The 288358-nt window shown below is 43.7% G+C and overlaps 1 protein-coding gene and 1 long non-coding RNA gene across 2 annotated transcripts; one reads left to right on the top strand and one right to left on the bottom strand.

Moving 5' to 3' along the window:
• Window positions 1–52505: 52505 nt before the first annotated feature.
• LOC104146210 (uncharacterized) lies at window positions 52506–61267 on the bottom strand. Its single transcript, XR_011134851.1, has 3 exons — window positions 61189–61267; window positions 59230–59318; window positions 52506–58598 (listed from the first exon to the last, which is right to left on the bottom strand). It is a non-coding gene; the product is annotated as an uncharacterized lncRNA (long non-coding RNA).
• On the top strand, window positions 61166–284936 carry GALNT17 (polypeptide N-acetylgalactosaminyltransferase 17). Its single transcript, XM_009678155.2, has 11 exons — window positions 61166–61529; window positions 119787–119970; window positions 140781–140947; window positions 150608–150782; window positions 153499–153696; window positions 202698–202815; window positions 264665–264850; window positions 268254–268391; window positions 269752–269847; window positions 280731–280898; window positions 281473–284936. Exons 1-11 carry the CDS (start codon window positions 61292–61294, stop codon window positions 281599–281601), a joined length of 1797 nt encoding a protein of 598 aa, XP_009676450.1. The 5' UTR covers window positions 61166–61291; the 3' UTR covers window positions 281602–284936.
• The last annotated feature ends 3422 nt before the right edge of the window (window positions 284937–288358 follow it).

Raw genomic sequence — 288358 nt, 5'->3', positions numbered from 1 at the left:
TAGTTCTTTGCAATGGTGATAGTTTTCTTTCTTTGCAATGTACTGAAGTGCAAGGGTATTTAACCAGTAACTTCCAGAGCTTCAGCTGCAGAGTTGTGACACTGTAGTGTTTTCACTTGTGAAAAGCCTCATCTGTTCTGGGTCTAGGAGCCAGGGGTGCAAGCTCCAAAGGTGCCTGGATGATGCAAGTGTTCAGGTTATATTTTGAAAACTGTGCGTAGGCAGGAGAGTCCCATTGAATTGTTTCCACCACCCCACTCTTCAGGGTTCATTTAATTTTTGACTAATTTTAGCCCCCTGAAATCTTTCTCTTTTACAAGTACCCTCCTCGTTCCTCTTGCTCCATTTAGCTAATTGAATAGGATTATTGCACGTACTGTATTTATCATAGAATCTATTTGATGCTGATTTCTGGCTCCTGACCTTAATTTCTAATTTTCTTTGGCTTCAAAACAGCTTACTCAACTCCCCTTTGCCCTCACCTCGGCACCTAATCACTGTTGTGACTTTTACATGAAGTCTAAAACCCCTGAAGCTAGTCGTGCTATGCACTGAGGGCCCGGGGGGGCCTTACAGACTGCGTAAGTGCTGAAGGCTAAGGCAAAGGTGTTGGACAGTGCACCCACATCTTCTAATAGGCGTTCAATGCTGATAAAAGTGAGCTCCCAAAATCCGAGGCTTGTGGTTTTGCAAGTGGTTAGACACTTGAGTGCTTAGCTTTGGTAACCTTTGGGGAGGCTAAGTACCTCGAATATTTGCTTGCCCGTGCTTACCTTTCAGTGTTCAGATTTCCAGGAAGAGCTCAACATCCAAATTCCCTGGTGATCTGTGGAAGTCTTTGCGTAAGTGTCTAAAGCATACAAGTGTTCAGCTTCTCTGGAGTCGAGAAATACTTGCAGCTAGGCAAAGCGTATTTAATTGGAGTTATCAGTGGCTTTTCAGGAATTATGGCAATGTGTGCTAATACTTTCTAAAAAGAAAGGCTTTTTTGACAGCCAGCCAGATGTGCAAGTTCAAATATATGTGGACTCTGCAGAGTTTTCAGCTTTGCAGACCACCAGAGTGGTATGCTGGGCTAAACAGTGGTCTTCCCCCAGCTTCTCTTCTGGATGGGCTGCAACTTCTTTCTACCTACCCTGCTTTCGCTAGTCTTCACATGGCTGTGTTGGGCAGGAGCGTGGTAGGCTCCAGCTACTGAATCTCCAGCTGAAGCTTTGCACAAAACTCTGTGGAGGGGGGAGGGAGCCAGTGACTGAGCCTTTGTGAGGAGCAGCTTATGCTCTGGACCCTGGCAGGTCTCCCTTCTCCTCCAAAACGTTGCCATAATAATGGCTGGTTGTTTTGATGCAGAAGGCCACTCAAACTGGCTCTGTGGTCCAGGGCAGAGAAGATGTCAATGAGCAGAGTTTGCATGCACACAAGTGTAGTCGACTGGTGTAGGCAGTTTCATGTTCTGTTTAATTCTGCAGTTGTCAGTGTTAAAGAATATTTTCCTTATACTATGGCAGTTGTAGAAGCTGTCAAACTGAGGAAGCATTCTACATCAGCACACTATTCTCATTGCACAAATGCATTTCTCTTTCACTTTCAGTATCAACATTTCACTCTTTAGAAATCCAAAGCTGTAGCATAAGCAAGGAGAAGACACCATCAGAAAGTAATAGGCTGTAAACGTGAGATGTCTGGGAATGCTGTCATGAGGCTACAGAAAGGAAGGTAGAATGGGGGTGGGGGAAGATGAGGGGATTTTCTTTTTTACCTTGTGCAAGTTGGAAATTCATTGGCTTCAATTTTAGGTCATTCTTTAAAAGAAAACCTCCTGAGGTTTTCTCCAAGTCTGGACAGCAAACTTCTTATGATGTGCTGCTTTCCTTTATATGTGTGTGTGCATTTGCTTGCACTGGTGGGGAGTCAGAACCTCCAAATCCCCCTGCAGGGAGACTACTGCAGGAAGGTTGTGATTTAAAAAAAAAAAAAAAAAAAGGAGATTTCTGCCCCCTCTTGTAGAAAAGGAAACTGAAGCAAAGTAACCTCTATAGAGACAGTCTCAATTCTTTCAACCTGGTCTTCCAAAGCTTTTCTTGGACCAACCTCTCTGTGGTATTGGCTGTGACCTGTTTAATGCCAGACTTGGTAGGCAATGGAGGCTTTGGAGATGTGCTGGGCAGTTTGGGTTTGAGTGCCGCGTTTGGGTTCTGCTAGGCCTGCATGCTGCTCCTTGCCCCTACGTGGCCTCTTGCTCCCATGAAGCTAATGCCAGATGGCGCTTCAGCTGGAAAGCGTAGCATTTTATGACTGTTTTGCTCCTAATGGGATTCATGGATATCTGATTAGTGCTCTGAGGTGCTGCCCTAAGCCTATTTCAGGACAGCTTTGAGAAAGGAAACCTTTGTGACGCTTTTCTCCCTATGTTAGAGAAAATGTCCCTTTAGGTAAAAGTGACTCCTCCAAGTTTCTCCAATCGGCAGCGCTTCTTTCGGGGCTTCTTTCCAAGTCCCACAGAGGCAGTAAACATCTTCTACCTTTCACTGTTACTCTTCCTCTAGAGCGTCTGCCAGATTCGTTTCTTCACTGCTCCCTTTCCCCAGACTGTGAAGTGTTTGACATGGGTTCAGAGTAAGCCAGAATGGAAAGAAAGGAAGGCAGTGGGGCCTGGGGTGGTAGTGCTTGCGGTAATCATGGCTCATCCCCGTTCCCTCTCCTTCCTCCAAGCCTGCAATGTGTGTTTGGGGGCAACTTCGCCTGCCGATGGGCAGGATTGCAGAGCCAGGATCTGAGTGTCCTGGGTTTGTCAGCTGGGTTTTGGAGGTGATTGCTGAAGGGTTTCTGTGCAGTCTGGAGGTCAGGGATTAGCAAACAAAGTCCATGTGACTTTGTAGGGGGCTGGAGCTTTGCTTTTGGGGACAGGAGCTGCCAAGCAGCAAGAGACTGCAGGGAAGCCCAGTTGGAAGTGGAGGAGCAAGATCTGGGAAGACATGTGTGGGGTTTGAGGGAAGCGAAGGGGTTAAGCTGGATGGTACAAGAGCTGGCTTTATTGCAGCCTGAGTATTTAAAGCTAAGTATTTAAGAAGATGCCATGTTTGGAAGGGGCTGGAGCTTGTGGTATGGGGCTTAGGATAGGACTAGGGAAGAGGAGGGATAGAACCCTCTGTTACAAAGAAGAAAAGGCAAATCCCCAAAGCTTGGGGGAGGGGAACTGATTCTTACCTCAACTGAGTGCAAATGCTGCATTTTTTTTTTTTTGATCTAGCTGCAGTCACTGTCTGGCGTCAGCAAAAAAAGGCTGCTGTGCGCGTGATCTTGCGTGGGGCAGGAGAGCGGCTCCCTCTGCTAGAGCGGTTGGGAATGCAGGCTTCTGAGTGTGTAGAACAGCTTGTGTTTTATTAAAACTGCTTCCTCTTCAGCAGGGACGAAAACAAGCGTTAACTACCGCTTTAACTGCTTAAGCATGTCTGAACTTCACTCTGTGTCCCTTAAATACTTTCATGCTGTCAATACCTGTTGTCATCGTATGATGCTGTGTTGTTGAAATAGTCAGCGGGAGTGTTATTTTAATGCTGAAAAGCCAAGTGTTGAGGGGCTGTGGTGTAACGCAAATGGGAGATGGTTTTTACTGAAACAGCCTTTTAAAATTAAAGCTAAGGAACCTGCTGCTCTCCATTTTAGACTATGGCAAGGGGACAACATAATTAGTTAGCTCTAGCTGTATATGGGTATTGTCTGTTGTTACTGATGCTAAAACAGATTTCCCCACACACACACACCAGGTATCATCTACAGTGATCAAGGTCTGAGGAAATGAGTTAATCAAAACAACAAAACCCTCTTTTAGGATGGAAAAAGTATCTTTTTATTTTTTTTCCTCCTTTTTTTTTTTCCCAGATGAAAGGTTTCTGAGGCAGTCTAGCTCTTGCATCAGTTAGATTACAAAGGAAGGTGGTGTGCTATTCTGGTCACTTTACCATGAAAGCAGCTGTGTGATCCTTGTTTCTCAGTGACCACCACTGTAATCGGCATGACTCTGTGCCCAGAAACAATCTTCCTGTGAGCGGGTTTTGATGCTAAGAGATGATTCTCGTTGTGCTGTTGAGTACTTCCCTGTCAAAAATCCTGCCTGAGTTCTCTTTCTACATCTGGTACTGAACCTTTCTCTCTGGGAATTTGCTGGTTTTGTCTGTTGCTTTTTTAGTGTATGTACTTCAGAGACCAGGTGAAAACAGCTACAATGCTGAGAATGAGTGAGGAGGGAGAAATATAGCTGGAAAAAGTGCTAGTTGTATCGGCTCAACCTTAGCCATTACTTGACAAAAAAATTCTAATTTCCTTCCCTTGGGGCAATTTACCTCTGATGGAAGGCTGCTTTTTACTTATTTTTATTACTAAATAAACAAATGTATTTTCCCATCAGGGAAAAGGATTAATTGCTCCTTTGCCTTGCTCGTTCCTAGTAGTTGGGTTAACAAACAGCATGGTAGCTGGCAGCATGCAGCTCTTGGGAGGCCAGCCCTGGGCCGTGGCTAGCTCAGGATGTGCAGACAAATGTCTTCCCAGCCTGGGACTCTGCCTTCGAACTTATGAAATGTGAGTATAAGCTAGTTTATAACATGCCATTCTTTTGTTATGATTAAATACTTTGCAAGGCAAATAAATACATTAAGCCAGCTCGGCTGCCTGCGTCAGGAGAGTGTCCATCTAGGAGGAAAAGCCAGTAAGGGCTTCTGGTCTGAATGGTTTGCAGGCAAACTTGTTGTGAATATTGCGTGGTCACATCATCAGATAGAGACAAGTCTCTGAAGCAGTGTTACTTGGTAGTGCGCAGCTTTGTTTAAAAACTGGAACTTGCACATTAAGTTTTTGTTTGTCACAGTAGCTTCTCATGGATTTTAAAGTCTTGCTTGGAAGGGACCTGAGGGGCAGAGACATCCACTGGTGTAACATACCTTGGTCTGTGAAAGTGAAGCATTACTGTGTCTTGGAGCAGCAGAAAAGCAGAGAACCTTTTGAGGTGCTCTTAAGCAAGGATGTTGTACTATGAGGGGGGGAAAAAAGATATTGTAAATACAGCTGGAAGAGCTGCAGTACCATGTGGGGGTTTTTTTGGGCATATTTTACCCAGAAAATGTGTTGAAGTTCTTAAACTCTTAAGAAGAACTAATTAACCATAGACTGCAATCCCAATATAATGAGCTGTCTTGCAGCTTTAGTTGAGTTACGAGATTAAAATACTGAAGTCTTTAAAAAGGAGGGAAGCTATCCCAGGAAATACCACTGGATACATAAGGCTGTCTTCTATACACGTTCTCTAGTATGTGTTCAAGTACAGCACCATACTGTCCAAAGAACTTAAAACTGACAATATTTTTCATGGTTCTTAAAACTGCTGAGAGCCAGATTAGGATAAATAGGAGAAAAACTTTTGAAAGTGTCTGCCTGTGCAAAAATAATAGCAAACAGGTGGCTAGTACTAACTAGGCAAACAGGAGTAAATTATGATTTGGATGCAGAGCTGTTGCCTTGTTGAAGTTATCCAGCAATGTAATAAGCTCCAGGAACACCACAAATTAATAAGGGCCCAGTCCAGCAGTGCACTCTGCAAATGGATTTAATTGAATTGTAATGAGGCTAGTTACGGACAACTGTTCCACTTGCATACAGCTCATTGCAGGATCAGGATCCAAATCATGAGTGCGACATATGTTAGAGGCTTACTTTAAAAAATAAGCAAAATTTTTTTTCCAGTCATCGGGATGCCATCTGAACGCCTTATCTGTGCTTTTAAGGTTACTTAAGACTTGAAGTGCTTCTTCCTGCAAATGAGCAGTTGAGGAACTGTCTGAACACAGCTGGCCATGGAGAAGTACTAGTAAATATTTCTGGTGCTGGTGAATCCCGTAAGTGAATCGTACTGTGGTCCAGCACACTAGTGGTACTGTCTAGAAATCACGTCAGTGTTTAACCAAATATGACCTGAGAAGGAGTTTTTATGGTTTAGTTGGGGAAGGTATGAGGTGAACTTCTGGTCTTGAAAAGCAGCGGAGCTAAGCAAGTCCCGAAGCTGGGGGAAAGCTTCCTGGCGTACTCAGGTTGCTTTGTTGTAACAGGAATTTAGAGTTTAAAAAACAAAGTCCTACAGCCTTAAATATTAATAGCAGAATTTCTGCATGTAAGTGAGATTATTGTGAACAAGATTTTCATTCCTGGCACTGTTTACACCTTGACAGTTTAAAGAGCAGCAAGTAACTCGAAATGTTTGCTCAGAAGTAAAATCGGCTATAGGACTGGGTAATATTGCTAAGGATAATTGGTCTCCAATTATATGCCATCTCAAGGGAGACTGACAAGTAGAATTCCCAGAATCTGAAGCTGTGGGGAAGATCTGGTGCAGCAGTGATAACTTTTGCCACACCATACAATTTTCTTCCTCAGATGCTTCCTCTGGAGGTGAGAGAAGCATGTTTTAGTAAAATGCATGACTTTTTCATCATTTTTGGGTGGAAAGTAGGCGAAGTTTGAAGCTTCTATATTAAGCGCAAGTTGAAGTCATTTAAACTGCATCCTGCATATCAAATTCTTCTCACTGTGGGCGCAGTACTTGTCCAATTCTATTTTACTTGCCCTCAGGCTTATGTATAAATCTCTGCTGAAATATAATGCTATAATTACAGTCTAACTATTTTTAAATAGGTCAAAATGACCTATCAATACATAATAAACAGAGATAACTGCATATTTTATTCATACTTTTTGAAAGCTTCAGCCATTTCTATTTGGATATCAATTAGAATTTGCTTTTAAACAGAATTCAGAGTAGCAGCATTCAATTCACTTACTCTAAATTAGATGGCAGTATGTTTCACTTAATTTAAATTGTATGTGATTACTTACAATCAGCTTAAATCAATAAGTTTGTGATGGATTTTTTACCCTGTGCTGTGGTTTCCCAGTAATAAATCCCTTGTTTAGTCCAGAAGGCATAGCTTCTTTTGGCAGCCTTCCATGCATTCCAGTAATGAGTATTGGAAGGGCAGAGTTTTAACAAATCAGCATTTAAGAAAAAAAGTCCCTATAGAGGATAAACACATTAAAAAAAAAAAAAATCAATTACCTCAACCAGCCTCAATTCAAATGAATAAAATACTCAGTTTGCAAGAATCTTAGAGGCAGTTTCTCATAGCAGAAATTTATACGTACCCTGGCCTAATGATACCAAGAGAGGGAATTGGAGTATGTTACTTGTAACTCGAGGATGGAGGCTTTGCCATAATGTTGCAAGAACCATAGAAGAAAGGTGCCAAATACTATTTTCATGTCAGATTGATGAATTGAGTCACAAGCTGGTCTGACTTGTTCCTAAGGTCATGCTGCCTATCTGCAGACGATACTATGTGCAAAATTACACTGCTGTTTTCATCATGAACTTTACTGAGATTCAGGCCTTGACTATGAGATTTGGTCTCATTACGCAACACTGATGGTAGAGTCTTATCCTAGAAAAGAAGACTCCTAAGGATGATAGGAGGAAATGCTCTGGAGAAGCAGCATAGCAGTTGCTGCAGTGCCTAATGAAAGAGCCTATCTGCAAAACTCTTCCTGAAATGCTCTAGCAGGAGCAGGGAAGAGCTCCAAGAGGTGGTAGAACAGGCAGCAGGTGCTTATGGATGGTGATATCTTGGATTTGTGGGTCGCTTTGAAGTGTGGCTTGCCAGTGAGAAGATTGCCTGTCAGTTGCTAAAAGATGAAGGAAAGTTTGAGCACTTGAAGATGGAGCACAGTGAAAGGCAACCTACAACACTGCAATTTCATAAACAGTAGCCTCCGTTCCCATTAACTGTTGGAGATCCTGGTGCAAAATCTGTTGAGTCTACAACATCCACTCTGTTTAATCACATGAGGTTACCTATAGTAGTTAGTTGATCCAGTGGGGAGAAATCAATTTTTATCTTCCTGAATGGAAAGCTGCTTCTAGGCCAGGAAGCTGCTCCCCGCTCCCCTCTGAGCTCTGCCCTCTGACTCATTGATGCTGCACTATGAGTATATGTAGGCTCGCTTTCTCCCAGCTCAGGCTCCTGATTATGAAAGGCATGCACTGATACAAGGTGGCATCTCAAAACTGAGCAGACTTTAGGAGTGAATTTTAGAAGAAATCAAGTGTGGAAATGAACTGTTGAAATTTTGAGCCTCAAAGACCCTGACATCCCCTCCTACCCACCCACCCACCCCCCCCCCCCCAAAAAAAAAAAAAAAAAGGGCAGTTGGGACATATTACAAGGTCTGGCAGCTAGGAGGCAGTGAGGCAGCAATGAAGGATATATAGGAAGAGAGCGACACAATATGAAACAAGCACTGTTTTGGTGCTAGCATGGTAGACTAGGGATAATTTGCATGAAACCACTGAACTTCAACACAAGTGCAGAGGTTTCAAATATATCCCTATTCTCTGTAGGCATCTCCAGTGATAGCAATGACTGAAACAGCTGTGGTGAGACTGAAAATGCATAGAAGGCTTTCTCTGAAGCCATTCTGAGCAGCTGAGTCTTCTCCTAAGAGGCAGTTTTAAGTCTTTGACACTGCTTCAAGTAGCAAGCTGGTCTGCTGTGCTTGCTGCAACCAAGCCTTCAGGGAAGATCTGTATGCTGCAGTAGCAAGTCCCAGCAAGCTGCCTTGGCTTTGGGCTGATCATGTTTCACCTGCTGGATTTTCGTTCTTCCTATAAATCATTCCACTTTTCTTCCTCTTTTCTCGTGTGCTTGGGTTATTCAGGAAGCTGGTGGCAACCACAGGGTCCCTGCAGCCAGGGGGGTGTTGAAGGGCCACTTGGCAGCAAGGGATGTTTACTTTTAAAGGGTCTGTGAAGCCACTGTCAGTCTTGGCAGGAAATAGCAGCTGTTTTTGGTTATTTCTCTTGAGCGGAATGAAGTGTACTGGGTTGTGTGTTTTGGTCCTTCACCTGTTTTCCCTGTGGCGCAGAGGTGTGTTGAATTTGTGTGCAGACTAAACCTACAACCTCTTCTGTGTGCTTGCCAGGTGTGTGGCCTGGGTCTTTCCCATGCTGCTTTTTCAGAAATATTGGTCCTTGAACTTGAGGGATTATTTTGTATTTGTGCTGCCTGAGTGCTCCAATTTGTAAAGTAATTTCTGCTGAATCCAGGCCTCGCTCTTTCAGCACTAGCCTTGATGCTATTAAAGGTGTGCATTTTAATTCATTTGACTTAGCTGAGGCTATTAGATCCCTGTTGTTCACAGCATGGGTGACTACTTGTAGACTACATAAATTATAAATTCCTCCCTTGTACTGCGTAACTTAGTGATTAACACTGCTTAATAACACTTTTCTGCGCAATTTCTTTGTGCGGTCCTTAATCTCGGAAATACTTCCCAGGGATAAGACCCCAATACCCACCCCTCTTATTTTTTAAAGGCTAAATATTGTATTGCATACAAATCTCATTGGCTAACAAACATGAGGGCTGAGGAAAATAAAGTTCTGGAGTCCTAAATATCTGCAGCTGCTTCCTCTTATACAATAACTTTGCCAGGTGAGGTTTGTGTGCAAAGCTGTTGGCCCACAAAGAACTGCTTCAATTCAAAAGTAGTACATATTGCCTTCGTGGGAGCTAAGATTTCCCTCAAAGTGCATCATTCTTTAGAATGAAGATGGCCTTTCTTCCCTATGACACCTCTCAGTTACTTTGATATCAAATCGTTTGTCTTTATTCTGTAGGCAAGGCTTTAAAATTTTTTTTTCAATTAAAGTAGCTTAATGATAACCTGCCACAGAGAAAGCGACATGCTTTAGAAAGCTTACATTTGTTTTGATAACTATCTTGTGATATCTATTTTGTGATAAGTGTGTTTTTTTTTCTATCCTGCCTTGTTTGTGTGCATTTGGGACTCCTGTACCATGCGCATCCTATGCTGCTTTTTCAAAAGCTTCTGATGGTGGAGGCTGCGCTTCAGTAGTACATCCAAACTCTGGATATAGTCTACCATTTGTGAACTTAAACAACAACAACAACAAAAACTATGCAGATTAAGACCTTTTCAATTGAGATATTAGAACTTAAGGTAGGAGGGGGAGAAAAAGAATTGTTTGTCCAAATTGTTGACATCAGTCCTCTAGCATGTTACAAGAACCGATTCATCTTTTAAATCTATTACTAATCTAGGTCTGGATGGCTTTCTAATACTTAGGGGATGTTTTCCTATCTAGAAACAGGGATCTGGTAGGCCAGATCAGAAAGGCTCCTTGTGAGGAACGTTTCTGAAGCAATTGTAGTTGATACTTGAAATTCTAAGAGCATGTTTTGTCTTTCTGACGGCCCATGCTAAAGAAGCGTCTTCTATTTCAGTCCATCTGCAAATCTGTTTCTTCAAGTTGCTGCCCAGAAGCTTCAGTTGAGAAAGCTTCCACTTCTGGACCCTTAACAAATGATTTCATTTTATAAGCTTTAGTAGGAATGACTAATTACTGTGTCATGCAGCATAATATGTACATATGCTCTAAAACAGCCTTCTCTCACTGTATAGAGTAACTTTCAGAAAACTGGTCTGTGGGTTCAAGTTAGTTCAGAGAAAGCCAGTAAGCCTGCGTTTTGCCAGCTGTAAGCTTCAGTTTCAATACTGTGTGTTGGAGAGGTGCAAATTTCTGCTAAACCTTTATCTTGTGCTTTCTGGTATGTGTGGCAGGAGGAGGTTCATGTCCTACGTGCAGCTTGTGTGTGGCAGGAAGTCAGGCACTTCTACTGAAATGGAAACTGATTTTTTTTTTTCTTTTTTAGGAAGACTTGCTTAAGAGCACAGGTGAAAGTGGTACGTGGGGAGACCAAATTCAACTGCCGCTGATAGGCAATGGAGAGTGACCATCTTTTGGCAACTGTGCCAAATTCCCTTTATTGTGGAATCTAGTTAAGATCAATTTGAGGTAATCACAGCAGTTAGCACTTCTCACCCTTGGAGCCTTTTGGGATTCATGTCTTCCGTACAGAAACCACTCAGGCTTCTTGACCTGTGCTCTAAAGCCACGCTTGAGCCATTCCAAGGACATAGTTTAAGGAAGAAATATGTTCGTTATACTCATATTTACACTGTTTTCTTCTCTGCATATGGATTCTGGAGGTATTGCACAATAGCAAGGGCTACAGGTAAGGGGCCCCGTGATCTTAAATGAGGCTTCTGAAGTTACAGGGTTGAAGTGGAATGCAAGCCTCTTGCTGCAGTGCCTTAGGGTATATGCAGTTAGCTTCAGACGTTCAGTTACCTTCAGCATATCTACCGCATTCAGAATGGGCTAGATCAAAATAGCTTCTTCTGATGAATAGTCATCTGACATAGAGCCATTCTCCTGCCTCTGTGTGTGTGTTTGTTTATTTTTATTACTCGAGACCATGCATCCCAGTTCACCATGCTATTTTTCTTGCTTTGCCTTTTAGGCAAGTATCTGGGTAACCCAGTGCCTGTGAAAAGTTTTGCATAACTCTGTTAGCAAAATCCCTACCCGTAGCCACCTACGCTGCTGCTGAAGCCTCTGGCTGAGCAATCCTGCTCCCTTCCCTAGGAAGGGGTGGTACAGACTGAGGCTAAATTCTGAGAGGTAGCAAGGCTCCAAAGGAGTGTGGGGTGTGTATGTGTGTGTTTTTTTTCCCTCTAGCAGAAGCAGTTACTAAGTTTTCCACCCAGGAAGAACGTGTATGTTGGTGGCTGCAGGTCCTGAACGGTGGAGCACAGATTTTTCCCTCCCACTCCTGCACATGAGCCAATGTGGAGCAGTAAAGCTGGCACATCAGTAAGTACACTGTACAGTCACACAACTAGTCCTTTACTCTATAAAGCTGCATGTGAGAATTAAGATGTTATATTTTCCCCTAGCTCTTACACGTGGCTTGAAGCACGTGGATGGTTCTGATGTAGGTGTAGTTGAACACCTTGAGATTAGCCATTTGGAAATCTGCTTTGTCTATGCCTCTTAGAGCAGCAAATCTTTCCGAGGAGGCATTAGTATGCTACTGTGTCACTACCCAGATGCTTTTCATCTTTGGATAGCTGTGCCCGCTACTACAGGCTTGCGGAATTCCTTAGATCTACACCATTGTTACAACTGATCTGTATCCCTATGGATGATTTAGCATTTCAACGCTGTGAAATTTCAGGGAGGACTTCAACTTGCCTTACCTTTGGCTCATTAGTCATTTCTGGAAGGATCCCTACCGGAAAGCCTGAACCCTGACTGCTAATAAGGCTACAGTCAGTAGAGGCAGAGACTGCTCCTTGCTCTCCTTTCCTCTGAGGAAAAACATACAAGTTGGCGGATGCTAAATCTGAACAGCAGAACATGTTTGCTCCCTCTCACCTCCTTGGGAGAATGGGGGAGTGACAGGCTAAACGGCCTCTTGCTCCTCTGGCTTGCTGCAAGAGTCGCATGCTGTCGTGTGTCAGCGGCATGGGAAGTCACCCAAATCCTGCTTATCTCTTGTAGCTGTTCATTTGACAGGTAGTGTTCTTTTAAATTAAGATGTGTGTGAAGTCAAACTGCCTGAAGAAAGAGAACAGGAGTTGGAACAACTGGAGGTATTGATCCACCAAAAACTGAGAGGTCTGTACTGTTTGTGTCTCTTTTTTAATGCCGAGCAAAGAATGGGAAAATGAGAGAGAGAGAATGAGCCAGTCCACTCGTAAATAAAATCCTTGTGTAGTTGGCAAACTCGAGCAATTAGAGTTGCATTCATTCGATGTATACTACTGAGGATTCAATGTACGTGCATTCAGATTTCCCTCTTGTGTGCTAAACTGTTTCTTATCTCTTGAGGAAGACCAGGAGTTAGCCTCTTGTGAAAATACCTGCTGGTGAACAAGCAATCTGCTAAAGAAAATAACTTTCTTTTGCAGTTGTATTAAGTATTTCTGTATGCAGTTTCTGTGGAAAAACTGTTTCCTGCAAAGTACTTCTGGTTCCTTTGGCAAGAAAGGACTTGACAAACGTGCTGTTCTTTAACAAAGCAACTCTTTTTAGAAACTAAAGTCTTGTGATCCCTAAAAGGCAGAGATTCCCCCCCCCCCACCTTCCCCAGTTGCATTCTTAAGTCAAATTGCAAGTCTAATGGATGAGACTTGGCTTTAAGCAGTCCTTACTAATTAAAAAAAAAGTGCTGAGATTCTCTCCCCTCCCCACCCCACCTCTTGTCATTGACTATCTCTGTAAGGTGACGATACTAAACTGTTATTATCGGTGTAGATTTGGCCAGTTGCTTAGCTTGCGCACATTGAGCAGTGCGCTGCTTGTGCTCAGTGTGGAAGCCTTCAGAAGCCTAACTGCAAGTGTATATGTTGCCCACCAGACGTGGCTTTTTTTCATAGGGTGCTCAAATAAAAAGTTTTCTGTGACTTATTTCCTTCTCGACATTTTGTAGCTTGCACGCTATCTCTGCCCTGTGACTTGCGAAAAGGGACCTTCTTCATGGCTTCTGCTGCAATATGTCTTTGTTTCAGTTGCGTACTATTGGTATTCCATGTAGGCACTTGGGTTCCTCAATAAGAGGAGAACTGGGAGCAGGACTATAGCTGGTGTTTAATACAGGTGTTTTCAGGAAGACTTGGTTGTTTTGCCCTGGGACAGTCGGATTTCTTCATGCGACCTGGGCTAATCTTATAATTGCCCCCCAGTATTCTTCACAATAGTTTTTCCTCTTCCTAACAGAGGCAGTTTCTTAAGCTTGCATTTTTTTTAATACACTCTCTACTTCGTTAGTCACAGGAAGACTTTCTCTTGTCTAGCTACCAAAAAGCAAAATGGAATTAACTGCTTTCTCCTCAAGGAGTTGTAGTAGCTAGTACCCATGGGTGATCTAGGGAGTCTGCAGGGCTGGGTGGTGAAGGCAGGGGTTGCTGGGAGGGAGCCCACTACTCTTCATGGTACTTGGGGATCTGTCCTAGGGTTCTGGCCATACTGCCGGTCGAGCCTTCCAGTTTATCCATGTCAGATGTGACCTGCAGGAGAGGTGGGATGGAGCCCAATGATGCTCTCTAAGCTGAGTTGCCGAGTCCCTGGGACTGCCCCAGCATCAGTACATACCAGCCAATTCAGCCGCAACCTGAGAAGAGGAGCAGTGGTTGCTTGCCTTGGCTGAGTGCGTCTGAAGAACACAAAGGAGTTTGGGATGTGCATCCTAAGGTGAAGACTAATGTCTTCCACCTTGCCGGTGTGTTATCCTATAGGATCCTTTTCTAGTGTTTTGAAATTCTGCAGGATTAAATAGAGCTCTGCAGTGACCTATTCACTTGCCCTCTTGTTCTGTGAGGGAGAGCTTTATGGATCTCTAGACTTTCAGCATGACAGTGTTTTTAACTCTGAGAAGTTGTTTATTTTGTTTTCTCTTTTCTTTCTATTTTTCTGATCGTTGAATTGGGCTGGTTCTAGCCCAACTTTATAACAAAACCCTTCTGTCTGTCGTGAAGGGCTGAAGGCATAATCACTACGTTCTTATTTAAATTCTAAAATTGCCTTTCAAATCTTACCTTTTCATTTCTTTTGTAAAAGTCTTCTCTGGCCTTTTGAGGGATGAGCAAACACAGTTTCAGTACTTCAGTTTATGTAAAAGGCTATAAATGGCTCCCTGTGGTTCTAACACAGAATTTACATAATCCTAAACCGTAACGTTAACAGAGTAACTTCTAACTGCTTAACTACATTTAACTTTTTTTCAGAAGCGTCATCCATGTCCAGGGAGTGTTGGCTGTAGCTGGGACAAGGGGCTGCTGGGAGCAGACCCATCCATGGTCAAGCCCTGGAGGTGCTGCTGGGAGCACCACTTCCTAGAGAGGACTGAGAAGAAGACAAGGAGAGGAGCCCCTCTGTTTGCAGCTTCCCTTTCTGCATGTTTGCCCAGGAATGGCAATTCTTATTTCCAGCTGTTACTTACATCTGTCACGCTTGACTCTGCTTTTTCAGAACTTAGCCTGCTTTGGTTTGTGTTCTCCAAAGCTAGCCCTGGAGATTGAACACTTTCTTGGTATTTTCACTGCGTTCACTTGAAAGGAAAGGTGTAGGCAGATCCATCTCTGGCAGATCCATCTCTGGTTCACAGTGTACCATCACATAAATTGGAGCATTGAAATGAATGTGCTGTGGAGGAAGGTCTGTTGTGTGATTATACTGCCTTATTACCAAATATATTGCTCTCTGGAAAGTGTGGGGAGCCTTTTCCATGCTAAAGACTATCTAGAGCTTTCACATAACTCCAACAAGCAATACACTAAAACACACAGTTGTGTCCGCCCCCCTCCCTTCCCCCCACCCCCCGGCCCCTTATGTTGCTAATGAATAATTTTGCTCTGGGCTTTATGAGATAAGTAGGAAGCTGCAGTCAGTCCAAGGGCTGCCAGTTCACCGCATAGGCTTGATAGACTAATAAGCTTTCTCCTAGCAGTATCTACAAAACTGATTTTGATAGAACAGCCATATCATTTCGCAGCTCTACGTCAGATATTTCCAGTCATGCCTACCATGCTTTCCCAGATGCACTAGCCATTGCAGAGCAGCCAGAACTTCTCAGACTTTGATTACTGAGGCATCTTTGCAGGGGAATGAGCAGGAAATTATCCGGAGGAGCTGTTCGTCCTCCTCCTTAAGGGGAAGAAAGCAAGTGCAATTGTATGCACTATTACTCATAAGACAGGAAAAGCAAAAATTCCCTGGTGCGTAGAAATTTCATTTTGGGAGATATCCTATGGGCCATGTGAATCCTTTTGAAAGTTCTTTTCTTGTTTTTTTGCTTTTGTTTTTTCCTCATCTCTTTTGAGAGAGCCTTGACTGCAAATACAGCAAAACTTTGCAGGGATAAAAATCAACTCTTATTATTTGTGGACAAGATGTTAAGCATTTAAATTGCAGTCAGGAAGATTAAGGCTTTCAAAACACATAGAAGTAGAGATAACGAAGCACTGAAATAAATTGTCTTTGGAGGTAGCAGAACTTTCATCGCTGGTGGCTTCCAAGGTCAGATTCAGCAAGCATGTCTTGGGAATGGTGTGGGTCAGAGCTGATCGTGTCTGAGGCAGGGGTATGGATGAGGCAGCCTTACCCCCTTCCTGCCCCCTTCACAGTATTCTAGGACTTGCAACTCTGAACAGTAGCAGTGACATAGTGAATCTTCTTCATGGCAGGTACAGACTGTGACCCTCACCTTTTTCCCAAAGAGGATTTTGAGAAATGGCAGTGCAGTACGTGCATTGACTTGTGCTTCAGTAACAACAGAATCTTCCTTGAGCGCAGGCAGGCCGGAGGAAAGTCAGCAGTACTGTTCCCTTTTGGAGAGGGGTGCTGGGAAAATATGTCTCGGCATCTAGAATTCTGAAGGAACTTCTCCGTTTCTTGAAATTTTGTTAGTTTGTAAGTTGTTAAGCATGGGAGTAGGCTACGGGTTGGGTCTGTAAGCAAGCATTGTGTTGAACCTTACCTCCCTCGAACTTAGAGATATCTTTCCTCCAGTTAGTGCTTTCATATCATGGAGTGAGTATGGAAAACACTAATGAGTGCATATAGTGCTTTTTTCAAGCAATTAAGTAAGAGAGAGCTTTTGGGGACTGGAAAGAACAAACAACTAGAAAATTACAGTCATCTGACAGCAGGAAAACTTTTTTCTCTTTACCCTATGTTGGAGACATCAGTAAATGAGATGGTTTAAAGCTTGATCAATCACCTGCCCACACAAGATCACTTTCTCTTCCCTCTTTGTCTTTAATGTCATTGCTGAGATTGACAGGTTCAAGTATGAAAAGCTTTAAATATGTGATCATTCCTATCTCAAGGATTTGACTGGCTTTTTTAGTTTTCAAATCTCAGTTCAGAATACATTGCATTAGGTGACGTGAGATTACCAAGCACTTGAATTCCTTTTTTTTTTTTTTTTTAACTTCTGTTTTCTATTGCTATTCCTTACAGACTCTGTGGAGCAGAAAAGTGCAATAGTCTGCTGGTGCAATGCCATATTCCCTAATTGTATTATCCCTCAGGACTTGAAGCAAAGAAAACTTATCCAGCTACAGCTCTGTGAAGGAAGCTTAGGTAAGGAGGATGCAACTTCTAGCACTGGATTTAGAGCTTGCTGTAAGACTCTTCCTTTGAAAGCATCTGTGCATCTGAAGAGCCAGCTATGTCTCCTGAGTTTCTTTTGTAGGCGAGAAGAAACTGGTCATTGATTTGGAAACTAAGATGAATGGGATGCATTATGTTTTTAGGTGCTGCTTCTAATGCTGTTGATGCTTACTTGCTGCTGATGTAAAGTTTTGTAACCCTGGAAGGAGGAGCAAATGAAGGCAGAGCAAAATTGGTGGAGGGATAAATTTAAAAAGTTTCTAATAAAAAGAATGGCAATGAGGAAAGAATTGTTGTTTCTAATTGGAACGGACAGTGGGATCTTTCCGTGCAAATTACCATAGCTAATTGACTTGTAGCGGAGTGCTCCCTGTGGGTTTTCTGCAGTGGTGTTGCTAGGAAATGTTGCTAGGCAACTAGTCAATGACTGAACCGACCTTTAAGATAAATATATGTATTTTTTCCCATTCTGATGCTGGAGAGCAAGCCTCTATTTTTGTTTCATACTGGCCTTTCTCTGGTCAGTAGGAGCTACTTGGAGATGGAGGTTGCTTAAAAAAAAAATAGTCTCCCTAAGATTTTGGCAAAGCTGTTTTGTAGGCACAACCTTTTCACATGTCACATTTTCTCAGGAACTCAATTTCCTCTTTGCAATGTGAGCAGCAAAAGTTGGCAAATAATGTTCTGAATAATTTATCTGATTAATCTTATGATCTTTATTGAATAAATCACTGAAGAAACATTCTTCATTACTCGCCCAGCTACACGAGGAAGGGCAGGGCGAAAGGAGAGTGTGAGATGACTGTGGGTGCAGTCTGACAAATAGGATTTTGAAGATTCGTCATCTTCTCATAAGATGACTGGTGGCATGGCACAAAGCAGCCATTGGGACCTATTGGGAATACTTTCCTTTTACCTGCTGTCCTTGTAATAAAGGGACTGGCTTCAGTGTTCAAATGAATCATGCTCTTAATTTTTTTTGAATAGTTTTGCCAGTCCAAAATACATGATCACTTTTTTTCCCTTCCCAAAGGAACCATGTGAATCTTTAAGCATCGTAATTTAAAAGTACCCCTAGTTAAAGCTAGTTTGCAGAAAGCTATAGAGATATTTTAGGTTCTTGGCTAAGGCTGGCTCTTCAAAGCACCAAGCCTTGCTGAATGAGCATTCAGAGTGCCAGCCGTGCAGGAGTCCTCTGCTTTGCTTACAGTTACGTGAAAGAGCTGAGATGGAGGAGCAGCTCCTGCCCCATCTAAGGGCCCAGACAGCTTTGTATCCTTTGGGGAGCAGGAGGACACCTCTTGTTCCTGAGAGCTGACTATTTTCCTTTGCTGCTAGCAGCTGGATGGGGCTATTCCCTGCTGCAAACCCTCGAGTCTGCAGTGGGAGGCTGAAAGAGGGCACTAGTCAAGGAAAGGGGAAATGTGAGCATGTCTGAGGAGGGGAAATGGAGAGCAGCCACCACCGCAGTTTGTGCTGTGTTTCCTTTGCTCTCCACCCCGAGCCTAATGGAGCTATGTGTGAGGATATTCACCCCCTGACTCTAAACTATTCCCCACTAATCTCACACCTGTCCCTGGACCTGTGTTTGGGTGGGCTGGGAGCGTGCTGTGCGGGCCTCTTTTAAGGGGAGGAGCTGTGGGCGCTGCGCATGGGTGAAGAACGTTTGGAGCGCTCCCCTCTGTCCTGTTTGACGCTTAGCGTCAGCCCTGCTTGAAAACGTTTCAGAAAGCCTTTAAACTTCAGATTTCTTCTTCCCCGTGTATTTCACTCCCCCGACGTACACTCTGTGCAGTGAAGATAACTGACTACTTGCAGTGTGTGTTGCAAAGATGCAGCCAGCTGATAGGTTTCCTTTTTCCTGTTTTGAAATAAACCTGCATATCCACCACTGTCAAAGTTCAAACAGTCCAAATTCTTTCCAAACTGTAAGGCAGATGATATGAATTTCCCGATGCCTGCCTCTACTGTACCTGTCACCAAGGAGGGGGGAATTTGTGTCCCCCGACTTTGCAACTCCAGATTTTGGGCATTCAGCCAATCGGTCTCTAGGTAAGGAAGAAGGATGGGCTCTTCCTGTTGGCAGTCTGTCCCTCCTTGGATAGGCAGCTGTTACGGTGGGGGATTTGCTCTCTCCTTTGGCTACAAGTAGGTCAGAATCTGTGTCTGAGCCCAGCAATGAGGGTGAAAATGAGACCCTCAGGGAGGAGGAAGAGGAGAGTCTTGCAATGAATAGCTCTGCACTAATTTCTGAAAAATTTCTGCACTGCTCAGGGCACGGCAGGACCTGTTCCTACTACATGTAGCAAGCGCTTGTCATGATTAGCATGAAATTGAATTTGTGTTAATCAGTCCAAGGCAATAGGGCACAGAACTGACTAGCGCTTAATTTCATTCCCTCCCAGCCCTTAAATAATAGAGTTTCAATCCAAACTTGAAGGGGAGCCTTCACTCCAATGTGGTGATGGGAAAGAACTGATGCTGTGGCCTGCCTTTGTAAGGAACAGACAGATCATTTCAGATTCACTGAAGCAACCCAGGCCTTTAATGAGGATGAGGCTGGCTTGTTGTCATTCATTTTTACTTTATGCCCTATGCCTATGAACAATGGTTGTTTTTAATTGGATCAGAATGGAAGTATTAGGACTGTGATGGGGTATTTTTTAGATATTCTAAAGCTTTTTTTTCTTTCCAATATAAGCAGGGTTAGTAACCTTTTGATTACCAAAAGAAGGAACATATTCTTCAATCTGAACATGGGCAGATGGACTTCTATTCCTTGTTTGGAGAGAACATGAGAGACATGGAACACCTTCCAGAGGCTAAAGACTGAAGTTGTTCATGGAAAGTCTAGATTCTGCAAATATTAAACTCTCAGTACATGCACAGCTGCAATGAAATTAGGGGCAATGGCTCCTCCTGTTAAAACTTAATACCTGGAGGAGAGAGGCTTCCATTACCTTTCAACAGGTAACGCTAGCCAGATGTTAAATATTGAGAATGGTTGTAAATGCTTGCAAAAAGACTATGGAAATGTAGTTGATGTGAGGTTTTGGTTTGGATACCCCTCTGATACCTAAGCATTGTTAGACATTAACATATACTGGACTTCAAAATGTTATGTACACTAACTACAGCCTGCCTCAATGATTCCCACAGACTAATTTCTTCTAAAATAGTGTGCTGTCATTGGAAATTACTTTTTTTTTTTTTTAAAAAGGAAAAAATGGGTGAGTTAAATAGTTGAGGGAACAGTTCAAAATTCTACTACTTGCCACAAACTACTGGAGCTTTCAGAATATATAGTGTGCGTGTATGTGTGGTTTTTTTTTTTCCCCCAGCATTAAACAGATTATGTTTTGCCAGGGCCTAGTTTGAGAATGTGTAGAATGAATAATTTACCACTTAGAGAGATTGAGCCTGTCTAAAAGAGTAAGAAGAAAATCAGCGTTGAGAGCTGAGACTCTATTTTCAAAGCTGAGAGCTTTCTTGGAAGTTGGAGCATCTGATGTTGAAAGAGCTCAGGAGGGCCAGACTTGTATGTGAGAAAGTCTACACACCAAGCCAGAAGAATTGTCTCTCATCTCATGGCTTCCCCTTCCCTATGTGAAAAGATGAGAAGCTCTACAGGTATCTATCTTTGACCTGGGCACGACTTCAGGTGATTCTTGGAGGAGACAGACTGGGGTTAAGGTTAAAACCCTCAACCCTTCGTGCGGTCCTGATTGCTTGGTGTGGTATAGTTAGTGAGATGGATTACTTGCCTCTCAAAGGAAACCACAGTGTTTGAAAGGCAGCCTCTTGTTTAACCCCTTCAGGTTTTGGGTACAGGTTTGTCGCTACAGGCGCAGAGATGGCTGTTAGAGAATTTGTACTTGTTTCCTGTTGATTGGGTTAAAGGATGAATCTGTCTGGAGTAGTAGGTTACCTAGCAGAACTAGGGAGACTTAGGGATCGTTTCACAAAATGAATAACGAGAACAGTTTCGGGTTTTTTGTCTTTAATTCTACAGAAACGTTAAAAACCCACATCAGCCTTCTGCAAAATAGATTTTTTTTTTCCTCCAGAACTGTTCACTTCTGTGGCAAGGCCATTTTCTGAAAGATGTTACTGGCTGTTTTTACTCGTTTAGTTATCATAAAGTTATATAAAAGAAAGCAATTCTTCTGCCCTCCTCCTTCACCCAAAGCATATATACTCTGCCTCCCCCACCATTCATTCTTTTCTTTTTCCTTACAGTAGAGGACAAAGAATAGAAATAAGGCAAGTAATAACTGGTAATGATTAACATACATTTCAAGTAAACCAGCAAGCATTCTGTTAGTATGGCAAGGAAATGAGGAAAGCAGAAATTGATAAACATGAGATATAGATATCTTTTTGCAAGCGAATCAGGAGCAGAAAAAACCACAGCAATGAAGAACTACTCCTTTCCCCTCATCTTTGCTGTCTCTTCAGCCTCCCTTCCTCCCTTTATTTCGATTTATGTAAAAAAAAAAAAAAAAAAAAAAAAACAAACAAAAAAAAACCTGTGCCTCAGAAAGCATCACATCTTGCTGGTCAGATCACCAAAGCCAAGGAATGTGCAAATGTGATTTAAGTACCCTGCTCTGCTGTTGCTCCTGAGGGCACGCTTTGACTACATGTGCCCACGTGGAGCAACCTCGTGTCTGTTTATATCCAGACCTTTAGGAAATTTATAGAAAGAGACTTTGAAAACCCAGTACGCTCTCTTTGAATCCCTGGATAGGAACGTAACACTTTTTGACTTTCTTTGTAACTGCAGTCATATACTGCTAACTGTTCAGAGAAGCAGCTTACACAGGTTAAGTATGTGCCCTGAAACTTGTAGGGTACCTGGAAGTGCTAATGGATATTGGCTGCACTGAGAAGTTCAGTTCTTGGTTTTCCGGAATTAATACCACCTTCTCTTATGGTGACTTATGTTTTGTTCAAGTACGAATTCTTCATCAGAGCAACAAAGCACAGCTGCTTTGTTACAATTCCTGTTGCCAATGTAAAAACTGATGGTTCAGCATTCTCCTAGCTTTACCAAAGACCTGAAGGAAACATCAATAAATTGCAGTTCTGGGTTGGAGTAGTATCAAGACAGTGGGAGAACTTTGTCAGTTAAGTTGTGCAGGTTGCTCGAGGGGTAGTAGTGCAGATCACTGGTCGTTCTCCCACTAGGCCGTAAGCAGATATCTTGCAGGCAAACAGCAATACTTAGCTGCTTAGTTAGTACAGTCCTTACTCTGCCTGTCTGTCATTGCCTCCTCTTGCACCTGCAGGGGCTTCTAAGATCAAAAAACATGCATGTGTACTTTTGGAAAAAACTGATGCTAATCCGACCATTGCTGGAGCAGAGTCTTGCGCTTTGCTCCTTGCTATGGAAGAGTCGGGAAGTTTCGGACCACTCCCAGAAAGGCAGAAAGCTGGTTTCGAAGAGGTGATGAAATTGTAAAATAGAGGCAAAGGTATTACCATTGCTTGTTGGACAAAGGGTTAGGGCAGCACTTTGCTTTGCTTATCTCCTTATATTGCAAGAGCGGTAAGAATGTACCGTGGTATGAAGACAGAACCGCAGAAATTGAAGTTGAACTTTTATGTGCGGAGCTTGGTATGAATCATGAGAGCCTCAGGTTGTACCTGTTCAGCAAGAAAGAAGTCTTGACTGTATGCTGAGGGCTACAGCAAGAAGGTAGTAATCTGAGAAGATTTTTTTTTTCCCCTCAAAGTACAGTTTTATCATTACTATTTTGCTTTGCAGTTTCTCACTAAAAATGTCAGATATTCTTACTTTCTGGAATTCCTTACTTCCATTGTGCTTTTTATTTTCCAGCTTTGTTTCTCTCTTTGGGAACGAGTAAAGTTTGTGAAAGTAGCTGCACTTGAGGTTTTGTTAGTTAAAAACAAACAAGGGAAACCTGCCACTTTCTGCTGTGAAAAACATCAAAAGCTAATTTCTGCATCAGCTTAAAATAGCCTCATTCTCCCTTTCAAAGATGTTCCTCAAGAAAGGGAACAAACAGCCCTCTCTGCAACTGCGTTATTCCTGATCGATGGTAGCTACAGCATCAGCAATTTTTTCAGTCCAAGAGGCTGAAGAATCCTAAACTTTTGACTCCTTAGGTGACCCAGCAAGAAGGTGGGTCGACTTGAATCTGCAGGACTGGTTGGTGATGGGGGTGGAAACAGAAGGGTTTCGTACCTTCCTCTTCGTAAAGAGAGCACTTTGCTCTAGAGGCAACTGTGAGGGAGGAGATGCAAGTTGGGAAAGTTTCACTGTTAGCTTTGATCCTCCTCTTCTGGAGCTTTCTGGGAAGGGAGAGGGAGTGGTTGCACACAGCTATTGCCAGTGAGCTTTACCCTATGTTCAGTTCTTCTCCGGTTCGGCCCCAGCCCTGCTCGCACGCTAGCTGTCAAGCCCTGCTCCCTTTTCTTGTACCCAGACCTTGCTAGTCTGTACAAATCTTGGGTTTCCCCCTTGATACTCAGTAGCAGGATGTTGCCAGCACCTTTCGGGAAACGCTGGGGAGAGCAACCCAGTCCAGGACAGGGGGCTCTGCTAAAAGTAACCTGCCGAGTTAGTGCTACGTGACACGCTGCAGGACCAGCAGTGGCCTTGCTAGCTAGGAGCAGCCCAGCGTGCAGGGCTGTCCTGAGAAGCTGCGTGGCTTTTCTTCCTTTGCTTAGAGATTGAGTGCTCTAATGCTGAGCCCCTTAACGCTACACGGTGGGACAAGTGAAGCGCTCAAAAGAAAGCAGAACCTTTGCCTTTTCACTTGCCTTGGACCCCATGCAATCCCTGTTACAGCCAAAAAAGTGTGTTCCGAAATTAAAACAAGCCTGTGATGAATTTAATGCGATTCATCAATTTAGTCCCTCTTAACAAACCAACTTCATCATGATCGTAAAAGAGAGGAGTTACTAGGCAATTAAATTGGTTTGGTTTCAAGACAGGGTAATTAATGAACAATTTGTATGAGCGTATTGTCTGATACTGTATTTTAATATTAGAGGATGAAATTGTTTCCTGCCAAAAGCTTTCTAAATGTGGGAAACTAGAAAATAGCTTTAAGCCTAACAATGTTATTTAAGGATTCATAAAAGAATATTGGAAAAATGCTGCACGGCCTATTGTGAACTGCACTTTCCTTTTAAAAGGAGAAGCGTTGTTATTTGGAAGACCAAGTATTCATTTTTCTATTTAAAAATTAAACAAGGCTTTTCCACAGTGGATTAGAGAGGCTTCTGGTTTTAGATGTCCATGCTGAAGCATATCAAATATTTTAATTAAAACTCAGAAACTTACTAGGAGCCTCTAGCTCCAACATCTGCTCAAGAATGAATAGAACAAAGGAAACGTAATAGATGTGAACAATGTGAGGGAGATAGTATTCTTCCTTTTCTGAACAGGATTTTTTGTACCATAGTCACCACAGTAATGTTTGAACGCTTCCTGTAGTAAATTAAATAGTGGCACTAACATCTGTATTCTCTTATCTACTTTCAGATTATAAGGAATTAATCTGGCTTGTAAGAGTGGCTATCTTTGCTACTAGGGATACACGTAAAGTTGTTGCATATCGTATTACTGGCATTCAGGTCTCTTCAAAATGCCCTTTACCTGAATGTTTGCTTTTGATAGAGCTGTTCGGCATTGCGGTGATAAGCGTAGAGTAAGCACTTAGGCTGGAGTTCAGGAAAACGCATCGAGCCAGGGAGTCTCCCCGAATATACTGCCTTGCATCAGCCTCCGACTCCTACCTGCACAGCATTTTTATAACGTGAACTGCTGATGACCGTAACGTGGCTGCGGCAGAGTTTGTGCCGGAGCTTCTCATAAGCACCGAGCCTTGCATGCGGCTAAGTAGGAAGAAGACGACGAATGTGGGCTAAGAAGCGGCTCTGATAGGTTGCCCGCACTTGTGTTAGGCTGCAATGAGGGGGGGGAAGAAGTTTTGAAAAGGGAAGAAACGTTACTGCGTTGTCAGCGGCAGTTGTTCCCTTCTAACTTAAGGGAGAGAGGAAGTCTAACGACCCCCCCTAGCATAGGTAATAATTTCAGTAGTCTACTGAAATATGTCAAGAGTACACAGAGACGGAACAGACCCAATTTACTGTTGTTTACGGGTGCTATTGGAGAGTAGGAAGTTTACAATGATATTCTTGAATTTTTTTTTTCCTATTTGCTTTCTTTTTAATCTCTGGGGAGAGACTTCAGTGACCTGTATCCACAGTGTGTAATAACTTATTGCAGTACATCATGTTCACATTCTTGGATCTGCATGGATAAATATTCTAGGCAGCATAACTGAAAAAGTGGAACATCTTTCTTGTCCACAAGAGACTCTTTGGTCTCTAGGGAGGATGCTTCATGAGTTAAAAAGGAAGCGTTTGGATGGTGTTTGCTACGTGGACTGTGACTTGCTTATGAATGAGCACAAAAGTTAATCTTCTTAAGAGAATATATAGATTAGGGGAAGTTTGAGAGATTATTATATCCTGTCTGAGAACATATCAAGTGAATAGAGCTTAATATTACTCATAACCATACATTTCTATCTGACTTTAGCATAATATATCTGCATAGAAACTTGAAAAAAAAATCTATTACTTCATTAGTGATGAGCATTCACATGTTTACTGTAATGCTTCAACCTGTCACTTTTGGCTATGGTTAAAGGTACAAATTATGCAGTTATATTTCTGACTGAAGGCAGCTGAGCATATTGCTAATAAAGCCTGTTGTAGTAATGAGTCTTTGAGCAGAGCTTCTGTTTAAAGGCCCTAACCACACAAACAAGCCGCGGACAGGAGAGGCAGGATATGAGTGCTGGGTCGCTAATGAGGGAAGAGCAGCTCCTTGACTTTATGGATGAACAGTGGCTTTCTCTTGGGTTATGTTAACTGAGGTTATAAACCCCAGGATAAATGGACAAATTTATGCCTCTAACTATGAGAAATAGCAGGAATAGCCATCTTTATTTAAATTCTGTCTCCTCGTACTCCAATAGTAGTGACTTCTTGTGTGTTGTCAAAACAACATCCATAGAAAGCACTGAATTAAGAACTGCAGAAAATGTATTCAATAAAAGTTGACTGTCTTGGATTATTCCCCCTCATTTTCAATACCTAACTAAAATATTAATTAACACCTCTAATTCTGACTTCATCTAGTAATTAAGGGTTTGTGTATTTGGAAATCTGCAATTAGCAGAAAAGCAACCTTTTGAATCCTTTAGGACTTGTTTTCCTTTTTAAAATCATAAGCAATTTTGGTGTTGACCTAGACAGTGTCAGATTTTTTTTTAACCTAAATTGTTACATGGGCTACTAATTATAGGGTACTCAAAAGGAAATTAGTAACCCATCAGTAAAAATTGCATTAAAAGCAACATTATTTCCCATAATGTTAATAAGCACTTTTTTGTGTGATTTATTTTTGCAACAATTACTGTAAAGTCTCCTGAAAGATGTATTTCTGTGTAGTTAATGTAATATACATGTATGCAATTTTCAATTTTAGTGCCCATTGATTGCTTCATTTTTCATCTGTATTAGGCTATTCTTATAATTTCCTCTGGGCTTTCAGAAATGGCAGACATCAAGGGAAAATTGTAATGGCTAGTCCTGTGGGAAATGCAAAGAGGCAAATAGATCAGAGTCTAAGGGAACGAACTGAGTTCAAGTGCACTTGTGTCATGAGAATTTAAACTGCCTTCCAACCTTTTTAGAGATCTGAAAGTATTTTATTGAAGTAATTTTACTTTTATGTATTTTACGGAGAGAGATGAATTCTAATTGCAGATGGAGTCCTTGTGCATGTTAGAGAAGTATGTGTCCGTTCTGTTCTGTCTGGCAGTCTGTAAGCTCAAAAGCTAAAGATGACTGTTTCTCAGTATCAGGTGTATCATTTGAAAATGTTGTGTTCTGGGTAGCTCAGGGAACTTGCACCATGACTGTGGACTAGTTCTCAGAATTCAGATTTGCTACCTAAAAAGCCCAGGGATCTAAGGCACACTAGTATTAAAATATGGGAGAAGGCAAATTCACGTGTATCCAGTGCCTATCAACTTAGAAACAATTATTTTATTTAAAAAAAAAAAAAAAAGTGCAGACAGTTGCAGTCTAGATCCTTGTAATTAATTGCTTCTTATCTGCTTTTACCTCTTGCTGCTTCCCTACCGTGGCATGCTCACAGGGACAGGTTCTGTTTTCAGTTGAGTTGATGTAAAGTTAATTTGGACTTACAGACATGACTGTATCTTCACAGCTCTGTGTAAGTTAATTAAATATCTTTCTTCTTATTAATATATCATTAATGCCACAGTATGTAGCTGTTTATAATACAGTCTGAGATAATGTAGTTAATTTCTGTCATGATGACAGTGGTAGCTATAGCTTGTTGCTGTTTCAATGGTAACTTGTGTTTTTACAGTCACTGACGCTTTGGCTGTGATTGCAGAGGGCAAGAGTGAAGCTAAGGCAAAGAAGCTGACCCCTGCTCCTTTGAGATCCCATTGCCCTGGTGAGATTGAAGGTATTGATCACAGACACAGGTGAGATCAGTCATGGACCAAACTTTTACATAGCTCCAGACAAGTGTCAGGCCTACACTAGGACGCTAGTACAATCTGTACTTAGTGGGGAGAGAAGTGTTAGACTGGATGAGTCATCCAAGCTATTTCAGGAAGGGCTAAAACTTAGGTGAATGAAACCAGACAAGAGAAATCCAATCTGGCCAGGTCCAGCTCTGCCTCTCTTAAAAAATAAATAAAAAATCTTTTACAATCAGTTTTGTCACACGAGACAGTATCATCAGAATTGTTAAAGTGGTCCACCTCTGATGGCTGTAAGGTTTTTTTGTTTTTCTTTTTCAAAGGGACCTGTAAAGGACTTATCAGATGCCGAATTAACTAACTTTAGCCTACTTGGAAAATCCTGGTAGCTGTAGGCTTTCTGTAGTGAAGAATTCTGCAAGCTACGTGGAGAAGGTATTGTGCTTTTGTCACTGAAGACATTTGTTTTCTTAGTGCACATAGCAAAAGGTTTTAAAGTAGTGTTTCCTGTGAACAGTAATTTGGAGGTTATATTTATATAACCCTTCCAGAAAGGTCAGCTTCAACGCTCCCTTGCGAGATTAAATGTGGGGTCAAAATCAGATGTTAAACAAATAGTATAAAAGATAGAAGTTCAGCTCTCTCTCCTTTGAATTCTGTTAAAACTCTTGGGTGAGTACTATCTTGTGCTTGTGATTTGGTACTGTTCACTCTTGCTGCCCGGGCTATTGCCTCTTCCACTGGCCCTTCAAATTCAGATAGATCTCCAAGGTCACCAGCTCCCATTGTCTTGAAAACAAAAGACTTCTAGCACTGAAAATTTCCCACCGAAAAGAAAAACTATAACCTCCTCTTATTACGGCCCTATCTGCCGAGAAAGAGCCTTTTCTACCTTGACCATCTGTTGGCCCTACAGACTCTCTAGCAAGCTACTGCTTGTGACATATTTGATAAAGGGTTTATTATTAGATGTTACAGCTTTTGCAAGTTCCTCACTCTACGTTCACCCTGCTAGTGTAGTACGTGACTTTTTGTATTTGTACAGCTTCAGCTTCTTGAAGCCTCCCTATAGCATCTTTATCTCTTTGCTGCCTGCAAGGATCTTGCTTTTTCTCATTGCCCTTCTGACGTTCATGGAGGGTTTCTGAAGGTAGTTCAGGTTGTTCCTAATGTCGTAAAGGGGTTCTGGGCTCTTTGTTGTTCCAGGATAGATAATGAATGCAACACACAGTGATCGCTGTGACAAAGTCGATCCATGTGAACAGGGATGAGAACTGGGCCCTTGGTGTTGGCAAGGACCAAGTCAAGAATTGCTTTTCCTGTGGGTTTTCTAATTAAACTGCTCTGTGAAATAGTCATTAAAGGTACGAAAAATTGAGTCTTGGCATTATGCCTGGGTATGACATTTATTTGATGTACACGGGGGTATCTGATTTTCCCATTAGAGCTGCGTTTTTTGCCACTAAGTTTCTCTAGTCTCCCTCTGCACATCAAAATCATGGCTGCTGCCAGCAAGAGGCAGCTGATAATAAAAATCTGTTGGGTTATTTCTCTTTTTAAAGCCTGCGAGATGTTATTACTAAGCATATGTGCAAGAGTTCATTTGTGTTGAGAACAGGCAGCTGGGACAAGTGGCTGTCTAGCTGTTTTTATTATACAATATCTGCATAATGATGTTGCATGTAGATAAAGTAACTATGTTCAATTCATAACTTGCTACACCTAAAAACCTATTTTCCTCATACAGGCACATGCGTATAAGAGCAAGTTTATATAAAATACTAGAGGTCTTCAAGATGAGAGATCTCCAAGTAGGACAGAGGAGAATGAGGTGTTACAGAGCGCGCTTTGTTCGTACTGACCTTGACACTCTGATCAAAACTGTTGGGAAATCCTCACTCCTTGAGCTGGCCACACATGCGATCAAGCTGGCAACCAACCCTTTTCGCATCACTGACTTAAAAAATATTTTCCACTCCTGCTTCAGGAGGATGCCAGTTCCAACTGCACCAACCTTGCTTTTGTCCCTGAAACGCTCATTCGCTTCCTACCATTGGGTGGGCTTTAGGAGTTTCATGATTTGATTTACTTTGTAGTTTTTAAGGAAGTCTCCTCTTGTGGCACACATGTCCAATCCTGTGTTTTTCTTGGCTCTGATGGAAGTACAGAGCGGATTTCTGCTTAGGAAAGGATAAGCTCAGGAGACCCACGGATGGGAATATTGAATTACTACTCTTTATTCCTTGACATAACCTGTTTAGCTTTTCATTCACTTCCTCAAAGATGACTACAGCTAACAACTATACGTTTGGCTATTTTTCTGAAGCAGCCAAAGATATGAAAGCTTTGTATGGCATATGTGTAATCTTGCTAGCCTATTCTGTGGCAGTCTCTTTCCCTGAGGGAGTAGGTACTTTTTGCTAAAGGAAAATAGTTATTTTTGCCAAAGAAATTAATACGAAGGACAAATTTGTCAAGTCAACTGGGTGAGATAAAACTGCAGCATTTTAGAAATGTATTTGAAAGGAGGACTAAAGAGAGGAAGAAACAGCAAATTAAGTAGACAAGCTGTCTTCTCTGAGCTGACAGTGCTCTCGGAGTGCTAAGACTTACTTCTATCATATGGGAAGCATTATAAGGACACAGATTCGGGCAAAAAGCAGAGCAGTTCAAAGATCATCCGTCTCTAGTAGTAATGATAATTTCTTAGCTTTTATCTCACTGTGAATCTAAAAGCACTTATAAAGGAATTGGTATAATTTTCCCCATTAGTCTGTGGTCAGCTAATAGCCAGACTAGAAATGGAACTTGAGTGCTGGGTTGGCAGTCTGGTGAGTCACGCTGGTACCACGGGATCTTTGCTCAGAGAAGGGAACTTCTGGAGAGAGCGGGTATGGCAGTGACCTGTATTGGCTTGGTGCATTGCTATAACCCTCCTCCTGTTCCTGGGATCGCAGTCGCCTCGGTATGAGATATACAAGGCATGCACTGCTGCCATTGGGAGAATGGACCGAGGGGAGGCTGCTCTCATTGCAGGGTAACATTTTGTGGCTTTAAGAGAAGATGAGAGAAGCTCCTCTTCCATGCAGAAAATATATTAGGAAATGCAAGAGAAAGCATCGGGGTTAGAATTTGTGCTGGAGTTTGAGTCTAATATGCCCATTTTTTGGCCTGCGCAAAAGGGTGAGAAAGGTAGATCTTGTGTGACTAGATTTTCCTGTGGCCATTCAGCTTACCTCGGGAATCAAGCAACGCTGTTAAACGTTGTCTAAATTTTACCGCTTTGCAATGCGATTGAGTGAAAAATCCAATTTTTTAAGTCTCCTGAATCCGTTGTTATCAGACGAGTTCCTGTTGTAGGTCCAAAACTTACTGAGAACACTCACCAAAAAGACCCTCAGCAGCTGAAGTTGTACTCCTATGTGTCTGAAGTGTAGGCTGATAGTCGTATTTTGTTTCTTTACAAACAATCAGGAGCTAGTTTAATACAACTGGGTTTCAATACATGAGGTAGTGTTGCAATGACTACAGATTGACTGACTAGTCCTTGCCTCCTGGTCGAACTACTTATATTTAAGTAAAACCATTTTAGAATCCCGAAAATGACGTTATCGGTGGATTTAGGCAAGTCCAAATGCTTGTTAGAATATTGCAATAAACATAGAGATACAGGCATTCTATTATTATCCAAGAAGCAGATAAAACTAGGTATGTGTAGTAACCCAGATGGCCAATCATATCTTTTGTATCTTCTTTCACTTGACAACGAGAGTCCGATGTTCCAGATATGCTTAATGTGGAAAAGAGGGTCAGCAGTATCCGTTTTCCCTGCTTTCCTGTTTCCTGCATTGCTAATACTCTAACCTGGTGATGTGATTTCTCCTGGCCGTACTTTCTTGGGTACTCTTTTCCTATTTCTTTTTCTCCTGTTTTGTGCAGCTCGCTGTGCATAATATACACATACATATCTTTACCTGGTTCTTCCAGGAGGAAAAAGAAACTGTAGTAATAAATGAAGTCTGGCTAGTTGGAATGAAGGTTGAAATAACATTGCAGAGAATATCATGCCTGTGACTGGCATGAAAGGCTGCTTTGTGATCGATCTGTGTTTATTTTAGAAGTGTCTTAACAGCTATCTATCTATCTATCTATCTACATACACTAGCAATTTTCATACAGGAAATGGAAGGGTAATATTTTGTGGCTTTAAGAGAAGATGAGGAGAGAAGCCCCTCTTCCATGCAGAAAATATTTTAAAATTTAAAAATAATGTATACTATTCTTCATCAGGAATAACAGTTAAAATCAAAATATTCCAATACTTTTGAGAGAAAAACTTGCGATTTGAAATGCTGCACTGAAATTCTTCTTTTACAGTCTGTGTAAGAGCCTTAATTACCAGGGTATGGATTATTTGAAGGTTGGTGTATCAGTCTCTTCTCCTGGAATTTATTCCACTTTGTGCACTGCAGGTTGGGGAAATTGAATCAATTCTCCCGTGTAGGCGAGTGGGTGCTCTCATCAGTGGTCTATCATTAAATCATTCCCTCAGGTTTGACTGAGATTTTGCAGTGGCAATATGGAAGGGCTGCACAAAGGTAACTTCTCCCAAAGTTGAGGAACAACTGTTGCAATAATAGAGATGTCAGCTGGAGGCTTGACCAGAGTTTTAACCTTACTCTTCCGTGCTTATATTCTGAGATCAGATTATGAATCTGGGAAAGGGTGGCATAGGCAGAGGTTGGGGGAGAGTTTCAGAGATGGGAATAGGCCTTTCAATTTGAGTTTATTGCAAATGTTGTAAGGAAACGGTGAGAAGTCAGACTTCAGTTTTTGTAGAAGGACACAAGACAGGAGTAGAGTGCAGATCTTGGTATAAGACCGTGGAAGGGATTGACAGCAGTATCTATGGAAAGAAGAAAGAGAAATTGTTAGTGCAGATAAGCTGGAAATTGTGGAAAGGCGTGGGAAGCAGCGAGGAGGTGTCCTGAAAGGAGATGACGAGAAGGAATGCATGTGTTTTTCATGATAGGGACTGTCACTTCAGCTATTCTGACTGGGAAAGTTGAGCCAAGGCTGCAGACAATAAAGGAACAAGGACAAGGAGCTCTCCAAGTGTGTGCACACTACTGAAGTGCTTTTGGCAGTGGGCAGTGCTTCTGCACGGAAAAACCTTCAGGGATGCAGCCACCAATCTGATCACTTGTACAGCACTTGCATGCTTTCATGGTTCTTGAAATGAATTAACAGTAAAAAAGATCTCTCCTTGTCTCAACCTTTTCCCTCCTCACTTTTTACCCTGCTGGAGCTGATTTAAGTAACTGAATATCATGATGAATAAAGAGACAATTATTTTGAGGGCCAGGCTGTCTGTTTCTGAATGGATGGGAGAGTATGGAGTTTGGGGTTTATAGCTAAGGAAAAGCAAAAGGAGCTAGAGAGGTCTTAGCTCTGTTTGAAAGCCTATTTCTCATATTATTTAAACCTCTGCAGAGCAAACGTTACACTAGCTATTACAGATGATGTGGATTGGCTTCTAAAAACTCTGATATGAATCATTAGCCCTATGTAATACCCCAGGGGCCAGCCATGCATGGTGTTCTTGAAAGGATAAACCCAGCTGGCTCACATTAGCAGGAACCAACGTTTATTTTAGTCTGCTATTGAGTGATAGTCCTTTCAGTGTTGTTCTCATTGCCAAGCTACTTTCCAAAGCCCCTACAGACGCCGCTGAGCGTTGTCAAGAGCAGTGATTCTTCACGTGGTTGCTCTTGCGACCATCTCATGCTCATCCTTTGCTTTCCAAGGGCAGAACTGCTTTCTTCATCATCTAGCAAGAATGTATCAAATGAGTTCCTATGATGAAATAAATCAGGGAAACTCTTCCTGTTCTGGAGAAACCTGCGTTCCAGCTGTGGAATAGGGTAAGTGAGGAGGAGTATTTTGGTGCGTGTGTGGGTTTTTTTTTTTTTTTCTTCTCTTAAGCGGCTGAGGAAAGTACATAAACAAGAATGCAGGCTTTCGGCTCATGAGAATTAGATACTGGAATGACTCCAGGACCTGTGGGTCAAGAGGCAAAACTGATGAACTTGCATGCATAACAGATACTTTCCCAGTGCTACATTGTAATTTCACCAGTCCTAAAATGTGACCTGTGCATCGGGCAAAGAGAACTAAAGGACACGTACAGTGACAGCAAAGAGGAAAACAAGCTGGGGCGGGAGGGGAAGTAAACCTGTTTAGGCAGTGAAAAATTAAAAAAAATCGGACTGAGATGTGGAATTCTTTTAAAAGAACTTTTGACTTTGAAGTTTGAAGCTGAAGGACGAATCTGATGCCCTTTGATATGAGTAAGGCCTGAGGAGTACGGGACAATATGTACTGTAAAACAGCTATGCATATTTATTGATGTTCCTGTAAGGAATTTAGTGAAATTAAGGCCTGCTTCTGTATTACGGTAGTCAGTAGGCAGTTTGGCACTGACTTTGTGGAGAATGAACTGCAGGCTGAATTTGACCCAGCAGGGTATCTAAGACCTCATCTAACTGAGAGCTTGCAGCCTTATTGTATCTTCCCGTGTTGCTCCCAGCTTGACTGAGCTGGTTCCCAAAGAGTAAGAGGTTTCTATGGAGAAAGTGCAAACTTGAGGAAAAATATTTTTAAGGTAAGACTGAGAAATAACTCTTAAAAGGGAATTTCATTCTTCAAACAAGAAAATTTATTTTACTGTTACCTACAGATTCAAGAAATGTACACATGCAAAATTTGGTTTGCCTACAGAACTCCTGAATATAGGCTTTGCATTGGTTTGAGCATAAAAGCATTCAATTGGCCTTCCTTAGCATATACAAAATTATCTTAGTTTGTTGAGTTTGCTGTTATTTGCAGTGCTTTATTGTCTGGATTTTTGTTTTCATTACTGATTACTCTGTGTTTCATTGACTCTTCTCAATTGATCCTCATATTCCATGAGTGTATTTGGATTTTATTTTGCATGAAGAAGTCTTGGTGGTTGCATTTCAAATGTATCCTGGCTAGAGCCATTGGATATGTAAACAAGACAAGGAGACAGGCCACAAAAGAGAGACTACTGAAAGCTGAATTGCTGTGGGAATGTGTGGGGAGGATCTCGGCCCAGGGAGAGAGGAATACATAAAACGTCCCCTAGGGAGGGAGGAGCAGAGTTGCAATGGTTATTGCAAACTCCAGGCTCCCTCCTGTACACAGGAGAGCTGCAGGGACAGAACAGGCAGGACGATGAAGATTTTATCCTTCTTCCCTTTTGACCTTCAAGCTCTTTGCTTGAAGACCAACACCTCTGAGAACCCCTCTCTGTAAAGCTTAGGTCATCTCACAGAGGAACAAAGAACCTATACAGTATTAGTGTGTATTATACAAAGGATGGCATCAGTTGCCTTGAGCAGAAGCCATAGGGTGGCAACTGGCTGCGTTGTTAAGCTCATCAGACCACTACCCACGCCAGTGCGCTAGCCAGAGCTGTTGTGGTCGGGTTTGCTAATAACGTACAAAAAGCCTCTTGTGCTTAGTGGCAGGGGGGATGCGTGTCTAGGTGTCAAAACCGAATGTGTTGCTTAAATGAAAGCTACTTGAAGCACTTGGCTGTGCTTCTCTATAAAGTATTTACAGAATTGCACCCAAAATAAATTGCATTCTGATTACTTCATCGCTGTGAAGTTATTGTAATTGAGAAGATGGTCAGAGAAGAGTAGGAAGAGTATCCTCCAGGAGCCTGGAGGATAAGGAAAATTGCTAGAAGGTGCTGGGGGTGACAGTAGGAGGGGTGGAAAATAATACACTATAAATACTTGAAGAACAGGAATATGGAAGGGGATTATTTAAGAGAGGAAACGAGGTGAAGCTAGAGAGGTATGAATTAAATTCAAGGAAGGTGAAAGTTCCTGACAGATATTTCACGCTGTGGACGTGTTATCTCAAAGGAACTCTTGACCGAGAGCATGTCTTAAAGCTAAATTGTATTGAGGAGGAAAAGTATCCTGTAGAGGACAATCCTTTATGGTAAGGGAGGTGAAGATTAAAACTGGCTATTTAGACATTCATGGCAGGATTAAGTCCTGATAACCATGGCCAGCCTTCTAATATTTAAAATATAAGGCGTCATGTAGGCATGTGCCAAAAAAAACCCCAAAAAAACGACTTACCACCATTATGACTTCTAATGTCATCTAGGATGAATGAAATGTACCTTTGTACTAGAAAGTGGATTTTTAATTGTGTGGTAGATAGCTGTGGTCATGTTTTAGACCTATCCCTGCTGCTCTGGAGTGCTATGGCTCTTGAAGACGTGTAAGAAGTCCCAAAAGCATGTTGTGGGAGGAAACCTGTGGTTTTGCCACAGGATAGGACTTAACGCACTGCAGCTACAACCCTCTCCTCTCTGCTCAGCACACTTAATAGAAGGCATCTCTTTAAAACGACTCAAACAACTTCACAATGCAAACTATTAGGTTTGCAAAGCAAACATACCAAAGTTTTCTGTGGCATGCAAACGTGCATAACTTCTAAGCTGTATCTCTCCGTGGCCAGGGAATGGCTTCCTCCCATCCGGGTGGCTACCAGGGGCTGTGATAACCGGCCGGCTCCTGTTGGGCCAGGCAGAGGCTCTCGTGCTCCCTCAAAGAGCCGCATCACTACTCTTCCCTCCTTCAGCCACCTCCTTTCACTTAATTCCATGCTACTGGGCAGCATAAAGCGCAATGGATACGATCGGGTCTCTGCGATACATCTTTATATGTAATGCATCTCCTTAGTGGTCCAAAATACTCTGCAGGAACACATCCTTGCAAATATATAGAGCTGTCTTTGCTGTTTAGTATGAAGTCAATATTGTCAGCAAGAAAGATTATGTACAACGCATGCTTTATATTTTACTTTTAGTGAAGTGTTAATTAGGGTAACATCTTAATTATATTAATATGTTGTTAACTATAACCTAATAAAGATACAAAGCGCATGAAATCAGTTACCCACAGATCTAAAATGTGCATATGCGAGACTTTTGTGATTTAATCTATTACTGTTGAATACAAGCTTTGCATTAGTTTGAACATAAGTGTTCAATTGACTCTCATATGACAATTAATTTCATTGTCTTTCTTTCTTGCCTATTTGTGAGTCAATTTAAAAATACTTGGAACCTAGTTAGAAAAATCATTTCAGTTATAACAATTTCAATTTATAAAGTTTATTAAAAATTATCATTTGTACTCTAGCAGCTTAGTAGTTTTTAAAATCTGCATTTCAAGATCATTTTCAGGTACATAGAAGGACTTTAATTCTTAAATGCATATATTTTTTGTTTCTGTTAATTTGTAACGTGAGAGGATATGTAGAAAGCCTTTTACTCGAAAGAGCTTTTCAGTATGTGATCAGGCCATAGCTTTTTGTTCGTCTTGTTTTGTTTTTTGACACAGGGAAAAATAGCATCAGCTTTTTTTGCACGGTGTTTTATCCAAATAGTGAGAGCTCTGTCTATAAACGTTAATCAAATTACGTCTGGTGGGAATAGAATTTTTCCAGTTCTGTCTAACTGGGAATCAGATTTCCATAATGCTTTTTCTATTTTGTTAAAAGCTGTTGCTGAACTTCCTATAACCTTGGGACTGCAAATAGAGCCAACCGCAAAGCATTTAGGACTTTTTGGTTAGAATTTTTTTTTCTGTGTGCGCCAGCCACAGACATGTACATTCTTTAACTTTACTGACAAAATAAGCATAAATGAGTCAGTAAATTATCTGGATATCTGCTCTATGAGTAAGTAATGTATGACGGGTTGCTAATGCAACTGCCGTGAACTGATTGCGTTGCTGACTAATTAGCCTCTTATCTGTCACATGCCGCGAACTAGCAGAGCTTGGTCAGTTTGGTCTGCTGGAGCTTTTATTCCTGCTGGCTGCTTAACCAGTCCTGCAGCTGCCCTCATGTGACGGCGTTATTCCTGCCACCTCGCCAAATGGAGGGATAAGGAAGGGAAGATGGCAGCACCCCCTGCTATGGGGAGCCTGGAGGAGAGCCCAGTCTGGAAGGAAAAACGGACATAGGCCTGAGGATGGAGCCCCCCTAGGTTTCTTCATGCACTGGTGCTCATCTCATCAGAGCCTCGCTTACCCATGTCCTGCTTCTAACAACATTGTGCAAGTTTCCTTCAAATGTCTCAGCAGAAATTTTTCAGGTAGTGTCTCCCTAGATTTTAATCAAATCCTTTAAAAGCTTAGATCTCTCAGGTGCTGAATACACTGGCCCCAATCTCAAAGCACCTGAACAATGCTTAAATTCAAGCATGTGGATACCTGCTTCCATAGGCGTCACTAGGACTTATTCCATGTGTCAAATTTAGCAGCTACTTACCTGATGAGTTAGGGGTTGCCAGTTTGGACTCTTGCACTGAAAGTAGTATAGCATTAAGTCCCCGAGACAACTGACAAAGCCTAAAACCCATAAGGGTTTATTTTTTGTTATTCATGAGTTTCTGCCTTTTTAATAATGCATGTGGTCACAACAGGTGTAAACATTTAAAATATTGGTTAATCACAGAAGGAGAAACAGGCTGAAGAGAGGCCAGTTGTATTCACTCTTTGAAAGTAACAGTCGCAGCTGTTGCTGGCTGAGGCAGAAGCTTATGCTATGAGCTCACTCTGGAAAACAGAATTAGTAGCGGATCAAAGTTGTAAAGTTTTGAACTGACCTGTGGTTGCATTGCCAAGCTTTTCAAGGGAAGTGCATTGAAGTGTGCTCATAAATGCTCAAAATCTAACGAGATGGATGCAATAAAGAGTAATTCTTCAGGGGCAGGAGGAATGGAAAGTAACAGATATGTCACACTATGCAATTTACTGTATTTGGCAAGAAAAATATGGGCATCTAAAAGGTATCTAAAGGGTATATGTATTGGTGAGCTCAAGAGGATATACCATGCTTGGGATGGTCCAAGTTTTTATGCCCACTGGGGCTCTACTAGGTGAGCTACTCAGCTGTTGCGGTGATCTAGTTCTCAAGTTCTCGCAGACCTACAGCTAGACGAGGTTTTTTTTGGTTTGTTTGTTGTTAAGAAACCAAGTGGGTTTGGGGCTTTTTTCTTGGTCACTAGTTGCGTACTCTAACTGAGAACAGTTTTAGGTAGATCTTTCAGCTTTAAACACTCTTGGGGCTAGCTGAGACTAAGGAACCCTGCAGCTGTGGATGTAGGCTCCCATTACAGCTGCAGGCAATGAAGTCCGTAGAGATGAAGAGAAAAATCCCACTGGGGACCTTGCAACATCTGAAAAACAGGCTATAAGTGACTTTTTCAGTATTTGACAAAAAAGTCCCTGGGCATAGCAAAGTTGTCATGGATACTCCAACTCCAGGACATTGCTATAAATCCTATCCTTCATTACATTTATAAAATCTTCAGCACTTTTGAATTGTCTCTGGGTACCATTACAAAGCTAAATCAAAGGAGATGGTATGATACTATAAGAATACCTTTTTTGTCTCCTTTGGCATGGTGAGGACTCTAGTGTTTGAAGAACTTCCACAGTGGCAATGAGCCATCACTTGAGCATCATTAGGCCGCTCTTTAATGTAAACAAAGGTAACATTTATCACGATTTGACTGGAGATTCCTGACTGGTTTAGGTATGCGACTGCCTTTTTCTGTCTAAAGTGTTTTCTGTTCCCTTGATTGAATTGAGCTATTTTGGATTCATGACATTGGTTAATGAGCACAGACCCACAACCTCAGAGACATTTTATGTATTTTGGAAGTTGGTGCAAAGGCCGGGATGAAAGGTTAGTTTGTTTATTGGTTTAATTGTAAGGATAGGGGGAGAATTTTTCTACGTGTTATAGTTAAAAACCAGAGGGCATAAGGAGAGTTGAAAATAAGAGTCCTTATTAATCTGCCTTGGCTTTGGAGTGGGTCTGTATTTAGTTGTCTGGCAGACTCGACTCTTATTTCCCTGCTAGTTGCTATTACTGCAAAAGATTTCTGCACATTCCTGTAGAATTAACTTAAGCTGGACAGCCATATCCCAAGAAGAAGCTAGGTGAACAGAGGATGGGTCCTGAAAGGCATCTACTTTCACATTTCCTTAAATGTCCTTCATAGGAGCTGATAGCAGCAGTGTTATCTGGATTGTTGCCCTTACAAGCAGATGTAAGGGAAATGGATAATTCTTTCAAAAAACTTAGGTTTCAGGCTGGATTCTAGTAAAAAACCTTTAAATTGATGCTCCAATCAAGTAAGCAGTGAAGCGTGCCAGCACTCGCATGCTGAATCCCCTTTTAATGTTATGAAGACCGAGTTGCAACTTCTTCTGGCTTGAGTGGGACAGATAGTGGGTAGCCAGTTATGGTCTGACTGACAAATGAGAGTGTGCCAATAATACTGCCTTTTGGTTGTAGTTAGTATGCACGCTTGTGAATGAAAGTGTTTACTTCCGGAGCTCTGCCTGCAGCGAAGACATGTAGTTTTACTTCTTCTTGACGGCTATGCTGGACCTATCTGGTTGCCTGTGACCCCTTCTATTCTGTCTGTCCGCTCTTAGCACCTGGAGGTGAATCCAGAGACACGTCCCTACCAAAAAGACAAAGAACAAGTACTACCTCTTCCTGAGCTGTGCTTCAAGGTCTTGCCTAGGGCCTGTTAAAAATTTCCTGTTGCTTTCACTGAATTAGGCCCTTATTCTGTATACCCACTGCATTTTCTCTGGCTTTGTCCTGGTTTCCAGGACGATATATTAGTGATGTTATTTTCACCTGAGTCAAATCCTGCGCTACGTTGTTTCACCTTTGCCGCAGAGTATTTTGCCAGTTTCTTCCTCATGTGAGGATGAGCAACAATATAATATTAGTGAGAATTAGATTGGGGGAATTAGATTGGAAACCCTGCCTTTATGCTGTAGACGATCAAAAAAGATGTTCTCTTGGCAGTTTTTGAACTTTAGATACGGAAATAAATAAAGGAAGCTAGCATTTCTTTCGGTAGGTGATTGAATTGAACTCGGATGTATCATTCTTGTTCCTTTTTTTGTGTGGCGGAGTTGTACTAAGTTGCATCAAAGAATGAATCTGTATCATAAAATTAAAAATAATGGATTTATGTAGGTGCTTATACAAAATGGCCTAGTCTTGCTCAGACTGGTAGTAATAAATAATGCAAGTTGAACATTATGCTAGGAGATATGACAGACCTGTAAAAAGTGGTGTAATTGGAAGGCTCTCTGCTATAAGTCCTCTTTAATGATTGGTGAGCCCGTGGAGGTGGTTAGCTGTAGAACAATGTTCGCAAAAGGGGTCAGCTTTGAGAAGTGTTGATGCCGATGCTGGCATGCTCGCTAGGAATGAACCAGTGTAAGGATGCAATATCCATTTGTAAAGCAAGAGGAAGCTTTATAAAAAAAAAAAAAAAACTCTTATAAACAGTTTTGTGGCTTGAGTCTTTGATGGGTTATTTGACTTATTCTTGAACATCCAGGAGGGACGGTAAAGCTGTCCTCATGGTAGGGTTGAAAAAGTGATTATGGTAAATCTACACTTCAGTGGGTCTCCAATCATTAGCTTCTGCCTCAGGTATACTAACCTTTCAAGGAGAATAAATCAAAAATGCTCAAAAGTTTTAGATATGCTGAAGGCAACACCCACCTTCTGCATAGTGAAAAACATCAAAAGGGAAAAGAGAGCTTGATAATAATGAAGTTTGGAAGCTTGAGAAGTTATAGAGGTCACTTCGTATCCTGCTGGCCCTTGAGGAAAACTGTTTCAGGGCATTTTAGTTCTTTGACCTTCTTTGTACATATTTGAAAGCCACAGCTTTTTACCTAAAGCATTCTGAAGAAGATCAAACAGCTTTTTAACATCTGCTGTGTTCGCAGTGTTTAGAAAGAGCTATCGGTTTTGGTTGCTTGAAGACGGATGGGTTTTTCTTGATTTGGAAAAGGTCTTTAAGCATACTTTATTTTATGTTTGTGTGTTCTATTACACGCTGAAAATGGGGAAAAAATTAGTTTGCTTTAACATGGTGACGTTCCTTCAAAAGGAAATAAATGCTTTAAAAACAAAGCAAACCACATCTAGAGGTCAGTTCACTTGCGGGGATAAATAGCAGCATCTGTTTAGCAGCAGGCAGCAACTCTACATAATGATGTAGTACAGAAGCATATCAATACAAATGAAAAACAGGAAAAAATTACAGGATAAAAACGTAGAATAACTGAGCTGGAAGCACAAAATCGGTAAGAATCTTGTGAAGAATGAAGTACTTCTAATAAACACTGTTTACCTTTCTTATTTTATATGGTGGTATCTTTCCTGATGCTTTGTGTTAATTGGAGGGGGCTTTGTTATTCCAGATAAAGCTACTCAGGTTAGAGAGGCTTCCCAGCATGTCAGGATTGGATTTAACAAGTTAAAGCAATTGCAACACAGAATTGGAGAATTTGTCAGCACCCAGAAACCCATTCATAAGTAATAAGACCATGGCCCTGGAGAGAGGTGCCAGGCGTGTCACCAGGAGGTTTGGAGGCCTCTGCAGAAACCGCCTGCACCTGACAGATGATCGTTACAATGCTCTTGGGTGTCTTGCCTAAAACGGAGCTTCTGACACATGGCAGCATCGGCTTTGTGGTGTGATTTTGGCTCTGATGCCAGCAGCTTCTCTTTTCCCTCTGGAGGCTTTCTTTCCAAACACCAACCCAGATACTAAGACAAAGCTGCCCTGTTCATAAACTCCCCAGGTGTCGTCTTGCAGGAGAGAGGAGCAGGAGATGTCAGAGGGGCCGTGGTGGTGTTTGTACTCGTGCTGCTAATTAGAATCAGCATTGCAGTGCTCCCATTCCTGGACTTTCACATAATTTCCTGCTTAGGGTGTATAACCTAAGAATACAAGTCTCCTGTTTGGAGTAGCCTCATAATGAGGTAGGAGAAACTCGTCTGGGAAAAATAAATGTGGATTTTTGAACTGTAGATGAAGAGCAAGTTGCTGAATCTCTTTCTTATCCAGTTTTTCCTTGGCTTTAATAATAGATTGAACTGAGGACAGAATTCAGATTTGGCCTGAGGTTTCTGGAATTCAAATTTTGCTTTTGCTTGACATTGATTGCCTTGCATCGAGTTAATTAGCCTGTGCTGAGGATCAGTCGTTTTTCATGTTCCATGTTTGCATGCTTTCCTTGGAGGTTACCTCTGCTGGGATTAAGAGATTGCCTCCTTGTGAGGTTATTCAGAGGAGTATAAAACTACAGTTGAGCAGAGCTTGTTTGATGTCTGGTAAAAGCATTCTGTAAATTAAGGCAGTGGTTCTCTGGACAAGTTATACGCGTGTTTACGATGCGTCTGGGGAGGAGCAGGAGGCGGAGGTGTTTGCACACAGGTTGTTCCCAAATCCCACAGCTTGGGTGGGGCGGCAGGTTTCACATGTCACCCAGATGAGAGTTTGCCTTCAGGTTTGAACTTCTTGGAGTATGCAACACATGGCAGTTTAGGGTGCTTTGTCCCCAGGATAAAAGCCTTAAAACTGAGGCCTTTATAGCTCAGCATATTTACGAAGATCTCTGCTGCTCTCAGTAAGGATATTAGTTGAAGAAATAAGTTTTGGTCCCTTAAGAACTGCAGTATGCTGCCAGTTTATAAATACACAGATACCATCATTAAAAAAAATAAATAAATTTTATAAGCTGTGATATCTGTAACATTGTTTTGTATTCTAAGTATCTTTGATATCGAAGGCTTAGATCTTGCAAAAGCTAATGCTTGTGACTTAAGTTTTTGCGGCTAAAAAGAACTGTAAAATTTCAATGGTGGCTATTGTTAGTATATGCACAGGGGGGAGGAGGGGTGGAAAAAACCCGAAGCCTACTTCAGAAAATAAAGTTTACAGTAGGAGGGTATTAGTCATGGTGTAACAAACTTCAGGATGGAGGGACAGGAATATAACCCACCCTTTATAGCCTTAAACTAGCCTTTGTAATTGCACATCATCTCCTTTTGCTTCAGCTCTTAGCTTGAGCGTCCCAGATGATTTGAATTCTTGAGTTGGAGGAGAGCGGAGCTGCCAGATATTTTAATGTAGCTTTATATTTGTCACATGAGGTGTTTGGCTCAGAGAAATTGATTTCACAGCTTTGTCTTACACAAAAAAAATGGAAAAACTTGCAGCATGCTAAGTGCCACAAATAAGCTCCAATTATTTCATGCCTGAATCCTCTTCGATATTACAGCACAGCAGCAGCCTTCGCAGTGCTCTCGCTCAGCCCGAGCGGTAGGTTGGGCTGTTGGTGCAGGAGATGGCATCCCCCGTGCCACGGGGCTTGGGACCTAATCCCCCTGCGTCTCTGCTCCCTTCTCGCAGAGAGGGACGTTGCTGCTGAGGTGCTTTTGGCACTGCTGTGTCGGATTCCCTTATTCACCTTGTTTTTCCCTGTACTGTGGATAAATGATTTGCACTAATCTCCAAGAAACGATTTCAAATCGCAGTCCTGAGACATGAAAAAATGAGCACAGACGGATCTACAAGAAAGTGCTGGGCAAGATGGTTCTGGAGGAATGACAGATTTTTACAAACATAATCCCTTTATTTTGATGCCATTGCTGCTTCCATTGGGGTGAAAAGGTCCCTGCGGCAGTTTTGAACTAAAGTTGGCTTCTTTGAGCTTTAGTGCCTCTTTTTTTCAAATCGCAGGCAGATGCGGCATCACAGAAACCTCTGTGCATGGTGGCAGGCTGTCTGCCGCAGCTACGTTGGCGCTAACTTTAGGCTCTGCCAACGCTGCTGCCATCCTGCTCTCCTCTCCCTCATGCTACCTTAAAAAGCTGAAATACTGCAGGTCATTGCGTTGCAAGGGGCCTTGCTGTTTTCTCCCCTTCCTCCACAGCCAGGTAAACAGGCAAACGGACACTTCTCGTGGCAAAGGCATATAATAGTTCACTCTTGGGATCCTCATCTGGAGAGGAGGAGGAAGGCGAGAGGAGGAGGGACAAAAGCCTCTTTCCATGCCTCACATTTTTTAGAAGCCATGAATAATGCAGGATAACTTAAACTTTCCTGGAAAGTATTTGTTTTGTGAAAACTCGGCATTCTTGCTCCGTTTTGTCATCTATGTCAAGTATCTTGTTTCTTTCTGTATTGACTATGGCTTTCCTTTCCGCAGCGGTTCCCTAAGCCGGTCGGTGAATATCCCCTTATTGAATGTATGCGTATTAAAGGACTTGGTGATTTTTAAACAAAGAAAGATTTGGGGATTTGGTTATTTGAATCGTTGCCTTGTCCCTGTGGAGTATCTCTGCAACTGAGATGGGAAAAATTTCTCAGGCTCGATTTGGGGATAAATCCCTGCGTAGAACTGGTTTGGTGGAGGGGAGGGAGGGAGGAAGGTCTGGTGGCTCTGATGGGCTGGGCTCTCTTGCTGTTGCTGCTAGAGGACTCCTGGGAGACCTTGGCATATTATTTAGGAGAGAATATCTGATATTAAGGATGCCCACTTAAGTCTATCAAATTCATTAATGTTGTGGGCACGATCCCTTAATAAAAGTGGCTATCTGAGGTAGTTGTGTAGGTAATTAAAGCTGATGAGCCAGGAGGAGGTCCTTTCCCATGCTGTGAAGAGCTCTGCGGCAGAAGGAAGCTATTTAAATTACTTCAAAACATGGGGGGTTCATGGAGGGTTATAAGGGTGCTGGCAGTTCAGAGAGGCCGCTGTTCGGTGGACAGCGCAGCCATGCTAGGTATTTAATGGTATTCCTGTTTTGGACTTTGACATTGTTTGAGTTTGTGTATCACCGAGAGTACCTGGCAGGCAAAGCAGCAAATCAAAACAAAAAGAAGACGTTCATCCACCTGGGACAAGTTAATACGCCCTAGACAAGTAGATACACGAACTGTGCAGCTGAAAGGCAAGTGCTTAATAATGTCTGAAAAAAGGTGCCCTTTAAGAGCCTTATGCTGAACTGCGAGGTGTCTGCTGGCGCAGGACAGGAGCTGACTGCGGTGCTGTCAGGGGTAGCTCGCTCCTCAGACCTCTTTTCTCTGCAAATGCTCAAGACATGTTGCATTCACAGGGTCTCACTTCTGTATGATGCTATTGGACTTGCACAGCCTTCCGTTCAGATCAGGGCTGGGTCCTTTGCAGCATAGCAGGGATGTGATGTTTGGTTACTCTGACTGCCGTTCAGTCTGAAGTGGATTGGCCTTGGCCTATTACTTTAGATGACTGCAAAATGCATGTAATTTTGAATGCTATTATTGATATGCAGTGGGCTCTTTTTGACAGTGCTGTTAATGCAGCTCAGCGTGGCCTGTGAGCACAGGCACGTCATGTAAAACCGGAGGGGTTGCTGCTGGACTTTCCTGTCTTGCCTGGGACCTCTGTGGCGTTCCTCAGTTCACAGATGGAAATGGACATTTCAATGCAAACGCTATCGGGGCTTTTGGCAAGAACACTGCTAGACAGCGTGACAAAGGTGGGCTATCACTACTTGTCCTGTGACATCTGCACCGCAGAGTCTAGGCCAAGGCAATAGCACTCTGGCAAATGTGCTAGCTTTTAATCGATTTACGGACTAAATCCAATTAGCACAAATTCAAATCTTGAGGCTTGCACTGTGTATGTCTTCTGTTGGAGTATATAGCAAACAAGAGTCATAAAAGGTTCCTATTAATTTTCGTTGTTGCTTATGTCTACTGGAGCGTTCATCTGCTGCTCCTCCTGAAGAATTCCCAATCACTTCCCTTCAAATACTAGCCAAAAATGTTTTCCCTACATACAGGCCACTTTTCTTTCCTGTTGTTGTCATTTGCCTCTAGACCTTTGATTTGAGATGTACTATATGTTTATACCGAGATGTGACAGGATACCACGTTACGTTCCTGGGTGAGCAGATGAGCCTGCGAGCTGCTCGAATAGGCGTTGTTGTTGTTGACTGAGTCAAATTAGAGACAGAAAACGCAAGCCACTTGCAGGCTGAAAAATGCAACATGTTCTTTAATAATTGGAGAATCATGTGCACCTAGGATTTGGAAGAGGGGCAAAACTGTCAATTTTAAACCACTGTAATTATGTAACAGATGCACTAGAGGTATGTTGCATTTAATGTAGTTATAGAAGATGAGTCTTTGCTGCTGTTAATACATTATAATACATTATATCACATTAAACAGTGCTTTATGATCTGTTCCAGGGGTACACGTGGGATTACTCCATGAGTAAAGCCCTACTCAGTGTAAATAAAGATGTCAAATATCACTCCCTAGTAAGAAGGCAAATAATGGGCAGATTCACCATTTTGCTGTGTCCCTAAGCACCTTACATCTAATAAGCCATCAAAATGTTGTATTTTATTATGGCCATAGCTTATACTAAAGGTGAGAGATTTTACCTTTCTCAGCCTCCGATATTCCCTTTGAACGTGCCTTTTTCCACGTTCCAAATGCAGAGCCCAGTAATGTTTTCATTTAAGGACCATATGGGAAATGCATGGGGAAAATAGCTCTTTGGTTGAGTTGTCATTTATTAATGACACCTTCTGAAATCCCTCATTTGTTTATTTTTGCTTAGATGTTCTTGCCTTCCTTTGAAATTCACCCACCCTGCCTTTGGCAAGCTGATACTGTTGTTTGTCTGCTGGGGAAATGAAAAAGAGATGCTAAACTTCAGCTAGGGGAATAAACAGCTAGAGCAAATGAGATCTCTAATAAGGGTCTTGCTTCTGTGCAAGTGTCCTTGATGATGCAGATGGAAGGTAGATCAGAACGGAAAACATGATCTAGATGTTCTTTCTAAGCAGAATGCTATATACATATACACAGACACACGCACGCACACAAATATATATATATATATATATATATATAAAATGTTGTTCCAAGCCCTGGCAGCAATTTAAAGGAGCAATGAAAGCTCCTTTTTTCAGAGAAATACCACATCAGCAGGCTTTTTTGCCTCAGCGTAGTCCTCAGTGATTAAAGCTACACCTACAGGAAGAGCTGAAAGCTTTGCCTACGAGCCTTCCTCCTCCCTAATGCAACTGAAAGACCATTCATTATCCCACCCAAGGCAGCATATAAGAACAAATCCTTTCTAGACCTCGTTCCAAAAAAAGCGATTCAAACCGTGCTCTTGTTCAGCAGCAGAATCAACAATACACAAAAATGATTTAATATTGCTGCATTGATTTCTGTGTAGGATACCCGTGCTATACACATACATAGTCTCCTCTCTTACTTTCTGTGAGTGCTCAGTTGATTTACTGCTTTAGAAATTTTGCAGGAAACTGCTTTGAATTATGAGCGTTTTTAATGTGGAGTCTAATTCTCAGGGGTTAATAGTAATTGATACATTATAGACTTGAAGAGTTTGAATGAGTGCTTGTGCTTATACAACATGATTTAGAGAACTGCCATTTGTACAAGTAGATCTATCAAATTACTTGAGTCCATAACATTTGAACAACCTTTTATTAAACATCAACTTATTAAATAATTAACCCTTTAGTGGCCATTATAGGTAGTAACCCTTTAGTGGCCATTATAGGTAGTATGTCAAAATTTATTTTGTCCCCATTCATCTCATAAGCAAGAATGGTACTAGATTAACAGCAGGACAACTCAAACATAGACCTGTACGTGTTGATCACTCACATGATGCAGTTCAGTAGGGCACAGCATTGAAATTTTAAATGCAGAGTGTAAATGGGTTTGAGTTATATGCAGGTGTTTTTCTGGCCCTTTGCATTAGAATGAATTTTAACTTTACTGAATGGTTAGCAGGCTATAACCCTATTAGTTACTGAGACTATCCACACAGAAGAGATTAAACTTATCTTTGCGAGCAGTTCACAAACCAATGGAAGGCTTAAAGCCAGCAAAGTAGTACTTATTCACTGAATTGTTCAATGTGAGTAACTGTTTTCCCCATCACCATTTTAAAGCTTTAGTCCAAAGCCAGAACTTCTTTGGGATCCCAGTTTTCCCAGCACTTAGTGGGTGCCGTAGCTCTTGTCTAAACGAATGGAGCCATGGCCTTGGATGGGGCTGCCCGCGTGCTTGGAGTCAGGTGTGCGTAAGCCTTGGGAGTCTCGGCTCTGCAGGTTTGCTGCATGAGGAGCCTTGAACCTAAAGGGCCTTCGTTCTGTGTCCGCACAGCTCTGGAGACCAGGCCTTCCACCAGGCAACCTGCAAGTTTAAGACTTAAACGGTTTTCTTTTAATTATTTCAAAGAATGCTCTAGCCAGAATCCAAAATAGTTCGTATGTGGCACCTCTATGAAATCCGAGAAGCGATAGCTGGTATACTTCTGTGGATGTTTTGCTCCGTTGAATTTACCCAGTTGAATAGTTTGTTGTGAGCCTCTCTGTGATTCCTCCTTTATCTATAGTGAACCACTACACACAGCTTAGCAGCTAAACTCAGTGAATAGCTTTTCTGTTTTAATTTATGCATATATGTTATTTCTGAAATGATCTACTGAGTTTTTACTGAGTATAAACTTGTACAGGCAGAAGAAAAAATCTATCCACACACATTTTTCTCTTTAAAGTTACAGATGCCTGGTTTGAAAGCAGGTTTCCCCTGCTTTGTCCCCAAAACACAGAAAATCAGGAATTCGTATGTGCTCAGAGCTATGCCCATTTTAAATGCCCCGTGTGCATCTCATTCTCTGAATGTCTTTCCTGCGCGTGCATGCCTTTCTCCATACCCAGCTGGTGCAGAAGAGGGCTTAAAGAGTCAGCAGTGGAAATGGCCAGAAGAACGCGACGTCCTGGTTTTTAAAGACCAGAACGCTGAATGGGAAAAATAGACATCCTATATTAGCTTCTTACACTATCATCTTATACTGTTCACCGCAGAACAGTTGTGCAAGGTGTTTCTGAATAGCCTAAACCCTGTAGCTTTTCAGTCTGAACTGTGGAAAGGGGAGGAGTTTCCCAGGGAGAGCAAAGCAGTTGGCAAAGCTGCTCTCAGACTGTGCTCAGTCTCTCAGGCCTGCGGATCTTGTTACTGGTTATTTACTAGACCTCTGTGGGTCATAATAACCTTTCACTCTTTCCAGAACTCTCCTCCTTACCTCAAGTACTTCTGACTTGAAATATTTATAATGCGGGTGACAGCACCATCAGAATGAGTCAGCTCCATCCTGCTTACACTCCTGTTGAATGCAGGGATGCTGAAGGCATAATTTTTTTTCTCACTGAAACCTGTTCCTGACAAAATTTTAGAAGTCATCTACTCCTCGTATCTATCTATACGTCTAATTGATTTAAAGCAAAAGCTAAAGCCTCTGGTAAAAATCAGAGGCGCACCACTATGCGGATAAGTTTTGTGCCCCAACACTCGCAGATGCAGAGACACAAGAGCAGCAATGCTCTGGGTAATTGCTCCGACACCTCCCCGCTTTATACGGCTCTGAGAGATGAGCACAATTTTTTCAGGGAAAAAAGAAAATTGTTGCGCATATGAGGTTATTTCCCAGAGAAATACTGAAAGTATTTTTTTCCGTGAGCGTTATCTCTTTTGCAGAAAACGCACAGACGCTGTCCAGGCCACAAGTAAACCCATGCTGGGTTGGGTCTACCGCTTGGTTTCATCAGACCTTCAGGTTTCCAGCCCTACTGTCTCTAACGGGGGATTCGAGCGCGTAGCTGAAGCCAGAAACTCGCCTCACTTTCTGCTTGCGTTTTCTGGACCTCAGAGGTTTTGAGGAGCTTCCCTGAAACTGAAGGACGATCTCACGTGAGATATTCGATAAGAGGCGTCCTCACCCCGTGAGGAGGTAACTCTTGCATCCCTCACCTGAATCATTTTTCCATCTACTGGGTGTCTCCGTATCATGGTTCCCAGAAAATTCACCCTCTTCCTCCTTCCTCTTCTGTTTCGTAAGCTGCGTCCACTGGCAAGAGGAAGAGGCAAGACCAGCCTATTGCGGAGGCCAGGTAAGAAACAAGTTAAGACTTTGGCTTTGCACAGCAGCATCTCGAGTCGTATTTCTGCCTTGCAGTCCCCGAACACTCTCTCCTCCCTGCCACGACATCCCTTGCTGGCCTGGCCGTTCCCATCACAAAGCCCTTTGGAAACGGCTGGGGCCTCTAGAATTAATAGGTGTGCTTTAGTGTTTCTATCCGCAAAATGGATGTTGCTCATATCTGGAGTTTATGGCCAAGGCTGATGGTTCTAAAGCTCCTTAAAGATATGATGCCTTATAAAAATGCAAAGGCTATTTGTAGCTTGCTATTTTTTGTATATAATGTTTACTACCTTCCCCTGCTTTCTCACGTAACACAACAAAAGGTATTCTGCTTCCCGAAAAAGTTGTTCAACAAATTTTCAAATTTACTTAATGCTAGCTTTCATACACAGATTTTGGAAACTCTGTAAAATACACTTTAAATAGCAGAAGAAAATATATATCAGAGCTCTTGCAACTTTTTCCACTGGTTTTCTGCATGAAGTTGCCAAACAATTTTGGTGTTTTATAGCCTGTTGCCCCAAATCAAATTCTGTGTTGCTTTTGGTTTAAGGGCTAATAGCTTTTTGAAATATATTAGTGCTTCTGGTGACAGATCCAAGATTAGCTGTTTATCCATAGTTCAAAGCGGTATTCTATAATCCTGTGACACAGTAAACTTTATGAGGAATGTTACAAGCTTTCACGAGGGCACTGTGCTTTAAAATGCTAAAAAAGCAGTTAAGGAAAGAAGAAAACAAAGCACGGCAATGTCTCCATCTGATGGCCCCCTGTTCTTTCAAGTGCACTGTTAGCCAGTGAGGAATAATGACTGTAAGATGTACAGTGAATAAGGAAGCAGCCAAGCCAAAAGCTCTTAAGCAATGCAAAACTAGTTTACTAGAGGTGTACAGAACTTAATATAATTAACAGCAAGAATGACGTAACTCCTCCCTGGGCCTGAATCACTGGTAAGGCAGGAAACTTTGAGTGTGCACAAGGTAGCAGTACCGCTGAGAGTGTGACCGTCAGCAGGTCACCTTCACTGATTCTCACTTAGCATGCTTTTTAAGGCAGCACGAAAGCAAGACCTTCTGACTGTGTTCATTGCTCTTCTTCAGTTCTCCACGTGGATGGTTAATGTAGGGCAAGAAAAAGGCAGATCACTTCTGTGGTGAGGGTGCTTGCTTGGGACTGACAACACTGCGTTTGTGTCTTTGCTCCGCCGCAGACTCTGGATGTGACTTTGAGTGGTCCCTCATTCTCTGTATGCTTTATCTCTCTTTCCCCATGGAGAAAATGGGGAAACACTCAGATGCTATGATAGCGTAAACCAACAGGGAGACGTGCCTGGGCTTAGCACAGGAAGAACTCCTCCTTTAAAAATACTTCTGTCTGCGATGGCCAGACTCGTAGATGGTGTGCTTTCCTTTGGGGATATGTTTCAGAGGCAGGGTCTAGTACATAATTCTCTCTGCTTCCTTAAATATGTCATATCTTTCAACCAAAACAATTGGTATTGTTGGGAAGAAAATAGAAAATCTTTCTGGCCATTCTTCTGAAATAAAAGCAGCAGTCTTCAAAGCTAAAAACAATTGCTTCAGGGTAACTGGATAACTATTTGGACCATGTGGGGAAATAAGGCAGTTTGTACTCATGAAGCATCAGCTGACAGAAAGCACGGCAACTATTTTTTAGCAGACACTACCTACCCCGTGGAGACGTTCGCATCTGATCCCAAGCAACGGTTGGCGCATCATCTCAGTGCAGGGTGGATGGTCTGTGCTTCCTCAGCCCACCCTGCCTGCTCTGGACAGAGAAGACAGGTAACTGCTCGAATCCTGCGTGCACAACTGGAGAGAAAATTGAAGCCTGTTTTGGGCATCAGTTTTCATTTGATGGAACAAGTTATAGATTTTAGTCAGCCTTGGAATCCACTTTTCTTTCCAAGCGCCTTTGCTGCATGACCAGCCTGAGCTGAGCTGGCCAGGCTGTACCTAGCTGTCCGCCTCCCATGTTCTTGCAGCTAGAAAGCACGATACAAGGAGATTTCAACAAGCCAGTCCTCTGGCATGTATTGCCCTGAAACTCTGAGTAGCTTCACATAGACATAAAACAAGAGGAGGAGACAGCAGTTTGCCCTGAATGACTTCCCAGCTGAGAACAATTGGGATAAAAAGGAGACACCTGCCTGAGAAGAGCTGTTGGAAGGAACCTCCATGCTGGGTTCTGCACTTCTGCTGGCCATACCTCACAGACTAACCACCCAAGGCCAGTGACTGGGAATATTTAGGGAGCGTTACCGAGCAAAAGATTTCAGTGTGCTTGGCAGGGTTGCTTGAAAATAGGAAGGCGGCAGCGGCAGAGCGAATGCAAGTGCCTGAACTGTTTGTGCAGGAGGACAGATATACCAGAGATCTTCCATTTCACTTAGGCACTGGCTTTTCAGAACTGCTTAGCACGTTGGGATTTATGCTAAGGGTGGAGCTCCTTTGAAAATCTAGCCTTAGTTGAATGCCTGAAAACCTGGTCTGTGACTATCCTGGAAATTCAGCTCCAGGCAGCTTGCCCAAGGGACACCTAATGAATCAGTCGCAGATTGGGAATAAAATCCAGTTTGGTTCTTGTACTACCTGCTACCCTTCACTGAACCCCATGAGGAAACGTGGCACCTTGTACTTTTCCAGGAGGTACTGCAGAGACATGCACTTGTTATTTTTTTTCTTTTTTTCTGAAAACCCAGTTAATATACAGATTCCTCCATAACAAAACAAAAGGCTACATGACAAGTGGGAATTCAGTTGTTTAATTCAAAGTGTAAACATATATTTCTGTTTCTTGACCTACTTATGTTTCTAAATGTTAAGACTGCTTTGAAGTAATTTTTGCTGGGATGTAGACCTCTTGAAATTTTTATGAGAAGCATCTTTAAATTCTGTAACGAGGATATTCATAGCTACCAATGAGATTAAATTAGTATCATGCAGTACACTGGCATCTATTAAGTAGTCATTACAATTTGTGGTATCTCTTTATTGGGCAGTTTAAAATTTTCGGTTAAAATAGTATATTACTTCCAGATGGTCAACCACCATTCATAATCACAGCAGGATAAAAGCTGCCCTAGCATAATTGTAGCATAGTTTAAGCACAAATGAAATGCAAGAGATATCTTAATTATCTATAAAGTATTCACATTAAGAAGGCTTGTACAAGCATGTATTCATGCACACTAGCTTTAAAAATTCACAGTAATTCGGATTTTGTTGTTGTTTTCTTTAAGACGACAATCTTTGCATTGTTGACGTCAATGAATGGAAAGCTGTATTAGATAAGGAAAGAAAACTAGGTGTCAGTTTTCCTTTGATGTCTGTGTCTGCACCACGGCTGAGACTGGAGTGATCCATCTGCAGTGCAGCCTCTGCGACTCCTTGCTGCTGCCCTCTGTCCAGCTCTGGGGGACTCCCAGCACTTCTCTTGCCCTCTGGAGTGTAGGGGAGAGCGATGAGTCTTGCATGCTGAGAGGTCCATGGGTTCAGAAAAGGCTTTGGATCTTTTCCTCGACCATAAGTCGAGTACTTAATATAAGGGAGAGGATGATAAATAAATCTTGAGCATGAGCTGTAGCATCTAGGAAGTCTGCAGAGCCAGGCTTAACGGGCACCAGAGAAGGGCTCCTCCACTGCTAGGATCCAGTCTGTTTTAACAGAGGCCAAACTTCTTGAGGAAGCAGGATGAGGCTCCTAGGGAGAAAATTAAGCCTGGAAAGTTTTGATTATATCCAGGCAGGCTGTCGTCTTATCTACATCTCCTTTGCACTGTCAGAACTTAACTTCTGAAAGGCAGATGAAAGGAAACTTCAATGTTAATCTTAATGGGGACAGAGGTATATTACAAATTGGCTTTAATGAGGTTTTTGGATTCCCCTGCTTTCCATTGGCATAGACATACAACACTGCTGAGAGAGTTTTCTGATGAAAGGTCTGTCAGTTATGTGTGTTAGCCTTCACTTCAGATTGATGTCTGATGCCCAGGTCATTCTTGTCATCTGGTGATTTCCCTGGGAATTTAGAGCTCCTTTTTCAAAGAAGTTTAGGCATCCTTTGGTGTGCATGGGTAACATGAAGACATAATAGTATTCCCCAGCTTAAATGAGATTTTCTGAAGGACTATGAGATGAATAGGTGCTGTAATAGTACGGTCCGCATAGGTATCTTGCATAATACAGAGAAATAAGCAGGAAATTTTTTTTTCTGGTCACACAAGAAGTCAATATTTAAAAAATATTTTCTTCTCTTTTTCAGTTGTCAAAATGGTAATAAATGCACGCTCCTTCCTTCCCCTGTTTTCTGAGAAAGAATCTCATATATTTCACTGGATGACGGAAACATTTTATTCCAATTTTGACTTTTCAGTAACTTTGAAAAACTCTTTCAATTTGAAAAAATAAAAACTTTCCATTTAGAAGAATTAGAGGGTATAAAAACACTGTGTTTTTTTTCCCCCCAAACATAATTTTGAAATGGGAAAGGTCATCAAAAGTGACATTTTTCCAGTGAAGAACTTCGGGTTTAACACAAGCATCCTCAAAGAAAAAGTCTAGCTGAAAAATTTGCGGCTAGCTCTAACAGGAAAGTGATCGAAGAATTCTGGTCCTCAAGCTGAATACTGAAATGCAAAGCAGCAAAATGAAAGAATAGTTAAGCTTTAAGCTATGCTCTTGCTTTTTTGCATTCTCTCATTTCTAAACTGAATCAAGGCTTTAAGCCATTCTAGAAACTTTAGAAGTGCTGATTGTGAAAGATACTTATTGATAGCAGTTGCAGAGATCTCTTCTTAGTGTCCTTGAAGGAACTATAATGCAATCTTCTAAGTTAAAAGCACAGTATGTTGCTTGTTTTTCATTCCATTTCACTGTTGTGTCAATTTGTGCTGTCTGTAATCGCAGCCTGAACTTAAAAATTCATGAAATATGAACGGCGTAATTGTAACGTAGAATTAAATATGTTTCCAAACTTTGAAGATTAAACTGAAGAGAAAGTTACTTCTGTGGATTGGCTGTTCCCGTAGCGGAGGAAAGCTTCAAGGCTGGAAATAGAGATTTGCTCCTTGATGTTAAATACGTGCTTAAATTACTGTCGCAAACGAGTCTAGAAAAAGCAGGCAATGTACAATCAGCTTATACATCAGCTTCTAAAATAAAACCTGTTCTTGCAAGTGCTTACTCCTTTCACAAGATTGAGCCTCACATGATCAATAAACTAAGGATCCTGAGTAATGTAATGAATTTAGTGACCCTTGCAAAGCCAGCACTGCTGCATATTCCAAATGCATTATATGGATTATGGGTCTACGTGGCCAAAAGTCCTTGTACTCCAAGTCACTTTGGACCTACAGTTTGTGAATTTTTTGCAAGCAGCTGAGTGCCCACTGTGCACATCTCGCAGAAGCCTTAAGCATTTCGGAGCAGGTTCCTGGGTGAGGAAAACACCAGTATGAAATGCAAAGACTCTGCAGACAACAGGGAGGTTTGAATTTGCCTGACCTGATGGAGGAGGACTCTCGGGTGGTTTCAGACATGAGAGAAACAAAAATAAAGCGAGATAATCAGGAATTCTCAAAAGCCAAAGAGAAAAAAAGAAAGCCTGGCAACTCCTGAGCACCACCTGAAGCCCAAAAAGAGAAAGAGGAACCCGACGGCACTGAGCTAGTGCTCCAGCCAGAACTTAAGATTTTGAGGAGAAATCTCACTGCTTTAAACTGAATCCTTGTGTTTTTCTTCTTGCAGATCCTGGCTTTCACATGGCAATTCCAAGTCACAGAAAGGCTAATTATGCATATCTAGTGAATTCCTTGCAAGAAGACCCAAACGTCCGCTTTCTTACGCTGATGTTATGCTGCGGGAAGTGCAGAAGTTTTGACTTCTGCTGCTAGGTGCTGAGCACCCATGGCAACATGCCGGCTCTCTCCCACGCTCTGGGAGCGGGTCAGAGAGGGCTAGGACTGAGCGCCGAGGGCAGGATGGCTTTGCTCTGTGCCCTTGGAAAACGCACAGTGCCGACCGGCTCTGCACTAAGTAGTCTGAAACTAGATTTTTCTACTGAGCGGAAAAGATACCAAGGTCACAAAGAGAATCTGCCCCATATGCTTAATGGCATTTTACTACCACAATATACTTTTAAAGTGGTTGGGATGAAATAGCCTCCAAAACCAAGTTATTTTTATATTTCTATTTCTTTTTGTAACCAGCAGCTAGTGTTTGTTGTATTTTAAGGAGCAGAGCTTTTATCTAAAGGATTGCTATGCCAGTAATCTATTGAATATTCATGTTTTAGTGGATTTCTTCCCCCCCACAGAACTGGAGAAGTAATCGTTTTGGCCAGCACTTGGAGAATATGAGCTGTTGATAGAAACTCCCCAGTATTATGCAAAAGCAGAACGTTTCCAGTGTATTAACACATGCAAACTGACCTTCTCTCTGCAATACTGATAAACACCCTTTTGTTGTTGTTCTTGTGTGTTTGTAATGATACTTTATGTCCCTTTTGTAAGAAAATAATGAAAATGGAAGAATGAGAGAAAAGTATAGTGGAAGTTGAGCTAGTCTGAGTTGAAACTATGATTTAGGTGGGGGGGGGGGTCTTGACAACCTCTTTCCATTTATAGCAAAATGCCATTTTGCATGTGTGTTTAAATTTTCTTAAGTCTCTTTTGGTGTGGGGAAGAATAAATGAAAGAGTGATTTGTGGAGTACATATGAGGCTGTTCTCATGACTTTTAGGCCACAAAGCATAATCTTTCCTGGTCTCCTGAAGCTAATGTGACATGTCCTGTTGGTGTCCACTTTCAGTGGACTTTGTCATTATGGCTTTTTGCTATCCCAAGCATGTTCCTTTCTCCCATGTCACCTTAAGGGATGTATGAAAGCATTCAGTGGTAAATAATGCTACAGATCTTGTGAAAGGTGACGTTAGGCTACTTGGGAATATGATAAAATTGGTCAAGTCTTTTGCAGAGCAAACTAAAACTTGTCGCTCGGTTGCTGCTCAGGACAAACTAAAGGGGACACACAATGATTGGTCCTAATTCTTTGTTTTTTGGACTCTAGTAGTTTCTAAAATCTTGATCATTGGCACAGAAAAGATTGGCCCTGGGAAAACTGAGCAAAACTGAATTAGCTTCCTCCAAGTAAAAGAAACTGTGGGAAAACTGTTGCTGCTGGTAAGAATTACACAATGGAGGGAGTCCTATGAAACGTGATGTTGTGGTGCGGTGCAGGAGAGAGCGATGAGTTTGTGCGGTGCCCGAGAAAAAGGCTCCTGCTGCTTCACTCCAGGAGTTTTGCAGAGGCAAAGGACTTGCCCAGCTGCACATCATCTCCCAGAGGTCAGCAGGAGAAAACTTTTCTCCTCTCTAATGGAGATGTTTTGCAACTGGCTTGGCTGAACTTTCCGGGTGGTGGCAATTTGTTGTCAGCTAGGCAGAACTTCAGAGTCTGCAATGTTCAATTGTAACCTTTGTGTAAAGAAAAATAGCAACAGTAACAAACACCTGGGAAAGTTTTTGAAGTTAATTCTCCCAGGTAGGACAGCAAGGCTGTGTGGCTAATTGCTGAATGCGTGTGTACTGTTAAATTATTTAGAGAGCGCTCATGGTATTTCCCAAACAAAATTTATATATATTTTTTTTTCCTGCAGCTTTCTGGACATGTTTATTGTGTCCTGCTATGGTCTCCTCACCACTACTGTGCACTTTCAAGGCAGCCAGGTGTCTGGAGCTGTCACAGCAATATAAGGCAACCAAAAGATGGGTTGCGGCTTTTCGGACATCTCCCTCAGGACCCTCTTTATTTGGGGACTTAATTCTGCTCCTTTCTATAAATTCTGCTCCTTTTGTCCTAAAAAGGACAAAAATTATCTCCTTGTTCTTCAACAAGGAACTCATTGAAACCCTAGAGGTCCCGGACTTGCACGTCCATCCATCCAAGGGAGCAATCTGGAGAAAGAAAAAAAAAAAAACAACAAAACCCAAAATTTGAATGTAATCACTTCAGTCAAGAAAGTTACTTTACAAACCCTCTTGTAATCCCAGCCTGAGTTCCTTGCACTCAAACAGAAAGGATTTTAGCAAGATCATAGTTCAAGGGGTTTTTTATTAGAAATTAAGAATTTTATTTTTTGCCTTAAGGGCCATATTATGAAACAGCTGTATGCTAAACTTTCTTAAATCTAGCCTTATGCTGCTAGGGTTTTATAATTAAAACAGACCATCCTATTTCTCTGCAATGCAACACCACTTACTTCAGTGGCAGTACTGTGTAATGAAGGACTTGCCAGAATAGGCCCTCTTTACCCAAGACTACTTTTAAATAAGCAGCAGGTAATTTCCTGTTGGCATGAATGTTTCTGTTCTTCATAGTTTGAGGCCATGTGGCTTGGCTTATCTTTTTGGTAAACAACTCTACAAGATTTTTTTTTTTAATAGTGCTTTTATCAATAGAGTTGATAAAACTCTATTGTCCTCAGTTGACAGCTCTGGAAACAGAAATCTGTTTATTATCATGGAGGTGAAAAAAACCCCAAACAACTCCCCGAACGAGCAGGTGCAATGACAGACTTCCCCTCACCTGCAGCAAAGGGTTTTTCACGGTTTTCCAGGTCACTTTAGCTTCATGTCACCACAGCCATTCGTGGTTTTACTCTTCCAGTGGAAAGCCTAGGAAACACGAAAGGAGATGATGGACCACAGCGTATCATGGTCCGGCTACTAGAAATGTGCCTGTTATCTCTTTCCTTGAGGGCTGTAGCGGTTTTCTGTCACTTACCGACCTGCATCTGAACATAGAAACGTTAAAAAAGACTTCATGGACAACTAGTACTAACTTAAGATTCCCAGTCCTTTAAAACAATTTTAGGTTTGTTTCCATGGCATTGCTTTTTTTTTTTTTTTTAAATTGTGGCTTGAAACTAAGAGAGGATACTCTTGCATCTTGAAAAGGTGCCTTGTATAATACTATGAGTCAGCGTTGCTGAAATTTCTAATCCATTCTCAAATAATCCTTCTGAAAATCAGAGTTAGCTATGGCAAACCGATGCAGCTCTAGGCGCGCAGGTCTACTGCCATTCTTCCGTAGTAGCCATCCTCTCAGCTCAGGGTATCGGCGATTCTGGCATTAACATTTTGGATTTCAATTCTAGCTCACAACGTTCAAATCTTTTTATGCTCCCTGCCTCCGCTAACCATCTAGATGACAGGTGCAAAACGGCTCCTTTTGGTGTGAGGCGGCTAACCCAGGAGGAATATCTGGGGAGAGACGGGAAAGCACAGCGCTCTCCCCGCTGGTGCAGAAGGGCCTGGGTGACAGGACGCCCCCTTTGCCACTGAGGAGGGTAAAAGCTTTCAGCCGGGAGCGTCAAGGAGCAAAGTTCATGCGTGGACCGTGCACCGGGCTTAAGGGCAGCTGCAATCGTACAGTGCAGAAACTTTTATCTGAAACAGAACGGCAAACGCGATTTACTATTATTATTTTTAAATCTCAAGTTATAGCAAGCTCTGCGTTACAGCTGCTGCCTTTAGCGTACGCGCAGCGGCAGAACAACCTCGGTGACCGAGGCACCAGCCCCGCCGGCCGCTCTGGGTACGGAGGCTCCGAGCAGGCCGTGCAAGGGGGGCTGCCCCGCCGCAGCCGGGGCGGGCAGGGCGGCCCGCTGCGCGCCGGCGCCCGCCGCTCCCCCCGCGCCGCGCGCCTCCAGGCCGGGTTTTCCGTGCCGCCGGCAGCGGCGGGGCCGCTCTCCGCAGCCACGGGCCGGCGCGGGCGGTGCGCGCTGCCGGCGCGGCGCGGAGCGGAGCGGCGCTTGCCGCAGTCTCGCGGCCCTGCGCGCCCGCGCCGGGGGGGGGGGCGGGGGAGAAGGGCATTCTGCCCCCTCCGCCGAGGCGGTGACTTCTCCCGTTTGCGGGCTCTCTCCGCCGGTTCGCGCCCCCCGCCGCGCATGGGGGGGCCGGCTGCCCGCCGCGGGCGGCCGTGCGCGCGCTGAGGCGGCGGGGGGGGGGGGGAGGCGGGGGCGGGAGCCGCGCGCCGCTCCGCGCCCGCCCCCTGCTGCCGTGGCCGCGGTGCGGTGCGGGGAGGGGGGCGGAGGGCCCCGCTGCTCGGAGCCAGGCGGCCGGGGAGGGGCGGCGGCAGCGGGCGGGCCGCCCCCGGGCATGCCCCGCACCCCCCCCCCCCTCCGCCCCCGCGCAGCGGCGGCCGCGGAGGCAGGCGCGGCGGGCGGCGGCGGTGCCGCAGGGCTCCCCCGCCCCGGGGTCCCGCGGCGGCCGCGTAGCGGGGGCGCGGGGCGTCCTGCGCGGGGCATGAAGTTGCTGCGCGGTGGCGGCGGCGCGCAGCGGTAGCCGCAGCCGCGGCCCGGCCCGACCCGCCCCGCCGCACCGCAGGCGCGGGGAAGGCGCGCCTCCCCGGCGGGCGTTTCTCGGCAGCGGCCAGGCAGCCGCCCGCGCTGCCTGCGCGCCGCGGCCCGTCCTGCGGAGCGGCCGCCGGGGCGGGGGGAGCAGCTCGCCGGGCGCCGGCTGCGCGGGGCGCGCGCGCTCTCACCTGCCGCCGCCGCCGCCCCAGCGCGCGCTGAGCCGCGCGAGGAGCCTCCGTGAGCCCCGCGGCGCGCAGGGCAGCGGCGCCAGTTGCCACGCGGGGAAGTTTGATGGCTTCTTTGAGGCGAGTCAAAGTGCTGCTGGTGCTGAACCTGATCGCGGTGGCTGGCTTTGTGCTCTTTCTGGCCAAGTGCAGACCCATCGCGGTCAAGAGCGGCGACTCCTTCCGGGAGGTTCACCCCAGGGCTGAAGTGGCCAACTTGACCGCCCGTGGCATCAACTCCATCCAGGATGCGGTGCTGAAGAGACTCTCCCTCCTGGAAGATATAGTCTACAGGCAGCTAAATGGTAGGAGTAGCTCTCGTGCTCTTTGTACGTTTTGCGGGTACCGTCGCGGGTGGGAGCGTGCGTTCAAGCAGAGAGACGGCGCGGTTGTTTCTCGAAGTTTGCACGGCAGAGCCGTGCCTCCTGCCTTTCGCTGCGTTATCGTGAAAACTGAGCGGCGACGGCACGGATCGCCGAGCTCTCCCCGTGTTTCGGGAAAGCTCGGGAGCACCTCGCGCAGGGTGAGGAGCGCGTGAGAACGCAGCGCGAGCTTGCAGGCTGCGGGCGGGAAAGCACAGCGCCGTGATTGCCTCAGCGGATGAGAAGGGAGGTCGGTGGGCAGCCGCGGGGCTGGAGCAGCGCCCCGTGTATTGATTGAGGGGATGGCTCTTGCTGCTCCGCGGTTGCTCTTTTGGAGGGGAGTTTTAAAAAGGCTTCCAAGCATGTTGCATTATTTAAGCGCAGAAGGTCGGAAAGCAGTGCACCTTCTGTAATAAGTTTAGCAAACAATTCAGTGTTTCCCGTGGCTCAGCCTTGACAGCTGCGAATTAAATCCTCAAGTAATGCTTCTCTTTATAGCGTAGCGAAGGGTTTTCTATTAAAAATCTCGCCAGGTTCACTAGTTCTGAGATGTAGAAAGGGAGTTTTAAAGATGCCATGTGGGATAGAGAAACATGTTGTAAAGATGTAAGAAATCTAGGTGAGATACCTAATTAAAACGCTGACTGTGGAAGCTGATTTTTTTTTTTTTAAAAATTGATCCCCATAGATTCACAACTGGGATTGGGATCTCAATCAAGAGCCCCATTTATAGCTTCCCATCTCCGTAGCCTTAAAGACTGCAAGTTTTAGCATTGCAAGACTAGCACAGTGAATGCTTTTGGCAGTGTTGGTGTGATTCCACCTTTGATTCTTGAATACGAACCTCAGCCGTGATTTGGTACCGTGTTAAACTGCAAGCCCACGACTGCAACTGCGTTGCGCCTGTGTACTGAGTCAGGACTATCGCCGACGACAGCTCGGTACCGAAGACGTGAGGCAGGCACTGAAATGTATATAGCCTGATGCGCGCTCTTCGGTTGTAGCAGTTGTCTTGGTCAGTCCCTGTGCTTTGGGAAGGACGCTGTGTAAACCGAGGAGCGCTCAGCCAAGTGGGAAAAGGGTATTTGTATTGCTACTTTATCCGCTTGCGTGAATAACCAGCCCTGCCTAGTGAAGTGTCTAGCACCTAATTTAAATTTGCTGTTACCGAACCAAAGGTGTTGAAGCGGCATCTTAGGGCAACAAACGAGGTGAAGTAAAGGAATAGCAAATAGCAACAACGTGAAAAGAAAGCCCGGCTGTTGTGCACGGTGCACAGTCTGCGGGCTGCCGCGGGCGCTGGGAGTACGTTTGCAGAGCTGCCTGGGGGTCCGCTTAGAGCTGAGGAACACTGTCACGCACCTAAAGCTGGGGGGGGAGGTAACACTACGTTGTCCATAGTACAGGGATAGGAAGGAACAACATCCAAACAAAACAAAGCAGAACCCCAAAACCTAGGTGTTATGCACAATGAACCTGTGAAACTCGCTGCTGCTGGATATCACTCGGGCACAGGTTTTCAGGAAGAATTAGGCCCTTATTTAAAAAGGGCGACAGCAGAAACTCATGACGGGAGCCCTCATACGAGGACCCGGCTGGGTTTTGAACCTGTAGCGGTGACGCTGTCTAGCGTTGTTCCAGCAAATACAGAGCGGGAGCGGGAATTGCAACTTATCGCCCTCCTTCTTAGACGGGAGAGCTGTGGCGATGAAGGGGGACTCGCTGCTGCCGTCGGCTCTGCGAGCTGCTTTCGGGGCTGGCTGGCGCTTCCCGCGGGAGCAGCGAAGTAAGGACAGCTCGCCCCCCAAGCTGCACGTGCTACGTAGTCTGTAGGCTGCTGTGGGCACTGCGAGTACATTATTTGCAGGGCGGTGTGGGAGTCCGCTTCACACCTAAAGACGGGACAAGGAGGCGCGAGAGAGGTAGTAGATACGTTGCCCGTGCCACAAATGCTTTCTTAGGGCAGGCAGAAAGCCGAGAACATAAACGCGACGACTTATCTGGCCTCTGCACACTGGGGCAATTTATAGCAGTGCTGATGAGCCTGGCTTTAAAGAAAAAAAACAAAAAAGCTCTATTATAGTGGTTATATAACTTTGGGTCGAGTATATATTTGGTACGTGGGATTTTTTTTAGAAAAGTGCATCTGTGCTCTGTTCTCTGAGTAATGTGTGTGCGCGCTGTGCAAGGCATGGGTTTAAGGGAAGATGTGGCGGCCAGATGAACCCCCACCACCCCCCACTGACACTAAAAGGGAAAAATGAAGCGTACTAAGATGGTCTGTGGTCCCAGGGGGACTTTCTGTGCCTGCGTTGGTGTTCAGTCCTAATTCTGAAGGAGAATACCCAAAGCTGAAATGCTAGTGCCTGCTTGAGGTATGAAAATACCGTTCACATTGTTTTTTTTTTTTTTAATTTTTTCTATTTTTATGATAGGCAAGCTCCCTGCAAAACACATCCGCTGAGAAAATTCTCTTTATGTTGATTAAAGGTAGTTTTTTTTTTTTTTTTTAAATCTGACTTTTGTACCTGCAAAACGTTAGACTGTAGTATCCTGCAGCACATATGAGGAAGTCCTGCAGCTGGGGCCTGTGGGAGCATCGAGAAGCGTTTGACCGAAGAGAGAAACCAAAACGTGGGTTGGGTGCAGTCAGCCACGGGTGGGTTTTTTAATTGCCTTCTAGGACTTGGCTAGATTTCAGTGGGGTTTGAAGCCGTTGTTAGAAAAAAGTGTTTCTTTTGAAAAAGCGCTGTTCTGTAAACGTCAAATGAGCAACCTGATCACACCGTTGCTGTTTTTCATTTTGTTTTATTTTTTTGTTTTCGAAGCATGTAGTGTAAAGCATGTCGGAAATACCAGCTTTCTCTGGTACGGCAACCCTTATGTTGTTTATGTGCATTTATTTCTGTAAACTTTGGCCACAAAACCAAGACAAACAGCATTATCCGCCTAAGGACGATAAAGGAATGATTCCACAGAATTATTCCTTTTGGAACGACGTTTTCCCGCGGTGCCGTTCTGGAAGTAATTCCAGGCCCCCTTCTTGCTCTGCAGCGTAGATGCTCTTTGTGCAAGAAGAGCCGTCCCGAACGTGAACTTGACCTGCTGTCCGAAATGTTTCCTCACCTAGGGCGCCTCATCCTGCCTGCAGTCAGGTTTTTGGCCCGTGTGCGCTGCAGTTTGACGTCGCTCCGAACTGAGCGAAGTCGGAAGTTGCTGGGCCTCGTTTCCAGGTGATGCATTTTGCTGGTCTCGAAGGGTTTCCGGCCGGTGTTCGCTGGGGGTGGAACTGCGGAAAGCTGTGTCGTGCCGAGTCGGAAGAGCGCTCCGTGGAGGCTGGCCCGGCTCAGGGAGCGGGGAGCGATCGCAGCAAAACGGTGTCCTTTCTTAGTTCCCCCCTTTTTTGTTATTCATAAATCACCTGTGAGCTGACCTAGGTCTTTCCAAACGGGCCTGTTCAGACTTCTTTCAGCTGAAAAGCGATTGTGAACGCCACGTGGGCTTTGCTTTTTCTAAAATTTTAGTTTTGCACCTTAGTTCATCATGCGATTTTTCACTTTCTGTTTTTCTGTTGCTTTTTTTCCTGCTCTCAAATTGGATGACCTCCATCCTTGCAAAGAAATGTGGGGGCACTCTTTAAATGGTCCGTGAAAGTGGAGGTTTTTGTATGCAGGTACTTTCCTGAGAATTTAGAAGATTTTTAATTTTTGCAGTGATTCTTATGGATGGAAGTCTCTTGTTCCGAAAACGTTCAGAGAAAACTAATGAGGGGCTGAGAAGAACGTATGCATTTTATTTCAGGTAGTAACTACAGTTTGTCTTTTTCGTCGAGATCTAATTTAATTTTTCTTGCACTGATATTTACATAGGCAGGAACCGTGGTCCAGATTTTGTCGAAACGTGTGCAAGTTCATACAGATGAACTTTTCAGTTTGGGGCCGTGTTTGCAAAGAGAGCGTCTCTTTGTTTGTGTAGAAAAGGCAAATGAGTCAGTCAGTGAGAGGCCTGAGTGAATAAAGACGCGGAAGAGAGCATTCAGCTTCTGCTGCAACCATATGTTTCCTACATGGGGCTGGGCAAATTCTTGGATTTACCTAAACCTGTCTCTCCAGGACTGTTGTGAGAACTGCATTAATGACCGTGAAGTATTTGAGAAATTTGTGTGCGTGTCTGTAGGATCCCGAGACAGCAAAGGTGGGCCGAATAGTTTCACATCAAAGACTGGTATGTCCCCAGGTTAGCGGCGTACAGAATGAGTGACACGATTTGAGGAAAGCTGCAGCTTGCGTTAAGAAGTGACGTACAGAGATTTTGCTCACTGTAGACTCCTCTTGATGGGATGAGTCTGGTGTCCATCGCGTGGTGAGAAGCTGCTCTTCGCCCCTTCTACAAGCAACAGCCTTGGGGGAGTTGCTGGGGTGCTTTTGTTTTGTCTTATTTCTTCTTCCGTCACCTTCTGTGTTACTCCCTGTTCCACCTCCTTGCCTCTTCCTGAAGCCGGGCCTGCTGGACGTTGGGTGGGATGAAGGGACGTGTGGCATTCGCCCTCCTCCCTAGAAGCAGAGAGGAGCAGCTCAGCGTGTGCTCTCGGCAGTGCCTGCCCAGCGTGGGAGAAGCGCTGAGAAGCTGGCCAGGGTCCGGTCCTCCAGCGAGGTCCAGGCTGCTCTCCTGCCAGTTGCCAAGGCTTTGAGAGGCTGCTGAGACGTGCAGGGCCCCGTAGCCTGTCTCCCTTGCACAACTCAAGCAACGTTGAGCGTTCATCCGAGACAGGAGGAAAGAGCCTGGCTCTGATTTTTGTGTGTTGTAGTTTGTTCCTGTTCTTTGTCCGATCCTACCCTTAAATGGGGACCCCTATGTTCTAAACCCTGCTGGTCAGAAGCTATTTAAGTCAATATAGAAACAGTTTAGTAATTAAATAGTGGTGCCAGCTTGAGAATAAGAGTTGCAGGAAGGAGAGTACCTTGAATAAACCCTTGGTTTGGGTGTGAAGAAGCTGTCATCCTTATCTGCCGTTGCTAGTTGCTAACAGCCTTGAACAAATATAAGCAGATGAATTAATTTGTTCCATTGCTCACTGGCGACATAAGGAGGGTATTTAGCCACCTTCCAGGCGTGCTGGGGTAAGCACCTGCGTGCCCACTTGCAAAGTGGTTAGAAAACCAGGAGGTAGATGCACAGAGTTTGTCCCTTGATTCGATTCCCTAACTTCTGGACTGTTTGTGCAGCGGATCTGACCCGTATGTCGTTGTGTCTAATGTGTCCTGTCTTCTGGATCTGGGCTATTGGAGATGCCCGTCAAGAGGAAGCACTGGTCTTAGAAAGAAGTTAGTTCAGTTGAGTCTGGGTCTTGAGTTAAAACATGCAAGAAGTATGAAAGCTATGAACTCGCTGCCCAGTGCTTTTTGGCTGAGGTACAGTAACAGCTGAATCTAGTGAGCGCTCAACTGCCTTGGAGCCAGTGAGGCTGGGATGATGTGGTGTCTTTCTGAGCAGAGTGAAAAAATAGTACTGTAGCACAAAAATTCTTTGCTTCATGCTAAATACTTATCAGAAGGCAGAAAACACTGTGAAATAACTCCACTGATTCATGTTAAGCCCTGCATTTAAGTTTTATTTTGTTAACACATGACCGATTATGTACAGGATCAGAGAGAAGACAAGCCATTTGCAACCCATTGAAAACATTGCTGGGCCACGCTAGAGCGGGCAGTGCTGAAGAATCTGGCCAAGAAACGGGTGTACAGAGAGGGTTTTTCCCCTGTATATGCTCAAGAAGCACTCAAAGTAAACTGCTACTATACTGAATATTAAAAGTTGAGGAGGACCTTGAAGTTCCTTGGCAGTTAAACAAGCGACGTTCTTTTTTTTTTTTTTTTTTTTTTTTTTTTTACAAACGTGGATCTGCGGTTTTGTCCACGGACTTACTTGCACGTGCTGAGATACAGCAAGCCCCTGCCAGCCGATTAGGGGGCTGTGTATGGACTTTGAGGCAGATCCTGAGACACAGCCTTTGGCGTGGTCTTCCTGTCTCCTGTGTCAAATGGCACTTACATTGACTTAAAACGCTTTAACAATAGGTGGTTTTACTTGCCATTATAATAGGATGATGCGTATCCTCTTTAACGCTTATGGTCTTCAAAGTACATTATAAACTCAGCTAACTACTGAATATAAAAATTATGCATGTAAATAAGGCAGTTTAGAAGCAGGTCCATCAACCATTAAGCAGTATAATAGTGTAGCGCCCACTTATTAGTTGTACTAAAATTTCCCCACAGGTAGGTAATATATAACTACAGCACTAAGAAATTCTCTGATGAAGATAAACAGCTAAATTTAAAGAATTGAGAGTGGCGAAATGCTATTTGTAAGGCAGAAAGGGCTCCAACTTTAATCACGTTAATGAAATTGAATCAAAATAGCTCTTTATATGAACACAGCCTTGCTGAGTGAAATCCTTTGATGTAAGAAATGGGGATGTGGAGATAAACTAGGAAAGCGATATGCTGCGGTGGATGTGAGTACTGTATTAACTGATGATTATCACACTATCTGAGATGCTGTTTTCCCTGTCCACACCACTACCCTGACGGTTTTGGAGTAGAAACTATCTCTATTATTGTAAATAGCCTTATGTTGGAACTGGATAAAAATTGCAGCTTTAGTATTTATTATATACCTAACAGATTTGGATGCCCTGTTTCCCATTGATAATAATGCAAATTATCTAGATTTGGTACAGGCTTTTCTAAGTTCTCAGCCTAAACTTTTTAATTGCAAGAGAGTGGACTTCATAGTCTTTAGTAATTCCTGGAGACTGCAAGAGCAGTTGTCTGTAAATTATTCATATGAGGACCATGGACACTTTGGCTGATACTGGTCGAAGAATGAATAAAATAAATACTTAGAGAAATAATAAAGCTAAAAGATGAGGCTTCACATAGTCATTTAGGAAGCATCTGGGAGCTCAGAAGTTAACATGATGTTTAGTTTACAACCAGGCTGACTAGGAACTGATAGATAATTTTTATTTTCAGTAGTTGCTTGGCATCATCATCCGAATATTCACTGTCGTTGTCAATGAATGAGTAATAAGGTACTAACACATTTATCATGCAGAGACAATACAGGGATCATGAGATGCAACAGCAATGACTAGAAAACGGAGAGAACATGGGAATTTTATTCTTGCACATGAATTCACCTCTGCCTGAATGAAGCGATAGAACCTAAGATGGATGGCACGATTTTCGATAGCATGTTGGATTTAGACTGCCAAATTATTTAGGTGGTCTATGTGAATTCCAGTATTAGTTCACAGCCTCAGTGCCGATCAGCAGTGACCTACATATTGCGTCTCTAGTAAGCGATCGTTGGAATTGGATACGTTTGGCAAAACATGGGCATCTAGTGACATTTGGATGCCCGAAGGCATCTCGCCTGGCTTCCAGCTGCTGCTCCGGAACGGCACAACTCTGCCATAGGTGCTGTGTCACATCTGCCGGGCTCGCACAGCGCTTTGGATACCCTGGGGCCTTTTGAATGGCAGCAGACATTGCTTCGGCACCTGCGTCCCACGCTTGCTATCTGGGAGACAGATGGACAAAATTGCCTTTAGACATATGCAGTCAGTGAGCTTGGCTTTGGGGAGTGCTTCTGGCCTACTGTTGGCCACCGTATTCCTCGATTACTTCTCTTTTAGTGGAAATCGCCTGCGTTTCTTAGGAGGAAATGCTGTATATAGCCTGTGACCAGAGCTACCTATTAGTAAGACAACGCACAAAAGAAAATAGAAATGAGCCTTCTCCAATAATTAAAAAGGTTTTTGCTCATTTTGAGGTTTATGTCACTAATCTTTATATAAAACTGAACAATCTGGTCCAGATGTTACAGGTCCTGGCAGGCTGCCAGTTCACCGTTCCCCCAGGCTCTTCTGAATCCCAGGGTAGGTGAGGACATTCAATATGTTGAAATGTTAAACTTAAAAAAGGAGGTTTTTTTTTTTTTCCCCGAACAGAGTTATAGCTCTGGTAAGAGTGAGACAAGAAAAGGGCACGCTTTCCTGGTTTTCGCTAGAATAGGTTCGCTTGTCCAGCAATACCCTAAGACTTCTGAAACAGTCCACGCTCTTCCTGGCAGCCTGCGAGACATCGTCTGCTGGCACAGGAGCAAAGAGGAGAGCGATCTCCCCGTGCTTGCTGTGCTGCTGCTGTCTGTGTCGGGCTCAGAAATCAGTGCTGTGGAAGTGAAAACATTGGTCTGCTGTGCGACGTGTAAGATGTCCTTGCAGAAGTTTGCAAAGGGCTGGTCAAAGTGAATGCACATAGTATTGACCATACCGTGAGTCAAGAGTGATGACTGAACTTCAGTAATACATCCTAGCAGTATGATATTATTTTTCCTAAACGGTTTGGTGCGTAGTAGCAACTGTATTTTATGACCCCACATCCCTGTGGTCAGATTTTGTCAAGAAATTGTCAAATACTTTACATCTTATTGATAAAACTGTAGCTAGTTCTGCCTATAAATCTAACGGCTATTGACCCATATTCTAACAGTCACTGACGGTTATCTAGAAATAACGCGGGAGCGATGCAATGAGAGCCTTGCGTAAAACGTTACGTTAGCGGGGAGCCTTGCTCTGCTGTCATTGAGCAATTGCATGCGGTACTTCTGAGGCAGGCTCACGGCTTTGATGCTTGTGTCTGTGGGCAGATGCAAAGTTATCTGGAAAGGGAAGAGAATTCCTTAAAATCAGGAGTGAGCTGGATTAAACCGCAGTGTTTTGCCTTTTCCTTTTTAAAAAACTAACGACCTGCACCTCTTACTGTATAATGAGCTTCTGTGATCCTGCCCTCTCCAATTCACTCCTTGTGATTCACTCTGATACCTGATGCCCATAGATGGTGATGCTAAAGGATATCTGCCATATTACAGCACTTGTTAAACCCTGGAATGAGAAATACCTATAGCTTCACAGGATCTAGAATATGGGAGTAATATGATAACCCTTGCTAAACAAATTTTTTAAACTAGGGATCTTCCTAGGGTCTCTAACCCAGGATGCTATTGAAGAACGCCAGTATTCCTGCTGATAGGGAAAATGAAAGATCATAGCGTCGTACACACTAATGTGTGTGTCATGTTGCGACTTAATGCGCACTTGACGTGCCTTGTTGCACCTGATGACTTAATTTTAGCTCAGCAAAATCAACTGTGTGATGTGGCAGCATCTGACACTGAGGAAGGAAGAGGACTCCTTGGTCCGCCTGCCCTATATTATCCTCAGCTTACTTGCAAATGGAAATCTCTTTTGTTCCTTGCCTTTGAAATATGACTGTCCAGCGTTGGCAGTTCGGTAAGGTCTGGTAGGAAAGGGAGCTGGATGTGAACCAAGAACACCTGTGCTCTTTGCTCTGCTGTGTTTCAGGTCCTTGAGTGTCCTTAATCTCTCTCTGACTCCGTTCCCCAGTGCTTGAAGGGGATATCGGCTTTCCTTTTCTCCCATCTCCTCGCTGGTGCAGTAGGGTCTGTCAGGGCCTTTTTGTGTTTGTAGGCAATGGGGCCCCAAATTGCTTTTGCTTGGAGTGCGTAAGGGCTACTGAGATACAGTGAACGGAGAACCGTTGAAAGAGAAAAACCAACAGAGAACTAAAGAGAGCAGCAGCCCTTCAGCTGAGTTATTTTAGGTGGTTTCTCAACCTGCAGAGTGCGTGACCAGATATGAGACTCAAGCAAGGTCTCTTAGTTGACCCTTGGTAGAATTCGTTTTACCTGTGTTTTAATCTTCTTATACTTGGGTAGTATTTCAGTGTAGTAGCCCTCCATGGCTGCAGATGTTCTCAGAGCAGAAAGATGAAGTGAGAAGGTTAATTTTAAAATGAAACAATTAGAATTTCTTTCTGGGTCTTTGCCCACATTACACTTTAAATCAGGAAAGCACTCATGTTTGCGCCAAATTACTAGAATTTCTTCCAAAACAATTAGCTTATCATGCTCTCAAGACAAAAATATAAGGCAAAGCAAAAAATAGTGCAAAGCTGCATATTAATGATATTTTTAAGCTTGCTTATATTTCATTATTGGGTTTAAAATAACTTTGGTTGACCTCCTGTATGTTTTTAGTGTGTGCCCTCTTTACTGAAGTGAGATGGAATGCTGACTGCTTTAGATAGATTGGAACATAAAAACTCTGTTCTGCTGAATTTTATTTCAGTTTTTCATATGTGAACTGACAAGACGATAGTAACTGTAATAACCGTTACAGTTTTCTAAACCTGTAGTTAAGGTAAATGGCGTGAGAACAGAGAAAGAGTGGCAGGTTCTTCTCGATGATTTGGAAATATTTGGAACTGGCAGCTGAGATCGGGTAAGAAGGCGGCAAAGAGGTAGAAGCTCCTGAAGCTTTACTAGGGGCCACAAGGACTTGGGGGACGGCTTCAACTTTTGGTTCAAAATGTGGAAAATATCAGCATGCGTCAATTTATAAAGTGAGACTCAATGGGATTCCTGCTGTAGGAAGGTGGAGGGAGCCCAGAAGCTTCCTTTTGTAGAAGTAGAGCAGTAACAGGCATGTTTGGAGGGTGCACGCTGGTGGCAGGGGCAGGAGCTTTGGAGAAGGCTGGTTCGACTGTGCGTGCGTAATACACACAAGGTCAGCGCTCTTCTCCGAGCTGTGCAAACAGAGGTCGGAAACCAAACTGTGTATCTGGAGCAACCAATGAATAATTGACCTGGAGGACTGGGGATGAGTGAGCCGTTTCTTCCAGCTCAAAGGGGTCTGTTCGCGCGTGGTGAGTGCTCAGCCTGGCCGACGTGGTGCGAAGGGGCAGTCCGACAGCCGGATCCCGTGGATGATTTATGGGCATGCAGACGGCTTTCATTTAGAAACTTCACCTGTCAAGAGTGTTAAAAGGTAATTACCAGTCTTTTACAATGTCTTACATGAAAGGTGTTACCGGGGTCAGGTCATATTCAGTTTTCTTTGGATCAAGCGCGGAATCAATAAGTGACTTGCTAGAGGAGTTTAATGGGTGTTGTGCACAGATAGAGAAGGGAAATTGAAAGTAAAAAGGGATTTTAGGCTTTCCTCATCCTTTTCTCACTACGTTTTGCAACTTCTAAATGCTAATTAGTGCTACGTGCCTTCCTCCCTACTGGTGCCGCAGATTTGATTCTCTAGGACAGTATCAGACCTTGCAAATAAGAACCGTCCATCAGATAGCAAAGGGGAAAGAAGCAACAAATGGAAAAGAGTGAGGCTTAAACATCCCATCCTCATTTGAGGCACCCAGTTTGCAGCAGCATAACGGGAAATCCTAAAATTCTTCTGAATTCCCACCTCCAATTATAATTAATGGAACTAGATATCCAAAGAAGGTAGTTCACTCCAAAGCTGCTGACCCATGTGTAGACATCTCTGGTAGCATTTTATTATGAGGCTGCCCAACATTTCCCATTGTGAGAAATTGCTCTAGCGTGTGTGTAGTTTCACCAGTTGGGCTGAAATGATCAGATATTGTCAAGATCGTATTTATCTTTAATCTCAGCAAACTGGTCCAGGCACTTTTGGAAATGATGTATGAGCAAAACCACATACCATTTTTCGTGTCAAAGGCTTTATTTCTTCAGGTCTTTTCTTTAAGATGCTGGAGCGCTTTTTTACGTTAAGAGGTTGAACGTGAAACCCAGCAAAGCAACCCCATCGAAGAAAACAGGAGGGACCGCCTTTGCATCAATTTTGTGTTGTTTTTACAGCCCATTTGTGCAGCTTTGAAAAACCCTCAGTTTGCCTGTATGCGATAGAGCCTGGCCGAAGTGCTGTTTCAAGGAGCTCTTCAGGTGTCTTACGGGCGCTCGCCTCCCTTTCTTCCTGCCTGCGGGCTCATTTGGAAGCAGGAGGGACAAAAGCTGGTGTGAAGGGGCAGAGAGTGGAGGGACTGAACAGGCTCGGCAAAGAAATGGGGAGGAGGAACCAGAGGGAGAGCAGGAGGAAGAGGCTGGAGTGGGTGCATGGCCCGGGAGTCGGTCGGCACAAGGTGTCCAGGTAGGGAGCTGTGGCTGCCTGAGCGGCATTTCGGGGAGCATCTCTGTTTTCCTAGAGGACGATTCAAATGCAAGACGGTCACTTGGTGGTTTTGTTATGAGTTGAGATAGAAAAATGGCCATCTGCAACGAATGTGGTTTTTTAAACTATGTGTTTTGTGTAGACGTTGTATAATTAAAACAGAGATTACTTTCAGAAACCTCAAATACCAAATGTGGTTCTTGGGTATTTCTGCTGGTTTGATCATTAAAATGTTAGCGTTGTGCAGCGTCGGGGAGATGTGTGGGTATAAAGTCGGGACAGGTATTATTAGCTGTGTAGAGCAAAACAATACAGTCACTTGTGCAAAAATTATGGGTTTTGCGCTTAAGCACATTTTTAACCTTTGTTTTTACAACTCCAAAAATGAAGCAGTTTGTTTCTTAACATAGGCTTAATGCCTATGTGTGTACGCTGCCTGGATTTTTCTGCCTGAATATGTGAAAGGCCGGGGTATTAAAATCTGTTCTAACAATCTCTTTTTCCCATAGCTCCTAATATTTGCCATTTACTAATTATGATGTGCCTAAGTATTTCTCATTTGTAGCAGGTATGTTAAACACTGCAGCTGTCCTAGTTTCAAGTTCAAGTTAACGGCTGGCTTTTTTTTTTGTTTTTTGTTTTAATGCCTGAGAATTCAGTAATATCGGTGATTTTTGCAGGTTGATATTAAGTGCTCACCTCATACTGTTCTTCATTAGGAGGTTTTTGATATGCAGTTCCCAGCAAAAGCAGAAATAGTTGGACTTGGTGGAGGAACAGCAGTGCCAGAGAGCAGATGCGTTTTCAGTGAGCGTTGGTTCATGTCTTAGACTCGTGCTGAGTTCAGCCAGGGTATATCCCTATTTTTTTATTTTATTTTTTTTAATTTTTAGAGTTCTCCACCACATTGCTAGCCAGTGAGATGTGGCAGCTGGAATAGTCCCAAAGGTAACTGTCGTCTTTCTTGAGTGGGGAAGAAAAAGCAGTTTTTCATTCCCCAGGGCCTGTTTTGCTGCCCTCCACGGGCCACCACGGTTCACCGTAAGGTGATATGGCCAAGGGGACCATGGGAACTAATTTAAGCCCTCGCAGATGTTATTGAGGCTGTTGAACACATTGTATTCTGACAGAACTCACTGCAAACCGGAGAGCAGAGGATGCACAAAAAGTGGTGACAAGTGTTAATGAAGAAGAACTTGTGAAGCGTAAGTTAGGAAGCAGGCTGGACTGAAGGAAAATGGGGAAATACGCAGTTAAGAACAATTTAGATGTTCTGCAGAAGCAAGGAAAGCCCATTAGCTCAGCTGTCTGTCCTCCTTACATTTTAGTTTACCTGAAATTTGCCTATTTTTGCTTAATCCCATTTCTCAATCACCTTCACCAGAGGCAACTGTAGCAGTGTTTCAGCAGCTGCTGCTCTCTTCTCCAGTGTGCGCTGCCAAAAATTCCCATAGATATCTATGGTTTAAGGCACAGCACTCTCTTCTATATTCCTTCCTTTTGTAAAATGATATATATTAATATTAATTATGTCCTGTCTAAATGTAAAAGCCGCTAGGCATATTGCAATTATATTTTCTTAAATCTCAGTCTTTGGGAAGTACGCCCTGGCAGTGATACTGCTTAGGAACATGTCGCAGAGTATGGCCCATACTTTTTGGTTAGGTGTAGCGGACAGTAGGCAAGTCTGGAACCGAATCCTCAAACTCTAAGGAGGCTTGCACATAGGTGAAAGCTTTAAATATCATCTAGATTTTTATGACAGACTGAACCTAAACCCTAAGACTGGATATCTTTATGGAAGAATGTGTGTCTGGGCTATACAGATCAGATTTAACTCTACATCCAAATAAAGCCAGTCAGGAATTTTTCAATGGAACAGATTTTCATTGAAAAATGCCATTTGTCCAAACTGAGACTTTTATACTGGATTATTCCAGGTCCGAGCTTGAAATTCTGATCAAAGAGCAGGACATCTGCTCTACAACAACCACCTAATGAGACCTGGGTTCTTGATACCAGGTAGTAAATTCAGTTTCATTCAGAAATACTAAAGTAATGGACCTAGGAGTGCTTCATCCAGACCTTGCATCAGGGTGGCATGCAGGATTGCTCTTGTCTCGTGCTTTGGGTTTTTGGGGAAGGAAAGCTGCACACGTGCTGGAGGCGATCATGGCAGCCTGTGGCTGGGTGCTCAGTCCAAGTGGTCGGAGAGCCACAATGCCAAGAACGTGCATGCCCTTACCCAACCTTAGGAGATAGGAATATTCCCCTTTAGTTGCAGACTTGAATGCTTTTACCTCCTTGCAAAGCTCGGTCCTGTGAGCTGCCTGTTCAGGTGGAGGAGGAAGGTGGAGGGATTTGGGACTTTTTCCTCCTGCGGCATCAAGATAGGTGTATATATAAGATTCATGCTTATAATGGTAACAGAAGGGAAAAAGATGAATCTGAGCAACAAAGTTACAATTCCATTCTGTGTACAGGCCTAAACAAATAATTAAACTTTATTATCATTATAACTCCTTATGATATTTCTTTGAGGAGTTAATTTGCAGCGTATACTTGTCAAGTTTTTCTTCCTTCTATCGTTCAGGCCACGTTTTCACTAGAAGGCACTAGGCTCCAAAGTGCCCATCTCCTGTGTTTGCCTATGGGGTTGAGGCTCTGCAGGTGAAGTTTTGAGTCCAGGTTGTCACTAGTCTGTATTAATCCTCCAGGATGCTCAGTAACCTCTGTGGCAACTGGGACATAGGAAGCTGTTATTGCGAATTTGATAGTGAAATAAATGATTTACCTGCAATCTCTGAGCCTTAATGAAGTCATTTCCCTGATTGGAGTCATCCTCTGCCTTACTTACCTGTAATGGATATATTAATACTTAGGCCTACCTACTGCCTATCAGCTCTCCTATCTTTTCTCTTCGCATCCCTTGAAACGATAATGCCTTTTGATTTGGAAGGAGTGCCTGGGATGCCAGGAGCTCGAGGTGCTGCAGGTCTTTCTGGTGCTGAGCATGGCAAATGCTGCACACACTGGCAATCTTCATTTGGTTATGTACTTGCTGAGCTTATTTCTTGCTTCCCAGCCAAAGGCTCCCTTTCTTCTGTGTAGAAGGCATAATGCTGCTTCTGTTGGTAGCAGGATCAGACTTATAGCCTGTTTCTCTCTCTTTCCTCCAGAATTTTGAAACTATATATATGTAAATATATATATATATTTTTGTCACCTCCTTCATTTGCCTTTCTTAAGCCTCCATGCTGAGCCCTGGCTTAAAACCTTAGGAGCTGAAACTCAAGAAGTTGGAAAAAAAGCTGATGTAGGAGTCTTCTGACTGGATCAGTGGAGCAAAAGAACTGGCTGAAGCTGCACAATTGTGAGTTAGGAGAACTTCGCTGGCCATGCTGCGTCAGGATCTTGTACCATACGATTATCTTCAGAGGTGCATAGGGCAAATGCTTTTTCAGTTTTAGGAAATTCCTTCTATACTTGAATTTTAAAGTGCCTTTTTTAAAGAAAAAAAATTCCTGGTATGGTTATTCAAGTAATAACAAAATCTTTGTGGTTCATTTTCTTTATCTCTCTCTTTTTTTTTTTTTGGATGCTTTTAGATAAATTCTTTCAGTTTTTGGCTTCTATAGGCACTGGGATTTCTTTTCATGTCCTTGAGTTGCATTTTTTGCAGTTTGCATGCTCAGTCCCGTCAGGCACTGAATGCTTCCTAAAAGCAGCTGAGTGCCAGCAGCAGTCACTGGAGTCTGTAGGAGCCGAGGGTGCTCAGAGCCCCAGGGGAGAGCTGAGCTCCTGAAGGGCTGGGTCCCTACTGCTGCAGTTACTTGTGTGTTGAATGAGCTTGACTGAAATTAGACAAAATTGCCCGATTCACTCACACGAACATTTTCTGTGTATCTGTATATGGACAACTCAAACTACTGGTAGTTACCGTCTTAAAACCTGTAACCCAGGCTGTCTGGATTTTAAGTTCTTCTAATGAGTGGATCCTGCCTGCATCCCTTCATATGGGCGAGTTCGGGAGAACCCAAAGAACTCGAACTTTCATCAGTGCGAGCGCATGCTGTGTTGTTTCCAGTGACTTCAGCAGGATCCGTCTCGTCTTCTGTGCTTTATTAATTGGCAGTAAGAACTGGAAGGCTGTGCGTTAGGTTAAAGAAATAAAAAGCTAGGGCCTAATTTTTAGGCTGAAATTGGTATGAGCTCAGCTTCTCTCACATCAGTCTCTTGAGCTTTTTACAGTCTAATTCAAGTCGTCTTTTTCTTCTTCTCCCCGTTAGGTCACTAAGACCCTTTGTATTTCATTTGCATTATGCTATCCGTCAGTGGCTTGGACGCAGAGCTAGGTACTAACTAACTGTATGGGAGACACCTTGCAAGCTTTTGTTTACTTTTCATGTTTCACGTTTTCGTTTTGACAAGTAAATGCTGTTTCATATTTATCCTCGTGCAAGGAATAAATCAAATTAGCCTGAAATTAGCCTTTGCACTTACAATGCTTTGCACATTTCTAATATTAAGGAGATAAGGAGATGAGCAAACCTGCTTTGAAGAGGAGCTGATTTCCATAGCAGGCAGAGTGACCTACTTAAAGGGAGGGAGAGAGAGACAGCAGAGTTTAAAATGAACTATTTTTTTTTTTTATATAATTTTAAAGTATCTGCGTCAGTGCCTCTCTTGCTGAGCCTTCTCCTGACACTCGCCCAACAGAGAGTTGAAGAGCTCAGAGCCAAAGAAAGGTCATTTGTCCTTCAAGAGCTTCCTTTGTGCTGAAAGATTTCTGTTGGCGTTGCTGCTCGGATGGGCTGCATAGCTCAACACCGGGGCATTGGTAGAGGAGTAGTATCAGTGTGGTTTCAAATCACAGGAATGGGAAGCATGATCAGAGTGCCCTTTTCCTTTGGTAATTTGAGAAAAGATTCTCTGATGGTGGAAAAAAACCCACTGTCTTGTATGATAGGACGTAAGTCCTTCAAGCAGATATTTCTGGGTGACACACAGTGTACACAATGTTAATCAGCATGTTCATCACACACATTTCAGATCCTCGCTGTGCAAGGTGTTTGCCAAGCCAGCGCTGCTGAATGCAGTGTTATCGGCACTTTGAGGGCCACGTGTTATCTCATGTTTTTTTTTTTTTTTTCAGAAGATATTGATAGTAATATTGCTGGGCACTGGTGAGCTGATAGCCTACCCTACCTCCTGGTCAGAAGACATTGCAACCTTCAAGCTACGTTGTCTCTCTGACCTTAGGAAGGCTACAATGTGCCTTTTGTTACTGCTGTGAAATGAAGTCAAGAGCTCAGAGGGAAAGGAAGAGATGCAGATAACGGCTTTGGGGGGAATATTAATCACGGTTTAGCATTTATAGGAAATTATTTCATTACTTCACTTAAATGAGAAGGAGCAGCGTGCCTTGGTTTTGCGCTCTTGAGTATGGTTTTTCAAGAGCACAGGACATTCAGCAACTTCCTTGTGGAGTAAATGGGGAGAACTGCCAAACGAAGCAGCAGATCTGGAGATCCCCCAGTAGATGGATTTGAGCAGCTGATGGATCGTGATGTGCATTGGCTTCTATTTTTACATGCTCCGTGTTTGTTAGCTAGGAGGCACATGAAGTTGTCTGTATAAGCCATCAACTAAACAATGGCTGGATAGAGACCCAGTTTGTGACCTTCTTTCTTAAAAGGGTGCTCCCCTGGTAATCTATGTCTGATTCAGGGCTATTACCTTCTTAGCAGGGGGCCGAACAACTTGGTGAAACAAAATTAGTGTCTGGAATGCTAGTGCTATCCATGGGACTGGAGTGAGCAACACCAGCGTGCACAGTTATAGCTCATTGCCTTGTCTCTAGTACGGGGCGTTTCCTTTGGTGCAATGTCAGCATAAAATGCGACCAGATCAGAATGACTGTGGTTTGTACAAGATACTGAAATGCATGAATTTGTACAGTAAGAGGTGATCAGTCAATACCAGTGATTTCATGGCTTGTTTAGAGAATGAACACTCACTTGATTGCAGAAGGGTGTGCCCTGCTAGTGCTGGTTTGTGATCTGCAAGCTGGGTTTTGCACTATAATACTTACTAGGAGTGGGTTGACTTGGTTATTCCTGGTTCCAGAAATTGTGACTTGATTGGGTTATCTGCAAAATAATTTCTATAGCCAGGATGCGGGTTGGGCACAGCTCATGTACTGCAGGAAATTGTCGTGATCTGAGCTCTTAGATGCTCAGAAATTAATTGATTCTCTGCTTTTGCTTTTAAAGTGATGTTCTGAAAGGTAGCATAGGGAAGATAGTCTGTTGGCCTGAGCTTCTGACTGAGATAGTCTTGACTGAGCTGTTTATCTCAATAAGTTTAGGTAGAGATGAAGATTCATTCATTTATTCAGGAGAGAGAGATACTAAAAGGTTGTCTTTGTTCACCCTAAATAGCAACTCTGTGACGTATTTTTTAAGAACCGAAGCTTATCTTGTCGTCTTTGCCTGAAATCTCTTCTTTTTTTTTCCAACGCCTGAGTGCAATGAGCTGAAAACTTCCCTACCCTATGGATAGCTGCATTTCAACCGGAGCCATATGCTGAGTTCTCAAAGCCCTTTGGGAATTTGGCAGGATCTATGAAGTAAGTTAAAAATTAAGAACTGACAAGTAGGTGAGAAAAGACTACTCATAGCTACCTCAGGGCACTAATGCTTCCGTAACAACTTTCCTCTACGTGATTATTGTACTCTGTTGCTTTCTTAATAAGATTGCTTTTCCTGTGAGTCGAAACTCAGTTCCTTTTAACTTTCATTATTTACTAAGAATAGCAAATTTGAGAAGGCTAGAGGAAGTCTTGTGGCCTGTTTTAAATGTTTTATATATTTTAAATGACATATATAAAGTAAAAGTCTATTGATCTGCTGCAGAGAGGAAAGTATTCTCAGCCAGGCTGACAGAGTGATGGGGAGAGCTGCTGCTGTGCAGCCTAAAACATCCCCTGGCTGGGTCGTTCATCAGTCTTTTCCTCCTGCGCTGCATTGTGCAGGGGCTCGAGTGGCTTCTTAGTCACTCTGTGGTTCTGGTGAGAAGTAGATTCTTAACTGCATGATATGAAGAAGAACATTTGTCAAGCCACTTTAATTATACACTTTATTCCAGTGGAAGCACTTTGCAAAGAACAGGCTAGGTTCTCCTGGAAGTGCTAACTTGCCTACCCAAAATTGAGCTGGGGAAAGTGACCAAGACAGAAGTGGTTGTGGCAGCAATGGGAGAGTGGAGATCAGTAACAAAATCACACATGCAGTGGGCAAGAGGGCCTTGTTCCCCTTTACAATCCAGTGTTTACATGAAAGCATAACTTCCAAACTGGGCTAAGCCAAGGATCTACCCAACCTGGTGTGCAGCCCCCAGTGCTACCAGTGGCAGGTCCTGGGGAAAGACCACAGGAGGCAGGGCATGCAGGTGGGGTTGCTTCCCCCAGGGAGACTTCTCTGCTCTTAGCGGCTGCACTTACTTCTGCTGTACTTGTCCCCTGCTCCGATTGTGCTTCCTTCAGCCTCCTTTCCACTCAACTTGCATATTATATTGCGTATGTAATATTACTCTCCACAGCATTGTCTAGCAATGAGTTCTACAACTTAGTTATGCAGGAGTGAAAGCACGTGCTTTTATTTTGTTGTAGACTGGATACCTGGTTAACTTTGTAGATGCTCCCTACTTCTGGTGAGGTGCAATGAGCAAACGTAACTCCCTTGCTTGCTCTTTTTATCATGCAACATTGCACAGAGTTCTGCCACATCCTCTGATCTCATCTGCCTCCTTTCCAGGTAGAAGAGTCCTCGTTTATTTAATTTCTCTTACATAAAAAGCATTTTTTGTCTTGGATATCATGTTACTTTTCTCTACGTGTCTAGATTTACTGTACTTTCTTTTTCAAAATGGAGATGACTAGAACTGCAACCAGTATTCTGGATGTGAAAGTGAGGCCTAAAACAAGGAGAGAATAATTATGTCAGACATTGGCAAAATGGCGTAATATTTGCAGGGAAGTCAAACATATTCTATTAAGTATAATTCCAACCATTAATGTTTAAAGTGGAATCCAGACCTCAGATGCTGGATTCATTATTTAGCTCTGTGAGCTTTGACAGCTTTTCATGCCCTTGATTGAGTGGCTCTAGTTTTAAGAAGCCCTCCTCGTCCCACCATCTTTTCTACGGTGTCTTGGTGCTGCAGAAGGCGAAACTGGATAATCCCTTTAGTCTCCTAGATCTTTGAATTGTTTAACAGGATCTGTGGAGTCACAGTGCTTCGGAAAATAGAACCGAACTGCCTAACGATGAACCCGAGAAGACCTAGACTGAGCTGCTTATGGAAATTTTTGGCCATTAGTTTTGTTAATAGCAGGATCTTTGGAGTACTTAGGAGCTTATGTTGCTGCCCAAGGAAGTGTCCTTCCTGCGATAGGTGGGGGTTGCAGATGGATTTGCACTTGTCTTAGTCACAACTCAAAGCAATTTTTCTTGTGCCGTGACCCCTGCAACTCTGTCTTTTCCAGTCTCTCACAATTGACTCTTATTTAATGTCAAAAACCGGTAAGGCTTTGAGGCCACCCCGCCCCCTTTTTTTTGATAGCAGTTGTATGTAATGTGTATGTGGACATGCACTTCAGATTCCAGATTTTTGTGTGTCGATGCTGCAGAATATGAACAACCTAAACTGAAATGTAAAGCATAAGACATTTTACAAGGTGATTCTGTGTCACTAAAACAAACGTTTCTTCAGCAGGAACGCAATGATTCCTTTCAGAAATATTTATTTTAATATCATATTTTTAAAAATAGACTTTAATCAGCCAACCTGTTGGAGAGCTAGCAAGGTGATGCCTTCTTTGCCATTTTACTATTTGTATAGTAAAACAGGTAGGTTAAGCTTTATTAAAAATCTTATTTATACAGAGCACTTATTTCTCTTAAGTAATTCATAAAGGCCAATTAATTCATCCATGAATAGACCCCTAGAGGTGTGAAACGTGGGAGAGGGTTTCGTTTCACACCCTAGAGGTGTGAAATGTGGGAGAGTGTTTCGTTTACTTGACCAGAGTATTGAGCATCACTCTCTTTCTCCTTAGAGTCCGTGCCGGTACCATCAACCAAATGGGCTTGAGGTGTTTGAACCCCTGGAATACCTACACTCAGGTGCAGGTTGTCCTTGTGAGCCCTACTGGGGAGAGGAAGCCGAGACCTGGGTCACTTCACTCCCTCGTCCAGGTCAGCCATGGTAGGAGGAAGGGAACGAGGAGTGGGACAGCGCCTCATGGCAACCACAGTCCTGGAGACTCATGAGTGAGGGTCACCTAAACCCCCCATGCTGTCGTCTTTGTTTGCCATCAGGTTTCATTCCAGTCAAGAGCAAGTAGTGAGCTCGATGTTGTAATATTTTTTTTGTTTATGTTTGTATTACGAATAACATCTATTTTAATAGCATATCATTTTAGAACTTATATGCCTAAATTCCTGTATATTTAGAAGTAATACCTGCCAATAAAATGTATTATGCTTGCACAGTATAAACTTGTTTGCAGTCAAGAGATCCTTATACTAGCAAGGTCCACACTGCTCAAGGAAGGAGTCCAACAACTTATTCAGGTTCATTGGCATTGACGTAAAGGAGAGGTCGTGAGAGACAGGGTAGCAAACCAGGGTGTTTTATACTCAACAGAAAACCTGTTGAGAGGAGAAATGTAAGAATTGGCTTTGACTCATGTCAGTATTAATCCTGGGGAAGGCTGGCCTGAAAAAAGGACTTGTTTCAGGTGTGGGTTGCAGCTCCAAGGATCTATACAGACTGGGCTGATGAAATAGTTTGCCAACTGGAAGATACCCAGAAAGAGATTCCAAAATCAAAGCTGTTTTATTGTTTGTTTTTTATATATCTGTTTTCAAATAACTGATGGCTTAAATCTTGGATTTTAGTACAGTAGCCTCTTGCCTTTAACTGAAGGTAATTTGTTATGAGTGTTGGCTTTGGATAGCTGGTACACCAAAGGCTTTTCATTTTCAAGGGCATTGGGGTCCTAAACAGGCAATGACCATCTCTCACAGTGCATTAATCTGAAATCAGAAGGACTTTTAATCTGAAATCAAAAGTAGCAAAGGTGTTACGGGCTGCTGTGAGTTGGTTTCATTTCAAAGCTGAAAGCAGAAGCGTTGATGAGATATCTTCTAGTGACAAGGTTTAATCCTTGATATGCAGCTAGCTGAAGAATATGAGGTGTCTTCTAGTGACGTGGTTTAATCCTCGATATGCAACTAGCTGAAGAGTAGCTGAGTCCCGTAAGTCTCCCCATATCATAACACTTGTCTTGGCTCAGCCCAGAGCCTCAGTAGTGAAGCCATGGCTGCTTCCATGGGTTTTTTAGGAGACGCTGGGATGAACGGTTTTTTCTGCCACAAAGCCAGCGTTAGAAGTCCAGGGCTCCAGCCCGGCGTCCTTACGGGCTGCTTCTCTGCTTCTCACCACCTTTTAGTTTAGTTGTTTTGGTCTGTGGTGATGTTATTTAAAAAATAAAAAGAAGGATTAAGCCTTATATTTTGAAACTTAAAGCATTTTTGTTATCGGTTGGTCCATGTGGAGGGAAATTGAGAAACGGGGCTGAATTCTAATGATTAATGCCCCAAAGCTTCTGCCTTGGGTGTTTGCTAGCTGGCAGAGTGCAGCTCCGGGGAGCGGAGGTGACTGAAGATGGCTGGCTTAGGACAGTGATAGGGTCCTTTTTAAGACATGTTTGTCCATGGCACAGTAGAAAGGCGTTCCTATGGGTGCACTGATACAAATAATAGCAGCGGAGCTTTTGGATCCAGTTGTGAGACACTGAACAGATGGGCCCTTGTGTGCAAACAGAGTGCTTTCTGAATTCACTGGCACAGCAGCTAATGCGTCTGTTCTAGGATTGGAGCTTCAGTAATGCCAGACCCTGTAAAAGCGCTGTAAAATTATGTTGTGTTGAGAAAATTAACTAGTTGGATTTTTTTTTTTTCAATACCTGACAACTTGTGCTGTTGTAAACTGACAACTTGTGCTGTTACATTTCTGCATCACTGAGCCTTATTTCTTCCCTCTTACTCCCGTGAAGCTCCTGTAACTCCCTTGTACCACAGGATAGTGAAATCGCAGTGCTACTGCATGTGAGACTCCCACCTCTAACCTCTACCTAGCTGCGAGAAAAGGTATTGCTGTCTTTTTGTGTGTGAAGGTACGTGTTAAAGACATGGGGCAACTTTCTGGAATCACAAAGTGGATAAGTAAATGCAAAATGACTAAGAGACCTTCCTTTGGTGTGGGAAAAGGATGGGTACAGCCACTTTAAAAGGAATGGCAAGGGGCTGCTGGTCAGTCCCTGACCGAGGCTGTTTCATGTGAACTAATGCTGTGTAAGCTGGTACCAATGGACATGTTATATCATCCATAGCTCTGGAAGACAGAGAAGGATCTGTTTAAAGGCAATCATCTGCAAAGAACTGGGGTTTGGGTGAAAATATTTCACAGGAGCTAGAGGCGGGTGCAGGTTTAGGTTTTGAAGGCAAATCAAATTCTTCTTGTGTCATGCTTCTGCCCTTAAACCTTCTGAACTGCCTGATTTATGCAGGTTGATGGGTGGCTGTTGACTGGGACCTTGCTCAGGTGGCTTTCCAGAGAGGTATTTCCTGTAGAGCTCAGGAGCCAGAAGAGACAACTGCTATCAATTGAATCTCTCCTGTTTAGGAGTTTAAGTAAAGGAGCAAATGTGCCAGGCAGCTCACTGCGGTTGAGCCTTCCAGAAGGGTGAAAGATTCTGCGTGCTGAAAAATGCAGTCCTCAGACTGGAAAGGAAGTAGGACATATGGGATGCAACAGAGTCCAAAATGCTGTCTGTGTTTGGAGAGGAGTGATGTAGAGGCTTTTCATAACCCCCGTGGACTACCCAGCTGTACAATGCTGCCGACAAAGGGAATACAGCGGTTGTGGGGCGCAGCAGCGCTCCTCTCCATCCCTTCCCCTTCGAAATGGCCTACCCAAATGCTGGTGGTTTTGGGGAGACACTCGATGAACTTCGCGAAGACCGGGGTCCTCGTTAGGACACACCTTAGATCTACAGCTTACGTTTGAGTCCTTGTTCAAAGGCAGACTTTTTGTATAACTGTCAGCATGTCCCCGCATGCAGCGGGTTAGCGTTGCTTAGAGTAACTGGGTCTTTGTAAGAGCGAGGTCTGTGGGATACTGCTAGCGTGAGTGAGGTGGACAGAACGTGGCATGCCGACGTTTGAACGGTGTAGGCAGGATCTGACTCTCGCTTGAACATCCTGGAGCCAATACCATCTCCCTGTTAAAAAGCTGATGCTAAACGATGTAAACAAGAAAATCTAGCTCTGGGGTCTGCTAAGTCAGCCTTTTTATATTCATATTTTGGAGTATACATAGTACCTGTTGTTCAGTGATGATGATTTATTTGCTGAAATTTGCTGACTGGATGTAGCTTACCTGGGAGCTTTGGATCTGTGTAGTCTGTGATAAGCAGCTTCCTTTTGGCAAGAGGTCTTTGTGTTCCTCCCACCACTTTCACTTTAGGACATAATTTCTTTTGCTTTGCCACAGTTTGATTTGGTTCTACGGCTTGCAGCATGAGGTCCCCAAATCATTTGCATCTGTTGAGCAAACATCTCTTTCTGGGACTGATGTTTTAATTTGATAAAGCACATTCTAAGGAGGGATCAGCTGCAGCCGTGAATGTGTAATGAGCATTTGTTGGAAGCCCGGTGACGTGGCGCCATTTAGCACAGGGCACGTTGCGCTGCAAGCCTGCTTGTTCCAAGCCTCTGCAGATGGGTGGTTTGTTTGAGAGGCTCTGCATGGTGCTCTTTCCTCGCCACGCTGCTTGTGTTGGCTCAGCCGCTCGCGCTCGTGCTGCCTGAGCCTCTGCGTTTGCTGTTTCGTATAATCTGCAGAATTCTGCAGGACCAGCATCTGTGCAAAAAACAAAACAAAACAAAAGTAATATAGGAGGCCCAGTTTTCAGATCCAACTGGATATGGTCCCAAAAGGGAAGAGCAAATATGTATGCAACACAGTTGCATATTAAAAAGTACTAGGGGCTGCTTCTAGGAGCTCAGCTAGGCAAAAAAATTGTTCTGTAACACACACAGGAGATTTTGCCCTAAAATGTCCCAGAAGGTTCATATTCAAATTACAGCAGATGGGACGCACAGGCGTAGGCATAAGACTCTGCTAAATGACTTAGAATTACTTCTGTATCTTGCCACTGTGAAGACCCCCAGATCACGTGTTGTTGACTGCTAGCTTTGCTCATGAAAACAGGTCCAGGGCATAAAGTTGGAGATGCCTAAGAGCATCTCTTATTGGGTTGGACCTGTTAACCTGTTGCTTAGCATCAAACACTTTGTAAAAGTTTATGAGGTTCAGAAAAGCCCTGAGACGCAGACTACAGGTCAAGGTCCATATTTAGGCAGAGAGTGCATAAGCCAGGACTTTCCCCCCCACACCTCTAGGTATGCATCTAATGAAGATAATAGAACACATTTTATTTGTTAAAGCATAGCAGAGTGATTCCAGGTGGCTGGCTTTGTTCTTGACCTTCAGGACAGCAAACAGCAAAATTGATCTTGTGTGAATTCTGTAAGATATATGCATACATAGATTCATACATTTATATATGTAAGTATGTATATGTATGTGTATGTATCTGTGTATGTTTTTGTTTTGTATATTGCTTCAGGATGTCCTTTTCCGTCTTTGCTAATTGCTAGCAATCAGTGTTTTGGGAAAGAAAAGAAAGGCATGAAAATGACACAGTAAAAGGTTTTTAATAAATTCTCCCTTGAGCCTGTCATTTTATTTTTCACGTTATCATGCTTTGTCCTACTGCCAGTCAGTCCCTTCCCTTTGGTTAACGTTTTTAAGTGTTCTTCCATCGCCAGACTTTTCCAAATAGATTTGGGATGGAACATTAAGTGTCTTATTAAATTTGTGTTCCTTTTTCCCCCTGAAGAAAATTCAGACTTTTTTGAGAAAATGGAACCGATTTTCTAATGGAAGTCAGTGAACGTTGAATAACTTTTTTATAGAAATAATTTGCTTAGCCATCTTCTCACCAGCTCTGGTGGGGCTGTCTCTGGAGAGGCTTGCAGCCAGAATAACCAGTTCATTCTCATGGTAGTGCTGCCTTCTAAGATATCACCTTCTCCATAATCTCAAAGCTTATTTCAAAACAGCTGCCAGGGAGGAATCAGGCAGTGAAAGCTTTGTTGGCCTGGGTTAAATTTTAACTGCTAGCTTAACTGAGGAGGTTTTACACCTTTGCAAGCCTCTTTGACACACTCCAGTCACCTTTTAGGGGAGATGCATCATGCCAGGCTTGCCCTGTTTCTTCTGCTTTTCCTTGAGATGTCTGTCACCAGCTTGTCAGGACCACGCGTGTGACCTGCTCTGTCCACGTTAATAATCAGCGCTCGTGCAGCCTTGCCCAACATTGCACTTCAAATCTTTTTTTTTTTTTTCTCACTTCTCATGTCGTCTTTTTCCTTTCTTTTGCTCTCCTTTTCTCTACCTCTTTACTTCTCCTCTCTCCTTTTTCCAAACCTTGTCGGGGTTGGACTTCAGCACCAATCTACAACAGGTCTTAAACTCAGGACAAGTTCTCCAGCATGAGGGAGCCGTAACTTGCTGTAGAGCTACTTAGCACAGCAGGCGGCACAGGTCAGGTAGCTTCCTTAAAAGGTTTCTAGATCCAGGCAGGGGCCCTTGAAGCCAAAACTGCGCTTGCCAACAATTGTCATTGTTCTTTGCATTGGTTTAATTGGTGTTGGTATCCCAGTTTATATAAATGGGTTGAGATCCTTAATGTTAGTGTCTATGGGCTACCCACAGGCACCTGTTCTTCTCTAAAAATGCTATTGATAGCTTCCAGTGAGCGTTATGCTCCACTTAGGGCTGGAGCTTTACACATAAATAACTTGTTAGGAGCTGTGGGAAACCTCCTGTTGTAACTATCTTCCTCTGATTGCAGGGAGTTTACTCTTTCCTGTGTTTGCCTTGTATTTCTCTATTAAGGACATAAGATTATCCTATACCTGTAGCAAGTGGCATTGCTGTGCAGACAAACCAATGCTCAATATCTCCAGCCTTAACCATTATCATGAGAAGAATGGATTTCTCTTCTTCTCTGTATTAAGGACGTGTTGTGACTTTGTGGAATCACTGCAGGAGTAAATGATGTATGAAATGAGAAATCTCCGCTCAGTGCGCACAGACACAGCCAGTGCTGTAAAATGTTCAACTCAGATGCAACCAGAAAAATCTCTGAAGCATCCTAATTCTTCCTTCAGTAACGCTGATTTCCACTACTTACAATTTAAATCTTTTCCTGGTGCCCTCACACGTCTTGACTGCTCATTGTGGAGAGAGAGGTCCACATCAAATGTGAAGAGCACCACGTGTGCACATGTGAGAAGACTGTTTTGCTTGAAATGTATAGTGGCAAGAGGGTGAAGTCATGTCAAGGGTGGGTGCTCATAAGTTGGGGAGGAAATTTCTTGTTCCTTCAGTGTCTTTAACCTTTATAAAGATATATATATATATATAATATATACATATATATGTTTGTAACCTTTATCTACCGACCTACCTATCTATCTATCTTTATAACCCTTATACAGATCCTCCCTTTGTATCTGCTTCCCCATTTGGCTGATCTGGACGAACTGAAATGGGCAGGCATGTGGAATTAATGCCCAAATGAATTGTGGAAGGGCTGAAGTTTTGAATACTTTCTAATTTTTATTACCATATGTGGATAAAGCCTAAGCGATGGTGGTAAATCTGCATATTGAAGGAGAGACCAGCTGTCCTTCCTCTGGCCCCCATTCCTTGCCCCTTATCCCCCAGGAGAGTTTATGCTTCACTTACAAACAGCTTGTAGCTCTGACCAGCTGTGAGGTCAGTGTGAGAAGGTGATGGATAAGCTCATGGGTCACATTGATTTCGATTGTTTTTTTTAAGTGGAGTTTTTTTCTTTTTCTCTTCAGAGGAACATGTTGAAAAAAGGTATCAAGTGTGAGAGGGCCAAGTCCTGAGCAGAAGAAAACCATGCCAGTGAGCTTCTCGGTGTCACTTGTGTCAGTGATGACTGGTGTCCTTGTTGCACGTGGAAAAAACAGCCGTTGCTGCCTGTCAACAGAAGGCTCATCGAGGCACTCCCCACTAGATGCAGGGCTTGCTAGCTTGAACCTGGGATCGAGGATGGCACAATACTCTGCTCAGATGCACAGTTTCTGTCACTGCTATTGCTGCATTGTAAACTCTCATCCTCAGCAGTTCTCTGTTTTCTGAGACTGGTAGGGCTTTGAGAAAAGAAACGAGCGCTGCAAGTGGTGAGCTGTGCAGTGGTTAGGATCGTGCAACTCGTTCCATGTGCGCTCAGCACCATGAGACAGCAGGGAGCACAGGGAAGACGACGGTTACTGAAACTAAGCTGATGGAAGGATGTTCAGTTGGGTGAAAAACACAGAGGAGGTTTGTGAAAACATATAAAAATCTGTCATTTAAATTTTGAACTTTTAAGGAAAAAGGCTCAGTAGCAACTGTGCAAAACAAAAAAGCTTCACATTTAGAAAAATGCAAAATTAGTGGTTATTTCACCATTTTAATATATGGGACAGCCAAAAGACATGTAGTTTTTACACTGAAAAATCAAAGCAACAAAAGGAGTCTACAGCCCTTTTTAAATTAGGCGTCTTTACTGGACTAAAAATTTAGGACTGCATGGGTTTTACAAAATACCCTCACCTCCCTTTCTAGAAAAATACTTTCTAAAGTTCAGCCTGAATCTCCATAAGATCCTTGCAGATAATTCAGCTGGAGAACAATTTGGAATTACTCACAAAGGACATTTTTCTTCCCATATTTAACAATGAGGCAGAATGACTGAGCGAGAATTCTGCTGGATTCAAACCAGGAAGCTGCATCAGTGTTCCTGGGAGAGTGCCTGGAACTGCCAAAAAATATATCATCTTTTTGGCCAAGGCTAGAAGAGTTATCAATTCAGCACAGTCAGCCAGCCCTCTGCCCTGTGTGCTGTTGCAGCTGAGTCCTTCTGCCTGCCATAATATCTGAGATAAACCCTTTCCCCTCTTAGCTTCCCGTGTGCCGGATAGGTCCATAGCATGGATGATGCTGCAGATCACTCAGGGCCAAGGGGCTGGCGGATCTGCTTCCCCTGCCGTCTGGATGCTTCGTGATGGGTGATGTGAAATGGGATCTGTGTGAAGCCACCAAATCCAGTGGGCCTTTGTAGGAGTCCCTGAAAGATTCGGTTGCACCAAGCTCCGTTCCAGCTAAACATCCTAATAGCAACAATTGCTGCTAAGATTGCTCCAGAATTTCAAGTACATGTGAACAACCTCATACCTCTCAGTGCTTGTTCAGCATCCAAGGTGCCTCTCTAGGAGGTGCTGTGGGCAAGTGTGAGTACCTTAGTCCCGAGCGTTGCAGCAGCCTGCAGCTCATGTCTTGGCTTGCTGAGGCTATTGCCTGCAGGTGGTTTCCTTGGGTACAGCAGCCCCTCTCTCCCTCCTCTCCCCAGGTAAGTCCCTCCTAGGGCCCACCAAATCTAGATTAGGGAGGAGGGAGAGATAAAGGAAAAGTAATGTGAGGGTAATGAGAGAATAATGTGGAAGCTTCTCCAGTGATGCCACAACAAGGCTGTTCACATGAAGCCAGCACTGAGAGTATCTGGTAATTTTCTTAGGGCTTTTTTAATTTTAAAATCTCAGGTCTGAATGACTTTTTTGTTGAGAACATAGCTTTATTGAGAATTCATTTTGGGTCTTCCAGCAGGTTCTCTGAAAACAGTTTAACGTGGATCCTCCCCACCAGCTGATCTCTTCTCAAAGACTTGGGCTCATGGAGTTGCAAGACTGGCTCTTCTGTCATAAAATCATCACAAGTGCATGTGTCTGTCTTTTCATGTGCGATGGGGGCTCTGTTGGCTTTCTGTGTGGCGTGTGGTACTCTTCGTATTTCTGTACTGCCGCTTCGTACTTAACCTTCTCTGTCTCTGTGGGCTGAAAACATCTTACTGATCCTCCAGCTCTTCCGTGCTTGAGCCTATATTTTGCAGCTGCCGAGTGAAACCTGTTTAAAACTTGCTATCCTCCAGGTTTCTGGGGAGAGACAACTCTTGTAGGGCTCTTACCAGCACGGCACCAACTTGCAACTGGTCCTTGCAATAGCATTTTCATGAGTCCCGTATCTACATGTCCCAGTTTGTTGCCCTCAATGCACACTGCAGTAGGTTATCCTTATGTTGAGCTCCTCATTGATGTTATGTAGCATTATTAACGATTTTTCTTTCCTTTGCACTGCAGTGCTTGATATGCCCGCAGAATTTTTTCCAACATTATCAGTGCTGGTTGTGTGATGGTAGCGATAGCAGCTCAGTAACTATTTCCCAAGTAGATATCTGTCCATGCTTCTTTTAACCTTCTTTTCACATGTGGTTTGATTTTTGGTAGCAGATGATACAATGCACCACAATGACTAATTGAGCAGATGATATATGAGTAAATGGGGAAGTATCTACCGTATGGAATTCCACTAGCAATCTGCACAGATGAGTGTGTCTACAAACTGCTGTAGCCAGCAGCGGAGCTGGCATGTCCTACAGACAAATTGGGCAGTTGGCCCAGGGCTGTAGCATTGGTGGGGTGGCATTTATGGGCCTGATTAGTGATTTCGTGCACATAATCGTTAACGATATGTGAATTGCTAGGGTATTTAAATTTAATATCTTTTTGGTCATTTGTGTTTTGTAACGCATGGTCGTTTTGTAAACGACCTTTACAAAATTTGCAAGAGGTCTTCTTTTGGTAGAAAAAAGCTAATTTTGCATAGTAAAAATCTTGATGGAAAGTGTGTTAAAACCTAGCTTGTTAGTTTGTCCTTGACTTTGATCAATTTGCTCTCAAAAGCAGTGGCACCATTTTCCCTTGTCTTTTAAAGTAAACTCTGAATAAATTCTTTTCAGTGTCGCATAGAGTGTTTAGCCATTAGGAGCCAACTGATGACTTCCACCTGGAGAAAGGAGGCTGCATGTTTTATTTTCCCTACGAGGGTCTGCCAGTGTTTTGGGCAGCAGTGCACAATGAATTCTCTAGGAGACCTTCACTTCACTGACTTTGGTTTCCCCTCATCTTACGTGCTTATGAAAAGTGATAAGTAGGTTCTATTGCTTAAATTTTCATCACAATCTGAAAGATTTGGATGCATCTTTTTAAAGCAGACTATTAATTTCATTATAAAATATTAACCACAGACCTTAGCTGGAGCAAAATAGTAATGTCTGTACAGAAGTGTAATAAGCTCGTGGTAAAACCCACTCTGCCTCTAAACCTGCAGAATTAGCCATGAGTGGGAGCTTTTCTGTCTGGTTTTTGAACTGAGCGGGGGACATCGTTCTCTAAAGTTCTACAGAATGGTTCAATAAACCTCATTTTACGTGACGCTGGATAGGACCTCTCTGTCAAGGCAAACTGATGGTGCTAGAGACTTGAAGCCCTCTTTAAATAATGCACAGAAGAAGCATTGCGTAGCCTGTAACTGCGCAAGCTTCCTGGAGAAATTGATGTCTTTCATAAGCGTAGCTCACAGTCACATTTTTTCAGTGTGCGTGCAGGCTTGCTTCACCTAATAAACACAGCCATGTGTTCTGCTATAACGGTAAATCCTGCAGATCAATGTATTTCTTTTTTATTTAACAACTTGTGAATGCATGCAAAGCTGCACAAAAGGGGATGGTTGATGTTGATGGTTAAACAAGATTTTATAGGCAGGTGGGGTAGTTAGGGGAGCCAGCAGTCCCATGGGTGAATTGCAGTCCTGATTTACAACATCCTCTGCCTGTTGCTTAAATCTTGACTTTCTCTGTACTAAATGCTTAGGACATTTTAGGGCGTTTAAAAATTGTTTTTGTCTTTATTTTCAGGAGGGAGATCTGCATATCAGCTATGCGCGTGGAGCCTAGCATTTGAAATGTCTTCCTTCTCTGTTGGGAAGGAGACAAGGAGGCAAACAATCACTGTCAAGCCAGCAGCTTTTCCGTTTAGCTTTCAGTTATTATCCGTGCATTGGGACAGACAGGCAGAGTGGCTGCTGAAAGGCTTAATCTGTTCATACTAACTTGCAGGAGTGCCTGACGTGTGTGAATGCCTCTGCTTTCTTGAGAGCGTATGGAGCTCCCTCTGCCCATCTTGTCCCCTTAACGCTCTCATGTCCTTATGCTGTGAAGTAGGGGAGGATTTTTCGGCCCGCAGGAAAAGATGTGCTGAACGGTCATTATCATGGTAAAACTGTATTCTTCGGGTTTTGGCTCACCAGGCAAACGCTCTTTCCAGTGTTTCAGCCGCGGGCATCCTTCCCTGGCTCCTCTGCACCCTGTGAACACTTCCAGCTTCTCTCTTTTGGCCATTTATCTCCTCCTGGAGAGGTCCTCCACCTTGGGAGATGTGCTGGCAGCCAGCCATCTTCCCAGATGTGTGACCCCGTGTGAGGAAAGCACTGGGATGGGAAGGTGAGCGCCTGTTTGGAGCTGAATTTAAGGGAAGGCTTTGCAATAAGGAGCTACATTGAGACTTGCACGTTGTTAAGCGGTTGGGGACCAAGAGTCCTGCAGAGGCGCTGAACAAGGCTTGCGTGTCAGTGGATTATCCAGATAAGGCTGTGGCTGGATTGAGTTGTTGGTCTCATAATTTAAATGTAGGAAAAAGAACCTTATTTCTTCTGTTATGTCGTAAGCAGAAGTGCTGAGCCTCATTCTGCGCTTGCCTGGAGATGTACCTGACAGACCTCCTCATGGCTTGGACCTGTGCTTTCTCGTGAGCTGGACTAGTCAGAGCAGGGACATCCGGTCGAGCTGCCTGATGTTCAGAAATCCCGGGGCGAGTGGCTACTGTATAAGCACAGCTCGACTGCGTGTTGCTTGCACAGGGAGTCAGCAGGTCTGGGGTTCGTTTTGGATGTTTTGGGCTTAAATGTAGCTGCAGAGTCAATCCGTGCATGCTCAGTAGGACTAAAGTATTTTGGACACATCCAAGTCCTGCTGCCCTGAGGAGCGGCAGAGACTGTAATCAAGATGAGCCACAGCTCCACAGGCTAGTTGGTGTGTTTGAGGGGCGTCTGGCACTTTGCTCCTACTGCGTTGGTGTGCTGTAATTAATGCTAATGTCACAGTGTTTACATTAACATAATTACATTAACATAAACATTATGTTTACGTTAAAGTCAACACAAGAGGAAGCTTTGCATCCTTGTGTTGCCCAGTTTTTCGTATTCATGCAAAAAAACCCTGAAGATCTTGCAAAGGCAGAATATAAGGAGTAAGATGGCTTGCGCGAGGGTGAGGACCGTGCCAGAGGCTTTTGATTACGTTTTTGGAAATGAATGCTCCTGAATCCTCCTTCCTGTGCCAGAAGGGGATTTTCAAAGGAGTGATATTAGATGATCAGTTCCTCTTGAGCATCAAGAGGAATTAAAGGCTGCACTTTCAAAAGAATCTGTGTGCACTGAAGGCCAGATTCCATCTGAAATCCGTAAGACTTAGCCTTTTCCAGAAGTTAGACAATTGCGTATGCTCACCTTAATTTAAGTTCATTTTCATCTGTAGGACTGCTCAGTAGTGTATTAAGTAAGTTAAAAAAGATACATAAGTTTCTGCAGAATTGCAATTTGAGTGACTTTTGGAAAATCAAAGCATTTAACTTTTGTATATGTCTTTGGAAATCTTCTCTTTAATCTCGAGAAATAGCTTGAGGAGCTTGGCTGTAGGTATCCATTACTAAAAATCTTGGCCTCAGTGTCTGAAGCATGGAATTCCCTGCCCCCCCCCCCCCCCCCCCGTAAGTTTTTTCCTTCCTCCCAACTATACTGAGACCAAAAGTTATAGTAATTAATAATAATAGTAAACTCTTAGTTATTTTCTCTATTGCTCTTTTCTACCACGGAGGATTTTAATACATTTTCTAATACATTTGCTCCAAGGCAGAAACTTGAAATACAAGTTTCACCCTGGAGCAAATTGATCTCTTCAACCTGAAAATACAGATTTTAATGGAAATGGTGACAGCCTACTAACCACAGAGCTCCAGCAAGAACGAGGGGAATAATGCATGATGTCTTGGATCTTTTATGACACTAATCTTCCCGAGAGACGAAAGAGATTTGGTAAGTCCAGCTACACCAGTCATGAGTTGTTAGGTCTCTTTTGTGTCTTGAAGAGCTCATATCAATATGAGCTAAGGCAGCTCATATTCCTTAGTCTTTCTCCTTCAATTATTTAAACATACTCCCATCTACTTTTGCACCGTATTACTTCTGTAGTCCGTGTGACAGAAGTACTATAATTTATATAGAACACTGAAGCAAAAAGATAATTTTCAAGCAGCGGTTGCAGAAAGCAGAGCTTTATTTTGTCCATCTTTACCATCTGATCTGTGGTAGGTTGTTAAAGGCCATGTTTTTCTTTTTCTTTCCTTCCTGTCAAATCATTCCTTCTTTCATTTGACCCCATCCAGGACAATTTGAGTTTTTTGCTTGTTCATTTCTCTTGTTGTTAATCCTAGCTCTTATATATATACTTAAAGTTAAGTATGTGCTTAATTGTTTTCCTGCAGCAAGTCTTCTAGCTTCCTGTGAACATACGTGTATATATATGTGTGTGCGTGTGTGTACATAGACACATATAAACACAATTTTTTTTTTTTGAATTGGAGTTTGGAGGAAGATGCTGTGTTGCATGTGATGGGATTCTTCATGTTTTTAAAACTGAGTGCAAACATACGTAATTGCTGGACTGATGCCTCTGGCTCTGCTCCTGCAGAGGATGTGCGTGTGCTGACTGCTGCACCCTCATGAAGTCTGCTAGAAGTATGGGATCCATCAGCACTGGCAGGCCAGAAGCTCATGTGTGGGAAGGGTAGTTACTGCTATTCCTATTTTAAGGAAGGGAAAAAAAAAAAAAACAGGGGAGGATCAAGTGTGGCACCTTGAGTCACACAGGATGTTAGTGTGGCATTGGGAAGAGGTGGCCCAAGAGCCCAGGTAGCTACAAACCTCAAAAATTTTACCAGTCCCTCAGAGACTCGTGTATTCTCCTGAGTTGTCTTTCTTCCTCTCTTCTTTTGAGGCAGAAAATGATGCAAATGCAATAAAGCACTTAAGCACTAGTGAACGTTTTTGTTTCTGAGTTAAGGAGGAAGTATGTGCCCACCACCTGTGGCCTCACTGTGCTCCTCCATGAGTTATACAGCTCTTCTTTAAAGCGCTCTCTTCCACACTAAAAATGGCTCCTGGGACGGTATTCGTCAGGATTTAGGTTTCCAAGAGCATCAGTGAAGTAACTTTCCCCCAGACTTAAATTCACTTTAAAAATCCATTACATGCCCTGTTACCAAGGGCACTATTAAAACCCTGTAGCACTCACCTCTTCAGTATATACGTTAAGTGAATGATCCATTTCCAGACCTGAAGATACTGGGAAACCACAGATCACAAAGATGCAGGGATTTCTGTGCCAGCAGTTAGATACTTGGCGTGACCTGCAAGGATGCTAAGCACATGTAGCTTCCTTCAGTGCCAGATGTTGGCACATGTTCAGAGAAATTTGGTATGAGTATTAAGCCAAGCTGGGGCAAGTTGTGGTCTCACATGAGGACACCGTTGGCCCTTACTGAAAGGGAGGGTGTTTTTCCAAGTACAAATGCCACCCGATGCCACTGCTATGGGCTACCCTTTACCAGGCTTCCTTTCTTGCCTAGGCTAAACTGTCCCGATATTTATGTGTGTTCATTAGCCCATGGCAGTGTTTTAAGGCTCAAATCCAGTTAGTCGCATATTTAGCTCTAAGCTCATTAATAGTCACAAATCAATGGTGACTGTTCACGTGCTTAAGGAAAAGCACATTAAGCTGAGAAAAGCACTGCCTACCTCTTCACCTGCAGTAGTTGTAATTTAGAGTAATTGCAATTGTTTTCCCAAACCCAAATATTTCTTAGAAAACCCAAGAGGTGCCACAAGGCTTTATGCAGTTGAGTACACATTGCCGTCAATATTAATTTTCTCCCTGGACTGGGGTGTGATGGGCTTTGTGCATCAGGGTAGCCTGTTTTTGAAGCGAAGGCGTGTTTTACACGTATGGCGATTAGGATGCAGAGTGGCATAAGTTAAGGCAGTCGTTCATCTCCGTCCTTGTGGGGCGTCACGAGGAGAAACAGAGAGGTTTGCTGGCACGTAGGGCCCCAGACCGTCAGTTGAGCGATGTGCATTGAGGTCTCTGCAGTGCCGCAGCCAAACCAGCAGCACCGGTGCTGTGTTGGGGCTGTCATAGTGACACTGCTGCCAGAGCCTGCTGGGGGACATGCTGTGAAGGGTCTCCTTTCGTGCCACCTGCAGGAGCACATGTGACCCAAGTCCTCCCACCGTCTGGGGTCTTGCAAATGTGTTTCCCTTGAATATTTTGTTCTGGTTTCTGTGTGCTATTTCATTTCCAGTTCAGTTGCCATCCTTTCTGCTCACCCACCATGGGCCCACGTGGTCCCAGCTGCACCAGGAGGAAGGATCATCACGTATGAAGTTTGCCGCTGGACAAATTGAGGTTGTCTTCCTTTCTGCAGGCTTCCTGTGACCTTCGGCAAGTCGTTGGGCTTAGACCCCATAGATAATTTCTGTTTCCAAATATGGTTTGATAGGTAAAGAAATTAATGGAAATTGGAGCCTGAAAGTGGAGTTAAAGACCTGGCACTGGTCGCTCTGCACCTTGGCTTTTGTTTTAAACCTCCCCCACCGCCCCCCCAAAATTCTCTGTCAAATGCTTAAAATAGAGCTCTTTTTTTTTTTTGGTCAGAGGTTGGGAAACTTTTGTGTATCTTCCTATACCTCAGCTGGCTCACTATATACGTATTTTCTATGCAGCACAGTTCAGTTCAGCTGGACCTTTTTTGCTCTTCGCCACGAGCTCCGTTCAAGGGAATGAATACGTTTGCATTGCCCCAGCGGGAGGCAAAATCCGTCGCTTCGAGGCCGTAGGCAGCGGTCGTTTGCCGCGGCGCGTGCGAGCGTCGTGCGTGGCGCCGCGCGGCGAAGCGGAAACAGGTTAAGAGCTGACGAATGTGCCGACGTGGGCGAGTTTGGAAACGCGCAGCTCGCGCCGTGAACGAGGCCGGCGCGTAACAGGCTGAGATGGGCGACGCCACCGGAGCTCGCTCGGGAGCCAGATCGCTGCTTAGAGCCACCTTAGCAACCGAGCTGCCTGCTCTACGTCCCCTTGTTTCATCTTAGCACATCCTTCACCTTTCTTATCTTAATCATATCTTTCTAGCTGATGTTTTGGAAGGCAGCGCTCTGATCCTCTTGGTATTTTATTGAGTATCTGTGTTAGCCTTACAGCAGCTGGACTGGTTTTGTGGTTCATTTTTCAGGGGGTGCGTAGACACATTGAGATGTTAGAAAAGCAGCGTTTTTTCCAAGAGGGAGCACCCTGTGAGACTGCTAATTTTCATTTTCTTTCAATTAAACTGTCATTTTGTTACGTGGATTTTAAAGCAAAGGCAGTTTGGCCTTTGCCATTACCTACGTTGTATTTATATTTGCTTTGTAAGATCCAAAGTATTCGTGCCACAAAAAGAGCAAATCGATAGGGCTGCAAACTGAATATCTCGTTGAGGTGACACTGAAGTATGAAAAATGTCAGCGAGCTGTGGAAAGCCCCATGCTGGGCCAGGCTCCGCTCTGGCCTCAGAGCCCGAGCCCTGCGCGCTTGCCCGCTCCGTTTCCAGTGAAAGGCGCAGAATCCAAAATTAAATGCAAAGAGGACTGACTTATTATCATCATTTTTTCATCTGTCCTGAGTCCCACTGCTCCCGTTTCGCCGCTGCATTGTCACTCTGGGGGTGCAAGGGACGGCAGCAGCAAGGGAATGGTCTCATTGCTCCCGTGCCACCGTCCGGCTGTGGGTAACTCGTCCGCCTGCAGCTGCGCAGTCATCAGGTCAAGAGCAAAGGAGGATCTTCTGTTTTGCAAAATGTAACACTTGAAAATGTGTTATAGCCAAACCCTGGTCAGATGCCAGAGGGACACTCACAAGAAACCTGTGGTTCGTCTTTTATCTTTCTATCTCTTCTTATTTTTTTGGTCATTTTATCTCTTTGCGTTCCTTGCTCCTCCATCTGGCTGCATTTTTCAGTGTTGGACTGCTGCCTCAGAGACTTTTGGTCACTCTAACTTTCACTAGCAGTTAGAAAATTCAGAATGATTTCGCTTGCTGGGGTGCGATTGATGCCATGTTAGACGGGAATAAGCTGGGTATCCGTTTCACTGATCTACTGGACTGACATAATAGTAGTGCACTGATACTTGGATTAGCTGAATGTTTTCACTGTAGTGACTACTTTGACATTTACAACTTCCTAAAGCTTTGGCTTTCGAGGCTGAAATTCTCCAGACTTGGCCTGGACTGTGTTTTCGTTAATTCATGTTTATGACCATGAACTATTTTTTGGGCATAAAGAGACTTAGTTAAATCACTTTCGGATAAGAGAACCCGATCACAAACTTCTCCGTATTTCTCTAGAAGTGATACAACATGCAGAAATGGTTCAGAAAAGGTCGTGGCTTACTTGCCTCTAAAGCTGTTGGTGGTGGAGGAGGGTCTCTTGCTCTACCTGTAGTTCTCATGATTGTGGGAGGATTTAAAAAGAAAAAAAAAAAAAAAAACGGAACCCACGATGGTGCAAAACTTCTGAAGCTGCACAGAGCTCTGGGATATTAAAAGGTCCCCAAGGATCGTGGCTTAGTGGGTGGGATTCAGGAGAGGAACGTCGCTGAGCTCAGCTTAGCACCAGTGGAAAGAGGCGATCAGACTGGCTTCCTTTTCGGACAGCTGGAGACAGCTATAACCTGTTGGATGACATTGCAGTTCGATAGCTGCATGCTAATACAAACTCATCTGTCTTCATTTACTAAACTTCTACTGTACTTTCCTTTCTCTTTCTCCTCATATTAGCGTTTTTGTCAGTTGATAGTGCTGTAGTTTATCAGTTTAGGTCTAAGCCTGAGTATCACTGGTCGGAGACGGCAGAAGGACCCCGTGGACATGCCTGCGGTGCTGGTGATTCCCTTAGAGCCTTCTGAGCTCTGCGTGTGCATGAGCTCTGCACGTGAACGTTAAACATAATGCACTTATTTTTGACAGGGAAACAGTGACTACGTTTATCTGAATATGAGACCAAACCTGGGAAGAAACTTACTGAATTTTTTTGTTGGCTTTTCTTATCCCCCCAATTAAGGGATTAGGTGAAAACTCACCAAGAATGTCAGGATTTCATCTGTTGCTAATAGCTGCAAATAAGACTTAGCACTTTATTGCTAAGGCTAGGGTATCATAGGATTAGTCCTCATATATGTGTAATGGGTTGCAGCTGTTTGTTATTTCATTTGACGGATGCATAGGCTAATGCACAATTCACCAAGGCAGTTTTAATAAATGCCAGAAGTATACACAGCAGGGCTTTTTTGTTTTTTTGTTTTTTTCTGCTATAAACAGCAAGTTACTTTCTGCAGACAATTTACAGGCATGTAACATATGGGAAATTGTGGAATGAAGGCTACAATTGCCCTGTATTTATTCCCCAGTTCATATGGGACGCATTTATTCTGCCTCTTTGCAGACAGACGTTCCTATGCAGTCTGCTTTTCGGCATGGATGCCAAGGGTTGTGCGCGGCCGTCAGTCACCCCTGGCGTGACTGACACGCAGCCCACACACAGCACTGTGTTTGAAAAATATTTTCTATAAGGTCTTTCAAAGCGGCAATTTCCCTTGCCTTATGAACTCCCTGGAAGCGAAGAGATAAGAGATGCTTGGAAAGGTTGGATTTAGAAGCATTAAAATTTCACGGGCTGATGGAACAAAAGGGAGAATTGCAAACCCAAAGTTTCAGCCCAACTTAGGAAATTGTGTGAGCTTCTCTGACAGCGATACCAAGAAATAGGTACGTGTTGCTGCTCAGAAGCTAATATGAATCTTCTGCAAGTGCATCACAAATTACAGCTGTTGCCTCCTCCCCTGTGTCGTACAGCCCAGGATTAGTCGGGAAATGGGATTTTCTCTCCCAAATGAGAAGCAGCTGTTTTCTCTGGCCGTGAAGAGCAAGAGTTGCCCGTTTTATAAGGTACAGGGAAGTGTTTTAAAACAGGTCGGGGGAGTGGTGGCCAACGTGGGCTGCAGATGCAAGTTTTGACGTTGCAGGAGATGAAAGCAGGCTCAGTCAAATTCTGTTTAATCCCTGAAGCCCGAAGTCTAACTGATATAATAATCAAATCCCGTGCAGTTTGCCAGTCTCGAATAAAGCACAGTTTGTGGTTAGCGTTGTTTTTGCGTTTACCACCGACACGCGCGCGCAGCCCTCGGTCAGAGCGCGTATCCCTGCTGCGGTGGGTACAAAGGTCTGAATGTGAAAAATTGGTACTGATTAACGCCTTCCTCCTGGAATCTTGCAGTCACCTTAAATGTATTGCATTTGCTGTTGCTGTCGTTAGTTATTTGTACCTAGGTGGCGTTCGGGAAAGCCAGTCGTGTATCTGGATCCCGCTGAGTTAGGCACCGTACAAATGCACGATAAAGCGACTCACGCAGCTCCGCAGACCTTACAGTCTAAGCAGGTAGTGACTTAACTAATTACTCTAATTAATCTGTGCAAAGCAATGGAGAATTTGCCCTGGGACTTGTTGAAAAATTACTAAACGTATATTGTCCTTTTTTTTTTCTGTCCTATTCTATCATCCTGAGGTTTTATCTCTGCCCCTGATTTTACAGGGAGACAAGCCTAGCCATACTGGGACGTAAAAATGTAGCTGAAACTGTCCCTTTAGACCTTATTTCCCCCAAATTTCCCTTATTTCCTTCCAGCCTCCACTCATTTCCTGAGCCAAAGAGAGTGTGCCGGTATTTAACAGCGCTCAGTGGATTTTCATTGGATTTGTGGGGAATTTGCACATGTTGACTGATTCAAGGCTGAGGATTTTGTGGGTTTGTGTACATGTGGCGTGTGTTCAGTTTGGGCGAAAGTAGAACATGTTCCACTTCTTTCTCTCAAGTGACTTGGCCCTGAAAGGATTGTTGTTGGTGGTGGTGTTTTTTTTGTAGCTCATCTAGTTGAACTGAGCACCACGTTTCTAGCTAAGTATGATAATGCTTGAAAGGGAATGCTTGAAAGTATGATAAATTATTTTGCCTAAAGGATGTGACATTGTCCTTCTAAATGTATCCTCTCAGGAATCTGACCTTTTAAAAAGTTTGGTTTTTTTTGTTTTTGCTTTTCCCCCCCCCCTGCTAACTCATATTATATGTTCCTTTCTTGCTGACCTCATATATACCCTTATTGGAGCTTAAATCTTGGGCAGCGTGGGAATATTTATTTATTTCCTCAATGTACCTCATTAAGCAACTGCATACAGATAGAAAACACTGCTTCAAACTGCTGCTTACCTGCCTGGAACTGAAGTTAGGTTTGTACCTCAAGAAGTCATGGCAGGTACAAGCAGGTAATGAGGGTGATGTGTCACAGGGAAAACATTTCCTATGCTTTAAATCACGTCAGTATTCAGCCTGAAATGGTAGCCATCCTCAGCAAACCAGCTATTGGTTTAGATAAAGGCTTGCTGAAATAAGGTGAAGGACTCCTGTTAAGTCAGACTTGCGTGGAGCCATTAGCAACTTAGGTTCAGCAGTTCAGATGCTTTGTGTTAATCTGTAGAAGGAGGTATGGAAAGCAATTGCAGATACTGAAGTTTCTTCAGGTGCTGTCATGCAGGCTGCAAGCTGTGTGCCCCTCCGTGCAGGGCTCGTGACATTGTTTTGTGAGGCACATAACCTGCTTCTACTCACACAAATTAATGTTACGGTTTGCTTTTACGTTCATGCTGAGCGTGGAAAGGCATCAGCAGCACATCGAGTTTACAGATTCTATCTGTGTTTCCTCCGGGGAAGACTTTCACAGGGTCATGAAGCTCAGCTCCGAGTTTCAGACTTGAAAATCCTGCAGTCTTTGTTTCCAGCCCCAAGAGGTACCTAAGTTACATATTGACAGGGGCCAAACCTCCAGCTTGGTATCTTTGGTGTCTGGATTTCTGATGTTAATACGTTACTGTCAGTGGTTTGAAAAATGGGGGAGAACGTGTCTAGAGGAACAAATGCATAGCAGCCTGAAGTTGCACTGGACACCAACGTGGTAGGAGAAATGTTCTTGGTATGTAGGGGTGTCTGCCAGTAACTCATGCCCAGATCCAAGGGAGAAAGATCAACTGAGAGAAGCAGGATAAATATTTTCAGCTATTAGATGTTTTAATAGCAACGAATGTCCTTATTCCTCTCTGTGATGGAAAGAAGGTGCTTTGGCGTGTCAGTGTCACTGGAGGACATTGAATGTCAGACACTGGTGCCAAGGGAAGGGAAGGCTTATGTATGTAATCATGGGGAGCTAGGGCTGTGGTTTGGGAAGCCACCTGAGCACGGAGAGGCAAGGAGGTGAAGGGGTGTGATCAGCTAGTCATCACAGCTGTGCCTGTGGAAACGGAGGCATCAACTTCTGTCACAGTGAAAAACTGTATAGGAGACTCCCTACTCTTGACATTGCAAAAGCAGCGCTGCAGAACAAATACTGCCAATAAACTATCAACTAAAAAAGTACAATGAACGAAAAATGCAATTCCAGTAGATGAGTCACAGCTCTCGCTGCCTTTCCTCACCTCCTGCTCAACATTTCCTATTTCCTTTGTATCGAAGATCTAAGTTGCTCTTGGGTGTTGTCAAAAGGTTGACTGTCCTTAATAAGTAAACACAGAGAAACGAAGGTAATACTTTTATTTCCCCTTTACCTGCGCCTGCAGCAGGAGCTATGCATTGCTGAGAAGTAAATAATTTCCCCAAGGAGAAGGCAGACTCTGCAAACGTGGGGCGTGTGGGAGGCTTTGTCATGGCAAGAGGGAAGCAGAAGGTTGCAGCTCCTGGAAAAGCCAAGGGGAACGTTTCCTTCCCCTCTCCCTTCCCATGAATCGGGAGAGTGTGCGTAGCCTGTCCTGCTAGAGCAGTCACCCATGCTCAGGTGAGCAGCTCCCTCTCTATCCATAGCTCCCAGTAAGATCTGGTTTTCATCCTCTACTGTGAGCATTGGGTTTGTTACCTTTTGGAGTGTAAGTAATACCTCGCTTCCCTGCGAAAGGGCATGTTTTCCACAGCACCTCCAGGACCTACCTGAGCACTGATGGGCTAAGGCTCAGGAATTTGCAGCTCAGGGTAGCGCTGCCCACTGCAGCAGTATTTCCCCCTGGGAATCGAATTCCCTGGTAAACCTGACCTGGAAAATGAAGGAGCCAATAAATGAGGTTGGCAACCCTCGGTATAGTACAACAACCTTTTCTTTTTCTCAAGTGCTTAATCTGCTTAAAGGTGAAAAGGCCGGGCTGTGAGAGGTGGAAGTTAATTGCATTTCGCCCTGGATAGGTGGGAGGGAGAGGGGAAGATATAACATGCAGTCTGAGCTGTTGCATGATACTTCCCAAATTGTTCAAGATGAAGAAGTTGGGCGTTAATTAAAATACCTTAATATCTCATCTTTCTCCCTGCCTGTCTAAATCAATTAATAGCAAGACATTTTTTGTTTTTTACTGTAAATGTTGACACAGAAGTAACAGTCCATTCCTATGTGCCGGGCAGTGATAGGGTTACTCATTAGTGTGGTTGCGAGGGGCACATTTGTTTAGCTTCATGGAACTGCGTGCAGGAGGCTCTGCCATGGGCAAGAGGATTATCATGGCTGGCCAAAGGACACGCCAGACGTTTCAGTCCTTGCTCCATCTTTGGGGGCTCCTTGTCATCATTTTGATTGAATGCATTGACCTCAAAAAAGACCACAAACAGTCTGCTTTTGCAAAAAAGTGAAATACTCTCCAACGCTATAATGCGTGGCGGAGGATGGCCCGGTGGATCTATCTGGCCTTCAAAATTGGCTGTGTGACGCTGGCATCAACTCTTGGAGGGAGGCGATCACAGAGAGTCCTGCCGTGGTGTGATCAGTGCTCAGGTATGGCCAGGTGTTGATTTTGGTCACTCGAGATGGAGGGCCTCTGGAGAAAGCTCCCCTTTAACACTTCTGTAAAAGATGGTGTGACCTGTCCTAAGAAAAGTCCCTCACCTTTTCTGTCTTCAGCAGAATTTGCTGCGTTTACTGCTGTAAAAGAGCCCAGGTTTTTGTTCTCGACTTTTGATTTCATAAGGACTCTAAACACTGGTGTTTTCTGGCTAAATCACTTTGGACAGATTGTCTGTGTTTGGCCATCTGAAAAAAAATGAATGAGGTATATTTTTACTTGTGTTGTCTTGAAATACCAGCCACAGTGGGACCGAGACCCTGTTGTCCTGGGTGTTTTACGAGAAGAATAAGGACAGTCCTACTCCAGGTAGCTTAAAATCTGAGTAAGATATTTAGCTCCCTCTCAGGAGTGCTTTGAGCATTAATTATATTTTTAAAGCACTTAGTGTCTATCACCAGACGCTCTCTATAGAAACACAGAGTTAAATTGTCACAAATCTGTGGCCTCCTAGGGATTGTTCACTGTGCCGTACAGTGTACCCGTTCATAAGTTTGCATTGGCAGCAGAGAGCAGTCTCCCGTTCTCCTTCGAGATCCCTGTCCGGCAAAGCGTTTAAGCATAAGCTTTACCTAAACACCTGAGAAGTTTCACTGACTTCAGTAACTTGTATTTGGGTTTGACAGTGATAGTATTTGAACTAAACGAGGTCTGCCTTCACCATTAGCAATCTAGAGACTAAGAAATAATAGTGCAGTTCCAGGTCTGTGTCTAAGAGATATCTATTGTTACGCTGATGTTTCTGTTCGTTACAGCAATACATAAAACACCTTGGGTCCATTAATAATGGGTAGTTTGGATGGCGTGGATGTGTACAAGAGCAGCGGCATCACAGTGTGGAACGTTCCTCTCCGATGACCAAACTAGCGCCTGTGCTTCTGTCTTTAGATGTTGCAAGTCAAAGCATGTCACCCCTCTGACCTATTTGCAAAGCACAAACAGATGGGAAAAAATTTGGAGAGAGAAGCACTCTCTGGGGTGTCCTGTATGTCTGAGAGCACTGAATGCACACCAGTAAACCAACGATAAATTGTTCCGGTTGCCAAGTGAAAATAGCATCTGAGCACAGCCAGAGCAGGTACTATAAAAGAAATTAAATGCACTAAGCAAAATCCTGTAAAATAGAATTTCTTGACCTTAGAAAGTAAGTAGTAAGTTCACAGCTCAGTAAAAGGTAATTAGGAGGAAGAAGTATGTATGCAGTTGCTGAAGATACATATATTAACCTAGAGTTTCTCTTTCTACAAATATATTTGCATAATAATTACACGTTGGCTTCAGGTTGTTCTTATTTCTTTTGGAAAAGCCCACTGTGGGCAATATCAGGTCTTCTGTAATACCGTGGTCTTTAGAGAATAATTTAATGAGCAGGTTTAGGGCAGCCCTGGGAGGGATGTTAAGGAGCCCAGGGCCCTTGTAGAGAAACTTGGACAGATCTGCAGCAGGTTCCTGCAAAAACATACTTCTCCTGGTGTGGTCCCACATACTTTTTTCTCACTAGTTCCCACGGCTTTGGTGTGCCATGTCGGTGGTATGGGTACTCTGCTTGGGTCAGCTTTGGTGAGAGTTGCTGGTTTTCTGCCTTTTTCCCCTTCCCTGGCATCCGGGGCTCTACGAGCGAGGTGCCGGTCTGGGTTTGCTGCGCGTTGAGCTGACGCAGTTTGCGCGGTGAGCGTGCGATCCGTTGTGTAACGAAAGAAACCGGACTAGCTAGCCTGGTGTTTATAATATCCACCCTAAAATGTGGCATTTCCTCATCTTCTTTCTTACAAAATGCCGACCTTTTTTCCCTCTATCCTAGTCTAATAGAGAAAACTATAGGCCAATCCACAGAGAAAGGAAATGTTTTACAAAAAGGAAAACAGAAATGTGCATTAAAAGAAACCCCAAATACTAACAGTTTCTTATGGAAGTATGTGATGTAATAGATTCCTAGTTACTAACCTTTGGATGGGACTTTAAAAGTGTTGACTTGTGTTTTTGTGGGTGCTGTGCTCTTCCTGTTTCTGTGCTGTGCTTGTTGCTGCCGTTCTGCTCCGGTTCCCCTTGGGTGGTCCTGCTGCAGATATAACTCAGGTCACAGTTTCTCTGGGGGCAAGATAGGCTGGAGAAATTTGTGTTTCCCCCATCTCTGGCTCTGTGTGATCCTAGCCTTGCCTTGCTGCTTGCCACTTCTGTGGTGTGCCCAAGCGGCAGCTCTTCCTGGATGCGAAAGGATTGGGATGGGGGGAGGATGGACTGTGCTGCCCCCAGAAGTCCAGTTTTATACTGGATTATACAAACAGCTGCACCGAGTCAAGCACAAGGTTTGCCCTGGATTTCCGACGGTGCCTAGTGGTAGGTATCTAGTAGTGGCAACCCAGGGATGAGTACTCAGGAAGCACATTTTCTCTCTCAGATTCCCTCAGCCGCAGGTGACTTAGGACGCAGGCAGCTCTCGCTGGGCTACTTTACAGACCAGCCCCGCAAATCACTGCATCAGCACAAACGGGAGAAGCGAGGATTTGCTGCTGAAAGCAGAAGAGTTTGGGAACTTCTTAACCTGCTTTTGCCAAAAAAAGTATTTTCATGTGCAGTGCACCCTGATTTTCCTTTGTACTTTCTGGTGCTTGGAATGGGTTTCAAAATAAACGAGGAGAGCTCAGTGTATCGCTCCAGCCATCTTCTGCGTGTAGGGCTTACGTCACCCAGTACTCGCACGTACTGCCAGACTGATTTCCAGGCAGCTCAAATGGGAAGGCAAGGTGGTTTGTGCTCACTTGAATTGCAATCTAGTTTGTCGGAATAAAGTTGCAGAGGATTGCTTAATTCATCACCCAAATGGGCACATGGCTGACCGGTGGCCCCAGCTACCCTGGGCACTGATTCAGCCAGCGTGCATGTGACTCACTCAGGTGCTTCAGCGAACTCAACTACAGAACTAATATTTCAGGGTTTGCCACATCAATAGACCATTAGGTATATGGGCCAGGGACCTTTTTTTTTTTTTTGAATGGTAACACACCCTAAATTGATCTTTAAAGTTGCTGAGACAGTATCAGGCTTCTAATGTAAAGTCCTGTCATGGTTTATGTTATATTACACTGGTAGGCTGCTAATACGCAAACCTCATATGCTAGTCCGTCCTGTTTTCCATAGCTGTATGTGAACTCATTGCAGATGTTTTGCTGGACAAAGCTTTTAGTGTTGCACTTTAACCTCGCTGCTGCCATCAGGGTGAAAAGGAGGTGTGATATCTTGCTCCCCGCACAAAGCATTCGCCTCTCGTAGAGCATTTGTAGTAGCAGTCGCATGCCTTGCGTCCCCCATCCATCCTGGAGCCTCCGCAGGCAGCTTTTAGATACGTGTTTAGCCGTGGAGCAGCCAGCCCTGCTCACATGCTGTTACTGGTCTGGCTTTAAGGGGAAAAAAGGCAAAACTGGCCTGCAGGTGTTTCTTGCAAGCTGTTGTGCAGAAATAAATGACAGTACTTTGAAATCAGACAAATCATGCTGCAGGACAAAAGGAGGGAGCAACCTGTGGAGCATGGTGTGTGCAGCCACCGAAGTGGCGGAAAATGCGTGAAATTCACCCACAGTGCAGAGAGCGTCCTCGGGAATAAATTGAACCCCAGTCGCTGACGTTCTTAATGTCATCCCCGTCCTCGTTCTTCCTTCCACCAGCTCTTTCTCCGGACGTTATCCTTCTGTGCGTGCCGTCAGAGGCTTCTCGATTGCTCTTCCATCACCAGCGCAGTGGGAATTGCATCCCTCCCTCCGATATTGCAGGTTTCCATCCATGAAAACCCACTGCAACAACTGCCTTCTGCTTTCCTTTTATGCCCTATATTTTGCCTTGGCTGCCTTGGACTATTAGGTTTGGGTCTAGTCTGTTGGGTCCAAGAAGTGTAGGCCTCTGTGCTGCCCCAATATGCCTAGGGGTAGTGTGTGCTAGCAGTGCTGACAGTGCCCGTTTGCTACTTTGGAGGAAAAGGGGAAAGAGGGTCTTTGTGTTGGGGGAAAGGTGAATAATGCATCTCTCAACAGCGCCCACATTTAGAACAAGTACTTCCTTCATTGTGTTACAGCGCTTTGGGAGTGCTTCCCTAGATCTGAGCTGCCTGTGCCTGTGCTGTTTTCTGTTTTGAAAATTAAATGTTAGGCTGTAAATTGCAAAAGTTTTGAAACGGAAGAAAAAAAAATTAAAGATTTAAATAAGGACAGCTGCAAAACTGAAACTTTCCATACTGATCTGATTGAAGCAAATAGGTGGAAACCTGAAGCCTATACTTCGTTTCTTAAAAAAAATTAAAATCATGATTAAAATCAACATGTTTCTTTGAAAGGTTTTGACAAACTGGTATTTTCCAAAGCAAAAAATATGCAAGGTGGGAGTGGTTGGTGCTCTCTACGCACAGTCCCTGCCCTGAACAAAGTTCAGGGATGCAGCAAGGGGACGAACACTAAAGACAGCAATTTAATACGATAGGTCAAGAGTCGTGACTTCTTTTTCCAGCGCTTGTATGTGAGTAGCCTAAGAATTCATGACTAAACCTGCTGGCCTCTTCCAGATAGTTGATGTGGGAGGTATATTTGGTGGGCCATCACCCTATTTTTGGGACTGGTGCTAGAACATCTCACCGTGAAGGTGTTTTTGAGGCGTGCAAATTCATCTATTCTGTAGCACCTCCTCTCTTTAATTTGGTCTCACTACTCGCGTCTGGCTCTGCTGGATGCCTGTCCTATAGATTTTCCCCTCGTCTGTCTAACTGTATCCTTTGATTTCTTACCGTTGTCTGGGCATGATAGTTCTTTACTTCATTATGGTTTATGCCACCTTAAAATAACCATGAAAGGATTGCCTTAGACGGTTTTAAACAGCTGATGGAAATTCGCTGCTGTGTGTTGGGGAAATGGTTGTGCCTGCATCCCACTAAGATTGAATCCTTGAAAGCAGGCCTTAGGCAGGGTTTAATAAAGTCAGCTCTCTGGAGCTCTCGAACATCTTGAACATGGATGCAGTGTGCCTGGAGTCAGCTGTCTCTCTGAATGATCTTAGTGATGTTGCTGGCCCTGATTTTCCTTTTTGTTATACACTGTGAGCTACTGCTTTTTGCTTCCCTCCCTGCCCCGCTTCTGAAGTAAATAACACAGATATTTCCAGAATATGATGGCTCCGTGTCTTGGCCAGTGTTATAAATTTATATTTATGTCATAACGTGCGAGTGAGATTGCCCCAATATACTCTTTTCTTTGCCTTTCTGCAAGTGCACTTCATCCATCCCCCCTAGCAGATCCCAATGCGTTATCCGGATTTGAAAGTCGTCTGATGGCACCGCGCGGGTCACTCCATTACTTGGCAACTGCCTCAGATATATCAATACGTTGGCTGCAAAAATGTGTACTCTTTCACGCAAAACACATATCTCGTACCTTCTGGTGTAACGATGTGCATATTTCTACAGCATATTTCATCACCAAGAGCACTACGAAGCGTGCACCGGTCGCAGGAGCCCCTTTTCCTGCAGCAGATACAGAGAGGCTTTAGGGTGCAAGGACCCGGCTGCCTAGCAGCAGGGTGAAGATAGGAGAAGGGCAGGAACGCCGTATCTGACTGAAGTGGTGGATGGAGCTGAGGGCAGCAGGATGTATTCGGTCTGGTTGAGACAAACCAGAGGCGATTGAGAGCCACCATGAGGCGATCGGTGTTTTGGCTTGAATTTCTCATTTGAAAGGGGGAGCTTCCAGAAGCACCCCGTTGCCTGGGCTGGTTATGTTGGTACGAGCTTGGGAAGGGGATTGCCCTCCTTAAATGATGGCAACTACTCTCTGCACGCCCTGGCTTTTCCATGGAAGTCTCCCACCAAAGCACAAATTACTCTCCCTGCTAAGCTGCAAAGAGCTTGTCCTCCTTTCTCTAGCCAGGTCTCTTGGGTCTTCCAACCCTGAACTGAATCCATGGCTAAATGCTGCCTTTTTTCAACAAGTTACTTAAAAATGTAAAGCAGAATCCTAGACACTAAACTCTTCAAACTTTCAGGAAGTGTAGATCGATGTCCAAACTCCTCTGCTAGTCCCAAGTTTTTGAATCGCCCAAATCACTCCTCTGCGCTAAACTGCCTCAGCCATTTGAAGGATTTCTGTTCTTTTGTGCCTGAGGCAAATCTTGGTCAGGAAATTATCATTTGCAACCCAAACGTTGTAGTGTGACGGCATAAACAAGGAGAGACTGGCTTTGAAATGCTCCTAATTGCAACATGTGCCGATTCTCCCTCTAGTTGTGAAGGACCAGAAACAGTGTGACTTCTGCATGTTTCCGTTTCCATACAGCTAAGAAAACATCTAATACGAATGTATGTATTTATGTGCATGTATACATGCACATACATATACGTGTAAAATTGTAGATTTATATAAAATTTTTCAAAAGAGACTTCAAATGCTACTCAGTTTAGCTCTGCTCCCTTCCTTTTCGTAAACCACAGGGTGGGGAGAAGCCTTGAGAAGTTGTCTCACCACTTCCTTCCTGATGTAGGCTCAGCTCTGCTTAAAGCATTTTGGATAGGTGTCCAACCAACCTGTCCCTAAATACCTCTAATAATGATGAGTCAGGCATTATATCCCCGGTTTGTTTTGGTGCTTACCTGCCCTTACAGCTGGAAAGTTTGCAAGATGCTTGCACATCTACCTGTTAATGATTATTTAAGTGAACTCTTAAGGGTCTGTTAGAAAAGTTAATATTTGTAAGAATTATCCAGATAATTTTGCATACACAGGAGATGTCTTAGAGGCATCTAAGACATCTTAGAGATGAAATATGTTAGATTGCAGGTAAAGCATGATATGTTTTCAGCGTATGTCTGGCTAAAATCCCTGCTTGCCAAATGTGCGTCCAACAGAATTTTTCTGGTGCTTTTCGAGGTTTTCTGGTGGTTTTTGAGGTCATTCAGTGTGAAGGCAAGGGTTTGAAATTTTCTTGAAACCACCTTTTGCCAGTTTTTCTCTGCAATAAATGAACAAATCCTTTGCATGGCAAAGGATACCAAGCAGCTTCGTCGGGTCCTTGCAGCCGCTCCTGAGGAAATATTCAGATGTGCTAAAGACAGCTGACTGGAAAAATCCTGCCCAAATGGAAGTTGATAGCATTGATCCTTTAGCAAGGGGGCTTTGTCAGAAGCCTGCTGCAGCATCTAATTTTGAGGATATGCTGGCTTTGGGCGAGTGGTCAGCCCTGGGAAACACGTGTCTACCTGGATACTGCATAAAGTTGTGTAGGGTTCAGGTGAATACTGATCTTTCCACTAGACTCTGGTAAATACTATTTTTAGCTCTTTTTTTTTCCCTATTTGCATTGTTATATCTTTGCCCTAGAAGGTGATGTCTTATCTTCTAAGCCCTTTGCTGCTGCTTTTGGTTTCCCCTGCAAGACTATATTGAGGCTACGGGGAGGCAGCGGGAGCAAAGAGAAGCTGATAGAATCTGTTTTATTTTGGATTCCCTAGACAACTTCCATAACCCTTGAACAACGCTCGGTCGCACGCTACGCAGACATGACCCACGGGCAGAGGAACTAGTGTTATTTAGTCTAACGAAGGAAGCGTTTGAGGGGAGACAGGGTACCAATTTTGTAGCGAGAGCTACAGGGAGAAAGGAGCAAAATCTGTTCCCAGGTCCATAGTGGAGAGCCCATGAAATAGCAGACTGAACCTGCAGCTGGGGAAGGTGATCAGACGCTGAGAAAACTTTGAACCCCAAGCGGAGGGAAAGCGCGGGAACAGATTGTTGAGAGAGATGGATTTTTGTACTGTTGGGGGATTTTAAGAGCAGGTTAAAGAAACATCCGTCTGGGCTGGCCTGGGTATCAATGAACCTGGCCTCAGGTAGGGGTAGGGCTGAGACAGCATCCCGAGGTTGCCGTCAGATGCGTTTTCGGTGATGTAATTTGCGCTGCGTTGACCGTACGCCAGTTTGCAGTGTCCGAGTGGCTGATGCAGTCTCGCCTGACCTGCTAATGCGAGCTGCAGTTTGCTTTCCCCAAGATTTCTTTCCAAAATCCAGCTCTAAGCAAAGCTGCAAAGGAAAATTGAGATCTGTTAGCCTGACAATTACCCTATCTTTAATGAGCCGTCCTTTTAATGGGCTGTGTTTGCAGTGTTCAGCAGGACGACACTAAAAACCTCAGCGATTTTCCAGAATTTCTGGCGTTACCTGTTACATTCGGCCCTTCTAGTGTCTCATAAAATACCCCGGAAAGGCTATCGGCTGTCTCCTCTCTATACTGAGAGGTCACACAGAGGCAGTATCAGCAGTGCAACAAATGGCAGATGCTAGGCTATTCATGTAATTCTTTTTTTTTTTTTGGCTTTTTTCTCTTCAGTCAGAAATTACTTGTTAGCCTTCAGATCTCTGGCTGAAGTAAGGCCAGACGGAAGCTTCCCTGGGAGAGCCATTTGGGCTGCGAGATTCGTGGTGCTTAGTAAGAGCTGTGCTTTTCAAAGGCATCGCTTTTAATTTGCTCCTTTACGCTTCCCTTATTTTCAGTTTCAAAGGGTTGTCTCTTTTATCATTATTTACTTTCGTGTTCCTCTTTCCTTCATGAAGGTATAGGAATACATAAGTCTGGTTTGTAGGCACTCCATAAATCGCGTAGCAGAATGACATAACCGATGGTTAAGGATGCAACTGTAAAATCAGCCTTTCCAGAAATCTTTCCACATGCCGTTTCCTCCCTTTCTTTCCCCCCTCCACCTCCATTATGAAGGCTCAGGACCTCTGTTTCTCAGAAATGCCTTTCTATTTCAGATATTCTGCCCTGCTCCCTGTCGTTCCTAATGAAAGAAATTTCCTCGGTTAAAGTTTATATAGGTAGGGTTAACATGTTCTTTCATCTAGGCTGACATGTAGCAAAATGCTTTTCCAACATGCCAGCTGCCTGGGGAGTCTGGCTGGGTGGTTTATAAATGAAGGCTGTGTATCGCATTATATTGTATTTTACCAAAGGTTTTCTCTGTCCCAGAAAGCTGCCGTCTCCTTATGAAATATGCCGCTGGTTTAAGCTGAGAATAATGTATTTACTATAACTGCACTCAGTGTAGGAATAATTTTGCTGTAGAGATTAAATTTTTATATCATCTTGAAGAAAACCAACACTTTGTCACTCTCCAGAGAATCTGATGTCTGGCTTTTTCAGCAGGAGTGGTTCAGATATTAGCAGCTTTAAGTAGCATCTCTTTTATTTTTGTTCCTGCGGTATGAGAGCAATATGGTCCTTTTGTCCAAAAGTTCAGATTTTTGAGGAAATCTTGAGAAAAATCTTGTTTTCATTCCTAAGGTACTTGTCGGGTGAATAGTGGCTTAAAGATGAGTGAAGCTCAAAACCGTTCAGAGCTCTGATCTACACTGGGCATCTAATCTTGATGCAGCCCATTACCATATCATGAGTTTGCAAAATTCACTAGGGAGTCGCCGAAGATCAGGGTTTTTTTTTATGTGGGATTAGTGCTGTTTATCACTATAGATAGGCTGGAACCAGCGTAAGGAGAGACTTTTTGGCAGCGGTTCAGTACTTCTGCTTTGGTGCCTGCCCAGAATGATAACAGATTTGGTCTGTAACTTGGGAATAGTTTAGGCTGGTTTTGCTTTCTACCCTGGTTCTTAAAGAAAATAAGCAGATGCAAATGTGCTCTTGCTCATTGTGTCGGCGTCTGCAATTTTTGTCCCTCCAGGCCTATTTCAAGCAGGTATGACAAAGGGCTGGAGGTTTTTAAAGTGCGAAGATCCTACAGGTGCATGCTAGTAAGGTGTCAGGTAGAGGAGTGGGTCTGTAGCAGCAAGGCAAAGCAGGAAAAGCTCGTCCTTTACGAGAGACCAGTGAATCCACACTGAAAGGCTGCGCTGGAAAGCATCTCTTCTTGATGGTTGCGCCCAGGGAGCGACTTGCGTCAGAAGCGATTTTCCCTTTCGGCTTCTGCGTCACCAGAGGCACTTAATCATTCATTTGCGGTGTTACGCAGTGTGAACGCAACGCGAGAGATTGCTTGTCCTTTGAGACCTAAATGGCATTTCCATGTAGGCTGTGAAGGGCAAGCAGAAAATGAGAAAAAATGAGTGTGCTACCTATGGAAACCTTAAGTGTGTAGCTTTAAGCGTCCGAACCGTTTGTTCGGTCCCGCTTGCCTGTGTCCTTAAGGTCATCAGTGTGGTGTCCTGTTCCATCGCAGCTGGGACTAGCGTAGCTGTTGCAGCTGTGCTGGTGTAGAGCAAGGGAATACAGTGATGACCCTGCAAGCGTTAGTAATTTGTATGCATTTCACTGGATGGCTCCATACCAGATTATCATCCAGCCTTGCTCTTCGTAGGCTTTTGAAAACGTGTCTTGTGTTCCCATGCACGTGGATGTGGGTTAATGCAAAGTCTTGGGAGCCACCCAAGGAGAAAGAGCCTTCCCTGGGCTGCCTCTGCTGCCAGGCGTGAAGTAACCACGCGAGCTGAGATGAGGCTTGTTTTGGAAGTTATGCCAGAGGCATTTCTAGCCTACCAAAATGTGTCCTCCTTAGTGTAGCCGTGAAACTGAAGGACAAAGCTGAACGAATTAATAGATTGGCTGGATGAGAGTCTGCATGAAACTGTTTCTTTTTGATCCTCTCTCTTCCCTGAGGCTTCTTTTCAGCAAGTTGGAAGCAAACTTTCTCCTCCTCCATTTGGTGGACGTGAATTATCTTTCTTGCCAAGCTTTACTTGAATCTTGCTTCCAAGTACTGTAAACCAAAGTGACACTCTGGCTGCACTGATGAACCGTTCTGACAGCCTAAACTGGGGGATGAAAAGTTTAACCAGCATGGAGATAAATACAGAGATCCTGCTTGTCACCTCCCACCTGGAATTTTCATTTTTGTGACTACTCCGTGGGTGTTTTTAACCTTACTGAGTAAGGTGGCATTGAAAGAGAGGATGATGGTGATACTCCAAGCACCCTGCCCAGTGTCTATGAATCTATCACCTTTCTTTATTGAATCCTTTGGTTAAAGGAGTTGACATGGATTTATTTGTACTTACTGAGGCAGGGTTTATAGTAGTAGAAGGATTAACACAGGAGAACGTAACAGTGAGAAGTTCATATGCAGAGATAAACTTCAGCAAATGTATTTAGTGAGTAGAGATAAACGTATGTTGGTGCATGTGTGCTGCCATGATTATGGTCCTGGAATAAAGCGGTTTATGGCATTATAAGCTTGTCAGTCAAAGCTGCTGAATATAAAATGATGTCTTAGCGTTTCACTGGCACCTCTGTAATCACTAGTAAGGCTTCATTTTGCAAGGGCCTAGAAGTTAAAATGGAGCCTTCTCCATGGGGATAGCTGGCCATTTTCCCCGAGCTGGGTCTGTGCGTTTGCTCTGGCGGTGTCTCAGCAGCATGGGGTGAGAGACTGACCATGCGCCATCCCCTGTGTGCCTTTTTTCTGGAAGAAAGCACAGATGGGCAAGGAAGGAGGGTGGTGTTGGGCTCTGCAGCGGAGACCTCCCCAGTCTGGGTCGGTGCTGGAGGAGGACTGGAGGCTTTGCTGTAGAGCACGCCTGCCCTGCGACTTGCACACAGCCAGTTGGATTCCTTAGCAGAGATGTCCCTGCTCCAGGCGTCCTGTCCTATTGCTAACACCAGTTCAGATCCACCAAAGTTAGCAATGCTGGATGTGTTGGTATAGCTAATTCCTGCGCTTGCATTGGTATTTTAAATGCTGTGAGCCAGATTCATCCCATCTAATTTCAGATACTTCCTGAAATACTGTAGTTGGGAGCCCAATTACTGTAGTCAAGATAGAGATAAGCACCTCTGGAAATTGATTCAGGTCTTGTAGTAGATGAATTAGCCTTGGAGGGATGAGTCTTTCCCTATTGACTTCAAGTGAGGAGCTGTGGGAGAAGTACTAACTTGGGTGTCTTAGTTAAACACTTATAATTGGTAAAAAATAACCTGACCCTGTGCTTTGTAGACCTATTTTACGCAGAGTGGGAAAGGCTGTGATGGTAACAGTTTGGACATCCCACTGGGTAGGTACTCAAGCACCAAGAGCCAGGGAGCTCTAAGATCATCCACGGAGCCTCTGCCAGCGCTAACCCAGCTTTGGAAGTTCCCACTTCTATTCAGCCCTTCTTATAGCTGCATAGTTTCACAGCACCAATAGCAAAAGCTTTTGGGGAATAGATACTACAGATAATTTTTGGTAGAAACTTTTCATGGGGAGGGTGAAGAAGAATGAATTAAAATTATAAAATGAGTTTCTCTTGTAACTTATTTGTTATAATGGTAAAAAAACACAGCAGATCAACTGAAGCGGTTTTGTCTTTTTGTTGTAACAAGAACTAGGACATGATCTAGGGCTACGCTGAGGAGTTTTGCATATCTTGTAGGTGCACTGTTCCCGAAGAGAAAAGATGTGGTTTTGATCCAGAAACAGCTGTTTCTGAAGAGTGATCTTTCTGCAAGAATATTTAGAAAATACTGTATTAGTTGGAAGCTGTATCTGAAACCCTGGAAGCTGCCACAAAATGAAATTGGTATCTCTTCTCTTTATAAGCAAGTTGAACCTTATCCTCTGAGCCATTTGGGATTAGGAAGTTAGCAGAGCCATCCACTGGCCTTCTGCGGGTCAGAAAATTTCACCTTTCTCACTTTTCTTGATGTTGTCCTCTAGCCATTGCTGAACCTGGAGATGGAAAAGGGCAGTCTGGATATCTGATCCATCCCGTTGTCACAGTATAGTTTCTCCTTATGGTGCGTTTGTTATTATTGCCCTCAGATTAAATCTAATCAATCCCAGTGCAGTCTGAGGGACTCCCATCAATTCTCAGCAGCTTTCTAACAGTTTACAGATTCCTTGTCACAAGAAATGATGACAGTTATTTCTATTCAAGTGCTTCAAACTGATTTACATTCATAGATGATTTTCTTACTGCCTCACAACACTACTTTTTAAGAAAAAAAGTATTATAATCTAAGTCTTGGAGGTGGGGAAACTACTTTTTTGTCCAGAGGAACAGAAATCAAAGGCAAATTTGGGAGTAGGACTGAACTCTTGGATCGCTAAGCCATGTGCCTGACCTCAAGGTTGTTGTGCCTTCATAAACATTATGCTGATGAGAGTCAGTTCTGCACTCAGAATGAGGACTATCTACCATTAAAACAAAGAGGAGTATATCTTGGTGTCTTGATTAAAAAAATCAACAGAATCATCACATTTCTTGTTTTCTGACAAAAAGACAATGAAAAATATTAGAATCCCAGGCATTCTATGTAATAAATAAAAACATGAGCATGAACTTGGTTTCCCACAGTCATCACCAAATCATCGGCATAGCTCCTTTTATGCAGCTCATTTTGAACTTTGCTTATTTCCTCTCTCTATGCAGATATAAATAAATAATTCCATTTGATAAAGGTCTAGGAATGGTATACTTTAAAAGATAAGAAAGCTTTGAAAGGAAATTGTTTTTAAATCCGTAACATTTGTATGCTGTTCACTGTTTATACCGAGCAAAAATTCATTCTCTTGGCAGTTAAGCAACCCTATTTTATTGTTATTCTGTGTTCAACCTATCCTTCTCCTGGGGACATCTAACCTTATATGTAATTACCTCTCTGAGAATGGGAAGGAGGCCTAAATAACCTTCCTAACAACTAAATAAATGCACAGATCCCAGGGACAGGTTACCAATGGATGCTGGTGGCAGAGTTCTTTGGGGATATAATGCCTGAGCTGTGAAGAATTTCAAAATTTGAAACTAGAATTTGAAACAAAATGAAACATTTTCAGAAAACTGAACTAAAACATATTGGTTGGTGAGATGAGTTCTGTTTCTTTGATAACTTTGAAATAAAGGTGGTGAACTTAACAGTGATGGTGGCTTTCTTTCTCTCGAGGTTTGTCTAAGTCACTTGGTCTCATTGAAGGCTATGGTGGACGTGGCAAAGGTGGTCTTCCAGCCACCCTATCCCCTGAGGAGGAAGAAAGAGCTAAGGGACCTCACGAGAAATATGGCTACAACTCCTACCTCAGTGAGAAAATTTCACTGGATCGTTCCATCCCAGATTATCGTCCAACCAAGTAAGTACCACTTGCTCTGTGAGGAAGTGCACACGTTCTAGTGCCCCAGCTAGATGACTGCTTTCGTATTCTGGTTTGATACTATTTGCTCTTCCCTGCTTGTCATCCGCAGGGCAATGTTCAGTAATGAACAACTGATGTAGTTCAACTGAGCCTGAGATTCAAAAAGAATTTATTGGGAAAAAAACTGGTTTCTTCCCATTCCTCTATCTTTTTTTTTTTTTTCTTCTAAGGCAATATATTATTTTTGGTGGTGGTAATGTGATCAGAAGCTCACATCCGCCCTAGTCAGCAAAGTGGTGTTCACTGAGCTATTGGCTTTGATGTTTGTTACTCTGTAGTAAGAGTCTCTCTCCTTTCTTGTCAGCTCCTTCGTGTCCCTGCAAGATTTCCAGGGATCTCAAGTCTCTACTGCTGCCCCTCACACTCCTCCTAGCAGAGTACTTCTCGTGGGACTCTCGTTTGTGATCTCGTGTCGGTCTTTAATGATCCCAGAGGTGTTGATACCTGTGAGGGGCAGGACCACTTTAACTATTCAGCTAAAGATGAGAGAGAAAACAGAGACTGGGTTAACACATGCCTATTTTGTAAGTTGGATACGTGACCTTGCTGCGTAAATGAACATCGGATCGGGGGTGCCCAGGAGCCGTATTCCTGGTGTGTATGGTGCCTTCTGCCCTGGTGTTGGCTACGTCCTGCAGGGCGACCAACCTCCTCTGTAGTCCCGCTCCTGAGAGGTCTTCACATCAGTGACAGAAGAAGGCATGAGAAAACGCTTAAAACATCCATCAGAAAGAGCATCTCTTGTGGTCAGGGTGATCAAGCGATACTGTCTCTGGTCTACATTGCAGTGTCCTGGCAATGCACACAATTCTGTGTGAGAATTCGCTCCTGAGGAGTGACACCTCAATGCAGGTGCCTTTGAAGGGATCCTGATGGATCCGATGGCAATATCCTTTCTCTCCTATTTTTTCCGGGATGACCCTTTAAGATTGTGATGATGATTACGTTTACTGGCTAAGCACTGGAGAAAAATAGACAGATGAGATGCCAGATCATTTTATTAAGAGTGTGGGAAATGATGTACTGTAAGTTTATCTTTATGAAACTTAATTTTAGATAGGGCTAGCAGAGTGTTCCTTGAAATAGGAAAGCGTCAATTTGTCCAGTACTGGAGTGAAAGCTCTGATAAAAAATGAGCTGAGAAAGATTTAGATTCTGAGAGATACATGTCCAATGCCTGTGTCATTAGGCCAGTGACAAAGCTATTGTCCGGGATCTGCAGACCATTGAAAGTCATGCAGCAAGGGGAATGCAGCTACATGGCTCCAGCATACTGGCAAATCGTTAAGGAAGTGAGTAGTTCATGGAGAGCTTTTTTTTCCTTCACTTCTCTGCATGCTGCATGAATTTCAAACAGCCACTCATAGTTTCCAAGTCTGTCAACCACTGACAACAGCAATATTTGGATGAGTTTTCAAAGGAACTGAAGGCCCAGCCTCCAATTCCGCTGGTATGGTTTGTCTGGACAAAATGAATTGCAGGTACAAATTGTACCTTTGGCTGTATGATATGCAGATCGGCCTACAATGAAAAATCCTTGAAGTGAGACCTTCTCTAGCAGTTAACCTGAATCTGAGCTTCTCACTTTAATTTTTTATCCAGAACTCTGACTTCTAGTAGAGCCAGCATCACTGTATGAGAACTAAAATGAGAATTAAGTTTTTTCCAGATCTTGGAGGGGGTGCTAAGGATTAATTCTGACATTTTTAGTTTTGCATTATATTCTTCTTTAGAGCAAATATCAATCATTTCATAGGAGGATGGCGGAGAGAACAGAGAAGACAGCAATTTATTAAATATACATAATTTTGAAGGGTGGCTAATACTTTGGAGGAGAGAGTTTTGGGTACTGCAGTTACGTAACTTAGCATCTTCTATCTGTATAAGAACTTCCGTAGTGTGTTTTGGCTGTTGCTTCTTTTAGGGATCAATTGTCTCGGTATTGTAAGAAGGCAGTTTGTCTGGTTATGATATAAGCTTGATTTTGCTGGAGAATTTGAAAAGTTTCAGCTTTTTCTACTCCTGACTTCAAGATTCATTGTCTATTTCGTGCAAGCAATTTTATGGCTGATTTTATGAAGGGTTTAATACAAACCATTTAAGTCGAGTATCCTGGTCTCTGATTAAAATAGATTCAAGTCAAAGGAAATTAGCCTAAATGGTTTTGAAATTGCAGCATTAGTGGGAAAACTGTTGAAACCCTCTAGTTGATAAGCATTGCAAAGCACGTATTAATTTTAAATATAGCAGTAAAGCTTATTTAGTTCAAGGAAAGGCTGTTCAACACCTGGAATGCTGACAGACTCAAAGCCTTCTTAGGCAGGTACTGTCCCTGCTACTTGGATGCTTTTGAGGTGCTGCTTTTCTTTTCTTTCCTTTTAACTTTCTCTCTTTAAATAATAAGATAAACGTGAATGAGTGCTGCTCCCCTGAGTGCTGATTTATGCTGGGTCAGATCTCTTAGTCCAGTTTCCTGTCTCCTGTTTGTGACAGTGGTCAAGGTAAAGGAGAGTAGCAGAAGCTTAGGGGAAAATTTAGGGTGAGTTTGGCACATCTTGTAATTCTTCTGTATTTGGACTCTCTGCTCCTTGTAGTTGGCATCTGTAAGGCTTCAGAGGAGCAGGTGTCTCAGCTCAGAGTGATGTTGTAGGCAGCTGTTGGCAATGGGAAGGCATCAGCAGTCCCAGCTGATGGGCTTCTGAGGCTCTGTCCAGAGAGGACAGGAAGGACAGAGGCAAGTTTCTCTGACGAAAACCTTCCAAGAGGTATTGGACACAGGGTGGCTCTTAAGAGAAGGTAGGGTCTTTCCTGGGGCAAAGTACCTTGCTTGTCTTGATTTTAGGAACTGTGGTCTTTTGGCTGGTTTAAGTTGTCATCTTAATTTTGGTTATAAAACACACTTTATTTGAGAGATTTTATTTTTTCTTCTCTTAAAAGCTGAGGCTGGGAGGTAGAGAGCCTTCCCTTGTGTTTGTGCTTGAGTGATATGGGGCTTTACACTAGACTGAGTCCTGAAGGAGACCTGCTGATCGTACGGGTGTATGAAATGTGCGTAGTACTGACCCAATAAGGGCTTGTTCCAGGTAGATGTGCCTCTACGACCTCAATTTTGAGCTTAGTGATGCTGATCCTGGCCTCCTCTGAGAAGAAAAGTTCATGTTAGGTGTGATGATGTAACGTGCTTTCAACGTGTCTCAGATAACAGGATCACCGCTTGTGCTCACCAGCAGAGGTACTCATTTGGCTAAAATAGTTGAGGACTCGTAGTTTGGTGCAAGGGGTCTTGATTCAAGCCATGCTGCTGAACAGTGGGATAGGGGCGAGCAGCACGTGCTTCTGTCTAGCTTGATTAGGTTTCTGGCTTTTGAGATGAGAAACAATTAATACTTTTAGACTAGAAGTACCCAAAATGCTGCCCATGGACTGCAGAACTTCTGCATGTATCCCTGAAGAACAGGCTGGAGATACTGTCTTCTTATGTGCTTTCCTGCAAAAACTGAAGGTGAAGGATAAGGCTGATCAGCTGTGAGTTTATTGTTAATCAGCTCACACAGCATCTTCTGCTTGCCTATGAAGGAAGCAGAAGACCAGAGACCAGGACAGTATCGAGGGGAGAGGAAAAGAAGGCATGTTATTACTTTTATTGAAATTGGAACACACTTACATGCAGATTAAATGGATCCTAGGGGGCGGATAACGTTTTCCACTTTGTTCGATTTTATCCACCTCTATTCTTATTTTGTGATGTATGACTTAAAGGAGACCACCTCCTACATGTAGCAGGAAAACGAAAGATTGCTGTGTTGGGTGAGCCTGACTGTCCATCTCATCCAGTACCCAGTCTCTGACGGTTTACGGTGATGATCTCCAGGTGCTTCAGGGGAAGGCTGAAGAAATAGTATTAAGGAAAACTATGAAGTAATCTGCCCATCTGGTGTCTTTTTCTCTTCCCTGTTCTTGCTCTTCCACTCTGTCTAATGTAAACGTGGAATTCTAATTATCTCTTTACAGATCTATTCCTTTCTGGAATCCTATTGACCTCTGATTCAGTGGTATTTTATGGCATCATGGTATTAAAGAGTAGATGTAAGAAAAATAATACCTGCAGTTGTTAGGACTAGAGAATCATTGAGTGAAGACAACATATTCTTGCTGCTGAGAGGCTCTGACCAGCTGCTCTCATGAAGGCAAACTGCAAGTCAACAGAAGATATGGAAGTGAGGAGGAAAAACTGTTAGTAAAAGGCAACTTCCACAACTTGCTCCTCAAAGGTTTTGAGGGCTTCCTATTCCAAGAAACCCTATGGCCCTCCCACTGTCTTTCTGGTGGTTCCAATATATGAATCGGGCAAAGCATGGACAAATGTTGGAGGTGGAGGAGAGGTTGGGTGAGATTGTTCTGCTTTTGTTTTTCTGCAGTATGGGACTGGTAAAAAGTTTGTATTTTCTAGCTGGGTCCGCGTGGCCTTTGAGCAATGTCCCGGGCAGAGCTGTACCATCCCCCGCAAGCAATTGCTGGAGATTAACCAGTCACATATCACTGCCTTGGTTTCAGTTTTTCCCAGTGGTATGTTTGGGGATTGAGTCAGAGTTGTTACACTCAAGTGTCTCCCTAACTGAATCACCAGTTAATTTTCTCTTGCTGCTTTCCTTGGGAGCCTGAGAGTAATTGGGCTTTTTAGCACCATCTGGCCTTAACTGGTTTTATTACCAGAGACTTTTGCATAGCTCTTGGTTGAAAGTCTTTCTTTGACTGGGATATAGTGGAAAAGAAAGAGTTTTAGACATACAGGAAGAGACTTTGGATTAAGGTTGTTCCTTGACAGTTTACTTAAAAGGAACTAAATTCATGTTTGACTTTGTTTTTCTCTGAAGTGACCTCTGTGCCCCCCTTTTGGGGCCCTTTTGGGGCATGAACAGAGTTGGTGTTGCTGGGGCTGGTGAGCACGCTGCAGCAAGAGGCATTTCTCCTGTGGGGCTTTAGCCCCACCTCCAGGAGAGCCAGTTGCCTTTCACCATGGGGGTACCCTTGGGTCTAAGCATCCTCTCCGGTTACTGGGGTGTCACAGGGCCACTGAACTGAATCTTGTTTTTATGATCAAACCAATCTAAATACATACTTGGAAAACTGTGAAGGTGGCTGTGTCCTGGATACATCAGGGCTCTCCAGGAGAATGGGCTCTGAAGACCTTTAAGGCAGTCTCGTGTCTGGGACTTCTTGTTTTTTTGGTCTCAGTTTTGTCTCTTGCATTGAAGTGAGATATTGAAGTGAGATGTGTTCTTAGCAAGTCTCATGATTTGGACAGGAGACCACGCTGTGGGCTACTTCATGCAGCCTTTTTCCCCTCTAGCATCGTGTGTGTTTTGGCCTCTCGATTCTTCCTCAAAATAGAGGAGGTACAAGCTCCTTCAAGCTTTGCTTGAAGCAAAGTGCCTTTTGCCTTTATTTCCCCCAATGGGCATGTTCTTTTTGGTTGATGTGACTGAGATCTACAAATATTATTGGCAAGCGAGGGAGCTCTTCATTGGTGGCTTCCTCAAGTTTTTTTAGTAGCATCGCACATTTGTGATATTATGCCAGTTACTTAGTCATGTCCTGCCCTAGGGTATTTAGCCAGGCATGATGAAATGCGTTGGAGGAGAAGGATAGTGCTTAAAAGACAAAAACAAACTCTGTTTGAATTACAGTGGTGATATTTTCTGGGAAATAGAGCCTCCTGACTGTTTCTTTGCAGACTTTGCTGTTTATTGAAGACAAAGGAAGTTGAAAGAGTTCTTTCTGTCTCGTGAGCATTATTATTTTACCTTTTTGGAAAGTTTTTTTTTTTTTTTTTAAATGCTACCTACAAACAATAGCAAGAAAAAGAGAGGCAGGACGTAGTAATTTTCTTCAAATCAGTAAAGGGAAAAACTAGCAAGCAAGCAGGGCAGTGTAAGAAGAAGAAAAGGCACCACAGCATGTGAGATGTGAAATCCTGTTTGAATAGCATGGGAGAGTCTGTTAAAAGACGCTTTCATCTCTAACAACAATTGGAGCGAGTTGTGTGTCTTCTCTCCTGCTAGATATTTGTGGTCTGATCTAGCATGGCTTGAAAAATCCCTGGCCGTGGCTTTTTATGGCTTTAACGTGGAAAAAGCAGTCTTTTCCGATATTTGGAAGATTTTCTGGGAAAACAAGTAAAGAAATTGAGCAGAAGGTATCAAACGCAAAGTTCTGGCATAAAGGAGAAATGCCTCAGGACGGGCCTCGCCAAAACTAGATCAGTTTTATTATTGCAAGACAGGTTGCGGGGTATCTTCTCTTGTCCACACTCACAGTCCTGCCCAGTGTGTCTCTTCTCTGAGTGATCTTAGACCTTTTTATTTTGGCAGGCTGCAAGTTTTCCTTTTTTTTTTTTTTTTAAAAATGCTGCATAGTGTAATCTTGAAACTCTGTGACCATAAATTTATGTATGCAGTGCTTTTTTTTTATTTTTATTTTTGAATGTGATAGATACTACTAATTGTCAATTTTCCCCAAGTAGTTCCTGACTACAGAATTATTCTCTGTTCTTACAAGTTTGGAACATAATGCTTCAGGGAAGACTTTTATAGTAGGCTTTATAGATATAACATTTACTAATGTAAACATTAGCATTAAATGCACGCTTCGGCAGAGGATGGAATTAGTATAATTTAGCAACTTGCTTTTGTGCTCTTCTGAAATCCGGCTATGAAAGAAATACCTGTGTTATCATAAATACTTCTGACCAGAATACATTTATGAAAATAAATGAACCAAATTAAGCCTTGGATAGGATTCTTTTAAATTGGCTTCCAAAGGAAACAAAGTGAGCGTGTTGGTGCCACCGGCCTGTGAGCCTGCGTTGCAGGGAGCTTTTCGATCGCCTCGGGAACTTCTGGCTCGGTGCATCCTTAGCCACGCTGGGCAGAGGGGCGAGCTGGACACCGATGTCTGACAACGCGCTGTCCCTGAAGCCATTTATTTTGTTTTTCAGCAACCAAGGCAGCGTAGCGTGTTGGCTCACCTGGCTGGTGGGTCGTTTCCTTTTCCTGCTGGTCCAAGTTCACAGAGCCCCTGGCTCATGTGAGCGGCCAGAGAGCCCATGTGGGTCGTGCTGGGTAAGGGACCTCTTGGGCAAGGGATGGGGAAGCGCTGAGGGATGATGGGAGACTCAACTGCTGCATATGTATGGGATGATACTGGGGAAATACACATCCATTGAATTAATTCTAGAGTTCATTACACAATTTTCCTCTCTTTCTTCTCCCTGCTGTCCCCAAACTGTGGCTGTCCAGTAAATTCTAGACTCCCATCTCCCAGTGACTCTTTCTCTTCATGTGTGAAATGGCTTGTGTGCCTGGGGAGAACTGGGTAAGTGATGGAGATGCTCATAGCCACTCTGGCATTTACGTCCCTTATACTTGTCCAAATCCAATAACTTTATTACAAGAACTTCTTACAAAAATAGATCCTGTTCTGCACACTGTGTTTTTACTACGCAGTAGGTTATTTCTTGTTAGAACTTGCTGAGTAAGTAATGTGCATTTAGAAATGCCTTCATATACATATATATTTAAATTCTAATGCATATTTTAAGTATTCTAATTGTAAAACGTAGACCATAATATTTCTGAAAAATAGTCACTGGAAATAAGGCAGGTACTTTAAAAAACAAATTTCGTAGGGAAATATTTCAAAGTTTTAGAGCTTTAATGCCTCTTTTCATAACATACGTCAATGATCAGAAGTACAATTTATGTGACTCTTGTGTTCTGAATATATAAGCATTTAACTGAACCAGACGGTATTAGGCCCTTTAGGAATGCTTGCGTGAAAGAAAAAGGTTTGCTTTTCCACGTACTTCACAGAGTAGACATAATTGATTTAATATTGATAACCCCTCTTGCAAGAAGACATGTGCAACTGAATCAGCAAAATACAAACTAAAATAAGCAATCAATGAATGCAGCATGATTAGGAAGCAGCATTATGAATAGCAGTCTGAACATTTGCTTTCTTTTGAGCCCGTTCATAATCTTTACAAAAGCCAAATGAAGATCAATTCATTTCCTGGCGAGGCTTTATTTTTGTGAGAGGGAAAAATGAATGAAGCTTGTTTGAAATCAATAGCTTTAGCTTGTCACCAGTTCAGGAAGAAATGCAGGATTTTTGCTTTTCTGCTGAGATTTAAAGACAGAGCAGTACAGATATTGCAATACATATGTAAGTAATAGCTGAGAAGTAATATATTTGACAGGATTAGGGAAACTCGAGCAAGCTTGAACCTGCCTGTATGCATGTGTACACACTGTATGTGTGTAGACAGCGAAAGATTGTAACGTGATTTATAACGTATTGTATTTCAGACCCTAAGCTTTGAAGCCCAGGCGCGAGTAAATCATTCAATCCAATCAGTGCATTGCTAGTGTATAAAAATTTACCTCCCAGGTTCTCAGCTGCATCCATACAAAGTACGTACAGGTTACCATTGGGAAAAGGAATATGTGCTGGGCCAGAAGAGAGTCAGCGAATAGCTAATGGCTGCATGCGGACAAGAAAATCTAAATCTCGGATGTGTATTAATGTGTTAAGTTTGACTGTATAGATGGGAGAAGATTTTGCTTGTTAGCTCTTTTGGGAAGTGGGTAAAAGTCAAAGAGTATTGATGGGGAGGAGAGAAGTCTAATTTTTCTCATTGTGTGTTTTTCAGGTTTCTGCTTATACTTAGCAAATATGAGATGTAGACCCAAATCTCTGTTGTGTGTAGAGAGGTGACAAGTATGCATGGGTGAGGTGGGTCTACTCATATCACAGAATCACAGAATCACAGAATCGTTTAGGTTGGAAGGGACCTCTGGAGATCATCTAGTCCAACCTCCCTGCTCAAGCAGGGTCACCTAGAGCATATTGCCCAGGATCACATCCAGACGGGTTTTGAATATCTCCAGTGAAGGAGACTCCACCACCCCTCTGGGCAACCTGTTCCAATGCTCAGTCACCCTCACAGTGAAGAAGTTTTTTCTCAGGTTCAGATGGAACTTCCTGTGGTTCAGTTTCTGCCCATTGCCTCTTGTCCTGTTGCTGGGCACCACGGAGAAGAGGCTGGCCTCATCCTCTTGACACTCCCCCTTCAGATACTTGTACACGTTGATGAGATCCCCTCTCAATCTTCTCTTCTCCAGGCTGAACAGGCCCAGCTCTTGCAGTCTTTCTTCATAGGAGAGATGCTCCAGCCCTCTAATCATCTTGGTAGCCCTATCAAATATATCATAGCCATTGCTTCCTAAAAATAAATCTGTAGCAAACCATTCTGTATTTGCAACTCAAAGTTGCGGTATATATTTGTCTCCTTTGAGAGTTGTTATAGGTGGCAGCGTGAGAAAGGGACTGACTTCAAGCATGTCAGGCTGTAGACGCTCCTGTCTCTCAGCTGCAGTAGCAGCAAATCTATAGCCTTAAATCATGTTCTCCGGGTTTAAGTAATAGTAAAAGACCTTTCCAAAGTGCCAGTGCTAGATAGCCATGTCTCTTCTATCGTTTGGATGTCTACAGGTATTGAATAGGCTCAGCAAAAAGGGTCCGGGTACCGAGCTCATGGGGCGCGTTTGAAATTCCTCACTATGCCAGCAAAAATTACAGAACTTTTCTTTGCTTAACCCCTTGGCGATTTGGCTGTTGCTTGACTGGCTGTGTGGGGTAGGTGCTGTTACCGTTTTCCACTTGGGTAAAACAGGATGAACTGTCTCTTCCATGCTCGGAGGGCAAGTCGGTGAGTTTTGTCTCCCAGCTTCTCCTCTTCTGTATCCCCCTCTGTTTTCACAGAGGGGGAGAGAACAACCCATAACGGGATAACACTGACAGAGGAGCGAATTTAACCACAGAATAGCAGCAGTGGTGTGGGTGAAACGGAGGGAAGCTTCTGGTCTAGTGGAGTTTTTGTGGCAGCGTGCTGATCTATTGTTATTTGTTGCACCAGGATGAATTTGTTGCCTAGAAAACTAGAGTGAAACCAATGGGGCAAGTCATTTCTTTAGGGCTCTATCACTAGGTAGGCATGTGGTCTTCAAGAAGGTACTTAACCTCGCCATGCCCAATGTTCCCCACCGTTAAGAGGGCAAAAATATTTCTTAGACAGTTAACTACATTCAGCTAACTAGTACCCAAAATCAAAATATGATCAGAAATGCAAATCAAAATCAACCCCATTCTTTATTTTTGATCCCTTTGATATTGCTTTTCACTTTTTTTTTTTTTTGATCTAAGCAGCATCTATCTCATATCAAATGGTATGTTATCATGCTCTTAATGATTTGTCTGTGCTGTGAGATTGCATGGGTGGTTGTGGTGATGTGGGCTCCAGCATGCTGATGCTGGGGTTGTGGAGCTCCCCCTGTTTGCTTTCTCCCATGCAGAAAAGGAAAGCTTGCCAGACAGGGCTGCGCAACAGCCCTCTGCTGCAGATGATCTAATTTTGACAGAGCTTACATAAATGTATACCAGGATTTCTGTAGATACCAGAAAAGGTGGGAAAAAAAATCGGTAGAGTAGATCTGTTATTAGAATAAGGGAGGGGAAGAGAGCAAGAGTTATCTCTAAAATCAGTTATAAAAATGATGAATGGAAAAGAAATACTATGTATCACAGCTATGGTGTTGTTTCACCTGGTGTTCCAGGCTGCACCCGTGTTAGCCAATTTTCTTATTCGTTGCCCTAAGTATATGTAGGGTGTGTCAAAATCTCGAATTTTCATCAGATCTATTCTGATAAGAAGCTCCTAAGGTAATGTTATATACTAAGGATTTAATTTCAAATCTGGCAGGTAAGGATTACAGCTGTGACAGTTTCATACCAGCGCTGTGAACTTCTTGTTGGTAAAGCTCTGACGGAACTGCCACCCTGAGATCCTCTGACACGAGGGGTCAGGGTTCCCTTAATCAGAAGTGCCCATCTGTAAATTTAGTCCAGGTTCCTCTGTGATCAAGGGAGAGAAAAGGCGCTTCTACCTATCCCAAAATAGCTGCATCAATCTATTATGTCAGGCAGCAGCATTCTCATACTTTGGCTAAAAGGGGTGGAACAAATTGTTCTTTGGCAGCGCCGGCGTCTCTTCATTGACCTCGAAAGGAGCGTTGAGGTCTGTCTTAGACTAGACATCAGTTCAATAAGCCAATCCCACACTGCTTCTGCATGAGCTAATGAGTAGCTGTTGCCTCTATTAGAGGATGTCAAAACATACACTGTTAATTTACAATTTTACATTACTGCCTTTCATTCAGTGATCTCTGAGCACTTACACGCTTGTAACGTGGAGGTCTTGGTTGCCTCTTTGTAGCAGAGTCAGCATTCCTCCTGCTTTGACGGCATTGCCTGGCGGGATGCCAGTCCTTCCTTGTGGAAGCACAGGGTCTGCTCAGCAGTTTGGTGGTGAAGTTGAGAACAGATTTTGCATTGCAGACTGATTGCTCGGGATCCTCCCCTCCTCGGAAGTCAGCTGGAGGTTAGGGTGCTTCTTACTTTGATGTGATGATGTCAGTTTTTGTAAAATGCTGTGGACAGCCGTTTTCAAAGCCCGTTTTGTTGTTCTGTGCCTATTTCAATGTTATTCAGCACCGTTCTGAGGTGACTGTTTAAAACAAAACAAAAACTCCTGAATCTTCTCCCCATTTGATGCCTTCTGTCTGGGATTACAGCTAGGATGAAAGACTGGCAGAGCCATTGCAGAAGGACCTGTGGGTTTTGTTTCTGAGTCCCACTGACCTCCTGTGGCCTTGGGGTTTACCACTTAATTCCTGCGTTCTGTCATTAAGCGAGATGATAATGATTTTAACTTCAAATGACATCCTGTGGTACTTAAATAATTGATGCTTTAGTTACGAGAAGAGCAGCTTCCTTCCCCTTAGGGCTCTTGATGGACTCAGGGCCCCCCGCTCTGCTGCAGACTTCCAGGGTGACTGTGTTCAGGTTCGGCCTCGAGGGAGGCGTGCTTGCCTCCTTGCCATGTGGCTGTGCCAGGCAAAGGCCTTGGTCTGCACCTAGCTTGTCATGCCTTGGGTTCTCATCATGGGGCTGCTGAATGAGCAAGCAGGCCAGGGGCTCTGTCCTAGAAGCAGACACCGTGGATGTCATTGCTTCAGCCGTCCTGAAAGACATGCACCTGCTGATAGGCACCCGAAGACATGTACCTGGTGATAGGTACCCAAAGGCTGGCTCTAGGTATGCTGGGACAGGGACTATAGACTGTGCTGTGCATTAACCTGCTCTTGGGCCCCTGCTCCACCCACAGAGTCCAGGTGCCCTGCTTCTATAATGGGGTAAAATGGTTAGTTCCTCTAGACTGGGAAGTGCTGTGAAAGTACAGTCATGGGAACCAAAGTGTCGGAGCTTCCTAGGCGTTGAGAGAGATGCTGATAGTTCTTTTACTTGCGAGATACTATCATGTTTGCTCCAGCTTGACTTTATAGAAGAGCTTAGTAAAACAGTAATCTATATGATAGTAATTTCTGGGAGAATTCCACTTAATGTGCAGAAATTCTACACCAAATTGTCTCTCATGCACCCTTTACTTTAATGTTGCAGTTCCATATATCATTGTAGGAGAGGCATTTAAAGATATATGAGCTTATTAAGTTGAACTCTCTGCTGCTGAACCACATTTTATAGAAAATCTACAAAATCCTGTAAAAGCTGTGCTCAAGTGTTTGAGCGCTTTCACTAGACTAACAATGTTTTTAAGGACAGTAAGTAACAAGATTCATTTATTCTACTAATCAAAAGAATAGTTGCCTATTTAAATATTCAAGCCTTCAAGCCTTATACAAGACTGAAATATCAGGGAGGCATAAGCTCCTGATAAGCACGTTAGCAGGACTGATTTTGTATGATGACCAGCACAGGGATGATTAATAACTATGCTTCAGGAAACAAATTTAGAAACTACTGGATGCTTAGAATTAAATAAATAAATAAATGAAAATTCTAGCCTATTAATTCATAGGAGAGGAGGAAGTCTTTGAAAACCTAGCACTGAGGTCTTATTTAATGAAGAAATTTGGTCTCCTATTAGAATCAAAACCACCAGAATCTTTGCCTACCTTGTCTTCTGTACAGGTACATAGGATCTGGTTTCTCCCTCTCGTTTTGTGGAACCTTAACAACTAACACAGGTTTGCGTGCCTAACTATTTTCTCTGTCCAGTTCATGAGTATTTCGTTATTACCGATCATACAAAGAAGATGGAGAGGGATCTAGTAGGTCTCCCATTAGTAATTTTTTTTCTTGTCACACAACTGCTTGCTTTGCGTTCCACATAAGGCATAAAAAGTGCCCTGTACTAGTAGGGTTCTTCAGATGCTTAAAGGAGTTTACATCTTAGTTTAAACACTGGTAGGCTCATAGAAGGCACAATCTCTCTTAAAGATCAATTTATAGGATATGGGAGCAACACAGAGGCCTGAAGATGTAGGATGTTCTGTAGACCTTGGAAGTTCACCCTCTTCCACGGCAGCTAGGCATCTAAAAAGTGTCTGCAGAAGGGACATGCTTTCAGTCACCTTCATGCAGTGCAGGAGAGTCGTGCGCTGAACAGCCTGAAAGGGCATTTCTGCAAAGATGAGTAATGGTGTAGTGTCAGAGCTAATGAAGATGTAGCTATTAGGTAGATACACTGGTCATCAGTCAACCTGAGCACACACGTCAAGGCTGCAACACCTGACTCTGGCTCCCGATACTCTGCCTTGTGGCAGCAGAAACCAGTTCAACACTCGCTTGTGGCCATCGATGCCTGGGCTAACTTAACAGTATGATGTAATGCTGTGGGCTTCCAAACATCATCTTGTATGATCCTGCCTAATTCGTACCCGTGGCAGTCATTACAGTCAGGCCAATTAACTTGTTTCAGTGGCTGCAAAAAACCCAGCCTACTGTTATTCTGTCGACCCTTTGTGTTACTCTGCATCACTTCATTTATCAAGCAGTGACTGTTCCTGCTGGGGTGGAAGCGGAAAGCTTTAAGCTTGCGCTGTATTTTAATTCTTCAAATTGAACATGCTAATTTTCTTGCAACATGAAATTACCTTGCCCTGATGTTCAAAGTGAGTATCTGGTGCTATTATTTAGAACGGGACTTTCTGCTAATGTTAGGAAAGCCAATTTATCTTACTGTGCGCCTCCATTGTCTTTGGGATTTCCAGTATACTAGTGCCGTTCCCTGCTATGCATAGTATATAGAAAGTTTTGCTGACTCTTCCTGATGATTGAATGTAAAGAATTGGTAAAATTCTCCTATGCTTTTTGAGGTAGCAAACAGAGATGCTTGCTTTACGTGCAAGGATGTTGTGTGTATGTACGAGATAGTTGTGTACTCTGGTGGCTGTCTTGGTGGCGGTAGTATGGGGCAGGAAGCTGTGTAAATAAGCTCCAGTGGTATCTACAGTTGTGTTCATACAGTGAGGGCTTGCCTGGCAGTGTGCCTTAGGGATTTCAGCATGCCCTGCTGTGTTATGTGGTGAACACATTGCACCGGAGCTCTCCTAACTTTTCCTGTGCGTGCCTGTTATCCCTGTTTAGGATGAGCTCTGCTCTTACTGGCGAGCTGTGACTGGTTTGGGACTACTGAGTCAAGACAGGTTCATAATGTGGCTTCCTCCGGTGCCTACAGTGGCAGTACCTGAGCCTGACCCATGGTAAGCTTGATTTGCCTTTGCTGCCTTTTGGCACTTGTATTTATCTCTCTTGAAATCAGTGTCATCAGTCCTGGAGCATTTTCATGAAGAAAGTGAGACAGTTTTGGGACGTTGTCCATCTGAAGGACAGATGATGGAATCCGTAAGCAGAACCTTTGCGTATGCTGCAAATCATAGCAGAAGCGCTGGGGTAGCACTGGCCCGGAGGAAGAACGCTCATGCCAGAGCAGTTGTGTCTGTGCGGTTCCATGCAATGCAAAACTCTATCTCAGAACAGATGGCAAGACTGTTTTACCCTAGTCTTTAAGCCACAGTGTGTATAAGGTTAACTTTTTCTCTGCCTTGCTGAAAACCGGGATTTAAAAACATCAGCAGGTCTCTGTGTCTGCTGCAGCAGATACGTTTCCTTCAGTGGTGTTTTTTTAATGTATGTTTACCACCTGATATGTCTTCCAGTTCATCTTTCTCTGTATCTTAGTAGATAGACGTCTTCTATATTTTGTTTCACCTCAGTCGCTCAGTTGGAGAGATAGGATAGTCCATGATGCTTTATAGTCGGGAATGTTTCATTAGAAATACATCAGCAGGAAAATGCATTGGTAGGAAAATCAGGTTATTGATGTATCATTTTCAGACGGTTATTGAATTTTTTTTTAAGCTATATCCAAGTAATACCTTAAACACTGGAAGTATTTGAAACCTATGGCACATATGAACAAAGCTTTTCAAGTTCATGGAGTTCTGCCTTCTCAGTAGAAATGAGAACAGTCACACAAATGCAACTTTTTACTTAATATTTTTTAATCTCCACTTAAAACTTTGGTAGGCATCCTTATACTTGAATTTTGGGGAAAGACTCGGAGACAGTACGACCAACACATATCAGGAAAAAGGTAATGATCTTAATGATTTGAGCTTCTATGGAAAATAGATGCATGTGCTGTCAAGAGGAGATGGCGTGAGTGAGGCATATCCCAGAAGGTGGAAGATAATTTCTGCAATCAGTGGTGAATACAGTCTTTGATGCAGCGACTGGGATTAGTGTTTACTGGCTCTCTCGATATTAGCAGTATTCTTGTTTTGTGATCTGGGGAACAGTCCCTGTTCCAGGATTGTTCACAAGTTGCACTGACTGCCCGGCGCTGATAAACAGTTTGTGTCGGAGTAAAGGAGAGTATTGGGAATAGAAATCACCTGAGTGTGGCTGTCAGTTGTCTGACTGATACCAGACAGTGTCATTCCAGGCGGTTATTGCAAGATGGAAATAGCTTTACATCCCAGAAGACTATTGATATGTGTTAATTGAGTAATAAAGGAGATCATATAAAGTTATTGGGCAGAGAGAAGTATTTGTGAGAAGTTACTTGCCAATTTGTGGTCCCTTTATCCTGTAGGAGTACTTGCGGTGAATCAGGTTATTTTTCGGCCGCAGGATCACAAAGCAGTAGATGATGTGATATCCCTTTTCTGTTACTAAGACAGTCAATAAGCATCCTAATCTCAGTTGCTGCGCAGAAGACAAGATTTATGGCTGTGTGGTGAGCATAAAACAAATGATTGGAGGATTCAAAGGCAGGCTCCTTCAGCAGACAAACGCGTACAGTAGCAAACCTTGATTCTTTTTTTTGGTTCTGAAATTTGCTGACTTGATTAATATAGCCTGCTGTATGCCAAGCTGTTCAGCGTAAATGCAGCCGTATTTCCCCTTCCCTCACCTTCCCTTCTCATCTTCGATTTGTTCCTGAATGGTTTCTTATGTAAAGCAGTAACTGCAAGGAAGTAGCTGTAGAAAATGTTCCCCCTGTAAATTGATTTTATTTCATGCGCTTCCTGGTGCGTTCTCCTGACTGCAAGCTCGGCCTTCTCTAACCTCACAAGATTCCTGAGAGTTTGGCTCTTCGTCAGCTGTGATTTAGTGGGACATAAAAGTGTCTCTTGCTCTGATGTCCCCATTGATCTAAATGAGAGACAAAACTCTAAGGGATATGAAAGGCTATGTTTCTTTTTGCTATTGATTCACAGCATTTAGATATAAATCCTGCAAGCAGGTGCCATCCTCCATTTCACCGAGAAGAGGGGGATTTGGCGGGGAAAATGTCATTGTGCGACCTGTACTAATTAGTTTACAAGTGTTGGCCAGTAGGCAGTGTCACGTACTTTCCAATTAAAAAAAAAATATATATTTTTTTAAACTAGCAAAGAGAGGGACGTGAAGGCCAACTCAAATGTGTTTGAATCTTCCCCAGTTCTAAGGACTTTGGGAGGCAAACAGCCAGGCACTAGCGTAGTGCCTCTGTCTTGGGTCCACAGCCAGATGTAAATGGTGCTAAATAGCACCTCATGCGAGGTGGGGAAGAAATTTCTGAAACAACCTTTTAGTAACGGTGGAAAACTGAAAGTAGGCAAATTTGCGTTCCAGAGAGGTGCTGCTCTTTAACTCCATGGGGAACTAATTGGTGACACAAGCAGGAGTCCATTGTGTTGGTTTCTCCATTGCTTAACATTTGAATTAAGTTTAAAAGTTTGTAAAATGCATGTAGCGTTCCCTTGGAAATTGTCCAATTCCACTGGACTGAGACGGGCTCGTGGGCAGATCATGAATGGGTAGAGCTGAGCATTAGAAATAAAACCCAAGATTCTCCTACTAGAAAACATGAGGAGCTGCAAAAGATTTCTAGCTCACGTAAGAAGTGGAATTTTTTTCCATGACAATTCAGGTTTTAAAAGGCTTGGCAAAGGTCTCAGAATGGGTTTATTCCTAGAGCTTTTTGTACTCCTTTAGCTGGTTAGACTCAATTTCCCCCGAGAACGTTCTTGAATATCCCATTTATCTCATTAACTGCTAATCTCCAACGAGGCAAACCCACAGTCTTGGCTGAGGACTACAGCTGTGCCAAAACCAAAGTTCTCGTTTTGCACATGTGATACTTCAGACCTTAATATATGCTCTGTGGTTAGGTGCTATTTGCATAATTAATCTAGATGTGAATCCAAAATTTGGAAGAATTTTGGACCAGGATCTGAATTGTAAAGGTACTACCTGGAAATCGGCCAATGCAGTTTTTGCCTGAGGGACACTACTACGGATGGAGGGGGAAGATGTGGTTTTGGAGATCGTTGCTAGCCTGAGCATTACTGAAGGTCCTTGGGGCTCACCTCCAAATCCCATGCAGTCGTCCCTGCTGCAATTCACAGTTGTCGCTGGCCCTTGGAGTCAAGAGATGTTTCACACCGTGCGTCTTCCCAACTTTTGCTGTTATGAGAAAATGCAGCCCCTTAGAGTTTAAAAAAAAAAAAAAAAAAAGAAGAGGGTTTCGTGTTGTGCTTTGGGGTGCAGGCAGATGGAAATTCCCTCCTGTAAACTAAACCCTTTGACCACCCAGGTTGTCATGCAGACTCTCCGTCCTGCTTGCTGGCTGCCAGGAGGAGCCAGAAGCTGTGACAGCATGTGGGTCCTCACTGGCTGACCTCGCAGGAGAAGGCAGATCCTTTATCTCTTGACTGCTCTCTCAAATTCCTCAAATGCATTTAGGAGGAAAACGGCCACCTTCTGTGCCTCAGACTGAGCTGCCTGGCTAAAGCACCAAGTCTGGATAAGTCCCTTTTGTATTTGAAATGCTCAGAGGAGAAGAAAGCCACTTCCTATCTCATGTAGTCGTTATTGCTGCTGTTTTTAACACATCCTCCGTTGGCCCTTCTAATTACGTGAGCTCAAGCTTCGTTTGTTTATTGATGCGTTGGCCTGGCTGGAACGAGTGGCCGCGGCAGAGCCCGCGGGGCAGAACCGTGGGAATACGTGGTGGCGGGCAGCAAGCTTTGCCTAACCCAGCTGCTCTTTGCACCAGCAGCTCTGGAGAGCCTGTTTGAGGGAAGCCAGCAAACTTGAGGTTAATTTGGTTTCTAAGTGCTGCCTTCCCTGCTGTAGCGCTTGCAGCCGAAGTCACCCGAGAGCACGGTGTTTATGCCAAGCCTTTGCCTCCCACCCGCTTGCCCTTGGAGAGTTGCGGCGTTGTGCGCATCAACAATGCAGGGCTCTGCCGTGCCCGCTCTTTCCCTGGACTTATCTGTTTTTCCCCTGTATCTTGGTTCGGCTGTCCTCGGTGCTCAGGCGAAGGAGAAGCGTAAGAGTGGTGCAGAGTGAATGCGAATAATAGGTGAACCTCAAAGGACTCGATTTGGGTTTTCCTCCAAACTGCTTTGATAAGAAACTGAGCTCTTTATACCTCCAGAAGTGTGCCTAGAGGAAAGGCTGTGCAGAGGTGTGCAGTGTTCAAAGCAAAATATATGTATGTTTTTCATCCTGTGACCACCTTTTCTTCAGTTTAGCAGATATTGACATATATGAAAAGCAGGTTTTCAGTCTCCAAGTCGGTTAAATTTCGGAGTCGGTTGTTATTTTACCCCATTGCTACTGTTTGCTCATTTTAAAGAGAGAGAGCTTCTGAAATGAGGTTCAGGATTTGGGACAGTACGTTCTCTTTGGAGAGGGCTTGAATTGGTTCAGGGAAAGCAATAGTTAAAGATTGAGAAATGCAATCTTTTTTTTTTTTTTTTCCCACCCAGCATACTACTTTAACTAAAGAAGATTCGCATAGAACTGTGTTTCCGTGAAAATCTTTGTTTCCCTAGTCTCATTGCAGAGTCTCAAGAATGCTTGCTGTTGCCTAAGAAACACCTGGTACAATTGAATATAGAGTCATTGTTGGTTAGTCAATGGGCTTGAAGTTATGTCTGGAGATCGTTCTTGCATTCCTTCTTTCTTTGCTTATCCGGGCGGGATTTACTTGGTAAACGCTCATTGTAATTCTGCGAACGCTGCTAATGTTGCATGTCTAATCTGTCATGAACGGGGAGAGTGAGCGGGGAAGGCTCGTCCGCTTTTGCTTCTTCTTCCCTCAACATATCTATTCAAAGGAAAGCCGGAGGGTTGGATTAAATTGTTTAAAGTAGTCGAACTTGTGTGTATGTGCGTATGATCGTGTGTATGAATGTGGAGTTTCCATCCTTATTTTTCTGAACGAAGAAAAGAGGAACCAGCTTTGCAGTCCCCCAAAACACAAGAGGGGCCATAATATGTTTTGCTGTGGAGCTTAGTGATCCTCTATATGCTCGCCTCTGTGAGTGCTATATGAAGATCAGGCTTTTGGTTAGGATAGTGTGGCATTGAAACAGCATCTGTGTCTCATTGGGAGCTATGTTTGCTCCTTGAAGAGCTGTGGATTACCTGAAAGAGCACTTCCACTTAGCGCTACCTTAATTCTGCTCTGTGTGCGTCCTTAGTCTTGATGTCTGGTGTATTTATGCTACGTGAACCTTTTACTTGTCGGAATGAAGCTGGCTGGCAGTAAACTAGGAACTTCTTCCACCTCTGTCCTGCTCCGATATGCAGAAACGTGCTTAAGCAAATGCCCAGCCGCAAAGACGAAGCCTGCTTTGAACAATTAGACCTGAAACCCAGAGAGATAATTGCTTTTTTTTTTTTCTTTTTTTAACTATATTGGCTGTAAAGTGCAAAGACATCAGTTCATGGCAATGCTCCATTGGGATATTTCAGAGACAGAAATATATTGAGAGGAATATGCAGAGAGCTAAAACATTTATTAAAACTATTTAACCAAGGGTCATTTTTGTATTTGTTTCATTCCGAAGCAAATAGGAAGAAAATTCACAAGGGCAATTTAAGACTCAAGTTCATTTCTGAACACCTGTTAATCTTAAAACAGCATAGGGAATGTGGAATTTCACTTTAAATGGTGAAGTCGGAGGATTTTGTTTTTGTTGTTGTTCTGGAGGCCTGCTATTTGTTATATACCTGCAGATGCATGTATGTAGTGGCAACCTAGACAACCTCAGCTAACTGAGCTCTGGGTTAGCTCCCTCCCCTTCACGCTCTTGCAGCTGCCTGAAGGATGTTCTGGGGCGCCGCTAGCTCTTCCTAGGCAATACTGCCGAAATCATGCACGGGCAGCTAAAATAGGTGGTTGTGCAAAGCCGCGGGGCATCAGCCATTGTCCTGTGCGTGCTTTGCCAACCCCGTCTCCCCCTCTCCCCGTTGTGCTACAGGTGCAAAGAGCTGAAATACGCCAAGGACCTACCCCAGATCTCCATTATCTTCATCTTTGTGAATGAGGCGCTGTCAGTTATTCTGCGATCAGTGCACAGCGCTGTGAATCACACGCCGGCGCACCTCCTGAAGGAGATTATCCTTGTGGACGACAACAGCGATGAAGGTAAGCAGCGCGGGGCGATCGTGGATCTCCCAAACGTCAGGAGCGTGCTTGTTTTCCTAGGAGTGTAAAACCTCGCTGGGAAGCTGTGCTTCCTTTGGTGACGCTGCCGTGGGGCGTGCGGTCTGACGTGGAGGATGTACTGGCCTGCACACCAGTCCTCGCCCTGCCTTGTTTCTCCAGCTTCTGTAGCAGAAAAACAACAGGACCGTACCTAAGTTAAAACCCGAAATAACTATTGATCGAAGGTATAGTTAAGAACTAGAAGGCTAAAGGAAACCGGAGAGCTTTCTTACATTTCTCTTTTCTGTAGCATCTAGAAGTTCTGGCTTTAGTGGTAGCCCTGCTTTTAATAATAACACTTTGGTGGTTGTAGAGATGCATGGCCTATCTAAATGTTTACGACAGAGCTCACGAACAAGACCCTGCAGTCTGGTGATCTATTCCTTTTTTGGCCCCTTGCAGTGGCTTTAAGCAAGATGTTTTCTCTGGGTATGCCTCAGCTTCCCTCTCTGTAAAATAAAGTCCTAAACTTTATAAATGGCTCGGACCCTCTAGTAATAAAGAACAACCCTCCTTACTCTCATGTTATGTTTTTGATGTAAGAAAGAAAAGCAGAGAGGAAGAGGAGGACGCAAACATACCTGGCCTGCACGAGTCAAGCCATGACAAAATTTGGTGCAGGATGTAGGTTTTCTGTGTTCCCCAGTCATGCCTTTGAATTCAGCCTGTTCTTGCCTGCTCTTGAAACATCTTCCTTTCTAGCTTTTGATAACACAAATCTGCAAGGGACTTAAGTTCCATGTGGAAGTGTTTTCAGACTCGAGTTCTTCATAGATTTGTTTTTCCAACATACAATTGGGTAGTGTCGTATAATATACAGGGTAGTTAAAATCTTCACGAAGACTAACAAAAGGTTAAATTACTTTGATGAATGCCTTCTTCATTTTGTATTGCATACTGTAATATTATTAAAAAGAATAATAGACCTGGGCTGGGAATCTTGTGATCGGAAGGGCTAAGAACAGGGAAGGCGCAGGAAGAGGAGAGCTCGTTTCTTTTTCAGGCTTTTCCAAAGCAAGTCTGAGAGGTTGCTCTTCTGGTGGCGACGAGATGAAAAACAGTAAGCAACTCAAGCCTGTAAAAATAGGCACCTGAGTACCACAATAATGAGCACCACAGAGAGCTGATGAATTATAAATACTGATAAAAGGAACAGGAGGCCAGCTCCTCAGCTGATGGAAGTCAATGCAACTCTAGTGAAGCTAGCAAAAGCTGAGATGATGTGCACCAGCGAAGCCCTGGGATTTCAGAGCTGGAACTCTTTGGCTGGTGAAGGAAAAGTGCAGGTGATCTGTGTTTGCGGTTGTTGATATTGCCCATTACTTAGGTGGTTAGAAATGCCAACATGAAATGCTGCTTCTCCAAGTTCAATATCAACGGGGTGAAGAGGAGAACACGCTTTTAAGGAAAAGCCACTGGTGGTAATTACTTCTCCGCTCAGTACCATGTACAAAGAAGTACGTTTCTAAGCGGCCTCCACCAGCCGTTCAGTATGCAGCACTGAGGCTAACATTGTATCAAGTGCTCTGGAGACCCTTATGAAAGGCATAGGACAATGGAACAAATCCTTTCAGAAAGCATCTCCCCGCCCCTCCTTGAATAAGCTGAGACTGCAGCTGGCAGTAAGAATGCAAAATGAAACCTCTTTATCTGCTGCCAGATGGCAAGGCGCTGTCTTCCCTGGCGTTGGCTGTGAGGAGGACCGTGCTGGTGGGCTTTGGTGGGCAGGCTGGGGTCTGGATGGCAGCAGGGCAGTGGGGGGAGGTGGTCAAAGCTTGGTAGCATGCTCAAGCGTTTCCAGCTGTGGGAGTTCATTTTTTTGGTGCCTGTTTTGCCTGGGCTGGCCAAGCTCTCTGGTTTCTGCCCGAGTGCCTTGTAGCACCCACCTACTAATGGTCCAGGGTTGTGCGAAAGGTCATACAAAACCTGAACACCGAGGTGGGCAGAAACCTTGTGATGCAGAAGTAAAAGGAGAACTGATGTAGGGAACACTGCAAGGGAACAAGGAGATGCTATTAGCCAGTAGGGTTAGTTAATAATGTCAGCACTACTGCTTTTGAGCCTTCGTAGGCGTCATGACAAATGAGATTTTTAAGAAGGGATTTGAAGGAAGATAAGGAGGTAACTTGGCAGATGTTTATGGAGAGCTCCTCCCAAGCATGCAACTGTCTGGTTTTCTCCTGTAAAAGAAACGATACAAACCAGTACACATCCCTGAGACCTGTGTGTTCATCCTCTGCATAGTCAAGGAGCCTCAATGACATGAAAGAATTATTAATGGCAATAATGTTGTCTTATAGTTCACATTAACGGTAGGAAGTAATTGTCAGCAGCAATAGCAACGTCTTAGAGTTGATGCTCTGGATATTGCAAACAAAGTAGTTGTAATAAATGGATTTGATTCCTACAGGAAAATAATTACAGGAAAATAGATTCTTCTGAGCTCTGAGATTTAAAGATGAATTCTGGAGATGTGCTGATGCCAAGCAGAGGACGGAGCTGCGTGGGTGTGCCGTCAGTAGCTGTGACTGAACAAGATGAGGAATTAGCATAGCCTGTTTGTGAAGGGCTGTGTGTATCTGAAAGATTATTTATTTGGGTGTATGGCTTGTAGCTGTATCCTGGTTCTTCAGAGTCTCCAGATGCTCAGTTATATACACCAGAAAGAAGGTTGACCTTCAGAGAGCAAGGACTCAAAACTTCCTCAAAATCAGTAGCTGCGTTAAAGAAACCCGAGGTGGGTCCGCAGAAGCAGCGCTAGGTAAAAACACTAACAGCCCATGAAAAAGTATGGTCCTGGGCTTCACGCTATGGAGGGTGGCGTTTCTATGTATTTTTTTACCTGGGAGCGTTTGCATGCACAAACATGAAGAAGAAATACTGGCTGAGAATGCGTATTAATAATTTAAGAATAAAACATGTTCCCAACCAAGTATTTGAAAAACCCTGGAATTTCCAAGTCAACTTCATGTTTTAAAATTAGTTCCAGCAGTGAAGGCAGGAAATGCGTGCTCAGCACCGCTGATTTGTCTGACAGGATCGAAGCCTCTTGGTGTTTTGTATTTCCAGACTAGCACAAACTGCTTCTAAAGACTCAGTAGAATTTTCTCTGCACCACAGTGCTCACAGTTTTGTCATAATGTTTTCTCTGTGTGTGTGTGTGTGTGTGTGTGTGTGTATAAAAACCAAACCCGCAAAACATAGAAATATGCGATGAGATATTAACAGCTAATAAGCATGATCATTCTAATTCTTCATAGCTGATACAGATAAGAATGTATTGTAAAATCCTTCCTTGAAGGAAAAAGCTTGGGGAGTTGTGGTTTGAGCCCCTCTTCCCCCTTGAGCTATGCATTATACTTTGTGAAGACTTTTTTGTAGTCTGCTTTTGTTTGTGTTTGTTGTTGCAAGAGTATAATTACAAAGACAGTGCGCAGGTTGTGTTTCTGAGTGATAACATGTTGCCTAGGTTGTTGGAGGAATACAGCAGTATGCCCCTGAGATGTTACGTTATCTTGCAGTCGCACGCTTTGTCTGAGTCTGTTGCTTAATCATCACCTGCTTTTTTGCTGTCTGTCTTCTAGTGTTTTTAATCTGAGATAATATCTCTTTGAAAAGAAAACCTCTCAGTATAAAAGAAAGCCTTCAGATAAAAGACTACTTAAATTAGCTGGCTACATTCAGTGATACATGCTACTGGTTGTAGTTTACCTCGGTGTATCATATTAGCTGTGACTGGATATATCACTTTCTTGTTCTGCAACTCATTTCAACAGCGACAGCCGTGGTTCTTGTACCTTCTCTTGGGAGCTGACTCTTGCATTTTATGTGTGCGTGTTTGGAGCGAGGTTTTAACAGACTTGCGAGAAGTTGAGTCATATCTCAGCTCTTCTTAGGCATCAGTCCAACCCAAGTGCCTCGTTATTCCAGTTCCTCAAAATAAAGATGAATTGTTTAATTGCAACTGACTTGGTGCTGCCCCGCTTGTGTTCGGGTCAGAGTTCTTCAGGCCCTTCTGAGGTGCAGAGAACAGCAAACCTTGCTTGGTTGCCTCTATTACTTTGGGTTTTGCTGAACCAGGTGAACTTAAGACTTGAAGCAGAACACACCTAAGGGGACCAGCTTTGCCTGTAAGCTTATATTAGATTCAATTTATGCACCTGTTCCCCTTTTCACAGGTTCCTCCTAAATATTTGCAAGTAAACATCAAAAGCTTTGAAGACCCACCTGGCTCTGAGTTTCACTGCAAAAATTCTCTCATTCATTTATTGTCTGTTGAAGTAGATTCTTGGGGCTAACTGCTGCAGAAAACCCAACCACAATCAATTTGGTGTTTCAGCCGGGCAAAAGTGAAGGAAGAGATGCCAGGCAGATGGGTGTACTGGTGTCCCCCATGGCACTGGAGTGTTTACAGCCTCCTGCCTGGTGCTTTCCCCCCTAATGTTCAGTGGTCCTGATAACAGCCTTGAAGTCTGAAGGCTTTTCCCACCCAGCTCTGACTGGCAAACACTTCTGTGTTTTCTTTAGGGGTGTAGATGAGGGGTGGTCTGCTCCTAGGACCACCTTGATATTGTTGTATGATAATATTTCAGCTGCTGGTGGTTCCTTGAGCTCCTCCAGCGCCATTGTTCTTTGCTCCTTTCTTTGAGTGATGCTGGGTAGTTCTCCCCTTTAGTTCCGGGGACTTAAACTGCTGAAAGGATTTGAGGAGGTTTGGGCAAGATTTGCAGTGTAGAAGCCTGGGCAATGGGTGTTCCTCTGGTTGCTTCGGGGCTAACATCCATTACATGGTTACCTCTATTGGCATCAGGTAGTTCAATGTCTCTGGCAGACCTGTTTCCCAAACGTGTTCATGTAGGTGACAAAATGTAGTTTGCAATAGGTAACATAAGTTAATGCAACTGGCAGTTGGTTTTTTTTTTTTTTCAATAGAGCGACAGGTCTATTGGATTCTAGTTCTTTGGGCTCACCTTTCACTAAAGATCCATGCAGGCAGATGGAGTCCAAAAGAAACCATTGAAGCTGAACCTGCTGGCATCTTCAGCAGAGTTTCTTTCTGTACGTCTTCCCTGGAAGTGGCTTGTGGACTGGCACATGTCACATATTCACAAATACCTCCATATGCAAATACTGGTTACCTCTGTAGTAAAGGTGACTTGGGAATGATATGGATGTGCTCTAAAGGATGGTCCAGCTAGGCCTGTTCAAAAGGGCGTAGGAGAAGAATGCCATAGGATACAGAGGAAAAAAAGAGTATCTAAAGTCCATTGCAGTTTTTAGTTTGGATCAAATTACTGGTCATGTAGCCCATGTAGATCCTCAGATACCTCATGAGTGAATAAGCCAGATATATGGTCCTTTGATTACGAAAAATGAAGGTAAGCTGGGGAGCCTTGGCTCTACTCCCGTCCTGGCTCCTGACTTTTTGTTGTTGCTTTGCTTCAGGAGTTTCAGGTTATGGACTCTGGGATGGATATCATGCTAAAATTGTCATCTGCTCAGCATCCAGTGGACCTCGTTGAATTCTTCTGACTTATGGCTATAGGGGCAAAATCATTGCTATTACACTGTGCAAGGCAGCAGCGAGGAGAACAGCAGCAAGTTATGCGAGTCGCATGATGCTTTCTCCTCTGCTGTAGTATGCATGAAGTCCTGAAAATAGCAGATCCAAAGGCAAGGTTGCCAGTTTGTGAAAGCGAGGGTATTTTCTTTTTGTCCCTTTGTGGAAGTCATTTAATTTCTGGCATACTATTTCAGACCTCCCAGCTTTCCTAAACAATAGTGCTCTGGGACACGTAGCAAAGATAGAACGGTTGTGGATGAAACATTTCTTAAGTTTATATGACAGGTGAAAAGGTTTGCTGCTACTGACCTCAATGCAAAAGCTCGCACTGATCTGCAGCCTGAAGCTACGTGTTCTGACAATGTCACGTTAGAGCAGCGTCAAGTTGTTTTTCTTTTATGCTAATGGCACTCGCTGAAGTGACTGCTGAGTAAAGGAAAATGCAGGGTAAAATTAGGAATCACTTCACATGACTTGGATTAAGATTAGACTTGAGAGCGCCTTCTGATTCACCGTGCGCTGGAGTTCACGTGGAGGCAGGAGTGCGCTTGGGGTCCTGCAGCGGCTGCGGGAACGGGGGAGCACCAGTGCTGGGCTGGAGGGTTCCTGCTGATGCTGTTGAACACAGCCACGCCAGTCCGGCTGCTCCTGTGAGATTGTGGGGTGCAGACTGCTAACTGTGATCCCCCCTTCCACAGTGTTGCGAAGGGGAGGAGGACGGACGGGGTCAAGGCTCACTTGATATTCAGGTGGGATTTTTGCAGAGCATTCCCAGCGACTAGGATTTCACTTTCGATACCGCATATTGGTTTTTCCAAACGGACTAGATCCCAACTTCTGGATGTGCTGAGAAATGAAATCCAAAGCGCACCCCGTCCCCGTGTCCGCTGACTGAACTGCGGGTTGAATGCTGAGCACGTATCTCGTGACACTGCTCGCCTCGTGCTCCGCAGTCACTGTGCGCTGTGCCTTCCTCCCGTAGAGCTGCAAACCGGATCGAAACCTTGGCTTTCCGGCAAAGATGCATACACATGTGCAGGCATCCCCTCTGTTAGGGACTGCCCAGGCACATCATAAAAGGTAATTCCCACCCTAGCTGCCTGCGCTCTGGCCTGACCCAGAGAAGGAGGGCAAATGAGGGGGAGCAGAGCACAGCAATTTGTTCAAGGGTGCACAGGAAATCATTAGAAGAGAGAGGATTTGGGACCATGTTTCCCATGTCTGTTCAGTGCTTTCACCTCTCGGACCGTTTCTCTGCGCGTGCAGTGTCCTGCTAAGTATGCTCGTAGCGTGCGTTGCAGGCTGGGAAGGGAGAGCTTTTGCCTGTGCTGGCGAGTGGCGAGGGGAAGCCAGGGTAAAATGATGCTGTCCTTAAGGTAACACAGCCCTAATTTGCCATTGGGCTGGACTAAAAGCAAATGTGTGAGTGTTGCCACAGTTCAGCTGAAGAACTGTCGTGTCACAAGCCCTGGAACTTGGTTGTTTTCAATCCCACAAGAACCACAAGCAAAGCCAGGTCCTCTCCTCCACCTGGTCCCGAGGGACGTAGCCTCGGGTCGCTTCCCAAATGCATAGGGGTGCTGTAACGGGCTTTGCACTCCTGGCAGATTGATTCTTTATCTGCTGATTTATTGGCATCCAGCATGGGAAAAAGAAGGATGTGGCTGTGGTTCCCCTTGGATTTTGTGCCTAACTATTGCACAATCTGATTAGGATAGGAATTTGTCTCTCTCGGGCTTTACCCTTCGCTAAACTTGCAGAATTAAGTTGTGCTTCTTCCCTGTCTCACTAGAGCTCTGCTCTCCTTTGAGCTGCTCAAGCAATTCCCATGATCGTTTTTCCTGTTCTCCTGTTTTTCCTTCGACTGCGAAGCTTAAAACTCCAATCTGAAAGTTGTTTTGATTGTTCAGTCTAGCCGGTAATTCCACGGTCTGCCGCATTAATGACTTGCCTCCTGACAAAAGCACATGAAACGCGGATACTGTACTTGTGGGGTTTTGTCTGTCAAAAAATCTGTGTCTCTGTCTCCTTGGAAGCACTCGAGAGACATTGTCTTCGTAAAATACTGGTTCTCTATGAGTGGCTCCGTATGAAATGGAAGTTGCTGAGTTATGTATGTATGTGATGCAGATGCTTTGAATTGAGGAAGGGGCTCATTTGCTTTATTCTTTTTATTCCTACTTCAACATAAAAGAGAGATGAGACTTCGGGGAAATTGATATGAGAAAGGAACAATCCCAGAAAGACAGTCTGAAGAAAGCATGCTTTTTGTATTTGGAAGAAGGCGTGGAAGGAGAAGGAATGGATAATCCTGTTTCCTTTGATGATTTATCTGGCTAAGCCCAGCAGATGGGACTTACTGTTTACTCTTTTGTTTTCCGTTGCTATGTTTTGTCCAGCTAGGAACCAACTTTGTTGCTCATAAGCCTTAAGTATTCTACCCTGTGAATTATATTAATGGTGTTTTATTTTTATTTTTTTCCTGGAGGGGGAGTATGTAGGAAGGGTAGGAATCTTTCATCTGGGGCACTGACCTTACTTGAGTTTCCAGGAGTCCTTGAGCCTCATCGGAATGAAATAAGTTCTCCAGGAACTACTTCCCTGATATTAGCGGGCCATGTTATGCTAAATGTTAGCAGTAGATCTCAGTGCATTTAACTGAAACACCAGGAATTCAAAGGACTGAGATTTCTGGCTGGAATAGCTAGGCACAAAATGCCAGGTTGCTAATGGCAAACCGATGGCTCTTTCCACAAGGCTGCATAGCCTTTGTGGCATGGCACGTTTGGTTGAAAGCTGAATTTTTCATTGGCTTTCTGTGCAGTGTCTGGCATAGCATTTCCAGCTGTTCAACAGAAATTAAGTAGGGTGCACGTGGCAGAGGAATGTGTTGTAATGCCCCTACTTCGTGTGATTTTCAGCATTATTAACTCAGACTGAACCCTAGTCTGAGAATCTCAAAGTTTCAATACAATCTGTATGTGTGCAAGTTTCTTTTCTCTGCGTTCAGGTTACAGCTGGACCTTAAAGTATAGTTGCTCAGATGCTGCAGGAGAGGCTGCTCCTTGTCGCATGTCCAACTTGGAGGGTCCCTAGGAGATGTTCTTCTCATGGGACTTCCTTCCTACCTCTGTGATTCAAAGACCTATGTTCTCAAAAAAGGGACTCAGAATTTTGGAGACTTTTCCAATTTTTTGAGAAACATACTGGTGTTTACTACTTAATCTCACCTTTCATATGCTTTCATGTTCAAAATCCTATCTATCTTTTATACTCAGTAGATAACTTGTAAGTACTCATATGTTCAATACTGGTAATGACTGCAGACTGACAGATCCGTTATGTTCTCAGCAGTAGCACGTACACAAGCTTAGACAATATAATTAAATGATCTGCAGTTCCCAGTAAGTAGAAGACACGTGATATGAGGATCTTCTGAATAAAGCCAAGATCTCTTTCATGCTATCATAAAAGCAGGGAGAATTTCAACTTTTCTAGTGGCAAGGCTTGGAAAACACACAGCGAATGCTAAGACTGTAGTAGTCAGGCTGAGTGAAAAGGATAGTGAAACTGATGTACAGTTTGATGTAGTTTAAATTTCTTCAGACAGCTTTTGCAGCATTTCTAGCAATCCATTAAATCCTGCGGGAGTTAAAATCTCTGATCAGAAATGTAGTGTACTGGTTGAAATACCCACACCCAGGTATTTTAAGGGAATCTAGCTGGCTTCTTCCTGCCCCTCAGTTCTGAAGATGACATTTGGGCTCCTTAGTCATTCCACAGTAACGCAGAAGGTTATTGGCAACCTTGAATTCCTTTTAAAAGAGCTGTGGTCAGTCTGCCATCATGTCTGTAAAACTGCTGTTTTGCGAATTAGCACTGATTCAACCTAAACGAGTTGCAAGTGATTATATCCCTCTCAGCGGTGTTGATGTGTGGTTCCGGTAAGTAATGTTAGCGTCCATCAATAAAACAGGTTGATTTCAGGTGAAAACTGTTGCCCCTTCTCAATGGGTTCTCTGGTACTTCTTCTCTAGATGAACTGAAGGCGCCCCTGGAAGAGTATGTCAATAAACGATACCCAGGACTTGTGAAGGTGGTACGCAACCAGAAGAGGGAAGGCCTTATCCGAGCTCGTATTGAAGGGTGGAAAGCTGCCACTGGCCAGATCACTGGATTCTTTGATGCCCACGTGGAGTTCACTGCTGGCTGGTAGGTCCTGAACCTCGAGGCCTCCTCATGTTGCTAGAGAGTGTGTGTGAGAAACACAGGATAGTCCCAAATTTTGTAAGGAGATCTCTGGAAACAGGTCCACTGGATTTGTAATCCTACCTTCCTTCTGTAACAGGGTGCCACTAGTGGGATATGGTGGGACGATGCAAGGAAACTCTTTCCGTCCCCTTCTTCTCTGTAATCATCCTTCTCCCTCCTTTTATGCCTCCTTCCCCCCTGCCCCATTTCATTTTTGTTTCGTTGGATTGAAAGAGAAAGTATCTCCTGCTTTCTTGCCCTTTGCAGCTGGATCCCACTGGGGAAGGCTTATATTTTAGATTGATTTGTTTCTTGTGCAGCTAAGAATAAGTGCAAAGGTGCAGAAACAGCAAAAGGTACTTCATATGGACTTTTTCAGAGATTCAAAGCATTTTAGTTTGTGATTTTTAAGTTTCTGAGTCTAGATCATGTGAAGGGTCTGAGAGTGTTGAGCTGATGTGTATGTTTTTGTTTTTTGTTTTTTGTTTTTTTTTTTAACTCTACTGAAATGTAAATAGGAAATGCTCCATGTTTAGAAAACTGGAGGTAGAAGGCCTGTACGTAATTTCAACAAGAAAAACATTCCCAAGGTAGAATCCTGCAAAGGAAGAATTCTGGGCAGTTATTGGATTCTTCATAACAATAATGCAGCTGAAGGGTGTATTTAGAAGGCTGTTTCTTATGTTGATATTTATATTCCCAGCTAAATGTTCCTCTCTTCAGGTCATTAGGTCTTCACGCCCAATTTTATTGATATGCACCAGAAACTACAATTTACTGAACTATTGCAAGAGCTTTCCTAGGGACAGAAAGTGAGCTTTTCTGCAGCATGGGCTTGACTCACTCCATTGTGTACCCTCTGCTTTCCCTGATGGGCAGCAGAAGTGGCTCCTTGTGCTGACAGGCTGAGCCCTGGTTCGTCAGTGGCTCCTGTGCTCTTGGCATGAGGCTGACTTGCCGCTCTGAACGTGTTTGAATGCGTCTGAGCTGAATTTTGGAGCTATGGAGTCCACATATGCAGATCCTTAAACTGTGTTTCCAGAAAGAAAAGACCCTTCAGATAGCAGTCCTACTTTCAAGAATTTGCCCTGTTTTGCCCAAGGATATCTTTTGGATTTGAGGAAAGCTCAGGCGAGGTAGGTCGTGGTTCATACAAAAAGCAAAACACGCTGGCCATGGCCTGCTTTGCAGAAGGGAAGTTTTCAAGCCAGGCTTCCTGTGTTTCCCCAGCAAAATGTGGAGGGCATTTTCCTGCAGGGTATCCATCTGTGCGTGAAAGCACAGGAATTGTGGTTACGCTATAGATGCACGTATGAGTTTTGCACAAGATCACTGTCCATGTGCAATAAAGGTACCTAAGAGCAGCCATGCTGCCGCAAACCAAGGGCATATCTAGCCTGCTGTTATGACACTAACAGCATCCAAATCCTAGGAAAACGTACAGGAGTAGGACGAGCATGTACGATACTGCTTTGGATGAAGCCTCCAACTATTGGCAGATGTGAGACAGACTTGGTTTCTATGTACTCAGCAGCCTTCCTTGCATTTCCTGTGAGCTTTTATCTCCCATTGAGCCCATTTAAACATTCGCAACGTCCTTTGGTGAGAAGCTCCACAGCTTCACTACCTGCTGTGTAAAGGGCTAACTCTTTCTCTCTGTCGTTGAGCCTTCTACCTACCTGTTCCATTTGATGGTCCATAGCTCTTGTATAGAAAGAGTCACCAGGTGGTTATGTGCATTCTCTGTGCCTGACTGTATAGTCAGACTGTGCTGCAAAATTAGCCCTCAATTAATGTACTATTGGATTTCTTGGTTATCTCAGTAAAGATCTCAGGAAAGCTCAGTTTGAAAACAGAATTTTTTTGAATTAAAAAGTTTGTAATATGACATTAATATTTAATGGTGCTTTTTAAACCAGCACACCAATGAAAACATGTTGTACTAGCTCTGCAGGAAAAGATAAGTTCCAATTTCAGAGGCTTTCATTCATTTCCACAGCTTAACGTCTGAGTTTGTGGGAAACGGTTCTTTGCTTGCACTGATAATCTCAGCTAGTCCATGAATTTTGCATAGAAAAAGTCACATGTGCAGGAGAGCCCTAAAGCTCCCCAGACACGCAGGGCTGTGGCTGTTTAAGCTCTCTGTATAGCAACTGTCTCTGTAGCCTAATTGATAGCAGCTCCAGGCAGTGATGTGTCCAGGCAGGAAATCCCCTGAAATGGAAGCACTGAAACCTCTTGCTGCGTCTCCATTGTGGCTGACCAAACTTTGCAAGCCTTTTAGAAATAACCTTTTAAACTCAGCAACGTAAATTCCTTGTCCCTATGCGTGCTTTCTGTGCCGATAAAGTGCAGACGGGTGGAACAGCAAGAGTGAGGCCGATGCATGGCAATCCAGAGTCCCTGGTTGAGTCTTTGAAGAGCCTCAGGAGCCCCTCCTTGCTTAGCCCCTCTGGGTGGGTTTTGCCATGTATCTCTCAAGACAGTGAATCCCACAAGTGAATGCGAGCAGAGATGGGTCCATGGAATTCCCTTCTATTACCAAATAGTGAGGAGAACACCTGCTTTTGTATCCTCAGTTGAACGCATGAGCTGTAGGAAAGCTTCCGTGTCCACCTGTGTGTTACAGGAGAAATTAATGATCTCTTCCTGCGCTCTCCTTCTTTTTGCCACTTAGGGCTGAGCCAGTACTTTCGCGAATTCAGGAGAATCGGCGGAGGGTAATTCTTCCCTCAATAGACAACATCAAGCAGGACAACTTTGAGGTTCAGCGTTACGAGAACTCTGCCCACGGGTACAGCTGGGAGCTGTGGTGCATGTACATCAGCCCGCCCAAGGACTGGTGGGATGCTGGAGACCCCTCGCTGCCCATCAGGTACGTTACCGAGCTTGGGACGCGTTCAGTCCGTGACAAAGGTGACGTGAGGCAAAGGGTGTAAAAATAAGGTGAGGAAGCCAGTTTGGAGCGATTGGCTAGATAGTGTGGTAACACAAGGTTGCCTGTTGCGTTGCAACACAAACCAAGAGGGGGTACTTTGGGTTTTATTATGACAAGGTGATTTGGAGGGCTGTACCACTTGGTAATGGTATGCTGAAACATTAGGGAGGAATAAGAATTGTGTAGGATTGCACAATCATATTTGTAACTTTAAACGACAAAGTCACTTTAATTATGATGTTAAATTTTTGCGCATCCTAAGAAATGGTTCTTGAATAATGAACTGAAGTGTATATTCACAGGGTATGCCACTGGGTTTTCTTGAATAAAAAGTATATTTTCTTTTAGGGGAAACTTGCTGTAAAAATGTATTTTAACTTGTTCTAACACTTGAGCTCACATGATCAGTGAGGTCTGAAACATTGCCTACTCCCTCAAAGACTTCAGGTATGACGGGATGGTTTGGACAGAGCATCAAGAGCATCAATTTCGCTGTGGGAGTGGGCAAACTGGAGTTGCTTTGTGTGAGAAGTCCAATTAGGCTCTCTTGATAGGTTCTCTTGATAGCCCTTAAATATCAGAAGTGATGCTCTGATCAGAAATGCTTTCCAGTCAGGTGAAGAGAAAATATTACTCCTAACTTGGTTAATATGGGGAAGACTTGCTCCCAGGCATGTAACAGATGCAGATATACAAATCTATACCTGATCTAAATCAAAACATCTGTGCTTTGGTCAATGATTTAATCTCTAGAAGCTGAAACTAGATCTATTTCCATTTATATAGCAACCTTTTTATTCCTCTGGGCTTTGCTTCCTTGCCTCCGGTGGCATATACAGCTATTAGTGGAGGAACTGACAGTTTGTTCTGGACAGCTTGTCAAGCCTTTGAGGGATAGACAGTTATTTTAACCAAATGCAAGTGGCTGAGGTCTTTGTTAAAGGAGTGGATGAATGCCTGCAGTATACAAAGGTGAAGCTGAGGAGTTCAAAAGCCTTTTAAAGTGATGGGTTAGCAGTGCAGCTGCAGTGGCAATCCCTAGGGCAGCGTGACTTCCCAGTGGTCAAGCAGGTAGCTCTGGAGGATCATAAAAGTGGATGGTCTCTATTGAGGAGAACCTTTCTCAGCCTGTGGATGTGTAAATTGCGGAATTATTGCAGGGCGAGGCAGTCTCTTCTATTAAGCTAATCTGAGATAGTTGGGAGAAACAGGCACGCTTTAGGCATATGGGATGCTCCCTATGGCTGCGAATGGAGATACCGCTCCAGGAGCTTGCTGTGGTTAAAAACTGGCAGGCAAGAAGCATTGATGAAACTAGACCCACCCAAATATGACATTGAGATACATGTCTTGACCTTCTGGTGTGCTGTCCTCTGTGCACCTGATTTTCATTTTGGTTGCAACATGTTATAGGCTTGCAGGGAGGAGCAGTTAAGGGAAGCAAGCAGGGGCAGGGTTGGGTCTAGAAGTGCAAACTTGTTTGTAGACGAAGCCAGCGTTTAATGGCAGAGCATGTGAGAAGGGAGTGAGAAAACAGGGAAAGAGTGAGCAGGTGAGGAGGGAGGAGGAGAGCTATGGAGAGCCAAAGGGCACAGAAGAGTTGGATAGCTGGGAAGAGAGGGGATGGTGAGTTCAGGAGCTTGTCTAAAGAGAATGTAGGCAAAAATCAACTGTGATTTAGTTGCAGGTATGGAAGCGTTAAAGCAGTGAGAGTGGTGGTGGTATGATAATAAATATGGAAAAGAGCAAGGAGGGAGTGTTTGAGTCAAAGGAAGAGACCAGGGGCAGATTTCAAAGATGAATCAGGCACAACCTGAATATGCGCGCAGGCAGGTAAAGATGGGGGTCCTTTGAACTGTCTTGGGTGGGCCGTGGTGCTTTGTCAGTGCCAGGTGAAGGGAGGCAGAGAGGAGGCACTGAGCTGCTCGGTGCTCTTGTCTCACTGTAGCGCTTGCCTTCCCCATGGGTTGGACGTACAGACGTTTGCCTGTGCGTTGTCCAGAGCAGATGCTCAGCAGGGTTCCTCTGGGCCTGCTGAACAGCTCTCGTGCTGCTTCTAAAAATAGGTGAGAAGAGAATAGGCTTCTCTGTTCCAGCTTCATTTTGGATTCTGTTTCTTTGAGATCTTACTGTTGCTTACAAATGTGTTGTAGTCCTGTATGATTTACAGAGGAAAAGCAATAGGTGGTAGAGGGAGTTTGTATGGAGGCAGGATTGTCTAAGCTGTTAATAACTACCCAGGCATTAACTGAGAGATGCAGGCAAAAAGCTTCCTCTTCGGTGATGCAGATACGGTGGAGGGGGCAGATTGGAGGTCCTGGCTCTGGCCCTGGCTCCCCAGATGTGGATCCTGTTTTCAGAGGCAACTGCTAAGGCCAGGGGTGTAAATGAGGTCACACAGCTGCTGGCACAAAGATCCAGAACTACCACCACCCTTTTCTGCTTGGTTTGGCTTTGTGAGCTGGTGGATAGTGTTAAGCATTGAGCTGCTTTATGTACTTTTGATCTGCTGCTATAGAAATAATGTCTTCGCCATGGAGGTGTCACATGAAGTTCTTTGGCCTCTGTTCAGCAGAAGGCTGTATTGTTGTTATGGTGGGGTTTTTTTGGATCATTAAAATCTATGAATGATGAAAAAATATGAAGGGATATTGAGTGTTGTATTTCTCCATTAAGCAGATTACAAACTGTTACTGATTTCAATGAGCCAGGGGGTGAGAGACGTTTGGTTTGTCAGTCTGCTCTGGGATACCTGTGGTGCCCCTATTGCTTCCTCTTTTGGAGCGGTGATGTTAGTGGCTGATGTCCCAGGAGGCCCACCAGGTCTGGCGGTCCCTACAGTCTCAAGGGTCTGCCTGCTCATCTGCTGAGCTAAGTTTAACCAGCAATGAAGTAGGGATCAGAGACACTTGCTTGGCTGTAACATGGGACGCTGTGCTTATCTGCTCCGGCTTCATCAGAGGCGCTGATAATGTGGACGCTGCTGTTCCAGGTCATGGTCTGTGGAAATTGAGGTTTAGGGGTTAAAGCAAGCACAGATGCAAGGGCGATGCCTTCAGAAAATTCTCTGGGAAGGAGCTTCTATAACAAACACAGTAGCTTCACAGTGATGTTAAAAAATTAAACGACTTACTAAAATAACATTGTTAACATGCACTAGGGGAAGGATTATGAAAAAGATAAATGGGTAGTGTCCGCAACAAAAAGCTAATGAAAAATACTGTCTCTTTCTATTATGTTGTGTAACCATATACAGACCAGAAATAAATGACTATGGTTATTTTTTTTGTCATATAAGACTGTGGAAACTATGCATTTCATGACAATATTTGCATGGAAGGAATACCAGTGCAGTGTTCCATATAATTATGCATGGAATTAGAGGAAATTTCTTGAATTATAATATACAAAGGTACGTTAGTTTTTTAGTGACCTTTTAGGATAAAAAAAAAAGGGAGAGAAGTAAGGCAATTTATTCCTTATTTGGTTTTATACTGTTGGTGCACTGGGATTATGATAGCCCCATGAAAAGTCCCCCTCATCAATCAGAGAGATGTGCCTGTGCGGGGGATGCTCTAGCATGCTTGCAAGCCTCTGTGTTTCAGGACCTACCGAATATTCAGCTGCAGAGACTGGAGACAGACAGCTGTGGGAATACGTTTGGAGACGATTTTCCCTCATGGATAATTCACAAGATATAATTATCCAGGCAAAGAGAACTGATGGCATGAAACTCATCTAAAATATGGCCCAGTCTCAAACTTGCTCCAGGCTCCTGCTTTATCCAATAATATCCCCACAAGGAAATAGTCTCCCTTAATGACTAGAAGGGATGCTGGTGTAATACATGGATTCCATAAATGTCGTTCTTCATGGTTTTTCCATTAACATTTAAAATCTGATGCACAGAGATACCCTTGCTCTTAGCATTGAGTTATGCATGCAAGTGTTTCAGAAATAGACTTTCCTTGCCAGGCTTGCGGCGTCCTCCTGACTAGTTCTGCCCAGGAAATAAAATTGTGATTACAGTGTAACGTATCATAGCTAAATTAGAAGTCCCAGAAGAGGAAGACGGTAAGCGACGTTAAAACAGTCATCATGTAGATCCTTAACTTCGTGAAAGCGAGCTCCCATGGAGATCTTCTGATTTCCTAGTCCCGATAGCGTAGATGTGTGTATTTAAATGAATACATGTGCCGAAATAGCTGGACGTACTTTGTGCTGGGAGATGTAGCCAGAATTTATCCAGTCCTTTGTTATTAACCATATAGCATTGACTGGTGTGTACTGAGAGTCCAGAAAACCTGGATCTCAAAATAAAACAGAACAAAGCCGATGCTTTCTATGTTCTGCAGAAAGTACAAAAAAAGATCCTGTAGAAATGCGGTGAAATTGCAGCCTGATCACCTTATCTGGAAACGGAGTATTCCAGAGCTCAAATCCGCATTGCCACGGTCTTGAGGAATGATTCATTGCACGCCTGGAAGAGCATGGTTGTGGGGTTTTTTTGTATTTTAAGGCTTCTTGGTGTGTGGTTCCTCTCTGGTGCTGCAGCATGAAAGGGTTGCTAGTCCCAACGCTACCAGTTTCTTCTGCCTGGCTCTTTAGGTTCGTGCTGCGTCAGGTTTTGTCAAAAAGCAGCTTTGGAGCAGTCGCTAATGTCTGGAAGTTTTAGGGCCAGGAGCGCTGATCGCCCTTCACTTGCAAAACTCATGATTTATAATTACATGTACAAGATATCGACAGCTCCGGGGGTCTGATTCAAAAAAACAATTAAACGCACTCTTGATTCTGTGCCTCTTCAAGGGGCCGAGCAAGCAGATAGTGCATAGTATGCTGCCTTGAGGAAGAGGGACGCTTACCTGAGCGTGGAGCTTGGTGTTATTGCGCTTTGCTAGTGACCATATGTCATGTAACCCTCCAGGGAGATGAGACGCTTCACTCTTTGCTGCTTGCTTGGTGGGTCCATTGGCAGTGTTGTGACCTCACTGTTGCCAAATGGCTATAATAGATTTCCTGGCCTCCTTTTTGTATCTTCTGAACTTGGCTGAGTGGATCGGTACAGTCCAACAGGCAAAAGCACTGCTGAGCAGCTTCAGTTAGTTAGTGAAATGCCCCTGAAGATGTTGAGGCTGAAGGAGGAGGCCTAGGGTGACTTGGAGATGATCAACAGGCCTTTTTTCCAAGCACACAGTGTGCAGAGTGCCAGCTGTGAACCAGCTAGTAGGTTGAATTGGACTTTGGATGGGGTTTTGTTGCAGCTGTTTTATGTAGTGCTTAATCTTTATTGGTGTTGGAAGACAAAGGCTCGTTTAATTAGTATTAAGTTCACTGTGAGTAGGAAATCGGTTTTGAGAGTTATGGATTGTAAAAGAATAGAAAGGCTGGTGGATTTTTTTCTAAAGATTTAAAATAATTTGAATTAACTCACCCAATTACCTGTTATCTCAGCCTCACAAATACTAATGAATTTGCTCTCACAACATACTTATGAAAGAGAGAACTCTTATCCCTCTTGTATAAATGATGCAGAGGTCAAAATGGAAAAAAAAACTGACGGTTTGAGGTTATTAAACATAACACGCGAGTGGAGAAAAGGTGCCTAATTCTAGTGCTTAACAAAATTCTTGCAGTGTTTATAATAAACTAAACCATTCCCTGAGTCATAGACTGCAAATGGTGATGAGGTCTCCCACTTCTGTCACTGTCTATTTTCCTCACAGTAAGGCCACAAGGATTTATTTGTAGACTTCCCATTATGTTTCTTTTATTATTACCATTTCAGAAACTATTAGCTATCTCAGCAACATAGCATCAGAGCAAGTGAATGATCTTTTTGCCCTGGACATGTACACGTTTGCCTTGGGGCAGATGAAACACCGAGAAAGGTTAATCGTTTCTGAGATATAGCTGCTTTCTTGTTCTGTTTCCTCAGGTATAAAATTATGAGTGAAATCCTCCTGCTGGCCTGATGTGTTGTTGGCTCAGGCTGTAAGATTCTGGATTGCCAGATCTTGTTTTTCCTTAGTGCTTCCAGCAGCCATCATCACGTGACGGCTTTCAAAAAACCAAAAATATCGTGGGTTTTTTTTCCCCATTTATTAATGGATTCTTTCTTCTGTCAGCCTGACTGTTGAGACTTCTTACAGGCAACCGTTACAGCCCAGGATATGCACAAACCTTTAAATGACCATAGAACTAAAAAAAAATTTCTCTGGAATAACCTCTGCAGTTTGATGCAAGTGAATTTTCAGGTGTAGGGCAACTTTTTTCTGTTTTGCATCCTCATTTTTGCAGGGGTTAGCATGCTATGGCACTGTGTCAAACCCTCAGTAGATAGTTTAAGCAGGCTTGCCTCCAGCTATCTTAAATGTTTTTCATCGTTTGAGAATTCAGTGTGGTGATTCTATCAGAAGGCATCCAGCAACTCTGAGACGTTGTAGACCGTTAAACGTAGACAACATTGTGAGGACCAGGCAGAATTCAAGGATTATTTACTGTTTGTTTTTGTGTGTTTGTGTGTTCGTTTTGAAAAAATCTCAAACTGCCTGGAAAACCATTTGTACAGGCTGCTGAATGTTTTTAAAATTGGTGCTTCCTGACTTTAATTAGAACCTACGAACAGCAGCAAGATTCCTGTTTCTGTATAAATAGAGTTGTAAGATGCTCTCGCTTTTCTGGCTTAGCAGCTTTTGAAGTCAAAGGGAAAAGCTGATTTCCATAGGAGCCAGACACAGAGCTGTAATGGAAACCTCACCTGGTGTGTCTGAGAAGATACTTTGTGCAGGTGTTTGCTTGTAGGAATTGTAAGTGTGTGACTGTCACAACAGCTGCTGAGCACTTATGGAGCTCTTTGATGGATTTGTATATGATTTTAATCAAAAACACACAAAGATAAGTTAGTGATGATGGCAATCCACCTGTGCCTCTAAAACCCACCTTCCATAAGCAGCTCAAAGAAAATGAAATCCTGCGTTGACCACCCAGACGCTTTCTGTTTCCCCAAGTTTGATTCCCTTCCAAACCCCTTACTGCAGTTTCTTGCAGTGTGCCCAGGAGGTCAGGATCCCACTATCGCATGAACAGCAAAAATCCTAGCAGATTGGGCCAGACCTGGGAACAATGTGGCCATGCTACCCTGAGTGTGATTTTATTAGTGCTTTTGGGAAGCAAACTGTTAAAAGCATCTTCTCATGTAGACTTCTGAACAAATCAAGAGCAAGCCATCCTTAGGGTGACTGCTGGAGGCTCGTGCTCCTGAATATGTTGGTCTTAGTTAACGTCTGGTCACTCCTGACTGCCGTAAAGCAGAAAGGAGGCCTCTGAAACCAAACTAACAAAAGAAGAAATGATGAAAGGGGTTTTTTTTTTTTTTTCCCCCCCAATCATCATTTAATTTGGGGCAGCCTTGTTTGGGTGCAGACTTTGGGAGGGGGAAGCTTTAGGTCAGAGGCTTGCTTGCAATAAAGTATGTCATCCGTCTCTGGATTAAATTGCAATCATTAGTGTTTTACCAGCTTCAAAAGTACTTTGAAAGGAACCTTTTCAGTTCTCTCCGCTTGGATTTGCCTTTTAGTCAAAAGTTTTGCGGTAACAGTTCAAGGCACAAAGGAAAAACATTTAATTGACTTTCCTTATTTTAATTTTAAATGTGACTTTGTATCAAGGAGAAGTCAACCCCAAGTAGTTATACAAAGTGGCTTTTGCTCACTAGAGGGCCGCTTGTAAGCTCCTAAGCTTCACAGAGATTCCCTGGGGTATAAGAAACTTGCTGTGAGCTTTGGACAGTTCAAGGTTCAGACTGCCTGTGTCATGCATTTTTATGGTGAGTTCTACATCTGGTAATTTTAATGTTACATAATTTAATGCAAAGCATGAGATAAGCTTGTATACTGTCTGATTTACAAGACTTGTGTCATTGCCTCAAGGACTGTAAAGCCTCTGCGGAGGGTGTAGCTGAGAATTAAACCCATGTAGATTGTTAATAGTAGCCCAGCTGATGACTAGCTCTGTCCATGTGTGTTGTGCTGTGTCTTGTTTCAAAAGATTTTCCATTTTCATAAGACTTGTCTTGTGATTGCAAATGTTGGTTGCACCCGGGAGCTGCAAGGCTCATCCAAAGCCCGCTGAAACCAAAGGAAGGATTCCGACCAATCACTAAGGCTTAGGAGCAGTCCCTACAGGCCATGTGGGTTTTTTTTGTAAATCAGAGGAAAGCTTTGGAAAGAAAAGATCAATGCTTCTGTAGCTTTGGAGCACTGTGGAACACATTGTCATCTTAGACCTCAAAGTGTCGTGGTACAGGCACAACTCAGGGATGAGAATGGGCTCACGCTTGGCCAGTTTGGCCAAGTGACCTTCAAAAAGGCAATGCTTGCGCGCTTTTTAGGTAGGCTGTTTCGGAGCACGGAGTGGGACTTGGGAGCTAGCGGAGCTGGGCGGTATTAAATAGCTGCTCCGGGGAAGGCTGCGTTTCTCCTGGGATGGAGGTGAACCCTGCTTGAGTCCCAAGTCTTCAGGATGGCTTAGTACAGATTTAAATAACCCTTTGCGCTCAAAGAGCCCTTCACAGCCACAAGCGTGAGCGTGCTTTCGTTGAAACACTGCTCTTTGCTAAACTGCAGGCCTGTTGCATGTAAATCTTCAAGTCCTCCTTTGAGCACCAAAGCCAGCAGGGACTTTTCCTAAAGAACCTTTAAAGCTGGGCCAGAGACAGTTAACCTCAGGGCTTGCCCCGTCATGAGGTGAAGAGAGAGTGCAGAGAGCAAATCCACCTTCCTGAAGGGGATCATAGTTGGGATAAAATTGTTTTAGAATTCCTTTCCATAAAGAAGGAAGGCTGGCTTTATTGGAAGAATTTGCCTCTGTATTTTTAAAGCTTTACATAAGAAAACCATTTTGATTTGAGGAAAAAAAAAAAAAAAAGGCACTTCTGATTAAAAACGACAACAAAAAAAACCTTGCACCGACAGAACTTTTAATCTGAGCCCTAGTCACAAAAACAGCCTTTATTGATGTCAAAGTTGCTTTAGAAAAGGAAAGAGTAAACAGGATTTGGCCTTTAATTTGTAAAGGGTTTTGATTTTTCAGAGGCATTAAATAGACGGAAAAGATGGGTATTGAATTATTTAACAATTGCTAGTAAAATTAAGCTTCAGTCAGCCTGCTTTCACTGAAGTAATCTTATGAATAAAAACAAAACAATCTGGGGCAACACCAATATGCAGAGCGTTCATCCTGCTGCCTGAATTGTTTCAAAGTAGTCCATGAAGCGGTTTTGCAAGTCAAAGCCAAATGGAGCCTTTTCTGTGGTCTGTTCACACTTCCCCTAGGAGGAATCTGCAGTTGATGGATTATACCAACGCCTTTTATTTACAAAACCTGAACCGAGGGGAAATTTTGCAAAAAGGAGTTGGGGGAATTTGGGTCTTGGAATTTCTTTTGTCTTTGGCAGATGGCATTTAAGTGATTTATTGGCCAAAACCAATCTATTCTCATTAAGAAGCACGTATTTAATGACTTCTGAGGTGGGTGTTCAAAACAAAGAGGTGATAATCGATTCCGTTGCACTTGATGACAAAATATAGCAGCCCTTCATCAAACAGACTTAAAAGAGTGTTTGAGAGCTGGTGCTGAGGGCTATGATTTTCTTTCATGTGCACTTTAATTCACTGTCCTTTTCAGTCAGTAGCGCGTAAATAGGCGTAGTTTAAATTAAAGGAAAAATGGATCCTTATTTTCATATCCATCAGTTGGAGCAATAAGTGTTTGATGCCTGAAAGCGCCGAGCTGCCTCTGCTTGGGAACGTTGGAGGCTTTTATAAACTTTCCTGCTCTAGCCTTGCCCAGAGCACTGAAAGGCTTGTCTGTGTTGGATAGTCTGAATTAAATCTTCTTGAGGTTAAATCTCTGAATACTTCAGCTGCGCTTGTAAAGCTGTACACCTGGGTGCAAGTAGAAGGCTTGCCCATCACGTGTTTAATGGGCATATCTTGGGGCTTTTCCATTAAACACGCGATTTGCAGGCACAGAGCTGAAGGCTGCAATCTGAGCACGGCATGCAAACACCACAGATAGACAGACTAAATGAGCAAGTGCCTGGTGTCCTGGTGGCAAGCAAGGCTGGGAGTAGCCACCGTTCTTCTGAGCAGCTTTTGAGTTTCCATCACAATGTGCCAGGGCTCAGAAATCGTCAGGTGTGAAAAGCTAGGGAAGGGCAGTTTTGCTAATTCCTCATGTTTGTGCCAGTGTCACCCATTTGGGTCATGGCTGAGCCTGTGAATAGTTGGGTTTTAACCACTTTCTGAAAGCTTACTGCCTTCTTAGCATTTTATATTTGAGGCATTTTCTTGTAGCTTCTTTAGCCTCTCTGGGGAGGTTCAGGCTAACATTGCCAGGTAGGTTGTATGGTAGTGCTTTGCTTTGCAGTAGGACTCAACCAAGACGCGTGACTCTGCTCAGGCAGGACAGCAGCCCCTTGCCTGCTTCTGCTGTTTCCAAACCTGGATCCTGAATTGAGCTCAGGGGCAGCAGTCGGTGTGTCTGGCTCTGGCCCTTGTCCAATAGCTCCCAAGCAAGCCAGTAAGTCAACATTTTTTTCCTCAGCTAGTACTTTTCCTTTCATTCACTGTTCTTACTTCATAGGCTTCACTTTCAGGAAGGATAGCAGAAATTGCTTGCTGGTGAAGAGCTGACATACTAAGTTGATGAAGCAACAGCTCTAATCTGAGGCTTTAGCAGGTCATACCTGAGTCTTTCGCTCCTTTTCTTAAGGCTCAGGTGGTCTCCAGCCTTTGGCCTTTCTGAATTCCCCTGGTGAGTTACTGCAGGTGTAAGGATGAATGCAGGCTAGCTGATGGGGATGAATCAACAGCTCAGGAAGCAAGTGTGGTGGGGTTTTGAGGGTCTGGATGATGTGGAAGGACTGCTGACATGGTAGAAGTCTTCTCCCTGCAGAGTAAAGGGAATAGACCGGGCTGCAGAGCTGGGCTGTGTCTGGGGTGTGAATCGGTGGTAGCTGCAGGAGGGACTCCTCTGACAAGCCCAGAGTACGTGATGGATGTCCTTGCTACTGGCCCTCTCCAGTCAGTTGCCGCTTACTCTGAAGATGGCTTTCCTGTGAGGGAAGGGCGCAATGCGGTGAATCACGTCAGACAGAGGAATTGTTTTGCAAGACGCTGAAACCCAGGTCAAGCAGGAGCTGTGAGAATTGCTGTTAGTAAGGCGCAGGCTTGGTCTCTAGCAAGCACTGCTGCTCTTTGCTGGTGGGGCTTGCATATGTCCTACAGACAGAAGACTGGATATCAAGCTTTGAAGAGATGATTTGCTTGTCTCTAAAACACAGCAGCCGTGTTCTCATCATTTGTCACTGGACACGACACATCAGGGTAACTCAGTCTTCCATCCATGCGTTGTGGGTTTGAATCAAGAAGAGTATTTTAGGCTTTGGCAAGAGGCTGACTATTCTGTTCTCGAGGGCAGCAGGAGATAAGTACTTCAGCTTTGTATTTCTCCACCTCCCCATACCCACACATGTCCCCTCCCCACCTCCTGACCTTCCTAGACAAATAATGGAAAATTTGGTGTCTGCTGCCTTCTGTGCCGCCCAGCTGTGCCCTACAGGGAGCTTGATGGAGCTTCTATGTGCGTTGGGTTCCCTTAAAGAACGGGCTGAGGACTGGTAGAAAGTATCTTTGCTGATGGTTTGCATTCATACGTAAATGGAAGCACATTCCCACAAATTTCACTTGCCATTTTCCAGGCTCCAGGATGCATCTCTTCCTCATCAATGCCTCTAAATTATTACATGTAGTGACAGCCTGGTGTCTGCGATGCGCTGTAAATAGAAAGGCTGCCTACCTGAAGAAGAAGTACTGCTGAGTTGTGAAGCCTTTCCACCAAGCTCTCCAACATAACCTTGTAAGCTTTATGGAGTAGCATCAGTTAGGCTGATCCTGAAGGTTTTGTTACGGAACCAGGTCATCCCTGGCTTGAGTTCCCCCAGCTCCGTGTTCAGCCCGGCCCTCTGCTACTCCCTGTGACTTCAACTCCTGGATTTTGAAGCCCGCATGGAGGGAGGATGGGGGGTCTGCACAGCTCATTAAGACTTTTAAGGAGCCCGAGTCAGAAGATGGCTTTGCTTCCGTTCCCCAGGTGATCTGGGGAGAGCTAAAGGCTTTTCCAGGGGGATGAGAGGATGGGAGCAGAGTTTTTGCTCTGATTAGCTCCCTGCCTGAATCTCTCCCTTGACACTGACTGGTAAGGAAGCCTAGTTTTTCTGTGCTAGACACCTTGACTGTTTAATGAACATCTTTCTTTAGATCCCTGTTGCCTTGTAGTCGCTCTGTGCCTTAGAAGTCACGCAGATGCTTGCTAATGAGCAGTGAGGCTGTAGTTGTTCTTAGCTTGATCTAACCAGCACTTGCTTTGCTCTGATTAACGCCTGAATGAACTCACATCTCTTTTGGGGGGTTAGGGACTAGTTCAGGCCTACTGCGTTGAAGTGAAGAAATTGCCTGTCAGTGAGGATGGCCCCAGGGCCGGCCTTTGGATCAGGCTCACCTGCCCTGGGGCAGCACTTCTGCGCCTGCCTTGCAACCTGTCCCCTAAAAGCGCCCCGGGGTCTGTGTGCTCTGGGACGACTTAGCGTCCCTCGACGCTAGGGGGTCGCTAGCGTCCCCCGGACCTTATGTGGTTGCTTTAATGTCTTAGTTTCTTGCAAGTCAGCCTAACAGAAGTGAAGTCTTTGATGCACGTGCTTGAAGTGAGTTGTGGTGAGTAGGGGTGGTCAGGCCAGAGCTGCACTGGCTGTGGTCAGGGATGGGCTCACTAGTCTTTTCCACGCCTCTTCATTGCAAAAATTGTTTTTTCTTCCATTCAGGATTATGTTCTTTTGCTGCCTCTCCCTTCTTTTGGTCTTGTCTTTACCTTGAGTGAGTCTGGGGCCACTAATAATGGTATGGTGTGACATCTCTATTAACACAGCCCTTAGCACTAGGTGACGGCGTAGCGACTTGAATACTAGTGCAGTGTGTCCTCTTTCCTCGTTCTTTCTGTCTCTCACTGTGGTTTCCCTTCAGGAAAAATCATTCAGGAGAAAAAAAGACATAAAATATTTAAGCAAACAGCTGTCTGTGGCTTTGCTTGGTGCTGTAAGACCTCAAAGTTTTGTATTTGCAGCCGACTGGGCTGTCTGGATGGGAAAACTGGGCTGAACAGGAGGGTTTTTGAGGCTGGGGGAAGCCAGGCTTCCCAGCAGCTGCTGTCATCGGGGGAAAGGAGTAGGTTCCTACGTGGTCTGCATCCAGATCCTCCTCCGGAGAGGTTCATTGCTCCCCATAGACAGGAAGGTGTTTAGTCTTTGTAAATTCTTCACAAAGTCACTGCTTCTAGGTGTGTTGCAAGAGCTCTTTCTTCCACTAAGCAATAGACTGATGTCAGAGAAGGTAATAGTCCATTCTATTACCATCGCTGCCGCCGCTCTATTTTTCTTCGCAATTAGAAAAGGCATCAATCATTTTCACAAATGTGCACCTTATAATTGCCTTCTTTCTCGCTCCCCGTTTAGTGTAGATGTTCTTGTCAAGTCCAGCCCTGGGAGAAAAGAATGTCTGACAGGTTTCTGAGAGCTCCGCAGAGATTCTCTACAAATATATTTTCCACATGGGATTTAATGACTATGTGATTTAGTGTTTCTGGCCTCTTTTTAGAGGAAAGAAGTTACTTTTCTTCCTATGACATAATTTTTTTTTTCTTTTTTTAAGTGTGAGAAGTCTGCTAAGGCTGGGTGCCAGGAAGCAGTATTTTGAATTCCCCGCAAAAAGAACTTTGTGACGAGAAAAGCAGGAGTTGGAAAGCTGCAGGCTGCAGGGTAGTTGCCATTTATGGTTTTGAAGCCTATGACAGTCCCGAGTAGAAGCACATCAAGAGCGTTTGTGGCCGAACAGAGGCAGAAGTAAAGGTTTACATTAAGAAGGGGCTTGGTGATGAAGATCGTTACATTTTTCTCAACTTGAGGGGGAATTGTGCAAGTTCCCTAGCCCTCCTGCAATGGGCTGCTGGCGCTGGAAGCGAGAACAAGACAGAATTTGATACAAGTTTGTTTGGAGAGAGCAATTCATGGAGCAGAATGGACGCATTAAAGATCACACGTTACCTGCACAGCTTTTAATTTTACAGGAAGATTAAATAGCTGGTCATGTAAGAGTGAGTGGCACCATTATAGTGTTAATTATATTAGCATGAAAAGTGGGCATTAATTTGGTTTAAAATGAAGCATGAATACTTCCTGAATATTTTTCTCTCTTCTCAGTATAGCTGCAACTTTTATAAAGACTTTGGGATGTCATAGTGCTTTTCCTTCTCTTTTTTTGGTGAAGGAAAGACACGTGAACGCTTCCTAACCAATGTTATATCAACCCAGTGTTTACACTTATCTTTTTGGTTCGGTGGACAGCTGTGTGGCTTCATCTCGGAAGCAGGCTAGAAATATAGAGAAGGAAGCAATGGCATCAGCACTGGGTTTTGTCCTTTCTACTTGTACGTATTTGTTTGCACTTGGGTGGTCCTGAGTTTCAGGGAGGAAAAACTCTTGTTCTTCTTTGTGATCAAAAGGTTTGATGAAGCTTTTTTCACCGTTATCTGGGTGAACTTCATGCTCTAGGTCTGTTTATTCTAACCAATGTTTTATTTTCTTCGTATTGTAACACTCTCTTTAGCACACTGGTCAACAAACTTAATGTTTCCAGTATAATACTGCTGCTGGAAGAAAATGCAGTTGTAAGGAGAGAGAAGCACAGAGTACGCCGTATTACTTAATGATGGGGAATTGAGCTCTGACTGAAGGACGATCTAAAAATAAAATGGACAGTAGAGGGAAATGAGAGATTCAGTTACTTTTGGAACAGAAATGATGAGATGGGGGAAGCAGGTGGTTGGCTTGCTGCTAGCCAGAGCTGATCGTTCCAGCTGATTTTGGGATGGGCATACTTAGTTATTGCCAAGGAAAATCACTTGGGCATTCATAAGGACAAGCATAATAAAGGATTAATGGTTTTGCTGGATTGTAGCACCAGGCTGGTGCTCTCTCCACATCTAGGACACCAAAACAATGATCAGATGGGACTCTGTGTTGCATGTGGTAAGATGCTTTTTCATCCTGATTTCTAGGGAGATCTTGATATAAACCAAGGAGCTCTGCAGATCTATTAGTTATCAGGGCTGTACAGTAGAGGCACATTTTCCATTTTAGCAAGAAATAGTCTCATTGAAAGACAATGTAGTATGACTGCTTTTTTCCAATGAGCAGTCCTTCTGTCCCTGATTTATGATTAGCTTTGTCAAGAAAATTCTGCACGTCTGGTAAAATGGGCTTATTTTTAACTGCGAGGGAGCACTTTCTTTTTATACAGTAGTTTCTTTTTCTACTTTTGTGAAATGGGCTTTACCATAGAAATAAATCACCGGAGCATTACTAAATTAAAAATAAGTACAAAACCAGACAGTACTGCAAGCCAAGGTTAAACCTGGATCAGGAGATCAGATTATAATTCCATCAGTCTTTCCTCCCACTCTTGGCTTAATTTGGTACTTGAACGAACTTAATAACCATTTGAAAGATATGTACACCCCGCTGCTTTGGAGAGCAGTCTCCTGGACCTCAAGTTCTTATTTTGGGTCATGCGCATCGTTGCACTAATGTGCTATAACTGTACTCCTAGATGCCACAGTTTATTTGGATATAAAAGAATTATGCTTGCTTGGAGCAGAGATTAACATCAAGTTCACCTATTTTCTTTGTACGGAAAAAGAAAAAAAAAACAGCGTTTTCCATCTATGTCCATTTTTTTGGTTGGTTTTGTTTGCACATGCTTTGAAGAGTGTTGAATGACAACATCAGGAGGAAGAAAACTTGCCACCGCAAACGAGAAACTTGTCAATTGATCTTTTTCTGATTGTTAAATGCCATAGGTGTATAGGTGCCTGATGATGTAATAGTGCCTGAAGGGATTTATGAAGATGTCTGACCAGAATACACTTCTGATTCCTCAAGATCATTCTAATCCAAGAGACCCGATACGGTATTTCTGGCAGTCTTATGTTTTCAGGAACATTATGTCCCTTTGAAAGGCTCATCTTTAATTGCTCTGCACCTCCATTCCCAGCAGGAAAATGAATGTGAGGATTTTTTTTTTCCCTCCCACTTCTCTTTCATCTACTGAAGGTGCAATGTGGCAAAGTACTTGAGCGTGTTCTGCACTTGAAGAACTTAAATAGGAGGATTTAAATGGTGCTAAATGTGAGACACATGGCCAACTACTTTGCTGAATCCTGGCCACTGTTTGTAATGGCTTCTGAACAGGTCTTTTTGCTATTTGTTTACTGTAATCTTGATCAGTTGTCTGGATGCCATTCCTAAACAAATGAGATGATAATTAGCATAGCAATATCAGAGGAAGTTGATTTTCCATCTGTAATGAGGATGATGATAATTAAACATGCGTGACCTCACTAGACAGAATATGAATCAATTAAAATTAAAGCTGGTTGGGGATTCTTTTTCTGCTGCGAAGTTTTTCAAAGAAGGCAAGCGCAATATAACAGGTCTTAATGAAAAGACTTTGAGCTAATTTCTGCCCTCCACCCCAAATATTAAAAAATGAACTATGATTTCAGGGGTGGAATTTTTAATGATACCTCCCTCCCCCTTACCCCAGCCTTCAAATATCTCTCAAGTGGGCCACTTCTTGTGCATGTATCTATTTTGATGAAGTGCATATTCCACAGGCGCTGCGGCCAACAGGGTACGTAGATTACTTTTATAATGCATCTTAATTTCCTATGCATGAGTGAACACCATGCTGGAGCCCTTTATTTTAAGGGAAAATGGTTTATTAAAGGCAAACTGCAAAGATGAAACAAAAATTGAATCAAACCTTGAAACCCAACTTTGGTGCCCTGAAAAGGTGTTTGTAATACCTTTACCCTCAGCCCGAGAAGTAGTACCCAAGGGGATTCCTCTGTAAGTGCAGATGAGAAAGTCTATGAATTCGTTCTTCTTGCCAAAAAATGTAGGTTCTTCAAAAGTGAAATTTTGGTGGCACTGTAGTAGTTCCAGCCAAGCTTGCCTAGGACCGTTTGTTTTGTTTTGTTTTTGAGAGACCTGTGTGAAACCGCTAACTGGCAGCGAGATGCAGCTCCGTTTAGTCTACTGCTTTTAACGCTGACCTGAAAAATGAGAGACCAAAACTTCTGTAGTCCCAGGTCACTGTTGAACATTTTGAGATATGTTTCCAGGCCCTTTGGTTAGAGCTCTTCTAATCTATCATTCATCAAACACGAGGAGGGGATGAAAGCAAAATACGGTTCATGTCTCTAATGCCGTGGTGTGGATGCACATGTTGGCCAGCAAAGCTCTAGATCCAACTGTGCTCTCCTCGTTTTGCAGTGAACCTGTACTGGAGTTTTCACTGTCCCAGACAAATATCTGGAGTAGCAACATATTCAGCATGCTTGTGCTGTGGTAGGGTTTTTATATTTGGGGTTTGTTTGTTTGTTTTGCTCCTCCTTCTTCCCCACAGCCAATAAATAATAATAATAATTAAACTTTTTTCCTCCTTTTCCAAAAGAGTTCTGTTCCCTCGTAGTTGGCAATACTGTGTGTGAGAGAGGGTAGCTGCTTTAAATTTGGACAGGTTGTGATTTGGCCCTTGTTTGAGCTTGCGATGAGGATATTTACAATTCAAATTCTCAGATGAGAAGTGGCCCCCTGTCCGAAAAGTGACATATCACAACATCTTGTCCACTTGGGTGATAGTTCTAACCGTGCTCAACGTAAGCCACGTGTTGTGTCGCTGGAGCACCTGTGGCAAATAGGATCATGGACTCTTGTCCTCTGTCACTGTAGCATCTTCTGTGATCATGGAGAAAGATTTCTGAAGCGAGATGTAAGGTGTATCTCTGAGAGTACCAAAGAAATAGGCAAAGCATCTTAGCAAATCCTGGTTTTATGTAATTTATTTTGTTTAGGCTTCATTTCTGCAAAATGGACTAGCTGTAACTGAATATGGTTTGTATTTTTATGTTATCTTTATAGACTGGGCTAAAAGTATGGAAGCTGCTATCGGTAGGTATCCAATAAAGGGGATTATTACAAATCCAGGAATGGCCACTAGCCGAGTTTAGATGAAGGCTGTGTAAGATGTTAAATCGTTCAGTTTCAAACAATTACATTATCTTACCGTGTGCCAGTCACTATCGTCTTTCATTTGACCGTTTTACATAAGCCAGCTCTTTCCAATGGCTTTCCAAAGAGGAAAAAACGCTTCAAAAATTCCTTTAGGACATAACTGTCTGAGGTTTTTATCAGACACCATGTGGATTGTTAGTGTAAATGCCTTGGATTCAAATTCGACCCCTTCTAAGCAGCAGGGTTTGGTGTGCATGCTCAACGCACAGGGATATGGCGTTTGATAGCACTTTATTTTTTGAGCTAATGCACAGTTGTAGGAGGAAAAGAGGGTAATGGGGAGTGAAGAGGCTTTACTACTTAACCACAACTCAGCTCTTCATCAGGTGGAGCTCTTGGCACTGTCTCTGGAAGAGTGATTTATCTGCGGAGGATCTCCTGCATGGGTCTCTGTGGACTAGGCAGCTCCCCGGTATCTGCTTGGGCTGAGTGCTGATGTTAGACGCTGCACTTGGACTTCCAGGCCTTCAACAGACTGTAGTAAAGATCCTGCTTTGGCCTTTTGGCTAAAATCACAGCTGTTTGGTGCATCTGCCCACGTTACTTATTGTCATCCTGTATGCGTGGGGTAGGACACCTCTTGCCTTGGCGCTTGGCTTCTGCGTGGGGACGACAGTGTCAGAAGAAAAGTGCCCGATGAGGTCAGTGTGTATTTTCCATCCGATTCTTTATCTGACAGCAGAAAATAGCTTCCTTTAATTATGTGCGTGCCCTTTGCTGTCGTCTTGTGATACCCTCTGGAGCAGGGAGATAAATCCAGTATTGTGTCCTGGGTCGCCGAGGTCCCCTGTGACCTGTGGAGTGTCTCTACCTGGTGGCCTCTGGGGTCGGAAAGACCAGAGTTGACTCGGCCAGTGAAAATTCAGAGGGTTAGTCGTCAGGAGAGTTGGGGGGGAGGAACACTTACTGTTCAAATTGTTAACCAAACAAAGTTTAAGGCAGGAATTGCAGAGCAACAGGGAATATAGTGCCCTGCCAGGTGGGTTTAGGGTCAAACTGTGTTTTAGTCTTGGAAGAGAAAGTTAAATCCCAGAACATGGGTATATTTGCAGTGGATAATTATAAAACATAATGAATTTCATTAGAGTTCAAGGCTGTATTGGGCTGGAGGCAGCAGCCTAATAAAAGGGAAGGGGTTTGAAATTGGGGCTTCTTACTGTTCATTAGAATAAATCTTGGAAACAAGTTCTCTCTTTCTGCCTCCTAATTGCACTATCAAGGCCAGTATCAAAAAGGTAGGATGCAAGTGACTACCGCTGCCCAAGATGTTATTATAATTAAAGTAGTCCCTGAACCTCATCCAAACTTACAATGTAGTACCAATTCAGGTTAAATTGGGAAACTGAGCAGAAAATTGCTGTCTGGTGTTTTGAGTGGTTTTTGCATCTTAACATTATCTGATATTGGATCATTATGCACTGATGCAAAATGCCAACAAGTAATGGCACAGCGCTGGGAGTAATGACACTGGAGAAGGAAATGGTGAAATTTAATTTCTTATGCAGTTTTTTGAAATAGAAGTCAACTCAGGTATGCACTTGTTCAGATTAAATATAATGATCTATGCCTGCACCCGAACTCTGCAGGGAACGCGTTTCTATAAGTTGAGGAGAGCAGGGGGAGAGTTGCCATGGAAATTCAACTGATGTCAGAGATGCAGCGCGTTGCAAGCGGCTCATGTCATGGCTCATTTTCCAGAGGAAGCCGAAAAGACCACGAATTAAAGAAAAATATCTTAAGTGTTTGTGGCAGCACACGTCAGTGACCGTGCAGGGATGGCTTAGCAGGCAAATGTTGCAAGTCGCAACTACTTTGTTGGGAGAAGGAAGCTGAAAGTGCATCTGTAACAGAGCTTTACCGCTTTCCTCTGCTGCCTAATCCGTCTCCTTCTCCTGATGGCTTCTCTCCAGGACTCAGTGCGTTTTTTTTTCCCCCCCTGCCGGGAGGATGCATGAACAAGACTCGCCAGGTTGCCCATGATGACCAGAGCCCCCGAAGAGCCCTGACCGCCTCTCTTTCCTTGCAGTGTCCTTCTCTGGCCGCCCCCACGTGGTGGGTGCTGATTCATGCCGTTAGCCTGGCAGTTGTAGAACATGTGGCCATGAAAGCTTAAGGTGTTGCTTGCAAAGTGGGGTTATTGGTGAAGGTGGGCTTTGGCTGGAAAGATCTCCATCTTCAGCTGCTCTGAGGTCAGGTTCTTTGGCTTTGCTGCCTTGGTTTGGGTTTTTTTTTTATGTATGTCTTTTTGTCCTTCTCTGTGCAGGACCTCAAGGTTTCCCTCAGTTTTGTCCTTTTAAGTGTTTGCCAGCCCAACTGCTTTCTGCTTGTGTTTCTTCCCTCAGTCTCCCTTGCTCTTGTTCAGCCTGTGAGGGAAACTTCAGGTATTTGCAGTGGGTTTAGGTATGGAAAGTGTTTCTTGCAGTTGCAGAAATGTGTATGTTTCTTTCCCAGTTGCTTGCAGTATGCCAAATGGTCCAGAGTTATTGTTTGCTCTAATCCTTTAATTAAGAATTAAATTGCTCACTGTTGTGTGAACTAACACATCACTTATTTTAAAATTGGATGAAACACTCAAGGGTATTTTTGTTATTTTTCTGAACTGGGGGGAAATAATTTCCTTGACATGCAAAAATAAATGAGACTGCCAGACAAACAGCTTGGGTCTTTATAGCCTCTCTTCAGGTAATTATAGTGTAATTCAGGCTTCTCAAATAAGAAGCAAGCAATAAATAAATGATTAACCTGTCTTTATAGCATTGAAATCTCTATGTATTTCAACGCAGTCCATTTATCAGAGTGGGTTAATACAGGCAAATGTGTATTTGAGGTAAAGTATTTTGGAATGAATGAAAATCAGGGGATTTGATGTCAGAATGCTCAAGAGTTTATCGCCTCTGTTTTTTGTCTGGTTCCCTCGGCTTTGGTTAGTCGTCTTTCCTTTCGGTATCAAAGTTTCTCTCTGTTAAGGGGAAAACAACCTTATTGTGGCTGGGGTTAATGTGTGTTTGCAAAGTGACTTACGATGTCCATATAAACCTTGTACTAGCTAGAAGTTTTAAAAGATCAGTCTGTTCTGCAGAGTGATTTCTAAATGAAATGAGAAATGAAAAAGCTGGCCGATTTTTTTTTTCTTTTTTCTTTTTTCTGTGATACAAGAGGAGTAGAAGGCAACAGCTTTAAAGTATGCAAACATTGAAGCACAGACAAGGGATAAATTAGTGCATTTTCTTTAAAAACTGGAATCGGCAGTCAAGTGATTGCCGCTTAATCTTTGAAAGTGTCTGTTTTGTGAAGTGTCAGTAGCTTTCTGGCTGAGACAGACCCCATATCACTGGACACTGGACCCCAAACAGTGCCTCCAGAAAGCACATTTTAAAGAGGTGTGCACAAGCTCTACCTTTGATTTGAAGTCGGCAAAGTCAATGCGTTCAGCTTTACTCCTGGGTTAAAGACGGTATGCACTCCTGTTGCAAAAGTGGGAATGAGGCAGAAGTGAACGCAGAGAGAAAAAAGGCATCTTTCCTTTTTTTCTTCTCCTCTAGACAACTTGTCAGCATCAGCACCTTCAGGTGAGCTCCTGTGTCTTTCCTCTGCTTGGTGCCAGAAGGCCTCTGTTCTCTCTGAGCAAGCTGTCCACGCACCCAAGGACAGGTTAATACTCCCTGCGGACACGAAGCGCTGCTCCTCGCATGGTGTGAAAAGTGCTGTGTCTTTGCCTAATTCCATGTGGTTATGAAACGCTAGGCAGATATTCCAATTTACTTTCTAAAGCAAGGTGATGTACCTTAAAATTAAGCGTTGTTTCTCTTTTCTTGATGATATATTTCCTTTAGCAGCAAAGAAAGGCTGCGCAAAAGAAAATTGAGAAGAGTTTCTACTGAATTCAAGAAAAACCCGTAGTGATAAATATGGTTCTGAATAAACCTCCTTGTAGTTGCAAATCAATTAATCTTTTCTTTCCCATGTGCTCTGTCTTAAGGATTTACTTTTTCATTGAGTTTTTGCTAGCTAGTGCAGTATACCTAATTCTTCACCTGGATAAATAACTAGTGGCATTTTTATTCTAGAGCAAATCAGCATTATCTTTCTTGCTTTGTACAAGCAAAGGGAAAATAATCATCTTTTTTTTTTTTTTTTCTTTCCAGAGCAACTTGTTGTGATTTGTGTCCTCAAATAAAAAAGAGTTCAGGGCTTGACTCTGAGGAGTGAGCGGAGCACTTGTCCTCTGAGGGACCAGGGCTAGGGCAGCAGCACCTTGTTGAGCCCTTTGATTTGGACTTACCTCCTGGCTGACGATATGCTCTGTTTTTTCATGCCAAGGGTTGGTCCACTGGTTTGGATAAGAGTGGTGGGGTGAACTTAGCTCAGAGCAGAGATGGAGCGAGCTCACGTGTCTCTGCAACAAGCCACGTAGGCATAGCCTTTATGACAGAAGCTCTTTCTGCAGTACTCTTGTTTTTCTTTTATTAAATGAGGAAAAAGTAGAGACTAAAACAGGGCTCTAGGCATGCACAGCTAACGAGCAGCTTTCTGCATGAATCCCGTGCATTGCCTTGGTGATGTCTCAAGGTGGAACATGTCCTGAAGGGAGGTGATCGTTTGCGCTACTTTTTAAGTGGCGAGAAAATAATATTGCTAGAGAGTAAGCCCAACTGCTGACTTGCCTACTGGGCAGATTCGGGTGTCTGGTGGAGGAGGTCTGTGCCCAAGCTGAGGGAATGGGAAGTAGGGCAGATCTCACCTTTAAGTTAATTACAAAACGGAGTCAAGGGGAGAATTGCCTCTGTATCCTGACTTCTGGCCTATGTCAGTGAACTACACTATTCAGTGCAAGAAAACCCATAGAGTTTCCTCTGTTTCAGAATTTCCTCATTGCAACCATCTTCTCTCCTCCTCCTCCTTTTCTCCTTCCCCATGCCTGTATATTACGACTCTTACAGATCCACTTACTCCCTTCAAAACACAGGGAAGAAATGATGACAAACTGTATGCAGTGGCATACTTCAGGCTAAACTTCATAAACTAATTCCAAAGGTCTTATATAAGAAGTGGCTTAAATAGTGCTAGCTGTAAATTTGTATTATTTTATGGCTGCTTCACTGCCTATGTAAGACAAGTTTTTCAGCTCATTTTTCCTAGGGGCTTAATATTGGGGAGGTGAATTCAACAAAACGATCAACATCATCATGCAGCCTAAAAGCCGAACGGCCACTGAGTTCTCTCTCTCATTTGGGCAGTACATGGGGAATGACAACGTCCTTCACCTTTTATACTGTGCTTAGAAAAGGCAGCCAAGGAAGTCAGTGTGACATCCTTTGTAAGAGCCAAAAAAAAAAAAAAAAAAAAAAGAGTCAAAACACAAAAGTGTTAACAAGGATGACAGAGAACGTGGATCATGAATTATGACACCACCTGCATTTTGCCACTGTACTTGCTTTAGAAATAGCTATAGAAGGATAGGACATGGGAGTGGGAAGCTGGGTTCCAGAGCTCATGAGGCCTCTTCTCTCATCCCTTGTGAATACAAAATGTTGATTGAGTTCTGAAATCCTGAGAAATAAGGACATATAAAACCTCTAAAGAACCTTTTTACCCTAGAAGATTTTCTCTCATTAACATCCAACATGAAGGGTGCTCCCAGAAAAGAATCTGCCTTCCGTACAAGTACCGTGGCCCATTAACTATCCTGCTTGGTTTGCATCCTGCAGTTTAAGAAGGAGAGGGTTTTTTTGCCTGGTTCTGAGTGGGAGAGAAAAAAGGCAAGGGAATAGTAATTAACTGAAAACGCTCGTTCAAAAGTCATGCAAAGCGTTAGCCACTGTAAGTGATCTTTGTGGGAAACGCAGCGTGTTAGATCTCTAGCTGGTGAAAAAGGGTTTTTTTGCACCCCAGGGTCTAGCTTATTAGGTTTTACCAGCAGATGGTAAAACCTGTTTGCTTTCTGTTAGACATGGAGGAGGAGAACAAGGTGTAACTGGAAGAAGGCAGGAGGAGGTGAAAGGCCTGGCTGGGCTCTCTTTTCTGTCTTGGAAGAAGAAGCATCTTGCTAACAGCAGTGTGAGTCATTTGAGCTAAAATTAATTTATAACAACGTGAAACCGTCTTAAAATGACAAAGTTTAACAACTGCAAACATTAGCTACATTTACCAGCAAACGTAAGCCAGTAGCAGATGGTTCATAAAAGCTTTGTGTCGGCTGTATAAATGGTTTCTGTTTAATTTACTGATGGGAGTTGCAAGCCTTTATTGTCAACTTGACCAAGTGAAACTCATTTTGGTCAACAGGACCAGAATCTTTTTTTTTCTCCTTCTTTTTTTTTTTTTTCTCCCTCCTGGGGAAAGGAGAGGTTTTGAGGATTAACTGTTATTGTACATGCCCTGGCTACTTCCTCCTTGACCTGTTGACACTTTGGTGGTTTTTTTTTCTCTGTATCACAGTACTTCCTGTATAGATCCCAAACAAGATTAAGCATTTGATAGGCATTGTTCAAATACATAGTAGAAGCAATCCTTGTTGGAAAGGCCTTGAAGTCTCAATATCTAGGTAAAGGTGTTTACAGGTAGTAACGCATAGAAAGCCGAAGTGTCTAGCCCAAGGCCACACATCAAGCTGTAAGGAAGACAGGAATAAAAAGTCATAGTCCTGTACTCTGTGGCCAAAACACTGATTCATATCTTCTCAGCACACTTATTTACTGTACTTATCGCCTTTAGACTCAGCTCTTGTGCAAGGTATTGTTTGTTTGCACTGTGTCATGCACAGTATTAAGCAGAAAACAAATGATCCTGTTGAGACTGGATTATGTTATGGATCCTGTACATAATCTAATGCACAACAATCTCATGAAAAATCTGCCTGGGAATGGTGCATCTTCCTAGCACATCTCGGAGACCACCAGCTTTAATGTACTCGAATCTGAATCACCCCCCAAAGAGTGATGCAGGTGTCAGATAATCCGAGACTGCATCACGATCTCCAGTAAATACTGGCAGTCCCCTGGGCTGACACCTACCACGGATGGGACTTTGCAAATAAATATTGCATGTGATGGCATGGCATAACGTGGCTGTTTGTGGACCGGTGCTGACAGGCAGTGCAATGAATTTGGAGAAGCAGGGCCCGCTTTGCATGTATAATGCATGAGGCTCGTTTTGTGACAGCTTGAAAGACATGCCTGCCACTCCTGAAACAGATCTCTGGGGCCACCGTCTCGCAAGCCAACCCAGGGATCCCTCTCCAGTTCTGCAGAGCTAAACTGTAAAGCCCTGGTAAGAGGGGAGCTGTGAACTAAATGAGTGGGATGAATGCAGGTGGTCCCATACTGCAGAATATCTCACTGGCCCTAAGGCCATGATGGCCTGGGCCAGCAGAGTGGGCTGCCATGGGTGCCGAAGGCCCTCTAATGATGCTGCGTTTTTCCCAGGTGTTACTTTAGTCCTTGCCTCTCTGTCAGCCTAGGGTGCAGGGATGCCTCCATCTCCTTGCAAAGTTGCCTTGCTGTTGGTGGTAAATCTTGAATGCGTGGAGGCTGCGGAGTGGGGTGAGCAACAGCAGGTAGCTGGTTGCTCTCTAATGATTAACAAATTAATTTATGTGTTATAGTGGGGCCCAATCCCAACTGCACGCAGTTCAGCAGGGGGAAAAAAAACTGAAAGCGCAACATGCTACTGGTACCTAGTAAAGTCCTTCTGTGAAGGAGGTGCCTGTGACATTGCTGAGGATAAATAGTTTACCTGCTTAGTCACCTTATAGGGATAACACCTTGTTGTTGCATTGCACCTTTCCTACAGTATTAGGAAAGCCAATAGCAATGCAGAATAACTTTTCTCATTTCTCATAGCAGTAAGAGAAAGGAAAGGATCTGCCCTCAGTTGATGAGATTCAGGGTTGTAAGCCTCCAGGTCACCTTTGAAAATTGGATTTCAGTTTTGAAGACCTCTAGGAACCATTGAGAGATTTGCTGTAGTAAATCGACTGAGATTTTAGGATAAAATTATTATTAATAGTGACCTAAAACTTTGTGAACTGCTAAGCATTGTAAGCTGTTATTCACTGCAAATGAAAACAGTGTTTGCAGTAGTTTGCAAAGACTGAGTGTCCTGTGGTTTTCCTGGGAATGTTGGCAGTTTTGCTGAACAAAGTTTTAGGCCATGTCTCTTGACTTCCTTTCCAAGATGGATATAATCTCAGCCAAAATCAGAGTCTTTCTGTGAGTGGTCCTGAATATTCAGGCATAGGACGCACAGCCTTTTAAACAAGAGAGAGGAAAATAAATTAGGCAGTGAAGTTGAAAACACATCTTGACAGAAATAAGGAGAGCTAAACTCTCCCAGCAGTCCAGCCGTTCACTGATGGACAAAAGGTACTGAGCATCCTCATGACCCATGAGCTTCAGCGATATGTATAGGTCTTGAAAAGGTTGCTGATGATTGTGGGATTTGTCCCTTTTCACAGTAATGAAGATCAGGCAAATACTGGTATATTTATCTCCTTCCTGAGATTTCATATGAAAAATTGATGGGTTTTGCATTATTCACCATATGTTTCACATTTGGGCATCAGGCTTGCCCTTTCTCTCCCTTGCCGTAGGGGACGTAGAGTGATGGAGTAAAGGTGTATCTCAAATGTGACTGCTACAGACTTCCTCCTTTGCTCAGCAACTTTGAAACACTAATGCTTCACATACTGCCTTCCCTTTCTTCTGCTGCTATTCCCCCTAGACTTTTCTGCCCGCTTGTGCAGTCAGCATGTTCTGCTGCCCCTCACATATGGTGCACGTAATTTCCCTCATATTAAAAAGCAAAACCAGGAATCCTTTAATGTTCTAGAAAAGCATAACAATGAAATTAGATGCATCAAATATGAAAGCTACTGAGAGGAAAGGGAATTCTACCCAGGAAAAAAACAAATCTGTCTGTAACAAGTCCCGTTCCATTGGTGAGCAATATCTGGATGGAGTTCTTTGAAGAGCAGCTCTCTTGGTTGTAATTTGGAAGGGCTGACTTCAGGACAGAGTGTAAAAGAGCCCAGCTCTGTTGTTTTGGTGAACTCCTTGCAGGTGTTGAAGGCTGCTGTTAAGCTCCCTCGAAGCCTTTTCCTTGCCAGGGTGGAGAGACGCGGTCTTTTCCTTGCAGGACAGGTGTTCCTGCTTCGACCATCTTGGGGGTCCTCTGCTGAGCTCGCTCCCTGTGCTGGTGTTTGTCATGCGCTTGGGGGCCCAAAACTCGATGCGGGATTCCCGAAGTGACCTAGCGCATGCCAAGTGAAGAGAGGAGTCCCTCCCTTTCGCGTCCTGGCTATGCTCCCGTTGCTACGGCCTTTGTGCTGCTCGCCTTCATTGCTGTTGGGGCACGCTGCTGACGTGTTTAGCCTGCTGTCCCCCAGGATGCTTGGGTCCCTCCGAGCCAAGCTGCCACCCCTGGCCAACCCCAGTCTGTCCTGGTGCAAAAGGTTAGCCTGCTCCAGGTACAGGACTTGGTGTCTGTCCGTGTTGACTTTCACAAAGCTCCTCTTGGCCTGGTCCTCTCTTCGAGGTCCCTCTGAATGGCAACCATGCCCCCGAGCGACTTGCTGCAGGAACCCCTTTGGTTGTCGCCGTATTGTTTTTCACGGTGGCGAATGGTGAGCCAAGCCCTGTTCTCGGCACACCTTGGGAACCTCTGTGTCTGTGGTGTTTGCTGCGTTTGCCCTTCAGTCTGACCGTCTTTATGGGAGATGCTTGTCAGAGGGGGGCAGAGGAAGGTTATTTAGAGGTTATTTCAGTTTCTAGTGACTAGTGCCCCAAACCAAAAAGCTCCAAAGAACATTAGATCCGAGATCTGCTCAGTCTTGTTATTATCATTACTGTTATTTGAAGGCTCTTCAGTTAAGCAAATACATCTTACATGCTTCCAACATATGGCCTTGGTAAACGTCTGCCCTATTTATATCCCTGGAGTTTTGTCAAGCATCTGTTCCAAGCACAGTGTGGCAAGCATGAAATTTTTGGTCACATGAATGCAACGTACTGTATGTATTTGTTAAGGCAGATGTGATTTTTAGGTCAAATGTCTGGAGCGAGCAGTTTTAAGGAGTCATGTTGGCACTTGTCCATGCATTAAATAATATTTTCTGCTAATCCTGGGACAGGCGTCTGGATTGTCTTTGTGCGACTCTGATGCCAAGGGAGAAGGTGGACTCTCTTTTCCAAAGATGTGGTGAGTGTGTTGTATGTGGCACTGGGTACAGCCTACCTGGAATAGCAGGCTTTAAGCAAAGCTGAGAATTTTGAGAATTTTGCCTGGTTATGCTTGATTTCCGGAGCAGCATTGATTTTGCCCAACTTCCAGCTAGCACACTAGAGTTATTGCTACTGTGTTAATTCACATGTAATGGGAAATGGTATCAAAGCAAAGTAGCAATGATGTGTGATTGAGGTAGCACTGCACTTGTGAATTAATCTCATGAGCGTTACTGAAATTCCCCGTGAAGATTGCCAGTTCGATTGAAATGCGCTTCCTTTTTAGGGCAGTCAGGCATGGAGCAGCACAGCGCTCTTGGGCTGGTTGAAAATGTCAGAAGTCAAAATTTTGATGCCAGCTTTTTGCTGAAATGTTGCATTTCACTGGAAATGAAGGCAAGTTAGTTTCCCAGAAAATGGTATTGAAAAACAGCCCCCCACTATTTTTAACGTTTTAGGACCTGTCCTACCGTTGCATGTGTTGAGTAAAGGGCATGAAATCTTAAATTTAAAAAATAGATAAGAAAATGAGTTGCCTATATTGTGAGGTGTTAGAAGAGCAGCCGCGTTTAATGTAATGCAAACCGCTTAGTGTCCTGCCTCCACCAGTGGATGACAGCAGGTGCCTCTAAAAAACAAGAGGAAAAAGGCAAGTCCAGAGCACTCTTTTCCTCCCACCTGATGCCACAAGTGACATGGGGCTGGGTGCCTGTTTGTGCCTGGACCTGGCTGTTCAAAGTGCGGTTTTGGACAATTTGCTAGAAATGCTTTGAATACTCTAGCTTTTTGCAACAGTGTGGCAATGCACCCCCCAAAGTTATTACATTTGTGATAGGATTTACAAAAAGAAAATATTTTAATTGTTACATTCTTGCCTTTTAGTGTCTTCCTGTAAGAAATAGCAGATAAATCGCTCCCTACTTATCTTGTAATCTTCTCACTCGCTTGGGAGCATTGCACTTGACCTCCCAGTTGTGGGAGGAGGACTGAGCTGGAGTTATTGTAGTATGCCTTTTAGCGTTTGTTCCTAGTGGTTTTTTTTTTTCTTCCTTCTTTTCTTTCTCGTTTGGGACTACGGAACTGAAAGAGTGGAATAAATAATATGAAAAAGTGTTAACAATTTGCTGGCAGTACAAATGTGCCATGAAAAAATCTAAGTAATTTCACATCTGCTTCCTGGGCATGGGAGATGTAGTGCAGATGTTGAACAGTGAGGTAGAGGGAGTGTGCTCACATACGTTTTACAGCTTATTATTTTCTGAAAACACAAGTGCCATGTTAGTGTTTGAAGCCTTGAAGGTGTATCCTATACAAATGTTAATGGTAAAAGATCTTCCAGTATGTGCTGGTATTAAAAAATCATATTCTGAGGTGCATCTTTTAATCCTCTCTGGTTGATGGAGACAACTCTTAAACCACTAGTACTCTCACTTTTTTGAAGTACTGTATGAAAATGTGTTCCATGTTTATATAAATGAAAAGATCTTATTTTAAAAATTAAATTGAACATCTGTATTAGTGTTTCAAACTAGTACTTACGTGGTTGGCAGTCTTTTGGTGTTTGTTTTTTTTGGGTTGATCTGAAACCAAAGTTTTCGTGTCAGTGGGCAAACAGTAAAGCTAAGAAGGTTGTGGGTGCAAAACTTCTGAAGTGGAAGCTGGCTGTGTTCCTCTGTCTGCTTCATATCGTTTATGCCAGACCAAGTAAACTTTCAAGTCTGAGTCCCTTGACTTTCAGCGCGCTTAGTCTTTTAGACTTTGTATTGGCTTTTTCTCATAAGGCAACATCCTATTTATTATAGACGGTTTGTCATCTCTCACAGCAGCGTCTTGTTGATTGTTTGTTTTGTCAAAGTGGGTGGCTGATAAAACTCTACAGAATTGTGAAGCATCTGGTGTTTAATTAATGTGTTCCTTATATAGTTGATTGGCCAAAATCTGATCTCACTTTGACTGGGATCAATCCAGAGTCATTCATTTGATTGTGATGGAGTTTTTCTGGGTTTATGTAAGTGAGAATATGACTTAATGTCATATGTTTCTGCTTTAATTAAAACCTGCCGCTGCTAGAAGAGCAGCTTTTCTCTACAGAGTGACCTGCCAAAGCCAAGTGAGCTCTGCCAGCGCTGGCTTGGATGCTGGCGCCTTGGTCTGTGGCACCGTTGTCCATAATACTCTAGTTTCTCTGCCGTCAAGGAGATACCCCTAACACTTGCACCTCCTTGTCCCCCTCCTCCCATAGATGATAATCCCATCCTTATGTATTTGCATATCCAGATGCAAAGCTTGACTTCCCTGTTTTCATTTGCGTGTACCAAAGTTATGACTCCTAGACCAATTCTCTGCTTCGGGCGGTGGAGAGCGTCTCCTCGTCCCATCTCACAGTGGTGAGCTTCCAAAATCGCATGGCAGTTACACTCCAAGCCTTCTCCAAGTCTGGGGGCATTTCAGTTTGTCTAAGACTTCTGTAAAGAGAAAAAGGGAGTGTTGGGGCTTAGACAAGTTTGTGCTCAAACATGCTTCGGGGAGGACAGAGAGGTTCATGGGTGGCCTGCACCCATTGCTGCTCTGCTCTGCCAGTGCTGTCCGGCTGCAGTATGTAAATCAACTGGTGTCAGCAACCGTTGTTTAAACCTATCTTATTGTTAAAACTAAGACTAGGCGCAACAAATAAGTTCTGCCTTGTATGTTGTTTATTAGTTTGTACAGCATGGTGGCCCACACTTATAAGTATCTGGGAAAGTAATAAAAGCAAACAGAAGGATTTAAGAGCTCCTCTGTAAGAATAGATGCGATGCTAAATTCGTGCCATCCTGACTACAGCGCCAGTGTTACAGCAATATTTTCCCATTAAGGAATTATTTACTATTGCACTTTTTTTTTTCTGAAGCAGTGGGATTAAAGGTGGTTGTTCACGAACACTGGTTCGGTGGAGCGGAGAGGCAGTCGGGGCAGCAGAACGTAATTGCGCCGTGACTCTCATCCTGCAAAATCCGTTCTAGTAGATAACCTTCCTCTAAGAGCCCGGTGTGTTATTTTTTTGCGATCAAAACGGACTCATCGAACACCAAGGACAGGTTGAAACAGGCGAGTGATAAGCATGAAAATAACCTCGTAGTATGCGTGGGCACAGAGAATTTGATGGGAAGAGTGAGAGCCACTTGGTTAGGTAACGCCAAAGGCACAGGCCTCCTTCTCTTGGGTTTAGTTTCGGCTTCTAAAAATTCCTACTGTTTATCCACTTTACCCACAGAGGCGCCAGAAGCCGTCCTGCTATTTTCTGTCAAATTAAATTAACGAGGAGAAAAAGATAAACCCACGTAGATCCTCTGAAAGCCAGGTAAATACTGCTGAGTTTTGACCCTTGTATCTTCCCAGTGTGGCTTGAAAGCGGTGCTGGAGACGTTGCTGCTCTCAGAAACGCAGATATTTGGCCAAGCTGCGTTTAAACTGAGCACTGTTTTTTTCACCCTATTCTGACATGCGGAGTCTGATCCTGGATTTGCCTGTGATCTCTGTGCTTCTTACAGCACCTTCGTTCGTTTGCATATAAGACGGGGCTAATTTGCCACAGGGAATGCACTGAAGGATTTTTTCTTGAACACATTGTCCAACAAGCCTATTGCTAAAATAATTGAATAGAAAAAAAAAATGGGGGGATGTTTCCGTGAAAGTTTGGAGAGCAGCGTGACTCGTTCTACCTTGGTTTGGTTCCCAGCTCGCAGGTGCTCCACTGGGTTTCTTCCTTTCCCTGCCATCCCAGCTCCCAGTGTCCAGCAACCCACTGGTGAGAAGCAGAGATGGAAACTTGGCTCTTAAAATCTTCCCCCTGCCCTGTACCTGGGCCCAGTGAGCATGGGAACCGTGGAGCAGCTCCGAATCAGATAACCCCCAAACCAAACATCTGCTGGTGTGAGCTACCGCAGCCGCTTACGGGCCACGCTCTTGTGTCCTGTGGATGCAAATGGGATTTTTATGCAGAAGAATCATCAAGGCAAAGGTTGCGACAGTCGCAGCGTGTCGCCAGCCATCTGCTTATTTTTTGCTCGTTGTATTTGCAAGTGCAGAGCCAAGGGGAGGGAGAAACAGGCTTTTTACTTTAACCCTGTCTAGGAGCACAGACCATTCTACTGTAAACTCCTTTTATTCTGAATTTAGTTCGGGTCTTTATACGCAGCTCAGACCTTCTCCCAGCGTCATCACACCTCTCTGACAGCACGTGCTCTTCTGTCGTAACTCTTCTTTCTGCACTGGCTCAATGTCACTTGTCACAGGCTCCAAATTCAGCGCTAGAATCTCATGGGTCCACCGGGTTTTTGCATAAGTGAAGATAGATGCATGTATCATACATACATGCCTGCATACATGCCTGATACCTCTTCTCTTAAAATCTGTTGAGGGGCGCAGGCAAGATTCACGAACCTTCCGGAAAGCTGAGGCTCTGGATCAGGCTAGCAGTTAAACACGTGCGTAACGTCAGGGGGCTGAAGTTGTCGGAGCTACTCGTGCAGTCGGTGCCAAGGACGTGTTTAGAGTTTTTCTCTGTTGGAACCTATGTGAAGATTAGAAGTAAGCAGTGATCATGTTGAAAGATAGAGTCTGGGCTTATTTTGCTTTGTCATCTTTAAATTGAAAACATATGTTTAAAGAGGTACTTGCTGCAAGATTAAGACCAAAATTTGCCAAACTATGTTTTTAACTGCTTCACATTTAGCTACTTAGGAGAGCAAAGTTCAGGGGTTTGGGTTTTGGGTTTTTTTTTTCCCAGTTTGGGAGATGCTCTTCAAACTGGCAGCCAACGGGACAGTTTGTTTGCCTGTGTCTTTTGTTGTACCCCTACTTTTTCTGCTGATGCTGCACATCTAGAGGCATAAAGCAGCAATTTTAAAAATGCATATGCTGTACGATGTCTTATATGGCAATATTCTTCTACTTTTTGGAAATTTCTTGTCAAAAATCTCTGAAATGCCTCTCAAACCAATCAATATGGGTTTAAATGGTTTCCTTAGTTCAAAGTGATTTCTTTAGTGCAAGCCTGCCTTCAGTAGTAGAGTCTTTCACATTTTAAAATGTCAGATTCTCATTTCTGCGTTCAAGCAAGAATGGTGAAGTGGGACCGTAATAGAGAAGGTTCTTCAATGTAGGCATTCATGCGGAAGTGTCTGAATGCTTTTCTCGTATGGATTATGAACCTTTTCATTGCAGCACTTGTCCTGTTTAGGTTGCATACAGGTTACCCCACAACTTCAATACGCTTGCTATTCGCTCTCCGTTTCTGGTTCACTCCGTAGCGTTGCAGCATGATATTGAAAAGCAGCCGCCTTCTGCACCTACAGCGTTGCAGGCTTCACAAAAGATCTGGCAGGCAGAGGTTAAATCTTTCCTTGCTTCCTTTATTTTTCCTTGGTCCTTACTCAGACCGCTAAAATCAGCGGATGCTTTTTCTGATTAAAGGCAAAAATGGAGTGAGAGTGCTTTTGGCTGTCTTGGCATGCGGTGGTGCACTATATAAATAGAGGACGTAATTATTATTCCGTGTGACAAAACTGGCAATGATTCCTAGCACATGCCTTTATTTTTTTTTTTTTAATCTTTCCTTCCAACTGTTAGTTTTGCACAAGCAAGAAGCCTTTGCAGAGAAACTTAAAAAAAGCAATTTGTGTTAATGCATGTTGTTCAGAGAATCAGAAAGCAGTTGGGATTGGAAGGTATGGAGCATGTGCTTACAGTGTGAACTCATTGCAACTCTTGTGTTTGGTTAGGCTGTCTTCGGTTCATCTTAAGTTTGCAGGGCTCCTCGGACGATCCCCTGATAAAGGTTTCTCCCTCTAGTCAGTCGCCTTTTCTAAGAGTTCAGACACTAACATCCGCTCCCAACAGTTTTTTTTTTTTCCAGACCACGCTTTCAATCGCAGAGTTGTGATTTGTTTCAAGCCTACAGCGTGCTGGAAGTCTGCCAGGGCAAACTGCAAATTCTCTGCGCCAAGGAATCTGGTCCTGCTTAACTTTTAGGCAAAACACAAGGGAAAGATTCAGCCTTTTTGCCACGAATGTATTATGGTGTGAGACAAAGGCTCTGTGAGCAAAATGCAAATGCAAAGAGCTTAGGGATCCCTTTGGGTCATCCTGCTTTAGAAAATGGGGATGGCCTCCGCCCTGCTCCCAGCTGCGTTTCTCCGTTTCAAGCTGCAAGGCTACAAAACCATGTTGTGCAAAGACGCAACCACACCAAATACCCACTCCACACACCTCCACGTCGTGGTGGGTATGGCAAAAGGCTCTCTCTGCATCTGATGTGACAGGGACTACCCGCCCCTTGAAAAGGGGGACCATGTCCTGGCCAGGCTGGGGTGCTGGGTACCGGTGCGGAGCAGGGTACCGGTGTGGAGCAGGAAACCAGCCTTCCCTTGACCTTCTCGGTTTTTGGCCTGGGAGCTGTGTTGCCAAATTGGTTGTAAATTGCCGGAAAGGACGTGTAAATGCAGCTAAATTAAATCTGTGCTGACTTCTCCAGTTTAATTTTGTGTAGTCAGTGAGCAATGTATATTCCTTGTGATGTCAATTTGAAGGGGAAAAATGGCCCATTTTCTCCAGGTACTTTGCTCCCTGAGGATGCCAACTTCTGATGTGCGCTTAACTCCAAACACTATGGAAGCTCAAGTGAGATCCTCGCTCTTCATCAGGTCCAGTTCTTTGTTGGCTCATTCTCGTTTTACACATGGGTAAGCCCATTCATTCCAACCCGCTCAGTTGCCTAATTATCGGAAGCCAGAGAGTGCAGGTTTGCTGATAATGTGCAGTAGCTGCTTATACGAGCAACCCATAACTCAAGCGCTTTTTTTTTTTTTTTTAATGTTGAAGGTGAACTCTTGCTACCAGGGAGCTGCTGAGGGTTTTGCCACAAGCTTCAAGAGGGCTAAGACTTCAACTTCTCCATTTAAAAAATCAATACATTTGTTTTGCTTTTTTTTTGTTTGTTTTTCTTTTTATTTTATGATGCTTAAAACTGGCCATGAGTGGGTTCATGGTGAGTGTGCCCCATCCCAACAGGAAAAAAAAATCACATGACAGATTGATAACGCTCAGGCTTTGTATCACTTGGTCTTCAGGTGTGTAAGCCCCAACTTGAAGTCTGCAGATCATCTGCTACTTTAACAGCGTCATTGCTTGCACCGTGGTCAGTGTTGCTTCATGCCACCATTGGGCTCTTCCCAAAGAGCTTTTGCATCAACAGAAGTGGTTCCCAGCTGGGAGTATCTATAGGATGATGCATAGAGGCTTAAAATTTTCATAGGTCTTTTGGTGTCATGAGTGCACCGGGGATGGGATGCGAATTACGCTTTTGAAGCCTCCTGCTCAGAGTTGCCTGACCCTCAAAAGAAATTGGCCATTTGATTAAATCCCTTTGTAAATCTTTGGGACATTGTTTGATCTGGGATTAGATAGATCTATCTTATTTCAGATGGAGATTGAATCCAAAACTGACTCTAAACCTTTGAACTTCCTTAGCTGGCAGTCATCTTCATGGAACTTGCTTTTATGTTTTGACATACTTCTTTCCATATTTATTTTTCCTTTCTATCTGGTTTGCTCAGTGTTTAAAATAAATTAAGCCCCCAACCCTGAGAAATGAGAATGACATTTACTATTAAATGCTGAAGGCAGAAAACGTATCTGTTATATTTCTCAGGAACTGTGCTTCTGCGTTAGGAATGCGTGAAGGGTAAGATAAACCTGAACGTTACCCTCCCTATGAACAGGCTCGTACCAAGTAGTTGTCAAAATAAATGCATTACTCAGCTCCTTGAGGTGCTTACGGGGCTATTTCATTGCACTCTCATTTACCCTCAAAGTGAAACTGCTCCATCTGTCAATAACCATTACTTACATTCCTATTCTTAGCAACAGCCTATAGCAGAGGTAAATATGTTGGCCTAAATCCTGTCCTCGGATATATCCGTGAAACTCCCAATAACTTTAGCCTCCTGAATCTATAGCTTCAACCTCTATTATGGAACCCAGGGTTATGTAAAACTAATTAATAATGAGCAGCTCGATCCAATGCAAAGTTATGACGATTCTTTCCATGTGGTGCGGATTTATTTAGGAAGTGCTCTGAACGTTTTAAGGAGACTAGGACTGGTCACTGAACTGTAGTTGTACTGTAGATTTGAAGGCAGCCGTGGAAAATAACTTTACGTGGACGAGAGGTGCTTTTGACTACGTTCAGAAGCGTAGTTTTGCGTAACGATGCCGTTAATCTCCCACTGCTCTTTTATTCACCTTACTTTTTTGGGGCTACCAAAGCTGACAAGGACTTGTTCTCTGTTCCTGGCTGGCAAGGGAATTACTTTTTAATTCTACTTTGTGACAGCCCATTGAGAGCGGTTTTGTTGGCATATTTGTCCCCAAATGCATTGCTTTGGCTTGCAGCATCTTTGCTATAGGCAGCGATTTGTGGCAAGAAAGGTCTCTCTTGACTTCTGGATCTTGGCTTGAGTATTCAGAGTGGAAAAATAAAAATTTGGTTTCAGTCATGAACAGGGAAGATCTGTTCTAGAGTGGTGCTCACCTGCCTGGCCTCAAGAGCTCATCTTCATATTATCCCTTTTTTTTTTTTAAGTCTGTTTACTGTAAAATGCAGTTTCTTTCCTTTTGTATGTAACAGTCATTAGAAGCAAGTTATAAGCCTGAGGGAAAGGAGGAGTATTTCAGCGTGAGCACTGCATCGGAGAACTGTCTTTTGAGCTTGCTCAATTAATTGTGAGTGCCTTCACTGGGAAGTCGCGTATCTTTATCCAGAAAGGGTGAAAAGGAGTGTGGCTGTTGGGATGGGACATAGCCACACGTGCCTAGGAGAACCCACAAATCTGCCTCAGGTGGGAGGGGTCTGCATCGGTGCATATAAATGCAGACACGTTCTTCTTGTACCAGATGGGGTGGTGGCACAACCTCCTCCAGCTGTATTTTTAGAAAGAAGGTAGTTGTGTCTTTTTGTGTTGAGGTCACTTCTGCCAATGGCTACGTGTTCCTCTCACCTCCATGTACACCCCCCCCCCCCCCACACCTCCTGTGAAGTGGGACCCCGAAACCCCTGTGTCTGGCAGGGTGCCACAGTCCAGATGTGAGCAGCAGCTGAATGCTGAGCATCCAAGGAATGCACTTGGGAGTCCATTGAATTAAATGGAGATGCTGATTTCCCTATTTTTAGACATAGAGTAGGGTATAAAATTCTGCCTAAGTCTCATTTTGGGTACCAAGATCCAGATCTGACCTGAATGAGGGAGTGGAGAATTGAACTCTGATCCTTAAACTCCAGGTAAGCACTTCAGCCCAGGGCATGGCTTGTTGTTGCGTTCAGTTCATCTACGAGTTGTGTGAGGCAAAGATGAAAAGCTTATTTACCTGTGATTTTTATGCTCGGTGGAGAGGAATAATATGACTGAAAGTAATTCCCTTTGGCGTCCTTGAGGAAAAATATATTCACATTAGAAAAAGAAAAGTAAATAACATGTTCCTGTTAAGTGCCTGTTAGTTATACATATTACATCTAAAAGTAATTATCATTTAATTAGCAGTCTAGCAATAATGTAAGGCGATGAAGTTGCAGTTGCATTGCATTCATTACCAATAGCAAGTGAATGGATATATTCCTAACAAAATCATCCCAAGAGGGGCGTTTTGGACGAACCCTTTGGCTAGAGCAAGGCAGCACAGCTGAGCCGAACCCGCCGGTGGCTATGGGGCTACGGTGAGTTGAATGGCAGTCTTGGGTGGCGCCAAAATTTGCCCATTTGCCAGTTGCAGATTTGCCATAATTGCTGTTTACTTTGTTCATGGTGAATTATGTCGTCCCCTTTGAAAACTGGTGGGATTAGGATTAGGATCAGATGGAATGAGCATGTGCATTCACACGCAAACGGGCTTCTGTCTCGGGTATTTCTGATGATAAACATTTGCTCTTTTTTTCCCCCCCTTCTCCTGCGCCCAACATTTTGTTATATTAAGTCAGGGTGAGAAGTGCCAAAAGATCATTTAGAAAGGAACATTGGAGGAAATAAAGTACAAGGAATCTTCCATAGAGCGGGATGTGTGCACCTTTCCCAGGGTCCAGCTGCCCTAGTGCCTCTGGGATTTTTGAAGCAATCCAAAGGCAAATCCTTACGTCCAGGGCTATCTAAAAATGGTGTTTCCTTGAGGACCTGGAAACCAGCTTGGAGGTGTTTGCTGACTAGCTCTTTGTATTAAATCCAAGTACCTGGGAGGACTGGTGAAGGTGCCTCCTCTTCTGTTTTGAACTGCCTGGTGAGGTGAATTCCGGTCATTGCCAATTATCAGAAACGAGGTTTTAACCTCATTTTTTAAGCTCCCTGAAGTTCTTTATCTCTAACTTGGAATAAATGGGCCTAATTCACATATACAAACACTATCCTTTCAATGAAAAGCTTTTGTGAGATTTCAGTCCCCTGAGTCAACTGCTTATGAGGACCCTTCCTGCTTGCATGGAAGAGGTGACTGATGATCGCCTCTTGTCGATAGCAGTAAAAGGCTGTGACCTTCTGTCGATTAACCTTTAAAGGCATGTGCTTGCCTCCTGTTACATAGCACATGGCATGTAACAGCAGCTTTCCTGTGTACAGCATATTGATGCACAGCTTGTGGAAAAGACTGTGATTTACTCTCACCTCCCAACTTGCATTAAAACTTGAAGCTGCTTTTTTGGCTAGAAGTTTATGTCTGGCTAATTAACATATTTTAACTAACAGGATGTAAGAAAACCTCTATTTTCTTAGTGCAGACAAGGCTTTGTGGCTTAGCTCCTGGGCTGGATGGCAAGGTGTGGTTTGGCTGGGTGTTTTTTGTGCAAGTAAAACTTAAGAGTGATTTCCAGATCTGTTTTGAGTGTAAGATCTTTAGGGGACCAGTGGTATAGGAAAAATAAAAATAGGTTAACTAAATACTGTGCCTTTCTGACTTTTTATCCATGTTAGTCAGTGTTCCTGTTTCGATTCTGTCCTGCTGTGCAATTTTCCAGACAAGGAAAGTATTTTTCTTCCATTTTTGACATATTTCTCAGCAGCTTCCAATATGAGCTGCTACATGTGTTAAAATGATGATCTTTTTATCTCAGTGTCCAACTCTGAGACTTCTCTGTGACCTCTCCTGTATGACTGTCCCTAATAAGTCATTATCTGTGAGTGTTGTAGAGTTTCTCCCAATTCTGCCTTTGGGAGAATGTGGGAGACTGTTAAGGGTCAAAATCACCCTGGCATAATGATGTTTTCAAATGTGCAGTCGTGCTGTGATGGCTTGTGGGAAGGAGCCTCTGTCCCTCTGTGCTCTAAGGCAGGCTCCTAGCACCAAGAGGAGAAGACTGGGTTTCATTTATCTGTCTCTGTGCTACCTCCAGGAGTAGCTCTGGAATTGCTATCAAATTAGCTAACATGAAGAACTACATTTAAAGTTTATCCCAAGGGAGAATCCTGTAATTGCAACAGTTTCCTCAAAACCGTTCCTGAACAGCGACCGAGTCCCGTTTGGAGGGTAATTATCAAATTGACCTTCTCCAAGATGATGACTTCAGTGCAAATCTGCTACCGCTTGTATTCCCAGTTATCATTTTTAGCTCCACAACCAAGCGCTTCAAATGCTGCGTTGCAACACTGCTCTGCTGTATAAATGGGAAGCGCAGGACTGAGACTGTTGGAGTTGGTGCCTTGCCCAGTGAGTGTGGCTGCAGTTGGGGACACAGTGGTGGACAACCCCAAATTTTTAGGTGACTGTTAATGATGACATGTTTTATTCCTAGTCATAAAATAACCAACCCATACTAGTTATAGTAACTTATTCAGAGTACCCCATGCTGCATGAAGATACCCTAAGTTAGCTTGGGAGAGCTGGTGCGTTTGCATGATATGACATGGTGCTTCGCAGTAGTGGTAGCCTTCATCTCCATGGTTGGCCAGCTTGGCTGGTGTGGCAGTGTGTCCTGGCCGCTTTAAGCAGTTAGTGCTGCTCTACCATAGCTACTTCCCTTGCTGAAACAAGCTTGATTGACCCCAGCTCCAAGGGGCTTGGGTAGTGGTTCTCCCATTAGCTCCCTGTATGTGATCTCAACCCTCCAAGTCCCAGGTGGGGCAGTGGCCGTGGGGCACTGAGCACTCATGGGCCGAAGCATGGCTTGGAGTTGCAGGGGTGTTTATGTGTATGAATTCTCCTGACCCTGAGCAGGTCTCTCTGCCATATTATGGCTGTAGGTCTGGAAGGCTTTCTTGAGGTTGGAGCTGTTCTGCTGGTATCCCTACAAGACCACTGTGGGAGGTCGTAAGGGTGGTTTAGTCCATGTGGCACGTGGCCTAAGTATCTTCTATTTCTGAGTGGCTGCTGAAATGTGGAAAGCATAGGGGCACACAGGTTAAAGCTCTCCCTGGACTTCTCCAACCTGGCATACCATACTGGTGTGCAGGCCTTTGCCTCTCCCGATATGAGAGGTAAGATTTTCTAAAGAATAAAGGGCCCTTAATCAAGTTCTGAAATGCTTTGAGGCACAGTAAGGTGTTTCTCCTCCTTCCCAGAACGTGCTCAGCAGAGGTTGAGAGCGCAAGGAGCGGGGTCCTTTAGGTGGGCTTCAACTTCATCATTGGCCATTAGCCTTCATCCCTGCAGAAAGAAAGGCCAGATCCAAAGAATGGGGGATCTTTGAGGGGATTCACTGTCACGTATGGCCATCCCACCTCCCTAGATCTGGGATGCACTTTTGGGGTTTTAGCGCTGGTAGCAGGGTTTGGGTGTATTTGCATGGGTGAGGAGGCCAGACTAGAGAGTAGCTAGCTTTGTCTGGGGTCCTTCAGTCGAAGGCACTGGGAGGAGCATGGGTTACCCCTCACCCAACTGCTACCGCAGACCCTGCCAAGCAGGGACCCATAATGCGAGGAGCTGATGTGTGCAGCTGAGGTACCCGCCTTAGTTGGGAGGATGCAACAACTCCTGTCTTTAGCCAAGAGGGACTGCTTACGGCTCCCGAGGAGGGCAGAAGAAGAAATAAAGAGGCTCCAAAGTACTGTACTTAGGAAGTCCCCTCACATAGAGCCGCGGTGGAGAAAGATCGCCGCAAACAGGATGCAAAACCTTCAGTCCAAAGCTTCCTGAGCTCTGGACATGATAGAATGGGTCATCTTCACTCCTGCAAAACCTTATTAGACACAGCCACTCACAAGCAGAACTTAGTGGCAAAATCCAGCAAACATGCCAATTCGGTGACTCAGAGCAGAGCTCTGCATTTGTGCTGGGTTGCTTTATTTTAACAGCCCTTTGCTTCCAGACTAGGCTGTGCTCCCCCACTTAAAAACAAGGAGGGGAAAGAAATCTAGGAGGCCAAACAGAAGTGCTGTTGAGGTGAGGGGGAAGTGAGTAAAAATTGAGGCCTGATAAGTGTTTGCATCCGTTCTTTAGAAGAATTAAGAATAGTATAAAAGAAAAAAGGTGAGGGTCTCATGACACATATCATGAGTGTGGTCTGCATTTGATACTGTTGTTGAGGTGGCGTTCTCCCACGCTACGCCATCTCCTATGTCAAGGCACTGCTTGTTGAAATCGGGAATCACTGGTAGGCAAAAGTGTCAGAAAGTGCTCCCGTGAAGCTACCAAACTTTTAAAGGAAAGGAACGGCACCTCTGCTGACGTTTGCTGTCCTAGCAGCACTGACCTCAGCCGTGATTTACAGCCGGGACTTTATTAATTCAGATGACCAAACATGTAGAGTTGGGGACTGTTGCACCCTGCGTGTGAGCGTTTTGATAGCCTAGAATAGCAAGAATGTCCATGCTAAAACCCTTCCTAAAAGCACCTAAGAAAATGGTAGCATGCCGGTAAACTACTCAGGCATCCTGTGATTTCAAATGCTGGGAGTACCTTATTTTTTTGTAAAATACACAAAGAAGGAAAACGTTTTTAGGCAATGACCTTGGCAGCAGCTCTTATCCTGGAGGGGAAATTTTACAGTTGAGTTAAACTCCTGAAGCTTGGAAGTGGAAATCTGCTCTAGACTCGCAGGCTGTATCTTAACGCACCTGGGCACAATAAGGCAATGGAGACGGCTTTCATTGCTCCTGACGGCCTAAAGCAAGGCTAGAAACGGCACGTTTTGTGTGCGATCTGCAGTTATAAGATTATTAACTACTAAGGCTTTTCTCATCATAGAGGACTTAAATTTGGGGGTCTGGCATATATATAACGTTATTGGTAGTTAATTCAGCAGCTTGGTTCCAGAAGTCGCTAAAGTGATTTGTACAGGCTCGTTCTTGAGACCAGCGAGGTATTACACTCATTTGATGGATGAGGAAACAGAGGTACAAAGCAGTTAAATGCTTTACCTGAGGTCCCAGAGCGAGTCTGTTCTTGATGTGGAAATAGGAACAGACATACAACAGCGACAAAGTCACACGTGTTTCTAGCAAGGTCACGTACGTGAGTAGAAATAACAGATATTTTCAAAAATATATGGCTTGCCCGGCTGCTGTGTCATTAAAAGTTTAAGTCGTATTAATCTCCAGTAAATTCAGGAAAGACTTTCAATCTAGCATCCCTTTTATGTGGCATCTCTTATTTTTAATTTGTTTCACAGATTCTGTTGTACTTAGCAACGACAGGGAAATAAACCCATTTGAAACAGACAATTAAACACGGTCACTGGGGCAAGGAAGCTGGAATTTTTCAAGGAACAGCTATTGCAGATGCCATCCGGGGGATAATATTAAGCAAGGTACTCTGCCATGGGCTAAAATGCCTTTCCCACTCTGCACGTTTTGTTGCTTTCTCAGGAAAGAAATCCAACCTTTATCTGCCCAAGCCATTATGCAGTCAGTGAAGGGAAGCTGAGAGCCTCTGCATGGAGATGCTCCTCTGTAGGAGGTAGCAACAATATAATTTCTCCTTCGGTGATGCACTCCTGTGACGTTATTTGGGGACTGTTGCGATCAGCATCTCGCCCTCACTCTTGCGTGCCCTCGTTCAGCGGCCTCCCGCGGCTGCCCTGGCACTGAAACGCTCTCCCGTTACTGGAAACTTCTTGAATTAACGATCTGAAGTTCAGTTTTAAATTAAGCCAGCCTGGGCTCTGTAGCACACGTCCAGGCTGCGTGCGTCTTGCGCGTTTGCTTTTGGGACGATCTGGGCCGGGGGTAGCGGGGCTGAGCGGGAGGGATGGTCGGCGCGGAGCTGGGAAGAGGACGGATGCGGACAGCCCCTTGCAGCGACGTGCGGGGCAGGGCCAGGGTTGCCTCAAGCCCTTGGCTGGTTCTACCTGACCCCGCTGGGTTCAGGTTTCCCCCGTCCAAAGGGTTACCTTGTTCTGGCGTAATCTCTCCGCAGGAGTTTTCTCGGGAAAGCGGTGCATCTTGGCGTTCGCATTTAACAGAAGAAAGGGGATCCCTTCCACCTTGAGGCTCGGGCTAAATCTGTGCTGTCACAGCCTTGTCACTCGGTTGCCCCAGACTCATGGGTCAGGCTCTGGAGGGCATTTCCTAAGGGTGGGGATAATTATGGAGGCAACTGCAATCGAAGAGTTGGCTCATTGCTTTAAAATACCCAGCATGCGATCCTGAAAGGGGTCTGAGCACGCAACATCTGAGCGCGTGGGGTCTCAGCCCCACGTCCCCGCTGTGGGGCCTTCGTGAGGCAGAGGAGTGAGTGCCTGTGCCCCTGGCTGTCCAGCTCGTTTGCAGCAGGTCCATAATTTCGTCTGTGACCAAAAGAAAATTAGGTGCTTTTCATAAAGAATCTGTCTTGAGCGGCCAGAAGAGCCCATATGTAGGTGCAGAGCAGGCCAGGAGGGCTCCCGAGCATGGATTACCGCTAACCGTTGCCTGAAGTGCTGGTAAATACGCTGGCTTTTTGAAGTGATTAAAAACAGGGCTGAAAGCACGTGGAAACCTTGGCCAAGACCGCCCTGTGAAAATAAATAAAGACAGTGTTCTCCTTAACCCTGCGGTAGTTAGAGAAGTAATCGATAGGCTGCCATTTGAAGCATGAATTTAACCAAATTTGATCATTTACCTGAAATGATGAGCCTGTAAATGCGTATGTATATGTATTATGAGTCTGATTTTTCGCTCTGCTAAGCCAGATGTGAACCCTGGGTGGTGAGTGGGAGGTGTAGTTGTAAATCCAGTGCAAGCTTGGACGTGAGAGCTGAGTTGGTACTTATCCACGCGGTCTGAATCTGTGCCTCGGTTGGTAAATTTAGGCCAAAAAGTTCATGAGGAGATGTATGTGTATGTGAGTCTCTGGGTGTTTCCTGCTGATATACTGGTTCCAGTCAGTGATTTCCAGCTACGATCCAGAGGTGCAGACAGGTAGCAAAAGGAGGCAAATAGTGCGTGTTTTTGACAGTCCTGAAATCTCAAAACAGAAAATCAAATGTTTGAGTTTGGTACGTTCAATTAGGAATGGCAAGTTTGGAAGAGGGACAAATAACGTCTTTCTAGATGGATAGAAGACTTTCCCAGGTAAATAGTGATGCTACGTCTGCTAAAGCTGTGGCACCGCGCTGCTGAAAGTAGAGCAGCTCCGAGACTAAAGTATATTAAGAACAACAGCACTTTAATGGAAACTGGACACCCCAGCAATTCTTAAAATATATTCATAGTCTTCCTGTTCTCAGTGGTATGACCGCTAATTATTTTTTTAATATCTTTTTTCTACACATTTTATAACTTGTGCTTTAGTATAGAATTGGAAGCAAAATCCAATTGTGTAGAAAAATTAATTTCCTTGAATTGAAGAGGCAATCTACTTGAGACTTTTTAATCATTTGATGGTAACTGTGTGCTAAAGGAAAGAAGACCATTAAAGTAACTTAATAGACGAGGATAAACGTTTCTCCCTGTATCTTCTTCATTTTTATTTAGAGATTCATACTGAGGATGGTTCATAAAAGCTGCACTTCTTGACCTTTTGTCACTTATTTCACTTGGCTTCTCTATACAATAATGACAAGGAACTAACAAGCAGTGGAATTCTGGGTGCAAAACCAATAATTCTGCTAAATATCTCTGTCCATCCTTTCTGCCAAATTCTGCTTTTCCTTTCTCATTAAAGAAAAAAATAGCTGTTGGGACAAAGAACAAGGCACGGAGCTGAAGTGAGCTGTGCGCTGTTTAAAAACAAACTGTGTTAATGATTTTAATTAAGGGGCAAGGAAACAAGAGGCTTTATCAGTTCTTTGTCTCCAGGCTGTTCTTTCATTCTGGACGGGCTATCTATTATTGTAAATGTCCACCTTTTTGAAGGATTTACTACAAAATCCAATGGTGTTTTTGTTTAAAGTGTTGAGCACCACGTGAGTCCTCGTTTATTTAATATGGAGCCATTGTTACAAAGAAGAATGTAACACTTAATTTGTATTGCTTGAGGGACCTCAGTTCCGCTCAGGAACACTACTTTGCATGCGTAATGGTATCGTTTGCTGAAAACAGAACGTGCAGCAAAATAGAAAAGAGGAAAATCTGAAGGTGAAGTTGCAAAATCCCCGTCAGGCTGTTTCCATGAGAATTTTGGAAAGGATCAGTGAATCGGTGTTGTATAAAGAGAACACATTGCAAAATCACGATGAAAAATGCTCTCTCGGCTGGCGGGCTGGGGGAGAAGTGGCCACTTTGGGGAGCTGCTTTGTCACGTTCCTTTTTTTTTTTTTTTTTTTTTAAGAATTGTGTGTTAAGAAGCCAATAGTGCCGTGGCCAACTCTTGGAACCGGTGGCCGCTCTTTGAATCGAGTTTCCAAGGACTGATATCAGAGAAAAATCCAGGAGAAATAAGCACTGTTGAACGCCTCACTCCTGAATGAGCAAAGCATGCTATCGCCATGCGTTGCAAGGACATTAATGGCAGCAAAAAGGTTGTATTTTTATTGTGAAATCTCTCTGTGGTGAGTCTTAAGAGTGAGTGTGGGGAACTCCTTCCTCGCTGATGTCAGGCTCCTGCGTGGTGCTGACCCTGGGCCTGGCGCAAGGCTCCCTGGCACTGGTGCTGAGGCGCTTCCAGGTCAGTGACCCCGGCCTCTCTGGTGGCAAGTTTCCAGTGACCCAGCTTGTTCAGCCCGAAATGCAGTTTTAGTTGATTGAAGCTTTCACCTGGAAATTTTTCTAGCTTTAGCTGTTCTCTGGGTGCCTTTAGCAGATGTACAGATTTTGGTTAGGGAAGCCAAAGGTTGCTGTGCTCCTACGCGTCTCTTTCCCCATGGAGGAAATGAACTGGGTTTTTCATATTCCGTGTTAAAAACAAAGCCGCTTATCCTTTTGTTTAACTCCATGCAATAATCTATGATAATGGAGCTATTAGGTTTGGCGTCTCTAACATGGCTGTCATTTCACAAGGGATTGTTTCTGCTAATGGCAGTTAACTTGCTACAAATAAACCAATAGAATTGAAATCTTAAGTACTAGAGTGGCAGCAATTCATGCAACAGTATAATGCTTGTTGGAATGAAGGCCGGGCTGGCTGACAGGGAAAAAAGTCTATTGAAGAAAAAATTCTGATGGATTCTAATTCTGACTAATTTAGTACGGCAGCAGCGTTCAGCTGCTCTAAGAGTCTATTAAAAGTATTAAAATGTCTATAAATAATAATACTTAAGTGGATGGAACTCTTCATCCAAGGAACTCAAGTGCTTCTCAGGGATTAATTTGGTCCCCTGTCATCAGAGCCAAGTTGCAAGGCGGTTGCCATGGGTTGTCTCATTTGAATGCTGAGGCTGCTCAGCGTGAGTTGGGGTGCTCCTCGGGTAGATATGGGTGCTTTACTCTGCACCCAACCTGTGCAGGCTCACAGCAGAGCTTGCTCAAGAAGTCATATTTGCTTGGTCTAAGAGCGCATCTACAATGCAGTATACTTGATCCTGTTACTTTGTTTCTACCTCAAGAGCAGATTCTCTCTGGAAAACATGCGTTTCTGGGGAAATGGAAGGAGATTGCCAGATATGTGGGCTAGGATACATGCTAAGCTCTGAAAGCTTTGAGCTGCAGAGGTGAGGGCTGTCCCAGTCATGCAAGCGAGAACTTCTCTCTGCTCGGTGCAACATCACTTCGCTTGGTCGAGGTGGGCAGAAGGGATCTGAAAAGAGCAGGCTATGGCAGTGCTTTATATATGGCTTTATGCCCAATGGGATTAGGTGTAAAACGCATACGATTTCTTTCCTGCTGATCCCTGTAAGTGGATCCTTGGTTTTTTTCTTTATCCGTTACAGCACAGAGCCAAATGAAAGTACATCCAAAGGAAAGGCAAGAATGGTATTCTGTTTTACCACAGAAAGTATCCCGACGGCTAAACTTCCCACTCGCTGTAGCCACAACAGATTAGTATACCCCAAAGCAGCAAGATCATAATGATAGAGTTGTGTCAAGTGCCCATGCTCTGTGGCACAGCGTGACTTTGTGGAGAGGGTGGCAAGTGTTTAACCACTCAAAAAAAAAACAAAAAAAACAAAAAAAACAAAAAGAACCCCCCACACCAGACGTGTTCTCAGCTTATGTGAATCAGAACAGCATCCTTTGCTCGGGAGATCTGGTCCAGCCTTCCCGAATGATGGATTTAGTTGTTTCGTGGTAACAAGGGATGGCTGGTGCATGTGCGTATGAGAACTGGGGTGGTTAGTAAACAAAACCATTTAAAACATCCTTGGAATTGCATAGTTATCATAAGTTAACCCTTGACATTGTGTTTTTTGCTCAGTTTTTCTGCTATTTTTGCGATGTTGTTATTGGTAGTTTTCCTCTGTTGTTTTCCCTGACCAGACACTTTGTGCTTGGCTGCTCTTCTGGAGGTGGAGACGAATAGGACTGTTAGCTGGCGGGCAGGAGGTCCCACGGGATGTAGGAGCGTGAACTTTATCACACGCTAACCCGAAGCAACATTGATAGTGGTGCAACAGGGCAAATAACGCAGCAGATGTTTCTGCAGACAGTTGTCTTGAGTTTTTAGAGGATTTGCTTCAGCCTCGTCGTTGCTGCTAGTTAGTAGGGGCTCTTTCCTAACATACTGTAAAGATCGCAATCAGAAAGCCTATTTCACAAGGCATTGTAATTGCCCTGAAATCTACTCTATTGTTAGAGCTAGAAGAAAGTAATAGAAAGGAAAAATTATTACTGAACTTCCTTTGCATATGGGGATGGAAACACAAAGATGTGTCCATAGCCACACCAGGACGTTTGTGACGGGGCCGAGAACTGAAAGTTTTTTAATACTTTAATCCTAGGAAGATTCTCCAGTTTATGCACCGTGTAATGAATTTGAATTTTGGAGAACTTCATTGCAGTGGTAAAATAATGTCTCTTAAGTTTTCAGAGCCCAATCATTGCTGTGAAGTCTCTGGGATAACCAGTGGCAGGAAGCGCACGCAAAACAGGAGTTTTGCAGAAGTCCTTGGTCCATTAAAAATTGCAAAATTACAATCATTGTGCACTTTTCTCTTTGTACAGGACGCCAGCGATGATCGGTTGCTCCTTTGTTGTGCACAGGAAGTTCTTTGGAGAGATAGGTCTTCTCGATCCTGGGATGGACGTGTACGGAGGAGAGAACATAGAGCTGGGTATCAAGGTTTGTGACACATCTGCAAGAACAATTGCACCTTAGAGTATTTAAGAAACCCAAAGGCACACTTTAACAGTTAACATAGTTATTAGAAAGCTTCGTGAGAACTGAGGGCTGATTCGTTTTATAACATTTTAATTACAGCTTAGGGGGGAAGTGACTTGTTTTTTAGGAGTGAAGGCACTTTTTTCTTTCTTGGGTGCTTATCTGTCTGCCTGATGCAAAAAGCTATTGAGATCAAATGGCTTGGCAACGTAAATAGCTCCTGTGACACCAGTTACTGTAAGTTGCGGGTATCTTAAATATCAGAAAAAATATTGTGCTATTTCTGTCACGTGAACACCCTTAGGGGGGCTGGTGGGACTCTTGTGAATACCTCAAGAAGGCGTGAAGCCTGAAAATACTTTGGAGGCATTTAGCAGCTGCAAATGCAACATGTTCGTAAACGGGCAAAACCTGCTTTGATAAGTGAAACATTAATAGCCACGTTTTCAGTGCTGCCTCAGTAAATCCACACAGACATGCCTAGTTATAGACTCTGCTGTGACAACATCACTCGATTACTATATGCAAAATTAGATGTAGTTTAGTGGTTCAAGTGTTTACATACGGTAAAGTGATTCATAAGCAATGAAGTCAATGTTCAGAAGCATCTTGGGATGGTAAAGTAAACGGAGATTCTCCCAGGCATGTTTTAGAATAAAGCACTTGTACGTTAACAAGCTGATAGGGAGAGACCTGAGACTTTTAACTGGAAAATTGAATTGACTGTGCAGTTGTAAAAATGAAAAATCATTGTTTAGTTCATAGATTTACCAGAGGATATTTGCTGTGCTGGCAAATCAAAAGAAACTTAAAAATAAATCTATTGTTGTTGGCTACAGGGAGCGATAATCTAATTTAAACAAGGGAATAGAAATTAAAGGCTTTAAATATGCCACATAGCTCTTCTCTGTATGAAGTAATTATTGCACATCATCATGCAACTGGCTTCCTGGGCCTAGAGAGATCTGACTCCAGACTCAGCTTCCCTTGTGAATATCCTTCTTTGTTTGTTTATAGGGTTTTTAGGGTTTAGAACTATTCTTCTCACAATTAATAATTCAACCCATCTGTTAGGTTTTTGGGGGATTTCATGCAAGATTGGCTTTTTAACTAGAAAAATAAGATGGATATCTCAGGGACAAATGGTGAGCCTATGTCCTTTCTTTTTTCATGTGCTGAAATTTTTGGAAAGACTAGCTAATAAACATCTTTTTGGAAATAAATAATCTCTCTCTTTCCCCGGTGGCTCGCTCAGACTTGCATTTCCAACCCTGCTGTTCATGCACTCATGCGCTCTGTGTTCTGGCCAACACTTAAAAATTATTGGTGGTTTGGATAACCAAAATATTTAGGAAATCCACCCTGTAAGACTACTTAGAAAGTAGATTTTTCTTCAAAGCTTCCTGAGCACTGTGCTCTGAAAATCAGTCTCGGTGCAGGTGTCCCTTTGGGCCACCGAGACCTCGTGGCAAAGCGGTCCCACTTGATATATGCTGGCCTTCGTGTGTGAATGCCAGGCAACTAATACAGAGGGAAAATTTGTGTAGGTGATGTAGCTGACCCCGTTCCTTTGGCGACGTCAGAAATTACGCCTGCTCTTGCCAGATATTTGAGTTCCCCTTTGCAGTAAGATTTCAGTTATAAATAGCTGGTACAAGGCTGTCCATGGGATGTGTAAGGGAGCAGATAGTTGTTACAGATTTCAGGTCTCAGATAGATGTATCTGTTTCTAATAATCCTGATCTACAAACAGTCTGTTATGGGGTCTGTAATAGGCCTGTAATCCACTGTCAGTAATGGAAGACTTTTTAATAATCCTTTAAGGGTTCATTCTTAATATAGGATGTTGGGGCTTTGTGTGGTTGTTGTGTTTTTTTTCCTCCTCCCTTTTTGGCTGTTTAATAACTGGCAAGAGTCAGCGCAGTATTTCTGTGGTTCCTTGCTGACTGTCTCAGTGATTCGTGGCTGCAAAGTGTACAAAAGGCATTTATTTTTCTGTCAGTGACGATGCAAGTTCCATCCTATTTCTGAGAAGCTTGTGGCGTTTTTCAAATGTATTATTCTTGTTTTAGCGAAAACGCTCAAAGAACAAACATGAGATAATAGACTCATTGAGGCTGTGAGGCGGTGGATAAATTGCACTATTTCAAGCAAAAACACCAGCTAACTGTATTGTGATGAAATTAAACGGAAGCAATCTGAAAAACAAAATGAAATAAGTAATTGAGGGGGCTGTGCTGTCCTGATGTGGAAAGGTCAAGGCTATGTACTATACAAGCATCTGGTTTCATTAATACCCTGGCACATATTCTAAAATAAGAGGTATTTGGTATATATCTGGTGAAATAGGAAGACTGCTACTTCCTTTCTTGAATTGCTGATTTCAGTTAGCTAAGTGAGAGCATTTCTGCATGAATCACTTAAAAAAGAGAAACAACAAAAAACCCAGTTACTTGCGTTCACAAAGGTAGCTCCAGGATTGCTGCTGTCCCTTATGGGCTAGGAAACATCCTTGGCTCGCTCAAATAATAATAATAAAGCCATTAAGCATTTTGCTGCCCCAGGCAAATTCTTGTTCTGCTTGCGGGGTAACTTTGGCCCTGACGAGGGGAACATGTTGTTCTCTGTGTTACTGTATGTATATATATTTTTTAATCGTGCCAGAGGGTCTCCAGAAGGTTGTGCTTATTCCTCGTCTTGTCCCTGATGTCCACTGCTTCGCTTCCTGAGGCAGAATGAAGTCTAATTCCCATTTTCTTGGCAGAGAGCTCAGAAGTGTTTGCTAAGCGAGGGAGTTAAGGCTAGTATTTCAACTGAGAGGTTTTCAACAGATTTCTTAATTTTTTTTTTTTTTTTAAAGTGTGCCTTGCAATCAAATTACACTAGTGCTGGGTCTTTCTTAGTGCGTTGACAGCCACAAGCACCAAACATTTGATCATCCTTCTTCCGAGTTAATAACTTCCCACAGCAGACTGTCAAAAATCTCCTCCTTCTGCTGAAAGACAGCAGCCCAGCTGTTAATTAGGCAACGCTGATGAAGCTGCTGTAGCTGGGCTATGTGGCAACCACATCTGGTAATGTTACGCGGTGGCATTGGCTTTTAATGCTGTAAACCTTTTAATTTCACTATGGTGAGGACCTGGCATGTGGAACCTGGTCTCCCAATTACCGTGAAGGAAGATTTACCTTTTTTATTCTCCGATATCAAGCGTGAGTAGCTTTCATGCAAACTTGCTAGGGAATAAAAACACATGCACCTCTTGAAAACATTGCCGCAGCCTTGGTGGCTTATTTGTCCTCAGTCTCACCGTAAGAATACAGAAGGCAAGGATTGCCCCTGGTTGCTTTGGGCTCCCGTCACTCCCCGTGGACCATGTGAATGTTGGGGACCACCACCTAACCCCGAAGACATTCCCCAGGCCCAGCTCCTGCTGTTGATCTCATTGAAATAGTATCCTGGTCTCTTAATTTTTTTCTTTTCTTTTTATTTTTGTTTTGCTTTGGCGTTTTCTGGGGGAGGGATGGAAGGGGGTAACTCATTGCTGTGCTGACCAGGATTCTGCTCTGATTTCTTGAACCCCATACCCAGTTCCTGTGGCTTGAAGCGTGTTGACGCTGCTCCGCCTCCCCTCCCACCCCGCAACTTCACTTTTGAATTTTGGTGCAGAAGGTCCTCTTGCAATCTCTACTCCCTTCACAGAAAATGTTTATTTTATTTTAAGGAAAACTGTTGTGGACATGGCTTTTAGTGAGTGTTTGACTAGCAGGAAGTCTGTTTGCTTTTGATGTGCTGCTCACTTTTGATCTGGATGGGGGGGTTTCATGGATTTTCACGGTTAGTCACAGGCATTTACTAAGATGTTCCATAAAATCGTGTGGTGTCTATCTGAATAAAGATACAAAGGGCTATTCTGTGGCTGTTGCCGTGATTTCAAAGTCTGGGATAGGTTGTTTTTAGAGTATTTTGTGCTACTGTCATGCATCGCTAATTAAACTCATTTGAGCTGTCTTTTAGAGATTAATTTAATCAATAAGGATATTATTACTCCTTTGATGGTATCATTTGTACGAATTGTCACTTGAAGAAAGCAATTAACTGAGAATCCTTATTAGCTGATCCATCCCACACCTTATTTGTATAGTAAGAATCGATCATCAAATTCATTAAGAAAAACACAATTTAGGGATCCCTTTGAGGTTTAATGACTGACTTGAGCTACGTTTTATCATGAATGTTAAATTGTTGAAAGTTTGGGTTAGGTCTTTTAAAGCGACTTCTGGCGGAGAAGAGCAGCATGCCCTGTTGCATTCCCAGATTATATTTTCCAAACGTGTTGAGTTGTAACAGTCTTAGCCTTGTGCCATCAAGCCAGCAGTTGCATGCCCAGAGTGGGCAGAGTTGCATCGGTGCGCGTAGCTATAAGGGTCGAGGAGATGGAGCTTTGAAAAGCTGCTTTGTGCCAGCAAATGGGTTCAATGAGGGCGTTGAACATATCGTTGTGAGTGGAGATTTTTTTGCTAATCAGACTCTTACCCTTCAGCTGCTTATGCACATTAGTAACCTTACTACGTTGGTATTGATCCTCTCGCAGAGGTACTGTGCCTCTGTACCCTTCAGTCTTTCAGCAACCCTTAGAATAGATAAAATAGCTTTTTAATGGTTCAGATCTCATGTGAATGTTTCATTTATGAAGAAGCCCAGTTTTGTTTATATGAGTACGGTTATTCATTTGCTGAAATGTTGAGAAGGTCAGGACCTCAGATACACGCACGCGCGCGCACACGCACACACATGCATGCACCCATAAAAAGGAGAAAAATCACCGAAGAGGTATAGTTAGATTGCACAGAGGAGCTTGTCTCTTTCTGTATTCAGCAAATCAAATCTTTAGCTTTTCCCACACGCATTTTCCATTAAATTACGGTTATATTCTTTTTTTGTTAAGAACGCAGGCAGGATTTTTAGAGCGAGCAGCCCTTTCAGCATCCCTTATGCTGCCAGTTCGGAGGAGGTGTGCGAGAGAAGGGTCGCAACCTGTTTCCAGTCCTGCGGAGAGCAGAAAGGCAGGAAATCCCACCGCGAAGCAGTGTGTGTGGGAGCAGAGGAGGGATGGCAGGGCAAGGCTATGAGTCACAAGAAACCTATATTTTATTTCTTTTTAATTTATCTATTTTTTATTTATTTAAAATTTTTTTTTTTTGCATATTCTAGCACAGGCTCAGGCGGATGCTCCTATTCTTTCTATGACCTTGCACTCATCTGCAAAATGGAGAGCGTTAGATGCAAGTGTAAGGGTGGGGGGCACATAGCTGCTATTACTCGATAGGTATTTGGCTAGGTTCTTAATCGAATTAACCTAAAATCTAAATTGTTCCACCTGTCATCACAATGTAAAATTATCCCTGCTTAGGATGGAAGTTACTGTATAGCGCCACTCAAACGCACATACACCTAATATAAAGTGTCACGTTTTGACTGTGTGATGTATGTTACCTGCTGTCATTCGAAACCTGGTTTGCCGCGGCTTTTTGTTTGATCGTGGAGAAATGTCTCTTTCTTTCCGTTCTTCTGATTAATTTATTAAAAGTCTGGGTGCTGCCAGAGATAACGGGTGGGAGACAGTACCTGAAACTCTTTTTTAACCACCCCTGTCCGTCAGCACGTGGGCGTGAATTACAGCGTTTCTCCTGCGGCTGTCAAGTCTGCTGATTTTACAAGACGTTCTGCAGTGCGTGTGTCCACTGAGGCATGTAGGATGCCGCTCTAAGTGGGAGATTGGGAGATCTGTAATGATACCTTGTTACATTTTTTATCACTCTGAAAAATAGGAAACTGAAAAGCATATAATTTATTCATAAGGCTTTATTAGGCTTGTGAGGGTTCACTGAGACACAGTAGTTAGGGTTGAATCAAGTTTCCCATGACATGCAATTTTTCCCCCATCTGCACCTAGCTTTGCTGAAACAGAATTAGTCATGGAATTCCACATGAGGCATCTGACAGGATTTTTGGAAAGTGTGGGGACAAATCAGCCAGAACTCCTGAGAAAAGGACTTGGAGGAGTACGGACAGGGCTTGCTGTGAGATGTTTCCCAAGCTCTACTTTGTGGTTGGTTGCAGCAGGTGTCGGCACATCAGCTGGCACACTTTTCTAGCTGTTAGAAGAGAAAAATTGGACTGGTGGAAGGCTTTGGGGTAAAATTTTGAGCTCTCACTTGGTTACCTGGAGAGTATGTACTGTCCAAATAGCCACTCTTTGGAAATTTCTGAGAATTTATATTGAGGAACGACAGACTTCACAGCATCATTCCAGCCATTAATACCAGAGGTGCAGGCTGTTGGGCTCTTTGCTGCAGAGGGTAGGAAACTCTGGAATTAGAGCAAGACCCAGATCTGAAAGCTGGGGACTGAGCCTTGGTAAAAGGGGTGATGAGTGTTGGAAACACTTCAACCAGGTGAATTTTTGTCTGGCGGACATAGGGATTATAACTGGCCCAGTCTGCTGAGTGGGAAGAAGCTGTGGGGATGGGTTGCATCTCCTTCCTTGGTTTCCAGGCACAGGAAAGTCCATCTGGAGCTCAGCAGAGCCACAGAAGCGGTGGATTTGATGCAGGCTATCACATATCTACGCATGGCTTGCCAAGACCCCAGGGGCTCTGACAATTTAGGAAACATTTAAGAAAAGAAGCACAATCCCCCACCTGCAACCGCCAACAATGTAAACTTGAGGCCAGCTTTTTAAAAGTGTTTTGTCAGTCAGGAACTGAAATCCACTTAGAAATTGGGGCTTAAGGCTCTTTCAAATAAAAATCTAGTTAACTTGGAACAAAGTAAGAGACACAGAAGGTGTGACCTTGAAAAAGGTCTTAGAAATACAGCTTTCAAAATAGTGATGCACCGGTAATACCTATACCTTTGTGTATGGCCGCCGTCTCTTTGTAGGTACCTGTATCCCTGCTATAGAAGTTTATTTTGCTCTTGGAAGTGTTGTTGTGTGGTTGGAAGAAATATTTCCACCACTGAACAATATCCAATCACCGAGTGCATTTATTTTAACAGCAGAAATCAGTACAAGTATGAATGCTGATCCTATGCTCGGCATTTTAGTTGTCAGCTCAATATTTACTGTAGGTACTTGAAGATGTTTTATAAGGAGCTCCAGCGTAGATTTCCAGAATGATAAAATGCTTTTCATCAAACCTATCTCCATGGAAATGGAGCCATATTTTGATTATTTTCTAACCAGGCTATAACGTCCTGCATTGGGAGGCAGGTACACGCTCTGCTATTACAACCGCAGTGCTTGGGAGGTTTATAGCTATCCCTCCTCAGGAAAGGAAATTGCAAGCAGGCAGCTGCACAGCTCCTGTCTCTCTCTTTCCTCTGATAGAAAATGATTTGTCATCCCTGCCTGTTATCCACTGACAACTGTGAGAAGGTAGAGGTGGGGGAAGGGACTGCTCTTTTCATTCATTTGATGCTAGTGTTTTTACTGACAAGTTTATTTTTATGCAGTAGAGACACTGATCATCTTTACTGGGAAAGATGATAACACTTCCAGTGCAATAGGTCATATGTTGTGGTTGAGAATCACTGGTGGATGAAGAAATACATTTTGAGCCTCATCCATGCCTCATTTTCACATGAGTTGCTGGTAGATGTCAGCTTTTTACTGATTTTTTTTTTTTTTGTGTGTGTGTGTAGGATTGGTGTGTGCCTAGGGCAAGTTAGGGATCTGCCAAATGTTTGTTTAATGCGCTGGACCTGAGTTGGGGCTTGCTTCCACCACAGTCCTCCTGGGGTCAGGGCCTGGGTGAGGAAAGCCAGCTGTTGTGGATGGTCCAGATGCGCAGAGCAGCCACAAGGCGTACGTAGCTAAAAGGCTATGGAGAGCAAGAGCCTGAGGAGCACGAAGCCCGGGCTAGCAAGGGAGCAACGCCACGGCCACGGACAGCAAGTCCTCCAGCAATCTCCTTTAGCAAATCTCCGGTAAAGCCCCAGACCAGAAAACAAGGCTTCTTGTTGAAGAGAACTTGAACACTCTCCTTTTTCAGTTTCATCGAGGCTCAGCAAAACATGGTTTATGTAGGCTTTGCCCCAATGGATTTCAAAATGGAGCTAAAATCTCAAAGAGGTTCTGAAGCATCATTTTTGGTCTAACTCTGTTTGCGTTGAATAGAGCCATTCCCATGTTGCTATTTCTCCTGTGTTTCCTCAAATAGGATTTGGGCCGTGCTGACACTGTCCAGTGAGATTGCTCCAGGAGCTTTTCCAGTGAAGGTGCTCACACCTCTACCCAAGTCCAGTCTGTGGGCATCAGGGACACTTCCAGTATCCCCAAAATACGTTGGTATTTGGTAACATGCTTTTGTTCTTGGGCATGACACCCATCCCACAAGCCCTTAAAGTTCTCCTAGGCTTCCAACTCTCAATCCTCCAGGGAGAAAGATGTGGCAGGGAGGGAATTAAAGCCTCTGAATTTTCACCCTTTCCTGCTGGTTGCTCGTGGATCTGGGTGCATTCAAACCTGGCCATGTTCCCCAAACACTTTAGGGCATACCTGAGTCTCACTGGCTGTGGAATTTGGAAAGGGGCTGAGTGTGCCCTTGGACACCATCCATGCTACGTGTAATGGCCGTTGGGATAAAACGGTGCAGGTACGTGGCACCCCCCGATCTGTCTGATCAGACGTTTCTCCCATTCTGGGCTCTGATAAAGAGGTTTGCTTGGCAGATTTGAGTTGTTTGGATTTCACCCTCCTTGGTTTTGCACAGGTATAAATTCATTAACTCCTCTTAAAAATCAGTGATGGGCATGAGCACGTGAAAAAGGAATCCCTTCTTGTTTCATGCAGCACACTCCTCTCTGTCTTGCAAGGTATGTTGACTTGCTTTTTTATTAGTCCTCTGAGCCTTGCTGATTTGAAGCAGCTCTGGGACATTCCTTCCAGTCCACCCGTTGCCTATGGAATAGTCACTTCTCCGGCACCTAATGCTCATTAGTGTGGGAGTGATGCATGAGCCAGGCAATCTCTGCTCTCTGAGTGCCTGGTGGTTGCAATTTGGTTGGGAATTGCTGAGATGCAGCCAAGCTGCGTCCTCTGAATGCCATTTTTTATAGCATTGCTCTCTGGAGCACAACCATCTTTTAAAGTATTTCTAGGTGCTTGAAACAATAACTCTGAAATCTGTTTCCTGTGTTCGTTCTTTGCTCTACAAGATGAGCAGCAGCACGTTTACTCTGTTCATGTACCTAGGATGTCTGGGGTATAAATTACCCTTTAAAACAAAAAGCAGGCTTATGTTTTCCTAAAATCCAAATCCAAGCCAAACTGAACTCTGTCTTGTTATAAATAGCATGCTTGAGAAATGCTAAGAACAAACCTGATGTAAAATTACACACCAAAAAATGAGGCTTGTATTAAACTGAGATAAGAAGTGTTTGTTTCATCCCATTATATTTGTAGAGCTTGAAAGTTCCTGGTTCATCATCAGTGCAAAACCAAGATTTCTTTTTCTTTTTTTTTTTTTTTTTCTTTTTCCTATGTTCTTTTCCTCTCTCAAGAGAAAGGCTAACTTGCTTGTTTCCAGTGAATCGGGCAGGGCTATAGCCTCAGACCTTGGAGTAGTTTTGTCTCACAGTGACTGGGCTTTGTTTTTTTGCAAGGACAGGGCTTCTCTTCATTGACTATAGATTTATCCTAGGCTTGAGGAACGTTCCTGGTGAAAATGTAATCAATGCCGTTACACCTCTGTGATTTTTCAACGAAAAAGCTTGTAGTTAAACATTCCCAACCAGCTCCAGCGTGGCCGGTGTCTTTGTAAGGCTTCGCAGTCATCCTCTCTCAAGGACTTTCAGGTCAAACTATTCATTTTTACAAATGAAAACACCCTTCTCCAAAAGCTCCTGCTGCAGTCACAGCCTAGGCTCTGAAAACTGTTCAAGCCATATTGCTTTTTCATCTGAACTCCTCACCCAGGGAGAGCAGTTAAAACAGAGCTGACAGCCTGACTGGTGATGCCATGAAATGGGGACGATCCAGATTTCCCTGTCCGGAGCAGGACTGGCTGGGCAGAATTAGCAGGAGGAGGAGGATGGCTCTGGTATGGTGCCAGGAAGGGGCTTTGCTGAGGTGCAAGAGGGCTGAGCAGCTACAGGACGGGAAAGCCTGCGGGGAGAGAGGGCTCGGGAGCTCCCAGAGGGCTGGGATTGAGCTCCGAGGAATAAGAAATGAGAGGGGCATGGGGCTCCAGGGCCTGACTTCTCAATTAGTCTCTCTAACAAGGCCTCTGTTGCATTGCGCACGTGTTTTCATCTCTCTGCACAGCACCGTGGAGTGTGTGCCTTGTGACCCTTCCGCCTTTGGCTTGAAAATACAGTGGCTCCAGCAGCATCTGCCTTTATTTATTTATTTATTTGTGAAGCAGCCTCTCCAGCAGCAGCAGCAGCATGAAGAATGAATGTCCTGGAAGCATTTTACCCTAAGTAGTCTTCCAAAATAACAGTGTTAATGGCCACGTATCACCCCAGCCCTGTACCGAAGCTGGCTTCGCTTCCAAATTAAAGAAGGTCTTTCCCTAGGCAACTCCTCAGTCTCCTGCACATACACTTTAAGTGGCTCAATTTTGCAAAGCCTCTCCCCGGACTCTGCCCGGAACAGCCTAGCCCTTTTGAGACTGGTGAGAGTGTCGTCCCACTCCTCTGGAATTGCTGTAGAGCTCTTACTTTCATGGCAGCTTTTGACCAAGTTTGACAGATTGTTTCATGTTACAGTCCCCCCTTCCCCAGAGAAGTTTGGGCCAGTGTGTTCGTATGCCAGTCACCTACTTCCCGACCTTTTGCTTTTCACTGTTACTGGGCACGATTCTCCGTTGGGCTGTCACAGACTCCAGCGTGCAGTGAGTACAAAGCAGATGCAAAACGCTGAAGAAGGATGTTAACACTTAGTACGCAATCATGCCCGGCCACAAAGCTTTGCAGAAGGCCTCGGAGGGTCTCTGCGTCTGGCAGATTATGTTGCGTCCAGCTGATTGTTTTTACTGTCATCAAAACAGCTGCCATCAGCTCAAACTTGCTTGTCTTGCCGTGCTCGGTAGTTTTTCTATGTGTGAAGTTTGATAGGGGGCAGGAATTGTGTCGTCTCGTGTGTCTGGGAAAAGTGTGGTGCCTTTGGACTCTACCAGTGTTAAAGGCAATGGCAAGAAATGACAGCTTGTTTGGTTGTCTTCTCAAATGAGTTGGCTCATTTTTTCCCCACAGCTTTTTCGGTACCTGTAGGCTGGAGCGACCGCTTCAGTTCAACAGGGAGGACAGTTCCCAGCAAAATTTAGTGGGAGCTAGTCATTTATCTCCTTCCGCAATCCTGGAAAAATCTCCTCTTTCTTTCTGTGACTAGCAAGAGCTAGTGGCTCTGAATGCCTCTCCCTTGACGTGATATCATTTGAGACTTGCCCTGTGCATCACTGAGAATAAAACTGGAAACAACTAGACATGATTTATGTTTCCCAGTGCATTTATCCTTCAGTCTAGTGTGTCCTTGTAATAGTCGACGGAGACTGCAGAGGTGGAGCTCTGAGGGACTCATTTTTGCGTCGTATTCACAGTCAGAGCTCCCTGGAACATGAATACCAGCACAGCAATGAACCTTCTGGCTTCCCCGTGGTGTATTTATTATTCACAGCAAGACTATTGGTTCATACACGATCTAATCGGTATGATACACTGCTGCTGTAATGCGTAAGAGGTAGTTAACCCCAGTAACACTGCACGCAGTTTGCATTTGTCTCGTTGACTTCACCGTTTTCCCGGGAGTCCCTGAGCAAGGGAAAAAGTAGCAACTTGACCCCTGTGTTGAAGGCCGCCTCCACAGAAGCCCCCTCTTCCCCATGCTGGTATTAAGCTGTCAGGCAAATCCCATCCTCAAATTGTTGTAAGAGTTCAGGTGTGCGACCTAAACTTCCTTGGCTTTGCCTAAAAACTAGGTATTTTTACATCTGCCTAAAAGCTAGATATTTGCCTAAATTTTAGATATTCTACAACTAAACTAAGTGTTTGGTTTTTTCTACTCTCGGGATGCTAGTGATATGTTCAGCGCCCATTTCTCCCTGAGCTACTTGGAAGCAGCCGGTGCAGGAAGCTGGTGAGCCAGATCAGAGAATAAAATAAAATTCCTCCTTTGACTACACAAGCTGTGATTCCAGCAAAGCACTTAACTTTTAAGCACCTGGGCAGTCCTCTTGGTTTTTGTAGGATTATTGTACATGCTTAAATGTAAGTGCATCTTAAATGCATTTTTGGATTGAGGCCCTCTAGAACAGAACTTGGACCATAAGTGTTAATATTTTCATAACAAAATATGCAGCCTTAATTTATTGGAAGAAAGTGTTGTTTCTCTTTTTTTTTTTTTTTTGCTTGTTTTTCCCCCTCCAAACAGTACTTCCATTTTATGAGCTAATTAACTCATCTAGCTTTAAAATACAAATGCATCCTTCTTGGATTTGTCAGGTGTCACCACCTTTTGGAGAATTATTACATCTTATTTGCACAGAAAATACTGGGAGGAAGGAAACTTCCTTGTTACCCGGAAGTAAACTAACTTGTGTGTTGAATAAATTTAAACTTAAAGCTGCAGTAATGAAACTATTATTTCATATTCATCTATAGACACAAAATATGTATTAATAACCCAAAGTATTGCTTGTGGGCACCTGCAAATGAAGCGGCATAAATCAAGCCAAGATCACTCTTTCTTCTGCATTTTTACTTTAGTAAGAATACTACTTTTTGCTGACTAGTTCCCCAATATCAGATCTATGTCTTGAAGCTCAGTGCTAGAACCAGAGAAAGAGAATCAGAATTCCCTAGAGCTGCAGAAATTGCCACAAATAATGCAGCCTATTATAAAGAAGCCATATGTGATCCCATACTAGAGATAGCTGTCTGCTTTGGGCTTGAAGAACCCATGTTTATTTTTGTAGCTTGTGTTTTCATTCTGTCAAAACTACAGTATTAAAGAGAGGAGGACAATTAGGTAAAAGTCCACGTTTGGACTAAAGATGTCTAATAACTCCTATGAAATAGGAGTTTTAAATGTATATCTCTGCTTTCCCAAGGCTGAAACTGATACCCAAAATAACAGATAATGAAGGATTTCCCATGTTGGCCTGCAATGCATTCCCTTTAGTAGGAAAATGGTTCTTCGTGCTGTAACCCGTCCCTGCTCACCGGACTGCCGGAGGCTGGGTGCCAGGCTTGCGTAGCACCTGCTGGGTGCCCCATACTGGGCGAGGGACTGGGGATGCTCTACTTAGACTGGCTCTCGAATGGCTTTGGGCCTGTTGCCACACGTTCTGAACTGGCTGGCCCTGCGTTCTGCACTTCCCCCAAACTGTGGCAGGGAGGTACCTCTGTAGGAGGAGGAAGGGCAACGGGCCCATCGCTGACCTGTTCAGCACAACAGCCTGCGTCCAGTGTTTTGCTTACTGTAGCTATTTGTTGCTTTAGCGTCATTCAAGTATTGATTGTGCAAAGGGCATATCAATGTTATTATAATTGCTTCTGAGGATGCAGTTTGTTTGCTTTCCAAATGAAGGATCTAAGCCATATTTTTAAATGGTGACCGAGGACTGCTGGTGGGTACTATCCTATAGTACTTAAGAAGTGCTAACATTAACATTACTGGCAAAGAAATTGTGAGTGGTAATGAAAGAGCTTACTATATAGTCTTTTCCACCTGATGCCAAAGATGGACAAGTATCTGTCAATATCTTTCTTGTGCTTATGGGGTACTGTGGCACAGATGTGTCATATGTTAACCTCACGTGCCAGATAGAAGCGCTTCAAGTGCCCCTCTGCTTCCCCTTGTTGTCTCTGGAGGTCTGAATGGGGAGAAGAACTGGTCTGAATTTCCAGGTTGGATCATCCCCCTAGAGATTCTCTGGGTCCTCTGTGCTAGCAGGACAAATCCCCCTGTTCCTGGTCCCCTCCAAGCAGGAAGGTAGATCTAAGCTGAACCTGGGTCTCAGCTATCGCCCCTTGGTTAGGTCAGATTTGGTTGGCTTTGCAGCTTTAGAGTTATGAACAAACAAAAAAATGCAAACAAAATTTGCATCCAGAACCAACATGCTTTGTCTGTCTTTCCTGGGATTTTGTGTTTAAAGCCATATAAATGTACAGAATGACATCTGTTTTCCATTCCAAACTTTAACTCTGGCCATTTTTACTTGTAAGTCAGTGCAGGCCTACAAAAAGCTCATGTTCCTCACTGATTTTTTCCAGAATCTGGAGCCAGCTCCTGGGCTTTGACTGGAAACATAAAGAAACATTGCCATAGCTTTGTTTTTCTCCTCACCCAGCTTTAGTTCCTATAACATCTCACCATTCTGGCAAACTTGGATTTTGGCAAGCTTTCTTTCATTATCTGTGCTCGCTCCTGTGGCATCTCCAGTGAGTGCTCAGAGATGGTGAGTCACAGGAGATGACATGTTGCTTCCTGCCCCAGGGGTTCTTCTCTCATCTGCTTTAATGGCCATCACAGCTGTCTCCATTCAACACAGCTTGAAAAACCCTGAGTTGGAATAGAACGCAGAACTTTCTGGACTTCCAGCTAGCTCTTACATCGAACTACCCTGGACAGCCCCAAAACCTGTTCACTTTGCACTGTAAGGACTTCCAGCTATACCAAAAGCTGTGAGCAAGGGGTAGTGCGTGGCTGCAGAGGCTGGAGACCAGCCCCTCTTTGCAGACAGATTTAGCCAAGGCAGCCCAAGAGGTTACCAGCTCAGGTCTCCTCCCCAGCTCCCTTCACAGGTCTTGCTACCCACATGAACGAAGTGCTGCAACCTCATTTCTAGCTCAAGGTGATCCCAGCTGCTGAGTTTGTGGCAGACTTCCCGTGTTGCCCCTCCTGCTTCCCAAATGGGGAGGCATCATTGCCTTTTTGGGGCTGCTGATGTGCTGTGGGGCTGGACCTTGGGAAAGTTCTCCAGCTCTGCTTGCTGCTACTGCAGCATATTGTATGCATCTCCTGTGCTGTTTACTTGGGTAACAAGTGGGTTACATTTGGTTTACTTCGACGAGGCTTGTTGGCTGTGGGTTTGCTGAACTGCTGCGTCTGTTCACACAGTCGCGTGAGGCATAGTACCCCAAGGTCGTCCGATGGTCTATCTCCATGTGCTTCTAAGGCTGTAGAGCAAAAGCTTCAAAATACCAAAGACGTAAAAAAAATTATTCAGGAAGCAAACCTTCTTGGTTACTCAGAGTTGTAAAAGATGAAGTAACAACACATGGGCCTTTTTAAGCAGGACATCTTAATGGTAATTTTTGCTGTCAGTTAAAATCAGCCAAGTGAGCCATTTTAAAAGCCTTTCAAAACTATTCATTTACATCATGTGCAGCTTTTGTCAAACTTAAGGAAGAATGTCTTGTCATGTCTTTTGTCTCATTTTTACAAGAGCTATGTTGTCTACTTAGATTACATTAGAGGAGGAAGTAGTTGTTCAGGGACTATCATTTGTTTGATACAAGAAGTACGTCTGAGAACATCAACAGGGTGGTTACCTTCTCAGTTGGAAAAATGTCATTGAATATGTACGTATTTATATTTTTTTTTTTGCTAATGCCTAAGCTTTCTTAACAGTAACTAAATCTGCATCCAGGGTTGACACTGTTCCCCATTGCAAGGAGGAGCTCGTGTAGGAGGAGTTCTGGGGAGCAAAGCACCTCTTTGGTCTGAGATGTGCGGGACTGGTAGCATGTATGGTGTTGATATGTTTTAAAGTCTCTCCTTTATGGAGCAGATTTTTTTGTTGCTCTCAGATTTGCTTGGTTTTTAAAGGACTCTGTTAAGTGGAGGTGCTTTCCCATGGAGTGCTATGCAGCCGTTGTGAGCACAGTAGTGGCAGGGGGCATCAGGAAGGACTCCCGGGGTGACTTTGTGGAAGAGGAGCAGCATGCCTTGGAAGAAGGAACCAACTGTTTGGGCAAAACCCCATTTTCCTTGAGATAAATGCTTCTGACAAAAATGCTAGTTGTAACAATGGGACAGAAAATGGAACGTGTGTACCCCTTCTCAGTAGTCTCATCGATGGCTCCAGAAGCTGCTGTTCTTGGTAGAGATTTACAGATCAGTTCGGGGAATTTAGCTAAATAGTCTCCATTGATTGAGAGTGATGCCTCTGAAATCTCTGCTGTTTTGAAACACATTTATAGGAAAGGTATTTTCGCTTTGTGAGAGGGACACTTAGACCCAGAATCCCTCCTCGCCTTGTCACCTTTCTGAACAATAAAATTATGAAGTACCACAAACTCTACCTCCAAACTGGACAGGAAGCAGCACGTGAGGTCAAGCTGTGCCTGGACTGTTTAGATTTCATTGATCTGTGGGAATGCCTCCCAACGTGCATTACGTAGGAGTCTGTATGGTTAGTGTATTTCTATAAAGGGAAAAATGTGTTTATTGATATCAACCAAAATTGTCAGTTTTGCTGTCTTTGCAAAAGTTCTCTCAGCTTTACTGACCAGGATTCTGTGATGTGCTTATAATCCAAATCCTATAAAACTGAATGCATAATGAAGCGCCTATGACATGTCATCGTTTCCAGTTATATTACTGTAACTGGTGTATATCTAAAGGCGATCATCACTACAGAGGAGGAAGGAAAATACAGAGAGGGTTTTAAATTTCTTTAGACATTGAAACATCTGAAAGAGAAACTGTAATGGTAATGCATGATAAGCCTCATTTTCTTTTTCCTTCTCATAAAATTATATCTCTATTCCTTTTTCTTCTCACATTGATCTGACTTCCAGTATGCAGGCTTCAGGTATTCAAAAAATTCCTCCTTTTCTAGCAACACTTGAAGTAGCCCATAGTATGTGCATTTCAAGCAGATGTACACACTTTAGATACTTTTTTTTGAGCTGTAGATTAAAAAAAGAGATGTATCTGTATAGAGCTTGTTTTAATTTTACTCATTCTGCTGGTGTAAATCAGTGCAGATTTACTGAGGTGGAGGAGCTTTGTTCCTTTATAGCTGCTGGAGACCTGATCCGAGGCTGAAGATCTCTGGGCATTGCACTAAGAGATTAATACTGCTTTCCCTGACTCTTTCTGGCTTAAGAGCACATCTCGAGAAGTGCAAATGAGATATTTTTCTGAAGTTCCATATTTCAACTCTAGTTAAGGATAAGTCCTGGAGCATTTTGGGACCAGCTGCTTTCATTACTGGAAAGTATCACTTTAAAGAGAAGAGGAGGACTTTATTCCAAATGAGCAGCGTGTAGTAGATTATTCTCATTGAAAGCCTTTAGCTCTTGGCAAATGTGTATCACGTACAGACTGTAAAGAATATCTGATAATGTAGACTGGAGAGCATGAAAAGCCCACTGTATAAATGCTCTTGATAATCACCTGAAAGGGTCTGTCTCTCTCCTCTACAGAAATAAACACATGTGCAGATTTCTGTATTGGCATTACTCTAGAGACATGTGATACATGTGGAAGTAATGTTATAGTTGACCCCCATGTGCGATGTAGAGTCGTATGTGCCCCACTGATTTCTCTGCTGATGTCCGTCCTTTTCTTTGCGGAGCACCCTTCTTTGTCCTTTGTGTGGCGAGTTAGGGGTTGGTTCATGGTGGCAGCTTCAGAAAATACTGTTTCTGTGTCAGCAGCAGTTGAAAAAGCAAAGAAAACAGGACAATTTATTGGGAAAGGAGCTGAGAGTGAAACAGAGGCCATTGTTATGGCTGCCCACGTCCTGCGTAGCTCTGGTCTCTCCATCTCAAAAAGGATGAAATGGGGTTGGAGAAGGGCAGCAAGGGTAATGGAGGTACAAAAGGGCTTCTGTATGAGGGACCTTTATGCAGAGAGGGTGCCTGGAGCCTGGGTAACGGAGGAGGGTGTGAGAAAGCTATAAAATCAGAAGCAGCACAGAGTGAGGTGATGGAGAAACTCCATTGAGGGCTGTTAAATTTTGAGATGCTGCCTCTGGCTCTGAATGTCACCGACAACAGCCAGAGGCTGGGAGCGAGCTCTGAGGCAGTAGTACTACGCATGTCTCCTGCTCTTCTCTTCACCTGGCATCTGCTGCTGGCCAGTCTGAGATGGGAGAAGGCTTGATGGCTCTCTGGTGTCATCCAGCTCGGCTTCTCTGCTCTTCTCAAAAGGTTGGACCGAATCTGGCTCGAGGCTGAATTTTTCTACCTGTTCAGCTTTTTCAAATCTCTTCCACTGCACCTTTTCAGCTCGTTTTGTTCTGCATGCAAGAGCCATGCCACAAGGGTTGCAGCTGGCTGTGGCCATGCAATGCTACCATTTATGTTGCTGCTGAACTGTGCTTCCTTGTTGAAGGATCTCCTCTGGCATCTCTCTCTGTAAAACACTAGAGTGGGTTGTGTGCCCTTTACAATGAGAAGAGAAAGATGGGCACCTAGAGTGTGATTTATTCTGCTTAACTCCTACTGTAGGACTTGAAGTTTGGAAAAATGCCTTAGGCTAGATGCGTAAATTTTAGCTAGGTGAGAAGAGATGCATCTTACCCTTGGAGTCAGTCGTCACCTCTTTCTGTATGCCCTCACTTCACAGCTCATTTACAGGGCAACTGTGGGAAAACTGTAAAGCACAGATGATGCATGCAGGTTTATAGCAAGTAATTTCCAAGTTACTTCTGTGCCCTGCCGCTAGCAAAATCATAATATATATTGGGGAAGCACACAGCAGCAAGGAAGGATTTCTTCTGACAAAGCAAATCATCTCAAAATCTCCTTGCAGGAGAGGTTAAGCACAGCAGACCCAGATCTGTCAAAGCTAAATTCATTTCATCATCAAGGCAGAAAGTGTCCTCTCTCCCACTGCTGGAGAGTGGTATTTGTTAACTCTTTACCCCTTTCCTTTCTCACTCTGTGTCCCCTAATAACCTGTTAATCAGATTAGCATGCCTGACTCATCCTCTTCATAGCTGCAGTACTCACCAGCCCATCTGAGCCAGCAGTTAGCAAAAAGTCAGCACTGGCAAATATTACAGATTTTTCTATTAGACTTTTCTCCTGCTATCACTCCTCGTTTGACCTTTCCCTGGTACATCATGAATAGAGATGCTTGACGATTATATCCATTTCCTTCTGTGGGAATACCACATTTGGCACTCTGGTTCTGCAGCGGTGGCTGGTGTGTCAGCATTTTGATTTTAAACCTCTTTGGGGAGGTTTAGACGTTCCATAAAAGCGTGTGCTAATCTGAAGCATGATGTACGAGTAGCGGAGACGCGCACGCCAGCATTGATGAGCTGTGGAGATGCAGCTGACAGAGAAGATGCCTCAAATGCATTTTTTGGCACTGTTCTTATTTCCAGAATTTGGTTTCTCACATGAGCGGTAGGTTAAAAAGAGAACAAGCAGAATCAAAGCTTCAGTGGAGGGTAGATAAAAAAATCACTGCAGGAGATACTTATACTCCCAATACGAGCAGCTTTGAGAACGTGTCCTCCCCTTAGAAAGGGATGTTTCTCTTCCAAGAGTGATTGAAATGTTGCTTTAAAAAGAAGCAGGGGCTGGGGGGGAGGATTGCAGATGCTTGAAGTGTAGAGAGAAGCAGCTGATACCTAGCGGTCCTGAGGCTGGGTCAAGGACAGACAGGTCTCAGCAGACTTAACACCAGCAATATAAGAAATGTCTAAAACCAGCAAACATGATACCTTGGGCCTGAAGTATCAATGTGAAATGCTTCCTTCCTTCCAGGGAGCTATGTGACAGACGATCCACTTATCTTAAATACTTGGAAACACGCTATAGAAGAGCCAGGCACTTTGTGCCAAAGCAAACTGGCTATCTACTTCTTGCTTGTTTATCATTGCAAATACTGATTTAACTTGCTAATGCCTATGCAGTACTGAACTGCCACGTGACTAGTTTTGGGTAACTAACTCTGAACACAGGACCTGATCTGGCCATGGGTTTTTGTGGGGTTGCCCCATGCAGGGCTCTGTGCAAATGGGAGGAACTGCCAGCAAAGATCTCTTGCGCACACTGCCTGCTGTTACCTACTTTCTTTTCCATATCAGTTTCCCTGAAAGGTAGGATTATTTAAAAAGCACAAATGCTTCTACTGAGCAGCTAATTTGCAAAGATGAAACATCTTTTATGACATTTTGCCTTGCAGTTCCTGTATGTTGTGCAAGAACTGCTGTTTAAATTAAGATGTTGTCCTGAAAGTGGCATAATCATGCCTTGAAGAAGCAAACTAACTTTCCTTCCTATAAAAGTATGTGTAGAGCAGCAAGTGACAACTGAAATTACTAGAAAATGCCCATTTTCCTCTTTCCACACTTTCCAAGCTGATCTGCAACAAATTTGTTGTGGGCTAGAAATGGCAACTTCTTGGTGTTAGCTAAGAGGAGATCTTAATACATAAAAGAGAGTCAAATCACCCGGTTTTATGAATTTTGCAAGTGTAAAAAGGCAATTTTTATTCAGGCATTTTCCTGTTTGTCTTAGTTATCATCACAGCAGGTGGACGTTTTCTGCTGAAATGGGATATGGCAGTACCGGTGATATGCAGGTCTCTGAGATTTTTCTCTTTATTATTAGCATGTCCTCAGGGTGGAGTATTACTGAATTTAAGGAACTGCAGAACCCAAGTCTATTGCTGAGACCCAGTTTGATGATAAAATAGTAGTGGTGAGACTGAGGAATTCCTAAGCAATGAAGCGCGAGGCCTTGAACGTGCTTTGAGCACCACAGAATAAATCTCCTTTTGAGCATCACAAACTGTTTCCAGTATAGGGACCTGCATCCAAGAGCCTGCCTCTTCATGTTGCTCTGCTCCTCTCCTTTCTAGATGCCTTCAACTTGGAAGGCAGCAGAATGGGATATGGGTAGTTGCATTATTTTCCTTTTATAATCTGGTTGCTTGGTCCTCTCGAGACCATTGTACTGGCCTTCTGTTAGCTGCGGTACAGATATTTCCAATAAAATTGAGTTGTGTGACGTCAGTCCATGTTCTGCTCTCAAGGTCTTGGGGAGATGTGTGAGCCGGCCCACTCATGACATGGAAAATAATCCCCTTGGGCACATGATGATTTAATGGAGTATTTGAAACTGTATTTTCCCTGAGTGTTTCATCAGTCTTCTGGCATCTGTTTTCATAATTGTTAGCCCTTTGAAATAATGCTCATGGATAGTATCTGAGTCTAACCACCACTCCCAGGGGAACTGACCATTCCTTTTGATTGTAAGATTGATGCTGATGATAATAATAACACTTTGCACTTCGCTAGGTCAGATTTTCCATGAGAATAGTTGTGCAGTACTTGACAAGCCTGTGATCTGGCTCCGATGAGTGAACTAGGTCAGCTCTCAGTACTTGCTGAAGTCTTCCCGCTGACTTCAGTGAAGTTCAATTGGGCCCATTCTCCCAGCTTTGCGTTTCACAGGATCTGGGCCATGCAGAAGTGCAGAGCTGCTCTCCGTCCTGGTGCATACTCAGGAATCGGCTCCCTGGACTGTCCTTCCTTTCCAGAGTCGTCACATAGCCAGAACTTCTACTTTCTGTGCTGTGTCACTAGGCTGCTTGTTACAGCTTTCACTTCCAACGCTGATGCTCTTAGTGCATCAGCACTTAGTGCTAGCAAGGATCTTGGGGCTGGCTAGGAACCTTATGTGAAGGGCCTAAATACCCAGTGAGATGTCAGTCTTTGGGACTGCAATGCAGCGAAGACGGACCTCAGCTGGTGCTCAGCAGGCTAGCTCAGCTTTCTCAAAACTGTGTAAATGTACCCTCTGCTCTTGTGGCTGTGGCTCTCCTTCCTTACTCTTTCGTGGGTTGTTCTGTTGTCTGAAATGCAGCCTGATTTTGTGGTGGTGCACAACAGGATGCTAAGAGCAGGAGAAGCTGTAACTAGTTATTTCTGGGGGGAAAAGACTGGTGAGATTCCAGATCCCAGCAGGGAGGATTATCTCGGGGTATGAACCACAACCGGCAGCCGTAGAGTTAATACATTAGCCTCTCATTTTCAAAAGTGGTGTGCAAGTTGCATTTTTAGGTTTCAGGAGAGATTTTGCATTGGCATGTAGTAGAGAAGGTCAGCTGGTGCAGTTTAATTGGAGTAGCCACGGCACCGAATCATTGCATAAACTTCGCTTGCACCAGCACAACTGTCATCATTTATGTCAGGTATCCAGATAAAGTATGCTATGTTAACAGGTAGTCCTTGTTCATATAAAAATGTAGTGTGCCAAATTACATCCCTCCCTGGCTTTGCTCCCACCTGGAAAAGTCTAAAGACAAAGGTGGACTTGGTACCTCTGCACCACGTCCATTGGTTAAACCGAATGTCATCAAGAGCAACACCAGATGGTTTCACCCTGGGAAAGTGGCACTGCCCGCTTTACAAACTGGAGCTCCAGCAGTGCTGGGATGTGTATCACGGGGTCATACCTCCGTGCTCTGTGAGTACTGGGCCTGGGCGATCCATGAAACGTTGTACAGTTACGGGACGGGTCCGAAGGGAGATGCAGCAAGGTTGGCATCCTGCAGGGTGGCTGTAGCCTGCGTGCTGAGCCTGTGTAGCCTGGAGCGATGTATTACTTAAACCTAGTGCTATTGCTGCTGTGGGCAAGGTGGCTGCTAGTGTTTTTCAGCAAACAGCCTGCTTAATCCATAGGGAAGGCAGGTTTCTAATTGAGGAGATGCGTGCTGTGTATTCACCCGGAGCTCTGATTTATGTGGCTGCTACTGGAATACATATTCATGAAATTCTTTGCATAAAGTAAAGCAAATTATTGTTGTGGAGATATATAGGGCAAGAATCCATTAAATTTGTTACCTCCTGAAGTGTCTCTTGTGATTCAAATGAAGCTCAAAGTGACAATTTTGGTTTTGCGTTATTCTACTAGAGAGGGAACGGTCATAAGTTACAGAGCTGTCCTTTCGCGAACGGGAGTGAAGGATTAATAACCTTGTCGTCTGCATATGGTTGTATTCCCAGATCACTCTGTAGCTTATATCCACGTGTGACACCCACCGATGTCCTCATCAGTTATTACAATACAGCTCATTCATGTGATGCGTATATAACGTGTTAAAGTGCCTATGAATATATCTGAAACCAGCCTTGCTGTCCTCCCTCCACTTTCCTTAAAAAAAAACAAAACCATAACCAGTTTCTGTAAATGTGTTGGAACGCGTTGCGGTGTTTGTGCAGTGCCTCTTGCCGGGAGATTCGGGGCTGCAGCTTCACTGTTACTGCAGTACAAGGACGAATACTCCCCTAGACTTTCAAGATGTTTGCATTAATGTGTTGATCATACGCTATAAATATTTTATACACTTAATGAAATATCAAAGTCTGTTGATAATTCACACGCAGAGAAGGTCTGAGTAACGCTGCATAAATTGTTCGCTGTGAATTGTTCAGCCAGCCCTAGAATTAGCCACGGGGTCGTTTAAGAGGAGTTTACGTGTTTTGTGGAACTTGCCCTGCCTATGTAGAAAGAAAAGACCCTTTTCCTTCATCAAAGCTACTGAAATCAGTTAAATCAAAGGAAGGAGGGAGAGAGGTGATGTTTTGCAAGTGTGAGGCTGATTTGTGATTAAATGTGAGCTTTTAGCGTACTATGTAGATGAGACCTACCCTTAAATTAATAAATTGTGAGCTCTAAATAATTACCTGAAAGAATGAGGAGCTTGAAATGATGGATTACTTACTTGCGTGCCGATTGTATCTCAGATGGAAGACAGGTTGCTGCTGTTTCTCTGCTGAAGAGAAAAATACTTTTTAAAGACTGGGCCTATCTATTGCAAATTCAACTCTCCTTCCTCTTCTGTTTAAAATATATATTTTTCCTACTATACAGCCATTCTATTGGCTTTGTGGCTTTGAGAAGGAACATGAGGCTATTTACTATGCTTTAGCCTTGGACTTTAATCTGTTTTTTAGTAGCAGAACAAATTAACTGCTTTCTCCATCGCTAGAAAACGAGATCTGGTTCTGAGCCAGCTTAGCCTCCAAACAAAGGATGCTTTTAGTCACCGTATCTTCGCAAGCTCACATCCTTAGTGGATTACTTTATTATTGTTCCTCTGATTTGAGATCAAAAGTGGGTATGTTTAAAGCTATATATTTACAATATACCAGACATAAGCCCCCAAGAGTTAATGCAGTCTGATTTTATGCAATTTAGGGTACCGCACATTACTAGAGATCAAATGCTTTTACAGAGTGTGTTTTGATGCATATGAAATCCTTTTAAGTGGCGAATGCTGCACAGGAAACCAGATGCAGCAGGAGATTATTAATATTGGGAATTGACGTACTGGAAAATTAGGAAGCTAAAGAAAACTCTTGAAAGGGGGTCACCTTTTCGATATTGCGTTGTAGGGAAAACTGTTCTGCAAGCTTATGAGAAGAAAAAAAAGCTCATCTTTTCCTTGATAGGGAAGAGCTTACAACTACACCTGAAACCATTGGGAAAGAAAATGCAGTAAGGTAAATTAACACTATTAATACGAATAATATTAATAATAATATGAGCATGACCACTACAGAAAGGTATTATTTGGGACCACAACAGTTCAGGTTGCTTCTGCTTATAAGGGTAGAGCTCCATCACTCTGGTGTAACAGGGACGGTCGTGATCCATGAAATCAGGGGAAGTCTTGTCATTAGGTCAGTATAAAGAAAATCCTATTTTGTCCCTAAAGGTTTATTTCATGAACTTGGACTAAAAATGAAGGAAAACTTTGGAGTGTTGTAGCTGATTGGCTTTGGAGGAAGCTTTCTGAGCAGTTTCTGCTGGAAGGAATTTTGTCCCATCGTAGCAGAGTGCCCCACACAGTCATTTTCTTCTGCCGCTGGCCAAAATTATTGTAAAAAATATTCTCCTTTCTGCACTGGAAAGCAGCTTATCAAAACTTTGCCCAGAGCTGATCATGTTCTGGTTCTTTGGTAAGGATTTAAAGAAAGATCATGCTTATAAATTCACTTAAATTTTTTCACTGCTACCTTAACAGTGAAAACCTAAAACCTCACATCAAACGTCTCATTTTGCACTGACTTCAGTTACAAGTCGCTGAACTTCATGTGCTTTCCCATTTGCATTGTTGAAATACAGATTGCCCCATGGATGAAAAGACTTAATTATTTAAGGCTCAATGAAAAAGAGAGTAAAAGGCTCTTCAGTTAGTTTCTCTAGGTATTTTTGTCTTTGTGCTGAAGATGTGCTGATTTCAGGTCAAAACTCATGGAAGTAGAAATTGTATCCTTCTGTCTGAAATGATAGTCTGACCTTAATGAAGTTTTTCAGAAGTTAGAATAAGCTTATTGCAAATTCTTATTGCCCTTTTAATTTGTATACCTTGTTTCATTTATAAAAATTGTTGGGCAAAACCAGATATAAAGTTCCTGAAATAAAAACAGATGCTGTGGGAATTATGTGAAATAATTTCACTGAAGAGGCATAGCACTTGGAAAATTATTTTCCTATGACATGGAAAACATTTTTAGAGAACTGAACCATTTTTCTTACATTGAAAAAAACAGAGAGAGAGAAAGTGAGGAAAGGCATGATTATGCTTCCTTGAAGAAAGGCCTGTTTCTGTGAGTGCAAATTCCAGCGTTTTTCAAGTTTTGCATTTTTCACTGAGTTGGCTGCGAAGTTACTCAGAAGAAAACAATGAAACTTTCTCTATGTGGGAATGTTTTCATTGGTTTCACACAGCTTCTTGGGTGAAGGAAAAACTGTGCCAGTAACAGACTTCTTACCTCAAAAGAAAATGTAGTGCAGATTTTCTTGGATGCTTTAACCTCTATTTCATTTGATTATTGCGTGATATTTCCATAGCTCACGGAGCACTGAGCTTTCTTGGTGGCCCCTCTTTGCTTCCCATCAGCACTGGAGGTAGGAGCCTGATCCTTCTGCCTCAGCAGACCATGCCCCTTCTCTTTCAAGCAACAAATTGTTTCCAGCAGCTGTAGGTCTTATGAAACGACCTCTTTCTGTATAACGGCTCCTAAACAGCTCTGTGGATTTGGGTTATTTGGAACAAGCTCTGTGTGGAAAACCAGTTGCGGACCCTTGCCCAAAGTATCAGTGCTCAAGTTGTCCCCCTGCCTTGGGTGGTCATAAGAACAAGGGGGAGATTTGAGCAAAGTCCTTTGAATATTTACTGGAAGCTTCTGCCATACATGAAAGAAAGTGAAATCTAAATTTCTTCTTCTTCTGAAGGCCCCCCGAATGCAGCGCTGAGATAGGCGCTTCCACATGTGGCCTGCGGTTCATGTGGGATTGGCTTCTTGATCGGCCAACATAGATAATACCCCATCCCCAAATTTCAAAGAAATTTGGGGACTTGGAAAATGACCCAGAGGAAATACTTTTGCAGAAATCGCTTTCCTGAAATTTCATATAAACAAGTCCCAGCTTGGCGCGGTGCTAATCACTATAAGCAGTTGTAAGAATTAATTAAAAATAATACATGGTCTGGGAAATGAAATTCAGTTTCCCATTCAGTCTTTAGCTTAGTTATTCTGTTATGAACATGGTAATGAGTTTGAATATGCAGGTGAATATCATCTAAATTAAAGGGAGTATGCAATATTTTCTAATTTTTATTTGGGAAAACACATTAAGGACTGCAGCAGGTCAGCTGGTGTGTAATATTAATCACTTTACAACCCCTGTGGTTGGGCTTCGGGGGCACTTGAATGGCTGCCTGCTCTATTAGGGAAAATAAAGGTAGTTCTAGGCGTTTTGCCCAGCCAAAACAAGAGGTTTCATTAACTGGATGCTAGGGCCTAATTTTTCAAAGTTAATTTTCCTGCAAAACTTCCACTGAGTCTTTTTTCTTTTTCTTTACTGTAGAATAATCAACGGAAAGAGCTGTAAAGTTTGTGCAGTGAAATTACTCCTTATTATCCTTGTGAAGTTTAAACTAGTAGAGAATAATATCGACCTCTAACGCTGAGCTAACTAAAGGCGTTTTGTTTCCTACTACACTGAAGCCAAGAAGTAAGCTTTCTGGCTCTTTCTGTTACAATTTTTCTGTTGTTTTGTTGCTAAGGGTATGAACTCCCATTGACTTTCAGGCTTCGTTTTTTGCTGGCAGAGCAGACACATCCAGTTGCTTGCAGAGCTCGGTAGAACTTGCACAGAGAGCAGGCAGTCAAAAACTCCCCTGGCCTACATTGTGGGCTCTTCGATGTGTGCGCACCATTAAAGAAGAGAAGAGTAAGCCAGCTAGCCTATTTTATAACCAATATAAATCATTAGATTTGGCATGGAATAAAAATCCTAAAGACTAGCGTGGTGCTAGTCAGATATGAGTCACCTGGAAAGACGCTGCCTGCTCCTGTCCCTGAGCGAGAAGATCACGCTGGGTTAGCGTGCTAGCTGAGCTGCTCCTTCAAGGCATCAAAAGAGAGGTAGGAGGAGGAGGGATCTCATCGCAACCAGCCCTCTGGCTTTTCCTCACAGCTTAGTCTCATCACCTCTAAAATGACAGGAAGGCTTTGCTGAGCTGCAGATGTGCCAAAAGACAACGTTGCGATGGTGGTTTGTGACACCTGTCTTTGGCCTTCATCCTCTGCCTCTTCTTCCCTCTTTGCGTCGGTGTGTCATAAAGCAGGACTCAGGCCATAGTCCTCACAAATCATTCCTTAGAAAGAGTAAGTAAAAAGTGGGCCAGCACTTTGGCCTCTGGTTGTCTTCCTCAAGCCAGCATGCCTGAAGGGTTTCATCATGCTGGATGAAATCACAGTTGAACGGAGCATCTCTTCTTATGGCTGGCTCCTGGATGAGAAGTGGAGGGGAACAGCTAATATGTATGTATTTTATTTTATGATTTTTGCATAGACATAAGGTTATTATGTCTCTCTTACAAGCTGTGACGCTAAGGACTTACCCGCGTTCTTGCCTTCTTCAGCATTTTGTGTGACTTCTCATTGCTATTGACAGGTCTCCTGACCATCTCTTAATCCCTTCCTCCCATCCGGGGAACACCTAGAATGACTATTTAAAAGAGGAAAGTTGTCGAATGATACCTGTTTCAGCATATATTTCATCACATCACTGTGACAAAACTGTTCTATCTCTAATGCAACTCGTTCAAGTAAATAAATATTTCATCACTTCTTTTTCGTTGCAAAGTGGCCAACAGCCAAGACTAAATTATTCTTTGGTGTGTTGAAGGCACAGCTGAAGACACAAGAGCGTCCTAGGAAAATCTTTTCAGTAGCCAGTTTTGTGTTTTAAGGTATTAACTTCAAAAATTTTGGACATTTCAGAATTTAATTTCAAATTGAATTTTGTTAGGTTTTATGTTTTTACATTAATAACTTCTACACAGTCGTGAATTTTAGTCATGGACAGCCAGTTATTGAAGCAAATACTGCAGTGTTGCATTACAGTTAAATTCTACTGTGTTGCTGTATGCTGCTTTTTGATTTGTACCATGTTTTATTGTACAGTATGGGGGGATTCCAGTGCGTAATAGTGATCAAAATACCCTCTTGTATGGAGCAGACTTTCTCTTGCTTATGTTTCAATAAACCATTTTAGTACTATAATTTAGAGTAAAATGACACAAACATGAAAAATATAATCTTTTTCTGATGTTAGAATCCTGATAGGAAAATGAGTTTTTTCATAGAAGTTTTCATAACATTTTTCAAGAACAAAAACTACGGTGGTTTTGTTTCTGAATCCAAACAGTTTAGAACATTTTAAAAAGTTAAAAATTCGGTAAAAACAGGAACTGCCTATTCTGTTGTATTCTGTGCAGCATAATTGATCTGTGAGGAAGTTCATTTCTGGACTATTTGAGCTGGTCAGTTATCAGCAAATGTTGAAAAAGGAAGGAGGGGGGCGAAAAATGATTAGACTTATTGGAAGCACTGCATAAAATTAGTTTTATGATTTGCGTTAAATTTTTAATGAACAATCCACATAAAAAAGCTACCGCACATCTAAAAGGACATTTTGATTAGCAGACTGGGCTCTGGTGAGGTCTCATAAGTGAAGCAGCAAGAAGAATAAATGAGTCCTGTCTCTTGCTTCACCTTTTCTCAAAATATCAAACTTGGTAGGTTTTAAGTACTAGCAGGTAAAAACGGAAAGAAAAAGGAAGAGAAAGGAGTGCGTTTGTCACAGAAGCATCAAGTTAGCAATGAGGACCATGGTCCTCTCACTTTCATCATTCGTATGTTCGTGAAGTCTGTATGCAAGTCAAGATGATGGGATAAAAAAGGTCACTTGAAAAGTAAAATAATAAGAAGAATGCAAATAACAAGAGAAATAGAAAGAAAAAAAAAGCAAGGAAGCAAATTCAAGGTGTAGCCTATCACGAAGATGGCTCTTTGTGTTTGGGGTTGTTTAGATAATCCTGTTTTTCCTCTGTGGTTGTATAACCTCCCGTCACTCTGCTTCCCTGCAGTCCTTTTATTTTTTTTCTCTCTTGTCGCTTTGAAGTTTTCAGTGGTTTGAACACCAGGTTCAGCGTTTCATGCTTTTGACACTTATTCAGAGTGGTTTGGACAGAGCTGATAGATTGACAGTGGCCTTTCTCGGAAAGCAGAAGTATGAATTTTAGTCAATAGAGAATGAGGTTTGCTCTCCGATGTCATTTTGTTTTTTTCAGCCTCACTAATTGTGGGCAGAAATTGATGTGCCTGGCTGGGCAAAGCAGTACGAGAGGCAGCCTTTCAGTGCTTTAATTGAATTGTTATATGCAAGGAAGCTTTCTGGACTGTTGCGAATTCAAAGGCTGATTGTATCACGCGCGAGGGATGGAGGAGCCCAGGCAAGCGGGAGCAGCCGTGCTCCAGGTCTGCATGCGACGCGCTCGCTTCTGCCTGCGCGCTTGACAGCTGCCTCGGTGACTGCCGTTTTCCTTCCCGCTCTGTGATTGCACGAAGGAGCGTTAACTAGCTGCAAAAAGCACGTTTGCTTGGGTGGGGGGAGAGGGAAGTTGGGGTAGCATCAGTAATTCAAATAGAAGGGGAAAATAAATGCCGTGCATTTTTCTGAAGGGGAGGTAACTCCAAGGACCGTGTTTTGCACCGTGAGATTGTGCGTGGCTGTTGAATATTGGGAGGCGTCGCTGAAGCCCTAAACCCTGAGCCAGTGTGGCAAAAATGGTTTCTCCGCTTTCTCCCTGCTCACAGCTGTAATATGTTCAGAGGTTATGTTGAAAGTACAGGTCTTCCTCCCTCCCGATGATATTCAGGACAGTGTAACATCCTGGACAGACCCAGGCTTGCATCTCATTCCAGGAGCATCCTGAATTCTGCCATAAATGTGCTGAAAAGCGCCAGTCGAAGCAGTAAAATGACTTTTCTGCAGTAAGTCAAACTGAATGTTGTCCGTTTGAGCCTCCTGGTCAGGAAAAAAGGACCATTTCCATGTCCCTTGGGTGCCTTTTTAGGGCATTTACCTCTCTGGCTGTGCTACTTTGTGAGCACGCCCCTGCAATACAGAGAGGGGCTGTAAATCACCAGCAAGCAAAATGACTTTTTTTTTTTTTCCCCCTCTCATCCTTGCTTACTGTCTGGAGTAAATGTGAGATTTCACACATTTTGAGTACATCAGAAAGGTCAGTCCTTTGCGCAGAACCGGCACTTGAGATTTGGTTCAGTTTCCGGCTGTTTCGGGCTGCTGGTGTCATTTTGGGCAGCTCTACTATTTTTTGTTCTTCGTTTTTCCCATCTCTAAAATGGGACAAAACTTTATTCTATCATGTTTTTATTTTATGGAGCACATGAGCAGCTAGGGAGCAGAGCTGGCTTTGAATGTGTTTGGATGCAGTGCTTAGCAAATTGGGGATCCAATTAGTTGGAATTATGGTAATTCAAAAAATAAAAACAAGCACTTGTTACTCCAAAATGCCCGGCTTCCTGCAGCACTATCAGATGATCATACGCAAGGTTATCATAACACTCTGTAATTGTTACAGGCTTATTAGTGTTACAGGTACTGTCAGCACGGAGGATCCTCTGGGCTTCCCACCCAGATACCCTGGCTGGCAGCCAGCATGGGTATCTGTTGCACTTTTGCCAAGCTAAACCTTATTCTGGCTTCAAACTCTCAATTCTCCTTTCGCTTCTCAACTAATTAGTTTTCCTTAAAGTAGAGCTTCACATGGGTTCTGTATAGCACCTGCGACAGCAAAGAGTGATCAAGAGGTTGAACGTTTGTGAGAGCTTGGTGTTGCCGCAGGGTGATCAACACCGTGCACGTGCCTGACTGACCCCCATGAACCATATGGCCCGTCCTTGGATAGATATTAAGCTCACAACATATTAAAGCAAAAAAGCGACATATATTTCAAGGGGTCCTTGAATATATTTACGTGAGGCTGAGCTTTTGGGAAGATTCAGAGCAGGATTTTTGGAGCTGCTCTGGTTGTAGCAGTACTGTGCCAAATGCCTGTCGTGGGCCATCACCGCACTGGCTCTACGGCAACAGTAAGGCATGGGTCTTGCCACATGTGCGGTGCGCAGTGTGTTTTGGGCTGTTCGTGGTCTGTTTTTGTATGTTCTTGCTGTTATCAGACTGCTGTTGGAGGAAGCAAGACAAAGGAGCCACCGATCCTTTGTCTAAAAGCCTAGTTTCATCCCATTGCTCGTGTGGCTTTCCGGCATCGGTGGTCAGGCAGCTGGAAGGCCAGTCAAGACCTGTAGCAATGCATCAGATGTGGAGAAGCAAATGAAACGTGGCCTCATATATGCTTGGGTTGAGCTTTTTGAGGGTGTCTGTGGGGTTTAGGGCATGACAGAAAAGACTGACTGTGGAGGGCAGGGATGAGAAGGGGTTTGCTGTGGTGCTGGAGGTGTCATGCCTGGTGTGAGGCTGCTGCTGCCGGCCTCTTCCTCACTGCTCTGCTCTCAGGCTGCTGCTGGGGCTGCCATCACCTCCCTGTCAGGGGCAGAGAATCCTTAAGAGAGTGAGAAGCAAGGTAAGAAATCAGTCCCAGGAAGACCTTTTGCTTCACTTAGGTTTATTTTCCTACCGCCTTCGGGTTGCCGGGTGTGCGTGCCGGTGTCCAAGCCCGTGTGCACGTTGATGCCGGGAACCCCTTTGCTGAGCCAGGCAGCCGTGCAGGGCTGATTCAGGGGCTCTCCTGGCCTCAGCCTAGCTTCTTATTAATATATGCAGTAACTCATCGTGGACTAATTAAACAGCTCAATTTGTAAAAGAGGCATAAGGGAATTGAGTACAGGACATTTGTTTAAATGGTACAGCGCGACGTTTTGTTTTGGGCAGCTGACCGTTGTGAATCCCACTGTCCCCTTGACACTAGCAGCAAATCTAGTGAATGTGACTGTTGGCAGTGTGGATGTTCCTTGGTGTTAATGCTGTCACTGCGTTTCAGATAACAAATAGTTTGAACTAATCTGGAGATTTGCCGTTGAGAGCAACGGAAAACACTTATTTTCAAGGTGACATGATGCCACTGAGATTTACCAGCTACTTTCCGGCCTGGGAGCTGCCAGCTTTAAGCTCCAAAATTCCCAATGCCAATCATGCTGCCTACCTCAATAAATAAAGCACCCATCTCTGATTTGAACAGCTCGTCTCTTAAGCAGCTTTAGTAATCCTGCAGCTTTGTCCAAGTGAGCTGAACTCAGACAGGGTGCCTGGCTTCAGATGAATTTGTATGTGGCTGCGATGCCAAGAGATGACATCTCTTTTCATATAAAAACTATCCTGGAGATAGAATTGGTCACAAGTGGTCAGAATCTTCTGCTAAAACTTCATCCAAAAGGTAGAAGCCCAAACCTTTAGAGGATGTAGAATAGCCACTAGTTTACAAGAGTTTGGCTGGTTTATTACAAAAAAAAAAAAAAAAAAAATCTTCCAGGTGTTTTAGTCTGTTTATCTGATACTGTTTAGGAGTGAAATGGCAGGGGAGAGCCTGATTGTGGAACTAGTCGGGAAGAAGGGAAAGATCATGATGGAGCAGAGGGTCTCTAACGTTTCTTCTCATGAAACTGTACTCAGCTCTCGTGAAAATCACTGAGATGGTGAGAAAAGCAGCAGCACAGTTGCTGGTACTTACAGGAGGAGAGGTTCCCAGTAATCGTTAAACTTACTTAGAGAAGATTTTTGGCTAAAAAAGGATACTAGCAAATATTTCAGAGTTGTCCTAATACCTGGAGCTCTTTTTAGAAGCCATACTCCTAATGATGTATTTATCCAAATTCTTTTGGTAGCTTCTGTCAAAGCAGCAACCCTGATTGATTTATCTGCTTTGTAGTCTCCCACATGTATTATGTGGGCTTCCTATTGGAAATTACATTTTATTTACTTGCATTTAATAGACAATGAGGATGAAGCGTTTCCACAAAACAAATAAAGAAGTTAGTAAATAAGATAGCAAAATTCCCCTTACCAGAGGAGACATTTGGAATAACTGGCAATCAAAAGTGTGTACCTGTACTGCACATGGAAAATATTTTGACAATTCAAACTGAAAAGTAGACTGTGGGGGTTGGGGATTTTTTTAAAGAACTAATTTTTTTAAAGAGCCGTGGTGTGGAAGTTGGCTTTGATGCCTTAATGGAATCAGGAGAGCTCAATAATATGTCTCAGGTTTGGATAAAAGAGAGGAAAATTGCTCCTGGCACTTCTACGCTCAAGAAAAATCTCAAATCATCTCTCTATGATGTCTTATCTCTAATATTTTGTCAGACTGGTATTTAAGTGTAGTTTTGGTAAAGCTTGCTTTAGTAAGACTTTCAATCCTCTCTCCCCTAACATCCTCATTGAAAAACTGATGAAGTATGGACTAGATAAGTGGAAGGTGAGGTGGATTGAAAATTGGCTGAACTGCCGGGCTCAAAGGGTTGTGATCAATGGCACAAAGTCTAGCTGGAGGCCAGTCGCTAGGGAAATATTCCAGGGGTCAATACTGTTTACCTGAATGATAAGGCTGAGTGCTTCCCCAGCAAGTTTGCAGATGATAACAGACCAGGAGGAGTGGCTGATAGACCAGCTGGTTGCACTGCCGTTCAGAGGCACCTCAGCAGGCCGGAAGATAATGGGCAGAGAGGAACCTCTTGAAGTTCAACAACAGGAAAGGCCAAGTCCTGCACCTAGGGAGGAATAACTGGGCCTGTTCAGCCTCGGGAAGAGAAAGCTCAGGGAGAGCCCATCCATGTGTATAAATGCCTGATGGGAGGGCCGTAAAGTAGATGGAGCCAGTCTTCTCTCAGTGGTGCTCAGTGACAGGACAAGAGGCAATGGACACAAATTGCAATACAGAAAATTCCTTTTAAACAGAAGAAAAAATTTTTTTTACTGGATGGGTGACCAGACACTGCAACAGGTTGCCCAGAGAGGTTGTGGAGCCTCCATCCTTGGAGATGCTCAGAAGCCATCTGGACATTGTCCAGAGCAACCTGTTCTAGCTGACCCTGCTTTGGGCAGGGGGGTTGGACTAGGTGATCTCCAGAGGTTCCTTCCTACCTCAACCAGTCTGTGATTCTATAAAAAAACAAATCAAAGAAAGACTGCGGGCTTGGTTTTTTTCAACATTTGAGGAGATTGAACTGTTCCTATTTACAGTGCACTTTCATTCTGTAGCTTTCTTTGAGTAGTATGAGGTAAAGGAAGATGCTCATAGTTGAAATAAGCATTTGTTCAGCTTTCTGGTGCCTTTTTTATATATGCAGATATGTATAAATGTATATGCGTGTATGTTTTTATAAATATACATTTTCAATGCTGTATCTTCTGGAAGTGGCAAACGTTGAATTGCACAGTGAGACATACTACAAATAAAAATTTGGGAAGTCTGTACAGTCCTCTCCTAGGCTGCATCTCTTCCATGGGACATCTCTGTTCACCAGCAACTTTCCGGTTTGCTGAAGGTACCAAGAAAAGGAGAGGCTGACAATGCTCCTTTGCTCAGCTGGGTTAAGTTGAGACGACAAAAACTTCAAAACAGCATGCCAGTGCAGTAGGGGATAAACATTTATGGAGCATGGAGAATTAATCTTCAAACTCCTCCATTTGCTTTAGATGCTGATAATTCTGTCCCATATGATTTTCAGCAAGCAGGCCTATTAGCTCCAACCGTGTGCAGCGCCTTCATAAAACTGAACAACAGAAGTTAATCTTTCCCCTTTCATCTCTGTTTCCTTATTGGTTCTGAGCAATAGCTTTGTAGGTTTCCACCCTTTTTAACGTGCCAAGCATTTCCCCATCTCTTTATCTTCTGTTGTCCTTTATGTCCTTATCCTTCTTCTTGAGACAGCTTCATTTGCAGGACCGCTGTGCTGTAGATGCAGAAAAGCTAGTTTGAGGAGTTTTAGGAAAGTGGTTATCTGCAGATTAAGCAGAGATTGCAAACAGCTCGCTCTAGTTTTATCTGCTTTTGCTCCTTGTTAATTGGCATGGCAGAGAAAAAGGAGTTTTATGTTTCCAGTGATGGAGCTGATAACTTACTTAATCTTACAGTCTCAGTTGTTCCAATCTCATGACTCACATTGGAAAGGAAAAAGAATATCAAAAAAAAAAGATCACATGAGATGGCAGCAGAACAGCTTCTTTCTTTGGGCCAAGCTTCTCCCCCTCCTTCTCGGGATAAAATTAAGCCAGAGATGCAAATTGTCACGCTAGCCCCAAGCAGCGCATCGCACACTCTGTAGGTGGAGGGCAGGCATTCTCGGAGACTTGCTGACTCTTTCCATTTGCAGAACAGGGCTGTGCAAGATGAGGCCCTGTCAGTCACTGCTGCAGGCACCCACCCTTGCCCGCCCTGCCAGGAAGACGGGCAGGCGGTTCCCAGCAAGAGTGTAGTTTCACCCCATACTAGCTTCTGGGATGAGTCGTTACCCCCTTGTATACAGGGGTCATCCTGTCAAGCAGACCACCAGAGTGACTCATGTCAAATTACTCAAAAGTATAGATGCCCTTTGTTTCTTAGTGCCTTCAAAGCTGAATCCTTTTTTGCTGGCTGTAGGGGGTAAGCTGAGTTGTGTGTCTGCATTGGGTGCTTTGGGAGCATGTTGGGTTGGTTGTGCATGGGCAGACTGCAGCAAGGTGCAGGAAGCATGTGCTCTCCTTTTCCCTTTGCTCAGGACGTGTCCCACTGAAAGGATATGTTGACAATTGCTGCACCCAGGTCTTTTCTTCTCCTTTTCAGCTTCTAGTAGAAATCCTTTTGGAAAGAGTTAAGGAATTTCTCCCCCCTCTTGTAGCCATTTGCACTTAATTATTTTTATGAAGAAGCAGTAATGACTTGCAGATGGCAATGGAAAGAACCCTTCAGGAATGTGCCTTTCATTTTGGATAGGCCTCTTTACTGTGGTTTGAAGCCAGTAGATTTGAGAGTTGGAAAGAAATCACGTGAGGTTGAACAGGGACTGCTGGACCTGTTCAGCTCTACTCCAAATTGTCAGGTCCTTCTTCGCTTTGGTAGGCTCTTGGCACTAGAGAGTCTCCATAAGTGCCCAGAATAAGGGGGTTCCCAGCCTGTCCCTGAATTTGCCCTTCTCAGCTGCAAAATTCAGCAAAGAGATTTCAGTGAGGTAGTACAAAAGGGAGACTGCCCATTAACATGAATCAAGGATTAACAGTTCAGCCCTTAAGATTCAGGGTTCATTTCTTAAGGTTTTTTTATTCACCGATTATTCCAGTTCCTACCATTTTTTGCGATCCTCGAATGAGTCACAGCATCAGTTTTCAAAGATGTTTTCTTCAAATGTTCGCCTGTGCATTTCCTGCTGTTTTATAGATTTTTTTTGCTTTTTTTTTTTAATGCTATTACAATTGCGCAGATGAGGTTAGAAGCCTATAACCATTTGGCCAGCTATGGTCACGACAGTGTGAATCTCACGGTGACTGGATTTGTGCAGTGTTTCGCTTTCTCCCTGTAGTTACAACAGTGCATGCGAGGAGGCTATGTGCATCGAACAGCGTTGGTAGCTGAGTTCCTCTCTCTTACAGCCGCTGCAAGGAGTCTCTTCTGTCACATAACATCACTGCGAGCGGGATTTGTTTCTCTGCAACAGAGCCATGTAGAAGTTGGTATTTAGTCCTGGTTAGCCGTCCAGCCGACTAGCACTGGTGGAGAGCCAGGCACCTCTTGCAGATGTGGCATCAGGGAGGGACTCCTCTGTTGGTGCCCATCTCTCCCCATTGATCGTGAAGGAGGCCCAAGTGACCAGCTGGGACTAGATGCCTCTCTTTTGAGCAGCTAAACAAAATGAACCATGCTTATAACTTTGTCCAATGAATCACTGCTTTTGGAAGCAGTTTGAAAAAAAGAGGTTTGGTTATGGGTTTCCAAGGAACAGGAAGGTCTAGGCAGGATGTTGTCTCCCCCAGGTTTGCTAGTGCGGTGTGTTGCTCCTGCGCACATCTGGCACACGCGTGTTGCCCCACAGGAATGATTGCAGTCTCCTCATCCACATCGTGGCTACAGCCGCCCTTGAGAGGTAAAGTTGGGGTGTTACCCTCACTCAGATCTGCCTCCAGCGCTTTCTTTTTTGCACCCGAGTTCTTGCTTTCTTTAAATTAGTTGCTGCTGTTCTTATCTTCTACCCCAGCTACAATAGCAACAATAATAGCTTTGGTGTGATGGGACAGTATGTTTCTCAGTCTGCTGTTTGGAGTAAAATTTTACACTTTGACAGGTTTCAGAAATGTGTTTTTTTCTTTTCTTTTTTTTTTTCCTTCCGCCCCCGCCCCCCTCCTTTTTTAAGTTAATCTACTTATTCTGTGTAATGAGGACCTTGTAACAGCGTGAGCTTCTTCCTGGCGACTAGGTGTTTTAGTCCTTATTTAAAGTCTGGTGAGGTTAATAGGAATTTTTTTGTTGATTTAAGTGGGCATTGCCTTAGGCCTAAAATATGCTGTTTCAAACAGGCACATGGCGAAACGTGCTCAGCTCCAGAGAGCCAAGGACGTGGGGGATGCCAACCCTGAACAAAGCACTTCCTAAATAATGCCATGTGCGGATGATCTATGTGTAATTCATCTCGCCTATCTTGAAACGTCTGTCAGTGTCTAGCCGAACGTCTGGGCTATTGCTGCGGAGTGGAGGGAAAGAAGTGCCTTTGAAGGATGATTCATCCCGCCCTGACATCAGCAGGGTTGAAGCTCCTTGCGGAGACGTCTGTCTTTCTACATGAGCTGGAAAAGCATAGGCGATGAGCCTGGATTGGAGATCTAGCTATTAAAAGCCTGGGACGGGACATGTTCCCTCATAAAAACTCTTCTTCCTGCCGTAATTTAATGCAGACTGAAATGGAGAGTGACTGGCTGGAGTTATATAGAAATAGCTTAGAACTGGCCCTGAATTTCAGGAAAGATCTACAAGCATGCGCACGTTAGGGTGGTTGGCTTGATGATTGCTTCATACTTTGCAAACCAATACTTTCAGGATTAAAGCTTTGAGTTTAGGTTAAGTCAAATTCAGGTCTACGTTAAAGCTCTCCCAGCAGTCACGGCCCCTGCTACAATCATGATTGAACAGCGTTTGCGTCTCAGCTGCTGCACTTTACAGCTTGCGCGCTGAGATAATCTGTCCCTGACTTGGTTGATAACTCCAGCAGAGGGGCAGGCGCAGAGCTGGGGCTTTATCTGCTTCAGCCATCCAGTCCCAGCTGCTGCCAAATCTCAATTGCTTCCTGGTCTTCCAGTCCGTGAAGATGAACAATATTATTCTTACAGATGCCAAAAAATGCTGTAAACTGGTCATGAAAGTATTTGACATGTCAAAAAATTTTCAGTGCTTTCTTTTTGGAGGGGAGGAGAAAAAGCAGCAGAAGAGTGGTTTTCAGCTTTCTTTTCCTTTTTTGGCGTGTGAAAACTTGGATTTTTGGGTTTGATTTGGAAAATATAAAAAGGGAAGCACTAGCGGTGTGAAAATGAAATACAGCAATATGTTTCGATCAAAGGCTGTGTGTTATCAATCCCTTTCAAAAAAAAACCCCTGCAACTACAATATCATAGTCTTAAACAATTGTTCTGCCTTTTGGAAGGGTATAAATACTGCTTAGCTGTTGATCTACAGAGAGTGTGGGGTGCAACCCTTGGCAGCTCATAAATTAATTACTACCTTTAAACCATGCATTTGCTTAACAGCTGCTATTAGTTCATTTTAAGGGATTTTACAGATCTGGGAATAAAACCAAGTCGCTCTGCCATCATCACTAGATTGTGCTGGCAGCACCAAGGCATAGGATACGTTTTGCTCTGCACATGTGTGTGACCTAGTAATGCACGGTCTTGACAGCGATGGAATGAAATCCTATCCCTCTCCTCTGCATATGGAGCTTAAGAGAAATAAAAAGCAGCTGTTGTTAGAGTGCCTTGACACTGACCCTGCCGGCTAAGTGGTTAATTGCTGGCTTTGTCGTACAGGTTTGGCTGATGAGCATCCATAAGAAAACGCAGCGTGCGTGTGCTCCCCGTGTGCCAGTAAAATCAGTGCAATGACAGGTCAAGCCAGAGAAGCTCCAAAAGAGCAGGGTCAGTGTTTCTGTCTGTTCTGCGCTGTTGCTCTTATCAGAGACTCCTCAGAATAAAAGGAAATTTCCAACCTTCAATGTTTGTCAGGCAGTAGAGTTCCTGTTAGCTGGCAACCCTGCCATGTTGGGGCTCTGGCTCTTCAGCGGGGTCTCTGCCATAGACCTCTGCTTCTGCCCAGATCCTGGCTGAAGCCAGGGTGGACCTGGGTGTCCGACCAGCACAAAGCTCAGTGTGAGCCTCAGATTTTAGGCAGCGGTTTTTCCCAAACCCCTTAGTCCTTCCTCACGGTTTTCCCATAGCAAGCGGGCGTCAGAGAAACACAGAGCGTGCTGGGCTCTGGGAGAGCCAAGTCATCCCTCTCTGGTGGAGAAATTTATCTCAAAGTAATTATACGGAGAGCAAAACAGCCAGCGACAAGCTCTGTGCTCACAGTTTGAGTTCAGATTCTCATTTCGGGCCGCTGGAGGATGAGTAATTCTAAACAGCTCTAAAGACATTTAAAAGCACCCAAACCATGACAGGCAGAATATAGCACATGAGACCAAGGTAAATCATTATATTATTTGCGAATGCACACAAAACCCTATTATCATTGGGACACTGTGTAACGTTACTAACAGCAAAGCGCGTGCATGCGTGTGCTTGTAATGCGTGTCTGCGGTGCGGGGACGTGTTTGGTGGCAGCCAGCCTGATCTTTTCTTTCCCTGGCAATGTTAAAGGCTTAGGCAGCTTTGTCAATCCTGAGCTGGGGCAGGTAGCAATGCAAAGAGATGCTCCGAGGTGGCACTTTCAGTGAGGAGCTGATCATTCAAAAATAGGTGGGAACCGCTGGTTTGCGGAAGGACAATCTGTCTCTCTGTGCTCAGACAGAAAGGTAAAAATCCCTAGAAATGCCAGGGAGACTAGAGGAGAACACCAGCCTTTCCCTATCTAGAGCATGCAAAGCAGTAACAAGGACGTGAGTGGCCAGCCAGGCTTTTATTCTGCCTCCAGCACGATGCATGTAACTGTCCTTAACGCCATGTACCAGAGCTTGCTCCTTTACAGGAGAGCTCAATCAGCAGCTGCTATTTAAACTAATGAGCCAGAGCTCAGAAACCCTTCTGAGACCCATAGCCATGTGACTCTGCGGAGCAGATCCTTTCGCACCTGAATGAGTCTTTTCAGTTGAAAAAGTTTTGCTCTCGCTTTCTGGTTGAAATGTCCATCCTGGGCCACGATGGTGGTGTTGCACCTCCCGAGTGACCCGAGTTCTGCGCGTGAGACCACGCTTGCGGTTGATTTAAAGCCTGTTGAAGTGGATGGAATCTTCTCTGTTTGCTTCATTTTATAGGGAATCTAGCTGAAGGCTTTTCATTGCTTTAAAGTCTGAAGTGCATGCCCGGTGACTTAGGGTTAAAAAAAAAAAAAAAAATCCCCTGACATGCTGGTTTGACTCGCAAAATTTGCAAAAAGACCAGCTGTTCTCCTGTGTGACCTTGCTGCAGCAGAGGGATGCAGAAGAAGGACCTTCTGCTCAGCCACTGGGTCTGCAGCAACTGGCAGTTTTTTTTCAAGCAAGTGGTTGAGAAAAATTTGGTGACAGGAATCTGGGAGACGTCAGGGTGGAATATTTTGGTTTTATGTTTTTTTCCGACCTCTTGTGGTTTTGTATGTTTACAGGGGGAAAAAAAAATACACGAATTGCTATATTTGTCATTTTAAAGTCGTAACAAAAACTGGGACACTGATGATTCAGTCGATTAATAACAATTGGTGTTGAAATCTAAACAAATGAATGTATGAGAAGGAATTGAGTCTTTGTGTCATTGTGACCTGAAGATGTAGCCTGTTTTTTTACTGTCTGTTTTTTTTTAATTTTTCACTTTATAAATTCCAGTTTCCAAAACTCATAAATTCTATTTGGCTTTTGACATATGTTTTAAAAAATTCAAAATTTTCCACAGTGAAGTTAAAAATATTTTTGTTGTTGAGAATGCTTTGGTTTGCTAAATCTGAAATCTTGTTCCAAGCACAGCTTTCATATTATAACTTATTATGAATTTCGAACTTAATGCAAAACAAAAGATAAAAATACTCCATTCTGATGAGGTTTAAATGGAGCTTAATGTATTATCTTGAAATGCCGTGTTTCCTTTTTGGCTGAATCTCACCGAAATCACCATATTCCGAAGTTTTTTTGGGGGAAAAAAGTTTTAAATACTTTTAACTCATCTCTGAGTTCAGATTTAACCAGACCTTTATATGCTGAATTCACAGCAAATGCCTGTAAGCTAAAAGCATTGGAATAAAACAGTGCACTTCACCTGTGTGTCATTTGTATTAATTGTGCAGTAGAGTTTCCTAGAGTGAAACTTAGTGCACACATGCTGCAGCTCTGTTCTTACCGTGTCCTCTGCTGTTCTTCTGGGTTTCATAGCCCTCTATAATTTAAAAGGAATAAAGCAGAAGTAACTGCTTAAGCAGAAATGTTATTAGTGCTGGTGCACCCTTGAACAGGAGATGTCATATTTGGAAGCAAAAGTTGAAATGAGACATTTTCTCTTTTATAATTTTGTCTGTGGAGGAATTCCTTTTAATCTTCATTTAATGAAAGCTAGCTCAAGATATCTAAGTGACAGTCAGTGCCTGGAAGAAACAGGAGTAAAGCTTGAGCCGGGCTCCAGAATGGCACCCATCTTTTCCAGTCTCTCAAACCAAGCTAACTGCGAACAGTCTGGCCTGGCTAGTTGTTTGGACTTGTTCTTGTCCTTCTCTTCACTTGTCTCTTCACAGCCATGCAGAGCTCCTCGAGCCACCAGAAAGCCCTACAGTAAAGGTCCCCTTGCCTTCCCCATCCATGGTATGTGGTATGCCAGGAGCATAGGTAACAGGTGATGTTCAACAGATTCAGGCCAGCTGAGAGAGGGAACTGGGACATCCCTGCCACAAGTGGGGACATCTCAGAAGCTGTGATGCCCTGGCCTGCACTAGATGCACATCGAAGCAGGTATGTGCCAGGAATATCGTGGAATAGGTAGACAGGATCATCAAGGACCTTGAGCTTGCTGAATTTGAAGATATAGTACCTGAAGATGTAACTGTTTTTTCCCCAGAAGATAGGGTGATTAATGCAGGCTGTAAAATTCCTGCTTGTGGCAGCCTGCCTCAGCATCTGCTGTACCTGAGAAACAGCAGCCCTTTTGCTGGGTTTCTGTCCTGATCCAAAAAAAAAAAGTGCTAGTCACCAAACTGCTGTAGATGGGCGGCATGACAGCTCAGCCAGGGAAGTCCTTGGTGACCATGGCTGTGGAGGAGATCAGTGAGGCCATATACTTTCTGCTAAACTTCCCATCTGAGCTGTCCAAGGCAGAACTGCTTCTCTGTAGAGGCAGAGCATGGCCGAACGCAGCAGAACCGTATGCTGTACCATCCCGTCTGCACTGTCACCACATAGTTTCCTGGTCCATCCATGTTCCCCCCATATATTCTCACTTTGTACATGGGTTTGTCTGCCTGCTCTCCAGACTCCTGGAAACTCTCACTCTTCATCTTCTTTCCCTGAAATCACATTCCCCATGTCTTCTCAGCTGCTCTCCATGGAGGAGCTGCTGTAGCACTGAGCGGCAACCCAGCTGCGTCAGCCAGTCCATGTAGGATTTTTATTCTTCTCTTGTAAAAAAGCTGCTTATATGAAAGAATTCAGGGTCTTCCCAGGACTCTTTGCTGTCTGGCTGTAACTGGAGGACAGGAGTGCAATTTGCTCCTCTTTAGGAGCCTGGCTTCCTACCCTGGCTCCTCCACCCAGTCCGCCCCAAACTTGGGGCTGCTGGAAGGAGAAGGGATGGAGGAAATGGCTTTCCCACCGGACACTGCATCCAGAGCACAGATGTGTAATGAAATGAAAAAAATACTTTATGTTGCCAAGCAATTGCAGAACTGCTCTGGCCTTGCCTAGCAAGGCTGCTGAGGAGGAGCAAAGCCCCCCCAGGTCAGCCTATGCTCAGCGTACTCCCAAGCTTTTCTTCTTCTCTGAGAGGCTGAAGAAAAGAGAGGGAACATTTTCAGTGAGACCAGATCTCCATCATGAGACAGTATGCACTCCTCTAACTGAAACATAAAGTGCATTAATTTTTTCCAGCCTCTTCATTATCCCTTGTTTGCTGGTGCCAACTCAAACTAAGCATAGCCAGTCTCACAGTACCAAGGGAGAGAGACAGCCCTGCGTACAGGGGTCATCTTGAATCCCATAGAGCCCCTTCAGATTCAATGCCACCAGAGCCCTCTTCAGGCAAAGGCTTGAAGCAGGTTAGTTGGAGAGAGCTAGGAAACAGAAGCACAGATCACAATGTGTCAGATGGGTATCATGATCATAATGTGTAAGATCATGACATGTAAGAGCCCTGGCTTGGCTCTTGCAGACACTTGGAAACAATGAGCTCCTCTGCTTGTGGCTGCTCAAAGGGAAAAAAAAAAAAAGAAATTAAAAAAGTTTGTGGAGGGTTATCGAATACAAAGACACCACCTCTTGGTCAGGACATCCTTAAGCCACAAATTGTCTGAAGCTGGGAAAGACCTAGGGGCAGGCTTCACTAGGTGCGTGTCCTGTTCTTTATTCTTGTCCATGGATATTTCCAAATGATTGCTATCAGAAAGGCCAGTCTTAGAGTACAAAACCAGATTGTGATATTATTCCTTACCCAGCACAGATAAGAGATGTCTCTGTGTAGACTGCAGCGTGGAGGGTGTTGTGTTTTTCGCACCAGGGCAGGCGCCGATGGGCTCTACCATGAGAGCCTACTGAGGCCCTGGACAGTCCAGTTTACAAGGACGTCTCTGGAGTGTTTGGTGGAGGCATTCGCAAAGGGAAAGTCAGAGAAATGGCAGTCAGGATGTGTGACACGGTGGTTGCACTCTCTGTGTCATGTTGGATATGCATGGTACTCCTCGTGCTGCCAGTACTTCTCCTGCAAAAGCCTTCACTGGAGCTGGGCTTTCACGATGCTCCTGGGAGTTGTCCAAAGCCAGACTGGTGTGAACAGCGAGGGGATCTGCCTGGGGGTGGAAGGTGGCTGCCACTGCATGGGCAGCCTAAAGACAGCCCAGTTCTGGCACAGTTGGAAAACAGCAATTGTGACTTGAAGACAAATTTCTACAGAAGGCGATGTTTTTCTGTGCTGTTCCAGGCTTCAACTGAAAAAGTATAAATATTCTCTGTGGAAATGTCTGATTAGAATATAATCACCATTTTCATACTTCACACTTCTGGTGCTTTTTGAGGCTCTCAGCTACAGTAAATGATAATTGGTTTCTTCGTGTCAGAATAAAATATCTGAGTATGTGTGTACATAAGTATGTATACACATAAATAAAAACATTCTTTGTTTTCATCTACATGCTTCAGTGGGAAAAAAAATTCGTTATGAGCTCTCTTTATTGCTCTCTAATAGCTATTCAGGTGACAATCTGTCTGAAACCAGCATAGTGGAATTGTATCACTTCCACTGCAGTTATTTCTAATTGGCAAATCAAGGACAAGGGAAGTCAGGGGAAGAATGGATAAAGACTGTGCTCCCATTATTAACATGCAGTCTTAAAATTGCACTGTGTTGAATGAAATGTACTGCCACTAGCCAAGCTCACAGTGCCTTTTTGAGGGATTGAGGGCATTATTCTACAGAGGTGGGTTTTTCTTTTTGCGTTTTGAGAAGCTGAGTAGTGATTTTAGAAAGAGGTATAATATAAAAATAGGAACCAATGGGTATTAGATGTTCTTAAACAACGTTTATGCATTTGGGGACTTAAAATCTATTAAAAGTTTAGTGGGACTTCATGGATAACAGGACCAGGGAAAGCACAGAACTGTGGTAGCCACAAATGAATAAACTTTATACTATTAGATTAAAACACACAAAGGTGTTAGGATATGTTTTTACTGCTGTGTGTGTTCTGCACGTTTCATGCAAAGTAAATAATATTAGCACCTAAACTTCATAAATACCTCAATGAACTAAGTCTAGCATCCATTCAGAGGTGTTTTGGCTTGTTTTAGTCCAAAGACTGCAGCTGAGCAGTAGAGGACTTCGGGAATTGAATCTTCTTACAAACTTCCAGCACAGTTTAACTCACCTGGAAGATTTGACTGTTCAGAAAGACACTGCTTTTGATGCACGTCTGAATTCCTTAAGGTTTATCTTTGATACTTGGCAACACGTCTTTGTTGCCCAACTCTCTTCTCCTGATCCAGCTTTTCTGCTGTTACAATGTTGTTGAAGGACTTTGATCGGTTGAAGTAGAGAAGTAGCTGACTTTTAAAAGATTCTTAGCCAATGTCTTCCTTGTCCACCAACTTGTTGTTCTCATAGACCCCAGTCACAGATAAGATCCCTATATGCTGTTTGTGACATGGAGAAAGAAGAATATATATCCTGATCCATCTCACCCACGTTTAACTGTTTAAAAGCTAGTTGTGTAGTCTAAGCTACTCAGTTGCCTGCCTTAAGTTGAACTGCATGGTGGATGCACCTGTCTCCTCCTTCATCTAAGGAATGTAGAATACACCTTAGACTAGGTCGGTGTTTTTCAGCCTGGGATCTGTGGACGCTCATTGTCCAGGAGCTATTTTAAAGTATCTGTGAACAGTATAAGAAAAATAAGTTCTCATAAGCTGAACGATAATCTGATTTTGAGAAATTTGTGAAGGGGTCTTCACTTCAAATGGAAAATTTCCAAGTGCTCGGAGATCAGAAAAGTTTGAAAAACACAATAGTAGATATTTAAGTTTTAGGTGGCTCCAAGAGTCCTACTGTACAAAATTATGATTCCTTATATTCCAGTATCTTTAAGGGGCACCAGCTGAGGTTAGACTGCTGTGGCAGCAGGAGCCACACACAAGTGTTGTAATGCCTCTCTCCTCATAAGATTATATCTCAGTTAGGCTACTCCAGTTGTAGAAGGTGAGAACAAAGATAGATAGCACAGAAATAACTTGTCAAGCTGGTCAGTAAAAGAAGGAAGATAATATTTCATAGCTTCTCTAACCTAGCCCCATGAAGTGCTCACTGTGAGCTTCATACATCTGACTGAGGCACCTCAGTACAGAAACTGCAGACTAATTTAGGCTGGAAGGAACCTTTGGAGGACTCTAGTGCCACGTCCTGCTTAAGGCAGGCCTAGTTTCAAAGTTGGATCCGGTTGCTCAGGACTGTGCCCAGTTGAGGATGAAGAATGGAGGCTCCACAATGTCTTGTGGTCCTTGTTCCAGTGCTGGGTGCTCCTGTTCTGCATCGTGGCTGCGCGGGATGAGCTTAAAGGTACATTTTGCTGTTCACAATAGCACAGATAGATAGTTTGAAATCAAAATACTGTTACAGAGCCACAGCTCACTGTGTGCTGTTTTGTAGGGTGCATGCAGAAGGGAAGCAGGCAGCTTGGTGGGGGCTGTGCAGCTTGCAGCCACACACTCAGCCAGCTGGTGCTGCAGGGACCTACGGGGTGCAGCTCTCCTTCTTGCCCCTCTGCTCCCTGACCATAATTCCAGGAGTACTTTATATGCATTTCTGCAGGGGAAAATTAAGGAACTTGGGTTATTGCAGCTATATGCATAAGCATAAGCAAAAGTATGAGTACCTCATTGGTTGTGTGTCCAGTATTTTTTGTTTTACATAAAGCTCCTGAATGGACCCATCAAGAGCAGCCTTATTCACAGCAAACTTTTTTTTCATTTGATGTAGCTTAAGCTTCAGCCAGCACTAAGGGCAATGGCCAGATACCGCAGCCACATGGAGACCCAACTCGCAATCTCTTCTAGGAAAGATGACCAAAGTGGCATGCTAATATAGTAGCTTGTGCTGCCTTTTCTGCACCTAGGCAGCCAAGTCATGCCCGAGTCAACCAGGGAGAGCACAGAGCTAATGTTTCATTTGGGTCTCACTGCCGTTAAACTCCACCGAAGAGGAGCAATATAATGAGCACAACAGCGAGCCAGTGTTTGCTACATGAAAAATCATTAGCTGTGATGCTCAGCAAAGTAGTCTTCATGCTGTGACCAGACCCCAAAGTAAACAGAAATAGATGAAGCAGGCTCCTTGTGGCTCAGGTTTTGGAAGTGGGAGAGCGTTGCAAAGTGCTACTAATGGAGTCTGCAAGCGGCAAAAGTAATATTTCAGAACCATTTTGATGTCTACCCTGGCAGTTTGATCCTGCAGATCAAGGGATCAATTTGCAATGTGGGTTATAAGCAGGCTTAACGTGAAGCAACATGCTTTTTGTGCTGCCGTGGAAGACAATTTTCTGCCCTGGCGTTGGGATGCGTGTGCTCGCCGTGGCTGCAGCAGCAGGTGAGCTGTAGGGACCTGGGACTCGTCGCTGGCAGGCTCGTGGCATCCCAGCGGTCAGAGCTTTGCAGCGTCAGGCCTTGCTAGGGTAAAAGCTATGACCTGGGGCCCCACTCAGTTGGTCCGCGTTTTTGGGTAAAGTGAACATGAGTGATGGTTGCAAAGCGGGGAGGGTGGAGGTGAATGCGACCAGGCTGGGGAAGGGTTGCTGCTGCCCTTCTGGAGATTACTGTCAGCTCAGGTCTGCGGACAGAGCTGTAACCAAAGTGCTTTTGTTCAAGGGAGCCGGGTAACCCTAAGCAGCCCAACAGTAAGTAGGTGCTGCCTTTGCTGTTTTCAGTTGAAGTAGGTTTAGGGAGTGCTTACGCAAGCAGCTTCGCCAGCAGATCGGGAGGATTTTTCTTTAAGTACCTTGTGAATCTTTAATTATTATAAATAATCCAAACCTCGGAGTTCACTGTAGATAGAGAAAAGATGCTTTTCGTATAGAAGATCCAGCTGGGAAACTCCTGGCTGTATTTCCGTCTTTCATGCCGCCAACATGAGGCCCTTTGTAACGTGGAAGGCATAACGCATAGGCATGCAAATCTGTCCACAGTACTCCTAACCAAGACCATGTGGATGTTCTTCAAATGTGGACTTAAAAAAAAAAAAAAAAAAAGCCTTTGGCAAAAAGCTACTGCTGTGGCTGGTTGCAGAGACAGGCTGAAATCCTGGCTCTGGTGAAGATGGTGTGAGTTGTGCTGTTATCTCAGGGAGGGCATGACTTCATGTTTGAAATCCAACCAAGCCTTAAATGAGGATTAGATAGTCCGGGAGCAGTGTTAGTTAATGTTGCTGCTCATAAAAGTAGGAGTGCAGCTCTGTTTTTAGATGGTGGTGTGCGTAACGGGAAGAAAACCTGTTACACCACTCTGCCAATTGCTGCCTGCCTGCGTCAGGCACGTTTTTATTTCCATCCCTTTCCAGTCATTCCCCACTGACCCCACAGCCTCCATCTTCTAGCCCGTGGCATTGGTGTGATAGTTGAGGGGTTGAGTTCCTGGCTGCTGGGAGCGCGTTCAAGTCCTCTGGAACTACGCACGCAGTGTATGTCCTCACAAGGAAATTCAGTGGTCTCTGTTAACCCAAAATCTAACAGTGAATATGAGCCCCGGTCACATAGCTTTGGAAGCTGAAAGAGAGAGTGCAGATGGCGAGCCACCAAGGTAATTTGATGGTCTTGGAGGGTTTCATGGATAGACCAAACAGCTGCGGCACAGTTACCACCCTGAACACTGCCTCCAAAGACAGTGCTTCCAAATTTAAAAGCACAGCTCCAGCTCAGCTGCTTTTCCTGTCCTGAAGGGAAATGTTTCATGAGTTGGCTAGACTTGAAGGAGTGGTGTTCAACGGATGACGGTGCCTACCACTATTCAGATGAGCAGCTGTTAGTAGGTTATTAATCTTGGAGAGCCTTTAGACAGTGCTTTAGCTCCACACGTATCAGAATTTCAAAACAGTTTTTTAACTGAGGTTGAATTCTGTCTGTGACAATCAGTTATCAGCGGTTTTGTTGATGATAGCTTCAGAGCCACAGCAATTGCTCTGGCTTTAAACCTTTGCACTTGATTTGAGTTACAAAGTATTCATTATTTTAAAGTACAAGCAGACTCCACTGAAGAGGGGATTTTAACAGTGCCATGGAAAATAAGCAGATGGCAGTGTGAGTGGCAAAAATATGACAGAGCTGCACTGGTCCCTAACCATCTGTTTTGGACCTTTTTTAACATTTTAAACTTGCACACATTCAGTCTCTCTCCAGCAGACTTGGTGCTGCAAGGGGGAGCATCTTGGACAGTGCCATGCTACAGCCCAGCAGATTTGGATTTCTTACCTTCGTAAAAGGAGCAGACCCTTCTTCCTCTCTAAAATGGACAACATCTAGCTTCCAGACTTCACTTACTTTCTCTGGGCTGCCTGTAGGCAATAAGTAAAGTGATAGGCAGATGTCTACGGAAACGTAACATCGTTCTTGTTTTTAGTAGGACCAAGAAAGCAGGTTTTGCATTAGGGATATCTGCCTCCAACCATTCTGGCCATTAGTTCTCAGCACTTGCTCTTGGCTAACCTCAAGTCTGCTAAAGCACAGCCATAAAGTGCAGAACAGAGTATTTTTCCCAGGAACAGAAATGTCTAAGGAGAGCTCTCTGCCGGGTTTGAGATCCTCCTGGCAGAGGAGCGTCCCTCTGCCTTGGTGCCGGCTGGTGACACAGCTGGCTCTGGGCATCAGGACAGTCAGGACCCTTTCCAGGGCAAAACAGGGGCAAAATCTCAAGCTAAGGTAGAGATCCTTGGGGAAACCTGACGGTTTGTTAAAACACTATTGTTAAAAATCCTTTCCAAGCTTAGAAAAGGAGAACGATTGCAGCAAAGACATCTGAGCTCTTTGAAAACATTGTCAGTTTGCTTTAGAGATCTAACAAGGCATAAAATACCTCGTGTGTATATGTGTGTCTGTACATAGTTATAAGCATTCGCGTTAAATAATAGGCACGCACAGCACATACATTTACTCCCTATCTATTTGCATGTTCTAGTTTTAAGCTAATTAACTATTCTTTTTGATGAGCTGAGCAATTTGCTGCGAAGAGGACAGCCTGAGTCACATTAAATTGTATCCGTCTATGAAAATCTATGAAAGAGCTCAGCTTCCTTCCCTCACATTCTCCATCAGCATTTGATGAGAGGATATCTATAATTACAGCTAACAAAAACCACAGTCATGATGTGCTGGAGTTAAGGAGACTGGAAACAGCTCAGTGGAACAGGCGTGCTGTCAGCTCAGAAATTGCTCTATCACGCTCCTGCCTCTCTCTGCATAAATAATTCTGTTTCAGAACTGCCTCTTTTGGTTAAAACGATAGCTGACACCTTCCCCCCTCCCCATCCCCTGCCTTTCCCAAACTGGAATGGCGTTAGTCTGAAGAACAGTCCATGGATAATTTTCTCTGAAGAGTTTTTGCATGAAAAATAGACCAAAATTCTGTTGAACTATTTCCATTATTTTATTTTTATGGCTTTGACAGAGACGGTAATAGGAAAATAAGATCAAGATGATTTTGGTATGTTACTGGCAGTAAAAACAAAACCTGACCAATCTCCAAGTACCTTAGGGTCAAATCCTGCAGGTAATTTCTATACGACTGGCATATAAAGGCCAGCACGTTCTTTCCGTTCCAAAAGGGCTAACGATTATTGTTGCTACTGTTTTTAGGCACTCTCCTTTTATGAGTCTGTAATAATCTTTGCATTATACTATTACAACATAATCAGGTCCTTGTCATGCTGCCAAGATGGATCAGGTAACATCAGCGTACTGAGGAATTTTAGTACTAACCTTCTTATGATGGATCTAGATTTATACCACACTAGTAACAAACCACTTCAGCTTTGTGCCTCTGCAGGAGCACAGGCCTTGACCATACATGAGCTGATGATACACGTCTTTGGCTACAGCTCCAACTAAGGCTGGGAGTTCAGGTGTGAGAGCTTCTCTCTAGTTTCTATAAGCGTTTGCAAGATGTGGTTTTAAATCCATATTCTATTGCTCTTTTTATTAACTTTTGGAGACAGTAAGATGACAAGGCCGTTATGCAGCCACTCTGGTTGCTGTTGTTTAATTTTGCAGCAATTGAAACAGCAGTCTCAGTGCGCTGAGAAGTGGAAATTTCCATTTTAGAAATGTTTCTGAACTAAGAGTACCTGGACACTTGCGATTGCAGCTCATCCTCCCTATGTTATCCTTTATGTTTTAAATATAGCCTCCTGCCAAACCCTTTCTTTAATATTTTATCTTCTGTTGGTGATAAAGTCAAATCAATATCTATTGTAGCCAGGAATGATGCACTATTTAAAACAGTTTGTGTTGGGATTGCTGGAGAAGCGGAGCATAAATTTTTCATTGGAAAAGCCTCAAGTTTGTGCAAATGCAATTAGAGCGTGCATGTATCATTCTCCTTGAACTATGGCAGCACAGAGAAATCACTGCTTTGCATTGACATGAAGCTTGCCTTATTCTAGCATCTCCAATATGTCAAATGTTAAACTGTGTACGCTCCTTGCACAGTAAGAGGATGAGAACTTTTACCTGTTACCTCATATTTCTGTAGGTCTTGTGGTGTGGTTTGTGCACTTCAGTTCCACTCTTATTTGGCATTTTTAAGTGGCCACTACCAATGGAATGAATGTAGTAGTAGCAGCATAAAAGCTAATAGTCACGTGGATATTACTGTTACTGGTATGGCGCTACATAGACAGGAATCTGCCCAAAGTCATGTCCTCTATGAGGACAAAACGTGGCAGAAGGAATGCCAAAAAAAAAGTTTATTGTCCTAAATGTATTGTTTTAAATGTATCTTTTTAAATTATCCCCTTCTCCCGCCATCCTGAGAAGTGGCCTGTTCAGGAGGGAAAATCATGCATTAAAGGGATGATATGTAAATACCACACCTTATCTGGAGACTTTGCCCGGATGCTCTCAGGCAGGGTTTCCTTGGCCTCATTAGAGAGAAAGCAAACCTACAGATTTAGCAGTGAAAATGCTTTTTCTGTTTCTGCTCCAGGACGTAGCCTCTCTTCACAGAGGTTTCTAAAATAACTTAGTTGGTCAAGATGGCGTTGTGTCAGGGTTTCCAATGATAGAAGGGTTTTTGCTGAGCTCCATCAGTGCAAACGTTGTCCCTGCCCAAACAGGAAAGGCTGCCCGAGCTGCCTTGTCCCAAGGGCGACGGACGGAATGGCACATCCCTTCCCATGCGCTTAGAAATGTTTTGTCACCAGTTGGTCTGCTTGTTGGTGCTGGTTATAAATAAAACATTGCACCTTTGCTAGATGCATATATCAAAATGATTCCAAAGGTAGTGTGTTTACTGCTTTAATATGAATTTTCCTGTCCTCCAGTCCTCTCTCGATGTGATCTGTGAATAATTCACGTACCCAAATTAAAAGGCAACCCTCTTCAAGGAGAGTTGTTGACCAAGTATGGAGATTAGAAATACCTTTTTCCACTGCAGTGGAAATAAAAAGTTCCCAGGCAGAACTCTTTTTTCCTTTCTTTTTTTCTCTATATGTGTTTTTTAACTCATTATCATGTAATCTAACTTGTCTACTCAATTCTCGCTGCTGTTATTACAATCAGATGATGGCATTCACAGTTGCTTTAATCGGCACTTAGAAACAAAGATATAACATAGAGCATATAATATATAACAAATATATAACACATAGTACAATCCACCTTGCTGTCTGTGAGAGTTGTGCAACTTTTGAATGAAACCTGTAAACAGTTATCAGATAATCACAGAATCACAGAATCCTTTAGGTTGGAAGGGACCTCTGGAGATCATCTAGTCCAACCTCCCTGCTCAAGCAGGGTCACCTAGAGCATATTGCCCAGGATCACATCCAGACGGCTTTTGAATATCTCCAGGGAAGGAGACTCCACCACCTCTCTGGGCAACCTGTTCCAACGCTCTGTCACCCTCACAGTGAAGAAGTTTTTTCTCAGGTTCAGATGGAACTTCCTGTGGTTCAGTTTCTGCCCGTTGCCTCTTGTCCTGTTGCTGGGCACCACGGAGAAGAGGCTGGCCTCATCCTCTTGACACTCCCCCTTCAGATACTTGTACACGTTGATGAGATCGCCTCTCAGCCTTCTCTTCTCCAGGCTGAACAGGCCCAGCTCTTGCAGTCTTTCTTCATAGGAGAGATGCTCCAGCCCTCTAATCATCTTGGTAGCCCTCCGCTGGACTCTCTCCAGCAGTGCCATGTCTCTCTTGGACTGGGGAGCCCAGAACTGGACACAGTACTCCAGGTGAGGCCTCACCAGGGCTGAGTAGAGGGGCAGGATCACCTCCCTCGACCTGCTGGCAACACTCTGCCTAATGCACCCTAGGATCCCATTCGCCTTCTTGGCCACAAGGGCACACTGCTGGCTCATGCTCAACTTGTTGTCCACCAGCACTCCCAGGTCCTTCTCGGCAGAGCTACTTTCCAACAGGTCAGTCCCCAGCCTGTACTGGTGCAGGGGATTATTCCTGCCTAGGTGCAGGACCTTGCACTTGCCTTTGTTGAACTTCATGAGGTTCCTCTCCGCCCACCTCTCCAGCCTCTCCAGGTCCCTCTGAAGGGCAGCACAGTCTTCTGGTGTGTTAGCCTCTCCCCCCAGTTTAGTATCCTCAGCAAACTTGCTGAGGGTGCACTCTGTCCCTTCCTCCAGGTCATTGATGAATATATTGAACAAGACTGGGCCCAGGACTGACCCCTGGGGGACACCGCTAGCCACAGGCCTCCAACTTGACTCTGCGCCATTCACCACAACCCTCTGAGCTCGGCCATCCAGCCAGTTCTCAAGCCACCTCACCGTCCACTCATCTAGCCCACACTTCCTGAGCTTACCTAGGAGGATGTGATGGGAGACAGTGTCAAAAGCCTTGCTGAAGTCCAGAAAGACAACATCCACTGCTCTGCCCTCATCTACCCAGCCAGTCATTCCGTCATAGAAGGCTATCAGATTGGTCAAGCATGATTTCCCTTTGGTGAATCCATGCTGACTACTCCTGATCACCTTCTTGTCCTCCAGATGCTTAGTGATGACCTTCAGGAGGAGCTGTTCCATCACCTTTCCAGGGATGGAGGTGAGGCTGACAGGCCTGTAGTTTCCTGGCTCCTCCTTCTTGCCCTTTTTGAAGACTGGGGTGACATTGGCTTTCTTCCAGTCCTCAGGCACCTCTCCTGATCTCCAGGACCTTTCCAAGATGATGGAGAGTGGCCTAGCGATAACATCCGCCAGCTCCCTCAGCACTCGTGGGTGCATCCCATCGGGGCCCATGGATTTGTGGATGTCAAGTTTGGACAAAAGATCTCTAACCTGATCCTCCTCCACCAAGGGAGAGTCTTCCTTTCTCCAGCCTTCCTCTCTTGCCTCCAAAGTCTGGAATTCCTCAGGACTGGCCTTAGCAGTGAAGACGGAAGCAAAGGCAGCATTCAATAACTCTGCCTTCTCTGTATCCTTTGTCACCAGGGCACCCGCCCCATTCAGCAGCGGGCCCACGTTTTCCCTAGTCTTCCTTTTGCTATTGATGTATTTGAAGAAGGCCTTCTTGTTGTCCTTGACATCCCTTGCCAGATTTCATTCCAACTGGGCCTTAGCCTTCCTTGTCGCATCCCTGCACGCTCTGACAACGTCCCTGTATTCCTCCCAAGTGGCCTGTCCCCTTTTCCACATTCTGTACACTTCCTTCTTCTGCTGGAGTTTTGTCAGGAGTTCCTTGCTCATCCATGCAGGTCTCCTGCCCGCTTTGCTGGAATGACTGGGAAATGTGTATTTACTAAAACTTGGATTTAACAGGCTCACAGCGATATCTCTTTCTCTCTCACTGCTACATTGCGAGGACCTTATCATGGGAATAAAGGCACTACTGCTAAGTCCCCCAGGCTGAGGACATAACTGATGCTTAAATAATAGGCAGGTATTGTATTATCTCTCTCTTTAAGAGTGATTTGAATCAGTTGCTCCAAAAATACTGTGGGTTTACATCTCCTTGCGTTAGCCATTCGCATGAAAACCCTTACCTTGGTGCCTCAAAGCGGGGATATTTCAGCTTGGAGACGTTGGGCAGCTCTGAACCATCTCAGCTTTGCTCGCTGGAGTTTGGTACCCCTTGTCCCGGGCATGCTGGGCAAGGACGGCCATGGCTGTTGGGGCACAGGAGCAATGGCGCTTTTGGTGTGGGCGATCGCGCGATGGGTGTCCTCTCGCGCAGCAAAAGCACGGCCCAACTGGGAAGGAGACAGGCAAAGGTCAGAAACTGCTTCAGACGTGTGGCCAGAAATGTACATGTAAAAGCATCGTTTCTTCTGAGAAAAGGAATAATTTGGAAAGATGCCGTATCTCAGAGCTGTACGAGGGAGCATATGGAGAAATGATTACTTCTTTGCCTTTTTTAGTGTTTCTCAATTGCTTTATTTAGGTCTTTGTTCTGATACCTTCCTTATTATTTTAGCTGCCCTGGGTAATTGTGTTTTTCCCTTAACTATGAAGTTGCTTTTAAAAGGAGGGGGGAAGATAAGGCAAAGCAGTTAAATGGGAAATCTATTGCTAATTAAGGTACGTTTTTGCTAATCACCTTAGAAATGAAGTTGTCAGCTGAAAAAGCTTGGAGTTTATGTAATGAAAGTTAGGAGGGCTTTTCCCTCCCCGTTTCTTTCTGTCACAATACATTCCAAGATTAAAAGTTTACCTTGCAGACTAATCTTGACACCATTAGACATCATGTCTCTTTGCATTAACTGCAGGCAGGCTGTGGCTGTTCTAGGATACATTTCAGTCTGAATAGTTAAAATTTGGCCAAGTTATAAGCAGCTAAAGTCAGGATCTTTTAATGGGAGCTGTCAGCGTTCACTGCGGATGTCACTCCTAGCCCCAGCTAGAACACCGCGTTCAGGACCCACGACAGTCGCCGTCCCTTTTTACTTTTTTTATTGTTATCATTAGCGATGTCGTTGCGATGAAAAGGAAGCACAGCATTGTATAATGGCACGGGAGGCAATGGGATGTTTTTCCGTGTTTTTCCGTGATGTTTTTCTGCTCGTTTTGCAGGGACATGGGCCTCAGTCCCATGGGACTCAGCGGGCTGCAAAAGGGTGAAGGACAAGTCCTAGTTTTGCCACGGAGCTAACAAAAGTCCTTCTCCCTTTTTCTGACATGACTTGTCTTTGTGCAAAAAGCAGATGGCAAGCCTGAGTTCCTTGGTAAAACTTGCAGCCGCGGGAGGAGAAGTACTACAGAGGAGTTAGATGCTGTGCGTTATTCTAACATCCCGGGGAAACAGCCCCTTTATTAGCGTTTTCTGATGAAAATATACTAGTAATTAGTATACTAGTAATAGTTAATAATTTTATCTTCTGTTTCACTGCCAGAGTGGAAGGGGTAGGAAAAGGCAGGAGACATCGGTGCTCGGGAGCGGAAGGTAGGAGGACGGACGATCAACCTGGTGTTGCACTGGACGGGACTCCGTGGGTGTTCAGCGCCCTCCTGGGTGCTGGATCCTCCTCTGTTACCTTTTTCTGCCTGGCTGGCTCCTTTGAAGTTAGGCAGGTTGACAAAAATCATTCTGCTTAGCACTTCTTGAGGGTAATTGGTGCTTTTGTCAGCCAGGAGCAAAGCAAATTGGTAGCTGCAGTATATTTTTGAGGGCAAAGGAGATCGTGGAAAGTAGTTGCTCTGAACTGCTTAACACTTTGGAAACTTCCTGTGGCTACTGTAACGAGCTGGTCAAGTTAAATTGGCGTCTTGTCTGCTCTCTTTATTATATGCACAAAAGAACATCTGTACACTGCGTTTGGAAAGTAGCCTTCCGCTCTCTCCATTACTGTGAGCACAGTAATCACCAAGGGCATGTACTTCCCTGAGGCAAATTCCAGGGTGCTCCATCTCTTGGCTTGCTCTCAGTCGTACGCTGGCAACGCTCACGAACGCCCCGGTTACTTGCTTCCTGGCTGCCGCTGGAAATGAAGGAGTGTGAAGCAGTCCCATTGCAGCAAGAGCGATGTAGAAAAAACTCCTATAGTTTGCAAACAGCGGCCTGAAGGACGATGGCAGGGCAGATGCAGCCATCTTGGCTAGAAGGAGGAGGGAATATGTTGCTCTTGCATCTTGCTGAGTACTTGCACGCTTACGCTGGCACGCCGGGACACGCGCATACGTATTGCAGGACGTCGAATCTTCGTTCGGTTACGCACGATGCACGTCCCTGGGATGCCTGCCGTTTCGTGGATGCGTTAGGGCACCAGTGAAAGCGTCATGCTCCCGGAGAGGGTTTGGAAAGCAAAGCTAAGCTAACCCCTCGCATAGAGCCGGGTGATGTAATCTTGGGTCATCTTAGGCTAACCAGAATTTCCCCTGAAGTGTGGCAAATGCCTCTAGGAGGTGGATTGCTGGTTGCATTTCAGCTGTACTCACAGATTTCACTGCTTGAGAGGAATTGCAGGTTTTCCCTATTGAAGCCGGATGACAATCACATTTTGCCCACAAAATAATTGCAAAGGAATTACGCCCCAGCTTTTTGTGAAACACATCAAAGATCTCTAGGTGAAGGTTTTTTTTGTTTCCCTGCAATTTCTTCAATAGAACTTACTGTTAACAGGTTTTTTATAAATTCAAGTGTCTTTGTGTATGTTTGATTACTCCTGTGTTTAGACTGATGGAGAAGAAGTTATTGAGTCACCGTCATTTACTGGAGGGGAATGCTTCTATTTTTAGTTCTGTGTCTCGTTATGGGTGGATGAATGGCAAGCTAATAGTTGCACTGCAATTTGATTCTTTCTGTCAGGAAATAACCAGGAAGCTTGGTACTTGTTCTTCATATTTAATCTGCTCTCTTACATACACTATCATGAGTCTTGAAATATGCATTTACATGCTGTCCATTTGTATTTTAGAAAGTGGATCTCATTGTTTATAACAAGCAACATAAAAGATTCTACTATGTTAAACAGGCAAAACATGAATACATTTGAAAATACCTTGTTTTTCTCGTTGGTCTTAATATTGAGCTGCTCTTGATTACCCATCTTCCAAGAAATGGAGACATTTCTCCAAGGAATTAGTAGAAAAGCCATGCTGGACTGATTATCCCATTAACATAACAAGTTACAGTAAATAGATACCTTAAGGGATTGTAGGTTTACTGGGTATGACTTTTTTTTTCCACAATTAGTGGGGAAAATCTTATCATGAAGCCCATCTCTTCATTAAGGATTTTTAGTGGGACAGAAGGCCACTTGAAACAGACATAAATGAGGGTTGCTGCCCCAAAAAATTCTCAACAACGCAAACAAATCTGCTGTAAAGGTCTGAGTGCCCAGGCAGTACTGTTATTGCAGTTCGGGAAATTATTACCAGTCAGCTCAGTGGAGGTGACGGCCTGGGTGTGTGCATGGGAGCACCTGAGTGTGATCTTTGGCTACGGCATGTGAACAAAAATGATTGAGGTGCTGAGGTTGACCAATAACACTGCTTGGCAGCTGAGGTGCTATTACTGACCTTCTCCTCTCGAGCACTTGCTCCATTGGCAGAGCAATCTTTTGCATGGCAGTTGAGCCCAACGTGCTCGTCTTCGCCGGGAGCTGAGGGCACCTGCTGGCTGCTCAGCTGATGGGTGATAACTGCTCAGGTTTACTGGCTTGGTGGCATTGGAGGTGTGCCTCTGTCTGGCATCACTTAAAATGCACGTTCAGGGCATTGGGAAGGCAGTGATTTTCAGCTTAGTTGGAAAAAATTATATGTAGTCCACTGAGCCCTTGTAGTTGCAGTGGCTCATAGCTCATTCACGTTGGAGCCAAGAAAACAAAGTCTGGGGCCTTTCTCAGTGACGTTCACTGTGAGGTGAAAGCTACCTGGCGCTTCATACATACAAGGGAAAGCTCCTGGGCTGCAGTCTCTGTCCTATCGCATTGGACCGTTTTGGTGGAACCGTTCGTACGTGTTTCTGCTTGCCAGTGGGAACAAAAAGTAATTGCTGGGTCACGCGGGAATAAGTGACTTCTTCCTTGGGTTATATTTTACATATCTGTACAAGGAGGACAGCAATACCATGTGCGACTTGACTATTTCCCATATAATAGTTTCCTTTACTCTCGTTTTTGCCAGGAGAAATTGTTATAAATGCCTTGTAAAGGCAGTTAGATTTTTTTCTTTATAATGGCAATTTAGGATTTGTTTAGGAGTTAGAACTATGTTTTTTCCTAGCGTAGTTGTCTTTTCTAAATTAAATTTGTATTGATCTCTCTGGACCTGGTTTGTGGATAAGTATATAATCAATGCTTTTGCACAAAACCCAGCACACTTCCTCTCTCAGTTTATCACAGCGTGTGTATTTACAGATACTTTGTACAGATATTCTAGAAATCTAAGAAAGATGTCTAGTATAAGTATATGAGTTATATAGTATATGAGTTATTTAAATGAAACATGGAAAGGTAATGTCCCAAGCCTTACCAATACAGGAAAGCTTGCTGGGAAATGGCATTTTAACTAAAAGTGAAGACTTTCAAGTTTGTAGAAGTAACTATTTTGGCCTCATACTAGGACAGAATCCTCCAAACTCTCCCAAAACAGAGCAAAATTCCCCCCAAATTCCTACAAAAACAGAGATGGTGGTAGGGAGCTTTCAGACTACAACACCTGCAGTTTTATTCAGCCTTTTGGCTGGTGGTGAGCCAGCCAGACATCCAACTGCTTTGGGAGCACCCACTGGCAATGGACAAAGTCCCTGTTTCATCAAGACATTAATAAACTAAAGAACTGATTGGGCAAGAAACATGGGCATTTGCTGTCAAAATATTGCCTTGGGAATATTCCTTCAAAAAAATCTATGTTTTTAGAACTACCTTATTTACTCATTGTTTGCTTTGTCAGCGTTGTAGCCTGCTGCAAAATTTCAAGCAAATCTCTTGGAGTAAGCTAGCTAGGATCACGCCTGAATGAGGCTGAGTAGGAAGGACATGCCTGTCGTGTATGAGTTCAACTCTGGCTTCTTTCTGGAGGTCCGACATTATATCTGAAGTGTTCGGAAAGGTCTAATGGCAGAACAGGGATAAAATTTGATTTTTTTTGTCGTGTTTATGCACCACCTAATAAAATGGGACCCTGATTTTAGGAGGCGGGTTCCTATAAACTATGGTAATGTACGTCATAACAGTATGAATATCATGTTCGTAGCAAGGAAATAATTTTACCTGCTATACCATCTATTACTTGTTTTACCTATGCTTTGAAAATGCGTGCACAATGCGTTTTGTGTGCTAAATCAATCATTTTATAAAATAAGATGGGCAGTAGTTATAGAGCCTACGATGGCTAGCTGTCAGTAATATCTTTTATTTAATGCGTCTTGTCCATGTAATTTTGACATTATTTGCACAGGAAGGAGGAGAGGTGGTTTCTGAGTGGTGGGTCTCACCCATTGCTAAACATATAACATGTTCTCGGGAGGCCTGAAACGCCGAATACCTTCACAGGTGCTGTTCTCGGGTTTGCCCTTCTTCTGCAGCGAGGCTCATGGACAGTGTGGCTCATGGTAGTGCTGGGAGAGCGTATTGAACAGGGTCAATAAAATTTAGGGAACACAGATGGACTAAAAGGTGGTGGGTCTGGAAAAGATCCCAGAAACTATGGGTGTTATAACAACTGTGCAAAGTGATAGCGTTAACAGCAGACTGCAAAATAGGCGAAACTGGGATTATTAGGCTTACTTGGCATATGTATTTATACCAATTGCCTCTTGTGCCTGGAGTCCTGGATACAGGTCTTTATTAATTTAAAATAAATAATTTCTTGGTGAAGGCAAGCAGTGAGTGAAGAAATCAGGTATGGTGCGTCTTTATGTGAATTCCATTTCTGTGAGATAACAAGATCTGAAATTATTTTATTAACTTGTAAACTGTGATTTAAGGAAATTTTAAACAGCATGTGAAAGAAAAATAATGAACAAATGTTTTCAAGGGGGAGAAATCTGTCCCTGCCATATGTTTCACTGAGTCATCCCTTATGCAGAGTGAGATCTTGCAATTGTTTCAAATATTCCATTTGTTAATCCTTTTTATTTAGTAGAAACATCCCTGTAAACTCAGCACCTAATCTGCGAAACATTAATAGCATATGCTGGATATAGTCCTGATCCCATTAAAGTCAACCTGTGTTTTGCTGTGAGCACTAGTTAAATTTTCCTCATATGTGACTTGCTGTCATGCGTGGCCAGAGTAAAGGCAATCTGGCCCCTCGGTGCTGAGCACCGCCGTTATTTGCACGGTTGGAGCCTAAGACAGTACTGCCCGTTTCCATGTTCAGTGCTCGCCAAACATGTTACAGAAACCTCAAAACCCACCACCTCCTTGCCTTTAATTTGTACGTGGACCCTCTCTACTCGTGTCAGAGCCTTAGCGATGCACTGATGCCTGTGCTCTCCTGTTGCCTTCCAGGTGTGGCTGTGCGGCGGTAGCATGGAGGTCCTACCGTGTTCGAGAGTGGCTCACATCGAACGCAAGAAAAAGCCCTACAACAACAACATTGGTTTCTACACCAAGCGCAACGCCCTGCGAGTTGCTGAGGTGTGGATGGACGATTACAAATCCCACGTCTACATTGCGTGGAACCTGCCACTGGAGGTACAGCCTTTGTGCCTTTCTCCTGGCCTTCGCTTCTTTGGGTTAAGAGCTTAAATTACAGAGCATTTAGTGCCCCTGTGTGAAAGAGAGCCTGAAATATCAGTCAGATGGTCAGATGCTCAGCTGGGGAAATCAGCACAGCTCTCTCGGCTTGGATGGAGATGCTGCCAAAGGCTACAGACTTGGGTGGAATTCCTATGGTTTGCCTCAGCAAACTCACGTCTGTTGTGCAATTTTTAAAAATTCAACCTGTATTACAGAGCGTTTATCTCCCCGTTCAGTGTTTACACAGCGTGAGTTTATGTCATTACGCTGCTCTGCAGATGGAGTCTTTCTGTAAAATCAGTGGACAGAAAATTGCTAACAATGCTGATATTAATAAATGAGTTTCTTTCCTGCAGCTCTGGTAGGTATATGTCGTGTGCAGGCCTGTGGCAACAGCCAACTCCGTTTTTATGACTAGCACCGTGTTGTTGCTCTCCAGAACTCATTGCAGACAGCGTGTCCTGCAAAATGCATGGTCTGAGTTCCCAGGCCGTTCACATCCCAGAGCTTGGAGTCAGGTCTCTGCCCTGTGCCGGAGCAGCCCAGAGGCTAGCAGCACTTAGAAACAGTCTTTGGAAGTAAAGGGATAGGAGGGCGGCAGTTCACAAAATGAGATCTCCAAAAGCTTCAAATGCTCCAAAAGCCGTTGCTCTAAAAACACCATGTTTGGGTAGCTTTGGTGCTGATATTTATTTCCATTCGGAAATGTTTGGACTTTCAGGGAAATCCTGCCTTGTAGCAACATGGTGCATCTTCTCTGGAAAACTGCAGGTGCTTGCCAGCGAGGCAGGCTGACCTTGCCCGAGGGCTAGATTCTGCAGCTGGATCTCTAGGGGATCCCCTGGACTTCTGTGTGAAGCTCCCTAAGCTCCAGGAGGACTTCACACAGATCCAAAGACTTCAGTCTTTGTACAGGCTGCATCCAAAATAACGAAGCCCAGGAGCATGTCCCGACTTTCCGGGGACGGGGGCTAGGGGTTGCCCCGCAGAACTACCTGCCTCGTGGTTCGCTTGCAGGCTGCATACGTGTTAGCGATGGGCTGTGCTGTCCAAGCGTGAGGAAAAGCTATTGACATCTGTGGCCTGACCCCTTGCGACCAGTTATTTCCATCTGCCCTTTTAGTGGCAAAAATAAACAGGAAACATTCACACCTCGCAGATCACACCCTTGGCAAAGAGCGGGCGCCGGTACCGGCGCCCTGTGATCCTGCTGCAGTAGCAGACCTGCCTGGTAGTGCTGTTCTTCACGGCTAGATGTTTTGAGAAACATTAAATGTGAGCTGCTGCTGCTTTCGGAGGAAAGGTTACATCTGGGGAGATTTACTGGTATTTAGAGCCACAGTAGTAGCAACTTTGTACTGCATTAGAGAACAACAGGGACCTGGGAAGGGTCGATTAGCTGCCCGAGTTCCTGGTTTGACGGACTGTGGGTGGTGGAGCGTCTTGGATGAGTTTGTTATCGAGAAATAGATGAATAGAGGCTGAAAGCGATGCTGTTTACTTGGCAAGTTGCAGGAAGGCGCTGGCTGTGATGGGCACCACTCTAAGAATTTGGAAAGGGAAAGAGAGTTGCCTGCAGGACTGATTAATATCAGATCTCTCTTCAAAACAGGTTGCAAGATGCAAACCCGCATGGGCGGGGATCATTAGCCGTAGCCAGTTCAGACCCAGTCCCTAGGCCGATTTGGTTTTAGCGGTGAGGCACCACATTTCTGCTAAGGAAAGGCTTTGCAGTGCAGCCCAAAGGGGTTAAAATTAAATACGAAGCCACAGTTCCTGTTTAATACTGAAAAGGAAGCATCAGGTGGAATCAAAACTGGAGATGGGTCTGGAGAAGCGGACCCGGGGTACCCTAAAAGAGACTTGGGATTTTGATACAGCTCTTATCAGTAAACCTGTAAGGATTTAATTTTAGAGAGGCTTTGTTTGACAGGTGGTATCATGCAGTGAGATGTGAATGTACATTGAATTATTTTGCAACGTCAGCATATACAAAACGAAGCAAAAGCCATGCACTGAATATTTCAGGCTCAAACTAGTTTGTGGGTCTACTTAGCTCAGCATCCTGTTTTGTCTGTTCAGACTTGAGACTGTCCTACCTGTCTGCGCTGAATCATGTTTACTTTTACCTATGAGCTACCAGTAGCACATTAAAGTGGTATCTTCTGTAAGCAGAGTGAATAGTTCATTAGAAGATCATTACAAGTGTTGTAATGGAAAATTGCTTTCCCAACTCTATTTAATGATCACTGGAGAAGACAAGAGCATGATCTAAAAAAACATAGGAGCCCAGACACCCATAGAAAGGAATAAAGTGGTTGCTTTGTGCCTTTAATTTTTTTTCACCTTGCTGGTGCATTAGTTCCCCAGATTCTGTAATGGAATAAGAGGTTGAAGAGGGGCCGCTCTCCTCAGTCGCTGCTCCTGGCTCCTGCGAGATTATTTCCACTGGGACAGATATTGTAGCTTTGTCTGCTTTTAAATCAACGTGAGCAGTGGGGTTCCACTATATCTCCAGGGAGACTATTTCACGCCATAATTGTCCAAATTGTCAAGGGGTTTTTCTGAAGTTCAGCCTAAACTTTTATTCTCCTGTAATTTTATCTTTTATTCTTCGCTATCTACCTCTTTTATTATATATGAATCTTAAACCTTTCCTTCCCCCCCCCCCCATTTTATACCTTTCTAACCATACTGTCCTCTCAGTCACCTCTTAGTAGTCACACATCCTTAGTGTGTAAGGGGAAGGTGTTTTAGTGGTCACTGCACAGAGAGGGGTTTCCTTTTCCAGGATTTAGCACATGACCATCTTCTAAATTTCTATTTGCATTTGCTTTTAAGCTCATTTGGACATCCAGTATGTTAGTTCCTAAATGAGAGGTGAGAGCTTTTAAAAATATTTTGGCATTGTGCCCTTTGAAAAATTCTCTTTTTGAGACTGAGCCAAAGCCTATGGGAATCAAAGGAAAGGTTCCCCTTTGTTACACTGCACTTTTTTGTATTTCTTCCAGAATCTTTTCCTCCGTTTTCTCCATTTGGATTCTCTTTTCTAAATTACCTCTCACAGCTTAAATGTGCCCAGCATCAGTCTGATGGCCACTGGGAGAACACCTTCAAAACATACCGAAGGAGGATGCTTCTCCTGACTGTGAAATGCAGGTCTTCCTTTTGACGTCCGATACGACGATTTCTGTGTTGGAAGCGCGCCAGAATTCCCTTGCGTGGCCTCTGCACTGAGCTGTTCAACTTTTGGCAGCTTCCAAGCTGCTTGGAAGCAAAAGCAGTGAAATGCAATCAATTTTTCTTTTCTTTTCACACGAATAGCTATTTAGTGAAATGCTGTGTCTTTATTTTTCAGAATCCAGGTATTGACATTGGGGATGTCTCTGAGAGAAAAGCATTAAGGAAGAGCTTAAAGTGTAAAAATTTCCAGTGGTATCTGGACCATGTTTATCCAGAAATGAGAAGATACAACAACACCATTGCTTATGGCGAGGTAATTAAGGCCATCCAGACTGATCAGACTGATAATATTTACTACTGGTAAGGCTTTGATGAGAAATAGCCTCCAAGAAGATAAATATGAATCAAAACCTACTGTTACTGTATAACTATATAAATGTATATGAATACGTTAGCAGTTTATTAAAAAAACCTATTTGGGGATTTATTTCTGATCTTGGAGATCCATATACAGTAGAATATTTTAATACCTTATTTACTGAATTGACACAAAATTATTTATATTACCCACTGAATCCATGGATTAAGTAGCTGAATATATAGTTTTAGTACATAGTCTTTATATAAAGCCCTTTGACTTAACCTCAGCCTAATTTCTTACGTGCTCTCTGTAGAATACAGTGCATTGTCGCAACTGATAAAGTAAGGAGACTCAATTCAATGTGTGTTGGCTTTGAGACAGTAGTAGGAATATGAAGACAGGCATTTATGGGAACTAATAATAATCAGTTGCAATAGATCACTTCTGGCATAATGACAGTTTGAGGAGGCCTGTTGTAGCACAGACCAAGCACCCCAGGCGGACATTAACTTTAACAAAATTTCCTTATCAAAGTTACTTAATGCCTTCCAGCTAAAACCCCGCAAAAGCAGTCTTTTTAAAGGCAGTGCTTCATTGCAGTTGCTCTATATGAGGAGACTCAAGAGACGACATCTGTGCCTTAACCAGACTCAGTAACTCAGTCATTATTTCACTTTGCGGCATGAATTCAGCAGTTTTTGCGCTCCTTCTGAAGTGTATCCTTGAATACCTGGCCGGTTAGTTTGCCAGCGCAGTGTCTCCTGCACCCATACAATGATTCAAAGGGGTTCCTTGTGCTAGTTAGATTTTTTTTTTCTAGCTTGTTGAGCAGTTCAAGTTTTTTTTTTTGTGGTGAAATATAAGCAATTTTGCACGGGTTCCAGGCTCCTGGCAACATACTGATGGCAGTCTAAAAATATGTTTGTTGCCACCACACGTAAAGATAAAGAACTCCAACGATAAAGAAAGCTGTGATCGAGAAAGTTGGCTTTTTTGAATTGTGATTATTATGTAAAAAAGCATAACATGGACCACTAATCTATGCTCGATTATGTCCAGTGATATAGTAAAATATGTTTACAGAATCACAGAATGGTTGAGGTTTGAGGGGACCTCTGGAGATCATCTAGCTTAACCCCCCTGCTCAAATACAGTCACCTAGAGCACGTTGCCCAGGATTGTGTCCAGATGGATATCTCCAGGGAAGGAGGCTCCACAACCTCTCTGGGCAACCTGTTCCAGTGCATCACTGCAGTTCACCTCCGGTCAGACAGGGCCATGTAACTATGCACCACAATATTCGTTTCCACAGCTTCGAAACAACAAGGCGAAAGACGTGTGTCTTGACCAGGGCCCCCAAGAGAACCACACAGCGATACTGTATCCATGCCACGGCTGGGGACCTCAGGTGAGGATTAACTCTGTGCGGGCTGCGTGGGCAAGTACCAAACAGGAGCTGGCAGGGGCTGCTTCAGGACGGAGCATGGACACGCTGTTGGCTGTGCTCTCAAATGATAAGGCACAGCTGCTTGTTAAAAATACCTCATATAAAAAGAAGCATCTTTTCCAGCTACTCTAAGAGCTGTTTGCTAGATTAAATTACCAGAATCGTGCTAGAGCTGTGAGTAAAAACAGCATTTAAAAAAAAAATCTTCTGGGCAAGGGTAAATAATGCATTTCCTTTCTTTTTCTACCGGCTGAGTAAAAGGTGCGAACTTGGAAAACAAATAAAGAGTGCTTTTTGATGGGATGATAAGTAGCCATTTCAACGTGGCAGTGATTTAGCTGTGGTTTTCTACCAGTCCTTTCACCTCTCCAAAACTTTAGGAGCAACCCAAAAGCTTCTTATCCTAATTTTAAACTCATCCTAAACTAACAGCTATGATTCCAAGATTTGCTCTAGATCTCTTAACTTTTAGAGGAAAAGTGATGTCAAACACTGAAAGTTGGTGATAATGAACTAATTCAGCCTTTTATGTAATTTTGTCTTTCATTATGTTTTAAAAAGAAAGCAACATCTTTACAGACGTGGAATGCTGCTGGCTTGGTAGCCATGGGGCTTAAATGGCGGTCTTTAGAGAAAACTGGATGCAGTGCTAGGTGTGTACGTGCAATCATCCTTAAAACGAGAGGCACAGACTCTGACAGTGTTTTCAGGATCTGCAGGCTCCAGGGGTGATTTACCAATTTCCCTGCTAGCTTTTCCTGCCCGTTTTTCTCCTATCTCTGCTTATATGCCCATGTTAGTCTTGTACTTAAATCCTGTGATCTCCTTTTTGTTCTTGTATGTCTGGTGGTCATCTTCTCTTCATGCAGATCCCTTATCAGAACGTTCTTCTCCTGTGTAATATTTTAGGAGAACATATGACATGTTTGCTTTTAGAAGTAGAATGGCTATCTTAAGACACGCATCTCTTTACGGATTATGACATGATCTTTATGGTCCTTGCCAAAATCAGGCCAGGCCTCCCTAAAGCTACAGAGCGATGGCACTTATTCTAGAAATTTTTGTTTCATCCAGCGACACTCTGGTTGGTTATTGCTGACTTTTTATGTACATGTCTAACTTGAACCTCTTGCTTTTCTTTGTGTTTCCCATGTTGCTGCTGTGACTCTATATATGAAATCTAGTCAAGGTGGGGAGGTAGCAGAAGTCTGAAAGCTAAATTCCTAGGCTAAAGCTGTCATCTAGATTCTCTCCAAAGAAAGAGAGAGGCACCAGGGAAGGAGACCCGTCACATCTCTCATGCATGGCATTGCTCCTGCCTCTTGCTCTCCATTGATGAGAGCAAGAGTCTTAAAACTTAGAGGCTTAACTTTGATTTGGGTGAGGTTAAGTGAGATGAAGTCCTCCCCGTTGTGCCAGAATACTGAATTAGGTTCATTTAAGGCCTAGATAGATTTTTCTTTTTATTCACAGGAAAACAAGTCAGCCTTTGAGTGTTTTAGGAAAGGACTGACTTTGCAGTGCGCAGATTCTGGTAACTGTAGTATATGCCGTACTTTCTTTCCTCACCCCAGTAAATCAGTTCTCTTCACCATTTACTTTAGTCTTGGCATCAAGGTGTTTATTACTCAGGATTTGGCAATGCTTTGCGACAGTTTATTTTAAAATCACTACCCCAAACTAAAGCTGTCTGTGCTTACACATGACACAGGGCTTTAGATGAGAACTGTTGGTCCGGCTAGGACACGTCTAAAGACCCGTAAGCGCCTAAATCCTCTTGAAATTACTGCATGATGGCAAACTGTTCAGATATCATTGAGATGAAGGAGCACAGAAGGGCATGCAGCAATGAGTAAAGGCTCAGATCCGTGCGACCTGATATACTGTTGTTGTTTGACCAGTTTGCTCTACCATCAAAGACAAGTCACTATATGAGGCCTTCATCTCATTGCAGAAGTGCATACGTTTCTTAGAAATACTCAACACAAATAATACTTTAATTCTTGGTCCCAAGTGCCCTCTAAGGCTACCGTCCACCAGCACTCCAGGGTCACTTGGTTCTAGTTGCAGATATGAGAAGCAAAACCTCTGAAGTTTGTTCTGCAGTGTCAATCAGTGTTACAAAAGAAAGCTCAGCACTGCAGGTGAATTCATTAAGATCAAAACTGTGAAATGTAACACAGTAAAGACCATCACATTATGTGCTCGCAGGTATTTACATAATAAAAAGCCTGCCTGTGAAAATCATTTTCTCCTGTGAACCAAGAAGAGTGCAGGGAGCAGAAGAAAACTCTCCTACCAGACAGTAGGGTTTCTCAAATTTTAGGGGGTAATTAATTTATTGGGTGGGTTTCTCATTTAAGCATCAGAGTTTTCCTGGCTGAAGCAAAGGCTGCTCAGACCCGTTTAGCTGGTTCCAGCTGCCTTGGAGCCCGTCTTGGAGCCATATCAAAGATTTTTGGTAAACTCAGTCTTTAAAATGGAGCCTTATTTCTTCAATCCGGTGGACATTACAGATAATAATAGTTTAGCTCTTACACGCTGCTTATCCAATCCGTACATGGGAGAGGTATGAGGGAGGGAGGTACTACAGTTGCTGCTTTTCAGGTGAGAAACACATATCAGAGTTCACAGCAAAATCATATAGCTGCTCCCTAGGTCTTGGGAACATGGAATCCCATTCCTGGTAGCGTTCCTAAGGCAGGATCTGATTTTTCTCGCATCTTAGAGGATTAGCTCATCAAATCTGGCTCAAAGCTTAGAGTATCAATCAGGGCCAAAGACGACAGGGTGTCAGTTCTCTCTTCTACAGTGGGCCTCAAATATGACTTAAACATATTTCTTAGCTTCTCTACATTTTTAATTCTCCAACTACAAAATGAGTTTAGCGGTATCCTGCTGCTAACGTCATCATGAGGAAAAGTGAGTGGAAGATTGAGATGGAGCCAAGTGGGTACTTAAAGCTGCAGGACACTTCAGTTATGGCAGCCTTGGTCAGTATCTCAGGGTCTAGGGTGCTCAAGGAGGGTCATTTTCCACTAGAAAGTGTATAGTGTGAGTGATAGGAATGTGCATAAAGAGCCTGTTCTCACAATATGGTCACCCTGGGCTTTCCAGGCTCACCAGGACTCAGTAGTCCCAAAGCTCATCAGAGCTTGAACTGCCAACTTCATGAGCCACCATGCCTAGGAAGCAGCAGCAAGGGTCACTGTGGTGGTTAAAAAAACGTAGTTTGGTTTATCCTTGCCTTTAGAGAAAGATCAGGCAACAGTGGCTGATTCACTCACTGCTAAACATAACCTAACTGTTAGGTTATGCCTTGCTTAAGTGTACACAATTTGTTCTTAAATGGCACCAACTGCTTATTGCATTTCCTGGTTGGAAATGTAAACCTTTAAGTACTCTTAAGTACGAGTATGAGAAACTGAATTAGTCTGACAATGTCTGCTAACCCTGGGTTAAGAGGAATGGCTAAAAGTAGATTTTTTTTTCCCCTTCAGCTGTTTTTGTGATTAAACTTAATGATGTTTTCTTTTCCTACATGACATTCTAAAGTAAAATGTTTCGTTGCTCCTGGTCCCCTTCATCTTGTCTGTTGCACAAGCTCGGCACAGATTTTTCTTCCTGTTCTTCTATATCCACGTTGTTGCTTTCCTCTCCAACTGAGAGCTAGTTCTTGGCAGTTCTTTTGTTTCAGAATGCATGCAATTAGTTTAACTCTTTGAAAAAGCTTTTTTTAAGTAGTTATCAGTGAACGCAGAAGCTTTGAAATTAGCCTTTTGCAAAAATGTGGGTGGGGGCACAGAAGAAATTGGACTTTCAGTGCTACTGTTTAATTAATAGGCTGAGTGTTCTAATTTATTATTGGAAATATAATTAGAAGTGATGTAAACATTTTGTTCAATTAGTTCACTTGCTATATATTTATATGTAAAAAACACAGGCATTGGCAATTCCTATTATTTGATCTTTCAGCACCTGAAAGCGTGCAGGGTGGTGCCTCTGTTCAATGTTAATATAGTGGTCTAAAATCTCCACTTCTGTTTTTGATATTATGGCTCATCCACATACGCATTGAAATCCATTTCACAATTACGGAACACGTTCCTCAGTGGCAGTGAATGAGGGTAAGCTGTAGGTTTTCTGATGGCATTTGAACAATGCAAGACCAACAGTGAGCCGTGGTTCCTGTTGCCTGCCACACCATGTAATGTTGGGGTTTTGTTACAAATTCTTGCTATTTCTGAGCAGTAGGTCCCCATGCTGTGCTACTCTCCATTATTGCTGTTGCATCTCATCTGTTGTGCATCATGCACTCATCTGTAGAAGAGTGGACCAGGGCAGAGAGAGGTAAGCGACCTCCTCTAATATGAATTGAGAGAGCTGAGGAGGCAGTACCGAGTCCAAAAATCAAAAGTAATGAGCTCAGCCTGAATCTGGGTGTTTTGGCAACCTGTCAAATCCTGACTGCAGACATTTAACAAAAAGCAACATTTGTACTTGTAAACTGTGCATCCAACTTCTGCTAGGAAGCTGCATGAGCTGATGCCTTTAAGGTTACTTACTCTAGCATGGCTTGGATGCCATAATTTCAGACAGAGTGGGTGGATTTCCTCTTAAATTTTATCGTCTAACCAGGCAGTAGCTGTCCTCTTTCAGTTTCCTGAGGTCCTTCCACAGCTGATGAATCTCTCTGGAGAGAGATTCGTCCGATGCAAAGCAAGGTGGCATGTATTATACCTTACGGTTCTGGTTTCTCTCCACTGATGACTGATACCTGGTTTAAGCTAAGCTTGTAGCATTTAGATGGATGGAGTTAGGTGAGATGAATCCCATGCCTAATGCTGAATGCAGATTAGATCTTTGCTTTTGCTCTCAGTAACATTGCTGTGGCATGTTGCTGTGGGGGAATTTTTTGTTTGTTTTTCTCGTCTGTTTATTTTTCCTTTAGCTTTCCATTCTCCCTGCTTTCATTCACTTCCAGGTTAAATCATTATCAGATTTCATGATGAAGTATCCTTTTATCCTGCAATTAAATTGAATCTGCTCTTGGATTCTCTCTTTTTTTTTTTCTTTTCTGATGGCTTCATCTTTTAAGTGATATATCATGAAAATACCTTGCTGTAATGATGTATTACACTAATAATATGGTAATACCTCATTGGAGTGACAGAACTATGGTGATATATTAAAATGATAGAAAGCACCATAATACTATAAAACTTAAGATAACGTTCACCCAGCAGAGCATTTCATTTAATTATAGGATAAAATATGTTTTGCCCATTTAAGCATCAGAACTTGGGGACAAAACCATCAATACTGAGATCATCCAGGACGCTGCAGTGTCAAGGGTGACAAAATAGCACATCGGGTTAAATTGTGTTAAAGAGAAAATACTGTACTCTTTACTTATAGTTACTAATTGATGATCTGCTCACTGCAGAAAGGAAGCTAAACAACCCTGAATTATTTTCCAATAGAGTCGATGAAGGTCATCAAGGGTTTTTATTTCCCAGGTACTAAGAAGTCTAATTACCTTTCTCCTGTCACAGGGAAGCAGCCAGCCAGAAACAGTAGCGAAGGAGATGTATTGTTAGCACAGACGTAGCGGTGGGAGATCAGGCCAAGTGATGCACCCGGGCACGTGGGTGGCCACATGCCACCGCTCTCCCGACATCGGCAGGGGCTGCATATTAGCATGGGGCAAAGCAGCCCCAAGCGTGGCAGCTGACAGTGGGGGCTGATCCGAGGTGCAGTGTTAGTTGGAAAGGTGTTTGTAAAGAGGGTGTAAGTAGTAGCCTAGGACTCAACTCTGCAGTGCTTTTCTCTGATTTTCTCTGGCCACAGGCTGCTTACCCCAGTTAAGGGGCTTAAGACCTTATCAACATTTACCTTTTTTAAATGGTTAGGACGGTAAAACTTTCAAAACTATTTTTGGAGAGTTTTTCTGGTCCTTCACCTTGCTCACTCTGACTTCTGTCTTGTCCTATGTTAGGTCTGATAATTACTTTAGGCATTTCCTCAGGGTGGTACCTCTGTTTTGGTTTATTTTCTGCTGAATTGCTCATATCCTTCACCCTTCATTCAGTTCCTTCCTTCCTTGGTCTGTTTTCTGGATGCTAGGAAACTTGTTTAACAGGTAAGGAGATGCATAGCAGATCACTGCTATGCAGTGAAAGGAAAGAAATTAAGATTTCGGTGACCAGCCTTTTCACAAAGGGAAGAAAACATGCTTTTATTGCATGAAATGTCACTAGTTATAACTGGTTGTACGACATGGTCTATCATTTACTTCCTGCGACTGGACTACACTTAAGAAAAATTTCCTCCTCTGTCAGCATAATCATTTCCTTCAAAAATGGCAAACTTACTTTTATTATCTTCAAGCACCATGATGACAGCATGAGAAAATTGTCAGTGACTAGAAAATAGCTATTACATCTCCAAGACGGTAACCTTGTTCAGGTACTTGCTGACGTAGGCGGGCATTTTTGGGGTGCCTGGTATGCTCAGCAATGAGATAATCCAGATCAATCCCTCCTGTTCTTCTTACAAAATGTTGGAGAGGAGAAAACTGATGTGGTCCAGCAGGAAAACATTTGGTTGAGAAGCTCATGTCGGGGCTCTTTGCATAAGGAGAAGCAGTGCAAAGGAAAGATTTATTTAGCTGATGTGGAGTGAATCAGTTATATTCCTGGGGAGGAGAGCAGGGCTTACGTGTTTGTTACGGAATCACAAAGTGGTTGAGGTTGGAAGGGACCTCTGGAGATCATCCAGCTCAACCCCCCTGCCCAAGGAGGATCACCTAGAGCACGTTGCCCAGGATTGTGTCCAGATGGCTTTTGAATATCTCCAAGGAAGGAGACTCTACAACCTCTCTGGGCAACCTGTAACAGTGCGCAGTCACCCTCACAGTAAAGAAGTTTTTCCTCGTGTTCAGACAGACCTCCCTGGGTCTCAGTTTGTGCCTGTTGCCTCTTGTCTTATTGCTGAGCATCACTGAGAAGAGTCTGGCTCCATCCTCAACACCTCCCCTTCAGATACTTGTACATATTGATCAGATACCCCCTGAGCCTTCTCTTCTCCAGGCTGAACACTCCCAGCCCTCTCAGCCTCCTTTACTGTGAGAGTGACTGAGCACTGGCACAGGTTGCCCAGAGAGGTTGTGGAGTCTCCTTCCCTGGAGATATTCAAAAGCCATCTGGACGCAATCCTGGGTAATGTGCTCTAAGTGACCCTGCTGGAGCAGGGGGGTTGGACTAGATGATCTCCAGAGGTCCCTTCCAACCTCAACCATTCTGTGATTCTGTGATGTTGAAATTCTGTCTAGACTGAAGATCTGCTAAAAGCTCAGGGCTTCCCAGAAGCTGTTTCTTGTAGATACAACATTCCCTTTCTTTCTACCTGCAAAACAGTTATTCCTCTGAAAGTGTCCCTGAGAAGCGGCCAGACTTTCAGTGCTGCACTCAGTTACCTGGCTGCTCGTTGCATTCCCTTTTTGTACTCCCTTCAGCCAAGAAGTGCAGTTATCCCTCGGATATTTTGCATTGATACTGAATATCCCTATGAGCACTGTTGGTATTGATCAGCCAGAAACCTCTCACTATTAGTCCTTGTTCTTTTAACTTTCATATGTAGCCAAAGGATAAAATCTCACCGATCGCTTTTCACATTGATCAGTGTCTGGAGCTGTGCCAGCCATGTTTTAAGAGTGCAACTCTGTTGGAAATGATAAGTTTTGAGAGGGTGAATTGCTGCCACCATTCAGAATGTTTTAAAAACAATGGAATGTGCAATTTATTAGTATTAGAAAGTATTTTTATGGCATCTCAATTTCTAAATAAGGCTACGGTCTTATGTGAACCCAATGAGTTGAGCTGTTGCAGTAACTGAGGAGATTTTATCTGGGCGTACAGCTGGTACGATTTCAGGCGCAAATAAGCTGTATTAAGGAAAGCCTCCCTTTCCTCCAAGGAAGTGTGAGCTCATCGAGGAATTATTGTTTATCTGCTCCCATAATTAGCCTGAAGATGATGATCTCCTAGGCCGCTCTCCCAGGACTTCTGAGGGTGCCTCTCTTGTGCCATTGTGCACAGGAGGTTGTACCTTCTGTAAGCCTCACGCTTGCTTGCCGAGCGTAGTTCCTTTCTTCTGACCTGCTTCGAGAGCTGCTCTTTAACATGTTGTTCAAGCCAGTACCTGGTTATATGACGGATACCCCTCCCATTTCTTACCTGGCAAATTCAAAACCCCATCTTACTTGGCAAATCCTGGTAGAAAGTGCTAGCCTATGCTCCCCATAGCTACAGGCAGGGCTATCTTGAACGTGGACCTCTGCTCTGCATTTTCTTCCCTTGCATCATTCAAGAAAGACCAAGGTAGCAGGATCAGTGCCTCACTGCAAGACTCTTTTTTGCCTAAAAGCTTGACCTCCTGCCTTCTGCCTTGTAATTAAAACTGCCAGCTGTCATGGTGGACTTGCTCCAGAAAGGAAGAAAATAATGGTAAAAAACAATTAAGACATCAAAGACAGTATTTTCCAACATGGTCATAAGACTTAGGAGCTTGCACTTGTAAGTCACCTGGGCATTTTTGGAATAATCACTCTCAGCATTGAAGCGCTGAGAAGGAAAAGGCTTGGAAGCCTGGAACAGTTGTCACTGCAAGCTCTGTTTTGGTTGACGGAGAAGCAGATCAAGCGTTATGCAGTAGGCTAGATCCAGAAGCATGTCTTGGGCTTTATTTATCTGGCTATTGTACACAGTAGATGACACATCTAATAGATGCACTTAATGCATTTTTCATAATATCCATGTTTGCTTTTCAGCTCATTTCATCTCCCTGCATCTCCTTCTTCCCTCCCCATCCCCCCACTCCTTTCCTCAGGAAAGATTTGATTTTTGCTCTACTTATTTTTCCCACCACATTAGGCGATAACATGTAAGAGCAGAAATCATGTTGCCTTGTGGGCATCAAGCCAACTGTCTAAAGACAAGCTGCCAAACATAATAAAAAAAAGAAAGTTTTTAACATGCTAATTATGTACATGGTAACAAACATTTCAGAAACCAGATAGAGTAACTTGCACTGCCCATTTGGGACCCCTAGATGGGTTTCTTCACCTTAGTCCCTCAAGGAAAAGTCTTGTTTCTTTTGTCTTTTCCATTTTATTCCTCTTTAAGATAAGTGGCCTCATCCTCTCTGTTGGTGCTCAAATACTAATTGAGATAAGTTGTGTGGTTAAAAACATGCTGACAGTCTGCAACCACTGCCTTCCTCAAGGCTTGGCTCATCAAAACATCCAACTGAAAAACCAAATAATCTGGATTTGAGCCTTTCAGCTGTCTCAGAGATGGCCATGGAATAAGTCTCGTGTTGCACTCGCCTCGCACGTGAGGCAGCTCCCTTGCCGGGAGCCAGGTGTCAGCTCTGCCCTGCGCTAGTGTAGCTGTACGGCGCGGTTGGCCACGTCGCGAGAAGCACGCCCATACGTGCTCCCCGCTGTGTTTGCACAGCTGAATCCATCTTCGGCTGGGGGTGATACCACTGGCGATTGGACCTCTGCAAGATGTAGAGTAGCTAAGGCCTTGCTTCGATACACAACATGGTGAAAAGCGTAACTGTGCCAGCAGCTGGGAACACTGTGCTTTAGGCACCCATCCCAAGGAAGAGGGACAGGCACACAGGCCAGCCGGAGGATCGGGCGCACCTTCGACCAACATAGTGAAGGAAAGGCAAAATCAGATTCAAGTATCATAACCGTATCTGCTGTTACTAGCTCAAGTCAAACTCTTTGACATTGTTTTAACTTGATTTTTCAGTGTTTAATTATTCTAACAGAGATAGCCCGAACTCCCAGCGTGATTTACTGCCGCTTTTTAAACATCTGGGTCACAGATATGCTCAGTTAATTAACGTGCTGAATACTCCTCATTTGTCTGCTAGATAATAGATTGATTCATAATTTAAATAAGCAGCTGTATATATCTTTCCCCTGAACTAGAAAAGGCAGGCTGCTGTCACTCAGCTCTTTTCACTCCTGAATCTAAATATGTTTAGGGAAATATTTTGGTGGGATTCCTTAAACACTGCATATATCTCGGCCCTTTGTCTGGAGCAGCCGTAGAGGCAGTAGGACTGTCTCTGAGCCAGCTGTGTGCACTGCCTGCAGAGCACCCTCGGGAGCACTCCGACACACCGGAGTTTGACCGCAGTCGGATGCTGGTGATGTTCCAAGCGTTTAGATGTGATCCTGTGCTTGAGCCTTCTCTCCAGTGTCAAACCGTGTGGGAGATTTGGGACCGCGTCCCTGAGGAACGGGGCTAATTGGTATGGGACCCCCCTTTGGCTAACGTTCCTGCCTGGCTGCTATTGCGGTTGCTGGGGGGCTGCTCCAAACATACCCGCAACATCATTTACAGGCCAAAGTGGGAATGGCTCGCCAAGCGCAGGAGGGGCAACAGAATGGGCCAGCATGCCTGACCTAGCAAGCTGGCTCCAGCCTAAAACCTGGGGGAAATCATCAATCACCCCAACCCACAGAGCATTTAGGCTCCAAGGAGGCTGGAGGCATCGGCCCTGTGATGGAGTTAAGGCTCAGAGTTAATCTCTTCCTTTCCCTGTGCCCCAACTCCTCATCTACGTCTGCGTCTGCAAAAAACAAAACGACAGGGAAAGAAGGCTAGAGAAAGTTTTTTCCCCCTCTTGTCAGTTCTATTTGCGCTATGTACCATCCTCACAGGTTTTTTCCGGGGTTCTACATAGTTGTTATTTCCAGTGTGGGTTTTTAACGACACCCAAAGCTACTGATAGTGTTCTTCTTCTTCTTCCCTGCCCCGCAGCTTGCACGCTACACCAAGGAGGGGTTCCTTCATCTCGGTGCCCTCGGGACCACGACTCTTCTACCCGATACTCGCTGTCTGGTGGATAACATGAAAAGTCGTTTCCCTCAGCTCCTTGATTGTGAAAAGGTCAAGAGCAGCCTCCATAAGCGCTGGAATTTCATACAGGTTTGTTATGGGTCCACCGTCAGATGCTTCTTCTCCCCTTGCCTGCCCATGGCCTGTGTCACACAGTCTTTGGTGCGGGAGCTGTTCATCGCCGGGGAGGAGGGCAAAAAACAAAATGGTCCAACGCAGTACCAGGTGCCAGGGCCTCTTACAGCAAAGGGAAAAGGTTAAGAGCAATTGGAGGCAGGGGCAGTATTGTAGGAGAGGTTCCAGGATAAGTTTCCCTTTTCGTTACCCTCAGAGGGATACAGTCTGCACTGTCGTTGACTTTCAGGTTTGTTTCTTACAGATAACCTAAGGTTAGGTACGTGAAAACACAGTACCTTTGTCCCAAAGCATACGGTGAACAATACACAGACTAAAGAAATGTTAGAGATTTGTATTATCATGTTGAAGGTTCCTCTATTCAATGCCCGTTGATTATTTTAGAAATTATTGTATGGTTTCAATTGCTTTACTGCTCAAGTAAGTGCTGTGTGCTTTCTAGCAAAGCACAAGGACATAGTTTCTGTCTGGGGCAGTGTTTAGTCCTGGCTTTCTTCACCAACATATCCACCCATGTCTTTAATTTTAGAACGGTGCCATCTTGAACAAGGGAACAGGACGCTGCTTGGAAGTGGAGAACAGAGGAATGGCCGGCATTGACCTGATTCTTCGCAGCTGCACAGGACAAAGGTGGACGATTAAAAATTTCATCAAGTAAAGGGAGGAAGAGTCAAAAGAGTTTCAGTTGAAACACAGCAGACTTGGACTGATGAGACTGGACTCCTTTGGAAAGGAAGAAGTATCAAAACAGAGCTTTATTCATGTTATTAGGAGAGGACATGGGGAAAATGGGCATTTGTGTCTTTTTATTTTATTGTATATTAGTCTCCCACAGATGATTCCGACTGAGTGAAATTGGGTCAGAACTGCTATTTTCTTCTAGCAAGCACTCTAAAAGGTATCAGTTATTTCTGCTGGAATGACTGTAATAAGCTCATGCAGTCTTGTGATTGTTTCACTGACAAGGAATTGTTGCGTTCCCAGATAATTTTGCGTTCTTATAAAGGGCCAGGTAGGTTTACACGGTGGTCAGGGTAACAAACCTTGGATATACCTGCCTGGCAAAAGTGAGAACACTTGTGTGTTTGTGCAAGGAAAGGATCGCCAAGCCCCAAATGAGTTGCATTCAAATGACTTGGTGTTCTACTAGGTCTTCTCTCTTTTCCCTCTCCCACCACTGCTTCCACCAGCCCCTTTCTTGACTCTTGAAGAGGCCTGCTTCAAAGCAAGGCTCTCAGAGAACCCCCTGTAGCTCCCATGGGACTTTCCCACCCTCGGTCACAGACATCATTACACAAAATCATACAGAATAAAAATACTGATCTTGTATTGTCCCTTCCCTAACACATGTGCTGCTTTTGGCCAAGCCAGTCCCAACAGCATGTTTCCCTCTCCTGCATGGATTGTCCTGAACAGGTTCCCCTTGGAAAAAACCGTGGATGTTTTCCCACAGGCTGCTGCCCTCTGGCTCAGGCTGTGGTTGACTGCCCATTTTGGAATCGATCCGCCACACTCCTGCTGAGGAGGGCTAGCACGATGCTTCCTGCCCCACTGGTGACCCGGCAGTTGGACAGCAAGATGTTGCCCATCTGGGAGCATGGTGAGCTGCAGATCTGCCTTGCTCTCCCAGCTGAGCAGCTGGCCTAGGAATGGCCCTTTGGTGACCTACCTTTGTGCTTTTGTTGCTCTTTTCTTCTGAAAGTGAGGATGGATTTGTTAGTGTGTGGAACATGCTGAGGAGAGGTAACACGAGAGAAAGTCCTGCTCAGGCTTCCCTCCCATGGAGGCTATAGGATTTGTTTTCAAAGAATCCTTGCTCTGAAAGAAGAAAATAATAAATAGTCTCCTTGCCTTTGTAGTGATGTAATTCTCCTGCTGAGGCCTGAGCACACCTATCTTGCCTGGTCAGTGTATGGCTGTGGTCAAGGCCCACTCAAAGCAGTGTGTGTTTCCGCAGTCTTTCCTGAGTGATGGAGAAGTAAGGGAAGGGAGAGAGAGGTAAAGAGACCAATAAATAGCAGCGTGGCAGAAATTCTTGATCTTGCAGTCCCTTGAGGCTTAATAATACATCACCACAGTGGTGACAGTCTCACTTGCTTTTTCCGGCCCACGAGAATCTTGGCTACCAAACCTCCCCAGCCATCATGGGAGACTGTTGGTTTGGGGTCCTGGTATCTGGCTGACTGAGAAAGGGAAACGTGGTCATGCAAGTCGGTGTTTTACATGGATGCTAGACTAGTCCACAGCAGGCTTTGTTCTCTGGAGAGGAGAAGCTAGCCCATCTCCTGTCCTTTTCATGGAATAATACTTTTTCTGGTTGCCCTCTGGCTAGGGTTCACTAAAATATGTTAATATATGAGATGTATGTGTAAATATGTTTCCCAAAGACGGGATGTGCACAGAGTTGTTTGCTGCAGAGCACTCATGCCTGTCTTCCATTTGCATCAGGATGAAGCTACCTTGATGTTAAATGAGTTTAATTTTCAGTGCCATGCAGCAGATTTATAACTGATGTTTTAGTAATTTATTGAACAGAAGCAGATTTATTTCATTGTTCCTTCTACGGCCATGAGCATCACATAGGACTGATTGTTCACTTATGCTTGACAAGACTTCCTCATCCATTGGGGTGGTCTCAGATTTTTTTTCTCTTGCCTTTCTTAATGAAGTAAAACTTCTTAGTTGTCCTGAATTGCAAAGTAGGGAGTCAATGTAGAGTTTTGCTCTCTTACTCGCTGTTGCATCATCTCTTGTGTAATAAATTTTAGCACTTAAAAAAACCAACATGATCACAATGTCTTTAGATGCATGATGTATTTCCCCTTGCATATGTTGCTGCCTTTTAAGAAAAGCAATTTACTGATGAAGTGGGCTCCAGGAAGATGTAGGGGATTTGTGACTTAACAGTTAATGGTCCAAATAGTAAAATGCCCTGTAGTTGAGTAATGAATTTGCTGTCAATCATCAGTGGAGTCACATACTGTTTAGTGCTGGGAAAAAAAAGCCCAAACGTTTTAGGATAAACAACCAAGAAGCCCTTGGATGCTGCCTTAGATATAATTTAAGATTCCAAGTTGAGCGCTACTCCTGCCAGTGCTCAGGGCTCCAACAGATGGGTTTTGTCAGATTTAATTGTGATGGTGTAAGGTGTTACTGCCCCCAGCCTTCCATCTGGTTCATCTGCTGGAGGTTTCTGTCCCATCACAGTCAGCAGAGATGAATGTGCAGCTGCACCTCCACTACCGTAATTCACGGTACACACTTCAGCCACCCGGAAAGAGGGATTTGCTCTATTTAACACGCTGGATTGTCAGCTGAAGTCACTTAGGAAGGGCCACATGGCTCTGCTATGGCATCCATAGCCGCTGGCAGAAGTTGGGGTGGACTGCCTTGCCAGAGAGCATCTTCACATGCTCCATGGGATCAGTGTTGCCTGTCGGAGGTGACGTTTTACTTGCATTTGTGAGCTTGCCTGCAGGTGGCGGGGGAGACACATATGAGCTGGTGACAGGAATCCTATTGGTGACGGGCTCTTTAAGTCTTTAAAAAATGTGTAAGGTTCAGAGAGGCGTTCACAATCCTTGAAGAAAGTAAAAGTCTGAGCACCTAAATGGAAGGGGACAATGGAAATGAACAGTTTTGTTCCAGGACCCTCAGGTGGTGCAGAAACTCTTTTGAGGTGGTTTGTCCATTCTCGCTGGCATACATAGAAGGCTTTAAAATGACTGAAGAGAAGCAGTGCTAATGAAATCAGGATTAAAAGCCAGAATTTTATCTGCCGTGTCCATGTAACTGAAGTTCTGTTCTTACATTAGACTGTGGCATGCAGAGATGATTGCTGAGGCCAAGACTTGAGAGCCGTACCCTCCTAAGCCTTAGAAATCTCTCTTAGGAATCTGGATCTAAATGTTGCATCTTGCGCTTATCTCTAAAAATATGTTAATTGCTTTAAAAAGTGGTATCAAAGTGGTTCTTATTAAATATATGATTTGAGTCTTGCCTCTTGAGTGATTTTAAGAAGATTTACTGCTGATGAGATAGAGGCAGTCATTCTTCTCTTGTTACTTATTTAATAGAAAAGTGTTGCTGTTTCAATGGAACTTCCATTTTAAAAAGAAATGGAAATGAAGGAGAAATCAAGAGAGATGGCCGATGCAGATTAACCTCCAATTTCATCCATCCATGCGGGCTGTCACTCACCAAGATAATGCAATTACATTCAAGAAGCTGAAAAGAGACATTACATGGTAAAAAGCATTGCTTGCAAATGAATTATTGTACCCAGGCTGGATGTTCCTAACAGTAACTTGAAGCCTGGTGCGACCTTTAGACCTCGTCTCATCTTTTCATAGACACAAGTTGGCCAGTGATGTGATGTTCCTATAAGGACAGCAAAGGTAAGTTACTATGGGGAGATGCACAGATATGCCCATGGAGTAGGGTAGCATGTGTGCGTGTGCACCCCACCATCAAGGGCACCTTTGCAGTTTTCCTTTTAGGAGCAGCAGCAGTGTTACTCTGAGCTGAGGACGCTGCAGGCTGTTAACATGAGTCCAGGTAAATGCAGCCTTGAACCTACGCTTGGGGCTGTTTCTGTAGAGCATAGTAAATAAGGCTCCATCGCTGAATGTCCCATTTGCACCCATGGTTCCCTTTTGAGATTGATGAAAGAAGACCTGTTTTCTCATTGTTGCATGCATTTTATAAGCTCAAGACTTTCTAAGGGGAAAGGTCCAGGTTTTAGAGAGAACTGTACAATCCAATGATGTGCTTTATGGAAGATTGAAGTCAACAATGAGCTCTTATTCTTTAGTTATTCTTTCGATCCCCTTAGTGAGATTTTTGCTGCCGCCCTGGGCAAATAGCCAAACTTTCAGAAAGTTCACTCCAAGCCCTCAAATGAAGTTAAACTGCTTTCATTTCAAAGTCAAAGGTTTAACTCATGGTCCCCCAATAGAAAAGCCTCTCTGCTTGACCACTAAGCAATTTAGGCACTCATCCACAGCTAATGGATGTAGAGTGAAGCGCTCCACTATGCAATGTGAAATTAGGCGTTTTGAAATCTCTGCAGCTAGCCTTTGCAGATGAGAAGCCGTCTTGCATTGGTTCAGGGAGGGGAGAAAGCATATGTGACCATTAGGAATCTCAGCTGGATTTCCAAGGACATCTGGATAAAGTATAAGGGTCCTTCCCTGTCGCTGTTGAACCAAAGTGTTTTGTAGATGGTCCTCTAAGCACCAGAAAAAAATTTTGTAGCATTTAGGGACATAAAGCTTCCAGCCCCATCAGCCTAGTGACAGAAAGGTGAGGTGTTGAAAGGTCAGAGTCTGGTAGCTGAGGATGACCTTGTGTTTTTGGAGGAGGTAGTTTCTGAAATCAGTGTGCTTATATGTAAAAAACCAAATTATTAATCTCTTTAAACCTTCTTATGGGCAGGAGCCACATGACACGCTGCAGCCAGGGAAGCTGTTTGGGTCAGTCAGGTTTGCAGCTGTGTCAGTGTTGGTGGGACCAGGATCTCAGATGGAAGAGCATATGTGTTTTGTTTAGAAACAAAATGACTGCATCCTTCTAATAATAGATTCAAATAAAACAGTATAGCAGAATTGACGAGCTTGAAATCCCAGCTCTGCAATCTCCATTTATCCAGGATATCTTGTCAAGAGCAGGTGGTTTAAATGCCGCATCCCCCAGAGATATTTGCAATAAATGTCGTTGTCTCAGCTAGAGGAAGCAGCTGGTATCATCCATGCTTCTGTGTCTCCTCAACCCAAGGAAGTCTCACCTATGGGCTGAGGCAGTATTTATAGCAGAAAAAAGAGGTCAGTTCCTATTTAAAGGACTGCTAGCTCAGATTACCTGCCTGTCATGAATCCCAGCTGAGAATCTGGCCCGAGTGCTTTGGGTCACCCTCCAAGCTGAGATAGCTGGACAGTGGTTGTTCTCAGCACAAGGTTGTGCTGTTTGTCAGTAAACTAATAACCTAGACATTAGCTCCAGTTTCTCTTCTAAATAAATGTAGAAGGCATACCAGAATTGCTACCTAGAGCAGATATCCTGGTCCTCTGTGTCGAGTGTTCTTCCTCTGAGAGAAGGCAAAATACCAGGAAGAACGATTATATAACCTGGAGAACTTTCCAGAGGAGGAATTTCTTACTTTATTCCCATCTGGTGGCTCTGAGACGTGATGGGTAATAGCTCTCAAAATGTCTGTCTTGGCTATTGTAATTCTAGGTTTTATTGTTATAGGCAACTATTTCATAGTTAGGCAAGAACCCGTTCAGGAACTAATTTCTTATAGTGCTCTTCAGAAATCACAGCCGTGAGGAAAATAACAGTAGAGTGGGGACAAGGTGATTTGCTGTGCAGAGATTTAAAATTGGCACCCAGCAGTAAACGAGTAACAACTTCTGGCATTTTGAGAGCAGAACAGCTACCATGAGGATCCTTTAAACCTTCCGAGCATCATCTGAGGAGGCAGGGTTATTTCCTGCAGCGCTCCTGAGCCCTGACAATGTGCTGGGAATCCTAATCCTGGGAACATTGGCCCAGCCGTGTTCCTATATCACCACAGTCCTGACTCAACCCAGCTGCCGTTAGAGGCAACTACAGACTGACTGAACAAAGGTGCCCAAATTGCCCTGTAGAGCAATATTTTGCACCCTGCGTGGCGGACTGAGTAGTCCTTCAGTGTGGGCTAGTGGCATGTGCTGGAGCTTCCCAAGTCTGCAGAGATGGTGATTTTTTTTTTTTTTTTTGAATGAAAGACACAAAAGACATGGTAAATGGCAGGCATGAGTCCATGGCATGAGCTGAGGCAAAGTGCTTCTAAATTTAGGGCAGTGAGAAGCTTCAGCTGTGAAGAAGGTAGGGGAAAAGTTTACTTTCAGTCACTTAAAGCAGAGCTGGGGCTATACAGATAAGAAAAATCCTATTTCTGTGAACGTGAAAGATATTTGGTGTAAAGGAGCATTGCCCTATTGCTGTTAGTGGTTCTGCAGGGACTTAGAGCATCCAAAGAGCCATTATATCTTTGGAGGGGTTTCTTTGTGCAGAGCTGACCTCAGGCCTCCCAGAAGCATGGGCAACATTTGCCCTGGGGTGGGAAGGACTGGTGGGGAGGAAGCAAGGGATTGAACGGGGTTAGAGAGCGAGAGGGGCTGGCTTGAGATGGCGAAGAGGTGGTTTACGTGAGGTGGCCTCTGGGTGAGGGTCTCTCCCTGGTGATCCTTCCTGTCCCAGTTCATCTGAGCTTCCTGGTGGACTGGGATGTCTTCCCCGAGGACTCAACCCATGATGTATTACTGTGGACTACTGGCCCAAGGCCAGGCCACAGAGTACACTGGGGACCAGGCTCCTCCTGAGTGATCTTCCAAGCTGGCTGTGTTCAGGGACCCCTTCCTTCATGATGTGGG

Source organism: Struthio camelus, chromosome 16, assembly GCF_040807025.1.
Source record: "Struthio camelus isolate bStrCam1 chromosome 16, bStrCam1.hap1, whole genome shotgun sequence".
NCBI lineage: Eukaryota > Metazoa > Chordata > Aves > Struthioniformes > Struthionidae > Struthio > Struthio camelus.
The sequence above is the reverse complement of the archived record's forward strand: the minus strand, read 5'-3'. Positions and strand labels throughout refer to the sequence as shown.

Excerpts from the sequence above, each read along its gene's own strand:
- GALNT17 (XM_009678155.2), top strand. The coding sequence starts at position 61,292 with ATGGCTTCTTTGAGGCGAGTCAAAGTGCTGCTGGTGCTGAACCTGATC. Across the intron at positions 61,530-119,786 it reads AGTCTACAGGCAGCTAAATG|GTTTGTCTAAGTCACTTGGT; the intron begins GTAGGAGTAGCT and ends CTTTCTCTCGAG. Across the intron at positions 280,899-281,472 it reads AGCGCTGGAATTTCATACAG|AACGGTGCCATCTTGAACAA; the intron begins GTTTGTTATGGG and ends CTTTAATTTTAG.